Source organism: Vicugna pacos, chromosome 15 (assembly GCF_048564905.1).
Source record: "Vicugna pacos chromosome 15, VicPac4, whole genome shotgun sequence".
NCBI classification, from domain to species: Eukaryota; Metazoa; Chordata; class Mammalia; order Artiodactyla; family Camelidae; genus Vicugna; species Vicugna pacos.
This window is the reverse complement of record NC_133001.1, coordinates 47,872,393-48,082,335: the sequence shown is the minus strand read 5'-3', so window position 1 is coordinate 48,082,335 and position 209,943 is coordinate 47,872,393. Positions and strand designations below refer to the sequence as shown.

The window sequence follows — 209,943 nt, the reverse complement described above, 5'->3', positions numbered from 1 at the left end:
AGATCAAATCACCCAGACGTTACATTTTCAGAACCCGAGAAGGGAAGTTTGGGAGGACGGAGTACTTAGTCTCACACTTCCGGCCGTTCCAGGAACCGAGTGGTTCTCATTCAGGGCCCTTCATCTAGTTGCATTCGGACGCTGGCTGGTCCTAGAGTCATCTAAAAAGTCTCCTCACTCATATGACTGGTGTCTGATGCCAGTGAGAGCTCATGGGAGCTGTGGACCAGAACATCTACATGTGGATTCTCCATGTGTCCTAGGCTTCCTCACAGCATGGCAACTGGATTCCAGGAGCAAGAGTCCCTAGAAAATAAAGTGGAGGTACATGGCATTTTTCTGGTCTAGCTGCAGAACTCACATATGTGTCTTTTCTGCAGTGACTTCCACTCATCACGGCAGTCACAAAGTCCCACCTAGGCTCAAGGAGAGGGACGTAGATTACTACTCAAGGGGAGGAGTGTCAAAAAGAACATGGAACATAGGATGTACTGAGGCCATCTTTGAAAATTACCACCTGCCACATGGCAGGATTTCCCGGAAGACTTTTCCATTTGAAGGAAAAAGGTGAAGAATGGCAAATTGAGGCTCTAACAAGGACCTCTCCCTGTAGTCACGTCCAACAGTAGCTCCTTCAGGGAACCGGCCACAAGAGACATGGTTGGCAGCAAGATTTACCACTCTGCCAAAGCTGTCATTGAAATAAATAGGATTAGGGCTGCACTGACTTCATCATCCGGACTGTTCTAATAACATGTAATTTGCAGCCATGCTGTGACCAGCAAAGCTGCTGGGGCATGTGAGTGGGAATGCCTGGTCTCCTCTGGGACGGATCCATTTGCTGGAAATCTTGCAGACCCTTGACCTTGTCCCAGAAGACAGATCTTAAATCCTCCCCTTACCAGATATTTTTATGCAAACAAAGCAAGGGTAATTTTGCTTTTGAAGTTCCTGAGTCAGCCAGAGCCTTAAGAAATGTCCCCCATCTTCTCCCAGCTTCTCTTTCTGAGGTCTCAGTCCCAAGCCTGGGAGCTCCGGAAATCCAGTCAAACCAGCTGGGAGTTTTCCCACTGGAGAGCACAAGTGTGCTGGGGCCTGGCTCCCAAGAGACCTATGTCCAGCCTCCGGGTGGGCTCAGTATCCACCCATGATCCGGTCTATCAGGCCCTGCTAAGGGGTGGCTCCTAAGGTGTGGAGCACACGCCACAGGATGGGGGAAAGACCGCTACCCAAGCCGGTCTGGTCGCTTTCCCCGGGACTCCCTGACCCAGCTGGCTGCTAGCTTCCTTCTGCTCTCTTCCCTCCAGCTCCCTGCCCCTGTTGCAGGAAGCACAGTGCCCTCCTAACCCCAGCATCCCAGGCCCTCCCATGCAGACCAACCTGATGCTGCTCTAGGCCCCTTCCAGCCTGAACAGGGAGTGGCAGGGCAGGACTTTCAGAAGGGCCACAGAGCAGAGCATGCTTTCAACACACCCTTGAGACTCAAACTCCTGTAAGAACTTTCTGCTCACTGGGGCCTTGCAGTGAGGCTGCGCGTGAGCAGAGGGGCCGGGCCAAGGAAGGGGCAGGGCTCTGATCCCTGCGGGAGGTGGCCTCAGCTACCCGCCTGGGATGTAGGTGTCTGCCTCTGGGGTGCCTCTCCTGCCCCTGCAGAAGCTCATCCCACTGTGGGCCTTCCTCATCCCATAGGGAGTTCCCTTAATGAGTGAATTGCCCCTGATCTCAGCTCCTCACCTGGGAATTTTCAGTACAGAGCAGCAGTGAAACCCAGGAGTGTCCTAAAGTCTGGGGAGATGACTCCACACAGAATAGCCAGCTCTAAAGAAAGAAACATTAATAACAACCACCACCATTGATTGAGCATCTATTATGTAGTAGGCACACCACCAATGCCTTATTCTCAGTATCCACCCCTTACAATAAACCATTTTGTGGGTGAGAACAACCAAGGCTCAGAGACGTTACACAGATTTCTCATTGTGTTGTGATAGTAAATGTTGGAGCCACTTTATGAATCCAGATCTGGCTGTTTGTAAACTCCTCAACAGAGACCATGAAGGATTTCTAATGCATCCTGGGCCTTGGCAAGCGGCCCCTGAATCCATGGAATAATCCACCCTGGAGCCTCCCTTTTCATCCTTGGTCCCCTCTGCCCAAGACAGAACCAGAGCCAGTGGGTCTGGGCACAGGGAGGACAGGGAAAGTGGCAGGCTGGCTGGCTGGGGCTCGTCTGGGGAGGGCCTCCCCCACCATGGGGCCCAGCTGAGGCTGTTGTGGCGGGAATCAGGTCTTAGATGCTAAAGGCCCAAGGAGAGAAGGGTTTCTGAAGATGAGCCCACAAAACTAGGGGTGCTGCTGGCCATTTTGACAGCTTAGCCATTACCCAGAGGAAGGCCCCTCCCTGTGACTGCCCCCTGAGATAGCACCTCACCCTCCCCTTCCTCCCCAGGAACTACTTTCAATGGAAGGTGAATGAATTATAGGGTCAAGTCCCAGATCAGCCTCTCACTACTAGCTGTGTGACCTCAGAAATGTCACTTAACCTCTCTGAGCTTCCATTTCCTCCTCTGCAACTGTGTATAATACCTATCTGCCTGTTGTTGGGAGCATTCAAGATCTTGGTCATGAAGCCCTCAGTGCCCAGCACATGAGAGGCATGATGATGCTGGCATTATTGTCCTGGACCCTCAGAGGGCAGGACACCGTGGTCGGGGTGATTGATTCCGGGTCAGAGTGTGGAGGAGTTGCTCTATGAGGACCCTCACAGTCAGAGAAATTTCCAGTTCGGGCACAGATGGGGTTCACTGATAGGGCCCCTGGGCTGGCTGGAGCACAGGACTGGCATTCCTCAGCCAGCAGAGAGCAGCTGCCATGAGGGGCTGGGGGGCGGTGCCCTGAGGAGGTCTGGTTCAGTGAAGAGGAGATAAGAAATGGCTTTGCCCCTGGCCTCAGTCAGGAAGAGCCAGGGTATGGATGTGAGCCCAAGACTGTCTCCCACTTTACCAGGCAAAGGAGAAGGAAAAAGTGAATGGGCCCCATGGGACCAGACCTTTGTTTGCTGGGAACCAAACTTAATAGAGCTTTGTGTGAGAACTGGGGAGAGTCCCCTGCCCTCACCCAGGGGGCCTGACAGGGGCTGGGAGCACCGGACAGGAAAGGCAGGTTTCCTGCTGGCCTCGGGCTCTGGAGTGGCCAGGCCAGACCAAGAATTTCCGGCAGAACAGGCTGCTACCACTGCTGGCCAGGGCTGCCACTCACAGCTCTCAGACACGAGCGCCCACCCCCAGGACCCCATCCCCATGTTCACGGTCATTGATGGGTCAAAACTTGGGAAGCTCCCTTCTCCCAAAGATCTGGAGGGAAGAAAGGATGGGCTTGTTGGACCCAGGGCTCTCCCACCATCTATCCTTCACAAGTCTGACTCCTCTCCAGTGATGGGTGCTTCTCCAGATGGGTCAGGAGTGGTCCCTGGGAAGGGAGGCGGCAGCCCAGTCCATGTCCACTCGTGGAAACGAGGGAACTCCCATGAGCCCCCTCCACCGCTAACAGACAGTCTTGGAAGCCCCTGTAGAGAGGGATGGATGATAAGAGAAGAGGCTGCTGTGGGCCATCCGGGGCCTGGTTTGCCCACAAGTGTTCATCAGAGGCCGCCCTGGTGTTTGGTTCCAGGTAGCTCCTGCCCCACACCCAGCGCCCCACATGCGGGGCCCAGCCGGGGCTAAAGGCCACGTTCCCACGCCGCTCCTCCTGGAGCCGGGCCAGCCCCAGTCAGCGCCTTTCACTGTCCTGCCAGCTCAGAGCCCAGAGCACCTCAGGGCTCTGTCTGAGGGGAATCAGGCAGTTTCAGTTACCTGCCGACTGGGCCCGCACGATCAATGCCTCTTTATTTCCTGAAAAGTTCCATGCTCGCAGCAATGGGCCCAGGACAGACTTGCAGTCTTTTCCCATCCAGGCAAACCCCTGGGCTCCCGGTGAAAATGGGGAGGGGTTCTCCTCACACCAGCAAGGATGGACTGAATCTCAAGGCCCTGATCGAGGCCTGTGGTCCCCAAAGTTGGGGGGCCTTGAACTACCTGAGGACCTGAATTTGTGGATTCATTCAACAAGTACAAGTATACTTGACTGCTGGGCGCCATGGTGGCCTTGGTGTACGGCAGTTCCCCGGGAGCTGACAGGAGCAAGTGAGTTGTCCGTCAGTAAGAGGACTGGATGGTGCAGTCCTTGGTCAATATGTCCCGGTCTCTGCTAGCAGGACACTCAACACTAGGGCTGGTTAGGAGAAGAGATGCCAAACAGCCCAGGCCATTCTGGCCGTCATGGGGCTGTGCCCATACGGTCGCCCATCAATCCATTCAGAGCAGGAGAGGTCATGATCAGATCCAAATTTGCTGGTGTGGACACTGTAGGGCCCCTAATCCAGGCCCGTAAGGGGTTGCTTGGCTGGAAGAACCTGACAGTCAAAGATGAGCAGAGCTCCAGGATCCAGTCCTTCCCACAGAGACCTCTTACCTGCTAAGGCTGAGTTAAGGAAAGCTTTGCCCTTTGGCCTCCCATCTGCCATGGCCGTGGAGGCAGACACTGGTGAGCTTGAGCTCCTTGCAACTGACTAGAAGAAACTTTCCAACAGGAAAACTGAGTGAGGCTTCAGCCAGAGGGTTAAGAGCAGCTGGTTGAGGCTCTCTTACCCGGTGGGACCAGGCAGGGCCAATTCAAAGAGCTTCCGCAGCCTCCATGAGAAACTGGCGGGTGTCCCAGAGACGGGGCATCTGGCCCCCTGGCCAGCCTCCACTTCCCACCTTGCCTGGCACAGCCCTCACCCCCTCACAGGAGGCTATGGGGAAGCACAGCCAAGTGGAGGGACCAGGGTGAGGCCCCAGGGGCACAGGTTTTCTGTGGGCAAAGGACCCCAGAGAGCAGGGCCAGAGGCTGTCAGCATGCAGCCAAGGCCAGATGTGCCCTGCCCAGGGGGACCTGCTCTGTGCCAGCTCAGGGAGGTCTCCAGAAGCCTGCACAAAGCCTCTGGGGGAAGCTGGGCCCAGCAGGGACAGAACCCTGCCCTCTGGGTACAAGGACTTGTCAGACCCTGGCAAATCATTGAGCTTGTCAGAGCCTAAAAATCAAGTGAGTCAGGGAGATAAGACAGCATTAGCCAGTTGAACTTATGGCCTCATGAGTCACTTCATTTCCAGGCAGCAGATTGTCACCTCAGTTTCCTCCCACAACACGCAGGTAGAGAACACACGGCAGACTGCTGGTGGCATGAAATCCTGGGACACGACCTCACTGGGAAGGATGGGGCTGTGGGCAGGGAGCACCCAGGACACCAAGGCAGCCTAGATGAGGGTCCAGGGCTGCCTCTTGCCTGCCGTGTGACCTGGACAGCTTCCTTCAGCTCAGCCATAAAATGAGCCTATAGTACCTAGTACCTGTCCTTCTCTGAGTACCTGGGGAACATTGGGTGAGCCAAAGGAGGCAGACCTGTTGGGTGAATAGCAGGCAGCTGTGTACACACACACACAAACACACACACACACACACACACACACACATCTGTCCCTCCTGTTGTCGGTGTTATCTGGGTCCAGCAGTTTCTCTATAATGTGCACAGTCACAATCAGGGACCAGAGTCACTGTTCATGACTAAACTGTGTCCCCCGAAACTGGTGTGTTGAAGCCCTAACCTTCAGTTCCCCAGAATGCCAGTGTGTTTGGAGACAGAGCCTTTGAAGAGGTGATTAAGTGAGATAAGGTCACATGGGTGGGCCCTAATTCAATTTGACTGGTGCCCTTATAAGAAGAGGGAGAGACATCAGGAAAGGCCATGCAAGGATGCAGTGAGAAGGTGGATGTCTGTCTGCAGGCTGAAGAGAGAGGCCTCAGGAGAAACCAGCCCTCCGACAGCCTAACCGGGGACTTACAGCCTCCAGAGCTGTGAGGAAATGAATTCTGTTGTGTAAGCCCTCTGGTCTGCTTTGTTACAATGGGCCCAGGACATGAATACAGTTACCAAAGGGATCACCAGGCTCAGGCATAGGCCGTCCTTGCTCGTCCTGGAAGCTCCCCTCAGGGCCTCCTCACACATGGTATTTCCGTGGGCCTGGGCTCTGCCGGGCAGGAGCATGCTCCTCTCCGGTCCTCACGTCTGGGGTGGGGTGGGGTCACCCTCACCATCTCCTCAAGGGTGACGCCTTCCCAGCCAGGCCAACGGCCCTCTGAAACGTCCCTGGCACTGGGGGCCTCTCTCTGGCCAGCAGCTGGGCGGCCAGGCCTGCTCCTGCCCAGCAGGCTTGGTTAGCCCCTCAGCAGGGGCCTGGCGCCAGGCATGGGAAACCCTCATTTGTGCCACTTCTGGGCCCTCAGCCCACGTGGTCTCATTCTTTCTCCTGGCTCCTGGCCAGACTGAGAACCCCTTCAGGAAGGCTCGCAGGCATTCCTTGAGGCTGGCTTCTCTCTCTAACTCCTCAGAAATCCACCTACAGTTTCCATTGCTTGTCTAGCTGACCAGGGCATTCAGAAGGCTCCTGGAGGCAAAGGAGAGGTGAGAACAGAGAGAGAGGAGCCAGAGGACAGGTGTGAGGGCCCGTCTGCCCTCAGTCCCTGACCCCCAGGGGCAGGTCTTTATCAGCACCCCCTTCGGCCTGAGCCAGGGCTGGGAGTCCGGCTGGAAAAAGCAGTGCTTTCTCTGACTGCCTCACCTCTGACCCTGCAGATACTGAGGTGGTCCTTCTGCTCAGAGGGCCCTGGCCTGAGGTCAAGAGCCTCACCACTGCCGGTGAGGAGCCGAGACCAGGGCTCTGGAGGCTTCTCTGGCCACCAAGGGGTCACGACCAAGAGGTCATGGAAGAAGGCAGTCAAGCTGGTGCCCACAGTGTCCGGAGCTGAATAAACCCCAGGCCCGTCTGTACCGGGCTCAAGGAGGAAAAGGGCTGGCTTTCTTTCCTCAGCTCCCGGGGACTCTGCCCTCCCTTCTCAGGAGGAACTTCCTCTGAACCAGGAGACCTTGGGCTCTGCCTGAGGTCTTCCTGATCATCCTGGCTGTGCTGCGGGGCTGAGGGGATGGGGGAGGGGCTGGTCAGTCTGGCCAGGTCAGAGGTGAGGGATGGATGGTTGCTCCAATGTGTCCGCTCATTCATTTATTCACTAAGAAGTCACGAAGCATCCTTCTGTGCCAGCCCCTGTGTTAGGCTCTGGCCCAGGGTGGGTGGGAGAGCTGTGGAAAAGACCCATTGTTTGTGCAGGGATGGGTGACTAACCTGAGGGATGAAGGAGCCCTTTCTCCAGAGGCAAGTGGGTGCCTGACAGTGAAGACACACAAGCACCCCAATAAAACTCGTCTGAGAAGCTCTTTGTGGCTGGGCTGTTTGTCTTCCAAGCGCATCTGGGGCCAGGACCCAGCCCCACACCGTGTTATCTTTGTGTTCCCAGGTCTACCACGTGGGAGTGGTTCCTCGTGGCGGTGCTGGAGTGGGGCTGTGGAGGGTTGGGAGAGCAAGGATGAGAGTTCCGTACGGTGATCTCACCCCTCTAGCCCACCTCCAGGGAGTCCCTACAGCCGCCGAAAAGGCTGTTTCCTGGGTGTTGAACACGCCAGGGGCTGGCAGTGGTGGGACAGACCTCTCTGCTGGTGAGGCCAGCATCAACAGGACCATCTGAGGCACTTCATCCTCTTGGTCAGGCTGAAGCTCTGGCTCACCCAAAGGCCATGTATCTTAATGCTCTGCCTCCTCTCTTGCTGCATCACCTTGATTTGTTCTATTTATAGCACTTGTCACCTCTGAAATGATCTGTTTTTGTTTACTTGCTTGTTTTTTCTTCCTCCCACCCCCGCCTAAGAGGGAAGCTCAAGGAGGGCAGGGAACATCTCCATCATGTTGGGACGTCTCCATCATGTTCACTGCCATAGCTCCTGTATCTGAAACAGTGCCTGGCACATCAGTGGGTGTTCAGTAAATAGCTATTGAATAAATGAACAAGCAGAGACCAGGCAGAAGGGATAAAATCAAAACAGAATCTGACATGATTGCAGCCCTGGGGGCTCAAATACGGAGGCACAATGGAGAGGGATGGGCAGTTACAACGCAACATGATAAGCACTTTCCTTAATGCTGGGACTGGTGCAGTGAGCCCCTGGAAGAGGCACCTACCAAGAGTGTGTGTGAGCGTGTACAAGGGCAGGCTTCCTGGGCAAGCCATGTCCAAGTGGAAAGCTGACAAATTGTAAGCAGGTGCAGAGGAGGTCTTTACAACTTTATTCAAGACTTGGCTCAAATTCTCCTCTTTCAAGAAGCCTGCTTGAATCACCTCATCACATGGTATATATCATTCAGAATACATTAGTTTGTGCTGGTCTTTCTGTAATATAAATGTGCTGGGGAGGGAGAATTTCTGGAACCTGCGTGGTCCTCCTGAGTAGCGAGGGAGCTTCCTCCTGGAAGGTGGGAGCGCGTTGAGTGAGCTGTACTCGCACCTGGGATGGAGGGAGTGAGTGCATGAGGACATAGGGGCCCGTGCACAGGTGTGCACCTGTGACCAGAGCAGCGGTGATGTGCATGCTGTATGTGCGGTGAGCAAGTGCATGAATGAGGGAGCGGAAGTCAGGCTCCTCCGGCAGCAGGATCAGTTCAGGGACGAGTCCCTGCAGGGCTGGCTGGAGTCCCTGCTTCAGCCTCAAAGTCCAGGCATGTGTGTGGCAGGAGGACCCAGCTCGCTCAACGCACTCCCGCCCTCTGGGAAAATGGTGCTGTTTTCGGAACCCCTCACTGGGGTCTCACTCTCTTTGGCTCTTTGTAGGTTCAGGTGTCCTTGCCTGAGACCAGATCCTCTACCTCCTTTGCACCTGTGCCGCCTTCCTCCCAACCCAAGACCTAACGTGCTTAAGTCAGGACCAAGTGAAAAATCGTATTAACAAATATTTCGAGCAGGCAGGCTAATTTTTAGGACATGTATAGGAAGGGGTGCACACACTCTGTCAGATCCCAAGACTGAGCTTCCAGAAGACGCACAAAGCCCAGTCCCCACAGGGCTGGAGACGTAAGCAGGGGAGCTGACTGGCTATCCAACTCCAGCTCTGAGAAGCAGACGGGGAGGCTCAGGTACCATTCAGATGCCCTTGCATGGCTCTGAGATTGAAGGTTGCAGGACAGTGGGAGAGGATGGGTGAGCCACCTCCCCCACTAACTCACAGGGAAATGGCCCAACTAAGCACAGCTCTGTCATCTCAGCCCCACCCAGGTCCCCACTCTATTCCCACCACACTAGACCCGGTCCCTCTGCTGCAATCTCCATGCTTCGTCTGTCCTGGACTAGCTCTTTCCTGACTCCATTTTGCAGACCTGAACATCACCCTGCAACTGTAATCATTTCTTCTCTACTCTTGGAATCTTTCCTTCTTTTTCCCCCAGATCTCCAGAAACATAGGGTCATTGGCACATGTGGCCTGATTTCACATGTGTCAGGTGTGACTCTTGTCCCACTTCCACACCATGAATTTCTAAAGAGCAGGGGCTTCCACTTTATTTTCCCTCTAATACCTTCATTAGTGAATTCATTTGGTCATTCATTCACTCAACAATCCATTGTGTGCCAGAATCTCTGTTCTGTGCCTGGACATAAAGTGAAAAAGTATTGTCCTTGCTCTGGAGTCATGTTTGGTCTCCTTGGACAGACAAGTGTGGAAACAGACAATTACTATGCAATACTGTAATGCTGGAATGGAGGTGCGTACACGGTGCAGCGGGAACACAGGGACATCCCTAAGGCAGCCTTGAAAAAGATATGTCACCAGTGATCGTTGTTTGCCAGGCTCTATTCTAAGTTCTTCACTTATTTTTATTTATATTTTCATTATTTTGAAGTGCTTATTTTAGAACAGGTAAATATAGACAAACTATAGAATTCGGAAGGTGCGAATGACACCTTTGAGCCTTCCAGAGAGCACACCCTTGCCCAAATTTTGTACCTTTCAGATAGACTACATTTTATTCCTAAGTCCATGTGCACACCCACACGCACATGCACACTGTTTTTACATAAATGATCACACAATATTCTGCATCTTGGTTTTTTATTCCATGTAAAAATCTTGAAGCTCATACCATATCACTGTGGAGATGCCTCACTCTTGGGTAATAACTGCACGACGTCAGTATTCCATTATAAGAAGGTACTATACTTTGTTTAACCAGTCATCTGTTAATGGCTATTCATGCTTACTCTAATTGTTCACAATTACAAATATGCCGCAATGAATAACCTTGTGTTTGCATTATTTTCAACAAGTGTCATATATTTACAAAATAAATTCATAGGAGTGCAATTGTTGGGTCAAAGGTAGCTGCATGTAAAATTTTAACTGCCCTCCGTCTACCGTTTAGTTCTTAAAAACTCACCACTAAGCTCTACAAAGCTTTTCCTCTAATCTCTTAACAGAATCCCCATCTGCCATGGCTGAAATACTCAGGTGGGCAGAGAAGAGGAGGAACAAAGACAGTACTTCCATTTAAAATGTTTCTCTCGGAGGGAGGGTCTAGCTCAGTGGCTGAGCACGTGCTTAGCAGGCATGAGGTCCTGGGTTCAATCCCTAGTACTCCATTAGAAATAAATAAGTAATTATAAAAAAAAAAACCTAATTACCTCTCCCCTTCAAAAAACAAACAAAATAAAATGCTTCTCTCTTCCCTTTTTTATCTTTTAAACATAAATATACCTTCATATATAAATATTGAATTTCATTTACAAATATGTATACTATAAAGTGTAAAGAAAATTTAATATAATGAGTTAATAATACAAAAATGAATTTTACATATATGTATAAATAAATAACAAATGTAAACATAAAATTCAACAGGGAGGCACATGGTCCGGGAACCACTTGTAGCCTCCTTGGGACCGCAGGGCAGAGTCTGCCCGAGAAGGGAGTCCGGAAATCTGGCCCCAGTTTCCTGATCAGAGTCCTGGATGGCGAACCATCTGCAGCAAGTTCAGGTTCATTAGCCAATACGTGGCATTTTTGTTTATGCCAGTTTGGTTGGGCTTTTTGGTCACTGCTTCCAGAAGAGCCCACCTGATGCCACAGCTGGTAATGGGAGAGCTGGACCCAGCACAGGAGGAGGGGCTTCCCCAGAGACGGATGGTTATGGCTGCGACACCTGGAGGGTCATGAGGGGTCAACCAGGCAGATCAGGCATGAGGAAGGTGGCCCGACAGCAGAAGGGCCTGATGTCGCAGAGGTGGGGAAATGGAGGCATTCCGAGAACCAGCGTGGCTCAGAGTGGCAGGAGCGTCCCTGTGAGACTGGGTGGACTGGGGTGGGGGGGTGGGTGCACACCACAGGTGCTGCGCTTTGTGAGTAATGTGATTCATCCTCATCTTTCATATGAGCTGACCAGAGCTTCACCCCGCAGTGATCACAGGTGTGACTGAAACATCGATTTCCTGCACCCTCTATGCCCAACCCAGGGTACAGACCTCCGAGACCCACTCCCTGGCTCCTCGGCCTGGTGGCCCCAAAAGGCAGTCATCCTCAGAGACCTGGCACTGTACAGGCCCCACAGGGCCACACCTGGGGTGCCCATGCTGGCCCCACGAGGGAGAAGGCTGACAAGGAGAAAGGCTTTGGGCATGCCAGAACCGCCCCTTCCCCGGTGTGTAGGTGTGCATGTGTGCACACGTGCTGTATGCACACAGGAAGCCAATTACGCTTTCCCAGCCAGGCCCTCAGGAACATTCTCCAGTATTTACTATTCCTTTTTATCTCACATGGCCTTCTGGAGCCTTTGACCCCATAGCTGCGTGAGGCAGGAAAGGAAAGGACAGGGGCTGGGCAAGAGGAATTTGCCCTCTGCTGTGTCTCAGGACTCCAGGCTTCCGGGGAGCAGGCTCTGCCTCCACCAGTGGCCACAAGCTGGGCCCTCCTGTCCCTGCCTCCGGGCACTTCCCAGCTGCCTATCGTCCACAACGGGATCCCACTGAAATGAGGCTGCCCTCTGTGTCACTCTGGCTGGGTCACCTTCAGAAGGAGGCACATTTTTTTCTCAGACTCAGAAGGCCCTTTGTAATGTACCTACCTGTCTGGCCTCATTTGTCCCGGTTCCCACCTCACTCTGGGCTCCAGGCACAATGCCCACAGCTGGTCCCCGAAAGCACCATGGCTTGTGCATTGGTTCCTCCGGCTGTTGTAACCCACGACCATAGACTAGTGGCTCCAAACAACACAGACTGATTATCTTCCACTTCTGGAAGTCAGAAATCCAAAATTGGGTCTTAAGGGGATAAAATCAGAATGCCAGCAGGGCTACATCCCTCTGGAGGCTCTAGGAAGGAATCCACTTCCTGACCTTTTCCAGCTTCAAATGTCACCTGATTCCTTGCTTTGTGGTCCCTTCCTGCATCTTCAAAATCAGCAGTGTAGCATCTTCCAATCTCTTTCTTGCCTCTGTTTACCTGCCGCATCTTCTCTCTCTGAGTCTAACACTCCTGCTTCCCTCTTATAAGGGCCCTGGTGATTGCATTTAGGGCCAACCCAGATAATCCAGGATAATCTCCCATCTCGAGAGCCTTAATTTAATTACATCTGCAAAGTCCCTTATTCACAGGTTCTGGGGATTAGGACATGGACATCTTTGGGGACCATTATTCTGCCTGTCACAGATCACTCCGAGCTTTGGCACATGTAGGCCATCTGCACTGTGACAGGCAGAATAATTGCTGACTGAGGCCGTATTGGGGCTCTGATCCGGGCCAGGCCCTGATCACCAAGCTGTGTGCACAGGCAGGGGGCGATATACTCCCAGAGGGCACATTTGTCTAATTTGCACAAAAGTACCATATGCACCAGCAAAGGCCCTGCCTGAAACGCCCACCCCTTCCATCCCTCCCTCTACTTGGCCACGAGCTACCGGTCCTTCAGTAACTACTCAGTCCAGGGCATTTCCCTACCTCTCCCCTGTTCTCCACCCACACTTTCAGCTAAGTTAGTCACACCCTCTTGGGGCTCCCACTTCATCCCATACATCCCCTTTCCCAGCACCAACCACTATACGGGGAATGACTGTTTGTGAGTCCTGGGTGAGATCTGAGCCAGGGCCGAGAAGCTTCCCCCAGAGCCATCCTTTTCCCCAGCCCTGCCATCTCTATTCCCAGGGCAGAAGCCCCCTCTGGGGTCTTCCAGCTCCTATCTTCTTTGTCCGCCACTATATGCAGGCTCAGATAGGGCAACAGAGTCCCTGTGAGGAAGGCAGAGAGGAAGCAGAGGTGGTCCTCACCCGAGAAGTGCTCCCACCCCTGAGGGAGCCAGCCCCCTGCACAGGGAACCCCAGAGCAGACAGTGAACAGGCTGAGAACCTGCTGCCAGTGGAGCCCAGCCTGTGGCTGCAGGGAGATCAACCAGAGAAGCAGGAAAACATCAGGGAGGGCTGCATGGAAGAGGCAATCTCCAGGAAGAGGAGAGGAAGGAGCAGAAAAAGAGGGACAGGGATGCAGAATAAACTAAAGATGAGCTATCTCAGTTTCCTCTTTTCACAGAGGCGCAGAGAGAGGAAGACCTTGCCCAAGGTCACTCAGAGAGTCTATGGCACAGCTAGAACCTGGTGTCTTGGCTCCCAGCCCCAGGCTAGACCAGAGAACGTCTTTCTTTTCCTTCTCTGACCTTCCTCAGCCCCAGCCAATGCCATCTGACTTACATGTTTGGAGCCGTCTTTCTGCTTCTGCAGAGAGAAAGGCGGCTCACACTTCTCCCAGGGTGCCGCCTGAGCCAGTCTCGTGCGCTGCTGTCTCTGCCGTGCCCCACGCCTCCCTCATCCCACCTCCCATGGCCCCTGTCCCCACTTTTGTCTTTCCTTTGTTCATCTGTCTCTCCTTTGATCCTTCCTCCTGGAAGGACTGCTCTTTCCTAGGGAGGATGTTCCAGCTGAATCTGAGTAAACTCAAACTGGAAGGGTCTCAGAGCTCACGAGCCCCTCTCAAAGCTTGGATCTGCTGCTTGAGAGATGGACGTGAGGCCCGACAGAGCCCTGGGGAGACTGGAGTGGGAGGGAGCAAGCAAGCCCAAAGGGAATTTATCAAGCCATAGTAGTGAAGAGTCCTGGCTTTTCTAGCCAGATTTAGATGTAGCTGGATTCCAGATTGTCGCCAGCAGTCTCTCTCCCTGTGTCTCTCTGCTCCTCTCTGTCTCAGTGTGTCTCCCTCCCTCTCTCACCTCCCTTCCCTTTCCTCTCCCTGATTTCATCCTGTCTCCCTCTACTGTCTCCAGCATCCCATAAAGATACACCCTCACCTCCTTCAGCCAGAAAACAAAGAACAAAACATAATAAAACCCTCATGCAAAAGGACAACTCTGAGCTGCGCAAGACTTCAAAGCACTGCCTGTTATTTCATCTGTTTTTTCCATCTAAGTACGTATCTTGCTTTTCTGTGAGACTTGCTTTACATGCCCAGCACAGGGCTACGCACGTGGCGAGCCCTCGAGGAAGAACAGGACACTTGGTCCAGGCGAGGTTAGAGTAGGGAGGGGAAGAGGTCAGGGTCAGCAATGGGTCGAGGCTGGGGAGGGGCTGCAGGGAGAGGATCCTTTGCAGCTGGTAATTCTCCCTCCTATTCTTTGTGCCCATGAGGCCCCAGAGCCAGAACAAACTCCCAGCACCCTCTGTCCTCCTCCCAGATCCCCATGTCCCCCTCAACATCATTCAGGGGGTTGGGGGCCGGAGGCTGGGAGCTAGGGTGGAGACCTGGTCAGCATCAGCCTGGCTGATGCCAATTAAGACCCAGGAATCCCCTGCCCCTAACCCTGGGCTCAGATCAAAAGACCTTGGCCCTCGGATGAGGGGCTCCAGACCATAAATCAGAAGGAGACGGCCTCCAGCTAACGAGCTCAGACCAGAGCAGGATCCTATTTCACTCCAAGGAGCAGCCAGTCCAGAGTGAGGGGCCAGGGAGGTCCTGGACCCCACAGTGCCTGTCTCCCCACAGCACCCAGCTTTGCTCAGTAAACCCTGGGGTCAGTATCCTGGTGGAGGGGGGAGTGAGGAACCACACTTATCCCGTGGGCAGGTCCTGCCCCCCAGGCTCCAAGAGCTGCTTTTGGTGCCCACAGTCTGGCCCCATAAGAATTTTAACCGCTAACATCTGGGTTCAGGAGACTCCGGAAGAGCACATGTCTTCACCTCCTTTGATTCCCTTCACACAGAGGGCTTTTTAAATTTTAATTTGAGGTGACCTCTGCCCTGAGTTCCCATTCCCATAGATTCCAGATATTTCCTGTGCCCTCAGATAACCTCCCAAGCCAGCCCCTACCTGACCAGAAGCCTCTGCTAAGGGGGCACTGCCTCTCCCAAACACAGCCTGAGCTGGGCTGGGAGCCCCCTGGCCTCAGATTCACTCCGAGTACCCCCTGTCCTCTCCCAAGGGCCAAAGACGCCTGCAGTCGTAACAAATATCCCCCCAGGGCTCAGCCCAGCTCAGCCCAGTGCCCAGGAGGCCAGGGCTGCAGGCACCCTTGGTCCCCTGCTGTTGCCATCTCCAATAACAGCCTTAGAACCATCGGTGGAGAACTTACCTGCATCAGGTAACCTGGTCACCCAAGAATAATTGCTCCTAACTCACGGATGAGGGAGCTGATGCTGGAGAAGGAAAAGGACATCTATTGTGCTCAACCAGTGCCAGTGCGCACCAGAGCTGGGCCACAAGTAAGGTCCCCTCTCGGTGAGAGGCATAAGCTGCGGGCACAGGGCTGCTTGGTCTTGGGGCTGCTGGAGCAGGGGTGAGTCCACGTGGTTGGTGAGCCTGAGAGGCTGAAGTCCTTTCACCCAGGTGTAGCCTGCCCATCTCAGCGTGGTGACCGGTGTGGCAAAGCACCAAAGGTCTCAGCAAAAGCCGCAGGGAGCAGAGAAGGGACAAGCAGGAGAGGGATTGTCACCCAAAAACTGGGTTCGCCTCTTGGTGGGTGTCAAGGCAAAAGACACAAGCAAGCCAAAGATCGGGAGAAGGAAGGATTTGTTACTTGCAGCAAGTAAGGAGAATACTGGGGATCTTTCCCAAAGCCGTGTCTCCCTGAACAGCAAAACTGGGGAAGTCTGAAGCTAAGGGTACACACGTATTCATGAATCAGGGGCTAGAGCAGAGGAGAATTCAGCATAGAATTGGGGCCAAGCTGGACAGAGCCCAAGATTCACTTGACTGAAGTCAGGAGGGTTGTCATCATTCCATCCTCCACCTGGGTGGGGGTCTTATTTCCTACAGAACTCAAAGGCTGTATCAGATGGTTAGGTCTATCCCTTGGGGAGGAACTAGGTCTCTGTTTTGTGGCTAGACTGTTGTTTCTTGACTGCCTTTCCTTTGTTCTTGCAGAACCTTACTTCCCTTAAGATCATGAATTACTGAGACCTGTTCTAAGGGCAAGCATTGTGGCCAGGCTTAGATCACAAAATGGCTTAGGCCAAAAATGGTTTCTCTTATTTCAAGAAACCATGCCTGGTTCTATCTCTGGGGGATCCCCCTATCCTATCTGCTTACAGGATGGGAAGGAGCAGGGCCGGTCAGACCCTCAGCCTCCACCCTGCTCTTTCCAAGCAGGCTTTGGACTAAACTGGGGAGCTGTCTCTCTGTGGGTCCCCACTGTGTGTCCAGCACTGTGCTAAGCTAAGCTGTGTGGACGGGGAGTTTCCGATCCCTGCCTTCGAGGCACTAAGAGACCTGCAGAGGAGCAGGGACACATGTGTGTGTCTAGCCCAGGACTGGGGCCTGAACTGAGAGGGGCAGAGTGGGGCAGACTGGGCATGCTCCTCGCAGGTGGGAACTTTCCAGCAGGGCCTGGTGACACAGATTACCTCCCATAAGTCACCCGCATGCCGCAGGCTGGGGCCCACAGCTATCAAAGCACTGAAGCCGCTCCCAGCAGGCACCTGTGGCTCTCCAGAGACTAGAAGATCCAGCAGGAGCCATAGGGTGGCCCCCACCCCTTCCCCAGGCCAGAGGCTAAATGGTACCACAGGGCAGCCTTGGTAGCCCCACCCCTAGCCCCTTTGCCAGCCCCAGGCTTCTCGCCAGTGGTTCGCCCACATGACCCGCGTTAAGGCCTCCCCTGCTCCCGCCCCCTCCTCGTCATGCCCAGTGACTCATCCTGCCTTCCCAGGCCCAGCTCACCGCAGCTGACATCACCTCCTCCATCCCTTCTCATCCAACCCTAGTGAGCCTTCTCTCTTCTCTGATCCCTCTTCCTACTCAAAGTCAACAAGGCTGGAGCTAGGAAGGACCTTAGGGAGTATCTGGGGCAGCCTCACTTCAGAGCTGGGGACACCCAGACCCCAAGGAATTCATTCCAGTTCGTAGGCTGATGCCTTTAGAATGTGGCTCTTTGACCGAAAAGGGCTGATTTAGGGCTGTATTGGGATGCCAGGGGAACAATCACTGCTCTGCCAGTAACTAAGATCTTACCCCTTACACCTGCCCAGCGGGGCCCAGAAACCAGGGCCGAGGCTCCCCAGGGCCGAGGCTCCCCAGGGCCATGGTTGCCCGGCACTGAGGATCACCCAGCCCCTTCCCGCCACCCAGGTCGGGAGTGGCCAATCCTTCCTCACCAAGATCAGCCATTTCAGAGAAAGTCACGAATAGAAGGGCAGGAGCAGGTGAAATCCTGCAGCCTCAGAGACAGTGAGTGGGTGAGGGTCCGACCCACCAAGTGCCCGGCAGTGACAAGGAGAGGCAGACAGGAGCCAAGTGTTCCCCAGTCCTCAGAGAATGCTTTGTGCTTCACGAAGTAAGAACATCTGTGGAGCAGTGGTTTTCAAAGAGTGACCACTGATCCGACAGCATCAGCAATGCTTGGGAACCTGTCAGAAATACAAATTACAAATCCTCCGGCTCCACCCCAAACCCAGCAAATCAGACACTTTGAGATAGAGCCAACCCAGCCCTCCAGATGATTTGCATGCATGCTCAAGTTTGGAAAACACTGCCATAAAGAATAGCCAAAGTGAATAGCAGGTCTGGGACCTGGTCAGCACTGCCAGTCCTGGTCCCCAGTGGGGCTCACTGACAGCCCCACAAGCCCAGTCTGCTTGCCTTTTCTGTGATCCCCTCCCACCAAATCAGGCAGGACTTCTGCAGGCAGGACAATCCAAAGGGGCCTTGAATAAGCCTCATGACCAGAGATGTGTCCTGTAGGCACAGACAAGCCCAAAGGCACATCCCCCATCCTTCTGCCCCTGACTATTTGCAATGCTGCCTCTGTTCATACAAACAGGATTCCACCTCAGTTTCCTTGCGTCACACTCCAGCTCCCCGCTGACCTTAAAACAATGCCCCGGGCCTCAGCCTTCTCCACTGGGCCCTGTGCCATGCCATGCAGGGGCCTGGTCTCCTCTGGAGTACCACATCCTGATCCTGTACCCCCAGTGCTAGCTGAGGTCCTTTGTAGACAGACAACCATCCACAGCTGTACTGCAGCCACCCAGGGCCTCCATGTACAAATGTGTGGGCTGTTAACTGAACAGCTGGACAAAGAAGCCAATGGAAGGATAAAATCCAGCTCACATTCCCCTCACCAATGTTTCCTGGTGCAAGGTGGCATCCACCCAGCTGGGGCACATTTTTATAATTTGCACAGATGCATTATGTGGGCTAGTGCTTGAGTATCACACCCCTCTTCCCCAGGGTTCCTCTGTTTCTGAGCTGGACTTACACTTGTCTTTCCCAAGTCCACACCAGCTGGACCTCCCCATCTCTTCATGTCTACACCAACTAGGACCCCACCCTCCCATATTGGCCATCACACATGCCCTAATTGTCTCCTTTCTTTGGAGCCTCTTGGCTGGATCGGTTGTCCCACCTTTTCTTTTTTTTTTTTTACTGCTTGTCTCACTGACTCACCTGTCGTGTTTAAGATGACATAATAACAAGCAGACAAAACATCTTTGTCCATTGAAGTTTGAGGTCATTTCATCACATCTCCTAAGACATTCCATTCACAGATGTGCTGGAAAGGCCTTCCTTAAATGGCCCTCCTGATGTTTCAGCCCTTGTCCCTTCTGCACATTAGGAGCGCTGGGCTCCCTCTGCTGCAGGGCAGCCCTCTGAGACTTGGAGACCATGTTCCATGCCTGGACCACCTGGATCTTCTCTTCCCCACTCCTTTCTCTAGTCCCCTGTGGCTTGGTCTCTCCCATCACTGCGAGCCAAGCTCTGCTATGTTGATTCTGCTAACTGATTTTTTCCAGACAACTGCACATACACCAATAGGCACCTAACGTTTCTATTTTACATCTTGGATTAAGAAAAATCTTTCCCAAGCATAGAGTTTTCCTCTCCACCTCCTGAAACAGCTGAAAACAGACATCATGTAGCCTTTTCTTGGGGCCTCTAGATAATAATTACTATTGGAGCCACTGTAAAAGCATTTGCAATAATTCAAGTAATTACATAATCACTGTAGAAAAAAATGGAAAGTATAGATGAATGAAAAGAAAAAGCATGCTATCACCTGATACCTTACCAGCCAGAGGCAATGAGTAATGATTTTTCGTTATATAATTTTCTGGCCTTTTTCCTAAGCAAACACACTTCACCAGTCTGGGGCATAAAGTCAGTCACTCTTATTTATTCAATAATTGCTTGAGCTCCATGTGCCCATATGAACAGGAAGCCTCATTCCACACCCACTTTTCCACGCCCACCCCCCAGGGAAATTGGGAGCATACTTAGGCCTACGAGTAATTCTGCAAATGGCGATTGGAGAAAAACTGGAAAATTAAGAGGTCCTTATTTCACGGTTTCTGGCACAGCACTAAGGTGTCTGTGGAAAATTGTCTCACCAAGTCTGCTGGGATCATGTCTCGCTGGGTCTGCCCCTCGCCTGGTCTGCAGAGGGGCCCCACGTCAGGCTCCAAGGTTACCGCTCTTGTAGCTCATGCTTCTAAGTTTAGCCGCGTTCCCAAGCAGAGGGCGACCATAGAAGAGGCAGCTGAGTCTGGGAAGCCTCCATCCTCAGCCACACCCCAGGCCCAGGCCCAAGCCCTGAGGTTAACTGGATCACCAATTCTGACCCCTCCTTTCTTCCCAGCTTCATCCACTTGCAGGCAGTGGGCCTCTCCTGCTGGGAAACTTCATCAGAGGAATTCCAGCTTCCACATGGAAGAGGGTTTTGTCTCCATCCCTTTCTTCCCAGGTATTCCTCAGTCCCAGCTCTCTGCTCCTTCATGTGCGTGCTTAGAGGGGCCAGACTTCGTCAGGACACACAGGAAGCCGTACCTAACTTTCCCCTGGGAAATCCAGGTCCACTAGCTGAACCTGTGGATAAACCAGGAGCACCACTCAAGAGACAGTTCCCTGAAAAACGAAGTCAGTTCTTACCCAGTCGTCCAGATAAAGAAGGAGCTGATAACAACTTGCATTAACGTGGTCTGACCTATCAGGCTACCAGAACCAGAAAATTTGCCACACACACCTTGTCCAGATGAGGAATCTAAGGTCATCCACTTACTTCTTAAGGGACTGAAGCTCCAACCTCCGGCTCTGAAGATTTCATCGCAAAGCAGTTTCCTCCATGCACTGATACATCAGGAATTCCTCTCTTGCTGGGAGGAATGCAGTGCACCCTCTGGCCCTGTCCTCGGGCACAGAACCTAGTGATGACCTTGACAGGGAAGATTTTGTTTCCAGGCAAGAGGCAGCCATGCTGTGTCCCCTGGTGCCTGGGCCAGGGAGGTGTCTCCTGGTCAGCTCAAGGGGCATGGCGGGAGCTGCGCTGAGACCTTCCCTGTAGTCAGTGCCCTCCTCCACCACCACGCATACAAGGGGTGGGCACTTTGGTATGCATTTGTGTGTTGATGTTCTGAGATAATTTGAGATAATTAAATGTTTTTCCCAGGTTGAAAGAAGAGGAGAATGAAGGGGGCCAGAGTGCCGGGGTCTGCTTTCCACTTTCTTCTCTTCTTCCCAGCATCCCACCCTGCAGCAGACTATTTGTTTGGCATTAGGGTGCCCCTATGCACCCCACTGCGTTCTGCCAGGGAACACAGTCCAGAGCTAGGGGAAGAGAGGGTCTGTATCTTCCTTCCCCCACATCAGCCCTTGGGCCAGCACTGTCTGCTTTGGGGGTCAAGGGACACAGAGGGCAGGGGCCTGACCTGGTGCTGGCTGCCAGCCCCAGCCTCAGGGTAGAGGAGCACCCACACATGGTGGCTGGCCCAGACTCTCATGCTCATGGCCAGACACACCTAGCAGTTGTGGGGCCTCAGGCTGGGTGGGACAGGTGTATATCTCACCTGACAAGCTCCGCCAGGCAGCAGACAAAGGGACAGAAGAGGCATGAACAGCGGCAACTCCTATTGATCCGGAAGCTGGAGGAGGAGCGGAGGCCTGGGGTCTCCCCGAGAGGTAGAAACTCACAGGGAGCGGCCTGGACACTGTGGGGCTGGGCAGGGCACCAAGGCAGGCTTCCTGGATCCTCCTGGTTCACAAAAGAGCAGCAGGAATAGAACTGTGCAAACAACCCTCAGGGGACCTTGAGATGCCAGGCTGCTTAGGGTGCTGGGGAAGCCCTTGCTACCCTCACTTCCCACCCGTGGCTGCTACAGAATTTTCAAGTAAGAGGATGAGGCAATGATTGGAGACAATGGACTTGCCTTGAAGCAGCTACTCCCCAGCAAGCACACATTAAAAAAAATTTTTTTTTATTGAAATGTGGTTGATTTACAATGTCAGTTTCAGGTGCACAAGCAAAGCACACCATTTTTTAAAAATTGAAATATTGTTGATTTACAATGTGTTAGTTTCTAGTGTACAGCATAGTGATTCACTTACACATTTATATATTCTTTTTCACTATAGTTTATTACAAACTATTGAATATAGTTCCCATGCTATATAGTAGGACCTTGTTGTTTTTTTAGCAAACATGCAATTTTTATTTAAGTGGACAATTTTTGGAGTGGTCAGAAGAAAGGGCTTCTCATTCTACATCCTAACTGCCTTCTCATTTCCCCAGTTCAGTCCTCCCCCAATTCCTCTGGCTTCTGGCCTCCAGGTTCTCCTTTCCATTCTATCCCAGCCAGCTGCTTCCCTAATCTTCTTAGAGCACCAATTTTTTCGGGTGTCCGTGTTCTGCTCCAGAACCTTCAATGGTTCCCATTTGTGATGAGGTGAAGTTCAAATCTCAAAGCCTGCATTCAAGGTCTTCTGGGGTTAGGGTGACCACATAGTCTGGCTTCTCTGAGGCACTCTAGGTTATTTCTGCTGTCCTGACATAACTACTAATAGCACCGTCTCTCCTGTACAAAAGTGTCCCAGGTTGGACAATGAATTATGTGGTCAGCTTGCCTACAGTTCACTCTCCACCTAACGCTCCAGGCTAACGTCCAACCATCTCTCCTTGAATCTTCGAGTCAGTGGTTCTTAATTTTGGCAGCTCATTAGAGTTACCCGGGAGGCTTTTAATAAATGCTGCTGCCTGTGCTCACCCAAAAGTAATTTAATTAAAACAAAGTCTCTAGGGGTGGGGCCCAGGCTTTGGTATTTTTTCTGAAGCCTCCAGGTGACTCTGAGGGGCAGCCAGGGTGGAGAACAACTGATCAAAGTAAAAACAGGTGTCCTGGAACTCTGTCCCTGAGTCTATCTGTCATTGATTTTTTGGTCACTTGTTCCCACTGACTGTCATCCATGTACGTCCCACCCAAGCTGCCAAGCCCAGCTCCAGTGCTGCCTCCTCCTTCATCTTTCCCAACCCCTGAGCCAGAAGGGCCTCCCCCTCCACTCACCCCTGCCCACTCCCTGCACAGCTACCCTGTATTATGCTGGCTCCATGTTTTGCCTCCTTCACAGTCTATGAGCTCTGTGGATGGGTCATGTCTGACTCATCACCCCAGGGCCCAGACTCAGTTTTCAGCAAAAGCCCTCACACCTGGCTGAGTGACTGTCACTGCTGGTCCTGAGCTTGGGCAGCCTCTCCACCACCCCGCTGGGCACCCTGCTGCCTCTCCCGGTTAACTTTCTTTTCCTGTGTGTGGCATCTCATTCTTTCATTCACTCATTCATTCATTCTGCTTTGTGCTAGATGCTATATTCCTCATTCCCTCTTCTTGATCCCCTGCACTACTAGAGAACTCATCTCCATCTCCTGGGCAGCCCAGCAGACTGTCATGCACATAAATGGTACTCAGCAGATACTGATTAATAATCCACTGATTAATAGTTAAACAAAACATGCATATCTGTGTAGTGGAATATTACTCAGCAACAAAAAGGAACTAAGCACTGATATATGCTACAAGATGGAAAACCTTGAAAAGAAGCCAGACACAAAAAGTCACAAATCACATGGTATAATTTCTAGGAATTATCCAGAATAGGCAAAGTCATAGAAACAGGAAATAGGTTAACAGTTGCCAGAGGCTGGGGGAGGGGAAAATCAGGGCTGACTGCTAATAGGTATGGGTTTCTTTGAGGGAGGTCAGAAATGCTCTGAAACCGGATAGGATGACGATTGCACAACCTTGTGAGTATATGAAAAACCTCTGAATTGTTGTTCACTTTCAGACGGTGAACTTTATGGCATTTGAATTACGTTGCAATTAAAAAGAAATACTGCGGATGGGTTTTTCCTTCTTTACATTGTTCTCAAACTTTAATATTCCCGAGAATCACCTGGAGTGTTTGCTAACAGCGCAGGTTCCTGGGCCTCACCCTGAAGCTTTGGATTCAGTGGATGAGGGCAGAGCCCAGGACTCTGCATTTGATGGTAGAATCTTAATGCCACTTCTCCCTGCCCCAAAGGACTTGGGTCAGAGCGTTTCTGAGCCAACCTCAGAAGACAAATAAAACTTTTAACCTATTATTTAAGGGAAAAAAAGCTTAAGATTTCAAACACAACTGAAACTTTGTTTTCAGTCTGCTTCTTATTAAAAACAGACTGGGACCCAAAGAAACCCCATCAGGGGTAGGTAATGAAGTAATCATGATCATAATAAAAGAACAGAATGGAAAAACTGCCTGGCCTCAAGCAAACCACAAAAAAGTTGTCTTCTGCCTCCAGTGCTCAAGTCAGCCATTCAGTTGAAAATATCCCACTAGCCACATGGAGAGCTTAATTTAGGGGAGAATTAAACATTAGAAAACCTTCTCACTGCCCCTATACAAATACCCGCTTAGAGACACCCATGCCTGCACAGCCAAAATTCTAATTTTTGGTATGCACTCCATGATTAGGGCTTTCTTTGGAGTTACAAGGAAGCAGAGTTGTAAATTGGTATTAGAATGTGATCAAAAGGAATGTCTGTATGCAATTACTTTGTTCTGAGACCGGCGTCCAGAGGCATGGGCTTTAAAGCGCTGTCTTGGTCACGTGGTGTGCTCTCACATACATACATGCACATGACTTTGGTCCCCAAGAAAGAGGGAAGACAAAGGCCTGGGTTTCATCATTGTTACAAGATGGAGTCTCACCCCAATAACTCAAAAAGGACCCTCTTCATCTCCCCTGGCTGCTCCTGAACCATTGCAAGAGGAAGTCTTGCCAATAACCTCTTGCCCCGGAAAGTAGCAGTTACTGTAATTTGAGAACAGACATCCCTGGCTGAACAGAAATTCACTTAACAAAACTCCAAATTGAATAAGGAGTAAATGAGAGGAAATAACATTCGTGATGCACGACTACTGAGTTCCGGGGGCTGGGCAGAGCAATTTCACATGGATTTTCCAATTTCATTCAATGAGTCACCACAACAACCCCACTGTGGAGGTATTATTATCCCCATTAGGACAGGGAAGAATCTGAGGCTCAGCGCGGTTGTGTAACTTTCCCGTGGTCACACGGTCAGTAAGTGGCATGGTTACACCACGTAAAAGCTCTCGAAGGAACGACGCAGAAAAACATCTAGGGAATTTGGGTGTCTTAGGAATGCATGTTGTGGCGGCTGGCTTGCTAAGGCTGTATACATGTATATGGAAAAGCCAAACCCAGTTCCTCAGACAGCATCGGAGGCAATCAGGACTTTGCCAAGCCCAGCAAACCACCGTCACCAGTGGGCTGCGTTTGGGAATGAAAGTGTTAACACAGATGTTCCGGTGACTGCATTACTGGCATCCTAAGGCATAGGCTCTGGTCTGGGATCCTGCCCACTGTCCGGTCCCCTCTGTACCTGCCCTTCTCTTCCTCCCTGGGCTCCAGTCACACGGGGCTTGGCTGGCCCGTGAGCTCCTTTGGCCCCTGCTCTCCCTCTGACTGCCTCTCTCAAGGCCCAAGTTCACTCATTGACTGTGACTAGAGGGAAACCACGAGGCCAGTGACTTTGGCTGGCTGGCTCACCCCCGTATCTCCATAGCCTAGAACAGAGCCTGAGACAAAGTCAACACTCGATAAATATGTGTTGAGAATGAATGAATAAATATATGAATGAATATTTTAGACCTCAGCTGACACCTTACTTCCTCAGTTCAACTTTCTGTCATCATGTCCGCCTTGTTAAATGGTCCCATGACTCACCCACTTTTTTCTTTATTATGTATATATTCTCTGTGTGTGATTATTTGTCAAAAGTCTGGCTCTCTCACCGACTATAAGCTCTGTGAAGGCAAGGACTGTACTGGTTCTGCTCACCATCATACTCTCAGTGACACTTACATTTGGGTGTTCAGTAAATGTGAGATGGATGAACAGATGGCTAAGAAAATCTTAGAAAGGTCAATTCTTTCTGAGCTGCTGTTTTCATCATAAAGCACTAAGGGGAACTAAAGGAAAATGGATCAAGAATCAACAGAAGAAAAAGGCAGTCATCAGATTTTAAAATGAGCAAAGGATCCAAACAGATGTTTTTCCAAAGAAAACACACAAACAGCCAATGGGTATGTGAAAATGTACTCAACGTCACTAATCATCAAGGAAATGCAAATCAAAACCACAGTGAGGTGTCACTCCAAACATGTCAGGATGGCTGTTACCAAAAAGACAAGGGAGGATGTACAGAAAAGAAACACCTGTACACTCTTGGTGGGAACGTCAATTGGTACAGCCGCTACAGAAGACAGTATGGAGGTTCCTCAAAAAATGAACAGTAGGACTTCCGAGTATACATCCAAAGGAAATGAAATCAGTATCCCAGAGAAATATCTGCACTCTCATGTTTATCGCAGCCTTGTTTACAATAGCCAAGAAATGGAAACAACCTGAGTGTCTGCTGACGGATGAATGGATAAAGAAAATGTCACACACACATATACACACACACGGGAATATCATTCAGCCACCAATGTAGGAAATCCTGCCATTTGTGACAACATGCATGAATCTGGAGAATATTATGCTAAGTGAGAATAAGCCAGACAGAGAAAGACAAATACTATATGGTATCACTTATATGCTGAATTAAAAAAAAAAAAAAAGACCAAACACATCGAACCAGAAAGTAGAATGGAACAGTGTGGCGATTCCTCAAAAGACTAGGAATAGACTTACCATATGACCCAGGAATCCCACTCCTGGGCTTGTACCCAGAAGGAAATCTACTTCAGGATGACACCTGCACCCCAATGTTCATAGCAGCACTATTTACAATAGCCAAAACATGGAAACAACCTAAATGTCCATCAACAGGTGACTGGATAAAGAAGAAGTGGTATATTTATACAATGGAATACTACTCAGCCATAAAAACCGACAACATAATGCCATTTGCAGCAACATGGATGCTCCTAGAGAATGTCATTCTAAGTGAAGTAAGCCAGAAAGAGAAAGAAAAATACCATATGAGATCGCTCATATGTGGAATCTAAAAAACAAAAACAAACAAACAAACAAAAACAAAGCATAAATACAGGACAGAAATAGACTCATGGACAGAGAATACAGACTTGTGGCTACCGGGGGGGGGGGGCGGGGTAGAGGGTGGGAAGGGATAGACTGGGATTTCAAAACTGTAGAACAGATAAACAAGATTACACTGTATAGCACAGGGAAATATACACAAAATGTTACGATAAATCACAGAGAAAAAAATGTGACAATGAGTGTGTATATGTCCATGTATGACTGAAAAATTGGGCTGAACACTGGAATTTGACACAACACTGTAAAATGAGTATGAATCAATAAAAATGTAAAAAAAAAAAGAAAAAAAAAAGAAAGTAGAATGGTGGTTTGCAGGGGCTGGGGGAGCAAGTGGGGAAAAGGGGAGATAAAGGTCAAATGTTATAAACTTTCAGTTACAAGATGAATAACTTCTGAGGGTCTAATGTACAGTATAGTGACTACGGTTAATAATATGCTACTGTATACTTGAATTTGCTAAAAGAATAGATTTTAAGCATTCTCACCACACGGGGAAAAGATTGTAGCTATGTGAGGTGATGGATGGGGTTATTAACTTGATTGTGGAAATCATTTCACAATGCGTATTTATGTCAAATCATCATGTTGTACACTTTAAAACTACACAATGTTATTTGTTAATTATACCTTAATAAAGCTGGGGGCGGAATCATGCCTAAATGGCCAATTATTTTTTCTACAGAAGAACACATTCCTGATTTTAGGATGAAAATCAGTGGGGAAATGAGGTTCACTTAGAAGTCTCTCGCTGTGTAGCCATTTTTGATGGAGTACACGTGCTCCATTAAGTGAGGGAACTTCACCAGATTAATTTGATTTACTGCCCCTGCGTTCCCTGAAGCACGTGGTGGCGGGTAGATGTGGGCTGTGAGAGTCTGGCGGGATGTATAAAATCTTCTCAGGAGCCAAAGGCCGTTTAGTTTTCATGGCTTAGTTTGCTGGGGCTGCCTGGCAGATCCTGATGCAAACCTCAGCTGCACGGAGCAGGCTTAAAACCTGGACATGTGCAGGCCAGAGATTGGGCTGGGACAAGCCATAAATTGACGAGTTCCCCATAGACCACCCTGCCACTTCCTCTGTGCTGGCAAAAGTTTTGTCATCTTGGTTGTGGTGACTGCCTTGGTTGTTGGTATGCCAAGGGGCACAGGAGGCCTGGATCCTCTGTGGCTCCAAATACCGCAGGACTCCTGGAGACGGGCAGAAATCACTGGAGCACGAAGTGTGCAGAATCCAGGGTGCAGGGGGGCTCACAGCTGATGCCCATTGAGGACCCAGTTATCCAACACAGCTCCCCGCTCCTAGTGCCAGATGTCTTACACTTCACCTATATTTCAGAGTCGGCTGGGGCAGGAGATGTCTTTGAAGACAAGGGAGGTTTAAAAAACCCCTCCTAATAGGCTGGGTGTGCCCTGCTATACAGCAGGAGGAAAGACTGATAATAAATCCCCTCCCCTTTTTCTGTGTGTGAGGGGATAAAACACACATTACATTTACCATTTTAACCCTTTTTAGTTTTACGACTCTAGAATTTTGTAAAATTCTACAAAAATTACAATGTAGCATTGAATATATTCACAATGTTGTACAAACATCACCACGGTCCATTTCCAGAACTTTTTAATCATCCCAAATAGAAAACTTGTACCCATTAAATAAGAACGCCCCAATCCTCCCTCCCTCAGGCCCTGGTAACCTCTATTCTACTTTTCGTCTCTACAAATTCGCCTACACTAGGTACCTCGTATAAGTGGAGTTGTTTAGTATGTGTCCTTTTGTGTCTGGTTTATTTCACTTAAACATGTTTTCAAAGTTCATCCATGTTGTGGCATATATCAGAGTTTCCTTCCTTTTTAAAGCTGGAAAATATTTCATTATATAGATAAACCACATTTTGTTTATCCATGCCTCTGTCAGTGGGCATTTGGGTTGTTTCCAGCTTTTGGCTCTTGTGAGTAACGGGGCTATGAACGTGGGTGTGCAAATATCCCTACTTTCAATCTTTTAGATGTGTAAACTGATGTGGGATTGCTGGATCCTATGGTAATTCTAGTTTCTTTCTTTCTTTTTCTTTTTCTTTTTCTTTCTTTTTTTTTTTTTTTTGGTGGAAGGATTAAGGTCATCAGCTGGCTGTGAAGTGAGGAGGGGATGTGGGAGATGTGAGGTGAGAGAGAAGATACAAAAGAGACATTTTGGAAAAAGAAAATAAACTTACAAGAGAAACATTTTAGGATTACCAGGTTGTGTTGCATGATCATTTGAGGTCTGCGGTCATGAATGTAAAATGAAAATCACCTCCAGAAACTGTGCGTGTGTTTACATGACTGGTATCTAGCATTCTGTCTGTATTATTTAGCCACTTGTTGTTGCTACTTCCAACTTGCTGTACACGCAGTATTCCGTGGCATCGAGGCACCGGAGTTTACGTAATCATTCCCCTGGTGACAGACAGCTAGATCATTTCCAATTCTTCGCTGTGATAAGAGAAGGCTGCAGGAAGGACCCTTTACCTGCTGCCTCAGGCACACAGGACTGTTTCTCTGAGGATGAATCAGGAAGCATGTTACTGGGTCATAAGGTAAGTGCATTTTAAAGCATAACAGTTGCTTCAGTTGCCCTCCAAAGTGATTCTACCAATTTATACTCCCACCAACAGAATATGAGAATACCCCCATCTTCACCAGCCCTAGACCCATCAAACTTTCTCTTTTGCTTGTCTGATAGAATAAAAAGTTTTATTTTAATTTACATTTCTTTTACATTTTTATTTTAATTTACATTTATTTTATTATTGGAAATATTACATATCATAGGTTCCCGGAGCATTTGAATTTCTCCTTCTGTGAATTGTCCTTTCATAACCTTTAACCTGTTTCTTTGTGCCTTGTTTACTTTTTCATACTGATTTAAAATAGATACATATTTTGAATATGAATATGTGTATACTGTAACTATTGCAAAGGTTTTTCTTAGCTGGTTGCTTGCTTTCAGTTTTGTTTATGGTGTCCTTTGCTGTGGTTGAATTAATTGACATCTTCTTTCATGGCTTTTGTGTTGTTGTTTTATTTCATAAGCTTTCCCTGTCATAAATCCATGAAAGTAGTATCTTATATTTTCTTTTAATTCTTTTGTAGTTGTTTTAGTTGAGCTTTTTAATCTTGAGATAATTGTAGATTTACATGCAGTTCAAAGAAATAATACAGAGAGATCTCGTGTGCCCTTTTTTTTTAACCCAGTTTTCTCCAGTGGTAACATCTTGCAAAACTATAGTACAATATCACAACCAGGATATCGACCTTAATGTAGTCAAGATATAGAATAATTCCCTCACTACAAAAAGCCCCGTGTTGCCCCTTTATAGCCATATCCGTTTCTTTCTTCCCCTCCCCACCCCACTGCCACCCTATCCTTAATTCTGGCAGTGGCTAATCTATTCTCCATTTCTATAATTCTGTCCTTTCCAGAATGTTCAATAAATAGACTCATCCAGTGTGTAACCTTTTGGGATTGGCTTTCTTCACACGGCATAATTCCCTGGAGATTCATTTCAGTTGTTTTATGTACCAATAATGTATTCCTTTTTTTAAAAAAAAGTATGTGTGTATTTATTTTAATGGAGGTACTAGGAATTGAACTTAAGACCTCATGCATTCTAGGCATGAGCCCTGCCCCTGAGCTATACCACCCCCAGTTTGTTCCTTTTTCATTGCCGAGTCGTATTCCCTGGTGCATCCGCACCCCTTCCTCGTGAGTTTAACCGTTACTCTGTTGAAGAACATCTGGGTTGTTTCCCACTTGGAGCTGTTACAAATAAAGTTGCTATGAACATCTGTGTACAGATTGTTCAAAAGCACAATTGTTAGGTCGAATGATAGTTGCATGTTTAGTTGTTTAAGAAACTGTCACGCTGTTTTCTGACGGCTATCCCATTTTACACTCCCACCTGCAAAGTGTAAGTGATCCAGTTGCTTCCCACCCTGGTCAGCAGGTGATGTAGTCACTATTTTTTATTTTAGCTGCCTTGATAGAAGTGTAGTGATGTCTTGTGTGGTTTTAATGGGCATTTCCCTAATGGCTAAGGATGTTGAACATCGTTTCGTGTGCTTAATTACCACAAATATATTCTCTACGGTGAAATGTCTGTTCATGTCTTGTGCCCATTTTTGAATTATTTTTTTTTTACTGTTCAGTTCTGATATGGCTTTATATATTCTACATACTAGTCCTTTGTGAGATAAGTGTTTTACAGACATTTTCTCCCAGTCTTTAGTTTATCCTTTCCCCCTTAATGGGTCTTTCACAAAGCAAAAGATCTTACTTTTGATGAAGTCCAATTCATCAGTTTTTTTCTTTTATGGATAGTGCTTTTGGTGTCATGGCTAAGAACTCTGCTTAGCCCAAGAGCCCAGAGACTCTTCTGCCATCATTTTTCCTAAAAGTTTTATAGTTTTGTGGTTCACATTTAAGTTTGTGACCCATTTTGAGTTAATTTTTGGGTAAGGTGTGGGGTTTAGGTCAAGGTTATATTTCTGGCCCAAGGATGTCCAGTTTTTCCAGCCCCATTTGTCTCAAAGACTCCCCTTCCTCTGCTGGATTGCTGTTACACCTTTGTCACAATCTGTTGGGCATTCCTGTGTGGGTCTGTTTCTAGATTCTCTGTTCTGTTCCATTGATCCGTGTGTCTGTCCCTCTGTCAGCACCACACACAGCCTTAATTACCATAGCTGTAGAATGTCTTAGAAATTGGGTAGACTGATTCTCACTATATTTTTTCTTCTACAAAATTGTTTTAACAATTCTAGTTCCTTTGTATTTTCACCTAAATTTTAGAATAATTTATTTCTATCAAAAAATTTTATTTATTTCACAAGCTTTCTCTATCCCAAAACCATAAAAATAATCTCATATTTTCCTAGTTCTTTTTGTAGTTAAAAAAACGTTATGTTCTTTAAGTAGAGTTTTTTTTGTTATGAATGGTGCAAAGTAGGGATTAAACTTGATTTTCATTTTTTGCTGTCATTTCTCCCAGTGTTTTCAATTAAATGTTTTTTCATTTATTTGAAATACCAACTTTATCATATGCTTAATTCTTATATATTCAAGGGTCTGTTTCTGCACTCACTGTTTTATTCCATTGGTCTATTTGTCTATTTATTCCTACATTGCTTTTAATTCATAAGCTTCATAACATATTTTGATATCTGGAAAGATAAGGTCTCCTTCTCTGTTCTTCCTTTTCAGAATAGTCTTTTCTTATGTATTTTTCTTCCATGTGAATAATAACACTGTCAGGTGTTTTAAAACACATATTTATTTTTTACTTTTATTTTTTAATGGAGGTACTGGGGATGGAATCCAGGACCTTGTGCATGCTAAGCGTGCACTCTACCACTCAGCTATACCCACCTCCCCCAATAACACTGTCAATTTTAATTAGAAATTTTAAGAGATGGTTACTGGCATTGTGCTGACTTTATAGATAATTTCCACAATAGGTATCTTCATAATATTGAGGTTTCTTGATACAGTATATATACCTCTTTATTGGGACTTCTTTTATATCCATTATTAAGTTTTATGGTTTTCTTCTTGTAAGCCTCTGACATTTGTTTTTAGGACTGGTCCTAAAAAATTCGTGAGTTCTAAAGTATCGGGAAGAGGACCTTTTTTCACATGTATTTTCAAATTTGTCGCTATTGTATAGGAACAAAGCCTTTTCACATGGATGCCCCCATAGGGTACTCATCAGAACCTTTTTATGGAAGAAGAGACTTGGAGCTCAGAGAGGGAAGCCTGGGGCCAAATGCAAGTCCTCTGTCCCCTAAATGCCAGGCACATCCCGGAAGACTTTGGAATGGAGGGGAGGGGCGACCACAGGCTCCTTTCACTTACTGAGTGGGAACCCAGCAGACAGTTGTGTTAAACAGGATGTCCCTGTTGATGAAGATCCAAAAAGACCACGCAGCATCCTCTCTCCATCACCACCGTAACTGCTACGTTCCCCGCTTCTTCGCAGCTTGCCTCTCAGAGGCCAGGCCAGCACTTCTACCTGGCTCTGTGACCAAGGTCATGATCACTGAAAAGTTAAAGGGTCGTTATACCATAAAACTGATAGTGAGGGCCAGCCGCTGCCTGGTCCCTGAGGACAAGATGAGAGGTGAGAGGTGAGTATGGAGGACCTGACGTGCAGGGTTAAAACCAAAGTCCTGGCTTGGGCAGCAAAGGGGTCAAGAATAAGGAGAGCAGCCCTCACGTCCCGGGGTGCAGGATGTCACCCTCTATGGGGAGGCAGGCTTGCAACAGGAGTTGAGGGCCCTGGCCAGCGGTCTGTGAAGTAGCTACATATAAGCTGGGGTGGGGGCTGGAATGATCTGGGAGCCTGGGAGGCAAGAATGCTCTTTGTCCACTTCTGTGGCTTGGAAGTGGGCTGGGGGAGCTTAATTGTGTGTGTGACTCGTGGCTTCTCTGTTTCTATGTGTATCTCACTCAGGATTCATCGTGGTATCGGTAAGAGTTCCAGCCCATCTCAGCTGAGTCAGGAGCTCAGGAGAAAGAGCATCAGAGGGGTATATCCTGGGGGCCAGTGTAGAGGTGTCAGTGGGAAGCAGACAGAGTTCCTCAGAGGGAAGGAATGCTGGGGGCTAGAATCCACCTGCTCTTCCTCCCCTGAAATACTTAGTTTCAGTTGCACCATGCAAATTCAGAGTTTCATTAGGAAGTTCTTAGCTTTGTGGCCACAGCTATTTTCTCATCTGAAAAGTAGGTGTGATAATTCTACAAAGTTATTTCCCGAACTGTAGAATGCTTATCACTGGAGACTTTGAGTGGTATAATAGATTATTTTACATAGTAAGTTGACATAGATTTAAATAATGAGAAATTACATGGTGAGAATTTTTTCTTTTTTATTTTCTCCACCCAATTCTTCTGATTATATCAGAAGAAAGTCTCTGATACTTGTACAAGTTGGGATGCTTTGGGTGCAATAATAGTACATTCAAATTGAAAGTAGATAAAACAACGAGGAAAATGTATTATCTAACATAATTTTTCAGGAGAAGACACTTTAAGGGAAGTCCAGCAACTCAAGGAAGTCATCAAAGATCCAAGTTTTTTCCATCTTTCCTCATCCTCTTCATCTTACTGGCTTGGTCCTTAGGCATATTCCCTCATAGCTACAAAATGGCTGCCACTGCACCAGTATGTGTATGCATCTATGATTTTATTTAAAGATATTAAGAGTATTTTAAATCAGTATTTATTTGTTTGTTTGCTTTAAGATAAATACAAAATAAATTTTATTTACATGAAATTCAGGTAAAATAACCATCTTAAAGCGAACCATTCAGCAGTTGATAATATGGTGCAACCATCATCTCTATCTAATTCCAAAACTTTTTGTTTCACTGTGGTAATGGTGAGGTTTAAATGAAAGAACACATTCAAAGGCTCAGCCCAGCTCCTGGAACACAGAAAGGGCTCTCTCAAAGACGTGTGACAATAACTGTGGTTCCCTTCAAGTTAAGGTTGCCAGATTCAACAAATAAAATCACAGGATGCCAAGTTAAATTTGAATTTCAGATAAACAACGAATGATTTTCTTTTTAGCACAAGTATGCCCCATGCAATATTTGAGACATAATTGGACTAAAAAAAATTTCTCGTTGCTTAACGGAAATTCAAATTTAACCGGAGCCACCTGTGTTTTATCTGGCACTTCTACTCACATGCACTTTGCCTGGAATGAGGAGGAGCTGGGACATAGTTTAGGGACCCTGGGATCCCCTCTGCCAGGGAGTTGTGTAGAAGATAATCAGGGAAGTTGGCAGTTCCGTGGGAGGCTGGAGAAGCCACGTCTGGGGACAGCTTCCACTCTCTGCCCCCACCACCCCAGGATAGCCACCTGGGCTCTCTAGCCCCCTGCTTCCCCATCTGCCAATGGCTGTGATGTGGGAGGGACCAAGGAGAGTTGCTGGAGCAGCATATTACAGACAGAAAGGATCTTATGAACACACAGGAGTCTGCTCTGTGACTTTAAAGGCTTACTGCAGGGACCTGGGCCCATAAACACTCAGATGAAGAGGTTTTATGAGTGTTGGGGCTGCACTTGTCCCTCCCTCCCCATCCCCTCTCCCTGTCTGTGCTGAGCAGGGCCAGGGAATCTCTTCTGACCATAGAAGGGCATAAGCCTGGGCCATGTGCTCCTGAGGCACAGGGGACCCTGGATATGTCATCTACCTTTCTCCATCCTCTCTGGCCTACACACACAGACACACACACACACACACACACAGACACACACACACACACAGAGGCAACTACACAACGTATGCCTCATCACTTCTATTTGCTGACTCAGCTCTTTTGGAGGGGGCGGGTCTTCCAATGGAGAGTTTCAAGCAATTATCTACATCTCTGGGTTGACAGACCCGCCCTTTGGCCGTTCCCAGAAATCTGCCCAGCAGCCAGGCAGGGAGACGTTGTCAACTACCTGGGCCTAAATCGTGACCCCTCTGCCACAGCACCTCTGTACTTTATGGCAGACCCGACTAAGACTCTCCTGCTCTCCTGACACTGCCTCCCAGTTATGGGCTGAGAGAGTTGGATTTCAATGGCTTCACTCCAGACGGCCGGATAATATCACAATCTTTAGGGAGAAAAGCCTCAAAAATCTGTGGATGCCCACGGCAGGCCAATGGCGGCTGTGATTCACACTAAGCCAAGAAGAGGGATTCATGAGCCTAGAGTGTCTTCTATGTGTCCCATGGCATTGATCAGCCCCATTACTCACACCACAGACCAGGGTGACACAGCCACCGTCTAGAGCTTACTCACACTCGCTTGTCCCCTCCGTGTCTGATGTGGGGGTGGGGCAGGGGTGTGTCTTTCCCAGACAGATTGGGCCCCCCCACCCCCTAGGCAGAGAGATCCTCTTCTTCCTTTGTGGCTCCGTGGAGATACAATGAGTGCACAGTGGTAGCTGCTTGCCCTGCCTGGAGCATCTGTCTGCGCACACTTCGTTCCTACGGTGCGTGTGTGTGTTGTGTGTGCATCCAACACCCCATGTCTAGCCCCCACATCTGCTGTTATGGTCTTATTATTATTGCACACCTTACTCTCTGTCCATCAGGCTCATACAGAGGGACCTGGAGCAAACCCAAGCAGTCCCTTATTTCAGGGTCATGTCCGCCCGCCCATCAGAGGCCTCGGTGGGAAGGAGCTTCTGCTGCGGCAGCTTTGCTCCATCTCCTTGACCCTCTTGTTCTGGGGGGACTTCACAGGGCCCTACTCTCGCAGGTCACAGGGAGCAAGCTCCTCCCACTCAGCCCCTCTCTTCTGTCCTCTCGTGTGGTCACTCAGCATCTTCTCTCTTCTCCCTTCTGGCAGGACACTGACCCTTTGTCCCCGACCACTGGCTTGTGTTGTCAGCTATTCTGCTCCATCTATTCTCACTCAAAATGTGCCCTGAGGGAAGGAGCTGACTGCAGACCCCACAGACGTGGGTCTCCAAGATAAATGGTCCACTCATTTGCCATCATAAGCCACCTATCAGCCTACAGCCAGTGTGGAATTATGCTGAGTCGCTCTCTTCCTCTTCGCCTTGAGTTTAATGCCCCACTTTTTACCCTGGCATGGTTATGTGCCAGGGATACAGGTGTTTGCCAGGCCCAGAAAGCAGGGTGAGAGCAGAGTGGAAAGAAAGAGAAAATCCCATCTCATGACATGAGGACACGTGGGCACAGTGGGCCCCATTGGCCTGCCCAGTGAGTCTTGCCCGGTCTCCTGGGCCTGGGCATGAGTTACCGACTCCAGCTGCAGTGGGGGAGGATGCTCCGAAAGCTCCTGCATTCCAGCACTGAAGAGGGCGCAGGAGGCAGGATCACTGTGGTTTGTGGCCAGCGCTGGACTGAGAGATAAAGCCCTTCCCTGCTTGTAAACCCACTTCACCCTCCTGATTACTCTGTGGCAATTCCAGGCAGCAGGTAGGCAGAAACGAAGGGCCCCATGGAACCAAGAAAGCTCCTACAGGACCTGTTCTGTTGAGATGACCCCAATTCCTGCCATCAGGTCAGCACCCTGAGGGGAGGTTGGGGGCCCTGGTGCTCATCGTCTGGGGCATGCCGGCAGGAGGGAGGGCCCCGGGAGGGCTGTCAGCCACAGGCCGGGGGACATCAGCTTCCTTGCTCCCTTGCTTCCTTTGCAACTAAGAAACCCCAGAGTGAATGCTGATTCCAGGCAATCAACTTGCACTTGGGCTGCACCAGTTATGGACCACACCCTGTTCCCACGGAGGTGCAGTCCCTGTCTCCAGAGCATGTGGCTCCAGGGCCCTTCCAGAGTGGGTGTGGACACGGAGATGTGGCTGTGACACACAGCACAAAGCTGACCTGCCTTTCCATCAGGGTAGCTGTGATATCAGGTCTCCAGACATGTTCTTGTGTCAAGGATTGAGGGGATAAAAAAAGAGAGATGTGCATGTGTTAGAGTCGTGGCCTCCACAGTGGGGACTGCTCCAGCTGCTGGGCACCCCTCCATCAGCCCAGCCCTGGGCCTGACAGGCTGCTTTTATGTTGATAGTTAACATTTTATAGATATTTCTCCTGCAGCAAGTTAAATCGCATATGCTTGGGCAGACATCCAGGCCCAGGGCAGGCAGGCGGATGGAGCGGCCGGGCCCTGAGGCTCTGGCGGGCAGGCCTTCCTGCTGTAAAGCTCTGTGTCTAATAGGAAACGCAGGCTGGGGGTGGGGTGCGAGGCAGCCTGGGTTGCTTCCTTTATGGTCTAAGAGCCTTGGAGGACTCAGCCTTTTCTTGGGTAGTGTCTGCACGTGGATTCTAAGTTCTGGATCTGGGCAAACCCTCTTCTGGGAAAATAGCAGTCACAGCTGATATCAGACTGTGGCTTGTCTGGCCAGCTGGGCAGGAAGATGGAGAACCTCACCCACCAGCTGGGACAGGGAAGGGGCTGGAGGCAGCTGACTGAGCAGGCAGTGGGCGGGGAGCTGGCGGGAGCCCCAGCCATGGGACCCCATCCTATGGGACTGGCAGTGCTGGGCAGGTTATTGCCAGGGGATTTGGTCCTGGACTATGGGGCACCACACATGACAGGTCCTTCAAACTCGGCCTGAGGTGAGAGTGCTGCCCTGGGTCTTCTCTCCCCACAGGGAGGGTGAGGGTGGGGCTGGGGGCTCCCACCCTGGTCCTTCAGCCATCAGCACAGCAAGCATCAGCGGGGCCATTTCACCTCACGGCCACCCCCTGCCCTGGTCCTGGGCTGCTCAGTGAGATGCTCAGAGACCTTCAACACACATTGATTGGACACTTCACTCATGCCAGCCTGTGTATTATGTTCTAGGTATACAAAATGAGTAAAGTACAGGGCCCTCCCTGGAGGACTTCCTGCTTATGAGGGAGTGGGGGCAGCAAATAGACGTGTGATGGTTCAGGGATAACAGGCTGCACAGAGGGAGCCTCTGGCCTCGGGGTGAAGGCATAGACCCCAAATGGTGGAAGGGCAGGCTGTGGATCCCGCAGGGACCACAATCACCCAGCCCAGTCTTGCCCACTGCTCCCAGAGCCTCCTCAGTGTCCCCAGCCCTTCCTGGGAACTGCGTGGTGGCCAACAGCCAACAGGAAAAAGAATACCCTTCCTATAGGTGCTTCCCTGGCAGGGCCTGTTTCTGGTCCCGGGACACACCCCCCTCCAAGGGATCAGACTATTGGCTGGCTTGGGGTGACTCACCCTCTGCACCTCCAGAAAACCTGTGCGACTTAGCTTAACTAAACAGACCTTCCATTAGGTAGTGACCAGGTTACCCTGTCACGTGACCAACAGTCATTCATACCAGCCCGATTTTCAGGTCACATATATTCAGTTTTATTGAGTGTCTACCATGTGGAAGGTATCCTTTGTGATAGGTGATACTTACAACTCCCTTTGAAGGTGGGCAGGGTGCTGGGTTATCATCCAGTGCTGCATAAGTACCCACCCCAAAACTTGGTGGCTTAAAATGACAACAACATGTATTTTGCTCATGAGTATGCAAAGTGAGGCGGGCTCCATGAGACCAGCTTGTATCTGCTCCACTTGGCATCAGCTGGGGCAGCTCCAAGGCTTTGGGGGAAAGTAATCTGAAGCCACTCACTCGCCTGCCTGGCTCCTAGCCTGGGAAGACCCCATATCTGGGAGCAGAACGGCTGGGGCTCCTCTCTCTCCCCCTGGAGTCTCACCTCCTGTCTCTCCAGCACGGCAACTTCTGGGCAGCTAGACTTCTCACATGTGGGCTCAGGGCTCCTGGGGGTGTCTATCTTGGGTGGGCAGATGCTGTATCCCCTTTTCTAACACAGAATCTGGAGTCACACAGTCTCACTCCTGCCTCTGTTAATTAAAAACATCTCATCAAAGCCAGCTCATATAGAAGGGGATAGCAATTAGATTCTGCCTTTTGATGGGAAGCGTGTCAGAGGATTTGTGAACATGACTGTGAACGTGTTTTTAACTCACCACACAAGACAAAGGTTACTGTCCCATTTTAGAGAGGCGATAGGATTCAAGTTCTCATCCAGTTCATGCAGTAATTCGGAACCACGTGAGGACTCTGCAACCTACCCTGGCTCTGATCCCAAGCTCTCCTTCTATCCGTCACCTGGCTCAGTGACAAAGGGCTGAGTCCCCTAGAGCATCTGCTGAAATATAGACACTTTCCAGGAAAAAAAAATGCACATACATAAATGTGTGTCTATAAATTTGTGGGAGCACTTCCTGTTTCCTGTCCAGCTCAGAAGAATCTACAAGTGGCCATTACATCTGACCAGCAAGTGAAAATCTGGACAAACTGAAAACATCAACAACTCTTAGATTCTTCAAAGCAGTGGAGAGACTGACCAGTGAGTTTGGGAATTCTGGCAAGACCGGCGCAGGAGCAGAAAGCTCCACTGGAAGTAGTGTTGAGCAGGGAAACTTGAACTGTAACTGATGAACTGCTGGAGGCTCAGGGAGGACCAGGCTGGGAGAGAAACACTCTGGGGGTGTGGGGACCCAGTTATGGGGGTGGAGCCACACTTATGTGTTTTATCTCCAAAAGGTCCCAGGTAAAAAGCAGAGAAAAATCTCAGAGGGAGGAGGGAAAAGGAACCATTCTGAAAGTTCTTCTTAACAAGCCCCGCCCTTGGGAGAAACTAGTTCACCAGAGCCTAACCTGCCAGGGCTTTATCAGAGCCTAACTGACTTGGGGGAAGGGAAAAACCCATCTCCAGTCTGCTCTAGCCATCCGGCCCTAGTTAACTGAGGAGAAAGAGAGTAACAGGGTCCAGAGGGCTGGGCTCTCTAAAAGTCTGAGACCCAACACAGGTCTATAGAACACTTCCCTCCAACATCTCCACCCCCACCTCTCCACCACATCACAGAAGACCTACTTAGAGCAATTCCTTTTACCTGGTACGTCACCTCTGGCTATCAAGAAAAATTAAAAGACATACTAAACATCAAAAATAAAAACCAAACACAATTTGAAGAGACAGAGCAAGCATCAGAGCCAGCCATGGCTGGGAGGTTGGAATTGTCAGAGCAGGAATTTAAAACAACTGTGATTAAGAGGCTAAGGACTCTTATGGATAAAGTAGACAACATGCAAGAACAGATGGGCAGAGAAATGGAAATTCTAAGAAAGAACACAAAGAAATGCTAGAGATCAAAAACACTCACAGAAATGAGGAATGCCTTTGATGGGCTTATGAGTAGACTGGACACGGCCAAGGAAAGAATCTCTGAGCTTGAGGTTAGCTCAGGAAACGTGTGGGGATGCAGAACAGTACCCGAACAGGTAAGGTTGGGCTAAACCATTCTGGCCTCTGCCTGCCCCCAGCATTGCCACCACACCCAGCACAGCCAGCGCCACCAGGAGCAGGTACCTGTCCCCACACCTGCCTGGTGGCCTGGAGGTCTCTCCCAGGGCCCAGCTTTGGGATCTGGGGAAGTACCTGGGGCTTGCTGTGCAATATCTCCATAGTGCCGTGGCGGCCAGGACCTCCTGGGCGGACTCCAGGGGTCTGGAAAGAGGGAACCAGAATCCAGACTCCCTTCACGGCAGCCCAGGGGCAGCTATACAACAGAACAGAGCTCTGGGGAGCTTCCGAGTTCTACATTTGACATGATGAGGGGTAGCTCTGTGGGTCCCCACCCTCCTTTCTTCTGCTCACACCTGAGGGAGGAACACATGCATCAGAAAGCAGGAAGGAGTAGGGCTGAAAAGTCCTTTGAGTGATTGGAATAAATAATGCCCACCCATCCTCGCGGTCAAGAGTCGCAGGTGAGTAGAAGATGTCGAGGCTTCATAGGTGGAAAATTGGGGCAGACTCCCTGGCACTGACCAGTGACTCTCAGCAAGTCCCGCTCTGGCAGTGACCCCCGATCTGCACTTAGGGTTGGAGTGAAATGGGACCATGTGCAGGATGAGGAAGGGACTGGCCCACCTAAGCAGACGTACTGCTGAGACCAACGGGGAGTTTCCATGGGTATCCTTTTGGTCGAGTAGATTTGCCCCCAGGTTTCCTTTCCCTCTTTCATTTATTTTGGGGAGAGGGTGGTGCTGGGAAAAAAAGGAAGCTTCACGTGCAAGAGGCATTTGGCTCAGGCGTTGGCGGGGGACAGAGGACCACGGTGGGTTGTGACCACATCTGGACCTAAGGAACTAATTTTTTTAAACAAATATTTTGTTTATTTAATGAAGCAGACAATAGCCACATTTGGTGAGAGGTTATCTTGTAGATACTGCAGATATAGGACGTTCCTATCATCACAGGAAACTCTACTGACAGCACCGGCCCTAGAAGGAAGTCAGGTGAAATGAAAAAACGCTGGAATTAAGCCAGAAGAGGAGGCGTGGTTCTTGGAGGGAGAAGGCCTTGAAGTGCCGGGCCCCACCCCCAGGCCCAGGCCCTCCCTCCTTCCCGGCCCAGCCCCAGCCCCAGGCCTGAGCACCAACCTGCTTTCTCTCTGGCTGCCTGACCTGACCAGAGGCCTGTCTGCTGCTGTCCCCACAACCCAGGGGAGGGGAATGGGGCTTGTGGGGACCTGCAAGGAGCTGACCAGGAGCCAGCAGTCGTGGGAGCAGCCGAGCCTCCTTCAGGCCGCAAGTGACTGTGGCCAGGCCAGGGTGGGGCCTGCAAGGGCTGCCACCCACCTGCCTGCATCCGAAAGAGCTTTGATGACCAGAAAGCTACCTCTGGGAAGGCAGCCGATTCTGTGTGCCTTCAGAAGCCACTCGCCTTGGGCCTAACGAGGGGCCCCAGGAGGGGGCGGGCGCTGCTTGTTTGTTTCCGCGGCATCTTTGATGCTCCTCGGAGCCTTTGATGTTGGAGGTGTCTCTGGCCAAGCTGGCCATGTGCTGTTTGCTCTGGGGTTTTCCTTTTATTCGTTTTTAAATTCATCTCGTTAAATCGGTTCTGTAAAGGGCGAAAGAAGGAACCCAGCAGAAAAGAAATGCTGTGTAGTTTATGGAGGAGAGGAGGTGGGAGCCCATTTGTGGTGGCTGACCTGCAGCTGAAGGCAGAGGCTGCTTATTCAGCTCTCACTTCAGAGCTTCAGCCCTCGACCCAGTGAAATCTCTTAGAATCTTTACAAGATCCGTGTAGACGTCAGGTGGATGAACCTAAAACCTTACGAGATCTTAATGGAATCCATGTAGAAGACTCATAGACTCCTTTTAGAAGCCACCTAAAATCCACATAGAATTCACCAGACTGCTCCCAGTAGCCTAAATCCTCGCTGCCGCGCGCGCACACACACACACACACACACACACACACGCACACACACACGCACACGCACGCGCTCGCACTCCTCTCCCCTCTGATGGAAAGAGCAAGTCACCTTGAACTCCACCTCCTTGCCTCAGAGAAAGGCCACTTGGCAGATCTCTCTCTTATGTAAATATAGGGGCTGGGGTCACCCATTGCCCAGGGTAAGGGGGTAATGCAACCTTTTGTGATGTGACCAGGGCAGGCCTCTCTTTAGGCCCTTTGGTCAGCAAACCTGGTCCCTTGGGAACTGGGAAATCATTTGCATAAGAATCCCAGGGCTTCCAAAAAGAGAAGGGACCCCAACTCCTGTGTGAAAACTCATCATGGTGGCCTGGCAATGCTCCCTGAAATGTGAGCCCCACAAGGCAAGTGGGGTTTCTAGGTGTCCTTCTAGGCATCCTAGCATCTAGTCCTGTGCCTGGCACATAGTAGGTCCTCAATATTTGTTTTGTAAATAAATGAATGAAGCTGTGCTACCAGGAAAGCACTCTAAGGGCCAGAAGGGTACCCACCAGGGGGATGGCACAAACATGAGGCCAACATAAGCACTACAGTGGACTGCCTGGGGATCTGGACAAATGAGGCCTCTCTGCTGGACAGACAGAGGGAGACCCTTCTAGGGAGGGGAGAAGCCAAGGAATGGGGCTCTGGAAGCACTAGAGCAAGGTCAGTCTTGAAGGAATCCTGGTGATAGGTGGCCAGGACCTAAAGAGGCCAGTCTCCTGCCTGCCCTGGGCATGTGGGCTGAGACAGAGCTGAGGATTATGTCCTTGTGGGACATAGAAGAATTTTCTGGTTATTTTTTGGTTTCATCTCAAGCAGCTTGCTTTCATTCTTCAGAGCTGTGCTCTGCCAGAAGCCCCCCCAGATCAGGAGATTTGCAGAGATGTGTGGGGATGGCCCCCTCTCCTCCTGCCTCAAGCAAGCCTGACTGTGGGGCTCAGGGGGATGGCGTGGGGAGACATTCTGCCTCCTCTGGGCAGAGAGAGGAGACTCCTTTACTGGGAGCTCTGGGCTCTGAGAAGACTTGCCCGGGAAGCAACAATGCTGACTCTGGCCAAACAAGCTGAACTCTGCCTGTCTCTCTGTCTGTCCATCTGCGTGGGGGTGATGGCGCCTCCACTGTCAGCAGCTCTCTCTACACACCTTGGCTGAGCCCCAGCTCAGCGCCCCTCCCCGGGCATGGCTGAGGATGGACAAAGGCCTCCAGCCTTTGGAAGTGAGTTGTTTCAGTCTTGCAAGGGCAAAGTAGACCCTGGATATATGTTTGAAAAAAAAAAAAGTGGGGAGGAAAGAGACTAAACAAATTTTAGACCAGGCTGAGCCACCTCTAGCCCAGAACATGTTTTTTACAGCAAACACCAAACATACTATTTCTGCCAGCATTCAAATTTGTGTGCCTGGGAGGGACAGCCAAGATTTAAGCAAATGAAGAAACCATGTCCAGGTCACCCCAGTACCTCTCTGTGGTCAGTGCCCCCTGTCCCCTGTGTCAGGATGGCCTTTGGACAGCAGGAAGCAGAGGGGGTGGCCTTCCTGGGAGATTTGATCACCAGATGTAACCCCAGCAGCAGCAGGAGAGGGACCATCAGAGGATAAGGCAGAAGCGAGTGGGTCCACATCACGGGGGGCCTTGGAGGTCAGCTTCAGTTGGGACTTTGTGTTTAGGCCGCTCACAATCTCCTCCCACAGCCCCCCTTCCCCAAACCATGCCACATAAACATATACTCAAAACCCCCAGCGTGATGTCTCAAGGCCATTGTCTCTCCAGCTACCACCTTGGCCCTGTCTATATCTTGGGGTCATGGGGCCCCCAGATCCCAGCCTGCAGTGTGCTGGGCTCAGGGCCCACACACAGCTCTTCCTGTCGCCTCATCCTGAGCACACGGACTGGACTGGGCGTTGTTAATGTCTGTTTTTCTCACAGCAGAACTCAGCCCAGAACCCCCTCACCCCCCTCCCACGCCCACCCCCACGCTCGGAGGATGTCAGTGAGTGTGGGCAGAATTTAATTGCCTGACAAGTTCAGATTTGCATCTTTGATCTGCAAACCTGGCAGTGCTGGGTAGCGGGGAGAACTCTGGATTCGGGCACAGACGGACCCGGGCTTGAATCCCGGCTTTGTCCCTTAACACCATGTGACCATCGGCAGTCATTTCACTCCCCTGAGCCTGGCTGTCCTCATCAGGGAAATGCGGACAGTGGTACCTCACAAGGAACCACATGAAGGGTGATTACACAACATGCACCAACGGCCCAGCCCAGCGCCTCAGCTTCCTCTTGGGAAAAATCGGAGCACAGTGATGAGTATTTTAGTCCTGGTTCCCGGCACTGTGGTTTCCGTGCTGTTGGCAGAGTGAGCACTTTACATGCATCCTATTCCTCGCAATAGTTCTTTGAGGAACACATCGTCGTCATCAGCAACAGCTTTTTATAGCTCAGGAAACTGAGGCACAGAGAGAGTCTGATGCTTGGCCGATGTCACACAGCTGGTAAGTAGCTGAGCTATGGTTTGAACCAAGGCATTTGGGCGTTGGTGCCGCCCTCTGCCCTTGAACAGCTCTGAATTCACCCTCAGAGAGGAAACCAACAAAGGGATACTCTTTGATGAGTTCCTAGGACAGAATTAGGAGAGGTGGTCTGAGCCTCACCGGAGGATGCTCAGTGTGGGGTCCTGGAGAGCAGCTCCTGGGGGAGCTTTGCTGAGAGCTGGCAGAGGTGGCCCTGCCCGTCACATCTTCTTCCGCAGCCCGCTCGCCTGCCAGGGCGATTGAACAATGATTAACTGCAACGGGCAGGCCGGTGCAGGCCAGGGCGGGCACAGCAGGTGAGCTCACCCCTTGCACAACGGTTGCCGCACCCGCCTGCCCGGCTCAGGGGCAACCCAGGGGGCAGGGCCAGGCAGGCTCCCAGAAGCTGGGAAGGACAAGGGACACCCTGGCTGGACATGCAGACTTGATCACCACCACATTCTGCCTCCCCCAAGCCTCCCAGCCAGTGGGGCCTTGTCTGGAGGCTCCTGTGTGCCCCAGGAGTAGACTCCAGCCCCAGTGCTCAGTGGGGTCAGCCTTGCTGAAGACGTTCCTCAAACAGTGTCATCCAGAACTGCTCCCACCACACGACAGCACACACCAGGTTAGAGTGGAGGACTTGCCCCCAGCAGACAGGGAGCCCTGCCGACTGCTCCTCTGCCCCTCCCACTCCTGGTCCTCGTGATTCCAGAAACATAGGCACATGTGTGTCCCAGGCCTGGAGCATGCACACACGCACCAGCCTCCAGGGCCCTTCCCTGGGAGCACCGGTTCCTAGAGTGGTGATGGTAGTGAACTCATACGCACTGGGCCAAGTCTGCCTCCAGACTCACCCCGTGCCCACACCTCCGTGCCCACACCCTCGCACTCCAGCCTCGCCCAAAGCCGGCCTCTCTTTGTTGAACAGAGCTCTAAAGTCCTTTGTCCTTGGTAAACTCTGAGCCCATCTCAGATCCAGCTTTGCTGCTCCGGAGTCTGGAGAAGGCTGGGATGTGTGGGTGGGAGGTTGGGTGGGGGAGTGAAAGATAATTTTCTCTGAAATGGGGAGGGTGGTGGAGGGTGCCGTGGACAGGGTTGACCCTCTCCCCATTCCCACTGTGATTCCTCAGGATTCCAGAAAGGCGAGTCCCTGCTGGTCTGAGAGGGGTCTTAGCTGATCTGAGGGGTCAGGCAGCTTTACTGGATGCCCCTCAGTAAACTGCTCCCACCCCCTCTTCAGTGCCCAGGAGTCTGGGTCTGACTGGGCTGCCCGGCCCACCCTCCATGACCCAGGGACATTGTGGCCCTGAGGATTTCCAAAGCCTATTCAGCAACGAAGGGTAGGGTCCTCCTGACAGACTAGCTGGGTCGTGCTTTGCCTCAGATTTACTTGCTCAGCCTCTAGGACCCCAAGTTCTGGGCCATGTGCTTGGAGCACCATATCCTGTTTATTCTCCCACAGGATCCTCCCCACCCCCAACCTGGACCAAGAAGCCCTGGGTCTCATCCACTCAGGGTCCTGTGAGACCCCTGTCCTGACCCCGCCAACCTGCCTCCTCACAGCACTGGCTCTGACTGCGGAGAGAGTAGAGCCTGCTCGCTGCCCTCAGGGGCACGTGAACAAACAGCAGAGAACAGGTGAGAAGTTCCATAATGGGGGCCAGTCCCGCTGCTGCGATGACTGACAAGCCTTGACTCTTAGACATCACCTTCTGTATACCAGGCCCTGTTTTAAGCAGGTCACGTGTGTTTACTTTTTTTCCCCTTAACGGAGGCACTGGGATTGAACCCAAGACCTGGTGCATGCCAAGCATGCGCTCTACCACTGAGCTATACCTGCTACCCCGTGTGTTTACTTACTTTTATCACATGGGCTTCACAGCAAGATATGAAGTAGATAAATTCATGACCCCCATTGCAGCAGATGAGGGAAAAACCCCAAGGGATAGAGAAGTTGAGTGACTTGCCCCAGGATGGAAGTGAGAGGACCAAGATGCAAATCCAGGGACCTGTGCTCTTAGCCACCGTGTTATGCTGTCTTCAAAGTCGGGTAGGATGGCAAGGGAGGGCCAAGCCGAAGCTTCCCAGACCGAATGGCGGTAGGGCTAGGCCTGGGTGTGAATGGAAGCTTGTCAGAGAAGCAGCATGGGACAATGCAGACAGAGGAGATGGTGTCTGCACGGCTGGGAGATGCTAACAGTGAGCATCCCCAGGGAGGGGTTGGGGGCTCGTGTACCCCAAACCCCTGCATGGTTTGAACCTCCCACAGTGAGCCTATATTCATGGATTGCAGGTGCAACGTAAAGACACACACAAGCACAGTGAAGACTCAGTAGCACGTGGAAAAGAAAGGCTCTGAGCAGGAGTTTGCAAGCTTTCCCCATAAAGGGCCAGATGGTAAATATTTGAGGCTTTTCCTGTCACAACTACTCAGCTCTGCAGGGAAGCCCCAGAGCAGCCACGGAGGGTATGTGAACAAATGGGCGTGGCCATGTGGCAATAAAACTGTATTAACAGTGATGTCACATGATTCTCATATGTCACAAAATAATATTCTTTTACATTTCTCAGTCTTTTAAAATGTAAACTGTTTTTAGCTCACAGGCTATAGAAAAGCAGGCACTGGGGAGGGATTGGGCCGTAGATCCCAGTCTGCTGATCCCAGTCCTAAAGATTCAGATCGGTGAGAGCATACAGAGGCTTCAAGAACAAGTCACGCAGATTGACCAGAGCCCAGGAGCCCCAGGAATGAGGAGCAGGGCTGGCCGAGATCGGATGGGACGGGGGCCACCCCAGGAGGCTCGAAGGCCCTGAGAGGAGGTGTTATCACAGCAGGGTCAGCCCCAGGCTCAGGCTCTAGCAGCAGCAGACCCTGGCTGCGAGGTCCAGGCATTTGTTTCTCTGAGCTTCAGTTGCTTCAGCTGTAAAATGGGAACCTGGCATTGACCTTGAAAGTCCTGTGAAAGGGGCCACCTGGGATAAGGGGGGAGGTGGCCCTTATTAATTCATGTGATTGCTCTGGTTAGTCTCAAATTTTTTGGCAGGAACCTGCTCAGATATGGGTTTTGGAAACATCTCCCTGGTGAGCATCTGTGTGAACACCTGTTTGCCCTCCAGATCCATCCTCCACCCTCGTCCCTGCTACCCTGCACTGGGAAGACCAACCTATGTGGACAGCGTCAGTGGGCCCCTCCGTCCTCCCACTGTTAAACCAATGCAGGCAAGGAGGAGCCCAGCAGGAAGTACGGGAGAGAGGAGAGTGAGGTTTAGGGGACTAACTCCCACCCTCTCCCTGCAGGATGTCTGCAAGCTGGCTGCATGCCTACGGGAAAGCCACAGCACAAAGCCCACCTTACCTCAGCAGTTCTAGAGGTCTCTTACCCCTTGCCCACATCTTTGCAAACTCCTCTCAATTTATCCTAACTTGAGTGCAACCTGGCTGACAGACTCAAAGAGACTAGTACCAGAGAGAGACACCAGTTGGGAGACGATGGAGCAGTAAAATGGGATGGCGGTAGTGAGGGGACAAAAGAGCTGAAATAGAGACATATTTAGAAGCTAAACAGGCTGAGGTGGGGACATGAAGGAGAAGGAGAAAACTCCAGGATGAGTTGCGTTTCTGGCTTGGGTGGCTGGGAGGATGGAGATGCTGAGAGAGGACCCCCAAGGAGAGAGAAAGGTAGTTTGAATGGAAATGAGTTTGAAGCAATGCCTGCAGGACATCCAGGCGGCTATATGCGCAGGTGTACCCCAGCCCTCCTGTACCCTGATTCTTTCCTTGACCTTTATCCTTAACCCACCAAGTTCTTCCAGATGAGCCACCACTTTGGGAATGATCTGGGAGCCTTGGAGAGCAGTCCATCCGTAAGTGGGGCCTGGACTCTTCCTTCCCTTTCCGACGCAGAGAAAAGGCTCTCAGATATGTGAACTTAGCTAAGAGGAGTGATGGGAGGATTTTGGGGTCCCCAGGAGAGATCCGGGGGACTCCATCCCCAGAGGGCCATGGACTAATTAAAGCCAGGGCAGCCAGCCAATGACACTGACAATGGCTGCTTTTGCCTATCAGCCAGTGATGCTGAACATGCATGATAAGGCACTTCCATTTAGGGGATACTTGGTTTAAATCTTCCCTTTAACCACTCATCTCTTGTGGTTTGCAGGAGACAGGAGGTCAGATCCAGGCTTTCCTCCAAGGTGAGTTCTGGTGTTGGAGCAAAACCACATGGGTGGAAGCAGGGAGGGATAACTCCTTCAGACCTTTCCAAGTCTTTCTCCCCTTCAGAACTGAACTGCCTTCTGATTACATCGTCCTTCCAAAAACAAACACTTGATTGAATAGTTCTCCATTGAATCACTGTTCAGTTTGCCTTCTCCCAGGCAATCAAACACACTCTGGTTTCGCCTCTCCATCATTCTGACCATACTCAATGTTTTACCCTCTCCTGGGACCGGCTTCCAGTCTCCTCTGCTCGCTCCCACCCACGGAACACCAGGCAGTTAGACTCTTACCTTACACTCACCGCCTCTGAGGGGGCGGTCATTTCCACAATGCTTCTCTCCCTCTGCCCAGGATGAATTACTGCATCTCCTTCTCCTGAGAGGCTGCCCTGCCTTCCAGCCCCAACCCCCACTGCTTCGAGCCCCAGTCCGCGGGTCTGGTATCCATTAATGTCTAGTCAAGGCCTGATTCAGCCACATTGCTTCACAGACAGCCCAGCGGGCAGACAGCTAATGCTGTGGGCAACCCAGGTCTGACCGACTGGCTAGTCCACATGGTTCACAGAACAGCTGGGTGGACTTCAGCCCTGAGAGGCTGAGACAAGGCCCATGGGACAGTCCCTTGTCCTGACTCACCAGGTGATGCTGAAACCTTGAAAAACTCAGGAAGACCTTTTTTCCCAGAGAGCCTTCCTGTCTCTGCCACCAACCCTGGGACCCCTCCTCAGAGCACCCCAGCAGTTGCGCCCCCCCCTGGTCTGTGTACAGTGTAGGGCGTGTTCGTCGGCCGAGCACTGCTATCCAGATCTCTAATCACTGACATACCAGAGCCTGACTCTGAGGTTTTTCAAAAGACCCATTAGGCGATCAGCTAGTGAATCTACCCCTTACTGGGCACGAAAGAATTAAAGTGTAATTCTAGGTTTCCAGTTGTGGGGGTGGAGGATGGAATGTGATGACATCATATAAGAACTTGGGGTATCTATGCTTCTACCAATCCATCTTCAGCTCAGACTTCATGCAAGAAGCAGTCTTCTCACCACAAAATTCCCCCATTAACGCAGGGGTGCTCCCCACAGGCTGTAGTCCCCAGGCTCGGATTAGAGTGAGAGTCCCCCGTCACACAGCAGATCAGCCAGGGTACTGGCGGGACTGGAGGGATGCAAAGTCTCCATAGGAATCAGTTGGTAGAAATTTTTTTCTTACCACAAGACATGAACACCCCAGCCCAGGCGAGATGGTGGTGAATGAAAGCACTGAAGCACTGAGGGTAAGAACCAGCCGTCGTGCTTGAGGCTCCTCAGAGGCCCCGTGGTGTGGAGTGAGTAGAGACTGAAACGAGCCCGGTGCCCGTCCGTCAGGTCCAGTTCATACAAGGAAGTGTGACACAGGAGTCCCTCTGGAGTGTGAGCTTGCTTGGCCATTCTCGGGGACCCTCTGAGGCCCCCAACCAGCCCTGAGTAGGACCCCTGGCAGTTTCACACAAGGGAGCTTTTAGTCCTGGGCTCCCAAGGCTCTGTTCTGGAACCATTTTCCCAAGTGCCCTGCAGAGGGGGAGGGGCATCAGAAGCACCTTTTGGTAGGAGGATCCACTTCCTCCCTGTTGACTTTGTGAGTCTCAAGGCCTCTGGGGCAGCAGCTCAGATGAGCCTGCAGGGATGGGGAGCCTGGATTCCGCTGCCCAGGGTGGGCTCAGCCTGTAGCAGCTCTGCTTAGAGAAGTGACTCCGAGGGCTCATTCCGACTGTGCATGGGACACTTTCGCGAGGTCAGGAGCCCCAGGGGTCATTTGAACAGGAAGTTCTCAGGTCACATCAGATGTTCCATGTTACAAACCCCCCATTTAACCCCTTTTCAGGAAGTCATCAGTCTCCCTAGCAGGGTGGGGGAGGGGCATGGTATTGTAACCGTCACGAGTCCAGGGTCCAGCCATCCCTCCGGTCAGCGCACCTGGCTGAAGCAGGGCTCACTGCACTGGGCACCCGGGCTGGACTCCGCTGCAGCCCCCACAACAGCACAGCGTGGGGAGAAGGGCTTCTTTGGGGATGGGCACCACGGGAGCATCCTAAAATCACCAGGAGCTCCAGGGAAAAGCCGAGGTGGGGTGCCTGGCAACAGAAATGCCAGGGCACTGCTGTGAGAGCCAGGAGAGGGCCTGTGCTCAGGATGTAGAGGCACCGAGGAGAGACAGCCTAGCCCCCTTCTCTCTCTGTGCCCATTCCAGTCTCTCTTTGTCTCTCTGGGTTCTCAATCCTACTGTGTCTCCAGGAAACTGCCCCGGACCTGGAAAGCCCACCACGCAGACAAAATTCTTTGTCTCACAGCCTAAGAACATGTCAGTCTAGTCCTGCCTTCTCCCCACTGCTCAACCCCCCCCCCACTCCCACTTCTCTGAAAAGAATCAGGGGGTCAGAGTGAGGGTGGGGAATGAAGGGCTGAGCTGCTTCCGCTCACAGCCTCAGCCCTCCCCTGGAAGCTCCTGGAAACTCCTAGAAGTTTCTAGAGGCACAGATTGTCCTAGCACTCCAGGGCCCAGCTGAGTGGCCACCTCCTCCTGGATGTCCTCCCTGAGAGTGCTGATGGCGTTAGAATCAGAGTGCAGCTGCTGAGAAAGTAATGAGGAAAAGAGGAGGCCAGGAGAGCCTGGGGGGAGCGGCAAGTGGAGGGGAGGAGGGGAGGAGGAGGAAGAGGAAGGAGAGGGAGGAGAAGCTCCTCAGCCCCTCTGCTCCCCGGGAGGCTGGTTCGGTCGGTCCGAGGACCCAACTCCTGAGAACCCCCCTTCCAGGTGGCTGCCCATGGAGGCAGCAGCGAGAGGAAGGGCTCTGCTGGACAGGACAAAGGGAGCGTCCGGAAGGCCCGAGAGAAGCCCCACCCACCAAAAAGGGGTGCTGGCTGGGTGAGGGACACGTTGTGCCTGGGGGCACCCACAGAGCTGACTAACCCACACAGGAAGTCGTCCTGGAGCAGGGAGGGAGTGCTGGGAATCCAGGGTCAGGGGGCGGCCCCTGACTCACTGGAGCCCATGTCATCACAGTGCTACGAGACATCTTGCCCCTAAGGGCTGGCCTGCCCTGACCATTGCTGTGGCTGCTGCAGGAGCTGCTCCCGGAGAGCCAGCGTCCTCACCAGCACAGCCCAGATAGGCCAGGGTCCAGGCCCTGGTGCCTGCTGGCCTCCAACTCACTTCCCTAGCCCAGCTTTGGTTTCCTATTTTTTCATATCGCTAGACTTTTCTCAGGGGGAATTCCTACCCATCCTTCCAGACCATCCTGAGAACTCCTCCCTGACACCCTCCACCCTCAGCAGGTTTCTCCCTCCATCCCCTGCTCCTGCAGGACTGAGTCCAGCTCACAGTTTGCCAAGTCTCCTGATGTGTGTTTTCCCAGCAGGATCATAGGGTCCCTCTGGAACCCCATGCTGGGCATCTGGGGGTGCTCAGTGAGGACTCTGATAGACTGATTCCTCAGCTCCAGCCCCTTTTGGTCTCCACCCTCTTGTCCGCTGGCCTCGGGGAGCTGGCCGGCCTATGAGAGCCACCGGCATTCCTGCCTGCAGGCTCAGCCCCGTTCGAGGAATGTGGGCAGCAGCCCAGCCTCTTGCCGCCTGCACAAACCTGAGGCCTGGTCCTCGCAACTGACCTACTCAGGCAGCTCTCAACCACTTCCCGCACTCACTGGCCGCTGCTCCTTTCCCTTCGAGGAACAAACTGCTGTTCTGTGAGTCAGTAACTGGAGGCCAAGGGAGAAGGTGGCCTCATGTGACAGCTACAGTCATGGAGGGAGGTGCATCGCTTCTGCTTCTCCGAGGGGACTGCTCCTCCCATGGGAGGGAGGCCCCTGTCACAATATGGGCTCAATGTACATGCAGTCTAACTGGCATGGGCTTCTAGACTCCCATTCTGAGCAGCAGCAGAAGGAACACCGGGCTGGGAGCAAAGAGACACAGGGAAATCATTTCTATTCTCTGAACCTCAGTTTCAAGGGTATGGCTGCAAGAACCCTAAGATTCCTCGCAATTTTGTGACTTCCAGAAGTCCACGTATGAGGAGATGCGCTGGGGCCATGTCCTAAAGGAGCCCATGAGGGGCATGTCCCAGCTGACACCATCTGCCCCGGCTGGCAGAGGTACACTGTGGTGCTGCAAGGAAGCTTTGAAGTAAGGCAGCTCTGGGTTCTGATCCCAGCTCTGCCTCTCACCTGCACATTGTGTAACTTTCTGACCTTGTTTTGCAGATGGGAGAACCAAGCCCCTCCCCGCCGACCAAGGGAAGAAATGCACTTACAATCTAGAGCCTGTCCCTGGGCCTGCTGGCTTGCAGTTCTGTGTCCCCCCACCCTTTTCCAGAGGACTTGCCCCAAAGGGTGGAAGATCGGAAGAGGGCCAGGGTGCTGGGAAGGGTGTTCAACTTTCAAGGGCTGAGATGAAGGTGGCCACCTCTCAGATCCCAGCTGGCAAGACAAGTTCCTCTACCCAGGAGGGTCTGTGGCTCCACCCCTGATGCCCATGTGTCTGGAGGTGGGGTGGGGGCCAAACGGGACCACATGGCACCAGAGGGAAGCCCTGGAGGGATGGTGGAGCTGCCTTCTGTGTGGTGGCTGGGGCCACAGCTGGTCCTGTGCCTTTCATCTCCAGTGCCTGGGCCTCCCTCCCCACATGGTGCCCAGAAGGAGTACAGGCCTTCTCCTGGAAGTGCCCGGCAGCCATGGGGGAGGGGCTGGGTGGTCAGAGTCGGGTGCAGGGTAGGTAGTGCCTCCTACAGCCCTTGGAAGGGTGTAAGGGGTTCTGCATTCATGGCATCCCTTCCCATCCTCCAAGTCCCTCCCATCCTTTTCAAGGCTGTTTATTGTAAGGCTGTTTATTACAAGGCTGGGGGCTCCTGTGGGTGGGGGCAAGGCAGAGCCAGCATGTCAGCCCTCCTTGTGTGTGTGTCAGATGGAGCCCTCCCCTCCAGCTGCTGGAGGGTGTGCGCGGGGCTACCGTGGGCCCGCTGGTCACCTTGCAAGGGCTGCATCTTCTTGAAGGAAATGTCCTTCTTTCTAGTTGCCATCAAGGCCGTGTGTCCTCATCAAGCCACATGCCCACAAGGCTAGATCTGCTCAGAAAGGGTGCTGTTTCTAATGTGCATGGATTTGCTCTCTGTACCCCTGAGGCCTTGACACTGTGCTGGGGGTGGGGGGGTCACCTGCCCCTGGGCAGAATTTGGGTGGGAAGGAGGTTCTCTGGAAAAGCACAACAGGTGGGAACTCAGTTCAAAAACTGGCCCCTCCCAGTGCCAGAACATCCTTTTTCCAATTTCTGACCCACCCAGTTGGTGACCCCTGGCATTTCCAGCCGGGAGCCCCAGCGTCTCCCAGTGGATATAGGGCCTGGGGGCCCCATGGCTGCTTCTGCGCTAGCCCAGAACCATCTTGAGAAGCCAGAGAGAAGTGCTGCCCCCTTGGAAGTGTCCTCCCACCCAAGGCAAGTCCTGCCCTATCAGTGCCTCCTTCAAGAGAAGGGTGGGCGGATGCCTGGAGCCCAGCCTTCCCAGTGGCCACTGTGTTCTCCAGGCACTAAAACCTGTAGGGCAGGCTGGGCCAGTCCAAGACCCAGTGGGCTCTGGGATCAGCCAAGTCTCCCTTTTGGGGTCTCAGACACTCCTCCTGCGTGCACCCTGAGAGACAGAGGGGGAACAGAGAGACAGAGGAGACTCAGCTGTCATCCCTCCTGCCCTCTCACGAATTAACCCTTACCACCCCTCCCTTAACACACACACACATACACACCCAGGACTCTAGGGGGAAGACTTGGAGACTCAGGACCCTGCCTGGTCTGGCTCTAACACACTGTGGCCTTGACCAGAAGCTTCCATAGAATCAGCGCCCAAACAGTCAGCACTTTGGTTCAGGTGAGCCCCAGGAGCCCAGGTGCGGTGACCCCGTGACTGTGACTTCTTTTGCGCCTCTTCCCCCAGCACCTTTCTCCTCTCCCGGGCCCAGGCCCAGGCCCAGGCCCAGGCTCAGGCCCAGAGAGCTGATACGCCAGCAGATGAAGGCAGGGGGTACAAGGTCCTTCTCCACCTCACTTCCAACCCCTAGTCCCCTCCCATCCCGGCTCACAGCCCGGGCTAGGCCAGAGCCCAGGTGTTTCTCATTAAGGGTTTTATTGCGGATTCCCAGGCTCTGGCTGAGGAAGGCTGAGGGGCTATCCGAGCCTCCACCTCACCCCCAGGCTGCGCAGACACAGTGGGGTCAGGTGACTGGCCGGGCCTATCCTCTCCACTCCCTTCCCCTTCCCCTTGCCTAGAGGCCACCCGAGGCCGAGCGCCAGTCTCCAAGCACATTGCCCATCCTTCACGCCAGACAGAGTGTCCTTCCAAGGAACAAAGTTAATCATCCCGTATCCTGACTTTTAAATCCACCAGAGTCTGCCCTTTTCTACTTTTTAAACAACTGGCTCTGATTTGTGACGCTTGCCAATTCCCACCATGGTCACTTTCAAACCACCAGCACGAGGTCACTGAACTTGTGTGCACGATCAGCTCCCTTGAGCCAGGAGGAGGCGGCTGCGAATACCGCCACCTCCTCCCTTTATTCCAACCTAGGGCACCAGCCTCCTTTACCGGCCCCAGCTATCCCCCTGCTTCATTTCGCACTGCTTTCCCGCCCCCCGCACAGACACTGCCCGCTAGATAGGACCTCCTGTTTGAGTGCATGTGCCCCAAACACCCCTCCCCTGCTTGGCCTGGCCAGCTCCTTTACTAATACTCCGTTCACATGTTTCCCCCTCTAGGCCGTTTCTCAATCTCCCCAGGCTGGATTAGGTGCCCTTTATCTGTGTCCCTAGAATACTGCCTTGGACATCTGTATTGTTCAATATTGCGGGTCTGTCCTTGCCACGAGACCATGGGCTCTGCAGAGGCTCTGACCCAGGAGAGGCCTCTGTGATTGTGTTGAAGGAGTGGAATGTTCAGTCCTCCAGGGGTAGAGCTACTCCAGGGGCCTGAGTTGTGGGCCATTCCCGACAGATCCCAGTGCCACCTTCTTAGCCAGCTTCCTAGGGGATCTGCAGGACAGGGACAGGGCACTGCCTACACTCACCCCCCTACTAGGGGAGGGGCCATCTCCCTGCTCCTGGATCTGAGATTTGCCAGGTGTCACCCACAGCCTGCCCCCGGGACAGAGAGGCACAGAGCTGGCTGCGGCTGGGGCAGAAGGTGGCTGTGGTTGGGGCAGAAGTTAGCTGCCGCCCCAACCCTGTTGTTTGTATCCTTGTGACCATGGTTTCCTGCAGGGCAGGTTATCATTATTGACTTTGGCACCAGCACCCAGACTTTTTAGGGAGGCCACCTCATCCTGTGCCTGGGAATAGCCTCAGGGCTTGCAGGGGCAGCCCTGGCCTAGAAGAGCCTCCCCCATGTCTTGTCCAGGTGGTCCTGTGTGAACAGAATGGATGAAACAGGAAGCAGTAATGTTCAGGGGAGTGCCATAGGCTTCTGAGTGAAAAAGACCTGGGTTTGCATGTCAGTTTGACCACTCAGTAGCTGTATGAAGTCATGGCTTGGGGCCTCGGTTTCCTCATCAGTAAAATGGGGTAGTAACACCTCTCAAGGTTTTTGTGAACGTAGCCACTATTTATGGAGTGCTTGCAAAGTGCCGCAGCAAAACAGTTTTTGTGCCGCAGTTTATTCACATTATCTTATTTAATCTTCGAACACCCCTATGAGATAAAAGCTGTTAGCCCCCTTTCACAGATGAGAAAACTGAGGTTCCAAGGTACCTCAGCAGGTAAAGCGGGGTTAAACTGCAAAGCTCCTGCACTCAGTGCCCCTGAATTTAGATGGTAGGTGCATGGTGGGGCTGTGGCCTGGCACATTCTAGCCATGTGGGAGATGGTGACTGTTGTTAGTAATTATCCCAAATGCTGCTGCTTGGCGTGTATCAGGAGATGGAATTTTCAGCTATCTCTTCCAAAGTGTCATCTGAACCTGAGAGTAGGCGCCCTCCCCTTTGAGGTCTCAGACACTCCCTCCTGCACGCACCCTGGTTGGTGGGGTGGGGTGTGAGACATTGAGGTTTTCAGATGAGGAAATTGAGTCATAAGGAGGTACAGGCTTTAGCTCAACAGCTGGTCCTGGCAGAGCCCGGCTGAGAAAGGGGTCCAGGCTCTGGGCCCGCCCTCCGCAGGGCGACCCGCTGCTCCTGGTTCCTAGGAGAAACATGCTGTGTCTGTGGGTGTGGTGAGGAAGGGGGATGGAAAGACAGGGCTGAGGAAAAGGGCTGACAGTTGGGCCTGGACCAAGCATATCTGGGCAGAGGCCTGCCCCACCCCCTACCCCCAGGCCACTTTACAGAGTTGGGGGAGCGGTGCCTGAAGCTCCAGCCTGGTCACCTTGAGCAAGTCTTTCTCCTCTCCAGGCCTCTGTTTCCTCATCTGTAGAATGGGAATGATACTAATACTGGCACCACCTTGAAGCCCCAGGAGTTTGTGAGAATGTGAGGAGCTAATGATTGCGACCACTCCAAAAACACTGTAGCAGGGAGATTGTCTGGGGAGGGGTCCTGTGAGCCTTGGGCGGCCAGCCTCAGGCTGAACTGTAGCTGAAAGGCACATCTCAGGGACAGCCAAGCCCACCTTGGGAGCAGTGATTTTGTGGACACGTAGTTGCCCAGAGCATGGCAAGTTTCCTGGGAAGGAAGGAAGGAAGGAGACCCTGCTTTGTGTCTGCGTCCTCAGGCCTAAAAGCTGCTCGCTTGTTACGCCAGGAAACAAGACTTCTCTCAGAGGTTCCAAGGGGTAGCACATCTGATATGGCAAAAATCTTAATTTAAAAAGAGGGGAAAAATACATATTTTATATGGCCTCGAGAACCTGGTGGTAGAGAAAAAAGCAGTTAGTAAAATGCTTCCTCCTTCTCTGGACTATGGCCAGGCAGCCATTAGCTGGACCTTGGACCAGCCCACGTACCACAGGATCTGTCTGGGCTCAGAGCAGCCAGCCTGGACCCACCGCTCAGGTTGCTTCTGCACTGGGGACCCCTGAGGCCCCATGTGGACCCTCAGGCTGCAGGAACCACCTCCCAGAGGGGTGGGTGCTGGGGGAAGCATCCAGGGCCTGATTCTCACCAGGGCCGGTCACCCTGCTCTGGCAGAATCCTGAGACGTGGGAGGGGGCATCTCACCTCCAGCCACATCCCGCCGGAGAAACACACTAGCATGTGAACATTCACCCAGGGCTCCTGACACCTTCCCAGCCAGTACTGCTGTCACTGGTTTAATTCCAACATCTGTCGTTTACTGGGAGGCAGCAATGATCTAATGCTGTCCGTGTAATAAGTCCTCAGGACAGCCCCTGAAGGAGATCATAGCTGGTAGATGGAGCAACCAGGATTTTGAGCCCAGGCATCTAGCTCTGATCTTTTTCTTAATCACCACGCTAGCTGGCCTTCTCCACGAGCTCCGAAGAGGTGACCACACCTCCTGCTCCCCCAACACGACCTTCACTTTGGGGGCTAACATGGGGGCTAAAAGCCCCTACTGGAGGAAGTCTTTAGATCTGGGGCTGTTGGAGCAGATGTGCCAGCAGGTTGGGGGGTGCAGTGTGGGTCCTGATAGATCAGGGATTGAAGATGCTCCCCTGGCAAGGTCTCTGTGGTCCTGACTGCACATGGGAGCCCTGAGGCAGCCCTGGGGAACACTATGTAGGCCAGCTCTGAGGCTCACACAGGGCTTCACGCTTGCTTGCCTCCTGGGTCTGCAGTCTCAGCACTCTGCAGCCTTTAAGGACGGGAGGCCCTAGTCTGGGCTGCCCTGTGCAGTTGTGCGGGCTTTGCCTTGGTCAAGGAGCAAGTAGGGGCCAAAATCTTGTCGTCGCGGTGGGAGGCTTATGGGCCTGGAGGGAAGGGTGACTTTCTCTTACTGGATAAAGGCGCCATCCGCCAACTGAGCTGGGACCCAAATGGGAACCTTTTCCAGCTCACCAGAGATACTGCCCAGGCTGGGTGTAGGCCTGCCCCAAAGGAGGTGGGGCAGTCAGTCCCAGAGTCCTGGAACATATGTCCTGTCCTGCCCTCTGGCCCTGGTCCCTCTCTTCATGAGGGGCCTGTTAGCCTCTGCAGGGTCTCAAAATTAACTTCTCTTCCTCAGACAATAGGGATAGTGCTTTCTGGATCCTAAATCAGGATTTGTACTTGAACATAGAAAGCGTTCTTATTTATGAGTCTAGAAATAAGGAAATCCTTATAGTTGAAAAGCACTCGGGTTTTTCCAGTTTGGGGTGTTACCACTAAAGTCACCATGTCCGTACCATGGAATACTACTCAGCAACAACAAAGGAGCAACTCCTTATGCAACATCCTGGATGAAGCTCAAATGCAGTCTCCTAAATGAAAGAAGCCAGGCTCAGAAGGCTCTGTGCTATATGATTCCGTTTATACGACATCTGGAAAAGGTAAATCTACCAGGACAGAAACAGATCAGAGGTTGCCAGGGGCCGAGCCGGGATGGGAGGGTGGCGGGGGGTGGGGGGAGGTTGACTACAAAGGGACAGGAGTGGGTGTTAGAGGTGCTGAAACTGCTCTGTATTGTAATTATGGTGGTGGTTACACGACTATGCATTTGTAAAAGAATTGTACGACAATAATAATGAATTACTGGTTGTAATTCCACTGTACTTCAATTTTCTAAAAACCCCTGCATTTTGATTTTTTTAATTAAAAAAAAGAATGAATTACTGTACAGAAAATAGACCTTAATTTTTTTAGAAACAGGAAAGATTACATTTCCTTGTCTGTCTCTTTTCCCACGCATGTTTAAACTTAACATAACATGACATAAATATGAATATTCACAAATTTCACTCAGTGGATGTTTCTGAAACACTTCTCTTGTGCCAGGCCTTCTGCTCTGCTTGGAGAAGGGCATGGGACCCCCGTCCCTCCTCAGCCTCCCCCAACACCTCCTAACAAGCATTCTCAGGCCAAGTGCACCACTATTTCCCTCTGGGGTGACTCTGGATCCCCTCTGCCTGATGCTGACTGATGTGGGTCGATTGGTAACTATATGCTGAAACACTGGAATTTCTGAGATGTTTTCATGGTTTATGGGACCATAATATTTGAAATGGGAACCCGGGAACCGTCCCCGACACCTCCCTCCTCCTTGTCACCCACCCCTCTCCTGTCCTGCAGTCAGGGAAGGTGGGGGTGGGGTGGCACAAATTACCAGGCAGGGGCTCAGGCCCAACTATGTGTCTTATCCTGTGTCACAACTTTCGGGGAGGGCGGCTGGCAATTTTTTTTTTCACTGCCCCTAAAGTGCCCTGGACTATTGTGCAAAAAATCAATCCATTGGCTCATCCTGTTGCCATTCCTTCCCGAATGTCTTCACAGAGCCCTTCCCCAAGTCCCCTGCTTGCTCCAGGCCATGCACCTCTCATATGGACCCCTGCACAGGCCTCCCAGTGGCCCAGCCCCTATGCCCCTCACACCCCAGCCAGAGGGATGTTTCGGAGACAAATCCTAACAGTCTGCTCTCTCTCAAAACCATTAGCACACAAGGAACCCATGCCAATCCACGAGGAAAGGACAAGAGACTCATTTGAAAAATGGGTCAAATTATATGTATGAAGAAGCAGCTCCCCTATGAAAAAAAGAAATACAAATGGCAAAAACATATGAAAAGATTCCTATAACTTTAAACTGTGCTTTCATTTATAGTTAAATAAATGAAAAGCGAAACAACCACGTGATATATCTCCATCCCCCCCAAACAGAAAATGGACCCATTTGATGACATGCATGGTGACATGTGACAGGGTGGTCTCCCGGTCTCTCCCATGCAGTCTGGGTGTGGTGACAGGTGTGGCAAGCTGGTGCAACTTTTGGAAGATGCTCGTAAAAAACGTCTCCTTCCATCCAGAACTCACTGCTATTAAGGTGCCCGCGGTGCCTCCTCCCAACAGTTCCCTGTGTCTGTACCATGTGATACTCTGATGGCTGTCTGGGGAGGTTTCTCCCAGCAATGTTTACAACAGCAGAAGCCTGGAAGTGGGATGCCCACCCAGCGGGAAGTCAGTAACACTCATCTGCTCCATCTGTACAACTAAATGCCCCACAGACATTAAGAAGAAGAATTGGGTAGGACCAACTACGCGTGCTGAAATAAAACCAGGTGAGGAAAGGGAGCTGCAGACCTCGGCACATGGAACCACCCCTTTGGTGTCACTCTGCAAGCGCAGACGTATCCTCCCACGGATGTGCATGGAAAAACCTTCTGGAAGCACACACCAAAAACCTGTTATGTGAAATTGCCTTTGGCGAGAGAGACAGGTGGGGAGAAAGAGGCTTTCACTTTTCATTGTGTGCTTTCCTGTTCTGCTTGGACTTTGAATCATGTGCACAGAGTGTTTTCGTTTTTAAAATCTCATCAGGAAATATCTGGAGGGGGTGGGGTTTGAGGCCAATTTCATTTTCTTCTTTATACTTTTTCTATATCAAAAAGGATCAAAATCAATGTGTTTAAATGTTGCAAACAAACTTTCACTGTGCTGGGGATAAAGTCCGCGATCCTGGACTCACACAGGGAGGTCCTGCGGCACCAGTGGTTACCCCATCTCCGGTCTCCTGACTCCTGGGTCTCAACTACAGCCGACCCGATCCACCTTCCTTACCCCCAGACTCCTTGCTCTCTCTCGCCTCTGGACCGCTGGCCATGCTGCTCCGTCTCCCTGGAACACTCTGCCCTCTCTGATCGCCCTGAAACTTTGCTTCCTCATCTGGGGGCCTGACGCCAGGTGCCTGCCCATCCACCCCACCCACCCCTGGGCAGTCTGGCCCTGCCCCGCTGCCTCCCAGAGCCCTGGCCTGACTTCCATCACGCCAAAGCACCTACTGTGCCCTAGTGGCCTTCCCACTGGTCCCTCCCTCACTACCTCACAACAGCCTTGACGGTAAGGACAGGGCCTGGTTCACCGATGGCACCCAGGGCCCAGCGCCGTGCGGGGCACATAGTAGGTTTCATAAGTGTCCGCTGACTGGACTGACACATGACTGCCTGACCAGAATGAGGAAGGCACAAGCCGCTGGCACCCCAGGCTCATTGCCATAGCAGGTCTGCTTATGGAGCGGGACTCCTGGGCCTGGCCCCAGACGGCAGGCCTGCCGAGGCAATCTGGAGGGGCAGACACAGCAACCTGGAGCAGGGCCGCCCGCTCAACTCCAAGGTGGCTTTTATTTCCTCTTCTGCGGGCGCCAAGTCCCTGAACAAATATTTTCCTGGAGTGGAGGAGCGGCTTAGCTCCCAGCCATAAGGGCTGGAAGCACCGCTGGGTCTGGTAGGTTCCAGGAGCCAGAGGAAGAGCAGGGTCTGGCTGCAGCTGGCGGAGGAGGGGTCATCAGAGCTGCCCTCTAGGCGGTGCCCACCCTCCCGGCTCCTCCGTTCAGCAGCAGCCCTGGAAGGCTTTTGCTCCAGGCCTCTCTGCTCATAAATTAGAATCCGCTGGGATCCTGAAGAAAACGTGAGCCATGTGGGCTTCCCTCCTTTTTGCTGAAAAAGCTACACTAGAGTTTAAAGAAACTAATTAGAATCTCAGAAGCACTTTTATAAGCTTCCCCCCCTCCCTTTAACTTTCTTGTTGCAGAATAAAATACACGGAGTACACTCATCTTAAGTGCATGACTTGATGATTTATTTACAGGTACGTACACCCTTGTAATCATCACCTGCATCAAACTGGAGAATATTCCAAAGAACTTTTCAGAGAAGGGTCCTTCATGTCCCCCTCTCATCAATTTTACACCCTCAGCAGAGGTACCACCAGCTTCTATCGCCCATTAGTTTTGCCTGCTCCTGAACTTGGAATGAATTCATGCAGTCTAGGCCCTTGAGTCTGGCTTAACAGATTTCTTGTGATGCCATCTACGTTGCATGTGTAGCAGCAGTTTGTTCTTTTTTATGGCTGAGTGGTATTCCATTGTAGGACCGTAGCACAGTATCTTTATCCAGTCTCCTGCTGATGGACATTTGGATTTTTCCCATGTTTGGGATGTGACGGACATTCTTACACATGCCTTTCAGCTGCCATGTGTTCGCCTTCCACTTGGATCATAGGGTAGGTGTATGTTTGGCTTTAGTTTCCCAAGTGCTCATATGATTGGCACATTTTCTAACAGCTCAGGAGCATTCCAGTAGCTCCACACGCCCTCAAACAATTGTCCATGTCTGAAGTCAGCCTTTCTGGCAGGTGTGCAGTCATGTCTTGCATCATTAATAGGCTTCTAACCACTGCTTGACTTTCAGAGCAAGACAGCAGAGCCAGGCGACCACAATGAGCATCCCAAAGACAGAGACTCCCATATCTGCTGTGGGCCCCCATCCCATGCCATGCCTCATGCTGGGCTCATAATAAAGTGTCCACCCTCAGGAAGCACCCAGGGTAGCAGGAAGCCAGTGTGGAAACAGACACCCGCAGTGATAGAGTGAGAGGTCCCAGGAGGAATGACTCAGAAAGTATGGGGGCACAGAGGATGCTGTGCCTTTCCTTAGAGGAGCTTTGACCTGGGCCTTAAATTTGAGCAGGCACTGAGGTAGCACTGCTGAGGGCCTGATGTGGGGGTACCCTCACACTCATACCCACACACCCCAAGTGGGTGCAAATCTCATGTGGCTCAAGGATCGGTTGGTATTGGGGTTGTAGGGGGGGGTGCAGCTATGTTAGGGAGGGGGAGGATGGGAGAAAGCCAGGCGAGGGCTGTGCCCACGGCCAGGAAGAGCTGGCAGGACCCCAAGCCCCTCTAGGCTCCCTGGCTGGGGGCCTCCTCCAGCTACTGCAGCTCCAGGAACCAGGAGCTTCCCTCCTCCTGAGGCAGCCCAGCCCACCTTTCCCCAGAGACAGGGGGTGGGGTGGGGCTGATGGGGAGAGAGGTTGGAGCACGGCCTCAGGAGCCCCTCTGTGCAGTAGTTCCCTGCAGCCCTGCTGAGAAGATGCTGTCTCTCCCAGATGCTGCTTTGGGGTCCACTGACCATCAGCGCCTAACCTGGGTGGGTGGGTGAGACCGCCTTCCTTGAGGCCCAGCTCTGGGACTGTATCTTCTGCTCCAGTTAGACCCTGCCCTTGACTGCCAGCTCTGAGAACAACCTTATCACAGGTGTCTTTTCCCTCGGGCTCCATGTGAAAAGGTACCAGAGGGAGAAAAAGGGGATGCCCAGTGAGGTGGGGACACGCCCCACAGGTCCTGCCAGTTTTACTCCTTAACGATGTCTCAAATCCAGCCTGTCCTCCCCACCCCAGCCTCCACTGTCCCTGGGCCTCCGTCCCCTCTCCCTCTGCAATTCCTAATCCTTCCTGCATCTGCTCTGAGGCTCTCCTCCAGCCCTCAGAGAGGTCACAAGGCAGTGACCGCTGCTTTCTTACCACATTGTAGCCTCCTCCCTTCTCACACCTGCTCTCACTACACATCCAGCATGAAGCCTCTTGAGTCCTTATTTTTGCTGAAGCTGTGCCTTCGGCCTGGAATGCCCTCTACCCCTTGTTGGAAAGGCTGATTTGAATCTGTCCTTCAAGACTCAATTCAATTACCACCTCTGGGCACCTCCCCCCTGACGCCAAGCGGGGTTAGTTGCCCTGAGCCCCCACCAGCCCCCATCGAGCTCTCTATCATTGAAATCTCTCTCTCAGTGTCCATCTCCTGTTGGACCCCAAACTCCCTGAGAACAGGGCTGCGCATCTTTGTTCTGGAAGTGATAACATAGTGCTCTCCAGAGAAAACTCAGGAGGCAAGCAAGGCAGAAAATGCAATTTCAGGCAGAAATCGGCTGCAAATTAAGGTGGACAATCAATGTGAGAGAAGATGGCTCATTAGTTTAGAAAATAACTTGAAAGAACTCAGTGGAAAATTCAGTGATTCCCCATCCCCATATATGTACAAATGTGCACACACACACCCACCCCCCAGGTCACATGGGTGTGACCTAAAGGTGAGGGGACTATGAAATAGTGCTCAATTGCTCCGTTCTCAGACATGGGGAGGCGGGAGTCTTGGGAAAGCAGAAAAGAGAGGAGGTGAAGGGGGTCAAGGTCGTGGGAAGCAGGGCAGCAAGCTGACATCTGAGGACAGATGGGCAGAGAAATTGCTTGAGGCCAGGATGCCAGAGGAACATGAAGATGATGTTTAAACCCCTTCACATTAGCTTCTTCACCGTGAGTCTCAAGCACTCAGGAAAGCCTATTTTATGGCACCACCTTGTCCAGCAGGGTCCTGGCGTGGGGGTGACCCAGGGCCAGCACAGAGCAGGAAGGAGAATCAACAGAGTGAGGAGAGAGTGGTGGACACAGCGCAGTTTGGCCCATTTGGGTACGACGAAAGCAGGCAGCCCAGGAGGCTGGGATCTTGGAAGCATGCAGCTCCCACGCTGGGGGGACGTCCTTCCCATCCTACTGTCAACTGGGGTCACCACTGTGGGCTCAGGGGCCAGGCTGCCAGCATCCAAATCCCAGCTCTAGTGGGTACGGTACTTCCCCTCCGTACAGCAGGTTTTGTCTGCAAACTGGGAACGGTTCACAGCAGGGTATCTCCTAGCCGGTTGAGAAGCTGTCTGTAGTGATGCTATGTCTAGCAGTGTCTGGCCCACAGTGAAAGTAGTAATATCCAGGGAGCCAGTTCTGCAACTGTGCCCTCACTGTCTAAGGACAGGCAAGAAATAGGCACTCGGTGTTTTTGGTGTTTGTTGAATGAATGAATCATCTGAGGGCTCTCTCAGCCTCTGAGCCTCTCAGGCACAATGTGCCAGGGAGAGTAGAACTCACTCTGCAAAGCTACCCCAAGCCTGCTGTCCCTGCCCCGCCAGCAGGTGCAGGGCCCCAGAAGCAATGGTTCCCCTGCTGCCCTGCGCTCCAAGGACACACCCAGGCTCTGGCGTCAGGGACTGGCCCGCACCCAGGGCCAGAGACCAGGTCAGCTGCCAAGGGCCCCAGGCGGGGAGACCTGTCCTGGAGGAACAGCTGAGGGGCTGTGTGGGAGTCAGCAGTCTGGGTGAGGGCGGCTTCATGCCCTTAGAGCACCGGGGCTCCTGCAGTGTGCCGAGTTCTTTCAAGCCCCCAAACTTTCACTGTAGTTTTGCCCTAACGTGCAGACAACTTTTTTTTAGACCTTTGGCACCTGAGACAGTTTGCTAATGAGTTTCCAGGAGCTGCAAGACACTGAGCAAACAGACTAGGTAGCAAACTTTGGGTCAGAAGGAGGAAAGGAATCATGTCCTTGAGGAAAGGAATAATCTAGAAGGAGAGGCTGGGCGGGAGAGAGTAAAGCAGAGAGCCTGAGAGGAGGCGAAATGAAGGCCTGACACAGGGCTGGGGGGAGGAGGGCAGAGGTGGACGTGGCTTCCCTTACAGGGAAGGGGACAAGGAAGGACATCACCAGGCCAAGACGATACTCAACCACCACCGCAGCCCAAAATGACAAGTACCGTTTATTAGTTACATGAATGGGCCCCGCCACAGGCTGGGCGCCGTCCCACAGACCAGCAGAGGTGAGCAGTCACAGACCCCATTCCCACCCCCGAGTTGTGTTCAGTCATACACTCTGCGCAGAAAGTCCCCGGATGGAACACGGGTTCCCTTCATTGGGTGGGGTGTCCCTCTGAGTCACAGACGGTCCCCTCTCAGAGGGGCCAACAGGGCGGCTGGAACATTGTCAAATTAAATAAGCAAGCACAGGAGTTCCCAGGAGCCAGGGCCGGGGGCCTCTGGTCCCAGCAAAGGTGTGAGAAGAGGGCCGTCCAAGGTGTCTGAGACGCAGGCCTTGGCTCCAGGCCTCTGTGGGGCCTGTGGCCTCAGGTCAGCTGGACTGGGGCCGACACAGCTTCGTTGTCATTTAGGAGACGGTCCTTCGAACTTGGCAACACAGAAATTTACATCAGGCCTTATATAACCTTGGCTGAACCTACCAAACTCCAGAAGAATTTTAGCAAAGACAAAAAAACAAGCCAACTAGAGGGACTCTGGCCCCAGACTCCGTCCCCACAGGAAAGAGGAAGGCATGGAGCTTTTAGCCAAGTTTCTCAATATCACTAGCACTGAGAGAAAAAGCTGGTCACAGCCACACGACCAGCACAGAAAGAAGCAAAGGCAGTGGAGTTCACGTGACTACTTTATATTAAAGTTTATTACATTTGGAAAAACTACTGTACAGGGAAAAACCCATTGGATTAAGTAGAGTTTTGCCAAAAGCAAAAGACTATCACTCTTTGGAACATTCCTGATTCCAGCCCAGGGCAGGGCCACAGGAGCTAATCGAAAGTGAACCTGGTCCTTCGTGGGGCAGCTCAGTGCAGGTGTGCCCAAGACCCCTCTCAGCACCTCCCAGGAAGAAGTGTCCCCCAGAGGGGACATCAAAGGAAGGGCTTGGTCTATGGGAGATTCTCGGGGCCCACCGCACCTTTCCCGCCCCCACGGTCCTCTCTCCTCGGTCCCCAGCCTGAGGCGCCAGGATTCCATTCTCACACAGGCCCCTCAGCATCACAGCTGCCCTGGCCACCGCCCTGGCCCCAAGTTCATGGACAAGGGCATGACTGCTCTAAGAGGGGACTGCCCATGGCAGCCGGAATCTACCAGCCCACCAACGGGGCCCCCCAGCAGACATTCCGTACCCTGTTGCACACATGAGCGACAAACTCAGAGACAACACACGAGCTAATGAGCCTATACGCTGGCTTCGGATTTGGTTCTCCTAGTCAAAAAAAAAAAAAAAAAAAAGAAGAAGAAGAAGAAGAGGAAGGTCTTCTTAACCCTGATGCTATCTCCTGACGGTAGACGAGGGAAGCAGATGGGGGATGACCGAATCAACTTACTTAACTTACGTTGGAAGTAACAAAGTCTACTGGGCTATGAACAAAGAAACTAGAGGGAACATGTGCAAAAACAAGTTGACATCTAAGTTACACCTCCCCACAAAGCAAAGTGAATTCTGACAGAGCTCTGACCTCCTCTCCCCGCCACTCAAAGGGAAACGTCCCCAAGCCTGTTGGCCTCTACCAGTAAGTGCTACAGGTGTGTCAGCCCTCAGCCACAGCATCTTCCAGCCACGGTGAGCCATCCGGGTCCAGCACAGCAGGGTCTCCCTTCTCTGCAGGGCTGGGCCTGGGGAGAGGCTGCTCCGGTTTGGAGAAACTTGATCGGCGTGGTGGGATGCCCAGTGCTGGCTGCGGTGGAAAGGTCGATCGTACGTGAGAAAGTCCTTGTGCCCAAGTCTCCAGGCAGAAGTCAGAGAAGCAGAAGGGAGTCCCTGGGCACAGCCTGGACTCCGCGGGCAGGGAGCCACCGGCAGGGAGCACCAGGGAGGTGGCATGTGGCAGGGGAGGCAGGGTCTGCAGTTCTTCACAGAAGAGGCAAGTGGAGGCCTAGCGAGTGGCAGGGGGAGGGGAGAAGCACTCCCCGGTCAGGCGTAGAACTCCTCCTGCTTGCTGGGCTTCTGGTAGGCCCCGCCATTGGCTTGTTTTGGCTCCTCCAAGGAGTAGCTGCCCTCATCCTTCTTCTTCATCCGGTACAGCATGAAACCCACCAGGCACACGGTGAAGATGAGGCCCACGAGGCCTCCAGCAATGACCCCTGGGGCGGGCAGGGAGGACAGAGGCCAGCTCAGCTCGGCTGCTCCTTGCGCTCAGCAGCAGCCCCAGAGGTGGCCTTGGCTGTGGGCAGCCCCACCAGGGCTAAAGACAGCCCCCCATCCCCAGAGCAGCAGTTTGCCACCCCCCACCACCCACCAGAGAGAAAACTCACCCCCTAGCACTTCCTTCCTGTCCAAGAGGCCCTGTGAGGCCCCCGTGGCCCCAGGATCCACTGGAAGCTCATTCCGCTGGTCAGGTTCCTCCGCGGCCCTCGGGTTGTTCTCCTCGGATACATCAAAGGTGAAGTCCTGCGGCAGTGGGGGGATCAGGTTGGGGGCTGCATCCAGTTCCATCTCCAGCCTCCCTGTCACTGCCACCACCACTCAGACACTCCCAAACCCAGACCTCCTGGACCCCAAAGCCAGGTCCCTCTCGCCACATCACCCTGGACCCTGGCAGGGGTATCACACCGAGTGATACAAAGCACACTTTTTATATGAAAATAAATAGGTTCATTTTACTGTAAAGGGTAAAATGACCATGACCCTAAAGAGAAAACTCAGACCCGGCAGAGCTTTCAGTCACAGCCGAGGCCTAAGTTTAGGAAGCCCTCTCCTCAGTGATCGTGAAGGACTCTTGCTCTGGTCTCCTGTTGAGTCCGTCCTGCCCTAGGCTCAGCCCTGGGGGGTGGGGGGAGGCCCATGGTGGGAAACACGATGTGCTCACAAGCACAGGGGGTTGGGTGTGTCAGATGGCCAGGCCGGTGCCCCTCACCCCATGCACTGTGCTCTCCCAGGTACCGGGGGCCACCCTGCCCACTGCCATCCAATGTCCCAGGAAATGCATTAGACGACAGTGGGCTGACACACACCTGCTCCCCAGAGCCCTCTGCTACTGGGAGTTGGGTAGAAGCTTCGTCCTCAGGAGCCTTCTCAGTGGCAGGAGGGCCTCCACCCTCCACCCTGGGAGTTTGAGAGTCGAGCTGGCCATGACCTGTGGGAGCTGAGGTCTCGTGGTAGTCAGGCTGCATGTCCCTGTGGGGATGGGAGGTGGCAGGCCCCTGGGCCGTGGTGGCTCTGGCTGTTGATGCCCGGTGGGTGGTTGGGTGCAGCGTGGTCTCACCAGGGGGGTGGGTGGCCTCCTTCTCCTGGGCTGTAGAGTCAGGCACCACCTTTGCCACCAGCACTGCCTCTTCCTCGTCTCGCCGCTCTCCAGTCAGCAGGACAGAGGTGGAGGCGGCAAAGGTGTCCGGGCTGGTGGGCTCTGGAGCCACGGGCATGGCTGTCAGAAGCCCCATGTCCTTCCAGGTGGAGGGCATCTGTGGTGACAAGATGGTATCTGGCAGAGCACCTGCAGGGCCAGAAGCAGAGCTTGTGGGTGGGGAAGGCCCAGGAACACAAAGACCAGCCAAGCACAGGCCAAGGAAGGCGGGGTGAGAACACACGGCTGACTCCCAGGCCAGCACAGTGAACCCTTCCTTTAAGTGAGAAAGCTGTGTTTCCTGGGGAAGAACTAGCCGAAACTAAACTCAACTTCCTCTAGAAGTCGGACCGGGAAGCTGCCCTCTTCCGCTGCAGATGTGTAGGGACAGCCTGGTCTCTGGAGCCATGAGACACCAAGGCCATCCGGGAAGGAAACTTTCCTGTGATTGCTGAAGCCCGTTCCCTGGGTGGGGACATTCTCAGGGGCCTGAATGCCTTATCCCCAGTACACACATCTCTCTGGCCCCTCCCTGCTCCACCTGCCCTTTACCCAGAAAGGCCGAGGCTCCCCAAAACAGAGGCCTGGTTCTTACCTCCCAGCTCCCGGGGCTCTGCCTAGGCCACTTTCCCCGTGGACGACTGTAGCCCTCTTCTGAGGTCTAGTTCAAGAGCACCCCCTCTGGGAGGCCTCCCTGACCACCTCCAGCCCAAGGATTTTGCTCCCCCAGAGAAAGGGGAAACAAAGAAGAAAAAGGAACATTTATTGAAGATCTATACCCCACCAGGCTCTGTGCAGCCTAACAGCTCCCAACAACCTTATGAGGTCAAGACATTGCTCCCATTGTACAGATGAGGAAATAGAGGCTTGGAGAAGTCAAATAACCTGCAGTGTGGACCCCGTTCTCTTCCTAGCATCACCCTTCGGGCCCAGCCAGAGGGCTGCCTGACTGCCACCCCCGCCCATGGTCTGCTGCCGTCTTGGGGTGGGGCCCTCATGCCTGCTCACCTGCGCCTGAGCCAGAAAAGTTGTCAGAGTCATCCCCAGAGCCATCCTGATCTTCGGGGGGCATATCTGTGGCCACGATTTGCTGGAAAATGATCAGAAAAGGATATGAGTGGAGCCTGGGCTGGGGCCCTGCTATCCTGGGGTCCTCGTCCTAGACAGCAGAGTAAATCAGCCCTGTCCCCAAACACACACACACACACACACACACACACACACACAGCATAGAAAGGAAGTCCTCATGTGTGGCTCCAAGCCCCTCAGCTCTGGGCAGCCCTTTGGCCACCTCCAACCCCTAGTGCTATGATGACACAGTCCTACGCTAGGTGCTAGAGGTAGAGAAACACACAAAGGAGGGCAGGCCCTTGTCCCAAGAAGCTCAGTCTGGTGAGGGAGCCCCAGGCCTTTCAGAGGAGCAGAGAGACAACAGCATTACCGGGGACACAAGCTGCAGCGCCCGTGGGAGCCCATCAGCCCACCCTACACTGAGATTCACGACCTGGGGGCCACTGGCCTGGGAGCTTCAGGGTCCAAGACAGGCTTCCAAGGGCCCCCAAGAACAATGTCATAACCACCTGGCTCCGGAGTGGCAGCCTCCAGGCATGCTGAGCACCAGGGTGTGGACAGCAAGGGCCCCACAGTGGGAGGGGCAGGGATGGGCATGGGGTGAGCTGTCTGTGCTGAGGCAGGTCTGCCCACGCAGAACACACCCCACTCCTAGCCTGCTTTCTCATCTGCAGGAAAAACAGGGTGCAGATCTACTTGGGGAAGGAAGGACAGGACATCCACCAGGCTGGGGACAGATGGGGGAATCTGGAAGGGGTCCTGTACTAGGGAGGCTCCTGCAAATGGGCTGTGAGCCTGGGGTGGACCCTGGTGCACACAGCCACCCCAGGAATGCTGCCGGCCTGGCCTGGCCTGAGACGCTGCAGGTGCCCTAGTGCACACGTCTACCAGGCCCTGAAGCAGGGGCCGCACCAGCAGGACCAGGGGTGGGGCCAGGCAGAGGCAGGACACACCACACACAGCTGAGCAGGCCTGCGCAGAACCCCGGGGCGGCAGGGGGACCACCTCCCCTCAACACTGGCTCCAGGACAGCAGGTGGGGAAGGGAGGACTCGGCGGTCAGGTGGCAGGAAGAGTAGCCATGAGTATTGTGTTCAACAATAGGGCTTTGACCCAAAAGACCCCATGCTGCAGTCCCATGTCAGGGGCCAGAACAAAAGATGAATTAAAAAACAGAACAGCATTGTTCAGAGCACATGGGGTTCGCAGACCCCGACCCTTGCTGCTTACTAGCTGAGCAGCCCTGGGGACATCGCTATCCCTCTTACAGCCTTAGTCTTCCCATCTGTAAAATGGAAGCAGTAGTAATATCTACGTTCCGGGATTGTTGCAAAAGTTCAATGAAGTTGTGCACAAAAAGAACCTAACAGAGCCTGGCACGCGGTAAGCACCCCACCAACAGTGATGTCTGCTCTAACTTGGGGAGCAAGAGCCGCTCAGTATGGAGAAGAGGGTTCTGGGCCTGTCTAGGAAGAGGTGGGACGGAGATGGGTAGGGTTTCAGCAGAGGAGGCGGTGGGAGGGAGCTAGTTCACGGGCGGCTCTGTGCAGACTTGTCAGAGGGCAGGCCACGCCCGAGGCTGGGCTCCAGGGAACAGGCCTCCCCAGCCCAAGAGACCTTGCCAAGTCCTGGCCACAGGCCACAGAGCCTCCCCCTTGAGTGGAGCAGACCAGGGAGGGACAGACAAGACCTTTGCCTGGAGCAGAGCTGCAGCAGGTGGAGGCTCCATCCAAGGGCCCAGGTCAGAGGGAAGCTTCAGACACGTGTAGAAACCGTGAGGCTAGAAATACCACTGAGCTTCCTATGAAAGTACAAAACCCAAACTTTACCTCCTCCTCTCTTCACTGCCCCCCGCCCCTCAAGAAAAATGTTTTGGCCCCAGCAGGGCCCATCCAAGCTGTCACGCTCCATCTACAATGCACACAGTCCCTGTTCTCGACCCACATCCCAGGCCACATCCTGTCCACACTGTCCTCAGGTGGTGCTTGAAATACCTGTCCTGCCTCCACAGAGCTTCAAAGCTGCCCCTCACCTCCTTGAAGCCTGTCCCCTCAGTTACAACGACTACTGCCCCCCAGGCAGGCACAAAGTGGGCACCCCCACCCCAACATACTCCCACCCCAGGCCCATGGCAGATGATCCCCACAGGGCACCTTTAGGGGGGCAAGTATTGAGGGGACCTCCCTGCTTCACCCTCACCCAATGCCCTTGCAGCTCTGGAGGTGGCCCGAGGAGGTGATGCTCCAACTCCCACCCTTGGAGACAGAGCTGGACCTGGAGAAGGGGCCAGGGCTGCAGCCACACCAGCCTTGGCCGCACCGCACTGCGAAGCAGAAGACAGTCATCGGCGCCAGGCCCTATTTTATAGATGGGGGAACTGAGGCCTGTAGAGAACGCAGCACACAGGGACCCCATCAACCTTGGAGACACCTCCCAAGATGCAGGCTCACACCAGGGAGGCCCAGCCTCTCACCTACACAGAGAAGCCCCAACAGGTTAGTAGTTTCCGAAGAGAAGGGCTTCTCTCAGGCCTAGATAAGTCCTTGGATCTGCCAGTCCTTGAAAACAATTTGTTCCCTCAGCTTGGCTTGGCTTATCCCTCTGCAATCTTGTTTATACAACAAGTTCTTAAGCAAACACTTTCTCCCCTGAAACTGGCTCCCAAGCCTCAGGGCAGCCTCTCCCCTCTCAGGGCTGGGTCTCCACCGAGGGAATGGGCTGAAGTGACCTCCCAGATCTCCAGCCTGAACCTCCTGTAACAGCCTCAGCTCCCCAGCTGCTGAGGTTGAACTTGGATCACCAGGTGCCAGCCGACTCTGGAGTTTGGGGTGAGACTTCCGGTTTCACTTAGCAGGACCGCTGTGCTACGAGACTGCGGCCAGCTGCCTCCAAGGCCCCATGTGGGGCTCTCCTTGGCACGGCCTCTGACACTTGGCCACGGCTCAGGGATGCCGGGGACAGGGTGGCCCAGCTTGGAACCCACCTTAGGTAGTCTGAGAAGACACAGGCAAGCCAGTTGTACCTTTAGAGGGGCCCTTTCACCTCTAGAAGGCCCAGAAAAATCAGTTTTTCATACAACAAATCAAAAATCTTATAAGCAGGTCTAGACTCAGGCGGGTACGGGGGTCGTGGGGCAGACGCACAGAGGCTGGGGGACTGAGAGAATGCAAGGAACGGCCAGCCCATCTCATCTCAGCCATACTGGTCTCCGGACCACAGCCGGGGCTGCATCAGGAGGACCCCTGAGAGAGGATGATGGCTCAAGTCAGCACCTCCCACAGATAAGGGTGAGGGTCCTGCCCAAGGCCACCAGGCAGGGGCAGTAAGTGTCTGCAGAGTTGTAGGTAGTGCTTGCTCCCCTCACCTGCCATCTCTCTCCCTCTCCCCTGCCCTGAAGGACCACCTTCCCTGATGGCCCATCTGTTTTAACGGAAACATGCCTAAGTCTCCTCGAAGTGCTGCAGGCCCCAGGGGCCGCAGGAGAAGCGTGTCATCCATCATCACCAAGTAAGAATTCCTGACTCCTGCCTAGAGGCCGAGGCGACCAAGGTGCTGGCCCAGCTGCAGAGGTGGAGAGGGAGTGGCATGGACAAGAAAGGGTCAGGGCTACCAGGGGCTGAGGGTCTTCATCATCGGGCTGTCAGACGTTCCCAAGAGCAGGCTGGGAGTCTGTGCGCAGAGGGCTGGCGGAGAAGCTCCATGAAGGTGGCCTCAAGCCCACTCTTCCAGCTCTCACTCAACCCTGGCCATGAGGAAGGTCATCTCCACCCGGTGGACCCCTTGCCCTGGCTGGCTGAGGGGGCCTGGGGCTATGCTGCTGCATCCCTCCAAACACCTTGGGCATGAAAGCTCCTTGGGAAGGAGGGTCACAAGGCAGGATCCAAGTGCCATCTCAGAGATGCTCAAGTGAGGGGTTTCTGACTCCAGGCTGACCAAAGACGTTGCCCATCTGGCCCCTGGCCCCCACCACTCCATCAACCCAAAGACCTGCAGTTTCCAAGCTGCACCCTGAGTCACTAACACATGTCACTCACTGCTTGATTCATGTGATGGATAAACACAAATCCTTTAAAACACATTACTGAGGTCATGTGCCAACAGTACAATATCATGCAAGGAGGTCACAGACTTTGATATTAAAGAGGGTCTTCAACTTCAAAACTCAGGGGACCATCATTCCAGGGGTTTTGGGGAGAAGAGGGTAAGAAATAGTCTGTCTTGGCCCTGGTGAGCTCCCAGGGCACACATCCAGGCACCCCACTCCAGGAGGCTTCTGGAAGGGGGAACTGTGCAGGCTAGGGTACAGGGGGTCACCCTACAGAGGACACTAGGGCTGGGCAGTGAAGCTGTCAGCCAGACCCCGGAGAGGTGAGGACAACACTCAGTCCTGAGTCCCAGCTCTGGCAGCACTGGGGCCCCAGTGGAATGGCAGCCTTGGCAGCAAAGTGGGAAAGGGAGGTTTGGGGATCTGTTGGTCACAGTGCCTGAGTGTGGCAACAGAAGCCCTGGCCGCTGTGGTGGGAGCTGGTCACTGAACCCACAAGGCCCCCTATTGCTCAGGAAGCCAAGGCTGAAGAGCTGATCCTTGTCACAGGGCCTGGGTCTCAGCCTTTCCCAACCAGCCAGCCTTGGTGCTACTGCTGGGGCTGCTGACTGGGTAGGGGGACCCCAGCTTGTCCCAGGAGCCCAGACTGAGGAGTCCAAAAGCAAGCAGACCCTACAATCACTCCAGGATAAACACCCCTCATTCCTAGCCCATCAAAATCACACACAACAGCAGGAATCCTGGGGACGCTTCAATGAGATTCACAGTTTTTCAAAATCTTTTTTTACCTTCCTCAGTTTCTTGGTCAGATCTATGAATCCAAGGGAAAAGAGCTGATTCCCCTGCCCCCAGACTTCACAGCTCTCAGGGGCTGAGGTGTCTGAGCTACAGAACCCCAGCCTTCACCCCCCGACCTGTGTGTCAGGATGCCAAAACAGCCGGAGTGACATCCATACCATCACCTGCACCCAGGCTGGGGGCTGGCTCTCTTTTTGGGGATCCCTAACAGTCACCAGAGGACTGTTGGAGATGAGGTCTGAGCTCCATCCCTGAGGCTCATTCAGTGGCTTTGGGGCCAAAGCCCAGGCCTCTGCACACTGCCAGCTCCCAGCTCCCGTAGGTGGTCTGCAGACTGCACTTGGAGAGCAGTCTCAACAGGAAAAGGCCTGACCCAGAGTGGCCTGGGGGAGGCACTGGGGAGGGCAAGACCCCCACTCAGGTCCAATGTTCAAAGAAGAGGTATCAGATAGCCCTGTATACAAGCCCTAGAGGCAAAATGATCCAACCAAGTTCTGGAACATTCTCTCTATACATCAGATATGTCCACTCTCCACAGCCAGTACAATGCAGCGCCTGCCCAGTCTGCAGAAGAGGCCTCACTGTGGACCTAGGAGAACCCCCGAGCTTCCAGAGGCACCAACCCCTTAATTCCCAGCAAAGCAAGAAGCAGGAAAAAAAAAGCAAGACTCATCTGTCCCGAGGCTGAGCCCGGCTGAGCCTGGCTGAGCCTCGGGCCTGCCTGCCTGCCTGGGGCTGAGCAGGACCCCCTCGGTTCTCCAGGCAGCCGTCGTCCCGTAGGCTGGCCTGATGCAGTGACCAGGCTGAACCAACAAAAGCAAGCACAGAGACACTGATGCTCCCCCAGGGACCCCACCACTGGGGCGAAGGGGCAGGGAGGGGATCAGGAGCTACAGAGCCATCTTCCAGGGGTACCAGCCTGCCCCTCGAGCAGCAGGGGAAGAAAAGTTGCAAACACCCAGCCCTGCTCCCGTGGCCTACCAGACCCCCTGTGCCCCGCAGCAGTAGGGTTTGTGACTCTGCTTTCCCTCATTTGGGGGATCATTTGTACCCCCTCTTTTAGCCCTGGCTAACATGGCCTGAGCATGGACCCAAGGGGACAAGTGGGCCAAACCCAAAGCATCTTAGATCAAGATTCTCAGGGGAAAAGGAGCCCTGACCAGGGTGGCTTCCCCAGGTGTCCTGCTGTATTGTTCCTTGGTGACCTGGGCATCTCTCTGTCTCTCTCTGGACCTGTTTCCCACCTGGACAACAGAAGAGGCTTGGCTGAAGAAGTCTAAGCCCCTTTAGGGTTCTGACAGGCTAGGCTGGGATCTGGGAGCTGTGGCCCCAATTCCTTGTCAGTGAGGCCAGAGTGGTGTAGGGGTGATAAGCTGGCCACAGCCAGCCTTGTGGGAGTGGGTAGGAGGGGCAGGACCACAGCCCAGGCCCAGGAAGACACTGGGACTCCCCCTGCCCCAGGATGTCATGGTGATGGTAGCTAAATCACTTCCTCTCTGGGGGCTTTTCTTTCCTAACTTGGAAGCTGCCAGGGAGGCATGCGTGGCCACTGAGGAGGCCCAGATCTCCCAGCTTTGGCCTCAAGACCCTGAAATCCACTCTCTCCCCACCAAATAAAGACACCCCAGGAGGGTGGGGCCCCACCAGTGCCTCAGGGCAGCATCAGCATTTCCGGCCTGACAGGCACAGTGATTTATCAGCTCTTGGAGACCCAAGTCAAGCTGGGACCTGCAGAGGGGTGATGTGTAGGGCCCAAGGCCAGAGGGGCCCAGGAACTAGCAGGCAGGGAAGAGGGGGCCTCTTCCGCCTTCAGCCCAAGAATGTGCACCTGTGAGGGCACTAACAGGGCCCCGGAGGAGGAGCACCTTTTAGGGGACCTCCTGGGCATGCTCCCCTTCCTCCATGCACACCGCCCTGACCTCAGCTGTCCCCACCTGCCACTCAGAGACATACCTCATGGCTCCGGGGGATTCCAGGGCAGGGCCAGAGTGCAGGGAGCCATCCGTACTTGGATTAAAGACCCCCCGCGGTAGCATTTCCCACGCACTACAGGTCGGGGCTTCCAGAAGGGAAACCCGAGGTCAAGGTTGTAGAGCCTTTCTCCCTTGGGGTACCCTGAGAGGTCAGGTTTGTGTTGAGGGAGGGGGTTCCTGGAAGCCAGTGCCAGTCGCGATGCCCAAGCCAGATCAGAGCTACCACTGGCACCCCCCAGCCACCCCTCCACAGAGCTGGCGCCCGCCTCTCTGCCCGCGTGCCGAGACTCGTCTTAGAACAGGCCCAGCGGAGGGCTGGGTGTGGGGCCATGGAGCTGGAAGACCAGTTCCTCTGCTTTTCCCCACCTGCCAGAACCTGGGCCAGGCAGGGCAGGATTCCACTTGGGCGTTGAGCAAGGCCGCCCAGCCTGGCCCAGCCAGCCTCTGTGCCTGGTGCTGCCCTGGGAGCCAGACAAGGGGTGGCCAGGGGAAAGTGACTAGGCCCGGTACCAGGAAACCTGGTTATAGCCTGGGCACGGTTTCCAGCTTAACGGTTTCCAGCTGCACATCGGGGCTTGGCCGAGAGGTGGCAAGGGGTGAGGAGGTCTGAGTTCCAAGTCTGTGACTAGGGAGTCAAGGCCTGCCCTGGAGGGGCAACCAGATGCAGCAGCCACAGCAGGCTGCCCACCCGAGGGAGGGGTGGTGTACCACCAGCGTGGTACTCAGAGGGGGAAAGCCTGCAATGGCAACTGGGGAAGGGGTATTAGATCACAGTGACTCAGTGTCACCGCTCTCCACTTCCCAGGGGGGTGATGGCCTAGGCAGGATGCTGGAGATGTCCCAAGTCAAAGTGACGCTGGGGATGACAACTGTCAACCCACGGAGACAGAGGGAGTAGCCAAAGCTCCCAGAGCCTTGTCCCCCACCTCAGCCTTGGCTGATCCAATGAAACAGCTAAGGCCAGAGGCCCATGGCAGGATGCCCCTGTCAGCCCCCCAAGGGCGCCCCCCCGAACTGCCCTCTAGCTGACTGATCCCCAGAATTCACTTGGCTTGGGGGCCTGACACCTCTGGCAGATAGGTTTCTAGAAACATCCTCCCCCTGCTCTGGCTAAATAAAATGTCCTCAGGTTTCAAGGAGGCAGAAACGTGCAGCTTTTGACACACCTGCAACCAGGCAGGGCTCCAGCTGTGTGTCTGTGGAGGGAGGGGGAGCACTTTATCACCCAAATCTCTCCCATCAGTGCCCTTGTGGTTGCAGGGCACCTCTTTTTTGAGGTGAAAATACCTCTGGGAAGGCTAAGGGGTGCTAGTCACTCACATTAAAGCAGAAACCAGCTCTATAGGGGAGGGGTGATTCTGGCACTGGGGCACTGGGGATGGGTAGGAGCTTTGGAAGATGGGAAAGGATTGCAAAAAGGAGGCCAAGGGAGATGCCAAGAGCAAATTTTTAACCTGAGTCAGAATGTCACCCCCAACCCTATACCCAAGAAAGAACAATGAAATTCCCTTTGTTCCTGTTTAAGTCACAGAGGTACATGGCTTCTCCTCCCACATACAGAAGAATCATGGGCTAGTCTGGGAACCTGCCTCCAGGATAAAGTACAATTCAGATTAAGTAGGTACTGAGGCTGCTGGAAGCCCAGTCAGAGACACAGGAAGGGCAGAGTCTCCTGGAAGGGGTCCCATGGCAGAGTGAAGCTGGTCCTTTCTGGCCTGCGTGATGGAAGGCAGAATTTTCTGTGATGGCCAGGTCTGAATAGGCTGGGCCCGCTCCCCAGATTACCGGTGGTACTCCAGCCCAATTGGAAGCAAAGCAGCCCAGCACCCTTCACTGTTAGCCTGCCCTCCTCCAGGGGCCTCTTGATGGCGAGAAGGTTCACACAGCTTCCAACGCCCGGCACTGCGTTCCCAGGCCCTGGCAGCACCTGCACACAGTAGGTGCTAAGGCAGCTGAAAAGAAGGCTGTGGATGCAGCCCTAGTCTTAGGAGCTTAGAGTCATCCCCGGAAGGGGAAGAAGCCCTAACACTTTGCCCAGAGCTCAAGGGCAGTCTTAGGGTAGAAGAAGAACCCAAGAACTGACCTGGGCTAGGGGACCACTTGAAAAATAGAAATACCTGAATGAAGCCTTGGAGGGAAAAACAGTAATCGCAGCTAATATTTCTTGACTACTATGTGCCAGGTACTAGTCTAAGCACTTGACCTGAATGAATTCATTTACTTCTCATGGTAACTTTAGATTCTAGCACCATACCTATCTTACAGATGGGAAAATTGAGGCAAAGAAGACAAGTCATCTGTCCCAGGGCACACAGCCACTGGAGTGCTAGAGAGAGGGTCTGGGGCCAGGCAGTCTTGCTATAGCAGGCATGCACTCTGTCACAGGGAAGACCACCAGCTGTCTCATCCTCAGGAAGAAAATAGCCATGGTTTCCACTGGAGGCGGCCCAGGGGAAAGTGCAGAAGGAAGGAGGACCCATGGGTGGGGCTCTCCCTCCCTTCCAAAGCAAACCTCAGCCTGCAGTTCTGGGAACCCGCCACTGTCCCCCATAGCCAGGGGGTCCTGTTCAGCTGGCCTGAGACCCTACCCAGGTGCCCCAGTGTCTGGGTTCACTGGGCCCCCTCCCACCGCCTGCCAGCCCAGACCACACCTCCTCAGGTCAGAAGCCAGCCCTTGGCAGAGGCGAGCAAAGTCTGGCCTGCCGGTGAAGGCTCATATTTCTGAGCAGGGGCAAAAGCCATGTTTGCAGGCTACGTCAGCACACAGGGGTGAGACCAGCTGGCCATTCACACTGAGTGACAACTCCCCACCCCAGACCAGGCCAGACTGTCCCCCTTCTCCCAGTCACAGTCCTCAGGAGCTCTCCCCAGGGGACTCCCAAAGCTCTCCCAGACTTGCTCCTCTGGGCCCAGACAAGGAGGGGCTCCCAACCATGCCACATGTTATTCCACTGGATCTTTCCAAAAGCCCTGGGAAGCAGGACAGGAAAGATGTTAATTTACATATGAGGAAACTGAGGCTTAGAGGCAGGTGACGAAACATGTCCAAGATTCTACAGGGAGGAAGTGGTGGAGTCTGGTAATGATCTGGGTTGGCCAGACTCCATGTCCTGGACTTTTCCAGCCTCCCCTCAACACCTCTCTGTTCCAGCCCCAGATGGGACTAACCAAGGCAGACTAGCCAGCCAATTCTGGGTCCCATTTTGCTGCCCAGCCCCAAGGCTTCAGGACCCCAGATGGGGCCCCAGTACCTACGCCAGAGGTAGGCAGACTCAGGCATTCAAGCTCAGGCTGCCACCATCACACTGGGAGGAGAGGTGGACCAGGGTATCTATTAGATGCTCAGCCCCTCTAGAGGGGATCTAAAAGAATGATCCTGTTCCACAGAGGGTTGGTAGGGAGAGGGGTAAAGTTGGGGGCTCTCTGCTCCTTGCGCCAATTCCCAGAATCCCAGTGGCCTCAGTCATTGCTTCAGACTCACCACGGAGACCTCGAGGCCAGCTTCCTGGCTTGAGACTTCCCAGGACTTTACAACAACCAGGCCCGGCCCAGGGAAACTGTGCACCTAAGCTCATCCCTCAGACCCTGTCCCCCAACCTCTCCAGTGCCTGTTAGGGGTGGGGAGGGGAGGCAGGGGACAGAGCTTGAGGATCTCAGCTCAGCCCAAGTGGGCCCATTCTCCTAGCCTGGCCCTCCCCACACCCCAGCCTGGAGGAGCACGGTCACCACGGACAGCAGCATCGCACCCCAGCAGCTTCCTCTGGGAGAAGCTGGAGTGGAGTCAGCCTCTGCCACAGTCTCAGAGCTCCTGAAACACCCTGCATCTTGGGGCCCTGCGAGCCCAAACCTGACTACATGTCCCTCCAGGACGCTCCCCGGAGATGGGGCACCAAGGCCCTGGGCAGTGTCGTGTGCAGCAGGGATGCTGAGAAGCTACTAGAAAAAAAGCCAACGCTAACTCTGTGCCCCTGCCGCAGGACTGACACAGTCAAGTCCCCGACCAGGTCAGACATGGCCAGGGCATCAGATGTGGCACAGAAGCAGCACTGCAAGTCCTCACATCCTCCTGAGGCCTCCTGATGCCCGGCACACACTAGGAGCCGGGGTGGACGAGCCATTTCAGCTCTCCAGAAGTTCTCTCCCACCTCCCCACATCCCACACACCCTGGGCCAGGCCCAGAACCCTGTCTCCTCAGGCTGCTGGGGAGCAGAAGGCACTCGACAAGGGCCAGTGTGGCCATAGGAAGGGCCAGGTGGCCCCAAGTGGGAAAGGTTGTGAATTCAAGGTCACGTAGGACAGTTCTATTAACACCTTTGGAAATGAATGGAGCCCAAGAATGGTCCCAGTGCAGGCCTGGCAGCCTCTGCCATTCCCACTGCCTCCATCTGGGGAACCCCTTCCCCTAACACAGAAAATGCCCAGCTTTATAGCCTGAGCCCCTGCTTTGAAACTGCTGTATTGTGGGGCCCCCGGACGAACTCTTTCTGAGGCTGAATGACCTTCAGTCATCACTGCTCCTTTGGCCCCACAGACTAACCTTCCTATCTGGTCCCAGTAACAGCGGCCCTCTCATACATGTTCCCCTGGACCAGGCGTGGACCCTTCCCCACCTGTACAGGGCTGTGCACATGGCAGGCAACCAGGCTCTGGGCTGGAGATCTGATCAAGCCAGGTAAGCTCCACAACTCCCCATGCTTGAGGCAGAACTCTCCTGGGGCAGCAGGAGCAGAGGCAGGCCCCACCCAGATGCTTAGCAGTTCTGTGACACAGCCACGAGACATCACTAACAGCCAAATGTAAGACCTGGCCTCTCAACCCCTCCCCCCATTTCACAGATGGACTCACTGAGGCCAAAGAAGCCCATGCATAGCCACCTAGCAGTAAAGAGAGGAGGGTCAGGGTTGGAAGCCAGGCCCTTGAGCCCCCACCTGCCTTACACATAGTGCCCAGGCCCAGCACACAGTGGGTTCACGGACAAGGCTGGTTGGATGAGTCTCAGGGGAGGATCTGTGGGCCTGGCACCATGACTCAGCTGATGAGTGGAGCGATAAACATGCCCACTTTCCCCACTGCCCCAACCTGCCCTACATGGCTTCCGTTCCTGCTGATGAGCGGACCTGGGGCAGGTGGCCAGGATGCCTGGGTGTGTGCAGGGAACATCACCTGGCCCCCACCCTCAGCCTGACCTTGCCCAAGGGCCTTCCAGCCACCTCTGGTTCCCACACTGAGCCTGAGTCCACCTCCTCCAAGCAGCCTGCCCTGACCTCCACCCCTCAGGCAGCTAGCACTCCCTCGAGTCCCCAGAAGAATAATGGTGGAGGACCCTGAGCCCCAGCCACGTCCCTCCAGTGCCACCGTCTCCCTTCCCAGAGCAAGGTCTCTCTGCAACCACGGGCTGTCAGAGCTGAAGCAGGAAAGGGAGGCCTCTTGAGCACACAGGGGAGCAGGCACAGAGGAGCAATGACCTGCCCAAGTCACACAGTGGAGGGTTAAACTGAGACTAGGAAGACAGGTGTCCTGGCTGCCCTTGTCTGTAAGAATAACTTCCGCAGATTTCTAAAGCTGGGGATGGAGGGGTGTCAGAGCTGCAGCTAAAAAGGGAAAAGACAGCCAGAAAGGGAGGGAGTGAGGAAGACAGCTTCCTGGTTTCTGAGGAGGAAGTTGCAGACAGATGGTGACCAGGTTTCCAAAAATCTCGGACTGCAGCCTAACCAGCAGGAATGTCCAATAGGGAAATCAAGTCAGGACCGCCCAGGCAAAGCCCAGCTGCAACCCATGCTGCAGGCTCACCGCTCCACACCGGCATGTACACACACACACACACACACACACAAACACACGGACTCGTGGGGCTGCAACCTTCAGGTGAGTCACTGGGAAAAGGAGTTTTTTCCCAGGGCTGAAGGCCAGAGGAGGAGCAGCCTCTACATATAATTAGGCAGAACCACAGAGCCACGAGCGCAGGAGAGAGGCCCTCAAGCCTCCCGTCTCCTGACCGGGCGGCCCCGAGCACCACGGCTGCCCGATGCGCCCCCTCGCTGTAAGTGTGTCTCCACACACTTGCGGTGGACCTGAGGATGCAGAGGACTTTCTAGTGCTGACTCCCCACCCAACGTCAGCATCCTGAGGACAGGCAGAAGCAGTTACATCACACAGATAAAGTTAGTCCTTCTGGGGGGGGGGCAGTGGAGGGGAGGGGGCTCCCCATGTCTGCCTGGAGCCACAAGTTGCACAGTTGCTGAAGTGACCCCGAGCGCAGGGACTTGCCTCGTGGCCTCACTTCTCTGGCCTGTGCCCCAAATGTGACTCCTGGTGTCGAGAGGTGCATACAAGGCCTGCCCTCCCTGGGCACTGCCAGGGCACTCATGGCCGCTCAGAGGGAGGTTCCCGAATGCACGCTCCCATCTAAAGCCCAACCTCTGCTGGAACAGCTGAGAGGGAAATGACACTGCGCTGAATCTGTTCCAGGGTGTACGATCCTGGCGCCAAAAGTCTTCTTTCCACAGACTCCGTTAACCCCATTCCTTCCCTCTAGACAGACTTATGCAGGCCTTCAAGGAGGGTTTCAACCCAAGACTCCAAAATTTGTTGTTGGAAAGAAGAAGGGAATCAGGAAATCGTTTGTTCTGTAAAAACCCCAGGGCTCTGGGACTAGAGCTCATTTAATGATCAAATCCTCATGTGGCCGCTCTGGCAGTGGGACCTGGAGATGGGGGTGGACGGCAGGAGTGAGCCCAGTGCAGGAGCCAGAAGTCCTCGGTTCTAGTCACTCAACTGGTGCCACAGTGCCTGCCTTCCAGGCTTAAAAAGAGATCTACTAATTCCACAAATGCTTCCCCAGTGCCCAAGATGAAAGTCAGAGTAGGCTGGCTGCCGCCCCGGGGGCAAGTGCAAGGGCAAGCTCTGCAGGTTTCAGCCAGCCTCGCAGGCCGGGCTTCATGGGGGAGACTTGCCAATCCTGCAGTTTCTTCATGCCAGACACATAGGCACACACATATGTACAAATTCTGGTGCTTCCATGTTGTTCCCTTGGAGGGGCTCACCCCTGCTGGCCTCATCCACAAAATGGGGACAATGACATACATGGTAAAGGTTTGGGGTAAAGATGAAATAAGGATGCAGGAAAGTATGGAGCACTCAATAGTAGGCATTCAGTTAAAGATGACCCTAATTCGATCAACAGCTAACTTTCCTCTGGCGCCCTCCTTACCAAACACTTTCACACCTTCATTATGAAATGAATACTCAAATGACAGAATGAGGACAGGGAGAACAGGTCTGATGTCCGCTTGACACAGGATGTCAAGACTTGGAAGCAAAGTGACTTGCCTGAGATTACGTGGTAAATTAGTGGCAGAGCAGAGACCAATCCCAGGGCTCGACTTCATCCAAAGCTGGGTGCGCTGCAATGCGTACACTATCACCCAAGTGAAATACGATGAGAAAATGGCGACGGGACCCAAGCTGAGGACAAGGGCCCTTGTCAATCAGGATTTATAGCGAGTTAGCCTTGCCAGTTGTTACCTGTGACAGGCAGGTCACCACAACTCATGGTCAGGTGCTTCCCCCAGAGGTCACTGACACCTATTCAACAAGGGAGTCCATAAGCATCTCCCTTGACAGCCTCTTTGTTATCTAGGGTACTATCAGGCATACTACGGAGTCCCAGCTGGGGCCATGAAGGCACAAAATCCACATTATCACAGATCATGAACACTACTTACAGGTGAGACCCTTACTCAGTGCCAAAAACTGTCTTAGAAATAATTCGAGCAAATCTGTCTAGTTTCTTAGTACTGCTGGAGAAAAGTGCCAGTTAGAACTGAACTGAAAAGCCACTTGCTACGCCTACGCCCACTTTTGGCTGCCGTCAGACAGGGATAGAAGAGGAGAAAGAGAAACCAGAATTCCAAATGTACCACCATGGGGGCACCGGGCCCAGGGACAAAGTATGCTCAGAGCTCAAAAACCCAGGAGACAAATGCCATAACCTAACTTGGTGACAGCTGTGAGGACCCTGGCATCCAGAGATTAAACTATGCCTAGTATTCTTTTGTTAATAAAGTAAGGGAAATAAATATTTCGGAGTCCTGCCCAAAGTAAGAATACTTGTGGGGGTAATACGGATTCTTAGCTTACTGAAAAAAACCTGGCTACCAAGGATACTTCATTCTCAAGGGATTTCAGAATCCAAAATTCTCCTTCAATAAACGATTCCTGTATAAAATTCTCCAAAATTGAAGCTCTTCATTAATTCTTTCCAGGCTCCTCTCCTTTCTTATCCCTCTCCCCAACAATTTGGGTTAGTGAGGTTTTATTGGAACCCACCACGAGCCACAGGTAGAGACTTAAACCAGCCCCACCCTCCCCAAGGAACCAAAGCCAGGAGTGACATCACCTCCAGAAGGCTCTGAGCCCAGGTGGACCGAGGCAGTTAGAGCTTTCCCCAGCCCCCACCCACTCTGCCAGGCCGTCGGGAAATGTCTCTACTAGCCCCCATAATTAAGGCAAAAAGGGATTTTATGCCTTTCAAGAAAGAGAAGAGAGGAAAACAGCAAATAACTTCCCAGAACAAGCAATTTTTCTTGCATGGCAGAAACAAGACCACGGGAATCTCTCATATACACACAACCACACACAGAAAGCTTTTTAGACAAACCTGTTCTCATCTCTTGGGAGTGGTTTTGAGCAACCTCCTGCCCTAGCAGCTTTCCCTTGTCCAAATCAGGCGCCCAGGATCATACCCTACCTCACTGGTCCCCAGGGGGCTCTGACCTGCTTCCCAATGGGGCCAAAGTGAAACCTGGGAGAGGCCAGGTCTCTGCAACCAGCGGACATCTCCTATTTCAACAAATCCCGCTGCCTTATTTCTTTTAGGAAGAATGCAGAAGAGGGCTCTGGGAAGGTACTTTATGCCCCTACTGTTAACCAAATACGGACATCCACTGTAAAAGGGAGAAGATAGAGCTGGGAAAGAGAAAACAAACTAAACTTTATAAAAGAAGACTTAAGCTCTGAGCCAAAGTCTGACCCCAAAGTTTAGTGTTTTCAGGCTCAGCTCAACCACCTCCTCCAGGAAGCCTCCCACCACTGCAGCTCTATTGAGCCTCCCCTGCCCCAGACTTGAAACTCAGCTGTCTCTCAGCCCTGTATCTCCATAATGGATCAAAGTTTCTAGGCCGGGGGGTGGGGGAGGGGGTGACAAATGCAGCATCTGCTCCTTCCCAGCACAGAAAAAGTCTGGGAAACATGGTCCCATCTGCCTCTCCACGTTAAGGGTGCTCTGGGATCCCAGCTCAGAGGACTGCCAGCCTACGTAGGGCAGGCAAAAGAACACCACTCCTCGCGACTCTGGCTAGAAAAAGGTGGAGTACTGCTGAGGCCCCATTTTGAGCCTAGAGAGAGTAGGGCAGCCAGTTAATGCCAGGTGGGCCAGGGAGGTAAGCCAAACTCCTCCACCTCCTTCTCCAGAGTATTAATTATTGATTCAAGGGGCAGTATGAATCCCACTGAAGCCACGACCTTCAAGAGTGAAGGAGAAGCCAGATGCCAACTTCTGGGACCTGAAAGCCAGAAGTGCTCTGGAGACCCAGCTCAGAAATCCTGTCTGTCCCCATGGCTTAGGGGAGCAATGGGCACCACATATGCACACACTCCCAACTCATCAGCATTCAAGAGCAGGAGGGACTCTTTCCTGGACTCCAAAATTCTTCCAAGCACAACAGTCACCTGGGAAGCATGGAGTGCACTTTACAGATCAGCCTGGAAAGCACCTCGCCTGAGCCAGACCCTGTGAAATACCGCAAGGCTCTCAATGACTGGGAGCTACTATTATTACGAAAGGACCCGCTTGGAGGGTTGGCGTTGCTGAGAGATAATACATTGTAAGTGTTGGACCGGGATACCCACCCCCGGCAGACGTTCCTTCCCCTCCCACGTGCCTCCTTTTGCCAGAGCTAGGGAAGTCCAGCTGTCCAGATGTTGTGGCGAGAGACCGCCACTTCCGGAAGGGGAAGAGCCCCTCGGTCCGCATCTCCCCTTTCCATCCCTGGGGATGGCCGACCCGCCCGCAGGGAGGACCCCGGTACTCTAGCACTGGGCGTAGGGGCTGGACGGTGGACGTGGGCACCCAGCGGCCAGCGCTGACACCTGGCGGCAGCCCAGGCCCCAGCCCACGTCAGGGCCGGCGCTGCGGGGCGGTTCCCAGGAAAGGGTTACAGGGGCCGAGAACAAAGCGCCCCCTTTGGGGAAGGCGGGCCAGCGGACGGCGGCTGGGGCGGGAGATCACTTTCTGGGGACCCTCGGGATGCTCTTTGTCGGGTAGGTCCCTCTTTAGAGGGGACCCACCCCTCGCCAAAGGTAGATGCTGGAGTCCTACCCAAAGGCCTCCCCACAGCCTCGGGCTCCACATTTGTCCCCCTTTCCCTCCAGCTCCACTGGGCGGGCCAAGTGACCCGCCTTCCCTCCGCGCGGCTCCAGCACAAAGCCAGGTCGGGGGAGGGGAAGAGCCATTCCCGGGTCTACTCGCGTGGAAGCCGCCTGGGCGCCCGGGCCGTGCCCAGCGCCGGCTCGCGCCTCTCTGCGGGCAGCACAACTTAGCAGCCCAGAAGTTGGGTTACAGCGGGTCTTTAGCGTTCCAGAGCCAACTTCCCAGAACCTCACGCTACCAGCTCGGCCCGGCTCCTCTAGAGCAGTCAGCGGACAGCCTAGGACCCCACCTCCACCGGCCCGCCCCGTCCCCTCGCAGTCCTGGCTGGGGCTCCTTGGCGAATACGCCCGCCTGCTCCCGCGCCGACTCTGCTGCGCCCAAACTTGCCTCCGCCAGAGGGGCCAGGCGCCCCGGCTCGGCTGGTCTGGTTTGAATTAGGGTTCGCGGGCGGGGCGTAGTTGCCGCGATCACAGCATCCACCCGGGTTACCGGCGGGAACCCGGCCGCCGCGGTGCAGGGGGTGGCTGGATGATAGCCGGTGTCCCCAGGCGCAGCCGCAGGCTGGCGGGCCCCTTCTCGAGTGGAGCCGTTTTATATAATTGAGCGCGGGGCCCCGGCACAGGCTCCGCTCCGCTGGGCGCCCCAGGCCCCGGCCCGGAGCAGCAAAAGCTGCACGGCGCCCCCCGACGGTGGAGGCAATTGGGGTGGGAGCCCTGATTTCCGGGCTCCAGGTCCCTGGGCCCGCTGGGCTAGCGCGGGAAGAAGGGAAGTCCCCGCTTCCCCTCCCCCTCCACGTGCCGCCGCCGGCATCGGCGGGTCTGCCAGCCCCAGCTTCCCGCCGCCTCCCAGCGCGGTCCCGGGCTACACTCACCGGGAGGGCCGGCTGCAGGCGCAGCGCCAGCGCGCAAAGACAGAGCCAGAGCGCCGCGTGCCTCATGCTGCCCGGACCGGTGGTGCAAGAGCGGCGGACTGCGCGGGTCGGGGCTGCGCGGCGCTGCGCGGACTGAGCGGAGCTCTGGGTCGGCTCCACGGTTTGCGCTCGAGCGATGCCCAGTGCTCGGCTGTCCTAGGCAAGGGCTGTGGGTTCCGCCGGCTACAGTCCGCTCTCTACTGCTGGATTCCTCCCTGGTCAGCTCGGCTCGCGCCTGCACCTCTCCCGCCGAGCTCCGCCTTTTAATAAACCCGCAGGCCCTTAGCCGTTGCAAAAACTAGCCCCCCACCCCCAGCTCGCCAGGTCTCGGGGCCAGCCCCAGTCCCCACCCCCTAGGACCCCGCCCCCTGAGCCAACCAGCCCGGCCCCAAGGAACACTCCACCCTCGGAGCCCCAGCCCCGCCCCTGTCCCACACCACGGTGGCAGAGCCTTGCCTGTCTCCAGAGCCAAGGCCCCCGAAAGCTGTGGTTCCCTGAGTTTCAGCTTCGCTGCTCCCAGATTCCCAGGTTGTGGGGGCCAGACGCACCCACTTCCCCCCTTGGCCCAGGGTATTGAGGCTCTGCCCGGCGGAGGGGCGGGAGGGGCAGTAGTTGGTCATTGACTGTCGGCACCAGTCTGCAGCGCCCTCTGGGCGTGGACACGGAGCGGCCTCCAGGTGCACTGGACTCCCAGATGCGGGCAGGAAACACTTTCTGAGCCTTTGCAGGGTCCCCTAGGGATGGGGCCTTAAACAGATGGACCCTTCCCTGGCTGCAGATGGGGTTCTCTGCGCCCTCCCTCTCTCCCCACTTCCCAGCACAGGTTCCTACATGCGCTTGTCTTCTGCCTATGCTGGAAACTCGGGGCCTTACTTTAAACAGCAGGACATGCTCAGGAAGGGCTGTTAAAAAATTAAAAAGTTTAAAAAGGACCTCTCAGTGTCTTTCTGCAGAAAACAATGCCCTCTCTCTTCATCCTCTGAGTTAAAAGGAAAAATAAACGGGTCTGTGCCCAGGTGACCTAGCTTGCAGATCTGAGAACCACCACTGACGTTTCTGCTCCTACATGATTCCCTGAGAAGCTTCAATATTCCCATCATCAATCCGGAACCTCGGTGCAAAAAACTATGAAAGGCCTGAGGGTGTAGTGCAAACGGCCTTGAAAGAGAAGGGGAAGAACCGGCCTGCAATCTGGTAGGCAGGAGAGATGGTGCCAAATGACCTTGGACCTGGAGACCAAAGATGGCATCTTCCCCCCACCCCCTGCCTTCCTCCTCAGGCAGAGGACAAGTCCCGCCCCAGTGGCCAAAACTGGGAACCAAATAGATATCCTGAGGCTTCTTGGCCTCTCAGTCAGTCTCCCGTGTTTCTCTTTAAACGGATTGAACACTCCCAGGTCCTGCGTTACATAGGCAGGGACAATTGGCTGCAGTCCCTCTGATTCTCCTCTACCAACTCTGCAGGTTTGCTCTGAGCTAAGCAGCCTCCTGGTCCCCATCTTAGCCATGCCCCTCCACCAGACACTAAAAGGTGTTGCCCCTCCCTCCCCAACAGCACTCAGGTCTAGTTTTGCCCCTGTTCCTGTATACCTGTTTGAACTAAGGCAGCTCTCCATCTTGGGGTCTCAGTGTCCCCTGGTCTATCTATAGTGGATGATAAATTCTCATCCGGGTTCTCAGGGCCTGATGTGGCTCTTAGGGCCTTGGTTTTGAGGATCATCCAACAGCATGACACCAGGCAGGGCCCCTCCAAGGAGCTCAGGAGGTGCTGGTGGGTTTAAAGGCCTTTTTAGTAGAAGGCCATGAGTGGGTCAGCCAGGGACTGGCTCACGATCTGAGGTCAGCTCTCTAGCCCTTAAAAGTAGCTTCGTTTAGAACCTTGCCTTTCTCTACTACACAAAATAAAGAAAATTGGGGTCAGGGAGCATTTTATTGAGTCTTTTTATGTGATAAAAATGACCAATTTCGTGTTTCTTTCAAACAGAATAAATTTGCCCCCGATCAATGTATATTTCTTTGGACAGGTTAGGAAGAGGAGTCACCTTAAGGTGGGCTGTATACGTATACAGAGAAAGGAAGTAAAGGGTCAGTGCTTACCTTGACCTTGCTGATCCCTGGCTTGCTTGCTTTTCCTCCCAGTCCAAATTCTGCAAGAAAGTCTCTTCTTCCCAGAAGCTTTCTTGGTATCCCAGAGGACCTGGGCCCTCTCAGATCCTCTGTGGCCCCTTGGAATGCCATGGGATGTCAGCTCATATACACGGGTCTGGCCACCCTGTCTGCACTCATCAGCCCCTTCCTTGGGATCCTCCAGACCTTAGTACATCTGACAACTAAAGGGTTAATGTCTGGCTGAGCAGGGAGCTTCTAGCCTCCCATCAGGAGGTAGTAAGGCAAGACCTCTGTCCTAATTTGCGTTCCTAACATAGGTTTTAAATATTTTTAATATCATCCCTGTTGAATCATTAACTGCCTTGATTGTTGCTTCCTTTACCCGTAAGACAAAGAAAGTTCCTGGAAGGCAAGGCCAGTGTCTCCTCCCCTCATTTCTCTCATTCTTCCCATGGACTTGGGGCTTCACTCTGGGAGAAAAGCATGCCGCTGCCACTGGGGTGGCAGCTGGAGGAGACTGGGTTGGAAGAGGCCAGCAGCTGTGGGGAGGGGGACCCTTGGCACCAGGCTGCCCTTTGATGCGTTAGGCGCCTAAACTCCAAAACTGTCACATGCATTCTCTGGGCAAGCTGACATCAAAACTGAAAGTGCACTTATCCATTGACTCAGGAATTCTGCTTCAGTGAATTTACTCTTCATAAGTATTTTCACCAGCACCCAAAGAGGCATGTCTAAATGTTCACTAATAAAGGGAAAGTGAAATAGATGTGAGTATTCCCACACCATGGAATAGAACACAACATTTTTTAAATGAAGTAGATGGTTAAGTCCTGGCATGGAACATTTTTCAGAATCCATTTGTAGGTAAAAAGAGCAATTTAAAGAATGATCTGTATATAGTATAGCCAGAATTTTCTTAAAACAAAAACATGTGTGTAATGTAAGTAGACTGTACATGTATGCAATAAAAAAAAAAGTCTAAGGGAGAGAAAGGGGATGGGGAAAGTGAAGGAGAACTTTTAAGTTTACTTTGTATTCTTAAGTGTTTGTAATGAGAATATATGACTTGTTTAATTTTTTTAACTTAGAAGTTATTAACGTAATCAGTGAAGATGCTTTCAGCCTCCACGAATAGCTTCCCCTCAAGCAGCTTGAATAATAGGGTATTTATTGAATCTACCTGGACCTGCGCTACCCACCCAACAACAAACTCCGCAACACTGGAACGTAAGCCCTTGCCACCCTCTGGTTCTGTCGTCTCCGCTGTGGCTCCACCACAAGATGGTGGCAAGATGGAGGCATTGTTTCTAGCCATCGATACTAATATAGCCACACCCAGGAACAAGGCCACCTTCTCCTGTTGTCTTTCTTAGGAGTAAGGAATTGGTTCTTTGAAGTTCCTCTCACTCCCCCAACACACACATCTTTCTTTTCCCATCTCACTGGCTGGAAGTGGGTCCCATGCCTTCATGAAGCCATCACTGGCAAGGGGAGCTTGAGTACCAGTGTGGGTATAGATTAACCTTCTAGGGGCTTGGATTTGGGGAAGCCAATGCCAAGTCCACTAAATATTTTGACTTCTTAAAGAGTATCAGATGTATGCAAAGGCATTCTTACTTCAATACTATATAACATTTTTTATAGTAATTTCTACCCACCATGAAGCATTTTAAAAGACCTTTAATTATATTTTTGTGAAGCATTTCAAACACATAGTAAAAATAATGTTCCTAAGAAAAGTAAAAATAGAATTATCATGTGATCTAGCAATTCCACTTCTGAATGTATACCCAGAAGAATTAAAAGCTCAGACTCGAACTGCTTTTTGAACACAAATTTGAAGGTATTTGTACACATGTATTCATGGCAGCATTATTCACAATAGCCAAAAGGTGGAAGGAAGAAGCCCAAGTGTCCATTGACAGATGAATGGACAAACAAACTGTGGCACATGCATACAATGGGATATCATTCAGCCCTAAAAGGGAAGGAGATTCTGACACATGTTACGACACTGATGAACCTTGAAGACTTTCTTCTCAGTTAAATAAACCAGTCACAAAAGGACAAACACTGCATGATTCCACTTATACGAGGTTCCTAGACTAGCCAAACTCACAGAAACAGAAAGTAGAATGGTGGTTGCTAAGGATGGAGGGAGGGGACAATGAGGCATTATTGTTTAATGGATACAGAGTTTTATTTTGGGGAGATGAAAGAAGTTCTGTAGATGGATGGTGATAACTGTCGCAAAACAGTGTGAATGGACTTAATGCCAGTGAACTGTACACTTACAATGATTAAAATGGTAAATTTTGTTATGGATATTTTACAATTAAAAAAGTGCAAAAAAAAAAAAAAACCAACCCTTCAGTGGCAATCCTGAAAAAAAAGAATAATATAATGAAAACCTATGCAAATACCACCCCGTTTATCAAATCTTCACATCTTTTTTCTTTTCTTTTTTCTATGAAATGAAACATTACAGATTCAACCGAGTCTCCTCAGTTTATGTTTTGAGATTTATCCATGTTGATACACTTGCCTTTGGGTCATTTATCTTAATTGCTGTACTATAATTCGTTGCGTACTTATGCCACAATTTATTTATCCATGGACGTTTGGTTGTTTCCAGTTTTTCAATATTACACACTATACTACAGTCAGTTCGAGTACCTGTGTCCTCAAGTGCATGCGAGTCTTCCTCTAGAAGTAGATACAGCTCCTGGGTTATAGGTATAAATATTTTTAGCTTTCTTAGGAATAGTTCTAAGCAATTTCTCTAAACAAATTGCTCTCCAAGGGGCTTACAGCAATTTACACTTTCAGCAGCAATTATGAGAGTTCAAATTTTTCTACAATCTATATGACTTGGCATTTGTTGGACCTTTTGTACTGTGCCAGTCTGATGCAGGTAAAACGATATCTCATTGGCATTTTGATTTTGAATGGCCCTCCAGTTATGAAACATTTTACTGAAGCCTTTTGTTACTGGATGCTTGGGCAGATGCTACTGGTTGCTTTCCACATCTGTTTTCCTCTGCTTTTTCAGTAAAAGAACCCCTAGATTTCAGCTGGGCTCACGGCCACTTGAACATGGGAACAAAAGCATGCACCACAGAGAAACAGGTTAGAAGGAGTGTGGGTATCTGACCCATGAAGTACCATACCAGCCCTGGACTGCCACCCCGACGTACTCATGATGGAGAAGTAGACTTCTGCTTTGCTTCAGACACTCATATTCTTTATATATGCCTCACCAACAAATCTAATCCTAACAATGCACTGATCAATTCCGTCTTCTACACCTGACCCAAGGGAGTGTGGGGAGAACAGTTGTTCCGGGGAGGATGGAGATAGGAATGGCTCTGAAGATGCTGCTAATAAGCACCTATAAGCACTAACCAGTGTCCTGGTCCTGCACTGTGCATTAAATTCTGAATTTGACTCAAGTTACCTAACAACCTCTGTCCCAAGAAGAAGTACAGAAAAGAAAGGTCTTAACCTGAGTGAGGGCATGTTTTCAGTTTGAAGCCCAGGCAGGCCCTTTCCCTCTCTCGAGCTCCTGGGGGCTGCTCTCACGGGCTGGTAGGCAGGCATGCCCCCAATCTCCATGCGAGCTCTGCAAGAAGACCCTCTCCCTCACCTTCTAAGTTGCCTCTAATATTTGATAGAATGTCAGCAGGGGAGAGAGAATAAATACATCCTTCGTAAATATCATTGGAATTTACTTGTCAAAGCAGAGTGTTACTTGCCTTGGGGACCATGCTTATCACCTAATGCCTCTGCTACCCATGCCATCACCCTAGGGAGGCCTAAGGACACTTTGTGTATGAGAGTAGTCCCTTCCTTCCTTCCTTCCTTCCTTCCTTCCTTCCTTCCTTTCTTTCTTTCTTTCTTTCTTTCTTTCTTTCTTTCTTTCTTTCTTTCTTTCTTTCTTTCTTTCTTTCTTTCTATATTTTTTTCTTCCTTCCTTCCTTCCCTTCCTTCTTTTTCTTTCTTTCTCTCCCTCCCTCCCTCTTCCTTCCTTCCTTCCTTTTCTTTCTTTCTTTCTCTTTTTTCTTCCTTCCTTCCTTCCTTCCTTCCTCCCTTTCTCCCTTTCTTTCTTTCTTTCTATATTTTTTTCTTCCTTCCTTCCTTCCCTTCCTTCTTTTTCTTTCTTTCTCTCCCTCCCTCCCTCTTCCTTCCTTCCTTCCTTTTCTTTCTTTCTTTCTCTTTTTTCTTCCTTCCTTCCTTCCTTCCTTCCTCCCTTTCTCCCTTTCTTTCTTTCTTTCTATATTTTTTTCTTCCTTCCTTCCTTCCCTTCCTTCTTTTTCTTTCTTTCTCTCCCTCCCTCCCTCTTCCTTCCTTCCTTCCTTTTCTTTCTTTCTTTCTCTTTTTTCTTCCTTCCTTCCTTCCTTCCTTCCTCCCTTTCTCCCTTTCTTTCTTTCTTTCTTTCTTTCTTTCTTTCTTTCTTTCTTTCTTTCTTTCTTTCTTTCTTTCTTTCTTTCTTTCCTTTCTTCCTTTCTTCCTTTCTTCCTTTCCTTCCTCCCTCCCTCCCTCCCTTCCTTCCTTTCTTCATGGAGTATAGTAGTTCATTCATTTGACAAATGTGTCCAAAGCTGCCCAGCTCCTGGAAGCACCATCTCCAGCACCTTCCAGGCTGAAGATCTCTTGGAATTCTACCCTTAAGGATTCACATCCCACAGCACTCAGCCTGAATGTGCCCCTGGATTTAGGCAATGCTGCAGTGACAGCTGCAGTAGTAGCTGCTGGGATCAGCCCCCGACTGGATGCTAGAAGTACAAAATAAAAACAGAAGGTTCTCAGGTTCGAGGAGCTCACAGTTTGAAGAGAGAAACAGATGTAAACAATCCTTATAAAACAAAGCAGTGCCTGTCACATCAGCCTGTTTCTTGATAGCTGGACAGAACAATGAATTCAGAATGCAGAGAAAAGTTTCCCAAAAGTTTCATTGATGAGGCTATGGCTCTGGGTTGGAGGAGCCAATTGAGTCTTTTCTTAGATGAAAAGAGGGTTTTGCAGTGTATCCGTTTCCTGCGGCTGGTGTAACGAATTACGACAAATTTGGCTGCTTAAAATAACACATATTTATTCTTTTACATTTCTGGAAGCCAGAAGCCCCAAATCAGTTTCACTGGGCTGAAATTATGGTGCTGGCAGGCCTGCACTCCCTGCAGAGGCTCTCGGGGAGACTGTCCCTTCTGACTGGTGGTTGCCAGCATTGCTTGGCTTGTGTCTGCCGCACTCCAATATTCCAGTCTCTCTGCTCTGTCTTCACATTTCATCTTTGTGTCATAAAATCTCCCTCTGCCTTCCTCTTATAAGGATGTAGGTGATTGATTTCCTCTAGAAGCCACCTGGATAATCCAAGATAATCTCCCCATCTCAAAATGCTTAACTGAATCATATCTGCATATCTACAAAAGACCCCTCCCTCTGATGGTCCCCCCAGCGTAAAGTAACTTTTACCAGATCCAGGGATTAGGACATGGCTATTTGGGGATCATTATTCAGCCAACTACTATAGGCAGGGAGAGTGGTGAAAGGCCATTCCCCACCAGGTTCCAGATGGGGAATCCTGCACAGAACAGGCAGGGAAGCAAGAAATAGCTTCAGAATGTCCTGGAACTGGAAGGAGTCTGCATTGGCCTGGATTGGCCAGAGCACAAGGCCTCTGGAGAGCTGGATCAGAGAGAGAGAGCCTCCACTGCTGGGCCACGCCCTGGGCAGAGGCACCACTGAGCAGAGGAGGGACTCGATTGGGGTTTTGTGATAGAAAGATCCTCCAGCCACTGGGTGGAGGATGGGCTGCAGGGATGGAGACCACCGGTGGGGACACAGGGAAAGCCAGCAGAGAGAGAGGACCAGCTGGCCTAGAGGGGATGGCAGTGAAGATGGGGGAGGGGGCAGGATGGAAGACTGTGGAGGAGGTAGAATGTGATGAGGCTTGGAGTTGGATGAGGGAGAGGAAGCATGCAATTCTGAAAATCAGTGGTGGCATCTTTCCACCTGGTTTATGTAAATAGCTCACATCAGTGTGTGAAGTGGCCGCCCAGGCTGGGGCACCGCTGGGCGCTGAAGTCATGAGGAGAACCCTTCTGTGGCCCGTGACTCAGTTCTCGGGAGCAGCCTTTGTCGGAAACTTGGACAGGAAGCTCTCCCGCAGGCAGGTGTGCCGATGCCAGCCACACCTGCCCAGGTGCAGCCAGGCCTATTCATCCTGAGCCACTTCCTGGGGTGGGGCCCGCTTGCCCCTGGCCCACACCAGCCCGTCCCCACGTGGCTATCTCCAATGACCTGGTATCTGAGAAGCCGCCTGGCTCTCTGACTCAGCCCGGTATTCTGAAGGGGCACTGATGCTGCTGTGCATAGGGCAGGGGAGCAGAGAAGCTGGGGGCCAAGGCTGTCCCCTCCCCTCCCCGACCCTCCCAGCTGACAACTATAAGCAATTTCCTCCCACAAATTCTTAGCACTACTTTAGCTGTGTGACCTTGAGCAAGGAATTTAACCTCTCTGTGCTTTAATATGCTCCTCTGTGAACTGAGGAAATATTAGTGCCTACCTCAGAGCTGTTGAGACGATTAAATGAGATAAGCACTGTGCAGGAGTCCGCAGGGTGCCTGGCACACACATAAGTGCTCCCTGCAGGTTAGTGATGCTGGAGATGTGACAGTGGGACTGGGGGAGGCAGAGAGACTGGAGTTTGAACTTGAGCTTTACTGCCTGCTCCCCATGTGACCTGAGGCAAGTTCCTTAAGCATTCTGAACTCCAACTGTTGTGAAGATTGAAGGAGAAATCACATATACACCACTTAGCACCTTCGTTGGCACCAGGCCGGGTAAATAGAAACAATAGAAAAGTTAAGCTTTCTAAAGCCCCCCGGGGGAGATCCTGAGCTGGCTCCAGTTGGGCTGTAGAAGTCAAGGTGTTATGTGGGTGCAGATTCCTGTGTGTATGCACACACGTGTGTACACACACACACACACACACACGAGCCTCAACGTCTAGCCCCAGGATACATATGCAGATTCCATAGACTCCACAGAAAGTAACTTTGAATTCAATTTGTCAACTGGGAGAAAAAAAAAAAAGCACAACCTGAAACTCCTGAGTTCATTTATCCAGCAGAGTTACTGAGGACTTAAACCCGGGACAAGATGGCTCTGAGCCACTGTTCCTAAGAGGCAAGGGAAGAGTCACGATAGTTTTTGCTGAAAAAAAAAATGTAGTTGGAAATCAAAAGATTACCGCTAATCACAAAAAACAGACATCTCAAGTTAATACATTTAGTGTTTTTCTATGTTTGCGAAGATGCAAGAATCTGGGTTTATTGAGATTATTCCTTTGATATGCACCTTAACTACCTAGGGCCTGAGTTCCCCTCAGGGCACTGTGGGGGCCGGGGCAGCTGCAGTGGCTGATGGCTTGGTGGCCACATCTTTTGTTTACTGAGATGGCAGGCAACATTCTTTGTCCACACACTACAGAGGCTGTGTTAGGCAAAAGTTATAAACTGATAGCTCCTAGGATAGTGTTTTGCCCTCACAGTGTTTTTAAAAAGGAGATATCCATGACGTGAGTGCACATGAGAATGCAGATTCCTATATTCTAGAAGAATCAGAAGAGCTAGTAATGCTGGACCCACATCTCTTCATGGCAAAGACCAGCTGAAGCTACGAGTCGTGAAGTGTGTGCATTTCTAGCTCACCCACCAGCTCCTGGGCCCGGTGAGGGTCCAGTTCCAAACTCTGGCATCAGACTGGATTTGAACTCTCGCCCTGCCTCCCTGGACAAGTCCTATAACCTTTCTAAGTCTCAGTTTCTTCATCTGTAAGATGGGTATAATAATAGTACCTTCCTGATACGGTTGTGATGAGGGTGACATGAGATGTTATATGTAAAGCATTTAGCCCCGGGCCCTTTAGTAACTATTCTGTACTTTGCAGCTATTGGTGTTAAGGTTGCTTCTGGAACCAGCCCATGATTTCAGGATCAAAGCTGCTTCTACAGAGACTAGAAGACAATGTCTTTAATTTGGACAGCTTGTTTTCCCAGGTCTCACCCCTGCCAACTGATAATCCCTGGGGACCAGAACTCTCTCCCCAGACCACATGTTATGTGTTGACCCCACCCCCTCCCTTGACCAAACGTTGAGGCCTAATCAGGAAAAACAGCTATGTTGACACAGAACCCCCACGAGCTCTCGTGGATACCATATTTATCTCCACACCCACCTCTTAGAATCCCATGGAATGGAGTGTTGGTGAAGCTGGAAAGGAATTCCTTTAAGTAAGTGTCAGGACTAAGCTGTGGGGTCACTGGAGAAGGAGATGGTGTTTGCTCTCAGACAGATGGAAATACAGACAGACAGATAATCATCCGATAGGAGCCAGGCAGTCAGGCCAGGTGAGTTGAGAGGAGGCCCCTGAGAAGGTGGGAGCTTCTAATGACAAGTAGGACTTGTCTCACAGAGCAGAAAGGGAAGGGCCCCCAAGGCAGAGGGCACTGCATGAGCAAAGTGGCTCCGGCCACACGGGGGAGGGAGCGGCAGGAGAGGGCGCCAAGGTATGGAGTGTGAATGTGGCCCGAGGCTGTCATGGAGGGTGTTAGGCAGGCATTGACTTCTCTCTCTCTGTCACTCTCCCAAACACACACACACACACACACACACACACACACACACAAACACACACACGCACACGGTGACCGTCTGATCCAGGGAGAAGGGAAAGAGGACAGGCGCCCTCGGGCAGAGGCAGGGAACTCCCGTCTGCTAAGAGCCCACCGTGAAGCAGGCCATCTGTGAAGAGGGGTTTTTCTTTTGCCCCCTCCTTTCTGTCCTGCCCTCCTTTCTTTGTTTTTTCTAATTAACAGACTTTTTAAGAGCAGCTTTTGGTTTACAGAAAAACTGAGGGGCAAGCACAGAGAGTTCCCACGTACTAGCCCCCACCCAGGTTCCCCATCATTAACACCTTGCGTTGGAGGAAGGGGTGCATCCGTTGCAACTGATGAACCAAGGTCAGTACAGGATTATTACTAAAGCCCACAGTTTACGTCAGGGTTCCCTGCGGCGTTGTGCATCCTGTGAGCCCTGACAAATGTATACTGTCATATGTCCACTCTGCAACATCACACAGAGTTTCACCGCCCTAAAAATCCCCTCTGCTCCACCTATTCGTGACTCTGACCTCTGGTAACCCTTGACTTTATAGTTTCTCCACAGGTTTGCCTTTTCCAGAATGTCCCATAGTTTGAGTTGCACAGCATGTGGCCTTTCCAGATTTTGGCCTCTCTCACTTAATAACATGGTTTTCAGGTTCTCCGTGTCTTTTCATAACTCGACAGCTCATTTCTTTTTTATCTCTGAATAATATTCCTGTGTCTCGATGCAGCAATTTCTTTATCCACTCACCTACTGAAGGACATCTTGGTTGCCTCCAAGTTTTGGCAATTATGAATAACACCGCTATCAACATCTGTGTGCAGTTTTTCGTATGGACATAAGATTTCAACCCATTTGGGTAAATACCTAGGAGCACAATTGCTGGGTCATCTGGTAAGACTCTCTTTCAGTTTCATGATAGATGAATACAATCACATCATAAAAATACCGAACGATGCTGTATAAAACACCAAGGTTGCACCTTGGCCCTGGTCCTCATCTTGTGCTTCCCTTTTTTATTTTCTTCACAAATGAGGAAAGCGTGTCCCTGAGATGTGACTTGTTGTAGAATTCACACCAGGCAGCTGTGGAACACTTGCCTTAGAGGTCCTTGGAAGAGAGTCAAGGGTACTGTGCCTGGCTGCAAGTGTGAGGGTGATTGGTAGTGGTGGTGGGGGAGGCCCACCCCGCCCACCTCCCTTCCCCTCCCCCTCCTCTCGATGCTCCCTTTAGAATCGTCATCACAAAGTGAGAGAACCCAGGCTACAGGGAGAGGCCGTGTGTGGGTGTCCTGGCTGACAGCTGACAGCCGCATCAACTGCTAGACATGTGAGTGAACTCAGCGTCAGATGACTGGCCCCCAGCCTTCAAGCCGCCCCAGCTGACCCCGAATGGAGCTGCCTGGATCCTTGCCCACATCGCTAATCTACCGAGTTCAAAAAAAAAAAAAAAAAAGAAAGAAAAGAAATTGCTGTTGTTTTAAGTCCTTGGATGGAGGGTAGTTGATTTCATAGCAAAAGATAAGTAAAACACATTAGAATATGACAAAATGTTCCAGGCCCATCTTGTACATTTCCTACCCTAGACCTTTAATTAGCCAATGAGAAATGACACTTGAAGACCACAGTTTGAACTCTTTGGGTGAACAGACTTTACAGATTAATTTAGGGAGAAAGAATAAAACTATTGAATCCTCCTATCCTAGAATATGTGGTCACTATTTAATCTGTTCTTGTCCATCTTTCAGTGAAAATTATTTTCTTCACATTGCAAATTGCTTATTTGCTTTTTCTTTATGGTTATTTATTTCAAAGCTTTTGTTACTATCATGAATTTAAAAAATGTTGCTGTAACTATTACTAGTTTTCGTATATTAATCATATATCTTGAACTCTTAGTTCTAAAACTTTGGGTTGATTCTCTCGGATTTTTTAGGTAAACCATCCTATCATTTTCCCCCTTTCTAATACTCATACCTCTATGCTTTTCCGAGCGCATGTCCTCCTGCTAAATGCTGAATAGTGGTGGTGACTGTGAACCTTCTTATTTGCTTCTGTCTTTAATGGGATTGCTTCTAATGTTTCAACATTAAGTTTGCTGTTTGCTCTAAGTTTTTGATAGGTACAGTTTTTTATATTAAGGCAGTTTCTCAACATTGTTAGCTTGTACGAGTTTTTATCAGAAAAGGATATTGAAATGTTTTCATTGCTTGTCTTACTATTCAGTATGGTTAGTTTTCCTTGTTTATGCATTAATGCAATAAATTATATTAATAAAATTTCTAGTGTTCCACTACCCTGAATTCCTGCGATAAATTCTGCTTGGTCATGAAGTATCACTCCTCTGGATTTGATTGGTTATGTGTTACTTAGGAGTTTTGTATCTATACACATAAATGAAAATAGCCCATGGTGACTTGTGTGTGAGCTATCATTCTGTTTAGCTTCCAAAGTTATCATAGTTTTGTAGAATAACTTGGGAAACTTTCATTGTTTTCCATGCTCTGTAAAATTTTGTATAGACTATGAATTATATGCTCCTTGAAGATTTATTGTGGAACTTGCCCAGTCCAGGCTTGTGCCTTTATTTTAAGGGTTTATTTTTGATAAGTTCTTTTTTCTTCCTTCCTTCCTTCCTTCCTTCTTTCATTCCTTCCTCCCTCCATCCATCCCCTTCCTTCCTTCCTTACTCATTTTAAGTGTACAGTTCAGCAGTGTTAAGTATACTCACATTGCTGTGCAACGAGATCTCTAGAATTTTTTCATCTTGCAAACTAAAACTCTAAATCCATTAAAGAGTAACTGTCCATTTCCCTCTACCCCTTGTCCCTGCAACCACCATTCTGTTTCTATGAATTTAACTATTTTAAATTTATTTTATAAGTGAAATCATACAATATGTCTTTTTGTAACTAGCTTATCTCACTTAGTATAATATCCTCAAGGTTTATTCATGTTGTAGCATGTGTCAGGTTTTCCTTTTTTAAGGCTGAATAATATTCCATTGTATATAGATACCACATTTTAAAAAATCTATTCATTCATTGATGGACACCGATTGTCCACCTTTTGGCTATTGTGAAAAATGCTGCTATAAACATAGGTATGCAAATATCTCTTTGAGATCCTACTTTCAATTCTTTTAGGTATATACCCAGAAGTGGGATTGCAGGATCATACAGTAGTTCTTTTTTTCATTTTTTGAGGAACTGCCACAGTGTTTTCCATAGCAGCTACACCCCTTTACATTCCCAATAGCAGTGCACAGGGCTCTGGTTTCTGTACATCCTGACACTTGCTATTTTCTGTTTGATAGTAGCCATCCTCATGGGCAAGAGGTAAAAATCTCATTGTGGTTTTGATTTCCAGCTAACATAACAGTGATGTTGAGCATCTTTTCATATGCTTGTTGGCCATTCTTTTGTCATCTTTGGAGAAATGTCTCTTTATGTCCTTCACCCATTTTTTAATAGGATTGTATTTTTTCTTCTTCTTGAGTTGTAATTCTTTATATATTCTGGATATTAATCCCTTATCAGATACATATTTTGCAAATATTTTCTCACATTCTGTAGGTTGCCTTTTCACTCTGCTGATTGTTCCCTTTGATGCACAGACATTTTAAAGTTTGATACAGTCCCATTTATCTATTTTTACTTTTGTTGCATGTGCTTTAGGTGTTATGTACAAGAAATCAATGCCAATGTCCTGAAGTTTTTCCCATATATTTCCTTCTAGGAGTTCTATAGTTGTAGGTCTTGCATTCGGGTCTTTAATCCATTTTGAGTTAATTTTTATATATGCTGTAAGGAAGTGTCTAACTTCATTATTTAGCATGAGGCTATCCTGTTTCCCCAACATCATTTGTTGAAAAGATTGTTCCTTTCCCCGCTGAATGTTCTTGGCACCTGTGTTGAAGATAATTTGCCATATACGCGATGGTTTATTTCCGGGCTCTCTACTCTATTCTACTGGTTCATATGTTTGTCTTTATCCTTGTCCCACATTGTTTTTATTATTCCTGTTTTGGCTTTTTCTTGAGGTATAATTGACATATAACATATTAGTTTCAGGTGTACAACAAATGATTCAATATGTGTATATAATGCAAAATGATCATTACATTAAGTCTAGCTAACACCCAAACACTGTTTTGACTACTGTAGCTTTGTAAAACGTTTTGAAATCAGGACATGTGAGACCTTTCTTTACTTTGTTCTTTTGACCACCTTCTTAGCTTCTTGTATGGTTATTGGTCTATTTAAGCTTTCTGTTCTTGAATCAATTCTTTTGTTGTTATCGTTATTGTTGAGTAAAGGAAGATTTATTCAGAGAGATACATACTCCATAGTCAGAGTGCAGGCTGTTGCAGAAAGCCAAAGAAAGGCCACGAGGTGTGGGGGTTGGGTGCTCAGTTTAAAGTAAAAGTAGATACACACTCCATAGAGTGCTGTCTCACTCAGAAGGGGGAGTGGCCGAATCAGGCCTTTTTTTTAAAGTGCAGTATAGTTGATTTACAATGTTGTGTTAGCAAAGCAATTCGGTTGTATAGATGTATTTTTTTCCTATTGTTTCCCATTTCAAGTTATTACAACATATGGAATATAGTTTCCTGTGCTATACAGGTAAATTCATGTTATTTGTCTATTTTTATGCATAGTAGTTTGTATCCGTTAATACCATACTCCTAATTTATCCCCTCCCTCCTCCCTTAACCCTTTGGTAACCATCAGTTTGTTTCTATATCTGAGTTTGCCTCTGTTTTGAATCTAGATTCATTTGCATTATTTTTAGATTCCACATCTAAGTGATATCATGTGATATTTGTCTTTCTCTTGAATAAATTCTTCATACTTCCCTAGAAAATTATACATTTCACTTGATTTTTAAGTTACAGGTAGGCTTTTTATATAATGGTCTCCTATACTTAAAAAGGTAATTTTACATCCCCTTACTGATGTTTGTATCTTCCATCTTTTTTCAAAATTCAAATTTGCCAAAAGCATGTCTAATTCGTTGTCGTTTCTAACTGGATTGAGTTTGTTCTTTCTGTGAAGCTTATTAATTCCTTCTACTTTTTTTTGGTAATTATTTTGTTATTTTACTAAATAAACTATTAAATTATCTTCAGATTTTCTTGGCTAACCATTTTTCTATGAACAGCCTTTGGCTCGAATCCCCCAGGTTTCGCATAGCACTCACTGTAATTAATTTTGAAGGCAGCCCACGCAGTTTATCCCGGGTTACAATTGTTCTTTTACCTAGGAGTTATTAAGAATGGTATTTTAAAGATTTCTAAGATATATTTCTAAGACATATTTTTGGCTTTATGCTGTGAATCCTATTGTATTCAGTTCAATGAATGTGCCTTGTATAGTTTCAGAACTGATTTTCAAAGAAGTGGGGGGGGCGGGGGGGCTCCCAAACATCCCTCCTCCCCTCTGGGTGATCCTCCTAACCTTTGGTGTAAGATGGGCCCACCAGGTGTTCCGAGTCCCTGACTTTTCAAGGCTCCTTCCCATGAAAGTCCTGGGCGAGACCGAGGTGAGAGATGGGAGTTGGCAGCTGTAACAGGGATTCCTGAACTCTGTAACTCTCAGGGCTGCCTTCGCCTCCCTCCAGTTTCTCTTTATTTCTGCTGCTTTGCCCACCATGTAGGTGGGTCCTTTACAGCACCGTACTTGTCACTCCCTGCTCAAGAATTTATGAGGACTCCCTATTGTTAACCACCGCATTTCTCCAAGGACCTCATTCTTTGGCGGTAATTCTTAGAGGTGCTCATTAAATACAACTGTAAGAAAACATAGTGACTGACGCCGTGGCCTCAACCCCAACATCCCAGGTCCTCCTGCTCACCCTAGTGCGAGCCTGTTCATTTCTCCTTTCCCTTTCCAGCCCAAGGCACTGCGTCCAGTGCCGTGTTTCTCACTAGTAGTTATTTTTGAAATCTTGATTTCTGTGTAGATGTAGAGCTTTTGAGGTAGAAACTACTTTTTTTCAGGCTCTTTCCAAACATAAATGGGACATAATGCTTTCTCAGCACAATCTTATTTGATCATGGAATGATTTGTGGTGGACTTTTCTTCACTGTTAACCATTCTTTCCATAAACTCTTGTCTGGCCATAGCCTAGGTCCTGGGTACACAGTAAAGACTCGGTCCTGAACTTGAAGGAACCCTTCTATTCAACTGCATGGGTACCAGCACTGCTCCTAAAATGTCTGCTGAGGTGGGAAAATCAATCTTCTCAAGCAGCCCTTGACTTGCCTAGAAGTCAGGTGGTCATGTCCGTTAGGAGTTATTGGGGAGACTCTGAAGGCTGAATCCTGTGATCGGTATGGAGTTGGGTGAGACCCTCTGGGTTTCTGATTTCTACATACCTCCTGCGTAGGGGAGACTTCAACTGGTCTTTGCTGTCCAGGCAGATGCTGAGGGGGAACGGTTCACAAGGCCAACAGGCATAGTTTTCTCAATTCAGTGCTTTGCTTGTTACATACAGTAAGTCTAACTGGCAGAAATTACTGAGGAGTGTTACTGTGGCTTCCTCCTTTCAGGTCACATCAGTTGCATGGACCCTTACAAAAGGCTCTTCCTCACTTGACCGTCACTGGCTTAAGTCTCAAAGCAGATACTTATAAATTATCCAAAGTGACTCAGAGGCACTCAGCAAAACAATATATTGGCAAACCTCTCCTTCTACTGAAGCATACTCAAACTGCTCAGTGAAAATGATGCAATGGATGTGTGTGAGGAATGGCTGAGACCAAAAACCTCATGTTTCTGAGTCTAATATGCTTTCCAAGGGTGTGTGTGTGAGGAGGGACGGAGGCAGGAGAGAGGAAGGATAGAGATTTCTCCAGCACGTTGCCTTTGATTTCTTCCATCTCCATCCTGGCAGCCATACACTTCAGGGCAAAGCTACTATTACTTGTACCAAGAAACGAAAAAAAAAAACAGATTAAAGCAAGAACAAGAATTAAAATGCTGTAAAGTTCCTTAATCACATCTTCAGTAGTTTTCCCACTGACTTAGTGATTTATCGGCAACTTGAATCAAGAGCTCCTTTGCAGAAACATGAGCTCCTAGCAAAATGTTTTGAGCTCCTGTGTGTAGGCAAACTGGAAAACAAAGAATAAAACCTTAACTCTAACAGGAGGCACTGAGTACTCACTGTCCCTGCACGTTACATATTCTCATTTAATCCTCACGATTTTAAGAGGTGGGAAACTAAGGCTTAAAAGATTAAACTGCTGTCCTAACAATGAAAAACTAAAGGGTTTGGAACCTGGGCAATGTAGTTCCAGAGCCTAAACTCTGAACCATAACCCTCGGAACCCCAAGAAAATTTGGTTCTTAATGTAACCAATTTCTTTCTTAAATTATCAAATACAATACAGGATTATTTAAGTTCCTGGTAAATACTTAGAAAAAGAAGGTTACGACTGGAATATTACACAAGTATCTACAGGATGTGGAGGTGAGAAAGTTAAATACTCCACCTAATTTTGAGCTCCCCATAGGACCTAGCCTGTGGTTGTTAGGTTCTTAGTATCCAGTACCCTTAGATCTGAGGTTCTGTGGGCAGGCAGGATATTATTCCTACTTTACAGATAGATAACTTAGAGGTCTAGAGGGTTACCACACAGCCTACACGCCCCGGCCCAGCCTAGGCCTGACTCCCCTTCCCTCTGCAGTGCCCTTCCAGAGGCACACTGCTGCCTCTTCCAAGTGAGCACCATTACTTCTCACCTGTGTCCAGAGATGAATTTACTGAGTCTGCAGCATTCAAATTCCATCAGATGCTACTTTGGACCTTTCAAGTTAAGTGGGCAAAGTACAGTGAATACTGCTCCCTGAGCGGTTTCTCTGCCTTCCCCCACTTGCCCACCTCCTTCGAACCTGAGACACCACTGTCAGTAGGGCAGATACTACCAGGTCACCTTAGGAAACTGCTTTTCTGAAGTTGATAAGCGATGGTGGGAGGATATGATACTTCCTTTTTAGGATCTTCAATTTCATTACTCTAAGTGGGGTAGGTCAACAATTCCAGGAGGGCTGATTTCAGTTTGGAATAGAACCAAACAATGATCAAATTAAAATGGAGGCTAAACAATGTGTGTGATAAAAATCCCCTTTCCTATTTAGCTTTATGTAGATCTCCATTTTGGATTCTATCAAATTATCTTACAGATTAAAAAAAATATAGGTACAGAAGGGACAGGAAATGGAAATAGCATTAGCACTGGTTGAGAATTAGGTTCAAGGTTATCTTTATATATATTCTCAATTCTTAAAACCAATGAGGATTTAAAAATAGTTCCATGTCTTTAAAGATGAAGGCACTGAGGCTGAGATGAGTTAACACATTCAAATTCACAAGGTTTGTAAACTAAGAGGTTAACTTTAAATCCATGCCTGAACCCAAACTATACTTTTGGATAACAGTCTCCTTAAGTGCATGTGGAAAAGTAAACAAACACCTGTGGGTGTTTCAATATGTGATTTAATTTAATCCTCAAAAACAACTCTGAAGAAGTATCATTGTATCAGTAAGGAAACAGGCTTAAAGTTTCATCATATGAGGTGTGTAATCACTCTATGTAATTAACAGATCATGAATATTAAAAGATAGGATAAACACCATCAGCATAATCAGTGGCCCCAGACTAGCATCCATGTGATAGATATTTTTGTTTTCCTTAAATCAGAGAAAACTTGAATGATCAATGTAAATTGTAATTGAGGTACAGAGGGGTATTTTATCTGGAGAAAAACACGAGACGAGGTTTATTTCATACAATGTTATTCACACATTTTTCATTTCCTAATTTATACATAATATACAAAGAAGTGAAGATAACATTATTTCATATGAACCAATAAGAGCCAGGACTTAGACAAACTGGTCCAGAAACAATCCATATCAAAAGGAGACACCCAAGAGTAAAGCCCAAGTGGCTCTGCCTAATTGTTTCTTTGTTCTTAAATGTTATTTTCAGATTTTACCAAAACTCCATGCCAACATACTAAAAGGTGGAATCAGAGAGATGGGCACCAAAAATGGCAGACCATAAAGTTTCTAGAACAAACATTCTTCTAGAACAGGCCCCAAAGCATTGAGAAGATTGGGTTGTCAACATTGAAATACATGGGAAGATCAGAACCCCAAGACGATGGTTCTGTTTCCCAAAGTGCTGATCTCTAGGACTTCCTAATTTGCAGAAATAACTGCCTGTGTGAACAGACAACAAGGATAAAGGAAAACCTGGAATTCAACTGTGCAAACCCAGGAAAGTCACTACCAATCTCCAGGAAGGACAACTTTGATCCTGAAACCATGAGCTGATACTGGGAACAAAAGTTCAACACAGGGATAAGACACTCTGAGGCTGGCGACACAAAGTGGGAAAGCGTGAAAGAGAGCAGCTCTGTATGGAGAGAAAAAAAGCACTGTCACTGTGACTGGGACATGCTGATGAACCAGTGTGACTATGAGAAGGGATAGTGACAAGTGGTTGAATTTAATGGCCTCAACATGGAATGTTGGGTTAGAAAACTAGAATAACTCAACATCAAACATGAAAAAGTATGCCTGGCACCCCAAACTTCATGCCGTTATTTTTAGGTTCATGAAATGAACAGCTAAGTGAAAAAAACCTTTATATTCAATATTGTGCTCAGAAGATTGCTTTTCTTCTGCAGACTTCTAATAAAAAATCCCTTACATGTTCAATTGAGAGAGACAGCATGGTTCATTAGTTTTCAGCACTAAACATAAGTGGGTCAACATAAATGTTTTATACAAAATACTGACTTCAACAAAATACAAAGCACTTTCTTTATCTTTCAGAAACTGAATATACAAAGCAAGTTTTTTTTCCAAAATATTTTCATAGGCAAAGGATTAAAAACGATTTTAATTATACACATATGGTCACAATTTTGCCTTAAAAAGATTGTTGGGAAATGTACATAAGGCCGCTTGTAAATGTACATCATGTTACTGTTATGTCTTATGTCCAGAGAAAAAAATGTTATCATACAGATTTGCTATTACTTGGGAGTAGGCTATTCAAAAATACAGTACTCTTCTGTACAAAGAAAAAAGTTACATCACATTTAATAAGATGGAAAAAGCATTGGCCTCCATGGTAACCAAATATCTCAGTCCAATACTTTCTATTATGCACAATACCCTGACTTCTTGAAAGTGATCCAAATCCTAGCATGTCCATATTAACAGAGTCAACAACTATGTTATAAAACAAAATTTTTCACAATAATAAAAAGAAAGCTGGTTCATACTTCTGAAACCATATAAAGATAAAAAATTTTTTAAAAAATCACTCTCAATTTGGAGAAATAAATTTACATTATACAACACTATATGCCAGGTCAGAGGGCAGGGACATAAATGTACACTAAAATGCAAATGTTTCCCAAAGAGATAAAACAAATTTCATTTACAGCATGAAGGTTTACAAATGTACACCTGTACAACCAAAGAAAGCATCACTACTAAATTAGCAAAGCTTTTATAATAAACATTGAAACAGATTTGCTTTCAAAGTGTAAACTTACATCTATCACTACACACACAATGCATATATTTATAGGAAGCAAAAAAAGCTATCTGAATATGTAATCATGCTTAAATGTTGAGCTATCAAATTCACTTTTCAGTGGCCCCCTTTCACCTCTATCTGGTTCCTACTTACTGAATCTACTATGAAAAAGCAAAATAAAGCTCAACACTTCCTCAACACGTCCTTGTAGTTCTATAAGCAAAAACAATACACAAATCTCCACTCTTTCTCATCACAAACCAAACCGAAAAGTTAAAATAGGACTTAACTTTTCGTTTAGTGCACTTAACTGGATGGAAGTGTCACCATGATTTTGTTTTTTCGACCTCTTACAACAATTACATGTGTAGATATATACAATAATTCTGTACATTGCCAGAGACGTTTTAGGGCAGTATTTGTATTAAAACCACACCCAATGTAAGTAATGTTAAGTTCTTTTCATCTCAAATCATTTGTCTTACTTGTCGAGTTTTTATTTGCATGATAATTTGTGAATTACCAAAATACAACTTAACTTTCTTTTTAAAATATTAATAATATTTATGCAGTTGATTGTTAATCTGTTATAAAAGGCTTCACACAAAGGACAAAAAAAAAATAAGGACTATATTTCTATGTACATCTCTATAAACCTGTTGTGCTATGGGGTCCGTAGACCTACCAGACTGCAAGCCAGTTTATTAAAAGAATACTGTACTTTTTCCTTTAAAAACTATTTTTGTGACTTTACAAGGTAAAAATTTACAAAATATGTGACAGCATTTTTTGATACAGTTACATCATATACAGGCATTCTGTGCTTTGCCAGCAATCCAATCTGATAGGTCTCCACTCAGGGTTGAATATAATTTATAACTCACCACCCCCACCCCCCAAATATACACAAGAACCTTAAAAAATTTACAAATGGATGAATAAAGTCAATAAATAGTTTTGCTTTAAAAAAAATTTGAAGATTCATAGCTGAGTTGTGTTTTGATAATTCACAAAAGAAACGTTCTTCTCACATGGCTACATCATCTTCTCTTCTTTTTCCTTTACAGCATTCCATTTGGTGGTCCTCCAATAGGCCCTAGATCTGGGCTATTTTTCAAATAATATTTTTCCAACTTGGCCAGTATATGCTTCCCATATGTGTATTTGCGCAAAGTAGTAATGTGAGGTCGAATCTGAAAAACAAACAACCTGCTTAGGAAATCTAAGTTTAATTTTAGTTTCTGATTCCTTAAAAAAGTGCCCCCAAATCTGGGCGATTTAGGAGAATAATTGGAATTTTAAAATTCAAGTCCAAAGAAAGTCGTTTGCATAAGCAGTTCTGATCCACTCAATCTCTCCAAACTTCTACTCTCAAATTTGTTCAATGATTAAACAAACCACTACTTCTATAAGCTATTACACATGCAAATAGCAGAGGGACTCTAAACATAGGAGAGAAGTATCACCAGTGAGCATTCTTATAAAGTTTAGGAGGGCAGGATTCTATAACTCTGGACAAAAACTCAATACAAAATGGAGCAAAAGACATGGACAAGCAACCAGATGTGTGACAGCTAATACATTTAAGATGTTCAATATTTTACTAAAAGCTTTAAAAATGCAAATGAGAAGAATCACATCATTATCTTTCCATCCAGACTGGCAAAGATTTTATAAATAATAATAACTGGTATTGATGAGATAATGGTGAAACAGGCACTCTTCTAAAATACTGGATAGATAGATGTGCAAACCTGTATAAGATTTTTTGAAAGTAACTTGGCAGAATCTATTAAAATGTAACACGTTCACATACTTTGTGCCAGCAATTCCACATCTAGGGATTTATCCTACAAAACAATTATGCAAAGATACTCATATAAAGCACTGCTTATAATAGTTATTAAAAATAAATAATCCAAATGTCATAAATAATACTGGTTAAGTAAATAATGTAGTTGTTAAAAATAACACTGAAAAAATGTCATATATATTTTTAAGCAGAAATACTAAATTTTGAACAACATAGAAAATTAGGAGGCCAAAAATTCTTTTGTGATCTTGAAATTATCCTCTCTTCTCTATATGAAGAGAGGTCTACAGAGGTTATGTACTTGGTCCCTTGTTTCTTAAATGAATAAATTTAGAGAAATATTAAGAATGAGAAACAAAAAGATTAAGAGTAAAGATTTCTTCCAGTGTTTTTTTAAAATATGGAACGCTTTACGAATTTGCATGTCATCCTTGACAGGGCCATGCTAATCTCTGTATTGTTCCAATTTTAGTATATGTGCTGCCGAAGCGAGCACCCAGTGTTCTTTTTAACAGTAAATTTTCCTATGGAAATTAATGATTTCTTAATCAATAGATTCTAGGAGGCTAGAGAGAGAAAACAGCTAAACTGCTTTAAAAAAAAACAAACCCAATCAAGTCAACATAAATTTTCTCTTTATTAGGTTAGTCAGAAAAATCTAATTAGATTTTAAAATCAATGTTCAACCAATGTAACAATGTATTATGGCAAATCAAATATACCTAAATAATACAGTGAAGGGAAAAACAATGCTAAAGGTAGGTAAACAGATGAGATACTAGTGTGACTTTATTGAGTACATTACCTTAAGAATTTAATAAAAGGGTATACCGTATCTATATATCTGCCAAAGGTTTTCCACTGATTTTAGACTTTTTTCTCCAGTTGTAACATATATGAGGAAATTAAAGCCTAGGGAAGTTAAGCAGCCTAAAGTCACACAAATTGAATCATTAATTTTAACTGCTATAAACTATATTACCTTGTGCATGATTATCTTTCTCTGAGCAGGTTCAGCCATGTCGATCATCTTCTGAACTACATAATTGGCATACTGGTCCTTCATCATGGTGTATAAGGCACTGTGAGGACCATCATTCTGGCAGCAAACTTCATCAATCAATAAAGCTCTCTCAGCACGGGAGGCATGAGTAACACACTTTTCTACTACATTGCTAAAAAATTAAAGTACATACATAAAAAAAAAATTTTATTATTTTTTACAGCAAAATTTCCTTGGCTTTTAAAAGAACTTGATCAATGAGTAAGACAGAAGAGTCAAAATAGCATTCTCTTTAAAAATTACTTTAAAAACAGAAATTAGTATCATGGAAGAACTCATATTGGACGTCCACAAGGTTAATTATAGGCCTCTTAAAATTATAATTAAAACTAAACTATAATTCAAAAGGGGAAACTAAGTCACTAATAAGGCCTGAGGTTTTCATGAACATGAAATAAATAAATTACATTTGCATTTACTCACAGATCTTGGGGACAAATAATTTTCCAAATACAGATTTCAAAATTTATGTGGGCAAACCAATTTGTCACGTAGATTCTTTAAGAACAAAAGCAAAACTCTATATGTACTTTTTGCCTCTACTAAAAAAGAAAAAGACCAGATTATATTCCAGTGCTATATTCTATTCATTTCTGTGCTAATAAAAGCCAGACATTTAAAAGAACTGACCCTTGGAATTAGAAAATAATGCAATACCTGGCAAATTTGTGTTGACTCAGGGCTAGGACCTTTCCTCTGATTTCAGAAACAATTTTGCTCTTGTCTTCAGGTCGACCGTGTTCCAATACATGCTGAATAACATAATTGCCATACTGATCCTAAGTGTAGATATTTAAAAATTACTTTCCTTAAGTCATTCTTTAAGAACAATGATAATTCTTTAAGATGTTAATCATTTTTCTAAAAATCCAACAGTAGAGTCAGGAGAATATAACAGGCTTTTGTTTCACTGTGTTTCTATAGTGTGTTAATAATAAACTGTATTTCCTTGAAAAAAACAAACATTTTCAAAACTACATAAACATTTAAAAATATTAGGGAGTTTATACCTGTACCAACTGCTCTGTATGTTGGTGAAGTTCTTCTAAGATAGGTAAGGTCTGTTCTGCAGTGCAATGCTCTAGGATGCGCTGGATTACTCTACAGCCATAAGGATGTGTTGAAAGTACAAACACCTTAAAACAATTAGAAGAAATAAATTTCCATTCTGTGACATTTCTGGAATATTCTAAGAAGCAGACAGGTTTTTGATAGCATACTGAATTAATTTAAGATAGAAGTAGAAGGATGAAGAATTCACATTTAATATGACAACCATCATCATGTTGGAAAGACTGGGAAGTATTCAATTTAGAAGCTAACAGATATTTGATCAAAAGAAACCTAATCAGAACATGAGGGCATGTAATAATGGGAAGGAATGGACTGTGGGGTAGTACACGATGTAATTAGAAGCTATTAATTATTATGTAGTAGTTATTAATTGATATTTACTTTCTGTCTTTTATTATACAGTCTTAAGTCTTCCCTCTTCTCCCTCTCCCAGGAAGTTTGGAAAACACCGTTGAGTTAACAATTCTAATAGTGGTTATCTTTTCTTCTTAGAGTAATATAATTAAACTCATATTTTTACATCTTTTCAGCTGCAAAAAATGAGGCTATCTATTGACTAACTCTACGAAAACAATAGAAATTTAATGCACATTATTTTGTCTCCTATTTTTGCATAAGACTATTAATTATCTTGTGACTTATAAATTTTAATTAGAAGACAAAAATCAGTCTTACTTGTCCTTTGAAAGCATCAATGATGAACTGGAGAGACTGTGGCTGAACACATTCAATACATTTTTGTACAACATGGTTTCCATTCTGATCTTTCACACATTTGAGTACATGACCATCTAGCTCCTTTACCATTTCACTCTGCAAAAAAGACATTTAAACTACCTCACCAAACAACATAAAAGAAAAATCCTGAGATGGGAATGAAAGTATATCCAAAATTTTGTTTGCAATTTTTTATATATCAAAGTTTAAAATTTGCACCCCACCTCTCAATGTAATAAGCAGAAACTATTGAAGGTGAGAATTATTAAAACATTTTACATGCTTTATAATGTAAAGGATACCTGCTGAAATATAACCTAGTGATGCTCAATTTGCCATATTTAAACTACTATCTTCATTCTGTACATCTTCCAGGAATCTTTTGCAGCTGACAACTAATACAATGATTTCAGAATTCTACATTTTTTCTCTACTTAGCATATTCTTCCCCTCAAATAATCATTTTGGACGGCTGCCTGAATTTATCAAGTGTATGAAAAAGAGTAAGGAATTGAGCACTTATGGACCATGTGATAGTATCTCAGTATTAAGGAGAAATTATTGTTGAGCATTTTTACTTCTTCTTTTTAATAATCTTATGACAAAGTAAAGCTATACTGAATCAAGTTCTTTATCATCTGATAACCTTCTTCAGGGAGATTCTCAGGAGATTTTGCTCACTTGATGGGCAAAAATCACCTCTTTCAATTTATATTTGATAACTAATAAGGTTAAACTTATTTACAGTAAGGTTTATATACTAACTGCATTTTCTTTTAACTAACAATCTTAGTATTTTATTCTCATAAATTTGTAAGACTTCATTAAATAAATATTTTAGTCCTTAAGAAAAAATATAGGTAACCACACAATAATGTGTGCCTTATCAATGCAATAGGAAATAGTATTGTGAAGAAATGGAGTACACACAGTGTAAAGTCTCTTACAATCTCTTATAATCTTAAAATCTCTCTCACTCAAAGAACGCACAACTATATTCTGACATAACTGTAGAGGAATCCTTTATGTAAAGATATTGTACAGATGTTTAGTTATAAACTAAAATATGGACTAAATTACAAAATCAAATGTACTTAAGAGTCTAAACAGAGAATGTAATACTGTTATCCATGAACTGGTTCATCTAAAACTTACTCCCAATGCTTTATATTTTCAAATATGAAAAACATTTAAAATATCTTTAAAGTGTTTACACCGGTTTGAGACTTCAGAGCAGAGAAGTTCTAAGCATCTATATAATCAAATTGTTGATCTTTCTCCACTGTGACATATCTTCAATTACTCTAAAACACAGAGGAATAATGCAATTTTCTCACAGATGTCCACTGCTGTGATTAATGCATACACATACACACATAAATATCCATCCATCCATATATATTGTTTTTAATTCTGGAATTTATTTTATTGAATGTATATAGGTTGAGAGTCAAAACCATTCTCTTTCCAAACTTACTAATTACCAACACATTTTAAGAAATAATTATTTTCTTTACTGTTATTATGTTTCATTGTAATACATAAACCAGTTATATACAAAATAGTATCTATTCGGGGTTATGAATTTCATTTTGAGAGACTTTTTATCTCATACATGAACCATACTAACTAATCAGTGATACTTCACAGTTCATTATAAAAAAATCTAGTGGATTAGCATTTATCCTCATGCCCTACTCTCCTTAATATTCTTCTCTATTTAAAATACTTAAAAAATCTATTTTGATCATTTACAAGAATATTCTCATCATAACTGGAATTGCATTAATCCTTTTAAAATTTAAAATATTTAGAACTTTCCATCCAGGAACATGGTCTATTTCCCATTTAATTTATATGTACTCTCTTTCCTCTTAGAATTGTAAATCTTGTTAAGATGTACTTTACCTGTTGACTGAAAATTTTAAAACTTTATATACATTTTTAAGTGACACACAGGAATACAATTCATTTTTAAAATTTCATTCTCAGAACAGAACTATAAGTACAATCAAAATAAACACTGGAAATAGTAAAGTATATTCCTGATACTACAGAAAATCAAATAAGTGAAAGTGACAGCAGAAACACCCACCATCGAGTACTACTCTGCTTGACACACAGTAGGTACTCAAATATTTTCATGTAAAGATAAAAAGTTGAAGAAAATGAATAGAGGACAGATCATAGATCTGGTGTATAACTTTCAATTAACAATATACAGTTTAAGACACCTAAAAAAATATTTTAGTCTAACTGTGGAAGCATTTAACATTTTACTCCAAGATTATTATTGTAAGATAAAGTAATAATTCAAAAACTGAATAAAATAATACAAAAATTTTGTCTTAACTTACAATTACCTGCTGGTCAGATGAAATAGACTCAAGTGCTTTCTGAATAACTCGGCAACCATACATCTGCAACGCTAAGGGCAGAACATGACCACGAATGCGAGTAGCCAGGGCTAATTTTTGATCCAAACTCCCAAACTGACAGAAAAAAAGTTAATAAAAAGTGACCATTACATTACTTTGTTAACCCACTGTTTGCAGTCTACTGAATCTATTTTTAAAACATCACATCTGGCAAGTATGTAGGGAGGAGGCATTTAGGTGAAAGCTAATTAAGATAGACTACCCAGAGATGCTTGAAATAACTGCATTACTTTTTTGGGGTAAGTCATTCTACCTACTATTTCCTATTTGCTAATATATTAACCACTTGTTACTCTTTTAAAGCAAACATCTTCATTTCAAATAACCCCCCCTCGTCTTTGATATAATGAATTTCTGAGCCACACATTCAGACCAGATAATTCTCAGCTATGCTCTGATTGTGGAATAAACCTTCGTTAAGTCAAGCTACAAAACAGATGTTTAGTTATAAATAATTAGCTAAATTATAAAACAAATGACACCTAAACAAATCCAAATGACTGTACTACTATTCATTAATTGCTTCACATAAGATGTACCTCCAATGTGTTATATTTTCAAATATATTTCAAATATTTATCAGGATTAACATTAAACTTCTCATTTAAAGAAGGCCCATATATTAAAAAATATAATAAAATATGTCATTTTAATCATGTCAATTAACCATTTTTTTTCAGTGGCACTGACTATATTCACATGATGTGCAATTATCACCACAATCTGATTACAAATCTTTTCCATTGCCCCAAAGAGAAACACTATATGCATTAAGCAATAACTAACTCCCTGTTCCTTCTCTTACCCTAACCAGTCTACTGTAAGCCCTAGTCTACTTATGTCCCTATGAATTTGCCTATTCTAGACATTTCATATAAACGGAACTCTATAATGTTCATCCTTTTGTATCTGGCTTATTTCACTTCGCTTCATCTATGTGCAGCATGCATCAAAGCTTCATTCCTTCTTATGGCTGAACAATATTCTATTTTACGTATATACCACATTTTGTTTATCCTTTCATCTATTGAGTATTTGGGTGGTTTCCACCTTTTGGCTATTGTGAATAACGCTGAAACAAACATAATGTTTAAGTCCTTGTCTTCAATCCTTTTGGGTACATACCTAGAGTGGAACTGTTAGATTATACAGTAATTTTGTTTAGTTTTTTGAGTAACTACCAAACGTTTTCCACATTGGTTGCATTTTACACTCCCACCAACAATGTACAAGGGTTCCAATTTCTCCAACTCTCCATCTTTATTTTCTATTTTAAAAATTATAGCCATCCTAATAGATGTAAAGGGTGGGTAGAATCTCATTGTGGTTTTGATTTGCATTCCCTAATGACTGAGGGTGTTGACCTTTCTGTGTGCTTACGGCACATTTGGATATCTTGTATGGAGAAATGTCTACTTGAGTCCTTTGTCCATTTTTTGACATTCTGTTGTTGAGTTTTAGGAGTTCTTCATATATTCTGGATATAAAATCTTTTATCAGATATATAATCTGTAAATATTTTCTTCCAAGCTCATACATTTTTATACAAAAATTACTCACTCAACTTTCATAGCTTTTTCTAAGCAATTAAGCATATAGTTGAATGAATATACAAACATGTCCGTGTGCTTACCTCAAAAAACTTCTGTATAACATAGTTGCCAAAAACATCTGTCATTAATTGATAGGCTGCTTGTAGAATTTCATTAAACACCATCTGTCGCTCAGCTGGAGTAGCTCTCTCTAACTTTTGCTGTATAAATCTATGTGGGAAAAATTTTAATGCCATGACAATATATTCAAAACAAGCTCCTGCAAAATCTGTATCTGACTTGAGTATTAGACACTTTTACATATAGACACACAGATAAAATCATTTCCAGAAATAGTACTAACACATTTTATACTATAAACAGCCAATTTAAAATAAAAAGAACAAAAGTTATGAAGTATTTCTTTGTTAACACCTAAATTTAAAATAACTCCTAGTTAGACTGGCAAAAAAATCTGGATATAAAGACAGCTTAATCCTTTTTAAGTTAGTTCTGGTTGCACTAACTTAAAAAAACCTACAAAGATATTACTGGTTATTTATTTATTTTCATAATTACATTATTATTAAGTATATTTTTTAGAACATAAAAGAAATCCTTAGAAATAAAATTCATCAAACACAACTTAATTCTTAGCTATGCTAGTCACTGTAAATGATAAAAAGTTTCATTTGCTACCCTTAAGGAACTTGCAACTATAGGGAGATAAAATTTGTACACAGCTATCTTATCAAAAACTATTTAAAAAAATTTTTAAATTTACCTTAAAACTATAAAAAGGCACCTCAAATTAAATAAATGTGTTAGAATTTTACTTTTTTCCTTTCAGTGCTATCTTGAAAACACCAATTCACATGTACCTCAAGAAGTATTACAGTACACATAATTATGTTTAATGTAAAAAGGCACTAAATTCTCCTATAACAAAAGTCAAACATTTTAAGTCAAGTCACACTGAATATAAATCTACAGAGAATACAAAGCATTTAACTTTGTATAAAAATAATCCAGTAAAGAGGCACTGCTACATTTTTGTTATAGAAAACTGAAGAACCATAAAAATAAATCCAAAACCTGCATTTTTATAATTTATCCTAATATGAAGGAAAAGTCCATATTGGGTATTTATCTTTTAAGACTCCAACTCTTATGTCGTTTAAGTAATTCCAGTCAAGAAAAATTTCAGCTCTTTCAAAGCAAAAATGCAGTGGAAAGTATCATAAATCATAATCACCTACCTAGAACCATGCTGGTCTTGAGAAAACTCAACTATGTGTCCAATCAAGTCTCTAAGTTGAAGGTTTGGGAAGCGGTTGTTTCTGAAATCTTCCAATAATCTACTTCGGCCAGAAGGCATAATATCAGACCTATTATACCGAAGCCGAGAAGGAGGAAAGAGCTGGCTGCTGGAGCTAAATAGACTGGAAGTGCTTGAAGCACTTCGATATTTTGCTTCTGCTCCAGGTGCTGCAGAGATATATCGACCACTACCATTTGTCAGTCCTCCTACAACAAAGCAGCTGTGGTCAGCAAATATTTTTCACAAAGTCATTCTTCAGATTAAAGTCACTTAAAAACTAAAAAGTCAGTCAATAAAGAAATATTCACCCCACTAATTCCTACGTGGTATAACAGGAAATTAAAGTTGAAGAGCAAATCTCACACATTTACTTATTTAATGTGTGTGGTTATAATATATGGGGAGCTGAGACAAGAAAATATGAGAAAAATAAACCTGTATTTGTTCCCGACAGTTTAAAAACATCTAATGTCATACACAACCTGCATTTGTTCTTGGAAGCTTAGTTTAAAGCATAATTATAACAACTAATGTCATACATACTAGTATCAATACCAGAATACTTAAACCACCAACAAAATTTTCAGTTACATTAACAAGCAAGTTACAAATAGCTAGCAAACTCAGATTTTAAGTCACTAAAATCAAGTCTGACTGAAACATTACTCATAGTGTTAATGAAACATCAAGGGCTAAATCTGCACTTTTTCAGAATATATAAAAATTCATTAAGTCATATATACTTCTACATAAAGAAAAATAATTTCTTAGTTAATCCACTAATTAAATTCCACACTCAAAAACCCCACAATATCAGATAATAAATCCAAATTACACACTATTTAAAAAAATTTTTATTTACAAAATATTCTCCATAAAAATACTGTTTTACAGACATGAAATAGCAGCATTAAACATTATCTATTACTCCTAGAGCTTTAATATTGATCACTTAAAACAAATAAAAAGCCTCTAACATATCCCATGTCAAAGAAGAAAACTAAAGGGCAGTTGATAAAAACAAAAATAAATACGAGTAGGTAATCGTTCTTATTACAAATAACTGTTTAAAAGTACTTGACAGTGTCCTTTTAAAAAAGAAAAAGATATAGAAAACTGTAAATTGCAGATTTAGCAGTTCAGATAAACAAAACCCACCATCAGCTTCATATACTGTATACTGTAGATCACATCTATTTAGAGTAGTGCTGTATGTACAGTCCAGGCCACAGGGTAGAGATGATGCCAAGGACACACTGTCAGTGCATAGTTACAGAGAGGCATTAAAGGCCAAAAACAGATACAGGGACAAAGGCCAAAAAGAGTTACAGGGACAAGGAGCAATAAAAGAGTTATAATCCTGGAGAGTGAAGCGGATTAGAATATTCCTCTTTTACTTTCAGTCCCCACTGCCCTAGCTTTATTTTTCTTCATTGAATTTCCCATCATTCAACTATATTATACATATTAATTATTTATTTGAATCCTCAGCCCCATTTGTAATGTAAGTACCATAAAATTACATTCACCTACATGCTAGATACCTAGCGTCTAAAACAATGTCTGTCTGACAAACTTTGGGTATTCAGTAAGTATTCATAAATATTTTATGTAATATCAACTGCCTAAGGTCCAGTTCTATAAATCTGCCTTAAAAGTGTATAATTTTAATATGCTATTTTATACACCAAAGTCATGAACATCAAATTTTCATGTTCATTCCAGGTCTACATAACTAACTGTCTCTCTTCTCGTATGAAAAAATCTAAAAAGTAAACGAATTCAGTGTTTTAATACTGTTTCAATCTCCTCACTACTACTAACTCTTCTAGTTCCCTATTTTTGTTTGTATTTATAGTTCCATCAACTGTTCACAACAATAATCATTAGCCCATTCCAGTTAACAGTTCTTTAAGCTTTTTGTAGGATGGGGCACTCTGCTTATCATTCCAATCTGTTTTTACAAACAATTATAGCTTCCCATTCAAACATTACTTTGATGATGTCACTTTACACTAAAAAAACTACGATATCCTGCTAGAGTACCGCCTCTAAATTCTTCAGCCTAGTTTTCAAATCATTATTCCAAACCCATTTTTCACACAAATTTCCTAGCAGTATCCTAACTGTTCACTTCTTCCTCTCTTATTACTACACCTCGGTACCACTGTTTTATCATTCCCTGAAACACAAGGCCTAATTCTACCTCATTATCCTTAATGCACTAAAAATTTCCACACAAAATTCAAAATACATATTTACCCCAGAAAATGACTATGTCAGTTTTACTTGGTAACTTACAAGTAGTCTTATTAATATCCAACAGGAATTTCTCCCCTGTCTAGGTACTTTTTGATTATATTCTATGAGCTCCTAATACACCAAATTACTGATGCACTGTGCTAAACTGCCTTGAGTTTTAAAAATCTTGGAATTTCAGTTCTAGAAGACCAATTATAATTAGTGTTTCCATTTAGAAAGTTGAAAATTTAATTTCACAAAGGATCAGGGTATCTTCATTTTCTTACAAACTAATAAACATTTAACCCAATTTAAAACATATATTGAACATTTTAAATTTGGTTGTTTTTAAATACTGAAAGCATGTCATCCAAAACCTCCTTGGAATTGAGGGATATTTTTACAAAATTGGCCCATATCCTTCAAAACTGTTGAGGTCATAAAAGACTGAGAAATAGTTTAAAATTAAAGAGTAAAGAGTCATGACAAGTCAATGTCATGTTTGAGCCCTCAAATCAATTTCCTTCCCAATCTCCCTCTCTGCCCACCCGCCTCCCCTGTCCCACCCTTCTTATAAAGGAGGTCAGTGAGACAACTGGCAAAATTTGAATACAGTTGGTTGATTTGATAGTACTGTATCATTGTTAATTTCCTGACTTCACTAATTGCGGTTATATAAAAGAACATCCTCATTTTCAGGAAAAACACACACTGATATATTTATGAGTAAGAAACATTATGCCTGCAACTTCCTTTTAAAAATATCAAAGAAAAAATGGGTGAGGGGGCAAGCAAATGCAGAGAGGGGGAGGGAGGAGAAAGAATTATAAAGTAAATTCAGTAAAATAATATTTGAAGAATTTGGGTGAGGGATAAGCTGAATTTTTGTTTGTTTTGGTGTTAATGACTTCTTCGTAAGTCTGAAATTATTCCAAAATTAGTTAAAAGCAAACATACAGATAGGTCATCTATATTCATACCACTGCTACTGGTTGTCTGAAAGCGGATGTGTTCTGTACCAAATGTGTTAAAGGGATAACAATCCCTTCAATTTATCACTGCCATCCTCCCTACCATTTATCACTTTTTAATCAGCTGAATAAGAATAAATGGGACATGGAGATCTGTACTGTAACTTCACAGATGAAGTCACTATGATTCAAAAGTGATGTGGCATGCAGCTAGTCAGTCAGGACTATTAGGCCACAGCTTATTACACAGTAGTGTGTTGTCCCTTATATGCTACTTGGCAATAGTTATCTGTTGTTAAGTTCATTCATGACAACTGAATGAAAGCAAACACCTAGTAATTATCTTAGCAGAAATAATACGATTTTTTGTTTTCATTAATTTCCTTGAGAGGTCTATTGTTTTAGAATCCTTCCCTATTAAATACCAGAAATCAAAACAATTTAAAAATAATGGGAAAGACACAAGGGAGAAATAAAAATAACAATCAAAACAACTATAAAATAAACCTGACAAGTTTTCACTTTTCATTATTTTCCACCTCCCTGTGATCTGGAATGGCAGCTCCTCAACCTGTCTATTCTTTCATTTACTTTAAAATACATAAAAGTAATTCTCGAGCCTTTCTCAAGACCCACTGAATTACCCTGAGTGGACAGTTTTTATTAAAACAACAATTATCTGGTTATTCTGATAGAAGTTTGGAGGCTGATGAATTAGAATCAGCATCATTTATGGTTTCATTTTAGAGCAGGTTGTCAACTACTAATTTTAAAATTGGTAATTCAAGTAGATTCTGGGTCCTGAAAAGGGTACAACTACATATAGGTTACTAGGCAGAGACTGTTTCAGAAGTCAAGGCTCTGGAAAGTTCAAAAAATAGTAAGATGATAATGAAAGATGACAAGTTACCTAGAGTAGGCAAAGAACCAACGATATAGAATACATAGCTGGAAAAAGTCTAATAGGATGGCCTATTTTACTTTAAGGTATTACCTTTAGTTACTTCCAGCCCATAAACTGATCCACTTAGTACTTAACAGTTGATTATTTTTTTTCTGATTGCTTTTCAAAAGAAGTATATGTAACATTCAGAGTAGACTGTAATAGCCATGGATAATCTGAACTTACTAGTACATTTATCTTCTAGCTTTCAGAACTGCGAGACAATAAATTTGTTTTAAGCCATTTAGCTATAGTAATTTGTAACAAAAGTCCTACAACTCTAATATACATAAGGCTATCTTAATTACTCTATGAGACGAAGATATTATCTCCATTTTACTTGTGACACAACAGCTTTAGAAAAGCTAAATACCTTATTCAAGGATGCACAGCTAATAACTAGACTGAGTTGGGTTTTTAAAAACTACTACACGTGAATGATTCACTTAAAGCTTTCAGTTATACTCTGCTATACCTCATGAAGAATGTTTAATACCATACACTATTCTTAAGTCTGGGATATGCTTGAGGTTACATGGGGAATAAACCATATAAATTTTAAACTACAAAATGTTTTACTATGTATTTGCCACATAAAGACACAAAAATTTTACTGGGAAAAGACCAAAGCATCAATAAATGTAAAAACCAATATAATTCAAGTTAAAAGTATAATCTTTGACATCATTTTAACAGGCTAATATAAAAGCAAATGCATAAATATGTCAAGTGTGCTACTTTAAATCTGTACATTTTATGACAATGTGCAGGCAAACATTAGATGAAAGCTACAAACCAAAATAAAAATCTGTTGTTTCCATTTCTATTGCTTGTAATTTTTTTTCTAAAAGCAATTAAGTAATTAACATTATCTTTTAGCATCTAGTGCTTAACTTTTAAAAAGATACAACGGTAAAAGGGAAATCTTCACAGAAGATATATAACAATCTTCCCTCATTCATTACATTACAGCTTTTAAACACACTGAGTTTTTAACATATGAACTATGTAGTTCAGACTAGTATTATATCTCATTCCTGTCTCTACTCATTGTAGAATTTCAGTGTCAATTTCCATTAGTTCATCAAAAAGGCTTGTTATGATTTCAAAATCTGCATGAATCTTTTATCTTTAGTGCAAAATAACTGTGATTACCAAACATGAGGACACTCTAAAAACCTATCGCTATCCGAAATCAAAACACACACACGCAAAAATAAAAACTCCCCAACTGCCATAAAACTTTTCAAAGTGCAGTATTCGACAAAGTATGATCCTAACACATTGATCAGAGAACGCACTGACAACACAACAAAAAAATGCTTTAATATAGAAATCTATGTAGGATATAAAATAATTTTTTAAACAAGAAAGTAGCTGGTATTCAAAAAGTAGATTCATCAATAAAACAGAAAGAAATAAACTACTCAAATTCAATTACACAGACTTTTTTTTTGAGTTCTGAACACACGTGACCCTTCAACAATGCAGGAGGTTAGGGGCACTGATCCCACCAAAAAGATGTCCAACTTCTGACCCCCCCCAAAACTTTACTACTAATAGCCTACTGGTAACATAAATAGTCAATTAATAAATTTTTTTGATTAATACATTTTATATGCTATATGTGTATCTAAGTATAATTTTACACATTCATGATATACCTAACTTTTCTTAACTTTTTTCAGTATTTCTACATAATTCGCCCAAGTTTTTTCAAGCTGTCACAAACCTCCAAAATATTTTCCAATTTTCTGAAAACAATACACATATAAATGGAACCCATTCAGTTCAAACCTGAGTTCAAGGGTCAACTCTAAAGTTGTGGAGAAACGTCTGGGCTTTCTTGTTTCTAATCTAGTGGGGAAAATAAACCCAGAAGCAACTCTTAATATAATCCAGTCTGTGGTAAGTTTGGTTAAAAAAAAAAAGAAGAAGAAGAAGAAAAAATAATTCTAATCAAATCACTGTTTCGATAAAATCAAATTATTAAATAAAGCGCAATAAAGCAATAGCATTACAATCATTATATTGAAGTTGCTGGTTTACTTGTCTGTATTCTCCACAACAATGCAAACTTGATGGTGGTAAGGATGATTTTTTTTCAACAGTGTCTCTCCAGTCAAGAAGAGTCTGATATTAGGTATTTGACATTGGCTGAATAAGTTAGTAAGTAAAAAATCTGGTCAGATCCCCAAATTCTTAAATGGAGGCCAAGAAAACTGTACAAAGATAAGCAAAATAGGGATTAATTTCAGTATAAATTAAGCTTATTACTATTCTATTTAAAGAATACCCTGTCTGATCAGTTATCTGATCAGATATAAGACCCTTATCTGATCAATTTTAATTTAAAAATTAGTAATAAAATATTTTAAGAGTAAGTATTGAAGTAAAAAGTGTTTAATTTAGATTAAAAGTCAAAAGTCAAGTGAAAAATGCCAATATATTAACAACCAACCTCACCTTTCCCACCAAATCACCAAAGACTACATTATATTTTGCTACAATTTTATGGAAATTCACAAAAATTCTCAACTTAGGGAACAGGAAAAGATTCTCTATTCAGAAAGACAGTACACAGAAATAAAACCACTCTTTGAGAAGCAGTGTGACATCCTGGAATGAACCAGGTAAACCTACGCTCAAAATTTTTGTTCCTTACTAACTTCATGACTAAAAGCAAGTTACTTAATTTGACAATGAAATTTTGTGTATGTGTGTGTAGTATGAAAGAGGAGTCAAAGTTCATTTCTCCCCACTTGGAAATTTAATTGCTCCAGCCCAACTTAGTTCTGAAAAGACCATCCTTTCCAAATATACCAGAGTGGCACCATGGCCACAAATCAGGTAATCAAAGGAGCAGGTCTATTTCTGGATCCTATATTCTACCAATCTATTTCTCTATTCCTGTGCTAATATCACAATTTTAGTTATGGTAGTTTTACAGTAAGTTTGACATCTGGCAAAGTTATTAAGTTCTCTAATTTTGTTTTTCAAGATTGTCTCAACTGTTCTTGGCTCTATTTTTCCATTTCCATTAAATAAATCGGCTTGTCAATTTCTTTAAGTTTGAAAAGTTCTTACTGAGAGTGTAATAAGTCTATACAACAATTAGAAGACAGCTGGTATCTTTATAATATTCAGTCTTTCAAACCACAAACATGACATGTACTTACTTTCATTTATTTGCCTTCTTTAACTTTGGTCCGTGCTTTATAGTTTACATACAGCCCTTCTTCCCACAGACTGATTCCTGGTTAAGGAAACAGTGTCATGCAAAAATATTCTCAACATATACTATATAATTCAGTTTTCAATGTCACCCATGAGACCCATGCTGCTTTCATTTTTAAAGGTTATTTGGATCTCTCATAAAGCATAGATCTCTCGTGAAGCACATCTGCCTACATTCTAAGAGTTATTTTTTAGATAAAAAATTTCTGCTGTATAGCACAGGGAATTATGTTCAATATATTGCAATAATCGTTAATGAAAAAGAATATGAAAATGAATATATGTATATATATGCATGACTGGGACATTACGCTGTACACCAGAAACTGACACACTATAACTGATTATACTTCAATTAAAAAAATAAAATAATTTTTAAGGCACATGAAGACTTATCTGCTATCAGTAAGAAGGAAAAGGCAGAAATAACTGGGTGAGGAGATGAAATGCAAATGTAAAGGAAAGGTAGGCCAATGAATAGAAAGGAAAACAAAGAAATGATGGTAAATAATGATATACTGAATTATAGTCAGCAAAATTAAAGACATAAAAGACTCCAAAAAGGGGGGAAGGGACGGAGGGAGGGACAGTGGATAGGAGGGAGGAAAGGCGGGAGCCAATTTGCAAAATACATATCAAGGGGAAAAGGCATTTAGAAACATATACAATAAGAGACCAGGCTTTTCTATTTTCTCTCATCCCTTAAGATTTTTTTCAAAAATTTAAAAGACACAGTATTTTGATGGAGGTACTGGGGATTGAACCCATGACCTAGTGTATGCTAAGCATGCGTTCTACCACTTGAGCTGAAATATGCGATATTTTAAAGCAAACTTCAGGTCAATGGAAGGAAAGGAGGTAGGAAGTAAAAAATGTATTAGGGAGATGATGGGGGACAGATGAAAGGCTCATATAACATACTAGGGATCCAGGAATTATGAGTTAAAAATTAGTGTGAACTGGAGTAACACCATATGTAAAGTATGAATTGTTTCAAGGTGTCTCTCCATCCGAGCGCCACTAGAAATTTTCAGTGGGATAATTCGTTTTTTACTATGAAAAGTTTATCATCTGGCTGCTGGGTACTTAAAGTCAACAGAATCCCCACAATCTTTGTGACAAACAAACTGTTGTCATACATTTCCAAATTATTCACCTCCTCATTCTAGGTATCTTAAACAACCACTCCAAGTAACTCTAACTTGCTGAACCACTGAATCGAATCATCAAGTATTTTCTAGTCTTAAATCTGAGATTATCGTAACTGAATTAACTGGTGAAAACATTCTCAGTCATTAGAACCACAAAGTCACAGATGACGTTATTAAAGGATAATGAATAAAACATAAGGGCAAAAAATTAATCATCGTGACCCCAAATCAGAATGAAGACTAATAAATTTCTATACAGAAATGAAATATAAATAATTCTTCCATAAGTAATCATTTTAGAATTTCGTCACAACATATTTCAAACTCATCAACAAATAAATGACTTTAGACACACTAAAGGGTTGAAGCAGTGCATTCATTTATACCATGCAAACCTGCTAATTACTGTGTTGAGATCTGAATGCTGTTCTTACCTGCCTTATGAGTAATACATATTCTTACTTCATAGAGTAGATAATATATGTGGACTTTAAAAACGTCTAGATAACAGCCTTTCTATAAATCTCACAATTGAGAAGGAAAGGAATCTAGAAGTCTAGTAATCTCATACACACATTTAAAAAAACACATAACCTATACCAGTGTGAGTTAGTTTCTGAAAGGCCGATTAGAACATTGTTACTGATATACTTCATAAAACTGTTCAGTTCATTACAGACTAGCATTAACAGAAAAGGCAAGGATAGTATCAGGAGTGAGAACAGTGCTCTAGCCTCAGTTCTGTCTGGTTTGGGCAAGCCTCCTGGGCTCATGTGACCTTTATTCTTCTCACCTTTAATGAGCATATCACCGCCAGTCTATGTTAGCAACTAGGATGAAATGAAATAATGAATATGAAGGTGCTATAAAATACTATCAAATGCTACTCAATTATAGGGAACTTACTACTTAAAAGATAATGACATTTTCAATGAAAATCTCAAAATAATTTATATTGTTTTCTGCTTTAAGGACCATATAGAGACTCAGAAAAATTGCACATAGCCTTACAACCATTTTGGCCATGCTTGTTTTAATTTTTAAACATTTCATTCTAAGAGAAGCACATGACCAAATCTGCCAAAGGTCAGCAATTTCAACAGCTATAGCTATTAAACAGGAAAAATAATCCTAAAAGTGAGTATTACCCTGTCTACATTGCATGTAACATTTTCTACAATTAGGAGAGAGGATAGGTTATAAAATTTTTTAATCTACTGCAAATTAAAGTGCTATTGATTGCTGAATACATGATATTAATGACTCTTCAAAACTGGGTCACCTATGAATCAACTAAATCCACTGAGTTCAAAGCTTACATTAGACTTTTCAGCACCTCTTTAAGAAAAAGTAAAGCCAATTCAAAAATGAAGAGGTACAAGGGAAGAAGCCATTAGTCTGTCAAACTATTAGTTTAATAAAAATGCAAAATACTGCTTTATACCTAAGAAGTTCTGTATCAATCTAATTACCATAAGCGTAAAGATTAGAGTAAATAAGAAGTCACTAACATATTTTAAGTTTACTCAAAGAAGAGAAAGAAATGAAACAAGGAAGGAAAGAACTAGTTAGACAGTTCCAGGTAGATGAATAAAATAATCCTAAACATACTTAATATTCTTTCACACAGGGAGTGACGTATCTCAAAATAAGACACTGACTTCTAGCACAGAGAATCATAAAAACAAACAAACAAAAAACATCTTACAACTACAGGTAGAAGATTTTTCCCCCATCTCTATAAATCAATAACATGAGAAAAAAATTCACTTAATAATCAATGCTGAACCTGAAGCCCAGAATTTGACATATAGCTGTTTCCATTTCAATATAAAAACCACTAATAAAGTCATTCTCTTTCCTTATTCTTTTCCACTTGTTACTCTGATCAGTATTTTAAGCACCACTTTTAAAAAAAATCCATCAATTTACAGGTAACAATGAAGATTTAAAAACAAAAACAAAAAACTCCACGAGTCACCTTTAGAAGATGCTGGGGCATTAATCAACTCACAAAGTTAGAAAAGAAAAGAAAAGAAATCAAGCATTATCCTGACTCCAATAGGAACTACATATCTCAGGGTAATCTCACAATTGATCAAAGTTCTTTTTCACAGAAATATTCCAGCTAATAAATGCAGAAGGAATGACAGAATTAGAGCATCACCATTCTGCAATTTCTGAAGAATTATTTAGGTGGTGACTGAAGGCTGCTAAGCTGTTAGGTGGATCTGGCTGACAACCTCACAATGGAAATAACCAGACACATGTTTTCTGATATAGTGCAACAGAAATATAGAACCATATCCTACCAAAAATAAAAAAGCAAACAACCAGATCAAACCCCTAAATTTAAATCCATTTTATAGGAAATTCAGCAAATAGAGAAGCATTTTAAATACCACCATAGGGAAGCAATCAGGAAAGTCAGGAATATGGGATATTCAACAGGGCAAAATTTCTTCAACAAATAAATGGAAAGGGGTGGGGAAGAGGATGGGAAATGGTTCCATATTAAAAATATGTCTAACAAATGATGGACCTTATTTGGGCCCTGATTCAAACACAACTGTAAAAATGACATTTAAGTCAATTAGGGAAATTCCAGTACTGAGAAATTATAAAATTTGAAAGTTATGATAATGATATTGTAGCCGTAATTGTTTTTTTAAAGATGACTATTTAATAAAATGAAACATCTTTGCTGGAAAGCCAGAAGCACACAATGTTGTTATTAATTTTTTCTGTGAATCAAGCAGCAAGCATGACCAAAGGCTGAGGTGGTTTAAAAAAAAAACAAAACACAAAACTATCTGTTTCACCCAGTATTTTAAGAATGCAGATATCCAGACTGATCAATAACTATAATGGTTACTTGTCCTAAAAATCTCGTAAGAAAATAACCTGGAACTAATGAATTCCAATGAATTCTAGTAAAACTGAGAATTTATCTCTATTTTATGGTATATTCTTAATAAGTGAGCTGAGAAAAATTATTTTTAAATGGCTACACAAATTCATTTTCATAGGTATTATAAATCAGCAGCCCTGATAACTTGATTCATGAAGAAATCCTCTGCAAGGATATACAATTTAAAATATTTTTTTTAGACCAGAGAGCATGTAAGTCTTGCATTGTAATTCAATTATATGATAGCGAAGCAGAGGTAATTTTCATGAATACTACACAAAGAGGAAATTTATAAAATCTACTGAATTATTTTCAATTTGACAGGGTCTATTCCTTGTTAACATTCCCAGTCATACTACCACTAAAGCTAAAAGAAATGGGGATCACAAAAGAAAAAAATTTACTGATAATTTCAATCAGAGAAGTATTAAAATATCAGATTTCAAGCTGAATCTAAACTGAGGAATTTAATTATGGGTACCAAAGTATCAGGCTATATAATGTAGAACTGCTGATCTACGTGATGATTACTTCTCGTAACTGACTAGAATTCCTTCTATAAGCATCTATATGCTGGATTCTTTATAGTCTAAAGAAAAATGTCTAGATTGCTGTTTAATTAGAGACATCTAAAAAGTCACTTTTAATCCAGTTTCTAAGCAAGCTGTGCAGAGTAATTAATGCCATTTATAGAGGCAATGAAGTACAACATAAGCAGTAACAGCTGACAGAAATCTGATCTGAAACTTACCTATGAAAAAAATGACAGGACATGACAAATATAACCTTAACAAATAAAACACAAAACTATTATGAAAGGTGTACTCTTAGGTTTGTTCTGTTACAATTTTTTGTGTCTATTTCAAAGTCTCAAAGGCATGTTTTATAGAGGGGTGGTAGGAATGGGTCTGAACAGAAATAATAGAAATCAGGAATTGAGTAGCTTCTGTGACTAAGATGATAAATAAAAGAAAGTAGTAGGCTAGAAACTGTTGTGTTTATACAAATAGTGCTGCAAAGTGGATCTTAGGACCTCACCCAAATAAATGAATTGGCTGTATATATTCAACATCCCCAAAAGAGTACAGGCCCAGAATTTTGGGGGGGAGGGAGAACCAGACTTTAATAAAGAAATCTAGCCCACTTTGTAACAACATAAATCTAAATGATGATCACTGTAAAAGATATCTTTGTTAAATGGGCATTATTATTACTGAGCTTTAGGAATAAACAGCTATACCTTTATGATGGGGGGGGTCACACATAATCACTAACTTATAATATACCTGCTTACAGAAGCAATACTGTTTTTAAAATCACAAGCTGATTCAATTTTTCCAAGCATATAAAAATCAGCAATAGAATCCCTCAATTTTAGTGGAAATGACTAGAAACACAAAAACTGAAAATTTAAATTTTAATAAAATACTTTCTTTGGAGTCAGGGATTCATACACAGCCTCTGATATCCAAAAACCCTTTAAAATATACTGTTAACTACATGGATAAATACTTTCTGCAGTGGGAAAATGGTAACCACCAATTCAATAATCTTGGGGTGGGGGTAATTTTAATATACAGATATAAATCAAAGTTCTAAATGTTCCAACTTTGAGGGTACAATAAGCCTAGAACACTTTTTTCTTAAACAACATATCCAAAGGTAAGAGAAGTAAATGGACCAGACCCATACATAATAAGATTCTCTAACTCACAAACATACTCAATTCATATAATCCTGACATAACCCTTTGGAAAAATGGCCAGGCATTCAATGGCCAAAGCAAAAACCATTGTACTAAACTAAATTATTTAAAGTTCAATAACTAAGTGACTAATGTTTTTCTTTTGGTGTGCAAAAACTTTTGATTGTGAAATTTTCTTCACTATCACATATAAATAATTGACTCTTCAGATGATCTAAAACACACAAATCAAAAGCACAGACAAGAAAAAACACACCACTGTATTTCATAAAAGGAACATAAGATACAAAGGGGTCTTTACCTTTTTGTACATTAGACCCTCACTTTGAATTTTCACAAAAGTAAAACTTTTTCAAAAGGCTAATATCTAAAAGCAAAAGCAATTTGGCATGTTTTATCCAACATTAAATATTTTACACATATTATAAAACACACACACAAACACACTTACATGTATACATACAAATAAAAAGGGTTTTGGTTTTTTTTTTTACCTAAATGCAAACTGGATGAGGATCCATGTGATGAAAGTGATGGCGGTGGCGTAAGTGAATGTCCTGGAGTTTGGCTTGGCAGAGGCATGCCTATTGGACTTGGAGAGGAGGAAAATCCCAGACTATTGTAAAATGGTTGCCCTATGGGTGCTAGGCTGCTACTAGATCTTTTGTACAAGTCAGAGCTAGTAGATAGAGACTCTCTCCTTGTGGCACTACTACTTGCAGAACTGCCAACTGAAGAAGAAATAAAAAAAACCCTAATTACATACAGTGTTAACTGAATAAAACCTATCCCCAACTCTTGCTGGGAAATAACAGAAGTGATCACAATAATTATTTTTAGAAACATTATAAAGAAGATAATTACTGTGATAACTATATATACTAACTTATTAATCATAAAAGGGTATAAATGCACCCCAATAAAGTAACCAAATACTTAACAGAGCAGTCATATGTTCATTATTTCACACATATTTACCACTGACGCATATGATTATTGTGCTTTAATACCCTGGTATGATTTATAAACCCTGAAATTGTAAGTTGTCTGCTAGGATATGCTAGAGATTAAATTTCAATCAGGTTAAATTTTGCTACTGCCCTAATCTCTGGAACCAGGTTCTTATACTTCAACTCAATGCCAAGAAAAGATTATACTGATAAATAGAATATTAATACATTTCCCTCACCATTCACATTTGATTTGGCTTCCAGCTTGTGTTCAAACCAAAGTCCTTTATGTCCATATTGGCCCGAATATTAGTCAGTTGTGAAATACAGATGGCAGCTTTTACTCCTTGGTAGTTTTCACACTACAAATTCTCCCTATCTTTCAACAACTAAATTACAAAATACGTATGAAAACATAAAACTTCCTCTTAGAAAATTAATGGTTCTCATTACCATTATCACACTACAGATATGTATTCACTTACCCTTCAGGATCTCCTATTTCTAAGATTCTACTACTGGCCTCAGGAGCCCCTTACTTCAGGTAAAGACTGATCAGTTTTTTTTTCTTATAGGGCATATAATTATCTTACATCCCTTACTGTACCTTCTTTTTCCTTTGTACTCCACAAAATCATAAAAAAATGGTCAATTCACATTACCATGTAGCGATGCATGCTCATAAGAGCAACCCGAGATATGGTTGTTAATCAACATATATTTGGGTAATCAAATTCTTTACCAAGTATTTATTTTAAAAAGGGCTGTTCAAAACTTCCAATTCATTAAGTCTCACTTAAAGCCCCTGTTTTCAAGTATGCTCTTTATTGTTTCTAAGCCTTTTTAAACTGAAGTCTTTTTACATCTAAGGTCATTTCATATTACATTTCTTAAACTTTTTCAAGTTTTTTAAGGGTAAGCTCTATATTCGGACCAATATGGTAATTCTTTTCAAGATAAATTTTAAAGTTTCTATTAGGTCTTGGTTTTCTAATTGCAAGTCAGTTATATCAACAGGTCATAAGGGTACAGATTAAAGAGAAAAATTAAGTAGAGCACATGATGGGTAGACCAAGTTAAGCTTCTAATATGGATAAGAGACTTAATTACATTGGTTTTTACCAAATCCAAAATTCTATAAAGGAAAAATATCAGGTTCACACTACTGTAAGTAAGCAAAATGTTATATAAACACTATTCAACCTTTTAAATCAGTCAGTGTGGTTTCTGAAAAACTGATCATGTTTTATTAAATTTTTACTTTTTAAGGTATCATGTTATAGGGAAATACTAAGTAACTATATGCATTATTTAAGCAAAAAATAAAATAAGCACTATAGTAAGAAATCACTCTTCTTAAGTTTGTTTTGGCAAAATTGTCAATGTATGCTACATTAACTATGCTAATTTAAAAGGACACTGTCAAAGTGATTTTTCTAAAACATGGCTACATTTTAAATTCCTATTTATTTAAGAAAACAATTTAACTGGCAATGAAAAGGACAACAGCTCTCTAATGAGAGAAGCAGTATTATCATTCCCCTTTGGCAAATAACCAAAGAAACCATAGTTTTGACACATGCAATATCATTTTCCTCTAGAAAGGGAAAGCCAAGCCAAACATTTACAAGTAACTCAGAAATAGCTTTACTTTAAACATAAACAAGCTGGCTCCTTAAATTATACTATAACGCCTAAATTATCTGCAACAGTATGACTATGAAATAGAAAATGAAGCATATCTAAAACATCTAAGAGGCTAGACAGGCAATGGAGTCACTAATCATTTATCAACTGTGTATGAAATGTTAAATTACCAACTTTCAATTGTAACAGAACATTCTATATAATGGGTCATAGGATGATTTAATTGCTATGTTACTATGTCTGGCAAACTGCATTATATAAGCTGGGGTGTTTAACACTGTTAAGCATGAATAATTTCATCATATAGGTAAAAGAATGACTATATATGTTTTGTGTGTGCACATAAACATATTATATTTTAGATTTCATTTAGGTATGGAATTGCTGTAATATGAAACTGCAATGGGTGGACTTGTACGAGTACGTAAGTGTAGCACTTGAATGAACTCTCATGAAATGTCCAAGAGGAGGGAGATGATAAATTATTTACTGTTTTTAGGAGTGGCCATCATTAATGTCCTCTGAAGCAAGGTAAAACAGAGGTACCCCAGACTGGAAATCAGAATGGAGTAAGCAATGCTTATAAACAAAAGAGGAATGAAGATGATCAGTTTTTGGGAAAGAGGCATTTTGCAGGGGACGACTGTAGAGAACAAAATGCTCATGGCCAACCAGTTCCTGAATGCAGGGGGAAGGGTCTCAACAACTAAGAGACAAATGTGAATTTGGAAGAACCGGATAAGGCAAAGGGGGGGTGTGGCGGGCAGGCTTCAAATCTATACCAGACCGTCAGTGACATTTTTATTAGAAAAGGGAACAAAGATTTTATCAAATCTCTTCTCTACTTTTCCTGGATTATTTAGGGCCTACAATTTACTACTTAGAAATTAGTTATTTCTACAAAGCTTTTTTTTTTTTTTAAAAAGTTGTATGTTCTTTTATCTTTCTTCAGCAATTTAGGATTATATGGGGAAATTGCTTGTCAGTTGTCAGAAACAAAAAATGAGTTTATGGGAGTGTTTGGGCTGGAGATTAAAATACTAAACTCCAAAAGGAATGAAAAACTCAAACAGGAAGACTGAAAGACTGAATAGTCTCCATGTTCACTAGAAGTTCCTGTGCCTATTCTTTAGGTAATTTTTTGTTAGACAAACATGGTATCACCCTATTATATTTCATGATAACAAAAAAGCATTCTGAACCTAAGTTTACAGCTGTTTTAGATCATCTCTTTTATAAATACGAATATTAAAAAATGTTCAGGAGGTATTTCCTTAGAAAATTGGCAAATATAGTTAATAAAGATTGGTATGTGTTAGTTTTGCCATTTTTCACACCAGACAAGAATATAATTTAATGTGGTGGGGAAACAGATAAAGGAGTAGGTTTTAAGACTCTAAATGCTAGATAAATTTTAAAAAGCCTCTTGAGGTCTGAATAAATGGCCCCGCCCCTCATAAAGAAAAGGCTGTCAATTGTACCAAGAGAACTAGGGTAAGCTGTTTTTTCCCAGATGTTTCCTGAATACTCTGGAAACTTGAGACTGGTAATACAATGTGTGTCAACAGGGTGACAATGTGGGCCTCTTCTGATTCAGTTCTTCCTCAGCTACAAAACTGGTTTTTGTGGGTAAATTATTTTGTGAAGCTATTTAAAATTTGCATTTCTTAAGTATTATATATGAAACTAGGATATGAGGGAGGAGTCTTTTAAATGAATTTTTAGTGATAAAGGCTAAGCTGTTTAATCTAAAATAAAGAGAAGCATACTAATAGTTTCTTAGGGGCTTCTATTTAGAACATTCCATTATATTTCACTTTTACATATTATACCAAATAAAGACTATAAACAACCACTAGCATTTAATAAGAATAAATCATCTGATGAGCACACAAAGATAACTGGTATTTTAAAACACCATTAACTTAAGATAGCAAAATATTTACTTCCTCAGACATTAATATTACACAGGAGAAAAGGAAGCGCTAGTAAATAGAATATACTGTCCCAAACAAACCTTACTAAAACAAATTACAGTAATGTAATTCTTAAAGCCAGGGGGAAATTTATTATATCTGAGTAAAGGGCTGCTTGAAATGAGTTAAACATTCATAAATGTTGCAGGGGGGGTAGTTTTCTTCTACAAAATTAAATCAATAAAACGGCACCTTATTCCTGTCCTTTCTACACTACAAGCTATTATTGCTTATCTTAATATGAAAACCAAATACATATACCTCATGTCCATTTAGCAGAGTACACTCATCTTAAAAAGAAACTTACCTGATGAACCGAATCCACTGAGGGCGGAGCCTATAGCAGCACCCAAAGAGCTGCTGCTTCCAAAGCCAAGAGATGTACTTCCAGGTTGCCCGGGTCCGTGAGAAAATAAAGAACTGCTCTGGGAGCTATTAGTCAAAGAAGTGCTCCCATAAAATGAATTAGACTGTAGATTAGTGCTTGGCTGCTGCTGCTGCTGCTGCGGTGGTGGCTGAGTGCCAATTGGCCGGAATAGACCATTTGTGCTGCCTGTGAGACTATTTGCAGTTCCTCCAGCTGCTGCTGCCGCTGCTGTAAAATAAATTTCAGACACTTCTTAAAACTACCCAGAAACCCATTTTCTATTTTTAAAATATCTCAAACACCACCAGAAAAACATTATCCCTGAAAACATCAGTTATACTTACCAGCTTGTGCTGCTGCTGAACTAATTAAAACAGGTGTTGGAGCCATTAATCGAACTGGAGCTCCGAGGCCAGTTCTTGCTCCAGGGCCAACCACTAAGGCACCAGTCTGATCATAATAGGCAGTTGGAGCTAGTACTTGATAGCCTAGATAATATTAAAATAATGCTCACAATGAAAACATTTACTATAGAAAACATGTATTTATTCCCCCCCATTTGTGTTTTTAATCAACCAGAAAACACAGCTATTTAAACTTTTAATATAATATCCTTAAATAGTTACCATATAAAAAGCAAACACATCTGAGAAGGTATTACTAAATATACGAAAATGCAATAGAGCATAAGTAAATTTTTTTCTGTAAATTTTAACAGAGATGCCTTTTGCTTATAGACCACAAAATAATGAGGTATATTCCTTGATACAGAAACTACAGGCAATCAAGGGCTGATAGCTGAAAATTATTACCAATTAGTCAGTTCTCCTTGGAGGAGAATGAATAGAAAGACTTGGGGAAGTGAGGAAGAACACTAAGATTTATGATGCAATTGTAGTAAATTTCTAAACCAAGTGCCTCATTACCAACATTCCCTCAGATTTGCATTTGTAAGCATCTCTTTAAAAACTTAAATCATGATATAAACAGATATCTTAAAACTATAAGGTAACAGTCAATTTGTAAAGGTTCTTAAACTAGAATTTGAATAAAATCATGTAGGCATTAGTTTTCTAACAGCCTTGAGCATAAGGCAGGTGACAATTTGCATTATTCAGAACTGCAGAAGTGACGTTTACCTCTTAGTAGCCTTTCTCAGTAGGAATTCCTCATCTGAACCACAGAACAGAAAATGACCATTTTGAACAGAAAACTGACTATTTTGCCAGTTTTCTCAAGGATGTTCCTAACAAGAACCACTCTAGATGCATGGGAGAACAGTTAACTATACAGTGGACACCATAGGGCAACAGGCTTATTCTCTCCCAGAACTCAGGCTGAGAAAGGCTGTCTTAGTAACAAGGACTCAGCCTCAAAAATCTGATGACTATTTGCAAATATGTACTGGCACCCTCAAATACTTTAAAGTTTAAACTCTATCTTTACCACCAAGACCAAAACTTTCACCTGCAGTTATTTTAATTAAATGCAGCAATTCTCTTTCACAATTACAGTTTTATTATAATGGATATGAATTAGAAGGACCAGCCATGTTGAGATTTTAAGCCCTCACCTCGTGGAAAGAACATGATAAATTTCAGAAGATTATTAGATATCTGACTATAAATGTCCAATAGGATATACAAGTCTAGAATTTAGGAGAGAAGTCCAGGCTAGAGTTATAAATCTGAGAGGTCAACATAAGGATAGCATAAACTAAAAAGGATTAAACCACCAAGAAAATAAAAAAAAGGGGCCTAGGGACTGAGGGTATTTCACATAAAGAGGCTGAAGAGATGAGGAACCAGGGAAGAGACTGAGAGGGAATAGCCAGCAAGGAAGAAAGAAAATGGAACAATGTGGTCTGCTGAAGGCCGAACAAAAAAGAATTTGAACGAAGACTGTTCAACTATGTCAAATGTTGCCAAGAGCCATTAAGAGCTGAGAACTTGATCAATGGACTAAGCAACATGGAAGTCATTCTGGTAAGGATGAAAACCAAACTTTGGTGAGTTCAGTAAAGAATGGAAGAACCACAAACAAGTACAGAAATACTTTTGAAGAGTTCTGCTGTAAAAAAGACTGGAAGGGAACTAGAGAAAGGGGGCTGAGAGTAATTTTTTTCTTAACCAGAAAATGTAGTTCATTAGCACAGCATGATACTTACGTGCTTAAAAATTTGTTACTGTGAAATAAAACATAAGTACAGCATAATGACTATAACAAGAAAAGGTGTAACCACCATTAAAGTCAAGAATAGAAAACTGCACAGCACCCCACCTCTGGCATGTCCCAGCTCTATCACATCTTCTCTGTCCCTTTGAACTGCCCATCATTCTGTTTTCCATAAATGCTTCTCTCTAATCGTTTGGTTTGAATTATTTAAAAAATTTTATGTATGATTCATCCATGTGGTTATATACAGACTTTCCTAGTTTCCAATTTCACTACTGCATACCACCTCATTGGGCAAAAAGCACAATGAATTTATCCATTCTGCATTTACACTATTCCTAGTTTAGGGCCACTGCCAAAAGTACTGCCACAAACATGTTTGTACATGTATCCTGGTACATGTATGTATTTCTTTATTCTAAGGTATATATCTAGTAGTAGATACCCTGAGTCACAGGGTATGTATATTTTCAAACTTGTAAATGATGCCAAACTGCCTCCAAAGTGGCTGTGCAAATTTACACTTTTATTACCTTCGTATTAGAGTTCCCACTGCTCTATGACTTTAATGATACTATCAGACTTTAAAAAACTGGCTAATATGGAAGATATGCAAAAGTATTCTCGTGGTTTTGATCTTTCCCCATTACTAAGGAGGCTGAGCATCTTTTCATATGCTAACTGGGCATCTGGATTTCCTTTTGGGAAACAGCTGTTCAAGTCTCTTTCACCCATTTTCCAGTTGGGCTGTCTTTTCTTACTGATTCAAAATCTTTTATGTATGCTAAACCAAAGTTTTCCACTGTTTTAATATACTGCATGTATCTGCTTCCATTCCTAGCCTGACCTTCCATTCTCTTTATGATGACTTTTGAAGCAGTGGATTTAAATTTATTATTTCCTTTATTTTCATAACTTTTTCCTGTATTACCTTCTAACAGCTTTAAAATTCCACTTTTCCTCATTTACATCTAAAATCCAAATGGAGTCAATTACTGGATATACGGTAAGGCAGGGGTTCAATCTGTTGCCCAAATATATCAATTTTCTTAATTTCATCTTATTTACAAAACAAGTCATTTCTCCCTACAGTTTCGTGCTGTTTTCTTTGCTATTAATTAGGTGCCCATTTCTTTCAGGATCTCACTTCGGAGGTATCTATTCTGTCTCACTGGTCTGTTTCTCTCTTCATACAATTCAACTATGGCTTTAGAGTAAATCTTACCTTAGGGTGTAAGTCAGAATAGAGTAAGTCCTCCTACTTTTTCTTTTTAAGAGTGTTTTGGTTAATCTTGATTCTTTGCATTTTCATTAAATTTTATTATCAGTTTTCAAAAAGAACCACAGAAAGAATCCATTAGTATTTTTGATTGGGAATACACTGAAACTATAGGTTAACACGGGGAGAACTGGCATGTTTAATAATCTTCTTCAAAATTTTTCATTTCAAAACATTACGTTGTTGACTAATAGAAAAAAAATTTAACTTGGTTTTTATACCCCAAAACCTGAACAAAAAAAATTAATCCTAATACTTTATACGCAGATTCAGTTAATATACAACTATATTTTCTGCAAATGACAGTCCTGTTTCTTCCTTTATAGAACTTTTTCATTTTATTAGAATTTCCTTCATGTTATAGCACTGGCTAGGATCTTTAATATAATGTTGAAGAGAAATAACATTAGTAGAAATGCTTGTTTTATTTCTAGTGTTAAAGGGAAAACTTTCAGTATTTCCTATGGAAGCTTGTCATTCATTTGTTTGAGGTGGTGGTGAGGGGGGTAATCTCCCCCTAGCATATTTAAGAAGTTCTTCTGGTTCATATTTGTTAAAGAGAGCTTTGTTCAAAAAGTCAACATATAAATTTATTATGCTTTTCTTGCATCTTTTGGTAAGTTCTCATGATTATTCTCTTTTATTTTTTTAATGTAGCAAATTATGCTGTGTGACTTACTAATGTTCACCTTGCGTTCTTGGGATTAAATCAACTTGTACGTTATATATTATCTTGCTTTATATTGCCAGATCTGGTTTGCTAATATTTAACTCAGGATTTCTAAATCCAGTTTTCTTTTCTCTGTCTTTGATGGGTTTTAATATGAAGATTATGCTTACAGCATGAAATGACTTGAAGTACACCCTCCTTTTCTATTCTCTAGAATTTTAAAAACTGGAATTGTTAGAATTAGTTCTTCCTTAAATGACCAGTATCATTCACCTCTGAAGTTGTGTTGGCCCGGAATTTTCTTAGAAGATTTTTGATTACTCAGTTGATTTAATGGTAATGGACTTCAGATTTTCTAAATATCCCTGAGTCTATTTGGTAACATTTTCCTAGTCATTTTCCACTTTCTTAAAATGAGGCTGGTTCCTAATATCCTATTATGATTATTTTATTTTTTCTGATATTGGTATTTATGTCTTATCCCTTTATCTTTTTTTGGATGAGCCTCTCAGAAGTTTATCAATCTCATTAGCCTTTTCAAAGAAGTAACTTATGGGATAATTTGACCTTTTTACTGTATGTTTGTTGCCTACTTCATCCACATCAGTTCTATCTTTACTATTTGGCTTCTTGCTACAATTCTTTGGGCTTATTATCTTCCCTTTATAGTTCCCAGATAGAAACTTATTTTCTAGTGTATGCATTCAAGCTTATGTATTTCTCATCTATGTTTGTTTTAGGTGTAGTCCTCAAGTTTAAATATATAGCATTTTCATAATCATTCAGTTTAAAAGTTTCTACTTTCTATTGTATACTTACTGTATACTTCTACTGTATACCTTTATACTTAGAGAACTTGACAAGACACAAGGGATTAAAAAAGAAGACAGTCCCCACATTCAAGAATTATATAATTTACAGAGAAGGTAATGAAATATATTCTTAATTCTAAGATGCCATTTATTTTTAGACATGACATTAATGTAATAACTTTCCTTAGGGAAAGATACAAAATTCTTCCACTTTAAGATACTTCTCACCTCCAAATATGGTAAAATAAGTAAACTGAGAAAACAAACCAAAAAATTGATAAATGAAATGCAAGGCAGACAAAAGTACTAAAAAAAAAACAACATGTTGCAAATTATGTGCCATAAGAATGGCAGGAGAAATAATTATTAATGAACAAGCAATGGGAAAGATTAGGGAAGGCTTCATGGAAAGGATGCTGTGAGGAGGAAAGTTAATCATAAAGCATTTATAAAACGAGGCCTTAAAAAGGAAAATGTAAAATTATATACCCCAGTTTCGCTGAAAATTTATAAAAAGGTATTCTAAGCTAAAAACATTAGCTAGGGCCAGAGGCCCAGAAGTACAAGTATGTTAGTGGAACAGTATGTGATCTAGTGTGTTAAAGCACACGACTGCGGGACACTGATTAGATTAAAAGGGAGCTTGGAGCTAGATGAATGAAAATGTTAAGAATCGAAATGGTATAAACTAATCTGTATTTCTGAAAGGCAACTGAAAGGAGAATAAAAAGAGGAAATAAACAAAAGGTTTGAGGCAGACACAGTTGTAGAAGGATATGGGAGAATCTTAACAAGAAAAGCAGAGATGAAAAGAAATGAATATGAGACAGAATAATCAAGAATTGGCAAATTACTGAATGTGGAGCATAAAAGAAAACCAAAAGTTTAAGATGACTCTGAGAGTGAAGCCAAAAATTTCTAGTTCAAGGGGACAGCGGAGTTAATAGTGAAATAGGGTAAACGACAAGATAAGCAAATTTGGGAGACATGAGTTCATTTTTGGACATTTTCAGTGTAAGGAGTAGCTGGGGGGGAGGGTATAGCTCAAGTGGTAGAGTGCATGCTTAGCATGCACAAGGTCCTGGGTTCAATCCCCAGTACCTTCTCTAAAAATAAATAAACCTAATTACCTCCCTCTGCCTCCCAAAAAAGAATTACGAGGAGTAGCTGGATCATATAAATAATATCCTGTACAAAGGTAGAAATGTGTTAGGTGTTCAGAAAAGAACCCAAGATGCAGATGGAAACTCACTGGTTTACTGGCACAAGGATGACAGGTGAAAAGATCAAAGTAGGTAAGACTCTCCCACAGAAAAAGTGTAAAGTATTTCTATTTTTTCCAATATCGAAAGTGAAGTTCAGAGAGGTGACACAACTAAGTGGTAGAGCAATAATGGCAGCTCTGACTCCAAGGCATCTAGTCACTAAGCCACATTGTCTTTTATGTTAAAATGATATAAAGAAGAAAGGGAGATTGACAAAAAGCAGTAAGATGGGAAAGTGAGGAAAGTAAAATATCACACAAATGGAGCAGAGAGGAGGTGCAGAAAGCTGACATATTCACTATGGTGTAATGCAACAAAGAACTGAGAAAAATAAGGATGGAGGAGAGGAAGTCATACTTTGGCAATTGTTCCTGAGTTACATTAGAGCTACTGAAAAGGAATCATGGAGGCAGGGCTTAAAACAAGTACGGAGAACATAAAATTTGAAAGGTAGTCCAGAAGGAGAGTATAAGACAGAGAAAGCTTTTTAGAATAAAGAGGCAGACTAGCACAGTAGTTGTAGGAAATGAGGTGGGTGAGGGACAAAGGCTAAAAATATGAGACCAAAAAAAACCAGATGGCATATATGATCAAGCAGAAGGACTAAAAGTCTATAATCAATATAGTATGAGGACCAGGGATTCGATGGATGAAAAGTGAAGACAGAAGGTGGACAAGCAAAAGACCGTATGAGTCTTGAAGAAACAAACATCAATTTTCTTAACTGAGGCTCTTGTATTAGCACACTAAGCTTTATAACAATGTAACTATTTGAATAAGGGATTATTTCATAATAGTCCTAGGCAGAATTAAGTACAGAAGGTATGAGAGAAAAGTTTTACAGTGAGGGAATCATATGAACAGTTAAAAAGTCACTTAGGGATATAAATATTAATACCAGGAAAGCCCCTTTTATGAGAATGATTTTTATATTTATATTTGTAAAGAGACTAGAGTTGTGGCTGAGGTGAGATAAAATAATCCGTTCTTTTTTCCTAAAAGTTTTACCTGTTTTTAATTTTCTCATCACTCCAATGATAGTCAATTGTTTTTAGACAAATATAGTGTAAAAAGTAGTTTTCTTTTAGGATTACCAACATAGAGTTCACTTATGAACAAAACAAACAAAAATAAAGAATTTTCTCAGAGAATGGAGAGACATGAACATAAAAATAAATTTTGAGAAGACCAGAGTTGATAAAAATCAATAGCAAAATACCTCAATATCTTTAGTAAGTAAGAACATGAGCTGAATGTGAAGAAAGGAAACAAAGGCATTTATAGGAAATGGGTTATAGAACCAGCGCCAAGAGTCTAGAAAGATGAAGTAATAGTGAAAAGGAATAGCAAATATATACAGTAGCAATGTCCTACTTAGAATCTAGTGAGACAGGACTGTTACATGCTGTGACTGTTTGCCCTTTTCTGCTTATAGCTAAACCCCAAAAGGGACCCAGAGTAGTCTCAGAGGTGGCTTTCATAAGCTCCCAGCTCAATTCATTTTAGCCCTGTTTCATGTCCCTCCATGTGTCTACAACTTCAACTTTATAGTCCATTTCTCAAAGGGCTGCTTTTGCCAGGGTCTCTAATGTATATTTGCTATTGGACTGTAGCTTCCATGAAGCAAGTATATAGCTGGGGTGAAAAAAAAAAATGAGAATGACCCCATTCTACCATCATCTATACTTTGGGGACGGCAATGTTAACATCTTTTCATTCAGCAGGCTAGACAAGATGATAAACCCAGACCTTAGAATTTCAGAGAACAGAATCAATGTAATTGATAGAGAAATCCTCCAATTAACACACAGAAACATTCAGCAGCATGTAAAGAAACCCTCAGTCATGTAAGTCAGGACCCTTTCTAATACATCAAATTTCCTAAATGATCTGAATAGAAAATTTAACTACAGTACAATTAAGTGGAAACTACAGCACGTATTTCATTAATAAGCACAGCCGACTCTGGAACAATGCAGGAGTTAGGGGCACTGACCCTCTGTGCAGTCTACTGAAAATCTGCATATTACTTTACAGTCAACCCTCCATATCCGCTATTCTGCATCTGCCAAATTGAACCAACCACAGATTGTGTTGTATTTACTGAAAAAGATCTGCATGTAAGTGGATCCATGCAGTTCAAATCAGTGTTCTTCATGGGTCAGTTGTAATCTATATAGTTACAGCAGTAACTACTCATACACTAAAAGTGAAAAAATAGCATATTTAAAAGAAAAGGTGAACCTTCAGGAGTGGAGAGAACTAGGAACAGAATGGGAAGTGATGCATTACCTACTGATATTCAAATGTAGCCTTTAAATCTCACTTTAAAAACGTAACAAGTGCTGCTTTATTAGCTTAAGAAAACACCTTCTTTCCACCTTCCACTATTGTTAAAGTAATAAGTTTGTATTTAGTTTCATACAAATTTACTCCACAAAAAATGTATTCTGTTGGTCTTTTCTAAAAGTTGTAATGTGGCAATGGGCCAAAAATTTTTGTAAACACTGATGCCATTAGGTTACAAACACCAATACCATAAGATACTATAAATGTGCTAAATAAGACTAAACAATGTTCTAAGTGGAAAACGTTAGCTGCACATTTTTCAGTGTTAACTAAATGACTGTTCTTATATGGCAGAAATGGCAAATAGTTTTTGTCCTACAAGCCACCAAGTGGTTTTATTTCTTGAAGCACTGCATTAAGAATTCTGGGGTACATTCCACTGTAAAGATGCTATGATTTATGTCATGAACAGACTAAGAAAAAATGGTTTTGAGAATTCTAATACATATCTGCCATCCCTATCAAGTCTCACAAATTGATTCCAACTACTGGCATCTGAGTTCTAAACAATTTATTGTAATATATTTTAAAGACATTTCTTGATTTTTCTCCCTCTTCAGTGTGAAAATCTACATTAAACATTGAAGTTTAAAATCTATTCAAATTTCCACAACTAACCAACTGTATACCTGGCATGCCGGTAGCAAGACCCTGACCAAAAGCCAAAGTTGGATTTGCTGCTGCAAGTGATTCAGCTTGCTGCCCTTGCTGGCCCTGACTGGGAGTAAGAGGGCGCTGACCTGCTCCAGCACGGAGAACCTACAAAGAACAAATGATTTCCTTAATGAAATTATAAAATAAAAGATAAATAAATTTATCTTGGATAACTTTGTATATATCACAAATCACCTTTGGATATTCTCTGAACATATTTACATCCAATGAAACATTAGTCTAGCATAAAAAAATACAAAATACTTAACATCAGAAATACAATCACTGGCTCTTGACACCTAGAACAATCTATTAAAACACATGGACATTCTAAAAGGTCTTTGGAAAAATTTCTAGTATTTGTACTCTTTAACTTTAACTTACCAAAGTAGTATTAAAATGAGAGATTTATTTGAGGGAGAGGGTGGTATCGAAAATCTTAGATGAAGACAACAATTTTTAATTTTATTATTTTCTAAAACTGAAAACTGAAACATGGGGAGCTTAAGGGAGTATATCAAGTATGATTATTCGATTAGTCTGTTATGAGATTGTGATGCAGAATGAAAACTTCAAATTGAACCAAAATTTCAGAATTCAGTAACTTTAATAAAAGTAACTTTAAAAGCTACTCTTTACTGTAAAACCTCAGGGTGAAAAAGGGAACACAAAATTTTATTTAAAAAAAGCGAAAACTCTTACGGCTGGTCTAATTTTACTTCTTTGTAATCCATGGCTATTGTAGTGATTATACACAAGCATGATACACATTAATTTCACAAAGGTAAATATTTAAACAATTCAGGACAAGGGGCATTCATTTTAAGTCCATCTATGTAAGTATCACACAGAGGTATGTGTAATGTTCAGGTAGTGTGCTATTTTTGTTTGCCTGAAGAAGGTATAGATTAGAAAAGAATTTATTAAATGATGCTGTGGTATAACCTACAAGCACTGACTCAAAGGACGGCTTTAACAGACATCAGTATAGTTTAGAAGAAAATCAACTGCCAAGTAACAAAACACTATACTTGTCATTAAGTTGCTTCTTTGGTATAAATATGATAAATCTGACAATCAGAATTAATTTTTCTTTTACATTTATTTTTAAAAATAGTTTCAGGAAAGTGGCTGGAATTTAAAGTATTCAGTAATCTTTTTGGGGGTCAGAAATTTATTAATATTTAAAATAGTAATTTAAATACCCAGAAGAAAATGAAGAGACAATTACTGTAACAGGAACATTATTAGCACATTTTAAGAAGTGATGAAAAGAAAGTTAATAATCTGTTAGAGATTTCAGTAACAGAAATGTAGAAGTGGAATACAACCAAATCTTTAAGTTCATATAGCTACAATTAGAAAAATAACCAAACCATGTAAACAATTCTTGTGTACCAACTAAATGACAGGTACTATATTACATACTGAGGAAAGTGAAAACCAAAAACCGAAACCAAAACCAAAACCAAAACCAGCCCACAGATCTTGAATGCAAGGAGCTCATACAATTTCAAAGACTCTCCAGGTATTATTTAATGAAGGCAGGCCTATACCTGTTGCTGTCCAGGCTGAGCTTGTGATGCTGCTTGCTGATTTGCTGTGTTGTTTGCCGCAGCTGCAGCTTGCTGCTGAAATAAATTGGCTGGATACACCCCCCACGGAACACCGTAATACTGAGGTGGAACCACTGCCGGACCTAAACCCCACACCACACCCCACCCCCCCAAAAAAAGAAAAAAGTCACTACATCTTACAGATAAAGTCAGTTACCACTAGATTATAAAAAGGGAAAGACATAAGACTTAGAACAGATGTCCTTATATTCCTCTATCCACATACAACTGCTTTCCCCTTTCTCTTTGTTTTATTAGGGAGAAAGTTTCATTCATATATGTATTATTAAAAGAGAAAGAACTCAGGAATGACAGCAGTGGCCTTAACGGAGAGATGGGACACTAAACTCAAGAAGATCAATGAACTGACAGGACACTTAACCATCTACTCAGCACTTACTGAACACTAGAATGTATAGGTTTGACACTGGCAAACAGGAAAGTAAGACACCATAAAACTGTACGATTTCCTACACTCAATTCATCACTTTCTTTAAAAAGGGTATTTTCTTATTGAAAACTAAATACTTTTAGCTTTTAATCTGTAATCTATATAACATAACTAGGGAACATTCTGGTACCAAGCTTGCTACAACTATTTCTGAATGGTAAACCTTAATTTAAAAATATTCTTCATATCTGAAATAGTTATAATTCTCACATAGCAATTGAGAATCACATGAAAACAAATAACACATCAATGTTCGTGTGGTTAGGAAAATGGAACTAGTGAGTTAAGACAAGAAAAAACTATGTAATATAATCACAGAGAGACACAGACATAAAAATGCGAACCAGGAAAAACAGCATGAATTCTTGCTCAATTCCACCTTATTCAAGATAAAATTTGATTCCTGGACAGTATGTAACATCATGCAAAATAAGCCTCACCATTAAACTAATGATTAAGATGTTATGATTCCAGACTGATAAAACAAAAACTTCCTAAATTCCACTTATATGATTTTAGTGTATCTAATTTGAAAAATCAAACTCTTTTGGTTGCACTTTGTTTTGGAAAAAAATAAAGTCCAATATAATTGACTAAATGACTAAAATGAAAAGCTCTAAAAAATTTAAAGGTAAAATATATTTCTAAAGACAGTTTAAGTACAATCTACAATGAGGACTGTTAAATACAGAAAAGGATTTATGAAGAAAGAATACACTGTCAAAATAAGACAAAATAAAAGAATCAGACATCTATCTCATAGTACAAAACAGTAGCCAGAAGTCACTTGTGACTAAACAATTAAAAGTTGGACAGCCTGAATTGAGATATGCTGTTATGTATGTAATTCACCCAGAATTCTGAAGACTTAGCATTAAAAAAAAAACTAAAATACCAATTAGTAATTTAAAAAAAATACTGACTACATTATATACTGGGCTAAATCAAACATAACGTTAAATTAATTTCATCTGTTTTTTTACTTTTATAATGTGGTTACTAGAATAATCTAAATTACATTATCTGGCTCACGTTCTATTTCTATTGGACAGTGATGATCTTAGAAAGCCTCAGTAAGTCCAGAATGCCTAGAATGCTTATCTCAAAACTAATGACCCCTTAAAGTTGCTTCTTTCAGTTCCAGACGTTAATGACTTTCCATATGCATGTATGGTATATCAGCATTTTACATATTAACATCCAGTTAAACGGTACCAGGAAAGCTCACACCTTATGTAATCACATGCAGATCTATACCAAAAACTACTGAATGTGACAGGTTAGTTTTAGTCTGCTAAGATATCAAATAAGAATTTGAAATTAATGTTTTTTTCACTTCTTAAAATAACGTCTTGAGTACAAAACACACACACACACACACACACACACACACACAAACGGCTAAGACTAATTCTTCTGCAGTCATGATAACAGTTACCAGAAGTGGATTTAAAATCATCTAATAGATCAATGATAAATCAGTGAACTTATTTCTGAAAGTAAAAAAATCAATGGAAGCTTAAAGTTATGAAAGTCAATCAGCCATCAATCCAGTGAACATACTTCTGTGATTGACATCTCCCTGTTTCTGCCTTGGTAACCAACATAAACTATGTCTAAGACTAATTCATTCTTGTCTCTGTAACTAACTCAATCTAAAACAACCTTCCCTCAACATCCTATAGAAGATGAGCAAATCACTTCACTCATTACGACTGTGCCTAACCAGTACACAACTCTCCCTTACATAAGAAATAAATACAGCTTTGGTTTAAAGAAAATTTTTTTTCCAGCTTCACTGTGACACAATTGACATGTGACACTGTATACATTTGGTTTTTATTTCAGATTTTGGATGGTGCTGTCAGGCTTTGACAGTTATTAATAAGTTCTTTCCAATGCCATCCCACCTTTTTATCCCTCAGCTTGCTTGTACACTTTAACATTGTTAATTAAACTTTACTTTTTAGATACTCATTCTCTCAAGATTTGCTGAATCTCTTTACCTTGTATTATCCCTGGCCTGGGTATTTATAGCACCTACCCCCAGTTTATTTACTGAGAAGTAACTTTACTTTGCATTGTCTCTGTGGGTAATGGGATTGATCCCAAGAATAAAGATTTGTGGTTGGTAATACAAGATTTCTGAAACTACAAAACTGAAATGTAAACCAACTATGTGCAGGAGGGATAAAAGTGTTATCAGACTTAGGTTTTCTCCTGTAGCATTATAGTTAAAAAATAAACTAGCTCTCTGGAAACTTCAGCTCATTCTGGATAAATGTTTCCATTTTCTGTAGGAACTTCAACCTGCTCAATTAGACAAAAATTAAGTTTATCCCCAAACTAAAACTAAATCCATAACAAGCAACAAGGATGAACAGTAAGTTACCTGCTAATGTTGCTGCTGCAGCCAATCCTGCTGCAGTATATGGATCAGTCCCTGGAGGAGCAGCACTAATAATGTATGGATTTGGCACAAATGCAGCTGGAGCAAGGCCTGCTGAGAATACACCAGCTGTGTTTTAAAAGGGGAGAAATAATAAATAAAAACATATGTATGATTTTCTTCATAAGGTTAAAATAAAAAAACCAAAAACATTTATATTCTAAAACTGGGGGTAGGGGAAGGGGAAAGTGTGTATCATGGTTCAAATTCTTATTAACTAACTGACCTGGGGCATGTAACACAACCTGACTCTAAGATTCTTCATTTATGAAACAGGTGTATCACCAATGACTTTTGTTAGAATTAAATGTAAATGACTGTACAGTACTAGCACATAACAGGCACACAATAAATGTTCAGAGCTAGAACTACTATTGTTCAGTAGTAATTTTTCATTCAATCTTTATTAAAGTACACTATGAGCAAGGGATTCAAGTGAGGAAGACAGATATAACCTGCCCTCATAAATCACTCCACCTAGTCAGAAAAACAAGTAAAACTGGCAATCAGAATATAGTAAGGGCTATGAGCACAGAGAGGAGGGGCATCCAATGAGCTTTGGAAGTGGTGGGTAGGATGGAGTGGGGTTGTAGTGTATGAGATAAAATTGGAGTTATAATCAGAATGAAGACTCATGAAGAGCTTCTTGAGTCATGCTAAGTGGTTTGTACTTTACCCTGAAAGTAAAACAATGAAGAGTTTTAAGCAGAAGAGTAAGCAGAATATGTGAGCCTAACATATGACAATATAGATTTAGTAAAGGCTAAGAAATTTTTTTAAATATTCATTTGCAGTACTTATTAAAAAGAGAGGAAAACTGCTAGCATTGAGCAAGAATCGGTACGTATACCTTTTACCCTACGGTACTAAAAAATTACTTTGAAAGTGTACTGCCAGAATTTCCTCTTCTGGAAAATAACTGTGATAAGTACAACGCAAGGAAGTAACTAAAATGTGTTTAAAGTTAAAGAAGCTCAAAAATACTCAGGTTTAAAAGATGGTGAGGGGTTTTGGGCATAAAAGCAGGTGGACATAAAGCAACTTTTGAAAAAAGTATTCAAAAGGACCATTTATCTTAAAGTCTAGGCCTTAAAATCAAGACATACAAACTCATTTCTAACTATATTATGTCGGCTTTCATATTTTTTGACTGTGAGCCACAATGTGAAATGTATTTCATATGAACCTAGTATCCATATACACACATAAGCCACAAACAAAAATCTCAAAATATTTATCCTTACAAAATTTCAATCCACTCCATTTTCTACTTAATTTTTCTCTTCATTAATTTCTAAATTATTGGGGGGAAGGTGTGGCTCAGAGGTAGAGCACGTGCTTATTTAGCATGCACGAGGTCCTGGGGGTTCAATCCCCAGCACCTCCATTAAGAAATAAATAAATAAACCTAATCACCCCACCACCACCAAAAAAGAAAATAAAAAATTTAAATAAATAAAGTTCTGAATTATTCTAAAAAATACTGGCCACAACTCACAACACTGATTTCATGCCCAGGCACAACAAAACCATTGGAAAAATCTGCTTTTTTAATAAAAAAAAGTAAGAACTAAAGAGGGTTCAAACAAAATCCTTGCACTACTTAAAAATCCATTTGCTCAAAGCTGCATTCTTAGCTATGCCCTATGTCAAAGGTTTCAAGATTTCCCTCTGTTTCCTCTATCATGATTATCTCTAAGACAAGAATAGAGAAAGATGTATTGATATCCATGTTCTACTCCTATCACTACAAATCGAAAAGTCAGGACCTAGTTTTATATTCTATATTTTTATGATTAAAAAAGACTGCTTTTAAAAACACAAATACTATTGAAGTATATAAAGTGGAAAGCCAAAGTTCTCATATAATCTTTACTGACAGCAGGCTTACATATAACCTTTAAACTTTTTTTCAATTTTAGAAAAGATCTTAATATAGCTCTCTCCGTATTTACATTACAAATCAGGTAAAACGTAGCAAGGTTTCAAATACTTGAAATACAAAGAATTAGTCTGAGCTAATGGATATATATTAAACCTTCTATCGAAAATAATGAAGAAAAACTTATTTAAGCCCACGTTTCACTCAGAAATATTTACAACAGATTAGACACCAAACAATGTTAGTGTGTATATGCATAAATACGTATATTTTGCACGTATATACACATGTTTGAATCTACATGTTTATATATGTACATATGTATAAATACATCTCCTTCTAAATTAAAAAAATATTTTTTAATATATATACACAAACACACACTCATACATTTTACATTCTAGGGTATAAAGGTACTTTAATATGCTTTTTTCACTTGTCAATTAACCAGAGATTCCTTTCTATGTCAATAGCTATCTATCTAGTTCATTCTTTTTAATAGCTGCACAGTATGTATTCTACCATACAAAAGGAACATGATTTAACCAGTCTACTACAGATACATATTTAGATGATTCACAACCTTTTGCTATAAGTAAATAATGCTATTATTCCTTAATTAACAGATCCCTGCATTATCATCATATCCTTATGAAAATTCATTTGAATGACAAATACATATATATAAATTCTTGACCCACATTTCCAGATTACCCTCCAGGAAAAGTTGTACCAATTTATATTCTCATTATGAGTATATGAGAATACCATTCACATTCCTACCAAGGTAGGACATTATCAAACATTTTAAATAGTTGTCAATGTGGGGTAAAATAAAGCACTAACAAATTTTTTACTTTAATCTATGGTTTTCTGGCTATCGAAGAGACAAAACATATCAAGTATTTTCTACCTTTATTTTTCTCATTAAAACTTTTAATCCACCAGGAATAGAACCCAATTATCTCCAACCTATTTTCCAAAGATATTCTTTTACAATTAATTTGATTAATCACTAATTTGATCAAGATCAAAATCATCCTACCACTGCACCCCAAACACATGACCACCCACTTCAGACTTTTTGTCTACAGATCTATCTGTATATTTTGACACCAGTGCCACACTATTTTCAGCACTTTAACAGTTGTTTTAAAATACAGTTGGGTAAATCCCTCTCTCACTTCAGTGTTCTATTTGTTTTCTGGTTTCACTTTTCTGAAACAAAGATCAAAAACAAACTTTCAAATTCCACCCCCTCCCAAAAAAATCTGTTGGGATTCTAATCAATACATTAAGTCCATAATGTAATTCAGGAAAAACTTGACATCTTTATAATATTGAGTTTCCCCCAACCACAAAAGGTATGTGTCCTCATTTATATAACTTTTCAGAAAAAGTTTTCAGTTTTCTTTACATATGCCTCGCACATCTTTATTAACTCCTTACTCCACAGCTTCTAATACATCCTGATTACTGTGAGTATATTTCTGTGTTATGAGAGTTCCAGTTTCATCTTCCAGTTCATTATATCTAGGTAATAGCTAGTTAATTATGCAGCCCACCTATGTCTTTTTATTTATAAGATTCTGAAATGATCCGTTTTCACACTGTTTTGTTGTTCTAAAACCTCTGATCTTTGATGGCTTTAGTCCTTTATCTGTTAATATTCTAAACATACATTTTAAAGTTCTCAGAGCTTCAAAGTTCTCTTATTTCTACATCTTGAGCATAAACTCTTATTTGTTGTAAGACTGTCTTTTGATTGCTTTTTGTTTGCACTGTAATTTGTTTAAAACACTATCTTAAATGAGAGATTCTCTTACACTTACTCATTACAACTACCACTACACACCATAAGGTCAAGTCTCTAAACCAAGTCTTTATCAGTGGCCTGGGGGTCTAACCCTCCAACCCCAATCCCGACAATGTGCAGGTCCTCTATTTATCCCGCTTGCAGCCCTCTGCAGGCCACGTGGTTCATTTCTAATTTACTCCTATGGATCACCTCTCAATTTCTCGTGCTGTTAAAATTCCCCACCCATCAAAACAACCCTGCCTTTTCCTTTTCTCTCTCTCCCCATTTTGAAAGTGGATGTGTATTTCAAAACACAAATCATAGTATCTGTCTATAATCTCCTTCTGGCCCAGCCCATGAACCAAGTCTAGCCTACTACCTATTTTTGTATGAACTAGCTAAGAACAATTTAAACATTTTTAAATGGTTGAAAATAATAATAATTTGTAACAAATGAAAATTATACAAAATTAAATTACAGTGTCCCCCAGTAAAGCTTTATAGAACACAGTCATATTCACGTATGTACTGCCTAAGACCACTTTGTGGTATAACAGCAGGGTTGAATAGTTGTAACTGAAACCATACAGCTTGCAAAAATTTAAAACATTTGCTATTTGGGACTTTACAGAAAAAGTTTGTCAACCCCCATTCTAGAATATGTACTATCCACTATGGTAATTACTACCACATACAACTATTTAAAATGTGACTAGTCTAAACTGAAATCTGCTGAAAGTGGGAAAATGCACATCTGATTTTAAAGACTTTATATGAACATAATGTAAAATTTCTTATTAGTAAGTTTTATATTGGTTATATTTGAAATGATATTTTGGATATAACTGGTTAAATAAAGTATGTGGCTACTAAAGAATTTAAAATTCTATGCTGCGCAATATTGCAATTGGACAGTGATCTTCTAAATGAACTATCAGCCAGTCAAGAGGTGACTTGGCAAACTTGGATAAAAGGACTGATAATCAATAATAAGTATGTTTAATTGTGGAACAAAGATGAAAAGATGGGATCAATTTTGGTAAACTGTGCTTTCTAAAAAATATTTTCATTTTATTCAGGTTTTCAAAATTTAGTTGTGTAATTTTCCAGATGGCTTCACAAAGAAGTTCTGAGTTCTGCCAAATCTTTAAAGATCATGTAAGTCCAATGTAATTTAAAATACTTCTAAGGCATTAAAAAAGGGAACATTTCTAAATTATTTTTATGAAGTATACTGGTATCAAAATCTGACAAAAAATGCAAAAATGAACACACACAAACATAAAGACTAATTTCACTTATACGTAAGTGAAAAATCCTAAATAAAACATCAGCAAATTAAAAGAGCTCATTAAATAATTATACACAATTCTTTTAAATTCTAAGAATGCAGGTATGATTCGATTATTTAGAAAATCATTCATAAAATTTAGTAAATACTAATAAAGGGCTTTCATAGGTACCAATTTAAAGACATAAAGACAGGAAGGCATTTACAATGACTGCAAAAGATAAAATACCAAAGAACAAACTTATCAAGAAATATGCAAACTTACAAGAAAATCTTAAAGCACTTACGAACAACACAAAGCAGACTTGAACAAAAGTAAAGATATATGAGGTCCTGTATAAGAATACTTAATGTCATAAAGATGTCAACTTTCCTGAGTTAATTTAAAATTTTAACCTGATCTGTGAATAAGAGGATTCTAAAGTTCATATGAAAAAGCATCTAAGAATAAAAGATTTAAAACTCCCAAAAGAAGAGTAATAATGGATATCCTAGTCTTCCACATATAAAACACACCGTAAGAGCTCAAAAAATAAAAGGTATTATACTGGCCCATGGGTAGACAGAAATCAGTCCATCTCTAACAATGAGAAAGAAGGACTATGTCTAGGGATAAAGTTGGGGGAAAGAGGGAAAAACAGGTCCACAGTGCATGCTGCTATTAGAAGTCATCTAGAAATGTTGTGGTCATCTTTGATTAAAACTGAAAATTTGGGACCTAGGAAGCTTCTTGGATTGAGAAAGAACAACACAAAGTTAAAAGAATAGAACCAACTTAGTATATTTTTCCAGTGCCACAATCCCCACCCTGATGTTGAGAGTATTCACAACTTCTCCAACTAGGAAATCAAGGTCAGCCAAAATCAGGTGTAAAAATGGTTACATGAATTTACACACATGATAAAATGACATAAATCTATACACATTTATCAATGTCACAGACCTGGCTTTAGTACCGTACAATAACTATGTAAGATATAGCCACTGAGGGAAAACTAAGTGGGGAATCTCTTTGTACTCTCCTTGCAACTTCATGTAGTATCAGTATTTTTCAAAATAACAAGTTAAAAAACAAACAAAATACCCCAACCTCGGACACACAGTACTAATGCCTGAGCTCTAGCAGTAACAAATAGGTAATTGCAATAATTCACATTATAGTAAAGACTAAAAGTCAAAGACCAAATAGCTTAATGAAATATAAGGAAGAAAATATTTAAATATTTTCTTGGGATTCCTACTTACAAACCATTTTAAAAATAAACATCCTGACTTGATAATGAACACCCATAACTACATCTAAATTTCCAAGTGTGTTACTCTCTTAACTTCCTCACAGTGAGGAAAAAAAACTTATGTGCTGACTGCTTTCAAAAAGTTATAGATTTTTATTTCACCAAAGATACAAGAAAAATTAAACAGTTCTTCCCTAGTTAATCTTTACTCTTGCCATGTAATCTACTGCTATTTGATCTTAATGAGATGTTTCAAAACGTAATGAAATAACACCATTCAGTAAATGAAAATGAAACATTCTAAATACTGTAACAAGATTTTCTAACAATGTAATTAAAATGGTAACTTATAAAGACTCACCTATATGTGGCTGCTGAGCTGTGGCTAATGCATATTGCTGCTGTTGAGCTGCAGTTAACTGCTGAACTGTTAGTGCATTAGTCCTCTGAAAGAGCTATTAAGAAAAATATTCAACACAAAGATTAGTCTCAAAGCATTTCATTTCTGTTTAGAAAGCTGAGAAAAGAATATTTAAAATATTTATTTCAATCACTTTTCTCAAATACAAGGACGTTTTATTCAATGAAGCAGTAGGTGTTCAAGTATACCCCTATGATTCATGTCAATGCCGTAACAGCACTTTAGGCTAACCAGTACACATTTAAGAGGAACTTCTTTAAAGGATGGACATGCTTTACCTGCTGTTGGGAACTGTAGTCAAAAAGGCCTACAGTAGCTCCTGAAGAGTCCATTGGTACCTGATTACCAGGATAGTCAAACTGTAAGGAATCTAGACCAACTTGTTCCATGGCATCCAGATTCTGAGTTTCCGGATTTGAAAATTCTTCAACAAGTGGTTTATTAGCTGTAGGATTAGGAAGAGGCCCCAATCCTTCTGGGGGATTAGCTGGGCCCAAGCGCTCAACTACTTCAGTTGGAGAGGCTTGACGACTTCCAGGAGTACGACTATATAAAGAAAACAGAAAGGCATGGTGAATAAAAGTACCAAGTCAGTCAAAGTGAAATGGGAAAATAGGAAAATCATGGAAAACAAATGGTTGTAAAATACAAAGGGCAAATCAGGTACCCAAGGTCCCTAGTCATTTCACTTTATCATTTTTTTTTCTGTCTAATCTAGCTTCCTCTTAAGAACATAGTTTCATTTTTTAAAAATATTATTAGTGACCACTGCCGCCAATTTGAACAGTATAATTCAATCTTACAGATAAGAAAATTGGCCAATATCACAATTTAGGCTTAGACTACCTGAAACTTTCTTCTCAAATCAGACAATATGAATGGTAGGTTATGACTAGCAAAATATCAAGAGACAAATATGGGAACGCTCAAAATCAAAACCCATCTACCATACTCCCATCTTGCCCACCAGCAAATAATTGCTCTAACATCTTGCTGAATATTTCAGGAAAAAAAGTGACCACGAACAATCATTAAGGGCATAAAATATAGGATGTAACAGAAAAGGGTGGTAAACCAAGACAAAAAGCTGACTCCTGACTCTTATCTTTTCAATGAAAAGTATAATTATACACGTAAAGAAAGCAACTTTCTCTACTGACTAGCCTTCTTAATTTTCCCAAGAAATTTATTAACATTAGACTAAATTTAAACATTCACTCTTCTCTTTTTATCAACACCCTTCATGGTCTATATTTTATTTTCACCTTATTTCTAGACATAATTGATCCTCATTTACATTCTCTTTTCTTCTACAGAAATATAAGATCCTTTCCCTTACAAGAAATAAGTATGTTTTGAGGAACCATGAGTTCATAATATACTCAAATATAAGTACATTAAATAAATGGCAATAACTACTTTACCTGGCTTTCAATGCCAGCTGTTACACCTACATAACTCTGCCCGCAACTTCAGGTGCTTCACATAGGGATACATTTGCTAACATGTATAGAGCATTTTACAAAGCAATTACTTCATTATAAAAACTGTTTTCTAGATATTTAGGTGGACTTATAGTTTATTTAAAAACCAATCACTGTCTTTGTAAAATCAGAACAAGTTTCAAACTCCTTTCTCCCTTTATCCATACCTAATTTTTCATGTGACTATTCCAAAGGCTTATTTTTCACTTAGAATATATGGGAAGAATAAAACTGAAGGATCTTCTTTAAAATCACCCAATTAAAAACAAAAACCAGTCTGATATAGTTATTTCATTCCTTTTAGTTCTACTCCAGTAATGCATGTATGTTGATAATGTATCAGTTAATATATGTAATAATGGTGTGCTAGCACAGTCACCCTATGACCACACCTATTAGTTTGAAATGTTTTTATATTGTTGAAGACAACGCTGTAACTAAAATTAATTTAGAAACAATTTTAAAATATATACTCCAAACTTAACAATAAAATCAGAATGCTATTGAATGTAAAGTTCATATTAATATGCAGAAGTATAGCCCTTCATACAAAACAATTCTAATACAGCAAAAAGTAGAGGATATAATAGAAAAGACATTATGCTATCAGTGGTGCTATTTTCTTGCTATAGTTAACGGTGTATTAACACTTCAATTATAAATGTATACACTGAAGGGTTTATAATTAACTCAGTTTTAAATGCATACTCTAAACTAAAACATAGATTAAGTAACAGCACAAGAGCAAAATCAGGATAAGGTTCTGAAACTAACTGAATAGCATTAATTGAATTTTTTTTTTTTTTTAACACTCCTTAACGGAGGCACTGGGGATCGAACCCAGGACCTCTGGCACGCCAAGCACGTGCTCTACCACTGAGCTATACTTCCCACTCCCTAAATTTATTTCTTGTCAAGAGGTTTACTGGTTTTGGATGCTTTTTTGCAGTTAAAACAGATACAAATAGCACTGTTTTTTAAGAAGCATTGTTACTCTGCTTTTGATAATTAAAAGCAATAAATGTAAAAATATACTACCCATAGGTAACTGCAACTCACTTAACTGAGATTCCATGGTTCACAATATCTCAAAGAAACAGCTCATTTTCAGGTAGGCCCCATATGAAGAAATATGAAGAAACAACTCCCTAATGTTTAGATAAATGTGCACTGCCTAAACTAAGACCAAAGACTAGAAGAAATATGTATTTAATTGCCATAAAGAGACAGTAAAAAATCTACAACTTAAAAATTCTGAACTTAAAACTAATTTTTTGAAGTCTCCAGTATGCTCCCCCCTTTCCTAATTTCAGGAATATTAATATTAGCACAAACTCATATATTGTAAGAAGAAAGGTCACAGTTTCTAAGCTAATTATGTTTCTTTATTTCAAAGAATAAGAGTTAAAGTGGGGACAGGGGTAGTAAGAAGAAACTCTATAGAAAGGTGCTCAAGAGCAACCACAAAGAGTCTGCCAAGGAAGATCACAGATTTAATCTAAAATTCACTAAATTTTAGTAGGGAGGAAACAGTTAAAATTTAGACTAACATATTAGCAGAAAGGTAACAGCAGCTTCTAACATTACTCCTTCAAAGGAATGTACTGTTTGAGAGACTTCTGAATTAAAAAAAAAAGGTAAATAATCATTAATATTCCTTACCAAAAAATCTAAATCTTCCTCCACATTAATACAAGGTACAAAGGGAAATAAAATAAACCAAAATTGGAAAAATGTCTAAATCAGGCATATCAGCTAGTAGTAATAATCCCTAAAGATATATGCTTTTCTTCTTGAGAAAGTTAAAATCTTACTTAAAATCTTTGCAATCGGCATCCATTCCATTTGGCAAACCTCTGCCATTTATTTTAGAATCATCATCATCTCCTTGTTTAAGATCTCTGTTTTGGTCCTCCTCAAATGGAGAAGCCTTGCCTTTTTGATCTCCTTTCTCAGGTCCATCTGTTTCAGCATCTCTAGTGCCCTGAGGAAAAAGAATCTGTTTGATTCTGAATATTTAATAGAACACACAAAAAGGCACCATAAGGTGATCTAAAACTACACTATAGTGCATGTAGACAACAAAAGCATTGAATCTTATTTTAATTTCGTAGTCGACTAATTTATCAAAGACCAAAAATTTTGAGTACAAACCAGTGATTTATAACAGAAGGGCTAAGGCAACCTTAACTATAGCGGTGCTAGGAAAGCAGTAACACCACAAATGCGATTAAAATTCTACTTAATGCATGGATGATTTTGTTTCATTACTTTCATATCAAGCACTACCACGAATAAGCAATTTTAATCTTGCAAATTATGTTTTTTAATTAACATTTTTTGGGGGGGTAACATGGTTAAAATTATAAATATTCCCAGTGGTTCTATCATTTTATGTATTTCAAAATGTGGCCAAAAGAAAACAAGAGCACCAACAGCTGCAAAATTTTCTTTAGCTCTAGGAAGGGTCAGAAAAAGAAACTGACTATAAAAGATAACCAGATAACCATCCAGCAATTAAAAAATATTTCTTCATTCAAAATACTTACAAAAGTTCCCTTCCTAAATCGAGAATCCAATTTATCAGCAGGAGAAGAACTTAATACATATTCTACCATGCTCACACCAAGGCCTCCACTTTCTGATCGCGGAGACAGTATTGCATTTACTTCACTGTTTCCATGAAAACCCTGTCCAGATCTTCTCTGTACCATGATAGGCTGGGACATTGAATGGTCTATTTGGAAAAAAGAACACAATTACAAATTTGTACTTTTAAGCTAACCAAAATGTATTTACAGATTAATACATCAAAGTAAAAAAACAAACAGTGTATTGTTTTATTTTGCAAATTATTGTAATCTTTGTAAAAAGATCTCCATTCTATTGAGACTCACTGGCCTAGGCACATTTCTTGAAAATACAGATAAAAAACGTATCTGGTAAAAAAAGCAGGTAAAAACCTATGTGAACAACAGTCAAATCCAAGAGGTCAATGGAGATAGACGTAAGTCTCCATTGCCTATAAACAACTTATTAAAAAGTTCTACAGGCAATTCAAAACAACTCGAAGCAAAAAACTTTCGGGATAAAACCTGGAATAAAAATAACTCCTCCTAAATTGGCAGAGGCACTTCTCAAGCTCATAGTTATGTACTGAACAGATTCAAAACACACTGCTGTACTGCTATAAACACAAACAAATATGTTTGGAAAAAATCAGTAATACCACATAATTTTTATTCTTGGTGTAAAAAACTAAGTATCACTAAATGATTATTTTAAAAAAATCCCTTCTAGTCTAAAAGTTTTCCATCTATTTTTTTGTTTAAAAACAGACAAACAAAATCACTCATCTGGTACGAATACATTTTCTACATATTTCTGTGACAAAAAGAAAAAGCAGTATTTAAAATCTGAGCGCAAACAAAACAGAAACATAATAAAACATTTGAGACAACACACACAGATTTGCAGGAAAAATTTTAAAAGTGAACCATTAAGCTCCTAGCTACTACTGGCTCATTTGTGAACACGTATAAAACTCAATATCAGGCACTGTTCTTAAAGGGTTGAACTATCATAGAGGTACTCAGTCATCATTTCATTAACTGCAGTAATTTTTAAATGACTGCTACTTTTGCCAAATCATATTAAAACATTTCCATGTCAGTACTTTTATCTGTAAGAGATCAGTCATTTATTTCTTTCGTTCATTTACCCATTCATTCACAGTTCAAATGCTGATTTACTGTCTCTTATATGCTATGCAATGTGCTACGTACCCAAGAATAAACACGACAGTCCCTGACCTCCAAGAGATTACAGGTTTAACGGGAGGCAATCATAACAGTAAAAGTGCTTCAATAAAAATAACCCAGGATACTATGGGGGAACAGAAAGAAAGGGCACCACTTCTTCCCAGTCTTAAAGTGAATCTCAAAGGAAATGATATGAAGGGTAAAGAGCAAAAAACAGGTGAAAGAGGGAGTGGAAAGAGCATTTCCATTAGAGAAACCAGCATATTCAAAGGTCTAAAGTGTCAGGAGAACCCAATGAAATTAATAATCACAAGTAATTCAGTTCAGCTGAGAAGGAAATATGTCTATGGATAAAATCTCCTGCAATCATGGAAAGAACTTTAGAATGAAAATTCCTTTAGGACAAGGAATGTGTTATTCAAATTTGTACATGCTTGCCATTCAATGTTTGTTCAGTAAACAAAATAATCCATTCATTTCTAATTTTCTCATTTCTCCTGGTAAAGACTAGTATTCATCTTCAAAGTTTTATCCATACAACTAAAAAAGTTAAGTTGGGAAACGGAGGGATACAAGGAATTAACTAAAATTATAAACTTGACACTAAAAAGACATTATCAGGAATATATAAACAGTTGCTTAAATGTTTTATTGCTGGTAGTAGTTGTCCTCCAAATATAACATACAAAAAGAAATTTCTCTACTGCCCATACTGAAAGTATCTCTCATTACCATGTTGTGCTCAAGATGCTGTGCTTTGGACTGCTTTAAAAAATATCTGGTTCTGGTAAATAAAGAAATTAACCACTTAACCTTCAAAACAGAAATCAAAACACGTGTATCAACTACGTTTTCAAGCACATGTTATTTTGGCAAAGAAAGTGTTGTGGGAAAAATGGAACCTACTCCAAATAACTGAATAATTTAAATTATAAGTCCACTCTAATATAGGTTACATCTAATCGAGAAAAAAAATTGAGTGTAAGGATATCTCATTTATTTTGGTATTCTCCAAACCTGGAATATTATATTACATATGGTTGAACTCAAAGAAAATTGCCACTATTTTAGTCTAACTTAGTAGTTAGCAAAGTTTTCATTCTTTTTCAATTTTGACTCCAAAAGATTATTCATCACTAAAATTTTCTAGCATTTCCTAACTTTTAAACAATTATTTTATCTTTATGAACAAAAGTTTAAAACTACAGAAGACTTAGAAACTTTTTAACATATTTTAATAATTTGGAGAATTAAAAAGTATTCGGTAATTTACACACAAAATATAAGGTTAATTTCATAATTATCATCCAGAAATTTGTTTTTACGTTACTTTGATCATTTTGTAGCTTTAGTAAGCTGTACTAAATTAGTTATAAAAAGAGAAAACTTATTTGCAAAATACATAATGAAAAGTTCCATGTGTACATCTCTCAAATTTTACATCTTTAAATTTTATATTTAACAATATAATCAAGTACTATTTTTTAAGAATATAATTATGCTCTGTAATTTACCAATAAATACGGTCACCTCTGTGAGTTATACTCTTTACGTACCGGTTCCTTTTCCCTTAACAGTTTCTTGAACTTAAGTTTCTCTTCACCACTTATGGATAGCAAAAACATTCAAAACCTGCTTCCTTTCTGGTAATTCTACCTTACTAAAGGGTTTACTTCCTTTGTGGGCGTGGCTAATATCTAACAGAACTTGATGGAGCTGCAATTAGATAAATCACCCACTGTCAATTAATACATTTTAAGCTTGAAAATTCCCATGGTTAAATTAATGTCCTCTATTTTAATGAAAATTCAAATAAAACTTCTCAGTAAAATCTTACTGTGACAAACATTTCCATCAGTAAGTGGACCATTAGATAATGGGTTAATTTTATATATGAAAATGTGTGTTACAATGATTTATGAAATCCTTAACAAAGATACACAAGTTTCTCCAAATATTCTCTGGGGGCAGTAGGGTAAAAAAAAAAAAATCGAGTAAATTCGTAACTCTCACACATACACCAATAACTTACGAGAAGTTCCCCATGCAGTCTCTCTCCATTCATCATCCCCAAGAAATATGCCTTTTTGTCCATCTTTTGTTGAATCATCAGGTTCCCAAAATTTTTTGGTAGGCAAAAGCTATTTGGAAAGGAAAAAACATTATATTTAAATTTTATTATAATTACAAAGAGCTAAAACATAGGGGAAAGTAAACTTACCACTGATATGTACAAGTTAGTTTTCAATGCTAGTGAAAATTCAGAGTGACCTATTTACTAATTTGTCAAGTTAATAAAACCACTTATGTTTGAGTAGTGGCTCTAATGATTCTAGACCTGAAAAGTCTACTTCAGACTTTTCTATATTTTTCCTTGTTTTTTTTTTAACATTTTTTATTGAGTTATAGTCTACATTTTTCAAATAATTTTATTCTCGTGATCTTCTTTACAAATTTTTTAAAAAGACTTACGAAATTTCGTACTCAACAGATAATACAATAAAAGTATCTACATCAATGATAAAAATTTTTTCCTCTACTTCCAAGCTTGGATCACCTCCTAACCTGTAGCTTCAATGACAGAAAATTTTCATTCTTACTTCACATATTCAATGGAAGTGAACTTCACAATTCTCCCTAGGTCCTCAATACTAGCAATCTATCGATTCCAAATCAGGAAGCTATGGACGTTGGAAGAGACACATAGGAAAGACTCCTAAATACTTTTTGAGATAATAATCTCAAAGCCCTGTGCTCTATCCTATTCTGGGACATAAGCAAGTATATAAAAACTGTTAATACAACCATTCGATTATTCAGAATGTACCTTTGGCCAATTCCTAATAAGATTTTAATATTCATCTAGGTCTCTCCTCTCCTCCCTGACACTCAGAGGAGTTGGAGTAAGGATATGTTTGTGGGGAAAAAAAAAAAAGACTGGTTTTCTAAAATATGCATTTGGCATTTTAAATAAGCATTTGTAAGAGACTCATCTCTCTCAGGCCATAATTAGGTGCTCATTATTAAACCAATATAGATTTCTATTACTACATTTATCAAACTAAATTACCTGTGTTTGCCTCCTTACAGGTATGGTGACCTTATCTTCAGAAAGCTCGCAACTATAAACGAACTATAATAAAATGAACTTACTGAAACTTGAATTGAGTTTGAGAGATAAGACTGTGTGTGTGTATTGGGGGTTTAAAGTATCAATGGAAATGGGGAGGACACAAGAAATCACAAACAAAGGCACAACTTGAGAAAATGCAGTTTGTAGAATAGGATGTGAAATGGAGAAACACAGGTGGGAAGGTCAAAACTGATGTTGTTAAAGCTATCTAGGCAGATTCTGAGGAATCTTAAAGACATGCGAAAGAAACAGTATATTACATCGAAGCAAAAGGGAATCAAAAGGGAATGGCAAGAGTGATACCACATTTTAGAAAATAATTCATGTTGTAAACTTAAGAATAATGGCTATTCTTGACTAGAGGCATGGGGATCATTAAAGAGAATGACAGCAACAGGGCCAAGATGACAAGAATTGAAACAGGGTACTGGTAAAAAGAACTGAGAAAATAAAATGGATTTGACAGACATTTAGGACAGTCAATAGAATATGAATAAAAATAAGGGGGAGGTTAATAAAAAAGGATAAAAATTTAAAATTTGGGTAACAAGGTAAATGACAGTACTACTGATCAAAACAGGAAAAAAAAAGGAGAAATGGCTTTGAAGGGAGTGGGAAAATTCATTTTGAGCATATCCCTGATCCATGGATCTTTTGCTACATTAAATACTGTTAATTTTAAAGGAAACTTAATTGTAAAGGAAACTAACTTCTTCTTCTTTGCTATTTTAAAAAAGAAGTTTTTGCATGTTAGGATCTTCCTGGGATGCAAAAGATTTGTATTTAAAATGTAGACATGTTAAACAATAATCTGCTCTAACAAAGATCCCAGTACAATACAACCTCTGTTGCTCTGATTTTTAAAAATCCCACTATAAAAGTTTCATGTAAATATTTAAACAAAATGTAATGCTGATAATATTAAACCAGTGCACTTGATATATTTAAATAACTAAGCATTTATTCATAGTAAAACCCAAGTTAATCCCTTTAAAATACTGAATAAATAAGCCATTTCAGGAAGAAGAAAATGGTCCCTGAGAAAATGCTTTTATCCCATACTTTATAAATTTTAGAATCAAAATAAGAGCACTAAATAAAGAATCAAACATAAAGTTATAACAACTTAATAGAAGCATTTGTTATAGACACAGAAGTGGCTGAAACAAACTGATCTTCTGAGACAGCAGAAATAACTGAATCTTTTTGAGATATTTCAGTCCTTTGGAATAAGATTCCATGTAGTGCTGTGGCAGTAGTTCATGTATCACTGCTTTGAAATGCAAACTGCATAATTATGGAGGGAAAAGCCTTTGTCAAGCACTTATCCAGTGTGCCTACTTTTCTGCCAAAAGCTGTGCTATGAATCTCTCTTCATTCTGCAGACATTTATAAGTTATGATGGATAAGCAAACAATTTAGTAGTTAATTAAAATTAAGACTTTTCCTAACAAAAGCCTTTATCACCATTCTAGAAACAACTGTGACAATTTAGACACCAATTTCAAATACTTTTAGGAAAACTACTAGCTTATGATCAAGAATTAGTTACAATGGACTAAATATAAGGGAAGGCAACAATTTAGGATAGAACAGTTTGGAAAAAAAAAAAAGGTTAAGTGGTACACTAGTTGTAACTGCAATTAAAAATACAGATTTGCCCCTGGAGACTCTTTTACTGTAGTAGAAACGGGGAAGCGCATTACAGAAGACAAGGGCTGAGATCTTGAAGATCTGTAAAATATATTATCCAATACTGCTTCATATTAGTTCCCTAATTCACAAAAGCTCTAGACCAAAGTCAAGTAAACCAGTATTTGTCAACCTACTCCTCTGTCCTTCCAACTCAGAAACGACTGAGCATACAAATTCATCCCCCTACTATCCACCATTTTATTAGTTCTTCCTTCAAGAAGTATTTATGGCTTGCACTCTCCACTGTCAAAGAAATTAGTCAACACTCTAGCATACTGCCTCAAAATAAGCCACAAGGTAATTCCCTAGAACCTCAGAATGGTACTTTTCCAGACTTTAATCTTTTCTGTTAATAAAGGATATTAATACTTCTTAATTTTTTCAAACCATACTACTTCCCCAAATCTTCTCCATTCCCAATATTCCTTAATATCACGAGCAAACATTATTAGATGTCATCCCTTCCACTGGGAAGCAGTACTGTAAACAGTCAAGGCACTCATGAGTTCAAACTGCTGTTCAAGCACTGTTACACGGTATTGGGCCATTTAATTAACTGTTCTGAGCCTTAGTTTCTTCACTTGTAAAGTAAAGATAATAATAAAGCCACTGTTATACAGAGTTTCTCTGAGCCTAGAGTGAAATAACGTTAAGTAAACTGCTTCAAATAGCGTCTAGCACATAAAAGACATAAATATTAGGTGTCTTCACTACCGAAAAGTATGAATCCTTTAGTATTATAAAACATGAGTAACATGCTGGCCAGCAACATCTAATTATGTTAAAGGATTATGATATTCATTATAAGAATTTCATCTGTAGCTGTTTGCTTTCTTTTTAAGTTTGATGGCCTAGGAGGACCATGAAACTGCATTATTTACTTATAAAGAACAGTTGCCTAACATAGTCACATTTTGCATAAGAAAACCATCAGAGGTTAAATAAATTGTCCAAGATTACAAATAAGTTTACATATACGGCCAGTAAATATGGCAGCATTTCGAGTTGAACTCTAATTCTAAGGACCACTGTCTTTACACTTAGCTGCCATAGAAGATGGTTCTTTTCATAGTCTCATTCATCAATATTTCTAAAAATATCCACTAGGCAACCAACAGCTATAATGAAAAAAGAAAACAGGTTAAGATATTATCATGATATTTAGACCATATAATGTAGCTATTCATATAATGCAGCTATTCATTATAGTGAATAAAGTTTAAGATATAATTGTTAAGATAGGGATTTATAGACAAAACTATAATCAGCTATTTCCAGTTAGCCTTAACAGCTCAGATCAGAGCTAGAGCACTTGAGAGATGTGATTCACACAAAAGGCTGTTCTTATTACTGTCTTCAAAGAAGTGAGTCTTTCTCAAGGTCACAGTTCTAGTGACAGATCCGAGAAAACAGAAGTCTCCTTACGCCCCATCCAGAATGTTTTCCATTTCGCCATACTATCTGAGAATTTAGTGAATAAATTTTCTTCAATGTTTTCTTCAACTATTGCTATGTTAGAAAACAAAGGAGGGAGCTTTATCGTACTACATTATGAAAATACTCCCCCTAAACACATTAACTCAGTGATTTAAAGTTAAATTCTGAGTTCCCTAAAGAATTTCAGGCAGGAATCTCTTTCTATTTACTTAATAGTCTGTATGTGTGTATGTATATAATGCAGTGCTTTGTATGCCAACAGATTTACAACAACTTAAGACATAATAAGCAAAGCTTTATTTTTAAAGAAAAAGACAGGGCAGTATATTAGAAAAGGATGTTACATTAAAAAAAAAAAGCAATTTTAGAAAACTCAAGAGCCAGAAACTCAAGGCTGCTTTTAATTCATTAAAATGAACGAATTCTGGGATAAAACAAAAATCCTCACCTGTCAGGAAAGGAGGAGAAGACTGGTGAAAGAGAGACAGGCAAAGAAGGAAATCCCAGAAGGTTCCCTGCTGCCTATGAGATGAGGAAAGATAGAAAGGCTTGTGGGAGAGAGAACCCAGAGACAGAAATCTGAGTAGGTTTGAGCTATCTCTTAGAGGTAACAGAATTTAGTTGGTAAACTGTTAAGAAAAAAACTTAATTAGTGAATAACAGCTTATTTGAAAATTTATTTTTCCTAGATGAAGGTCACAGAAACACTGACCTGCTGTTATCTGCCAAAAAAGCAGGCAGTGTAAACCCTAGCCACTTTTACTCTGCATAGCTGATATTTGTTAAGAAAAGCCTAGATTTAAGCTTAGATCATTTAACACAGTATTCAACCCAGTCCCTCTTTTCCAAAAACCTCAAATACCCCTCCCCCCACCCTCAACTAATTAAACTCTCTCAACTAATACTTCTGATCATGACATTTTCTTTAAACTGCAAAGATGTCTTTGAATCTACCAAATACTATTTAGAAAGGGAGGGGAAAAAAAGAGTCAACTTGTAAATATATACACAATGCAGATGTGGGAAGTAAAGTATTGGGGGCTCTAACAGAATTAAGGTAAAAGTATGAGTTTACTTGGTCCTAAAAAAAAAAACCCATCAAGCTTGTCACAGAGTAGGCTGAAAACACTGTTCAAACCTGCTTTCAAGATGTTATTTTGCTTTCTAAAGACCAAAGAAAACAAGTAAGAGGAAAAAACAAAAGCCCTTTTCAACTGCTTTTTTAAATTCACCCATAGTGTAAACAATGCCTAAGCAGCCACTGTACTGTAGTAAAGATGCAGTTTTGTTTTTTTTAAATTTAACTAAAAAATTATTCCCTTTCTCAAATTTTCTTAGGGCCCAGAGTTTTACCATTAGCACTGACTGGACTAACAAGTTTACTTTGGCAATACTTATGCTTAAGCACCTTAACTCACCCTTAAATCAGTCCTCTGAAAATGACAAACTCTTTGGAAAACGCTGTTCTGAAGAAGGGGAGGGTTAGCTAGCTGCAGGGTGCCCTCTTGTGGCCCAGAGAGGAGTGACTGGACTCTTTTTCTGCATCTGAAGAGCACAGCATTGGATGGAGTGAGTCTCATGAAGGTCTACCAAAGTAAAATAATCTCCAGGAGCAAGCAGTTAATTATACATCTTAGGTCTGTTCATGATTATTTTTTATTATCAAAGCCCATACTATGTTAGTACTACAGAACATGACAAAAATGTGACAATAAGGGTTTTCATAATCAATAAAATTTTCTAAATACTTATTAGGTATATGGAAAAGTAAGTATTTTTGATGCCTTAAATTATGTAGTGGCGAGGTTAAATAGGGTGCCCCAATGAAAATCACAGATTAACTAAGGATTGATACAACCCATTCAAAAATTCTGAATGTCCACTATGTGCTAGTCATCCAAAGCTAATAATCTACAGAGGAGACTAATATAAAACAAACTGTAACCAGTAATATAATAAAAATATGTATAAAGACTCATGAGATGAGGAAGTAATTAATTCTACTGCAGACAGCAATAGGACAATAGACAGTCTTTTTCAGTAGAGTCCTGCAGAGGATTACAATTTTATTAAGCAAACAATGAACAAGGAGAGATTTTTGGAAGAGAGAATAGTGAACAATTAAGTGTGGCTAAAGCAAATATAGCATACATATATAAAACAGCAAGACAAAGATCAAGGAAGGCTCTTTTCCGATCAAAGTGATTATGGCTCATTACCGAAATATAAGACATTATCTAACCAAGTCAATCAAATCAACTAGACACAAATAACATCACTAAAAATTACTGCTAAAGGTTAAAAAAAAAATCTGAAAATCCCACAACTACAGATTTTAAAAGCCCACATCACTTGGAAGACATAACTGCTATTTTTAAGGTATGCGATTAAAAAAACAAGTCTCAACGGCTCATCACCAAAGTACGGTATACAATCTAAGTATTCATAAATATTTACCTCTCCCATTCCCCGAGATTCTAATGCAAGAGCTTGAAAATCATGATTCATTTCATCCACAGATCAAACCTGTTGAATAACAAAAACAAAAGTTAGTAGAAAAATTTAAACACAGATAGCATCAACTATTTTTATATTATATTGCTGCTACTACTGACATAACATGAACTGAAAAAACCAACAAATCAAAAAGACAACCTACAGAATGGGAGAAAATATTTGCAAGTGAAATGACTGACAAGGGGTTTATATTCAAAATACAAAAACAGCTCATACAATTCAATATAACCCCCCAAAACAAACCCAATCAAAAAGTGGACTATCAAGAAGGCCTTAAAAGACATTTTCCCAAAGAAGACATACAGATAGCTAACAAGCACATGAAAAGATGCTTATTACTAATTATTAGAAAATGCAAACCAAAACAACAATGAGCTATCACCTCACATCTATCAGAATGGCTATCATCCAAAAGTCTACAAATAAATGCTGGAGAGGATGTGGAGAAAAGGGAACCCCTGCATAATGCTGTTGGGAATGTAATTGGTATAGCCACCAGAAAACAGTATGGAGGTTCCTCAAAAAATGAAAAACAGAACTACCAGATCTAGCAATTCCACTCCTGGGTATCTTATGTGGAAAAACAAAAACATTAACTTTAAGAGATACATGCACCCCAATGTTCAAAGAAGCACCATTTACAATAGCCAAGATACAGAAGCAATTCAAATGCCCAACAACAGACAAACAGATAATGAAAATGTGGTGTATATATACAATGGAATATTACTCAGCCATAAAAAAGAATGAAATTTTGCCATCTACAGCAATGTGGATGGACCTAGAGAATATTATGCTTAGTAAAATAAGTCAAAGACAAATACTATATTGTATCACTTATATGTGGAATCTAAAAAATTATACAAATGAGTGTATATGCAAAAGAAACAACAGATGCAGAAAACAAACTAGTGGTTACTTAATTTGAGGGGGGGCAAATTAGGGCTACAAAATTAAGAAATACAAATTACTATGTATAAAATGAAAAGCAACAAGGATATACTGTATAGCACAGGGAATTATAGTCATTATCTTGTAATAACTTTTAATGGAGTATACTTCATAAAATTACTGAATCACTATGCTGTACACATGAAACTAATATAATACTGTAAATCAACTATACTTCAATAAACATAAAGAGTAATTCCTTTCCCTTCCCCTCAAACTAAAACTAAAACGTATTTTTCTACCTCTCCATTTCTAACAGTTTAAACTGCTTTTTACATTTCATGTGACAATGTGTTCTTGAGTCAGAGGCTCTTTGCCTCCTATTGTTAAGTACTGCTGGAGAAAAGCATTCAAAACTGAGGCCACTACAAATTCACAGCTTTCAAACTTCTGGACCTTATAATATAATCCCATTTATCATTTTCCCTAGTCAGTTCTTCCTCTCAACAATTCCATAGTATTTGATATTACAAAGCACTCCTTTCCTGTAATACTGTTCTCTGTTGCTATGCTGTTACAGTTCTTTTTACTTTCCTATGTGTCTAGTTGCTTCTTCTCAGGCTTCTCCACAGACTGCTATTTGTCTACTCAACTCTTAAATGTTAGTGTTCCTTAACATTCGATCCTTTATCCTGAGCAATCTCATCTATTCTCAGTGCTTTGAGGTCTATATAGTATACGCTTATGATCTCACTCCCACATTTGTATAGACCAAATTCTCTCCTCTCCAAAATTTCCAATTATCTCCTTCTTCCCTTTCCCTGGAGGTACAAGAAATTCCAACCTTACCCTTCTTTATTCTCCACTTGTAACTTAATTCTTTCCTTTCTTACACGAATGTCCAATCACTAAAGCCAAACTTCTACCTCTCTTAAATCTATTTTCCAGTTGTCTAGTTGGTCAATCATCTCTTACCTAAAATGCTGCAATCCTCTTACCTAAAATAATGCAATTCTCTACCTTCGCATCCTACTATTTAACCTCCAAAAAGTAATAAGCCATTTTTCTGAGTTGTACTCTAATCATATGACTCCCATATTTTAATCCTTGACTTAAAGTGCAAACTCAATGTGGCTCACAGAGGGACAGAACTGGATTCAAATTATGGTTGTGGCAACTAAGTAGTTCTATAACTCTGGACAACTAACCTAATTTTTTTTTAAAATCAATTTCCTCATGGGAAGCAGCAGCAGCAACCACATGGCTTGCTATGAAATCCAAATTAGACAGCATAAAATACTTAAAAACAGTGCTGGCCATGTAAGAATTCAAAGGTTGGTTAATAGAAAAAGCTCTTCAATCTTTTCATCAAATGGTACTTGAATACCTGGATGTCCACATGCAAAGAAATGAACTTCATCATACACCTTGATGTAAAAATTAACTCAAAATGGATTATACACCTAAATGTAACACCTAACATTATAAAACTTCTAGAAAAGCAAAAAAGCCGTGTGACTTTGTGTCTGGTAATGAGTTTTTAGATCAACGTCAAAAGCAGAGTCCACACACACACACAAAACCTGATCTCTAAAAATTGGACTTCAGCAATAAAAACATGCTCTACAAAAGATACTGATAAGAGAAAAAAAAAGACAAACCACAGACAGGATAAAAATATTTGCAAATCACATCAGATACAGGATTTGTATCCAGAATATATTCAAAAATCTTAACAACAACAACAAAAAGAACACCACAATTTAAAAATGGGCAAAAGATCTACACAGATACTACATCAAAGAAGATATACGGAAGATACATGGATAGCAAATAAGCTATTCTTTTCTCTTAACTTGCAGAAAAGCTGAATTCATGAACAGTCTCACAAAGTGACTATTTCATTCATCCTTCCAATAATTCAGTAAGCTTTTACTGTGCATCTTCAATGTGTAAGATTTTGTAGAGGAAAAAATGGACTAAAAACTATGGTCATTATTCTTAAAGTGTTTTAATCAGTCTCACAAGTTTCCTGGTAACTGGAGTAGCTCCTATCAGACCAAACCCTCTGGCAGATAACCATAAACTGGACAAAATACAAAAAAAAAAAAAAAAAAAAAGACTTTCACCTCAGAAAATCCCTTTTAAAAAAAAGTGAGGCTAAAGGGAAATGATATTAGATGGAAACTCAGATTATCAGGAAGGAATTAAGAGCATCAGGAATGGTAAGTATGTGCGTAAGTATAAAGGACTATTTTTTGTTTATTTCTTCAAAATTGATTTCTTCAAAATATGCTCATTTAAAGAAAAATTCCATTATGGATTTGACAACATATGTAGATGAGCCAATTTACATGCACAACCAATACCTACTATAATAAGTATCTCTAGCTGTACCATCATGGCACTTAGGGATTTAAAGCAAACCTAGTTTGAGATCAAAATTTTTTTTATCACACAAACATATACTGTTGACCCTCTGTATCTGCGGTTTCTGATACATCTGCAGGCTTCACCAACCAGGGATCAAAAATATTTTTTAAAAATTCCAGAAAGTTCCAAAAAGCAAAATTAAATTCCCTGAGGGCTGACAACTATTTACACAGTATTTACATTGATTGGGTATTACAGGCAATCTAGAGATGACTTAAAAGTGTACGCTGTTATGTGCAAAGGTTATAATGCAAATACTACACTATTTTATACAAGAGACTTGAGCATCCTCAGATTTTGCTATTGGGCTGGGGAGGAACCTGGAACCAGTTTTCTGCAGATATTGACAGACAACTGTATATAAATACATATAAATTTTATATACATACATACATATATATATATATATATATACACACACATACACACACACATATATAGGAGGGGCTCCCCAATTATCTGATTAAGTAAAGGAATCTTGGTCCAAATGTGTCCTACCCTTCTCATACAAAGTTCTACATCTTAATATGATACAATTCATTCTAATGTCTAGTATAATCTGCTTAAACCATCTTTGATTTCTACTGTTTAAAATTCTCTAAATTTGGACAGAATCCCTTTTATATTTCTTTAAGTACTTCACAGGATCTCCCATATTGCCCTAGACTCTATGTCCTTTTTATTTGTTTAATGATTAACATTTTTTTATTTCACTTTCTCTTAATCCTTGTATAAAAGACCTTGTATTTTCTAGATCTCCTATACCATTACAGCCTCAACTTCTTCCCAAACCTAATGGCCAATCATCTGAAAGCTTCAGGATATTGCTAACATGTTATCAGGAATCATGTATTTTCAATTATGTAAGAGGTGTTCTACTATCTTAAGAATGCTTCAAATCCTACCAACTTGACAATACAGCCATATAATTTTGACTTTATAATTCAATTTGTAAGTACACATTAAATGGTATCAAGCCCTGAAATCTGGGCTTAACATACAAAGATCATACCAATTACAATTATTTAAAAAAAAGAAACTTCCATGTGACATTTACTTGTATCCTCTGAAAATAAATTGTCCTTATTGAGATATTATCCCACTAAGGCCCAAAACATAAGATTCTTTTTACTTAGGATGGAAACAGCTCTAAAATGGACTCCTTATTATTCTGCTATCCTGAAGAAAGCTTAATAGACAAATTTTATGTTTAAGATAATGTGGTACAAATAGTATGTGATATAGATTCAGAATATGAGTTCGAGTTTTAACTTTTGCCAGTTGTCTAACCTCTAAATATTACTTTATTTGTTGTGAAGATCAAATGAAATAATGTATCCAAAAGTGTTTTGTGATCTATTAATTAAAAATGATCAACAAATACTAGTTATTACTAAGAGCATACTACTCTAGAAAGAATTGATACCTTCTGAGACTTCTGGGGTGCACAATGTTTGTGTTTCTTGTATGCTTCTGTTAGTATTTCAGCCTCTTCCTTTGCTGTCAGGTTAAGAATCACTTGACTTGAACGTAACAGCACCCACTTCTGACCTTTTAATTAGGTTGCTTTTAATTTGCAGTAATCTGTAGCCTCAGATATCCAAGTAAGGTAGACTTGTAAGAGTAAACAGGCTATAAGAAGGAAGATACCTCTAATAACATAAAAACATATTCTAAAGTTACAATCCTTTCTTAGGAATGCAATTTGGCATCATATACATAGGTTCGTATCTCTTGAACCAGTTTCCCCAACTTTGAAAATCAATCCTAAGAATAAATCCGAAATGTAAAAAAGCTCTATGTACAAAGATGTTTGTAGCAGAGTTGCATGCAGAGCCTGAAACTATAAACCACGTAACTGTCTCAAAATAGTTAAGTAAATAACAGCTATGAAATAAAGTATCATGTAGCCATTAAAAATATTTGAGTTTGTAATTAAGAAAACACCGTAACAGCAATGTTAAGAGTGAAAGGAAATAAACCAGTATCTCTACAACCCTAAAGTGATCAGAGTACATCAACTTTTTTCACCTATTTATTTGTATTTTATTAGCTTTCTACAATCAATCTGCATAACTATGAATGAGAGAAGAGAGTTTATTAAGGAAAAAAAAGAAGGGGGACAAAGTAAAAATAATGCATCCAACTTAAATTTTCTCAGGAGTAAAAGCATTAGAGCTTTAACAAAGGCCCTTTTTTGCTTACTTCTAAGTTTTCATCTGTGGTCCAAATAGATGAGGTCATAAGTTAAAGAAACTGAATAAATGAGAGACGTCTCTTAGCTCTATGGATCCATGTGGTGAATCACGCCCTGGTGCAGAGGTCAACAAAACTTTTTCTGGAAAGAGCCAGACAGTATACATTTTAGGCTTTGTGGGCCACATGGCTTCTGCTGCTCCTCAACTACGTATGCCTTTGTAGCACAAAAGTACACACAGATAATATCTAAATGAATAAGCATGAATGTGTCCTAAAAAAACTTTATTTCAGAACAGTGAAATCTGAACTCCACATTGTGTGTGTCACAAAATATTGTTCTTTTGACTTTTTCCCCCAACCATTAAAATTTCTAGAAACCAATCCTAGAGAGTAGCTCAAACAAAAACAGGTGGCAGGCCAGATCCAGCCTGTAAGCCAGTTTGCTGACCTCTGCTCTAGTGCATTTACTTTTGAGTACTTCACAAAAAAATCAAAAGCAGATAATTCACTCTCAAATTTGAGCAAACTCAAAGTTAAGCATCAGGACTTTCCTTTCAACTTTCTCATTTATACTCTCCCCATGCACATTTTTTCTCTTAATAACGAAAAGGAGATCTCAGATTACGTTTAAATGGAGGCAATTTTATTATTTTCTTTCAATGACCAGGGCAGGCTACAGGGAAAAGATTTAAAAGACAAAACAAAACCTGCAAAACAAGACTCAAGCTCAGTTTTTCACCTTAGGGTGTTATCATTTATTTCAATCATGAGGAGAATGGAGGAGAAAGTGGACAAAACAATGAATAGACAGAAACACTTTCAACTCTTCTGCAATAACCTCCATATTAACAATAATGAAGCTGAAGAGGTGGGGGTCCCACATATGCCACTAAGAGGGATTCTAGAATTTTTGCAAAATGCCACACCGTTTTGTCAAACTGCCATGCAGCTACAGATGTTGGTATCAACTGATGGCAAAGGAAAAATAAGACTCTGGACATAATTTAACAACTCTCCCCTGCATGGTTAGACCTTAGGGATGAACAGAACAATCTTTTCTTCTAACAAGCAATGGAGTATTTAGCAACCAGTTATATAATATTGAGCTATGTTCATTTGAAGAAACTGTATCCAGAAATTACAGTACACAGTACTGCATGCAGGTATAAAGTCTGTCTTCCTTTTTTTTTTCGGCCTGCATCATTAAGCCATGAGACTTCCCAGTATTTCCTTAAACAACTAGAGTTTGCTAATATAGAAAATATGTAAGAGAACCTTTTTTTTATGGCCAAGACCCTGTGTGACCTTGAGGTAAATTTAAATTAAAAAGTTATAGTTTGAGGTTATGATTCTTTGTTTCCTAGCAAAAGAGCTATCTTATTAAGTTCTAAAATTTAACCATATTAGCTAATTTTTCTGTAGATAGTGTTATTACTAATTATGTGAAAAAAATGGATAAAGCACCTCAAATAACAACTTGGTTAAGTTTTATGAGTTTTTATATTTACTAACGTATAATTCAAAAGTTCTACAAATAGTTTGTGTAAAGAACCAAGAATATGCATTGTTTTCTCAGGCAACATCTAATCCAATTTCTTAACATATACCTACCATAAAGGATAAGCTGGGGGGCAAAAACCACTTAGTAAGAGTGACAGTAAATGGTATTAAGGCACCATATTACACTAATCACATTTTCATGATATTATATTAGTTCTATTTTTAAGCCATAGTAGAAATTAAACACTGGTATTAAAATTAAAGGGGCCAGGAACTGTGTCTCAGCCTTCAGCCATCAAAATGCTCAATGTATACTGACTGTTTATAAATGCCTTCGTATCTATTAATACTTGATGCTCATTTTAACAGAGAAACAATGAACAAGGCTCTTCTTCAGACTTTCTGTAAACTGAAGACATTTACCAACATAAAATGAGTGCAGCTTTTCACTGGCACTTGTCCTCCAATACCTAAAGGCTGTTACAACCTTGTTCATCAATTATAAAAACAACAAAATTACTTGAAAACTTAATTGACTGATATAAGTCAAAACACAGAAAGAGTAACTTAAGCTGCTTATAAAATATTCTTGCTAGTCACCCTCACTGGACTGTTTCTAATGAACATAATCATTGAGCATTAATGGTTTCCATTGCAAACAGGTACTAAGTCCTTAAGAGTACCTTAGTCTCTTCAGTATATTAAGTCACTTTTGCAAATTTGCCAACAAATAAATTTGCTTAGCACTGTCTTTTCTTACTCATATAACAAAGGTAAACCTAAGTATTTTTAGTAGACCATTAGCCTTCACAGATTTAACATTAGAAGTCTCTCCAAATCACCACCAATACCTAATAATTTGTTATTTATCTAGGGGTACATGTTTAATCATGCACTTTTCTAGCAGTATTGGAACAAGTCTCTTAGTCGGTGGTTAAGCCAAGATTCACATAAATTTTTTTTTTATACTTACTGCTTATTTCTCCATGTACTTCATGGGGGAATTACATACTTGTTTTACTAGTTTTAAAAATAGAATTGTATTACTGACTCAACTATATTAAGGAAAAATCCAATTTTACATTTTGAATGAAATTTGCCCCCCAAAAAGTGTTATCAACATGTAGACTCCCAGAAACTAGAAATCTTCAAAGACCCTAGCTCAAATATTCTAATTAAGATTAGAAATTAGACTGTTCAGCAACCAGCATTAAGACACTGAATAAAAATTTACCAAATATTTATGTGCAAGAATGCTTTAGTTCTTTGAGGATAAATCTGATATTCCAATCTCAAGGAGGCAAAATAAGGTACATTTACATATTCGCAAATATAAGGCAAGATTTTTTTCCTTCTTAAAATACTCTCAAAGGAGAACCACCATATATTTGAGTCCTTACAAAGTCTCTCAAATTAACAAGGCATTCTCTCAATGAGTTTATTAGTTTGAGAAATAAAATACTGCTTAGGGAAATTCTTTTTTTAAAAAAAGACAAAACACTGTTCAGAGAAGATCTATACAATAAAACAACATCAATCAATACTAGTTTTTGATGCTTTTAGATATCACCTGAGAGAAACAGGTCAAATAACTAGATGGAAATGAAGATAACTGTTAGACACCACAAAGTGGCTGTAAGGAATCCAAGACAGATGTGAATTGTCAAAGATATATTATGAAATAAGTCCTCCCAAAAGCTGTATTTCTAAATTAATGTTCTTTTAGGTGATTTAGTATGCCATCATTCTAAAAGTGGAACAAGCAGACCTATGCCTTATGGTATAATGTAATACGAAACAGCACCATTCCCTATGAAGAATTACTGCCTCAAAAAAAACCCTACTAAATATCAATCTAATGAAGCTGCTAGATCTAAATACTGATTTATCAGAAATATGAGTGAGATAAAAGAACAAAGTCAACAGATAACACAAGGAAGTCACAGCTCAATCCAGAAAACGGAGAGAAAAAAAAAATCACCTCGTTTTACTAACATATCTTTGACATAAAATTTTAAAAGGGGAGGAAAGAGGGAGGACTATTATATACACTACAAAGCTTAATAGTCAAATACTGTATAAACCTTGTGTGAATCTGGATTCTAACAAACCAACCATAAAAAAGACTTTCTTAGTGAAAATTAGGTAAATCTAGATATAGAATGGGCATCAGATGGTACTAAAGAATTTTGTTAACTGACATAATAGCAAGAAGGCTATTTTTCAGCAAGTCCTCATCAGTAAGAGATTTTATGCCTAAACTGGCTATTGTCTGGGATTTGCTTTGAGATACTTTTAAAAAGTAAAATATGGGTATAAGCAAGATTCCACACAATGCTGAACATGGATGACAGATATCCGAGGGTGCACTGTACTATTCTGCTTGTGTCTGAAAACTTCCATAAAAAAGTGTAATAAAATAACAATATGACAGGCAACTACACAAAGCAGGTATCTGAGGTAGGCCTTTAAAGACAGGTACAATTCAGACACCTCCCCACTTTTTAACAAAACATTTATAAACTACAGCTTATACACAGGGTACAAGGCTAACTGACTTAGGGTCCAAGCTGTTGTTTAACCTAACATCACTTATCACTTCCTCAACCATATTCTTGAAAAGCAGTATAAGAAAAAAATAATTTTTTAAAACTGGCTTCCAAATGAGCATATATCTCTTTGGACTAACTTCTATTAGACACCATTCCCCAAAGAGAACAGCAGAATTTATTGAGCACTCAATTTTATGTCAGAATCTCAACTAGGCACATTATCACTACACTGGATTTGCTGGAGCAAAGTAAATACTGTATTCCTACTTTGCAAATAAGGAAATTGTGGCTAATATCCCTACCCTAATAGACAAAGCGACTAAAATGGCAGAGGATTCAATGTTATCAAGACTCCAAAAGTTCCACGTTCTTTTCCATACCAACCAAGCACAAACCATCACTCACCTGATGTTAATAATTCAAGTCTGTAAAAGCTCTTCCCCCAACCTTCACCCTCCTTTTGCTTACACTATTCCAGTTCCCGGGACAGCTCTCTTGCCATTTATCTCTTCTGCGCAAATCCTACAAATCCCTTAACATCTGGCTCAAATGCCACTTTCTCCATTAAAACCTTCCTCCAAGTTATCTTTTTAATTCCCATGGTATTTAATTTGTATTTTTCAATGTATTAATAGCATCATCTTATCCATTAGACTTTAAAACGTCTCTGAATCAGAATTAGGGTAGGAAAAACATGTACCATATTTTTACAAACTGTTCTGATTGCCACAGTGTTCTGTGAAATGTTAAGTCATGAGGGAGGAGACCAAAAGGACAGATACTAAGGATACTGTAATAGGGAGGGAGAGAAACATAAAATTATCAACTACGCAACCATTAAAAAGCATGGATATATTTATGCCTATATGGAAAAAAATTCTAGGATACTAAGTGAAAAGGCAAGGTGAAAAAGTGTTTCAAGTGTAACACTTTTGCATTTTACATTTACATTTTATAGTTCTATACTCTTTGAATATTTCCCACTTGTTACTTACATTTTAAAAATATTTAAACTATATACATGTCAAATATCACTAAACTTATTTATATAGCTATTATTGTAATCAAGTTAGCAAGTCTTACATACGGTAGAACTCAAATATAAACAAACCTATACATAAGATACGTATCATGACTTATAAAAAAAACAGAAAAACATCTTTTCAATAAGCTAGGCATCATTTAAAAGAAAAATATTCTCACCTTAGTCTTATTTGTAAACTTTTAAGGGTTTTAAAAATGATATAAAGGAATTTACATGTATACACAATAACTATAGTAAATATCTCTAGCCACCCACTGCCATGACACTGTTGATTTTAAAAAAGCAAAATTCAGGGAAGAGGTTATAGTTCAGTGGTAGAATGCACACTCAGTGTGCACAAGGTCCTGGGTTTAATTCAGGACCTCCATCAATAAATAAATAAACAAACCTAATTACTGACCACCTACCAAAGACACAAAAATAAAATAACATAGGCATATTTTACGAAAAATAAAAAAGCAAAATCCAACTTATAGATCTGAATATTCTCTCATCACTTGCCTTAAAGGAATTGTACCTGTGGTCAGCACTTAGCACTAGTTTTTTAAATCTAGGGTACTTCTTTGATATACTCTTCAAAGTGTTAAAAATGGAGCCAACGAAATCATACATTAAACTCAATATATTTGGCATTATACTATAATAAACATGATTTTCATATTTCTAGCTTTCAAAATATTCCATAGTATTGTTCTTTGCTTTGTAAGTATTCTTTGACAATAGGTTGGGGAGAAGAGGTGAACTGACGGAAAAAAAATTTACCATTACTCCTATCACCCAAGACTATCACTGATCTGAAGTCAGAAAATCTCAATGAAAGCCAAAATACTCCAGTTCTAGGCTGTATTTCATTCCTAACAGCAATGTGAATAAATAAAATTAATCACTATAGGAAGCTAACTCTAAGTTTACTGCCCTGAAGGTTAATTACCTGGGGTAAAACACACATTGTAAGATTTGGGATGGGTCAAAGGTGTGCCTTTCTCAGTACATATAGTGAGGACCTGTTACTCCCAGGAAACTAAATGTGCTAACATTTTGGAAGTTCTTCATGTACCCCTCAGGGATATGAGCATCCCAATTTTAAGGTCACTGGTTCTCAAACCCTCACAGTGCATCAGAATCTAGTTAGAAGATTTCAAAACTACAAATACTCATATCCCACCTATCTAAGACTTATTTGAATTAGCTTGGGCAGGGAGACAGGCATAGATTTTTATCAGTATTTTTTGAAGTTCTTCAGGTAATGCTTCCCTGTGCAGAAAGGACTGACACACACCATACTACCTATAGTTAAGGAATATATTCACAAACACTTAATAGTTTTCCAACTAAAAAATTTTGTACCATTCATCACGGTGCAACAGAAACCGAAATCAGAAGGTCTAGAATATGGTTCCATGCTTGCCTCTAACTAGCTGAATGAACTCAGACAGCTTGAACTCTGGTCCTGTTTCCCCACTTGCAAATGAGAGTAACAATGCTTCCCTCGTAGGGTTATTGTTAAGACTAAATTAGAGAATATATAAAGTTGCAATATAAGTTCTTTCTAGAGTATAACTTACCATAATGAGTGAACATTACTTCCTTATGTTTAAGACTCAACATAAAACCCTTTACCTCAGTAATTTCTCTTCTGGGAATTTACCGTACATAAACAGCAACACTAGTATAAAAGAATGAATTGCGTAATATTTACTGAAGCATGGCTTGTACTGGTTCAAATATAGAAAGTGAACAATATAAACTCAACAAAAAATAGTTTAGTAAAATAAAAAGCCATGAACTAAGTATTACAAGTTATTAAAATTAAAGTTATATACAAAAAAAGTCCATAATATTGAATAAAAATATCAAGTTGCCTAAGGTATGTAATCTGATCCCAGTGTTAACAAAAGGGCAATATATATATTTATTTTCATACTCCACATACATATATATAAACACCTAACTTTGGTAGGAGAGGAGGTACTGTTGGCTACATTTTTGTATTTCTCTGTGTCGTAAGGTGTGTTGATGTTAGCAAATTAAGTTGTTGTTTTTTAAAGGCCCTATATTAATACAGTTTAAATGCATTACAGCTTAGAGGCTTTAACAGAGTAGACTAGCAGCAATATTTTCAGTTTATATTAGTACTAGGCTGATAACCAACAAAGACTTGTCTCAAATGGTTATCCGGTAATTCTCAATTGTTGCACATTCTCAAGTAGAATCAGTACAGCCTTACAGAGAAATAACTTCAGAAATAATAATTAGGTTATAACAGAAATCTAAAAGAAAATCATTTGAATGCATGGTCTGAGACAACTGGGAAAAAAAAAAAACACTTTAAGCAGCAGACTTAAATGAAGTTTTAAAAAGATTTTCCTCTTTAGGCTAAAATTTTCCAAAGTGTGTTTCTTAATGACCAACTCACAGTGTTTTTTGAAATAAGAGGTTCGTTGTCCAATACATTTAAGATATGCTGTTCTCTAGCACCCACGCGTTCTTTTGCAAGCTGAGAACATGGTCATTCTGGAATTCATTGTCATTAGCATAGTAAAGGCTCTAAGAAGCCCCGCAATTAAAACTGCTTAACTTTAACCCAGTTTATTATTGTAACTTTCTGTAAATATGTTAACATAAAAGATGGTATTTTAAGAAGCAGTTATTTCTAGTCATTCCTAAGAAAAGGAAAAGTAACGAGTTATATACTTGAACTTTCTTAACTTTTGTCTCGGAAAAGTCATAACTTTTGACAGTTCAAAGTTTTAAAAATGTTTAGTTTATTATGACTATCATGAATAGTCAAAGAAAATTCATGAGCTGTACAAATCTGTAAATCATATAAATATGAGGAAATCTTTTAGGTGATGAATATGAATTGTGATTTTTAACGTTTCTCAAATATTCAAGAACAAGCCTTGAACTGGTGATCTGTTTCCCAATGACTTAAAAGTGAGATGACCAAACCACTTTCCTAATGATATACAAGTTAAAAAAATTTCTAAGTTTTTGCTCAGAAAACAACAACAAAAACCACTTAGACTGCAGTGTCTGAAAAAGAGAAACCAGATAGATCTATGTTAGTTTCAAAAAACACTGAGTTATATACCAAAAAAAGTGTCTGTGGTACAAAGTGCCCAGTATTATTTAAAGGAAATTTACTCTACATTCATTTAAATAAAATTTTTTGGAAGGCACACCAAGTAACTCATAGGAAATAAACTTAATAAAACAAGAACTTATCTTAGGAAAACAACTAAGCAAATATTAAATAACAAAAATAGTAAATAAACTCTAAGTTTAACTTCTGAAAACACAAAGGTAAAAGGGGGAACACAATAAATTACATAAAATTCTCATTATTCAATTTGTTGGAGAAAACTTTATTTCTAAACACTAAGCTTTAAAAGGAATTTCTTGTTAGGGTATTATAGAGAACACAGAGTTATAGTAGGAAATATATTAATCAACTCTCTAAGCAGATACAAAGTTTCATAATCCCATTTTTTATAGTCAATCCCTTAAGGAAAGTCCTATTTCTAACTCCAAACACAATCCAGGGAAAGCAATTCACAGTGATTATGTTAAGGGTTCCTGGACAATATGGTCTAAATTTTCTCAAGTTATAATCTTGGATTTCCAAAGTCTTTTTCAGAATTGTCCAAATTAGAAAAGGTCCTTAAATCTGGCGGGCCACTACTTATCTCTCCAGTCATATCTTTCAAATTCTCCTGCCTACCTCCACTTTAGGTTCTACCATTCTCCCATGTCTGGGTCATTACACATACTAATCCCTCTGGCTGAATGCCATTTCACACATATCTTGACTAAATTAACTTCTCTAAGTCTTTCTGGATCAACTTTACCTCTTGTGGAACTCTTCCTGACCCCAGTGTGTACCTACATGAGTCCACAGTACTTTGGGTAACACCGCCTCCACTGGTACTTAGTGTACTGCACTGTAAACAGGAGTTAAAGCATCTTCCTCTCCATTATGAACATAAGCTTAGATACAGTACAACTGTAAGAACAATGATCACTGTACCACCAACATCTAAGGGCATTCTGGCACATGACAGGCCTGCAAACCTCAAAAAATGAGTGCAAATTTCTGGTTGACAAGCTTGATGAAATGATACAACTTAGAACATCCAGAGTAACAAATGGATGGAATGTCAAATACTCCATGAATATCTTCTCAACCAGATTTATGATGAAGATTAGCAAACATTTATCTTTGGTAAGATCCTTGAGTATTCCTACTTCTGCTAGTATAGGAGCCATATAATTAAGAGATTAAATGAAGGTACCCTTGGATGAAAAGCAATCAATTTTATTTCAACTGCAAGGTGGTCCTAGAAAACATCTGTAGGAAAAATTTGGAGCTATCTATCATCCTCTCTAAACTTTAAACCTTAATTCTGTTTATGTTGAATCGGTTTTACAAGATTCAGGCTTGCCATAGAAAGTGTAATGTTTTACATTTAATCATGCTAAAAGAGCTGATAAAATATTACACAGATGTTAAATAAATGACCTGGCCACCAAAATGGAAGACACAAGTAGCTCCTATCTATATACAATTCTATGTTGGTATTTAAGAAAATCATACAACACAGTCCATATTTTTCTCTACCTACAAATTTCCCTCATTCAACTGCTTAACAAAGACCTATACTTAGGGTCAAGCTGCCTCTACCACTCATTTACCTTCTTTTAATGTCTGAATGAAAAACAACCATCTTATATAATTAATTAAGACTATCTCCCACTGATCCCTACTAAGTCTTTTAGAAACAGTGTCCCAAATCAGAGATTACCATTTTAAGATCTAGAACTTGCTACTCTTGACATAAGATGTCCAGTACAATAGAAACCACAAAGATTTCTCTCAAATTAGTCTCTGTACATACTTGTCCACCTCCCCTCCAACTAAAACAAAAAACAAACAAAAAATACCTTCCCCTAGCCCCCCACCCCCATACTATTTTTATGAACTCTAGCAGTCAGTTATAGGTTTTATTCTCCTAGGTAGGTATTGAATAGGTGGTTTTGTAGTGTCATTTTCTGGTCAATTTCACCAAATCCCTTCCAGGAAGCAGATTTTTGGAGCTTTTTCTGGCCCAAATAAACATATCACCCTAGATAGGTGATAATCACTGCCTTCTTTCCTGTCCCATTTGCAGTCAAAGTATTCTGACATTCACAACCCACCCCCACCCCCCATTTTATATTTGGCAGCTACAGTAAAATGCCCATAAGGTGTACATATCTGGATATTTTCCACTACTCTACACTAAAATCTTTTCTCTTTCCACAAGAGACTAGTAAGACAATAAGAGAAAATTTGTGATGTGTAAACTGAAACTGGATGGGATTACAGAAGTTTTATTTGCAGAGGTGGGATACACTAAAGAAACTATCCTTTTGCCAACATATTTGAATAACCATTCCTTTTTAATTCTTTAATGCAATTTAGAAAAATATAAAAATGAGTCAGGCAAGGGCCAAATGAAACCTTTCATTAAAAAAGTCAATATAAGAAAACTTTCAGCAATTTCATTAAGAATTAAAATGGGTCTCTGGAAGGTGAAACTTGTGTTCAGTTAGGCAAGTCTTAATTTTTCATTTATAAAGTTGGAGCTTTTGAGTTACTGGAAAGAAAAGTCACTAAGAAAAAAATATTAACCTCATGTCTCTAAGCAAACCGCTATGAGAAAATCTGAGAAGGAAAAGCATATATCATGTACCAATCTATGGAATAATTCTATACAGTGTTCCACTGGGAAAGCTTGAAAATATTTTTCTGTAAATTCACTTTTTCCACTACAAAAGCAACAAGTTTAAAAATAAAGAAGTCTTATATCTATATTGCTAAATATAAAAATCACTATTAAAATATCAGCTTCTAAATGACAGGGTTTGAAGAAATCTTTCCCCACCACATCAGATTTCAGGAGTAGGAAACATAGGAGTTAGACTGCTGGTAATCCAAACAGCTCCTTTTATTACTGAAAAGCTACACTGGCAAGCATAATTTAGACCTAGGCCAACAGGGCTTCCTGACACCACACCCCATAATTATCCTAATCCAGTCACAAGTAGCCCTGGACAACCATGGTCCTTCTCCAGGAGGGGCACAGTCTACCCCTGGTAGCCTCAGAAGCAAAGTGCTTTCAGCATGGATCGGACTCCCAAAGAGAAAGGATGGGAGCTGAGGCATTCGATCAGTTCCTTCTCACAAATTCGACAAAAGAGTGAGGAGGTGGGACAATAGGAGCAAGTCAGACTGTTTTTATGCCTTCATAAAAGTAGCAAGAAATCTATTTAATATGTCACAAAACAATTTACACTGTTGTAAGTACAATTTTTATCTTAATCACATGTGTCAGTAAAATGGCCTCAAACTGTGCAAGCTAGACAAAGCCACATGAGGTACAAGAATTCAGATATTTAAAATACATATCTATAAATTTTAAGAACATAAAAAATACAGAATATTTTCCTATTTTAGAAACCCAACAAATTCAAAGGTTGCTGAATTACAAAGTACAAGGAACTTGAGTCCAGGAGACAGAACCAATTTCCCCTGGAAATTACGAAGATCCTGACAGTATCTACAAAAAGGAGACAGTCATGTCACTGAGAAGATTGATTCTGGATGTCACGTCTGGCCCAAACCTCTAATCATAATTACTTCTGCTAACTAGGATAAGTATTTCCACAGGAAGACAAATTATCTTTCAACACCAGAAAGATTTATAAACACACATGGAAGGTTTAAGGCAAACAAAATCCTAATATTAGTATCTGTGTTAAGACTGCATTATCTGGCTTACAACTAGTAATGCCCAAGAAAAACTGGTCTATTAAAGTGAAAACCTTATAAGACCAATTTACATATGGCAGTAATTAATTTACACTTTTTAGAAAGCTGAAATCTCATTAATATTGAAACATCTAAGAGAACTTTAGACTCAAATTAGGAAAACCATGTATTAAAAATAAACACACTTTAAATTGTTTGAAGATGCTTAAGTTTGTTAACAAATCTAACTAATGAAGATAAGAGTTAGACTTACGTAAATAACAAAAATGAACTTTACCCAAAAAACTGAACTTTGAAAGCTTAAGAACCAGGATTCTGAAATATAACTTTAATTTTTAAAATGTGTGTAAACCTTTTCTGCATACACAAACTTCCCTCAGGGTCACCAAAAGACAATTTTAAATAACTCAATTTCACCAAAAACTGGACTTTTAAAGACATTCTTGAAATAAGGGAAATACCAACAATTATTTATGACGTCTGTGCAGATAAAGTAAACCATTTTAAAAAAGACATTAAAAGAACAAGAACAGAAATTTAGCCAATTAAAACTATATATCTTTTATTTTTTTAACCAGATTCCTAGCCAGACTTCCTTAAGCCATCCTTCAATGCTCCAGGTCACATGGTGAAGAGTCACCTATTAAACATGAATCTTAGCAGTAAACAAGCTTTTAAAATCCTTAGGTAACACCCTTTATTAATATTTTCTTGATATACAATACCTTTAGAAATATTACATTTCTCTTAAGCGTTTAAGAGCATTTTTCTAATAAAGCTTTCCCTAAAAACCTTTACCCCCAAAAACTGTCACTAGTTTTAAGATAAAATCTCATGAAGTACTAAATCCTTATTTTAACATGACTGTCTTATCCCACCTATGTCCATACGTCCGCAATTCTCATCCCACCCCAATGTTTAAATACGTGTTAGAATGAAAAGCTAAGAAAAGTCGGTTTTCCTTAGCCATGTTCTCAGAAGTAGCACCAACTTTTACACGTGTGTTTGAGCATAAAATTTAACAATTAATTTCCCCCAAATTTGGCCCAGTTCAGATACAAATCGATTGCTAAAATATTTGAAGCCTGTAATCTTTTCTCTGGTTTAACTTACACATTTTTTCTGAACATCGAAATCTGTCCCAGTATCAAAAACACAACACGCTAATGGCACCTAACACATCGAGCCCAAGTCGCCGTTTCTTTCATACCCACACCTGTCTACCGGAAGCTTTTCCTGGACACCCTCGGGCCCTCGAGAACGCCCACACTTGTTTTCACAAACCCACTCCTTCCTCTTCGCCCACTTCCAACTCGCACGCTTTTCGGGATTCGCCCGGCCTTTCCCCCCTTTCCGAACCCAAGGGCTGGGCGGACGAACAGCTCGGTCTCTAACCCCATGCGCGCCGAAACCAAGGAAGAGTCGGGTGGGCCCCCCAGCGCCGCAAGGCTGAGGCGTGGGGGCGGAAAGGAAGCGGGAAAGCCGAGAGCACCCCCTTCGCCGGGCGCACACCCCCTTCCGGCACCCCTCCCCCTGCATTGTGCGAGCGGGCCCGAGGCCGCAACCGTCCTGGGCACCCCGCAGGCCCCGACCGCCCTCCGGCCGGCGGGCTGCCCCGCCGAGGCCGCCACACAAAGCCCAAGGAGCCAGCCCTGCGCCGCCAGAGCACGGGGAGAGGTGCAAGCGCAACTGACTTACGGGGCTGCTGCGGCCGCGCTGCCTCAGCCGGGGACACCGACCGTTGGGCACACGGCGGCGTCGCTCTTGGCCTTCTTCCCCTCCTCCGCCTTCGGTGGCGGCAATATCTTCTTTCTCCACCTACCACCCTCCCCCCCACCCCACCTCCTCCTTCTCCTCCCCCTCCTCCTCCGAACCACCGAAGTACCGAGGGTGAGACACAGAGACTCACAACAACATGGCTGCCACCGCCGCCTCCCCTCCCCTCCCCCTGCCCGCCGAGCGCGCGCAAGGCACTCCGGGAGAAAGGGGAGGGGGAGCACTCACCGAGGTGCGGCTCCTCTCAGTGGCTTCCGACGCTTCTCCCGCGCTTCAGGCGCCGGCCGGCGGGAACTCTGCGCGTGCGCACGCTCTCTGCGCTCGCGCGTTTCGGCCGTCCCTCCAGCGTGCGCTTCCCCGTCCTCACCTTGCGGGCTCTGGGCTGGTTCTGGGCTCGGCGGCGGCGCCAAGCGGGAGCGCGCGCCGGCCTAGGGCGGCGCAGGCGTGGTGTTTCCGAAAGCTGCTTTGGTCTCTGTTTCCCCGTGTGGGGCTTCGCCTTCCGAACTCGCTTACCCTCAGCTTCCTGCCCCGTAGCTCATTGTTCTCTCCCAACTGCCTGTGCGAGTGTCAGCGCCCTGGACCGTGATGTATTACTCGCACTTCGCTTTTGGGGTGCAGGTACCCACAAGAGCTGGGCAGTAATTCAGGCCTTTAGGTTTCACCATTGCTCTCTGCAGCAAGACGATGGAGACGCATTTTGGGTGGAAATGTGAACCCCTTAAGTGGACTGTCATTCTCCTAGTGGTTATTCCATGGGCAAGTGGAGCCGGCTCAGTAAATTGCTGCCACCCCGATGCTTGACCAGGTAAACACAAAAGAACTCAGGTGGTTCTCCTGCCAGGCCACTCCTGGCTGCTTCCCAGGTCTGGATTTCTGTGACAGGCTCTTAACTAGCCTTCCTGTGGTCAGCCTCACTACCTCCAGTCAGTTCTGGTCGTTGCTATCCAAAATGAAAATCTGACTCCTGGAACACATGCCTTGCCTTCAGCTTCATTCTTCCTGTTACCCACACTGCATTTCCCAAGTGTGTTCTGTTCAGTGCTAAAAGATGTTCCTGTAAGAAGTGTCCCATAATCAGGTAAGTATGGGAGACACTGGGATGTACGTATTTTGCTGCTTTCTCCTTTCCCCTCCATTGGGCTGATAATAGCAAAAGAGTCTTTATGTATAGTTGCTTAGTCCAGGTGAAAATAGGTGCACCCATAAGAGGCCCTCCCTCAGAATTTGGAACTGGGGCTAAGAGATCCCAATCTCTCCTTGGGAAATCTTTTAAACCTGGCCTCTCTGAGCTTACTTGAACGACCATGTGAACAGGAAACCCATAAAGAAGAGTGGAGTTGAGAGAAAAAGAGATTATGACATTTCCTTTACCTTTGTTCCTGTACCGTGTTGGCTGCCTCTTCCTTTGGATTCTGAAACACGTCCCTTGATTCATAAAATGAATTCTACTTTTTTCGCTTAAGCTAGATAAAGAGAGTTTCTGTTACAACCAGGAATTGTAACTAAAAGCCATGTGTATACCATAGTTATTTATTTAGTGCTTACAGTATGCAAGCACTAAAGCATTTTCCATGTCTCATTTTAATATCCCCGTAAGCAGGGCAGCTTCATGAGCCTGTGACCTGTGCCTCACACAGGCCACAGCCTTGCTGAGGCCACAAGGCCTCAAGCTTAAGAAGTCTTCTGCTGTTTGTTTAATGTTCTGCTGTTGTCATCTAGAAAGTATTAATAGTTTTTGAAAAAGAGGGCCGCCTCATTTTCATTTTGCACCGGGTTCCCCAGGTTACATAGCTCATCGAGGCTTCTTGACTACTAGATTGCTTAGCACCTTTAAAATCAAAATATGCTTTGTAAATATCCAAGTGAGGGACATAGTATGCAACATTTCCCAAACAAATTTGACTCTAGAGAACTTTACTTCATGGTAAATATCTTAGAGGTTTCATGCTGTGGAGAACACATATCAAAGCCCAACCCTTTAGGATCAGACTCTGCCTATCTCCAGCTCCTGATTGCCTATGTATGGTGAGCCGTTTTCTTGCTTCTGTGTCTTCACATATGCTTTGCAGTCTGGCCTTGCTCATTATGCACCTTCTGATCATAGTTGGCTTCCTTTGTAGATTTACCCACAAGGAAAGAATGCACTCCTCAGCTACTATAAATATCAGGTGTGCTTGATAGTTAAGGTGGTGGACATTGTAAACATCATTGACATTGACGCCTGACAGCCATTTTAACCACCCAGGAGCTTACTAGAAATGCAGGATCTTGGCCCCACTCCAGACTTTACTGAATCAAAATCTGCATTTTAACAAGATTCCTGGGCAATTCCTCTACACAATAAAATTTGGGAAGCATTGGTAATCCAATCACAATAATTCCATCTCACTTAGTAGGAACAGGTTCTGTAATGGTTATGTCATCTATTTTGAGCCAGCGAGACACAAAAGTGGCAACTCAGAGCATCTCGGAGGGGAAAAGCCAGTCTATCTCCCCTCCTGGATGTAAACAAGACAACAAGGAAGCATGGTGCCTTAGTTCGTGCTGTCAGGTGTCTTATGACACAAGGGAACTTAGACTGTGGCCAAGACTGCCAGTAGTATTCATTCTCCCCTCCTTTAGTAACAGACAGGTCCAGGGAACATTTCTGTGGGCTGGAGGAAGAATAGGATGGAATGAGTACCCTACACTTTCCAGCAACACTCATTGCTTCTTAGGAATGTGTCTATGTGGCCTGTTGAGACAAGTGGTTCTCAACCAGAGTTGCATATCAGAATCACCTGGACAACATTTTAAAGATATTAATTTACAGGCTCAATCCAGAGATTTTCATCTAAGAGGCCTGGACTGAAGCCTGGACACTGATATTTTTAAAAAGCTCCTTAGTGGTTATACTGTTTGTAGCCATCGAGAACTACCAGTTTAGACTGATCACATCTTACAGCGTAATGCCATTTCATTATTCCCTATGCAGATGTCTCCTCTCCAGTGGAACTGCTCATGAAACCTCTTGTAAACTCTTTTGATAACTTAGTTGTTTTTTATAAAAATAATTTAAGCCATTATAAAAACTTCAATAGAAGTTCAAATATCCCAATTTTAATATCACAGAAATACTACAAATATCCACAGTTGATGAGCACCATTATTACAAAGACAAATACCGATAGAAGGATGGATAGAGAGCTACGTAGTGAGACAGTAGCCGGAATAGGCTCAGTCTGCACATGGTGTTCTTAAAGTACAGTGTTGAATTTAGTCTTACTTGAATTTAACAAAAGAAATAACTGAAGGAACTACTGGGATGCATGTTTTTTCATTGCAAGAGAAATTGACTAGTAAAAGGTTAAACACAGTGATAGAAATTGTTAATGGGACAGAGTAACTTTATCAAACTATATACTTCAGTACTGATCAGTACTGAGTTGAGTTCCCTGCTATGAAAGGTAGATCAGCACACTTTCACTTCCTTCTACCACTTCCCTGTACGTCCTAATTTTTTGATTATACTATTTTTCACTTTATCAGTTTATAATATTTACATTTTATTTTTATACATCATTTCCATATTAATTTATCTTAGTTTCAGTATTTAAGTGTACTGTTTATATTGAAGTATAGTTGATTTACAATAATGTGTTACTTTCTGGTGTACAGCAAAGTGATTCAGTTATATATATATCATATACATATGTATACCTATATGATATATATATTCTTTTCCAGATTCCTTTCCATTATAGTGATTGCAGTAAGCAGTTACCACCCTTGGGGGAATAGAGGAGAGATAGGAACATTAGTGGACTAAGAAACAAAAAATGAGCCCACAGAGTTGGGGCTTGGACCTCTTCGGAGGGTGTACCCTGGTTGCTCGTACCTCAGGAGTCTAGAAAAGAGGCCCCCGGGAACTGGGCCTTAGACCTCTGTCTGAGGAGGGGCCCTGTCCAGCCTCTGCTTACACCTCCCAGGGGGTACTATCAGGCTAATTCTGCGAGGGTCAAAGAAGCTAGAAATTAAAACCAGCTGCAGAGTTGGCTGAAGTGCTATTTTGAGATCATTGTCACAGGAGTAACATGCAGACTGGAAGGGGCAAGAAGCTTCTCCTTTTTTGCACCTTCTAATCTCTCTCTAGGTGCCCATAATTGGCAGTGTCCAGCTGATAAAGAAGCATCATTTGCAGAATCCCAACATCAGCATCACAAAGTTTGGAGCTGAGAGACAACAGATTAATAAGCAGTACGGATGATGATAAAACACCAGAATGAGGTGAAAAGGACGATTGGAGGGCTAAGGAAACATGGAAACACAACACTGACTACACCATTGTACAATTTGGCTGAAAACTGAATTAATAACTTAGTGAAAAGGCTTGATTTAAATATAGTGAATTTTCAAGAAAAAGACAAAAATTAAAGCAATTAGGAGATGATACATGTGAAGGACAAAGTTTTTTTCCCCCCAAAATTCTTTTTAATAGTATCTTTACCTTAACTTTATAATAGTGGTTGTATAAATGTTTCCAGTATGAATAGTCTTTGTCCCTGAAGTAGAGAATCTCTCAAAGATCAGAGAAAAAATATTCAGAGCCAATATACAGAAAAAATTGCCTGAAACGATAAAATAACTTAATGTCCAAATATCAAGGTTATATTGTACTACCAGGAAAATCTGTTCGAGACATTGATAGTGAGACATATGTGATTAAGACACTGAACTTCAAAAGTAGAGAAAAAAATTCTTAAGTAGGTTAAAATCAAATCAGCCTCAGTTTCTCCATAAGACTTCCATAAGAGCAATGTTCACAAAGTCCCGAGGGGAAAAAGAGCAAGACCCAAGAATAGTTGTTGCTTGAGTTTAAATAAAACAAAATGGCATTTTCAATTATGGAATAACTTAGGGAATATGAAGCTATCATGAAAGATTGCAAATGGACACAAAGTCTTTGTAGGTTCTCTCACCAAAAGACAGTCAGTTTCTTCATCTTTTAAATCCATGCTGGCCTTATGATTTGCTCTGGCTAGTTGTAGCAGAAGGAATGCTATATAAGCTCTGAGCCTAGGCCTCACTCTCCCTCTCTGCAACCATGTGAACAGGCTTGAGCAAGCCTGCTGGAGGGGCTACAGAGGGCCTTGGCTGACCGCCAGACCGCAACCAAGCATCCCTGCCAAGCCACCAGCTGACTGCAAGTCCATAGATGAGCCCAGGAGAGACCAGCTGAACCTCCCAGGTGAATGCAGCCCACTTGACTAATCCACAGGATTGGTATCTAGGAAATGACTTTTAGGGGGTGGTTTGTAACCCAAGTAGAAGCTGATACATGATGAAATCCATATAACCAAATCAAAATGAAATCAGAAATAAAGAAGCAATAAACAATAAATATGTTTAACTGGAAAGGGTGTGGAGAAAAGGGAACCCTCCTACACTGTTGGTAAGAATGTAAATTGGTGCAGCCACTATGGAAAACAGTATAGAGGTTCCTTAAAAAACTAAAAATAGAGTTACCATATGATCCAACAATCCCACTCCTGGGCATATATCTGGAGAATACTAATTCAAAAAGACACATGCACCCCAGTGTTCACAGCAGCACTATTCACAATAGCCAAGACGTGGAAGCAAACTAACTGTCCAACAACAGATGAGTGGAGAAAGAAGCCTGTATGTGCACACACAATGGAATATTACTCAGCCATAAGAAGAATGAAATAATGCCATTTTCAGCAACATGGATGGATCTAGATTATCATGTAAGTGAAGTAAGAGAAGGACAAACACTATATGCTATCACTTATGTGTAGAATCTAAAATATGACATGAATGAACTTACTTACAAAACAAACAGATTTACAGAGGTAGAAAACAAACTTATGGTTACCAAAGGGGAATGGGTTGGGGGAGGGATAAATTGGGAGTTTGGGATTAGCAGATACACACTGCAACATATAAAATAGATAAACACCAAGAACCTATTGTATAGCGCAGGGGGCTATATTCAGTATCTTGTAATACACTATAATGGAAAAGAATCTGGAAAAGAATATATATATATATATGTATATGTGTGTGTGTGTATACATATATATATATGAATCACTTTGCTGTACACCAGAAGCTAACACATTGTAAATCAACTATACTTCAATTTAAAAAAAAATGGGGATTTGGGTTGTGGTATGTTTTGGGTTCTGGAAACAGTTGTAGCTTGAATAAGCTGTAGGGCCTGTGGTTTGTTTGCTTGTATTCTCTGAGTGGTTGAGCATGAAGCCAGGGCTTTTGTGATCTTATATGTTCCATTGCCCCTGAGGAAGAGGCTGGCTGAATATTAGAGGGAGAGCCAGAGGCATTTTCCTGAATATAAACATGCCTAGATAGGGTGAGGTTCTCCCAGCTTTTTATGGTTTCTCAGGGGGGAAATCCTGGCCATTTGGGCATTTGAGAGTAACAGTTTCCTTGGCTTAAAATAAGAAAGGTAGGTCCTAGAGACTGGGAGATCTATGACTTCGTCCAATGTCCCTGATCAAGGCAAGGGCAGAATTGGAACAAGAGACTTTATCCTATCTCAGACATGCCACACTTCCATAATTCCGAGTATGACTTGCATACCCTCGGGGTGAGTTCTGAGACTATTAAGTGAGTCAGAGAGTCCAATTATGCTCATAAATTCAAAAATAAATCACCATCAGTCCATGATGTCAAGGAAAATCTGCTAGTATCTTTTGCTTTATAGACTTCCAGGGTTGGAGATTTTGAAAGTATATGTATTTTCTCATTCTGTCATTAAACTAGAGATGCATTCCCATAGGAAAAAATACATACAAAATATTATTGAAAACTTCCAAGTAGTGTCACAGGCTCACTGTGAAATTGTGCTTTATAATAAAAAATATATATTTGGTCTTAGGCCCCATTCCTGGCACAAGAGCTCCTAAATCCCTTGGAATTTTCTGCATAAAGAGAGAAACAAAGCTTTCTCTTGCTATTTATAACAGGTCTCTTTCAACCACACCTGGGCTTACGAAGGCGACTTATGGAAAACCCCTAAGGATGGGGACTGGTGGCCAGGGGAACCAACTGGGTAATTAAAGGATTGGAGCTTTTGGCCCCACCACTTGACCTCCAGCAGAGCAGGGAGGGGCTGGAGATTGAGTTCAATCATCAACAGCCAATAAATTAAACAATTATGCTTACGAATGAAGCGTCCCAAACCCCTAGACAACTGAAGTTCAGAGAGCTTCTGTGTTGGTGAACGTGTGTGGGAGGATGCTGGCAGGATGGCATACCTGGAAAGGGCAAGGAAACTCTGTACCCCTCTCCCCATTCCTTGTCCTATGCATCTCTTCCATCTGGCTGTTCTGAGTTATATCCCGTTATAATAAACTGATAATCCAATATTTAACTATTTTCCTAAATTCTGTGAGCCTCTGTAGCAAATTATCAAAACCAAGGAGGTTGTTATGGGAACCTGGGAAACTTTGATTTAATAGGCCAGAAGCACAGGTGACAACCTGGACTTGTCATTGGTATCTGAAGTGGAGGAAGGTGGGGCAAGTCTTCTTTTACTGGTGGCCCTTATCCTGTGGGGTTTGCTCTAACCCCAGGGGGATAGTGTCAGGCTTGAATTGAATTTTAGGATACCCAGTTAATGTCCACAGAGAACTGGAAGATTGCTTGGTGTGGGAACCCCCACCCCCCACCCCCGCACCCATGTATTTGGTGACATGAAGTGGAGTATTAAGAGTAGCAGGGAAGGGGAAAGAGTTTTTTCCTTTAGTTGGTACCTCGAGGAAACAGAGTTTTTCCTATTCGCTCACCCTCACTGTTCACGGTCCCCCATGGGCTATATGTGTCAAAAGGACTTTAAGATAATCCTCCCATTGCTGAAGCTCACAGAGAAGGCTGATCCCAGAAAGAAAACACAGCATGGCAGGGAAAACCAAACTGTCACATCATGTAGTCTTCTCGGGTTGACAGGTAGAGCCAAGTTCAGCATTTTATAGAGCATATTAGAGATAAGCAAGTCCACCTTTGAAATACAGACATAAGCAAAACCTAGGATACCTTGGCCATGACTAGTAACAAATGATTTCAAGCAAGAAGTAAACATCCAAGAGCAAACTACACCTTGTGGGACAGTATCAGCGTGGGCCCCACAAACTTGGACGTGAAGGAATCCTCGGACAAAGGAAACCTAAGTGGAAGGAACTATTGTCTTCGCCACACTAGTTATAGATTTTCACTAGCTTCTAAGTGAGGAGATACAGGAGACCAAGATCAGAACCTTCTGCCCAGCATTTATAATTTTTGTGGTTCTCATTCCAGGGTATGTGCTCTTCGTTCTCAACTAATCCTTTTGGTGTCTACATAAAGTCCCAAATAAAACCTCAAGATTTTGCTATAGATGATATCAGAGCTGGGTGAATCTTATTGAACTATTCAAGTCAAAAGCCTAGTGCAATTGGTCAAAACAAGATGAGTCACTGCCCTTTCAGGCTGCTGCTTTAAACAAAATTCTGTCTGGGGATACCTTATGGTCCATGCATATCATGCTGAACACCTGTCGTCACCCTCCACAGGTGCCATGTACTAGCCTGCTTCTGCATCCTTGTGCCCACCATCAGTGTCCTGTCTTCACGAGGGCCCTTGTGTACTTACATGCCCACCGGCATGCACATTCACAGGGTCACCATCTTCACTGGACTATAATTTATTAAGTCCAGATCATTGGCTTGTCCCTTCCTTGATGCCTGATTTTCATTTTATTTTCAAAGAAATACAAGATCCTCGGGTTGAAAGCGTTTCCTCATGGTAGCCTCATTCTTCCTGTTTGCTCAGATCAGCAGTCTGAGTCATCCCTGGAGTCATCTTTGACTTTTATCTTTCTCCCATATCACTCAATCCATCAGAAAATCTTGCTGGCTCTGCCTTTGAGCCAGATTAAATAATAAACCCAGATTCCACATGTTTCTTACTGCTTCCACCACGACCATTAACCACTGTGGTCTGGGCTACCACCATCCCTCAGCTAGATTACTGCAAAACCTTGTCTCCCTGACCCCACTCCTGCCCAGTTCCAGTCTGTTCTGCAACTAGCAGCAAGTTTGTCCGTTTTATAACTCAAGTCAGATCATGTCTGTCCTCTACTCAGAACCCTTTAGACATTGCCCGTGTCACTTGGAATAAATTCAAAATCTTTACCAAAATCGTGATCTGGCTCCCAGCTACCTCTCAGATCCCTTCCTCTCACCCTCACTTAAGCCACACTGGACCCTGGGCTGTTCCTAAAACATACCAGACACTCTTGCTCAGGGTCTGTGTGTTTTTAATTCCTCTGCCTAGACATTTCCCCCAGATACATGCAGAGCTCACTTTCTCACTTCCTCCAGGTCTCTGTTCAAATTCTCTTTATTGGGAAGATCTCTGAAAACATTGCCTCAGATAACGCATGTGTGTGCATGCTCACACACACATACACACACTCATACACTCATGTCCTTTGTAGGCATTCTGTACAAGGGGTTACTCTGACTACTTTTTCTTCTTGGCACTTAGCGCCGTCCCAAGAATTATTTGTGTATTTATTATCTGTCTTCCCCACACCAGGAGGGCGGGGACTTTGTGTGTAGTGGTCAGTGCTGGACCCCAACTCCTAGAACACTGCCTGATGTGTGGAGCGAATGAACTCCTCATGGGAGGTGTCTACTCACGCTTGCCTAAGCATCTCTGGGGGAAAAGCTTTTATAGGGATTCCCTCCAGACCCTCTGAAGAGATGCGGTTAGATGTCTGGCTCTGCTTCTGTCTTCACCACAGGGGGCTGCTGCCCAGGGAAAGTGAGGTTGAGATGTGGGAGAGCTGACACTGTGAGGTGTTTATGACACTTTTGGGGAATGCAGACTCCATGAATTGGAGCCATCCAAACCAGTCTGACAGGAGTGAGGACAAGATTCTGCCCAGACTTGTCAAAATTCTGCCTCAACTAGAGAATCCTGGGGGCTTCCCAAGCCCTAATTCTGTCCATGCTGAGAGAGACTTGCAAAGTGGGCCCTGTGACAGTCCCACCGAGTTCTTGCTAAGGGCCAGGGACTGAGACAGTGAGGGGGACAGGGCACTGTCCCAATGCACAAGGGATAAGGGGGCTACAATCTGTTTTGCATGAAACCAGCAGCTACAGGTAAGCAAGCCTTACTTTCAGAGTCATATTTTCATTAGACGAATATTTCTTAAGTTCATGCTATGTGCCAAGCATGATTTAGACCTTAGAGGACTGCTCTAGGAGCTGAAGGTTCCGGAATGGGGACCACAGGGCCTCAGAGAGGGGCCAAAGTTGGCTCAGGAGAGCACCCAGACCCCCTTCAGCACAAGCCTCCCCCTTTTCTCCTTTAGGGAGGCAGCTGAGTTGTCAGGGGCTGCCCCTCCACCTCCAACAGGGGCTGGTGACCCAAGGAGGCACCGGGTAGCCTCTGGAAGTTCCCACAACAGTGCTCACCATGAGGACCCCTAGGCCCCTCCTGCTAACTGCTGCCAACTCCCTGAGGGGTTGAGGGATGTCTCCACCACCTGCTGCCCTGTGCTCTGGACCTGGAGTTTCACTTGCTGATGGGCTCTCCCCTCACTGCCTGCTCCTGGGCACTGGCTTTGTGGTTTACTGGGGTCAAGGAGGACTGTGCCTGGTTCGGAAGCAGAAAACAAAACAAGTAATATTTTTTCAGGGCAGGGAATTTGGGGGTGCTGGCCGTGGGTGAGGATGTCTTAGGAGAGACAGGAGAGGACCAAGTTACAAGGCAGTCAGTCATGTTGGGAGTTTAGGATGGAGCTCAGACCCCAACACAGAGCCTAGGCTCTGATGCCCAGAGCCAGTCCTGACTTAGGCAGATCCCCCTTGCCCCAGGGCCAAGGCCTGGAGGGCAATGGGAGGGCCACAGAATCCCCAGGAGGGCAGGATGACTCCTGAGGTCATCCTGTGAGGATGGCTTCACCATTCACCCTCAGGTATAGGGGCCTCAGGGACCAGCTCAGACTTCTTTAGGACTCTGGGGGTGGCAGGACTTCTGTGATAACTGTCTTCTCCCTGACAGCTGAACGGGTGATCACCTGTAAACACCTGGGGGGACATCTGAAACAGCCGAATGAGGCTAAGAATACGCAACGACTGATGTGATCTGTTTCCCCGAATTTGGCATGGTCCATCGGACCCATCCTAAGTTCTGGTGATGACCAGCCCAGGGGAGCCGGCGCTGTCCTCACAAGCAGAATGATGGCATGACTTGGGATTGTCTCCAGGGGTGCCTCCAGCACTGCTGCTCTCTGACTGAAGGGAGGAGAGCTGTATCTCCTGGGTTTTTAGACTTTGTAAGGACACTCCAGGCTCTGAGCACAGCTCTTTGTGTCTTTCAGGACTTATTTATACACCGTTCCTCTGAGAGACCCCAGACCTGCTGCAGGGCTGGCCAGAGGTTAGCGTTTGCAGTCTGAGCATCATGGATGTGCCTGAACATCAGTTGTCCAGGTTGGGGAGGCTGGCAAGTGACAGGAAAGGTAAACCACAGCCAGTAAAGCATCCCCGGGGGCCTGAAAATACCTGAAGGGAGGCCCTACTGAATGGGATTCTGCCTCAGAAAGAGGTAGGTGGGAGGTAGAAGACAATCTCATGATTGTTAAAAATTAGTTTTGTTTTTTGTTTTTTAAAATGACCTTAGCGGCAGCCACAGGATACTGAGGTCTGAACATCTAGGTGAAACCAGCAGGGTTGCTCCAGGGCTGAGGCTGTAAAGTACTTTGCAAAAGTCAGAGAAATTTCTGCCTGGAACCCAGCTCCTCTGGCACCTTGGTCAGTCTTAAGTTTGTGGGTCCCAGAAGGCTCCTGAGTCTTTGAGGTTGAAAAGGGAGCTTTTTTTTTTTTTTTTAATGCATTAGTAAGTTCTCACCAGAGTGGTCTTAAAAATGGCTGGTTTGTTATCTCAGGCACCAGATAATTTCCCTTTCCTGCTGATCACATTGTACCCCTCATTTCTCACCTATTTTCTTTCTTCCTTTTTTTAATTGCAGTATAATTGACTTACAGTGTTGTGTTAGTTTCTGGTATATAGCACAGTGATTCAGTTATCTATCTATCTGTATTCTTTTTCGTTGTACATTATTACAAAATACTGACTATTTTCTGGGGCTTTCTTACCTGTAACTGTCATCCCATGCTGTCCGACCTGGAGGGAGCGCCTCTTGATATCTTTGCCAATATGCGCATTACCCTGTGCGTGCTACACAGTAGGACCTTGTTGTTTATTCCCACCTATTTTCTTCTTTCCCCATCTTGGCTGCCCTCTCTCTGTTACTTTCCCCCCATAGGACACCACAGTGCTGGTCTGAAGAGAACAATGCCACTTCTCCTTCTGGCCTCTGTCTGATAGGTTTTGGGGAGAAGGTTAGGTAGGGATGGAATTCCTGGGGCATTCTACTCCCCTGGGAAGTCTGCGTGGCACTTCGCCTATTCACAAAGCTTCTTCATAACACAAGGTAGCAACTGATCATCATCGTGATTCAACAGTGCCCATGGGGGGTGCACTTTCTCATTTGCTTCCCACAACTGGACACCACCACCTGGGCCACAAGGGGCAGCTGAATTCACTTAACTTGCGTAAACATGACTCCAGAGCCCTACAAATTTGTCTTATACAAATTCAGAAGGATTCTTTAACTAAGAATTTTATTTACACAAAAAATACCTTTTAGGTTATCTGAGACAATTGAAAATAACCCAGATAAATCACACAGCATGCCAGCAGTCAATTATACAATGATCAAAAATTCTGTAGCGCGGCACCGACTGATGTAACCACGTGTGCCCATTTAAATATTTTAATTAATTGAAAATTAAGTAAAATTAAAAATGCAGTTCCTCAGCTGCACTAGCCACATATCTGGTGCTGAATACCTACATGTCAGTGCTGTATTAGCGCAGAAGGACAGTATTTCCATTATCACAGATTATTTTATTACAGCTAGTACTAGAGTCATTCTGGCATTAAATCCAATATCTTCATACTAGGGCATTGGTGAAATCCTTATCCAGATATGACTGATGAAAACATCTCTGTCTGGTCCTGTCCATCTTTCCTCGTCGTTATTTCTGGGGCTTTCTCACCTGTAACTGTCATCCCATGCTGTCTGACCTGGAGGGAGCGCCTCTTGATATCTTTGCCAATATGCCCATTACAAAGAATTCTGTCTTTCCATCTGCAATTGCTTGGAGTTTACATTTTAAGTGTAGAATCCTCTTCCACTGGTTCTACACCAATGGCTTTAGAGAGTGAATACTAGGAGCTTGCATGAAAGCCTCTCCTTTTTGGAACTTGGGTGAGTTGTCCTGGGAACATGTGTCCCGCGTTTACATAAGCCTGAGTCAGTAAGATGCCAGACACAGAGCCCAGGGCTGGAACCAAGGTCTTCAGAGTCACCTGCTTGTCCTTCAGTTTAACCGCCCTTGGGCTGCTGTAATCATTAACTCTTGAAGGAGGCTCAGCATTTCCCTCTGATTAACTAGGGGCAGCTTCTGTTGAAATCCTGAGTTGGGGAGAAGAAATGGAAGTGAGAGGGTGGCAGGCAATAGCCTGGAGGTGCGACACTGGCAGAGGAAAGGAAATTAACCTGAGCTAGTGTCCCTGATCAGCTCTGGCACCTTCATGTCTCCGCAGTTGTTTGTCCCCCTGGCAGCCCTGGGCCTCCTGGTCATGCTGGGCACTGTGTGCTCTGCTGAGCTGGGCACCGTGGTTCCTGAGTCCAGAGGTGGGGAGCTGTCCTACATTTATATCTTACCTACCCATACTCCTTGTCTGCCTTTCTTGTCATCTACACATTGGTCCTGATAACCTGCTGTCTCTGAGCTTTGTTGAGTACCCATGACCCGTTTACCCTGACTGCTCCTCATGGCCCCAGACCCCAGTCAGGCTGCAACATGGGCTGGACTGCCTCCCTTCCTGTGCTGAGGCCATTCTCACACTGCTTGGGCCCAACACCCTGGGCCGAGCTTCCCACCATACAGAAGCCCTCCTCACCCGCTCAGTCTCCAACACGGACACTCGCCTCACCCCATGCAGGCTGTGACACCCTTTACAAGCCAGTTGTCCCCATGTGGCACCCTCCTTAGGCTCCAACCTCCCAGGACAGGTCACTCTGTGTCTTAGTCCAGGCTGCTATAACGAAGTACTGGAGACTGGGTGGCTTATAAACAACAGACATGTATTTCTCACAGTTCTGGAAACTGGACAACTGAGACCAGGGTACCGGCACGGCTGAGTTCTGGTGAGGACCCTCTTCCAGGTTGCAGACTGCCAATTTCTCACTGTGTTGTCACATGGTGGAAAGAGAGTGAAGGAGCTCTCCGGGGTCCCTTTCATAATTTATGGGCACTAATCCCGTTCATGAAGGCTTCACCCTCATGACCTAATCATCTCCCTAAGGAGATGCCCCACCTCCTATCACATCACATTGGGGGTTGGGATTTCAACATATGAATTGGGAAGGGGGACGTAGTCAGTCCATTGCACTCTTCTGCCCAGATGTCCTCCTTCCTCTGCTTGGTCTCCAGCATGACTATGGCAGCAGCCCTTTCTCTCCCTCCCTTCATGCATTCCTGTTTTGCTTGGTGCCACCAGATGACTTGCACTGAATTGATTAGAAGGGGAAGGGAAAAGAAAGAGGAAGAGAAACAGGAAGAGGTATTGTTTCTTTATTTTTAACATCTAATATGTCTCAGCAGTGACCATTTTGTGTCCACTTCTGCTGGTACACAGTGTGTCAAGTTGCCTTTTATTGCAAGAGTGTCTCCTTGCATGATTTGTCCAGTTCCACGGTTTTGTTTTTCCTCTTTGAGGACTGCATTTCTGTGCTCGTTGCATCTCTGCTGTCTGTCTTTTCTATGTATTAATGTCTTTATGATTTAAAGTCTGTATTTCTGTTTCATTTTCTATACTTGTTTCATTTTCTATACTTGTTTCATTTCTACCCTTGAGCTCTTTTACTGTGTTTTCTACTGTATTTATACCCCCGTACACTTGTACTTTTGTTTGATTTCTGTGATTTTTTTTTTTCTTGCACGTTTTTTTTCTGAGTTCTGCAAGTATGTGAGATCAAGTTTTTTTCTTGTCTTCTCACCATTTGTTCTCTGGGACTACATATTTCTTTTATTGATTCTTCCATATTGAGGTTATTTCTTCATTAAGTCTTCTAATGCAGTGGCCAAATGTTTCATCAGAATGTTCATCTATTTCAGGGCAACATTTTTGGTGATTCTTTGTAGCTGGTAAGTTTAGCAGCAATGTCCTGCCTTTTTTTTTTTTTTCCTTTGAATTAATGCTGGCTGCCTTTAAATTTCCCTGGTTGACATATTTGTTGGGGTTTGCTTCAGGGGACAAGTTTTGCTAATGTTTTTCTCGTATTGGTTCTTACTAGGTTGTTTCACTTCCCCCCGTCCTCCTTAACTATCACAGCTCTTACAGTGTGTGTAAGGGATATTCATTTATCACCTCAGCTTGAGCCTCTTACCTAAAAGAAGTCTTCGTGCTGGGGTTTCTGGGATCTGTTCCCCTTGGGCTGTTTTGCATTTCACTTCCCTACTCTACCCCAAGGGGCTTTCACAACATATTACCTTTGCAAAGATTATGAAGTGAATTTAGCAGCTTTGGGGAACCTTTATGCATTTTTGAGTTGTGGATCATATGTCTTGTAGTTTGGCTGAAAAAGTTTCTATTTATTTCCATTATTTATGCTAAAAGAAAACTCCTGTTTCTTTTGCTACAACTTATACTACTTCTGACACCAAATGTGAGAGATTTTCCACACCAAGTAATTCTCCAATTTTTGATGGACAGCAACTGGAATTGACCTAATTCTGACACTAACTGCCTGGAATTAGCACAGTTCCACAAGACTGTCCTCCATTTCAGATGCCAGTTGCAAGTCCCAGGTTGTCACCTGTACTTCTGACTAATGGGCTGTAAACTGGGGGTTCCCACAACCCCTTCCTTGTGTTTGATAATTTGCTAAAATAGATCACAGAATGCAGGGGAACACTTATGTTTATTGGTTTATAATAAAGAATATAATAAAGGATACAGATGAACAACAGATGAAGAGGTACATAAGGCAAGGTCTGAAGGGCTCCCCAGTGTAAGAGCTTCTGTTGCTAGGGAGTTGGGGGTGTGCCCCCTGGACCAGTGTAGAAGCTACCTGAAGCTCACACCTTAGGGACATTTATGGAGGCTTTATCACATAGGCATGATGGATTATTAACTCAGTCTCTAGCCCCTGTTCCCTCCCTGGAGAATAGGGTTTGGGGTTGAATGTTCCAAGCTTCTAATCATGGCTTAGTCTTTCTGGTGAGTGGCCCCCACCTGGAGCCCGTGCATTAGGACAGAAGATGCTCCTATCACCCAGGAAATTCCAAGGGATTTAGGAGCTCTGCTAAGAGGCTCTTATCACCCCCATTACTCAGGAAATTACAAGGATTTTAGAAGCTCTGTGTCAGGAATGGGATCAGAGACCAAATATTAGAACAAAGATGCTCCACGCAACTTTATCACTCAGGGAATTACAAAGGTTTAAGAAACTTTGTGTCAAGGACCAAATACTAGCAGAAGTTGGCAGCAGAGACCAAAATATGTATTTCTTGTTATTTCACATATCCCATTCTTCTCTTGCCCTTTCAGTGGTTTAGCGTGGTTGACAGTTCTTTACATTAACTTTCTCCTGTTAATAAAATTGCTGATTAGACTCTGACAGAAACATGGCTTCTGGGTTCTGTGATTTAAAAATAAAAAATGTTCCTAATTTCTCGTAGTCCTTCTGGGACTTTTGTTTTTACATTTAAATCCATGATTCATTTGTTATTTATCTTGGTAAAAGGTATAAAATACAGATATATCTTAATATTTTTTCCCATATGCCTACCTAGATATTTCAACACCATTTATTGAATAACCCATCTTTTCCCCAGTTGATTTGAAATATTATCTTTATCATTAACCATATTTTCCAGTCTGCAGTTTGAAGCAGAACCAGACCAAGGGCATATCTGTTGAACCCCAACTACTTTTAGGTATGAAAGCAAAACTAAATGGATTGTTGTTTCAAGCTACTGAGTTTGAGATGATTTGTCACATAGCATTATTGTGGCAATAGATACAATTCATGTGTTTTATAAAATGACACTTTCTAATTTTTTGATATTAATATATTAGAATGTGATTTTGTTCTAAGCTGAACTCTCTTTTAATAATTATTGGTTCTATGCAGACAATCAAATTGCCTATGAATGATGACAATTTTGTTTTTTCTTCAATTATTATAATTTTATTTTTGCCTTGCTACACTTGTTAGACTTCCAGTACAATGCTTAATAGAAGCAGTGATTGCAATCATTCTTACCTCATTCTTTGAAGGGAATATCACTAACATTCTGTCATTAAGTGCATTGTTCACTGTAGTTTTTTTGTAGATTCACATTATGATATTAAAGCAGATCTCTTCAGTTACTTTCAATTTTTTCCATTATTAGTGTAAAACTCTAGCAAATATGTTTTCTGAAGCTGTTGAGATAATATTTTTCCCTTAATGTGTTAATATGGTAAG

The 209,943-nt window shown here is 43.5% G+C and overlaps 2 protein-coding genes, 1 long non-coding RNA gene and 1 other non-coding gene across 10 annotated transcripts; all 4 read right to left on the bottom strand.

Annotated features, from left to right (window-relative positions):
* Window positions 1–68,492: 68,492 nt before the first annotated feature.
* On the bottom strand, window positions 68,493–89,648 carry SDC1 (syndecan 1). Its single transcript, XM_006197138.4, has 5 exons — window positions 89,304–89,648; window positions 71,125–71,206; window positions 69,788–70,266; window positions 69,089–69,224; window positions 68,493–68,917 (listed from the first exon to the last, which is right to left on the bottom strand). Exons 1-5 carry the CDS (start codon window positions 89,367–89,369, stop codon window positions 68,748–68,750), a joined length of 933 nt encoding a protein of 310 aa, XP_006197200.1. The 5' UTR covers window positions 89,370–89,648; the 3' UTR covers window positions 68,493–68,747.
* An 18,951-nt stretch (window positions 89,649–108,599) lies between these two features.
* Window positions 108,600–192,488, bottom strand: PUM2 (pumilio RNA binding family member 2). Of its 7 annotated transcripts, none has more exons than XM_072938156.1 (22): window positions 192,243–192,371; window positions 178,640–178,772; window positions 173,051–173,119; window positions 166,361–166,469; window positions 163,117–163,304; window positions 162,382–162,551; window positions 159,362–159,629; window positions 159,024–159,117; window positions 152,400–152,525; window positions 149,497–149,639; window positions 147,916–148,045; window positions 139,081–139,224; window positions 138,677–138,964; window positions 134,291–134,527; window positions 120,576–120,843; window positions 119,418–119,547; window positions 117,704–117,838; window positions 115,305–115,442; window positions 114,566–114,691; window positions 114,213–114,334; window positions 113,475–113,667; window positions 108,600–111,872 (listed from the first exon to the last, which is right to left on the bottom strand). In XM_072938156.1, exons 3-22 carry the CDS (start codon window positions 173,099–173,101, stop codon window positions 111,741–111,743), a joined length of 3,192 nt encoding a protein of 1,063 aa, XP_072794257.1. In that variant the 5' UTR covers window positions 173,102–173,119; window positions 178,640–178,772; window positions 192,243–192,371; the 3' UTR covers window positions 108,600–111,740. The 7 variants fall into 7 exon arrangements, with proteins under 7 accessions (XP_072794257.1, XP_072794260.1, XP_072794263.1 ...); XM_072938159.1 differs by lacking the exon at window positions 178,640–178,772 and adding an exon at window positions 172,012–172,138 and having other exon boundaries at window positions 192,243–192,358; XM_072938162.1 differs by lacking the exons at window positions 134,291–134,527; window positions 178,640–178,772 and adding an exon at window positions 172,012–172,138 and having other exon boundaries at window positions 117,710–117,838; window positions 192,243–192,488.
* Window positions 112,887–112,988, bottom strand: LOC116283538 (U6 spliceosomal RNA). Its single transcript, XR_004193171.1, has one exon. It is a non-coding gene; the product is annotated as a U6 spliceosomal RNA (small nuclear RNA).
* On the bottom strand, window positions 121,474–130,484 carry LOC140685768 (uncharacterized). The gene is made up of 2 exons (XR_012059185.1): window positions 127,972–130,484; window positions 121,474–127,014 (listed from the first exon to the last, which is right to left on the bottom strand). It is a non-coding gene; the product is annotated as an uncharacterized lncRNA (long non-coding RNA).
* Window positions 192,489–209,943: the final 17,455 nt, after the last annotated feature.

Excerpts from the sequence above, each read along its gene's own strand:
- PUM2 (XM_072938156.1), bottom strand. The coding sequence starts at position 173,101 with ATGAATCATGATTTTCAAGCTCTTGCATTAGAATCTCGGGGAATGGGA. Across the intron at positions 148,046-149,496 it reads CTCAGCCTGGACAGCAACAG|GTTCTCCGTGCTGGAGCAGG; the intron begins GTATAGGCCTGC and ends TGTTCTTTGTAG. Across the intron at positions 139,225-147,915 it reads TCTTGCTACCGGCATGCCAG|GCTATCAAGTACTAGCTCCA; the intron begins GTATACAGTTGG and ends AATATTATCTAG.
- SDC1 (XM_006197138.4), bottom strand. The coding sequence starts at position 89,369 with ATGAGGCACGCGGCGCTCTGGCTCTGTCTTTGCGCGCTGGCGCTGCGC. Across the intron at positions 71,207-89,303 it reads GCCTGCAGCCGGCCCTCCCG|CAAATCGTGGCCACAGATAT; the intron begins GTGAGTGTAGCC and ends ATCATTTTCCAG. Across the intron at positions 68,918-69,088 it reads CAGGAAGGAAGTGCTAGGGG|GGGTCATTGCTGGAGGCCTC; the intron begins GTGAGTTTTCTC and ends TGCCCGCCCCAG.